At 49.7% G+C, this 284758-nt stretch overlaps 2 protein-coding genes across 2 annotated transcripts; one reads left to right on the plus strand and one right to left on the minus strand.

Moving 5' to 3' along the window:
- Positions 1–69873: 69873 nt before the first annotated feature.
- On the plus strand, positions 69874–223831 carry TOX2 (TOX high mobility group box family member 2). Its single transcript, XM_033074890.1, has 9 exons — positions 69874–70030; positions 132174–132239; positions 159361–159606; positions 197646–197885; positions 202764–202991; positions 212632–212712; positions 214707–215114; positions 216298–216428; positions 222625–223831. Exons 1-9 carry the CDS (start codon positions 69929–69931, stop codon positions 222659–222661), a joined length of 1539 nt encoding a protein of 512 aa, XP_032930781.1. The 5' UTR covers positions 69874–69928; the 3' UTR covers positions 222662–223831.
- Positions 223832–251920: 28089 nt separating this feature from the next.
- On the minus strand, positions 251921–265068 carry SNTA1 (syntrophin alpha 1). Its single transcript, XM_033075328.1, has 8 exons — positions 264802–265068; positions 262374–262559; positions 255127–255325; positions 254829–255036; positions 254631–254761; positions 253304–253500; positions 253041–253228; positions 251921–252773 (listed from the first exon to the last, which is right to left on the minus strand). The coding sequence occupies exons 1-8, from the start codon at positions 265064–265066 to the stop codon at positions 252681–252683; spliced, it is 1467 nt and encodes a 488-aa protein (XP_032931219.1). The 5' UTR covers positions 265067–265068; the 3' UTR covers positions 251921–252680.
- Positions 265069–284758: the final 19690 nt, after the last annotated feature.

Genomic DNA, 284758 nt, shown 5'->3' on the forward strand with positions numbered 1-284758 from the left:
CCATCCTAAAAAAACTGGTACAGACACTCACTGGAGTGAACTGATCTGAGCAACACAGTCTAAAATCAGTAAAAGCCCCCTTAGGCAATATCTTTTAGGTTCGCTATTTTCCTCTCTGAAGCTTCTCGCTGTGATTTGTGGCGAAGGAATCTTTCTCTATTTTTAATCGCCTTCATCACAGTCCCTGCTCTCTCCTCCTCCTCCTGGCTCCTTCCTGGGAGCTGCCTGGCTGTCTGTCTGTTGGTCACGTTTGGAAGAGTGACAGATTGCCAGTTGGAAGGGAGGCACAGTCTGGGAGTGCAGCCTTTAGCTGATAATAACTATTTCATCAACATCAGTTCTCCTGTTTTACAAAGCGTAATTCATAAAAAGAAAACCCTCTCGGAGGTTCTCACAATACATAAAAGCATATAAATAAAATATAAATGAAGAAAACAAGACACATTAATTACATACAGCAGAACAGGCTCATCTAAAAAGCTTGCTTGTCAGTTTTGATCTCAAGTTTGCTGGTGATATACTGCTTTTTATGGCTGCTAGAAGAGAGCTGGAGAATAATCCTGTCCAGGGATGAAAGGCCAATGTGGCTGGAGCCTGGACAACAGGGCCACACACAGTCCCTGGGCTTGGGTGGACAAGAGAGCCAAGGGGAACAGAATTTAGCACACTGAACTGCAGAGCAATAAAAATGATGGATCCATCTCAGGGTGGAGTGGAGACTTTTGAAATCTGATGGGGTCTGAGCGCAGAGGAGGCACAGAGCAGGGAAGGTGGGCACATCCCCAGCCCAGCCAAAGCTGATCAGCCACCTCTGTGCACACAAAGAAGAATGTCAGGAAGGGAGCAGGAGTTTAATTAAGCTGGGAACATTCATGGGTGTGTGAATCAATGTCTCTGTGAGACAGGGGGAAGTGCTGACAGAGCCACAGGGGCCAGCAATAATTCATAAGCAGTACAAAATGAAGCTGGTCATGCAATTGATACAGAGGCACGTGTTTGCTCTGGGAGAACACGGTGCCAGGGCTGGGCACAGCAGAGCTGCAAGCCTGAACACTCCTGGGGCCCCTCCCCAGCTCCAGCCCTGCTGGCAGAGTGCAGGGCTGCAAAAAGATCTGGCAGGTGGATGGTTAAAGACAGAGTTAAAGCAATGAGGGGCCAAAGTTTAACAGAGTGGAGTCACAGAGCCCAGTGCAGCCAGTGCCACCACTCTTGGGGACATGGAGAAGTCCCTCTGAACCCACAGGGTCACTGCTGTCTTGTGTTCATGCCATGGGACTGAAGGAACACCGTGATGGGGCCACTTTGGACTGAGAGCTCTCAGCCAGGAGGGCTTGAAGACTGCCTGGGTAAAAAATGTTTGGCCAAGCAGGAAGAAAAGCTGTGGGGCAGATCTGGGCTAGGGAGTCACAAAGTGCAGACTTGACAGGATGACTTCTTTCACAGCAAGACAAAACCTGTTCTATAAGCTCCATGTCTTGGGTGCCAGCAACACTTGGAAAGTTCCTACAGCACACAGAGAGGCCTTTGAAAAATGTTGTGCCATCAGTTCTAAACCTTGCGTGCAGCACAGAAATTCAGCTGCTCGTGCTTTGTGAGGGCAGGCCCAGGGGCTATTGCTGTGCCTATCAGTATGTGAGGGACATGTGGCTAAACATATGATCAAATGAGTGTCACAGCTCCCTGGTGCCGTGCCAGGCAGCATCTGTGTCAGCTGCTGGCAGGGACTTCTGCAAACTTGCATCCCCGAGTTTATCAAAGATCACACAGCAGCCAGCAGCCTCTCGCAGCTGAAAGACCAAATAAATCTGTGCCTTGTCTCCCAAGGTCCTTCCTCAGGGCTGTTATCAGTGAGGAGGAGCAGGGATGTGGGAGGGTGGTGGATTCACACAGTGGCTGCACCCCCTGCACGGCTCGAGGGCGTGGAGGTGTTGGAGGCAGCACAGGGCTCTGCTCCTCACAACAGCCACAGGAACCCAAAAAACTGCTGCATCCCAAAAACCTGGGGGTTTGAGCTTTCTGTGCTTTCTGGCACTGAGACCCTGCAGAACACTGCTGTGACCTGAGGCCTTGGAGAAGGCTCCAAATTTGAGTGATGGAGTTAAAGTCATGGGTGTGCAGTTAGAATAAAAGTGTGTGATTTCACATGGGGAAGGGTTTGGAATTTGAGGTTTTTATAATACAGTAATAGATATGGGACAAGATGGAGAATTGTGGGTGGTGTCTCAGTGCTCATCTTCCTTCTTCTTCGTGGTTTCAGGTACCAGTTTTTGGTTGGACAGTCAGTGCTGCAATGAGGGTCACAGGAGTTTGGTTATTGGATTAAAACTATAAATAATATAGGTGTTAATTCTCTATTGGACTGTTTAGCTTGAAGAGACTTTGTAGCAGCTGGATCTCTCTGTTTTGTTTGTTTCTAGCTGGTAGCCAGAAGTGTTAATGAACTCTCTGTACCTTAGATAAGATTTAATAAACAACCAAGCCTGAACACAAGAAAATTAATTTCCTTCACGTGTTTTTTACTCCTGGTTCTGAGTGAAGGCAGAAGAGACCTAAGACAAACCAGTGGTTAAGTGGTGCAAACACCACTGTGTTACACTGGGAGGGAGTTTTCCATGGAAAAGTGGGCTGGAGTATTGCTGGGCTGGAGGGAATGTGGGCAAGCATGGCCCTACAACCTCTGCTGCCTTGAGGAGCTGCTAAGTGCTCAGTGCTGGTTTGGCTTCATCCCTCTGGGTGTTCAGCATGTCACCACCCTGTTCATGGAGCTTGCAGGTGGATTTAGTGCATTTTATCTCAACATTGACACTACTGTGTTGGCAGGCCCACTGGGAGCAGTTTTTGAGAAAGCCTAATCTGGGTGAAAAACTCACAGGCTTCTAAAAACATGGAATGCATTCAGGCTCCTCATGGTTATGTAACCATCTTCAAACTCTGCAAAATATGAAACACATCTCTTTCATGATTTGAAGTTAATGTAATTTTATTGAAAACATTGTGTAAAAAAAAAAAAAAAGAAATAAACAGCTCTGTTTTGGCCCAAAAAAGCATTCAGCTTTCCCCACAAAGATTATTTCCCTGATATTTACGGGTTGCAGTACTGCTGGGTGGTTTCAGTCGTGGATCCCTGTGCCATGGAGGTCTGCAGGCACAGGCACTTTCTGGCTGTGCAGGATGGAGTGGGGAGGGAGCTGCAGGGCTGGTGCAGCTGTGGAAGGACAGGGTTGATGTTCTGGTGGCTGTGGGGGTCTGTGCTGGCCACCCAAAGCTGGGCAGTGCTTCTTCTTCACTGGGGCCCCCAACAGAAGAAAGACATGAACCCATTGGAATCAGTGCAGAAGGGGCCACAAAGATGATCCAAGGGCTGGAGAAACACTGGAGCCAGGCTGGGAGAGCTGGGGGTGCTCAGCCTGGAAAGAAGGTGAAGGGGAGACCTCAGAGCCCTTCCAGTGCCTAAAGGGGCTCCAAGAGAGCTGGAGAGGGACTGGGGACAAGGAATGGAGGGACAGACAAGGAGTCATGGCTTTACACTGACAGAGGGTGGGGTTAGGGTGGGTATTAGGGAGGAAATTCTTCCCTGTCAGGGTGGGAGGGTGCCCAGAGCAGCTGTGGCTGTCTCTGGATATTGGAAGTGCCCAAGGCCAGGCTGGAGGGGGCTTGGAACACCCTGGGATAGGGGAAGGTGTCCCTGCCATGGCAGAGGAGGGATTGAGATATCTTTAAGATCCCTTCCCACACAAACCACTCTGTGATCCAATGATTCTGTAATCATCTCCTTTTATTCTCCCAAAGCCCCAAAACCTCCACTCTGAAGGACAAGCCCAAGATGGGAAGCTCAGCTGAGCTGGGGATGGCACAAGCATGTCTGGCCAGCAGCAGTCCCCAGCTGGGCTGCATGTGGCAAAAGCTTGTTTAAATGCTGTTAAACTACTGCTGGTTTGAGAAACCCCTCTGGGTCTCAGGTTGTGAAGTGCAAATCCTCCCTCAGCACTAACTGCTGTCAAATATTAATGCAGTTCCCCTTCCAGCTCTTATTCACAACAAATTTTCACTGCAGCAGGAAATGTTGCTACCCACAGCTAGTCTGAATAGCAAAAATGTGGGATTAATTGACAGCTGTAAGACTAAACAAGGAGGCTCCCAACTAAGATATCATTCCCTGCCATGGGAGATGCTGTCAGTGCTGGCACAAACTGCAGTGAGGGACAGGGAAGATGCCTCCAAGGAGAAAACCTTCAGTGGGATGGAAAGGAGGACTCTGTTAAAATCTCCCATGGCCTTTTGACAAAACTGAGCCTCTCCTGCCTGGGTCAGAGGTGACAGGACATGTGCCCAGTTTTGGATGACACAGGGATGCCCACACTGTGGGAGCCCGTGGTGCTCACTGCAGCATGCATTCCCTCCCACACGTCCCTTCTGCTCTCCTGCCTCCCACAGAGGTTGCCCTGAAAAGTGCAGGGCTGCAAGGAGCATGAGGAGCTGATCAAGACAAATCCCAGGGTTACTCTGGTTCCTGGCACCCCAAACCTTGCCCTGGTGTGTTGTCCCTCTGGCTTGGCAGTCTGGTCTCGTTCTCCAGCCCAGGCACTGACCTGGCAAGGTGGCTGGGGAGGTAAAGCCTCACCAGGAGCCAAATCCAGGCATGCTGGCAGCTCTTGATTGCCTCAGATTGAACTCTTGAATCCTCAGACTGAGGATCTAATCTCATCTGAGTCCATACCTGAGGCTGCCTTGCTGGTTTGCTCTGGAGCTGAGGAACAGCAGGGGTTTGCCCCCAGCACCTCTCTGCCCTGGGGATTCAGCCCTTCCCACCTGTCCCTGTCCTCTGCCTGTGCTGGCTCTGCTTGGCCACTGCCACATCCCCTTCTCCCAGCCCTGGGGAGGGATGGGGACGTTCAGAAGGTGTTGCTTTGCCAAAGGGAGAACACATGGTGCTGAAGTGCTGCCTCCACCAAAGGCCTGTCCCCCTGAGGAGCAGCAGCAGTGTCTGAGCTGAAATGGGCCAGGGCTGGGCAGATGGAGATGCTGCACACACAGACCTCTTCTGCACCAAGCAAGCCCGAAATAACAGAGTGCATGAGTCCATCCTCCCTCTTTACAGCAGCCTTCATTTCCTTCTGACTCATTCAGTCTGGGTAATGAATTTTCTCTATTAGTCACAAATCAACTCCTCCTACTCCTGACCAGTAGACGATGCACTGTGCCACTTCATGTCAGCTGCACTTGTGTCTGGCCTGCCACAAAGTGTGGCAGGGATTGGAAATTTCAAGCTGAGGGGGCTTGGGAGGCAGTGAGAGCAGGATGGTCTGTACTCCACAAACAGCAGGACTGCAAATTTCAGATTTAATCCCACCTGGTTTTGCAGAGTGAAGCACCATTAGTGGGAGGATGGAGTGGAGACAAAGAATCACAGAATGGTCTGGGTTGGCAGGGACCTTAAAGATCCTCTCAATCCCTCCTCTGCCATGGCAGGGACACCTTCCACTATCCCAGGCTGCTCCAAGCCCTGTCCAGCCTGGCCTTGGACACTGCCAGGGATCCAGGGGCAGCCACAGCTGCTCTGGGCACCCTGTGCTCAGCACCCTCAAAGGGAACAATTCCTTCCCAATATCCCATCCATCCCTGCCCTCTGGCAGTGGAAAGCCATTCTCTCTTGTCCTCTCACTCCATGCCCTCATCTGAAGTCCTTCTCCAAAGCATTTTTAAAATATCTCCTGGAAAATGCACAGAAACCCGTTACATTTTCATGGCTGCAATTGCATATAACCATTGAATATCTTTGCCAAATATGACTTCACTCCTTTTGCAACAGTAAAAAAAAAAAAAAAAATAAAAATTTGGGTGTTACAATTCTCCATGTAATGTGCATTCGTACTTTTCCCTGAGTGTGTGTGACTCCAAATGCCAGAGATATTCACAGTCTCCCTGTATGTGTAAATGCTGCACTGTGGGAATGTTATAAAATCCTAGGGAGTAATCACAGGGGTCTGAATACAAAACTGCACTGTCGTGGGGGGGATGTAACCCAGCCCTGGAGAAGGTCTGACACCACAATTTCCACCCCAGCCCTGGGAATGATTCCTGCAGCTCCTCCTTCTTTTGCTCCTGTCTTTTGTTACTGCTGGGCAAATACTGGAAAAGTTGAGTGTGCAAGGTAAATGTGGGTCTGCAAGGTCAGCAAGTCTCTGCTTTTAAGAAAAAAACAAACTGGTTCAAGGTTTTGTTTTGACCACAGTGAAAACAGCGCTCAGGAAAAAAAAATGATAAAGACAAAGAAAGAAATTATAAACTCAGCTAGTCCTACTCAGTGCTTTGCATTTCTTCTCAGTAAGAGCTATGAACTCACAAGGTTTTCACCTTCAAGGTACTCAAAATTATTGCAGAAAACAGGAAATGGAAGGAAGGGTCCTAAATGCATATTGAGTGTTCATTAGAGGGTTACAGCTTGGGACCTAAATACTGCAGTAGCTCTGCTGGGAAACTCCAGTGACCTGAGCCACTGCAGTCTGCTTTGGAAAGCCAATCCAAGCAGAAGTAGCAGCAAGAATAAGTTCAGCCCTTCTTTCCCCAGAAGGTGTTGTTAGGAATGGAAAATGTGGTTATTTGTACTAAATCTTTGCTGGTTTCAAAGGAATGCACCTGAAAAGCCTTTGAAGGATGAATATGGACAGACCAGCAGAATGGAGAAAAGCAAAGCTCTTTGCTGCAAAAGAGGCAATTTTGAAAAGGAGAAAAAAAAAAAAGAACAAAATAGAAGTTCTAAAGAATTGGACCTGACTGAGGGAGTGGGGATTTTTTACAGGCAGTAGTGAGGGGTCTGTAAGCCTGTACTTTGCAGTAAGGAAGAAAGAAATCCCACTGTTCTACAAACAGCAGCAAGGGTTTCCCAGGAAGCCCAGAAGACTGATAATCCTGGATGGCACGTGGATCCAGCACTGCCCTGCTGTGCTGGGATAACCAGCGGCCATTAAGGCATTAACAGAGCTGCAGATTACGAGGTCGGGGGGAACACTCTGATCAGAACGAGATACTCGAGAAAACATTCTCTGTTCAAGGTGAATCACTCTCAAAAAGAGAATTAATGCTAAGGAAGCACTGAAGACCTCTGGCAGAAATAATCTCCGGCAGCCTGGCGTACGAGCTGTGAGGAAGCTGTTTATTTATAGAGCTCAGCAGAGCAGCTTTGCCTGGTGATTGATAATATTGTCTTCATGGATCATCCCATGTGTGAATCCTCCTGTTTCTGGGTTGAACAGGGGAAATGCAGAGCCTGGCTGGGAGCAGTGAGATCCAGGGAACAGGAGCTGTTTTCTCTCACAGCCTGTCCTGCTGCTTGTGCTGCTCCATGTCCCATGTCCCATGTCCCAGTTCTTGTACGTCCTGCTCACTGCTCCTTGTGCCTGTCCCAGCTCCCTGGAGCCGTGGGAGTGACAGAGACTATCACACTCTGTGCATCTTCCCACTTGGAGGTTCTCGTGCCCTGGGACTTCCACTTCAGGACAGTTCAACTGGATGTCAAGTCCCAAGCCTGGAAGAAGAGCTTCCAGCTCATCCCAGACCACATGGAATGTGGTCCTGACAATGAGGAATGGCACAGCACAGCACAGCAAAGCCATTCAGCAGGGAAAAAAGGGTTGCAGGGTATTTGGAACCTGGCAGCCTGAACTCTGCTGTAGGTGTCCACCTACCAGGTGGCCCCACATGTAGGCAAGGCATTAAAACATGACCCTGAGTGGTGTCTGATGGGCTGGAGAGATGAAATGGATCATCTGCACTGGAGTCCATGCAGGTGCATTCACACAGGCAGCAGGAGGCTCTAAACCACACTGGTAAACATTTTCAGTACTCACTTCCATCTCTGTGGCATTATTTCATTCCATCTAATCAGAGCTGCTGCTGTAAATTTCCCAGTCTCTGATACAAGTCTGGAAGATAAACACAGACAGCTGACAGGGAATTCAGTTTGGAGTCTTTAAAGATTTAATTCTTTCTTTCTTGCTGTAAGCTGGTTTTCTTGTGTTCAGTGACAATCCAGAAAGGGTGGGACATGGACACACACTGGATTTTCAGCAAAGGCAGGATGTGTCAGCATTTGGGTCATAAGCTACCCTTAAAACCAAAGAATAGTAACATTTTCTAAAAGACACAGCCGTGGGAATGGTCTAAAAACATTTTAAAATAATTTCATTTTATTGACACCTCGATGACAGGATAGAAGCTGGGTTTCCAGATCAGATGACATTTAAGGTGAGATGGGGATGTCTCAGCCATTCTTTCTTCTGGCTTTCTGAGGTTCTTGATCTAATGGGCATGTCTTGGACAATTGATTTGGGGATATTTTTCAGAGTCCATCAGAGATGAAAACAGTGTTGGCTAGTGAGTGTCACCACTTAGAACAGCAATAGTTCCTGCCCAACCTCCCCTGCAGGGCTGCCAGCACCTCAGAGAGAGCTGAACCTGGCATCAGGATGGTTTTGGTGGCTAACAGGCCTTGAGGAATTGATGGCAATGTTAGAAATCTCTAACAAGCCAAGTGGCTTTCTATTTACATATTTATGTGTTTACATATTTACATTTCTGACCTGGTCAGGGCTTGCTCCCAAGTCCCCATTCCTTGGCAGAAAACTAAACCTGGGGGTTTTTTAGCTTTGACTGGAGCTGAGTGACCAGAGCCAGCATCCCAGAGAGGGCAGCTCCAGGCAGGGCACTGCTCATGAAGACATTTTGTTTTCCCTTCACAAACACAGTTCCTGGTGCAGGTATTTAGAGAACAAACAGTCCTTTTGTAGACCAAATATAAGTGGTTTGTCATTATCTTGAGAACAAACTGTTTGTCTCTCCACTTGTAAACACACTGAGGACAGCTATTTAGTCCTGCCACTACAATTAATAGTAATTTAGGTCACTTCTGCAGTATGTACTGGCTGCAGATGTAGTCTCCCAGAGTTTCTTGCTGTCCTGGTAGAAAGGAGAGAAGGAAAAGAATTATGTACCATTTCTTCTCTACAACCCACAAGTCATACACCAAAATGTAGAGAAAATGCAGCAAACAAGCAGCTCCTGTGTGTCCATGAGTGTGTGACAGAGACAGAAAACACATCCATGCCTTCCTGACAGAACATTTCTTGTCAGGCACCAAAGAGGCCATGAGCTTATTTAACTGAACATGAGAGGAATTTGCAAATCAGGTGGGTTTGCCAGCACTCCCAGCAGCCTCATGAATGTAAACTCTTCATTCTCCCAAACCCATCCCTCTCTGAGATCAGACACTGTCATGAATAATGTCCTGTGCTAATTTTTCTGAAATCATTTTCCAGCAGGAGCCATGTATTTGTGGGAGAGAAAAGCTCCCTTTCTAAGTGGCAGTGTTCTTTCTGTCTCCTGCCATCTTTCTGGGTGATCACAGATCCGATTTGCTCTAAGGAAGAAAATAAGTCAAATTCTCCAGTTTGGGACTGGAATTGAACTCCTTTGCTTTCTTGGCTGGTCCATTATAAATCATGGAATATCCTCAGAAGAAAGGGACCCACAGGGATCATCCCCTCCAGCTCCTGCCCTGCACAGACACCCCAAAAATCCCACCCTGTGTCAGAGAGCATTGTACAAACACTCCTGGAGCTCTGGTAGCCTTGGGGCTGTGAGTGCTTCATATCCACCCTCAAATTTCCTGCCCTGTGTGGAGAGGTCCCTTCCAGGTGAGTGTTTGACCCAGAAAAGGAAAAATCCCAGGATTTCAGTATCATAAGTCTGCAACATTGATCCTGGCCCTCACTGTCAACACAGGCTCAGCACTTCCATTCATCCATCTGTCAAAGTTTTGGGGCTTTTCTCTTCCAATCAATCAGCTCCAAAAGACTGGGGAGAAAAATGGTGACACCCTGACCTTTTAGGTTGGAGAAGAGGCAAAATATCTTTTTTGCAGACTGCAAAAAGCAAAGTTTGGCTTTTCCTTAGTCCCATATTTTTCACCAAATGAGAGGTAAGGGGAAAGAAGTAAAGAAACAGTGGATTGCAGGGGGGGAGGTTTGGTGCTGGTGCAACCAAAGTAAAGTAGAGGGGATGTACAACAGGAGTATACCTGGGAAAAGCAAGAGGAGTTGCCCAGTGCTGGTGGATCTCCTTGTCCTTTGCTGTCCAGAAAAGTCCAGGAAAGAAGGGACCTTAAATAGAGTTCAGATTGGAGCTCTGGAATGGGTAGATTTAAAAAAATCTCTGGGAAAAGTGTAAAAACAGATTATTTGCTCTGCACCTGTACCCCCTTGCCTGTTGCTAGCAAAAATCACCCAAGCCTTTTGAGAGAAATCCAAGGGCTGTTGCTTGTACTCAGACTAATATTTGACAGTTGGAGAATAATAAATACTCAGCTTTCAGACAAGCAAAATGTTATTGTTTTACAAAATCATAACTTGAGTGTGGTAATTAAAAGCATTTTCATTAGGCATTGCCAATTCCGCCTACATGTCAGCGCTCACAACAACTTGTCATCTGCATGGGAATGGATCCCAAACAAGGCAAGGGCTTTTACTGGTGCTTTTTCCCTGTTATGTTTAAACCTTTTTCTACAGTTTTCTGGACTGTTGGGAAGCTACAAACCTGCAGCTGATTAAACCTGTCTAAGGAGAGGAAAAATAGGGAAAATGTCCTCAAGTAAAGAGTTGTAAAGAGGAACATGATCAACTCTGGTGGTGGAGAGGGCAGAATTCAAAGGGCTTCTCTCATGTGGGAAGGGTCAGGAATGCTGAGAAGAATTAAGGAAAAATGGTGTTGACTCCAAGGATAGTGAAGCACTGCAGTGAATCAGCCTGGGGAGAGAGGGAGAGGATGTGAATGGGAGGGTCCATTCCTGAACTTTGAAAGAAGTAGTATTTCATGTTCCTGTCACAAAGAGCAAATATGAAAGTGATATTGCTTGATTCATTTTGTGAGATCCCTTCTAGCCCTACTCTTTGGGATTTTTGCTAAAAAGCAAATTTGTGTGACCATGTGGCTGATTCAGGGCCAGCTCACACAGCCCACTGCTCCTCTTACACCTTCAACTCACTCCTTGGGCACCTGATAGGCAACTTCTGGATTCTGGGGTAACAAAACCTGTTTGAACCTTTTGGCTTTGCCATGTGCAGGAGACTCCACAACTGCATTGGGGTCTCTTGCAACAGTGGGGGTGTTTTGCACCACTCAACCACTGGTTTGTCTTAAGTCTGTTCTGCCTTCACTCAGAGCCAGGATTAAAAAACACACAAAGGAAACGAATTTTCTCATGTTCGGGCTTGGTTGTTTATTAAATCTTATCAAAAAGATAGTTCAGTAACACTTCTGGTTACCAGCTAGAAGCAAGCAAAATGGAGAGAGATCCAGCTAGCTGGCTACAAGGTCTTTTGACGCTAAAGAGTCCAATAGAGAAATAACACCTGTACTATTTATACTTTTAACCCAATAATCAAATTCCCATGACCCTCAGTGTGACACTGACTGTCCAACCATAAACTGGTACCTGAAACCATGAAGAAGAAGGAAGATGAACACTGAGACACCACCCAAAATCCTCCATCTCGTCCCATACCTATTACTGTGTTATAAAAACCTCAAATTCCAAACCCTTCACCATGTGAAATCACACACTTCTATTTAACTACACACCCATGACTTTAACTCCATCACTCAAATTTGGAGCCTTCTCCAAGGCCTCAGCTCACAGCAGTGTTCTGGGGATCAGAGCCAGAAAGCACAGAAAGCTCAACCCCCCAGGTTTTTGGGATCCAACAGTCCCTCACTTTTAAAATGCAGGGAATTGCACCTGGCAGGGCTGGCCTGTCCTGTGCAGTGTGTGGGGCAGGCAGGGCAGGCAGGGAGCAGCAGCAGCTGAACTGCTGCACATGGAAGGCAGAAATCCCCGAGGGCTGGCTCAGTGTGTCACACAGTGCTCACAGAAACACTTGCCATTTGAGTCTAATTTATGATTATCCCACTCACTTCAGAAAATCCTGTTTATTTTTCCGAGACATTAATTTTTCTGACTGCAGAATAATTTTTAACCCAGTTTTCACTCAGCTGCCTGGAATGCTGCTGCTGCCTACAGTGCACACTGCTCCTGCAGAGCACTTGGCACTCGTGGGACACAGGAGGATGAGGACACAAGGACAAGCTCCCACCAAGCCTCCTGCTCCCCTCTGCTCTGCCTGATCCCTTCCTTGTCTCAGGGTCTCCATCCCAGGCACCTCCTGTGCTTTTAGTGGAAAAAATTCCCATAATGTAAGAACTTTGGATTGAAGTGGTGCCTCACAGAAGAGAGGGAGGAGGGACAGATCACTTTGCTGGCCACTGTCCCCTGTCACAGAAGCTCTGGGGGCAGCACTCTGGGCTATCCTGGCTGAGGGCTTTGCCTTCCAGAGCAGTTCAGTGCAGAACATCCATAATGATATTCCAACAGGCATGTCTTGTTCCCAAATTCCTGTGCTTATCCTGCACCAAGAGCAAGGCCACTTGGAGCAAGCCCGGATTCACCAGGAGCCTTTTCAAGCCAACCTGAGGAAGGTTTTCAACTTCCTGGCGCAGCACATTTTGCTATGAATATTTTTTTTTTTTTTTGTATGAAGACTTTAATAGTTGGCCCAGGCTGTTCTCCCCTCTGTGAGGAGATCACCATTACAACCTTTGTATGATTTATGTTTTCATACCAAGAGGAGATGAATGGAGAAGTCACATGTAGAAAACATTCCCACCACCACTGCAGCCTCAGCACTGGGAAACAATCACAGCCACCCTGGGCATTCCCTAATAATCAATTTAATTAAAGCAGAAGATGGATCATCAAGCACCCATAACCTGCTACAAAAACATATTTAAGAGATCCCTTCTAGTCACTTCTTTTGGCAACAGATGAGCTGATACACTTCAAATTTTTAGGCTGGGAGGATCATATTCCACAGTTCCACACCACCTGTGGGGTCAGATTGGGATTTTACCAAGATCTGGTTGCAGTGCTCTCTGTGTGCCATGGTTGCTGCGCCAGTTTGCATTGCTGGCAGAACTGAAGGAATTGCCATGGCTTTGGAGAAACATTTTCTGTAGCTGAATATTTTATTTTGAAAAGTCAACTGTTGTTGTTAATATCCGTTTTTAGCTGCAGAGAGCATTTTTCCGTCTCAGGGAGATGAAGAAACTGCCTTTGGGTGCAGTTTTGGAAATGCTGATGTTTGCCCTCACCCCTTACTGGCTCTTGCAGGTGCGTGACCTCTGTAGCAGATCTTCCCCATATCCAGTTTTCAGAACATTTTATTTGGCTGGAAAACACCCAGCACTGGATCCCAGGGAGCTACACTGGGCTGAGGAGCTAAGGACATCCTAGGACACTGGTTTAATCCATGGATTGTAATCCAATCCTTCTGGGCTGGTGTGAGGACAGGACTCCTCCTCCTCTGGGGTGGGGGAAAGAGATATCATGGGCTTCCCCTCCTGGGGCTTCAGGTCTGGATGCTGGGCTGCCCAGTGCTTCTTTCCCTGCCAGAAGAGAGAAAAATCTCCTAATTCCAGAGAGAGGTAATTATCTCAGACCAAGTCCTCGGTGTCTAATCTGCAAACAGCTGCCAGTACATAATCACCCTGCTCATTAAAAGTGACAGTGCTCAGCTCCTTGCTTCACCCAGCCTCTCCTCCTGCTCTTGCCTGACATTCCCTCTCATCTCCTCCTGCTCCTGAGCGAGCTGATCCCTCTCAGCAGCACCACCAAGGAGAAGCAGTGATGGCTCTTCCCTCTCGTGCCCTTTGTGGAAAATGAAGGCAGAGCTGCACCCATGAACCTTGGATCATCTCTGCCTGCCTTTTGCTGCTGCCTGGACCCAATCCTAATTCAGGCCAAACTGCATCCAATTGCTCCCCCATATCCAAATGCTCCTCACCTGATCCCAGTGCCAGAGCTGTTATCAAGGCCAAAACAACAGAATGTTTCTGTGGATAATGAGAAAAGTCACCACAAGTGAGTGAGAGTGAAGTTCTCCTGGTGCTGGGACTGAAGCAGAGTGCTCAGAGCAGAAGTTTCTCACCATGGCCAGGGAGCCTCTGGAATCTCTGTGGCATTGGGACTGTGTCAGTTCTTCTTCCCCTGAACCTGCTCCTGCCACTACTCAGACACAGGACATGTGGGCACCTCTCCTCTTCTACTTTCACTCAGCAATGCCTACAAGAGTTGTTCACCTGGGGTGTGTCCCAGCCCCTCTGTCAGCACAGTTCCTGTGTGCCACAGGCTGAAACAACAGCCAGCACTGATGTCTCCCAACAAGCATTTGCCTGTCTATATTGCCCTGTTTATTTTGCAGATGTTCTCATGTTATTCTGAATTAAATGAGACACCAATTTTCTATTTGGAGCAGGTTGATCTCTCAAGCTGTCTGCTCCTTTTGGAGGAGAAACTAGCAAAAAAACCACCTGCTGAGTGGCAAAAAGCCTCCCTGTGTCTGTGTCTCAGGCAGAACTCTGCATGCACGAGTGTGTGTGTAAAGCTATGAGAACTCCACTTGCCAAGGTGGAAATGGTGACAGAAACCCAGAGAAAGGTCTCACACTGAAGGCACCTGCAGGACTCTTTCATGTGTTCCCATGGGAAGTGGGTTTTGAGGTCTCTGTGGTCAGTTTTAAACTCTGAGTTTGAAGCAGCTCTGGGCTGCAGGGAAAGGCTGCTGGGAAGCTGCTGGAGCTGCTCTGCCTGCTGTCCCTCATCCCTGCTGGGGCAGTGCTGGGCCTGACATCCCACCAGCTGCAAGATCCAGCTAATCCCATCACACCACTGAAATGGCCCTAAATCATCCCTGTCTGATTGCTGACTCCAAAGAGACATTTCATGGGTGATTGTGAGTGATGCAGTGTGTGGTAATGGATGTATTTAAATGGGATTTATGGGTGACACCTGTCACACAGACCCTTCCATCAGTGCTGGGCTGCAGAGATTTACACAGTGACACTGAGATGTGAGCTGTTGTGAGAGCTCCCTTGGCAGTGCTGGAGCCTTGCAGGGTTTGTCAGGAACACAAACCAGGCTCCTTTTGGCCACTGCCTCACACAGCACCACACAAAACCAGTGGCAAAGGCTTGAGTGCATCTTGGCATCTGTCCATAGAGGATTTCCTCAGCCCCAAAGCTCTGTTTGCCTTTTCCTCAAACATTGTGAAGGTGTTTTGGTGAGTCCTTGGTCAGCAAGCAGCATCCCAGAAGAGCCCCACCACATGATTTCTCCTCCCTCCCATGTCCACACTTCATTGTGTCCTAGAATGGAAAGGACTTCAAATCTCATCCAGTGCCAGCCCTGCCATGGACAGGGACACCTTCCACTGTCCCAGGCTGCTCCAAGCCCCATCCAGCCTGGCCTTGGACACTGCCAGGGATCCAGGGGCAGCCCCAGCTGCTCTGGGCACCCTGTGCCAGGGCCTCACCATCCCCACAGAGAACAATTCCTTCCCAATATCCAAGGTTAATCTACTCTCTTCCACCTTTAACCATTCCCCCTTGTCCTATCACTGCTTGCCCTTGCAAAAAGTCCCTCTCTGCCCTCCCTCAGGCCCCCTTCAGGTACTGGCAGGCTGTTCCCATCTCTGATGCCCTGGCTGAGGTGGACACCCCAGTTGTGCCACCAGCTTCTCCCCATTCCTGCCCTGACCTCTCGGCCAAGCTGCCCACTCCCCCTTTCTCCAGGATCCACTCTTCTCCCAGGGTCTCCAAGCTCTCCAAACACTCTCCTGATTTGCTCTTGCCCTTGCTGTGAGGATTAGTGGGGATCTCTGCAATGAGATTATTTCCAGGAGACCGCTGACAGCGGGCTGATGCTAACTGCCCGTGTCAGCTCTGCTCAGGCACAGCTGGGCTGCTCCAAGGTTCCAGGCAGCCTCTCTATTGTTTCATTCTGGCTGGGGGTGGGGAGGGCTGGCAGGTTGATTTGGTTTTTCCCCAAGATGTGTCTGTGGCTGTTCACGTGAGGCAGTTCCTATCACAGCACTCCCAGACACTCACACAGGCACGGATCAAACAGCTGAAGCCACCCATCAGTCTAAACACACCCAATATTCACAATATTTTGCTCCCTGAGCTATCAAAGGTGCTGGATACTACCTTGAATTGACCTGTGGGAGTTGACTGTGCGAGAACATTTTCTCAGCACCAACATGATACATTTCTTGCTTCTTGGGCTTTTGGGTTTTTTTAAATCTATATCTTTATAATTCCGCCGTAAGGCAGCCTTGGATTTGTAAAATTAGCCTGTCATAACAAATTCATGTCCTCATCAAAAGCTGCTGTTGTGCTTCCTCCCAGACTGGAGCATTCACAGACTAAAGCTGCATTATCACAGTAATTTCAAAGTTCAATAGTGTATTTTCAAAAGCAATTGCTTTTAAATGCAGTTTGTTACATAACAGCAAATTTAGACTTACACTTTTCCTCAAAACGAAAATTAAATTCTTTAAATAGTAAGTCAGCTCCTGTTCACTCTTGTCTTTGCTTTTCTTATGCTAAAATGATCCAGCTACACTTGGTGCCCCTGAAAGTGCAAGGTTAGAAGGACTATGGAAAGTCTTTTTATTACAAAAATTGGGATTTTTAAGCCCAGAGAAAAGTGGATTCCACATTTTAAATCTTTCAAAATTCTCAAAAGTCTTTCACATGACTCTCTGGCCTGAATGAGAACCTTTTGAGCAGAGAGGTCCAGGACTGACTGGGACTGAGAGTTACGGATGGCTGTGCTGGAGACTGAGGTTGATGAGAAGGGGATATTGATGGAAACATCTCTGAGCAGAAGAAAACCACTCAGCAATGCAAACCCCCTCTCCTTCTGGTGCAGGACACCACCTTTATTCTGGGTGAAACACAACCCTCTCTTGTCAGGGTGGAACAAGTTCACCTCCTTTAAACCTTGTCTGCTTGCATTTTCCTGTTGGGACTTTTCTCCTGGTTCCACAACTCTGAAACACTAATCTTAAAGAAAATCTTAAGGATTTTAGTTAAAAGTTAGAAGAAACTGGACTTGAGATAGTTACATGAAATTTAAATAATTGATTGCCTGTCAATTTATGTTTGCTTAGCTGTGCTTGCAATGGGAAAGGATGAAACTGGAAGTTAGGTCCAAAGAACACAAACAATTGCAACCAGAAACTCATTCTTTGCAAAACTGGAGTTGCCCCAAAAGCCATTTGTATTGTCATTGATAGAAAAGGTCAGGGTGAGGAAGACTCGCCTTACTTCCTCCTTCTAAGACCCCTCCCCACAAAAACGACCCCAGACTTAATTCAAGAAGCCAACCACGCTGTAACAGCCATTCCAGCTAATTACCATGGGAAGCAGGGATGGGAGGGGCTGGTATTATGAATATGTATTTGTTTGAACCTTTTGTCAATTAATAGACTCTGTGACCACCTGTGATTCTGCAGTGTGTATTAGAGGGTTACCCCACATTGCTGCCCAATGCTGAATAAACATTCACTTTCTAACTTTGAATTGTTAGAGAGTCTATTGTCCGTCACAGTTGAGTATCAGTACTAGACCAATACTCATATCTTGGTAATTCAACTCCTCTTTCACTACACTGGTCAGGGCACTGCCTGCTCCTGCAGGGAATCCATGGGGATGCCCACTTTGGCCATTTGTTGCCCAACAAGAGCAGCCCTTTCCTTCCTTTCCTTCCACACCCACACAGCACATCCATCTCCCTGCCTTGGATGGTCTGGCTGAGATCCATCTCATTTTTTGTAAGGTGCAGGGTTTGGACACATCCAACCCAGTGAGCCACTGAGAGCATCCTTAGCTGGCAAGAGAAAGGAAGACCTTGAGGAGCACAATTAACTTGACCTCTCTGTTTTATGCAATTGTCTTCAGAAATATCCTCAAAACCACCTTGATATCATTCTGAAAATCCATCCTGAAGACTTTCCACAGGTCCTGGGTGCATTAAAAACACCATCTATCACATGGATCAACGAAATCTGCCTGTTTGGTTGTATTCCCTCCTCTTTCTGTACCCCCTGTTTTATTTTCCTTTGGTTTATGGTTAAATTGTAAGTTTTGGAGCTGCTGTCTTTTAATCAAATTCCTAATAATAATAATAATAACAATGATAATAATGATTTAACAATACACATTTCTAATTAGCTGGGACAGATTTTGATTGGTGAATCTACACAGGAGGATGCTGGCTAATAAATGTTTAGGTTCCATCCCACTGGAATCTCTAGGAGATTTTCTCTTTTTTCCACAGTTTGCCTTGTAATATAATCTGTAATATAATTTGTAATACAATCTGTAATATAATCTGAGCACACAAGCACTGAGCTCAGTTACTGCTCAATCAACACTGCCATGTCCATTGTTTTTTTCTGAGAGCTGTGGCCTAAATTTTCAGCTTTGGGGGCCAAAAGGCTCCTTAACTCAAGATGCTGATCATCCCAAACCACCATCCTTGTGCACAACATACAATAATTTATATGAATGTGAGCTGAAAAGCTGCAGGAATTTGATTTTGTAAGTCCAGTGCTTATTCTGCCATTAATTAAGATTATCTCTTTATTAGTCATTTCCCTTGTGGGGGCTCAGACAGCACCTGTCCTAGTGAATAGGAGATGCTCTTAACCTGGCTTTTTTTGGAAGTTTGGGAAGTTTTAGTTTATGGATTGCAAAGAAATTCTTACCAACTGGTGCTATGAGTTACACAGGTGAAGAAATAACTGCAGCAGCTCTGCAGCTCTCAGGTCTATCTGTGTGCTGGGGACAGATTTTATCCAGCCCCTTCCCATAAAATATCCTCAATAATCAGCAGAGATGATGTGAGAAGTGGCAGATGGGCTTTCCCAAGGAGCAGGCAAGCAGCATGATCAGTCTGGGGTTTGGGAAGGATGGATGTGCAGCAGCAAGGAAATGAATGGAAACAGGTGCTCACTTCTGAACAGGGATTTCAGGGCTTGAATGCTCAGAGGTGCCAAGGTGCTCCTGGTTCAACCCAGCTGTGGGAAGTGTGAAAAGTGTAAAGAAATAGGGGCAAAAAGGGTAAAATTGGTTCCCGAGGTCACTGTCACCCAACACTGCTGGACTCTTATGTAATGGTGACTTTCACCCAAAAATGTGCTTGCAAATACAAGGAAATTACCCAAGAGGGTTCCGTGCCCAAGGAGGACCTGGCTGTTGTGGTTTGGAAATGGACAAGGCTGAGGGCACCCATGGATTTGCCACCTGAGTCATCAAGTTGGCCTCTCGTGACAAAAAGACAGTTTGGCCATTCAAAGAAAGTTCAAGGGCCTCTTGAGTTTTATAACTTTGCTAAAGACTGATTCAATCACAGAAGAAATAAAATTTTGGTTCTTGGCTACCTGTCATTCCTTGCTTAGTCATCTCAGCACCCAGAAACATTGGAGCATCCATGGAGCAGCACAGAGGTGAACTAAGTGAGTAATGAGGAGCAAAGAGTGAAAGCAAAAGGCTGAGAATCTCAGGGTAAAGTTCACAGGATGAATTAATGAATGATTTTCATAGAGAAATAAGAACTATATTCTCCAAGGAGATTACTCACAATGAACAATTCGATCAGCTCCAGCCTGAAGAAAGGAAAAAGGGAAGAATAAATAGTCCTTCTCCAAAAGGAAAGGCTATTAATACTGCAGTATCTTAATGGCTCACACGAGGACCATTGTTATCAAGTGTATTTATTAATAGCCTGGATGCCTGAGCATTCATCTCAGTGCATGAGCAGTGAAAAGAAAATTTATGGATAAATATGAAACTACGTGAAATGGTCAAGTCTTGAAGGCTGGGGTAGGAAATTCCATGAGTTCCATGATGGGGCAGTGTGGTGGCTGAACAGATTTGCATAAAAGGGCAAAGTAATGGGAGCTGGAAGGGATAATCTGAACTATTTACGTCCATTTATGGGTTCTAAATTGGCTGCAAGTGCCCAATAAAAGCTCATATCAATGTGAAATGTGATGGGAACATCTGCCTGGTGTGGTGTACAGAAGCTGTCAAAGAGCAAACAAAATTTGTGGGCTAAGAAAGGGAACAAGGAAGACATGAAATCAAGGAAGGTCCTGGGGGTCACACTGCCAGAGGCCTCTGTGCTTGGGTGCCCATCCCCAGGTCCCTCAGCACTGTAACCTGCTGCTGTCACCTCCCCAGCTCAGAGGAGCAGGAGCCTGGGGGACACAGCCCCAGGTGAAAACTTCCCAAACCTCACTCCACCAGTGTGTGGGAGAAGTCCCTGTTTTCCCTTTTGACACAAGGCTGCAATCTCTGCCATAAGGTCAGATCCCCTCCTACACAAGGGGATTATTCATAGAATCATTTAGGCTGGAAAAGACCTCCAGAATCTTTGAGTCCAACCATTAACCAGCACTGCCAAGCCCACCACTATCTCCTGACCCCAGGTGCCACATCTGCTCCTGGTGTTTCCCACCCTGAGCTGCAGGACATCAGCCATCAGCCCTGTGCACTGTTAGTACCAAAAGAGCCAACACAGAAGGAACTGCCCCAAAACCTCTTGCAGAGCTGGAGGTTCTTCCCTCCCTCTTGCCACTGGCCCAGGGAGCCAGCAATGTCCCTCAGCAATCCATGTTCCTTGTCTTCCTTTAACAGCACTGATTGCCTGCTCACACACTGTGCTGAACCATTTTAATGTTTTAATCCCGCTTCCCCAGGCTCCTTCCTTTGCAAAATGAATACCTGTTGTGGGGAGGGAATTTTGTGATTCTTACATGCAAATCACTCCCTGTGTAGCAGCAAATCCCAGCAGCAGCATGGATCTTGTGTCTCACCCCTTTCCACATGGATTCCTCCATCACCTTCTCTGCTTCTGTTGCTGCCTTCAGTGTTTTCACAAGTCTTCCCTTCCCTCACCTCAGCCAACAATAAACTGCACATTTTCTGCAGGAGAAGAAGCTCTTCCCTCACCTGCCCTGACCCCTGATTGCCCTTGGCTTGCTTCCACACCCATGAGATGTGTTTGATTTGGGTGTTTGCAGGTGTTGGAGGATTTGGATAATAAAACTTTACATACCATTTCATCTGACCCTGAACTCTGCTGCCTTCCTGTGATGGCTGTTGGAGCACCTGTCAGCAGAGAGTGAAACTTCTCCAAGTTTCCTGTTTCAAAATCTTCCCTTATCCTGAGCCTACCACGGTGGACATGGATGTTTGGCAGAGCGTTTTCCTTGGAGTACAGCTTGTCTTCAAACACCTTCCATGTAGTGCAGCACTTAATACACGTCATGTAGCTCTCTTCCTTTTCAGCTGCTCCATGCACCAAGTTAAAATCCAATCTTATGCCAATTCCAAAACAAGCTTCCAGCTAGCATTCTCTCCCTAATGTCCTCTACTCCCTGCCTGGCCACTTAAAATCTTCCATTACTCTGCTCTCTCTACATATTTTATTGTTTGTTCAAATCATCTCCCTGTCCAGTCTTTTTCTCCTATACAGAAAAGGAGAAATGGTTTCCCCATCTCCCCATTTACTGCATTTTTATCTCGTAGAGTTTGTGGCTAAGGAAATACACATGGTCAAATCCTTCAAGTAAAACTGATGTATATTAAATATTGTACAAGCAGCAGTGATAACTCCTTTAAGGAAAGCCCCAAAATGGCATAATTCCACTGCCTTCACTGGAGTAGGTCTTCATAGGAGCCAGGGTAGATGGAAAGTGTTTCCAGCACTGGCCACATTAGAAATTGCAATTATCAGGTCCTATTAATAAGCTTGCAAAATGTTGTCCTTTGGGCTGAAATTGTCTATAATCAGCACCTATCCCACTGTGATTTCCCCCTTGTTTTGAAAGTTTGTGCAGAATTAGGAGATCTGCTTTTGAATACAGTAAAGAGGAAAAATATCTTCTCTTTTTTTTTTTTAAGTCTTTCTGACCTTTATTTCTTGGCAGCTCTACAGCTGAATTGGCTGTGGTTTGAAAGATGCAATTTGGCAGGAAAATAGCCCTCATTGGGGAGCAGTGCAGGGCTTTGTATTGCAGGAAATTGGGTTTGATTTGCCCATGCTACAAGTATTCAAAAATTGCAATCCGACCATATGCAGTGGAGGGCTTTTGCTAAGCTGATTAGAGGACATGGAACCAGGGAATAGGAGTCTGCATGAGGCAGGGAAAAGGGAGTTCCTGGGGATGGGCAAGGGGACCCCAGTGTGGTGAGAGGGATGGGCAGCTCCTTCCAGCCTCAGCAAAAATCCCAGCGTGGGTGAGGCTGGAAGGGACCACAGTGCTCAGCTGGTGGCACCTCCCTGCTCAGGCAGGGCCATCCCAGAGCACAGGGCACAGGGCTGTGTCCATGTGGCTCTGGAATATCCCCGGGAGGAGACTCCAGCCCCTCTCTGGGCTCTGCTCAGGGCTGGGCACTGCCCAGGACACGAGTTGTGCCTCCTGTGCAGGGGGAATTGCTGGGCTCAGCCCCTGCCCGGGGCTCTGGGGCCATTGCTGGGCCTGGAGCAGAGCCTGGGACTGCTCTGAGCCTGCTGGGCACAGGGACAGACAGACAGACAGGGACAGGGACAGAGAGACAGGGACAGAGAGACAGGGACAGAGAGACAGGGACAGACAGGGACAGGGACAGAGAGACAGGGACAGAGAGACAGGGACAGGCAGACAGGGACAGACAGGGACAGACAGACAGGGACAGACAGGGACAGACAGGGACAGACAGACAGGGACAGACAGACAGGGACAGACAGACAGGGACAGACAGAGAGACAGACAGGGACAGACAGACAGACAGGGTCAGACAGACAGGGATAGACAGACAGGGACAGACAGACAGGGACAGACAGACAGACAGGGACAGACAGACAGGGACACCCAGGGACACTCAGGGACACCCAGGGCTGAGCTCCTCTCCCTGGGGCTCCTCTCCAGGCTGAGCCCCCCCAGCTCCCTCAGCCTTTCCTGGGCACTGAGATGCTCCAGCCCTTGGTCAGCTCCAGGAGCTCCTGTCCCTGCTGTGCTGAGGATCCAGGGCTGGGCACAGCACCCAGGGCTGGGTACAGCACCCAGAGCTGGGAACAGCACCCAAAGGTGTCCCCAGGGCTGGGCACAGCACCCAGGGCTGCCCCAGGGGCAGGATCACATCCCTGAATGGCACAGCAGAAGCAGTGTCCCTCCCAGAGCCCCAGAACAGGCAGGGGTGCTGAGCCCAGAGGGACACAGGCACAGCAGAGATGTCCTTTCCTGTGCTGGACACGGATGGACAGCCCTGGTGCAGTCACAGTGCTGGGGTTGTGTCTCACAGCCCTGCCCAGAGGGACAGGAGCTCTGGGCACACAGAGCAGGCACTCTGCAGAGGGCAGGAACAGCTCCTTTGTGTGAGGCTGGGCTGGAGATGGGCATGATGAACCCCCAACAGCTGCCTTGAGGTGCTGACCCCCAGCCTGTAGCTGTGGTTTGACTGGTGTTGAACTGCCTGGTCTCTGCACCCCAATGCTGTACCAGCATGTTATTGCCACGCACAGGAGCCATCCTGCTATATTCAGTGGCTTTTTCCTGGTTATTTGAGACCTTGTAGGATTAGATCCATACTGCATGATGAAATGAAATTTTTCCTTAGGCTGCCTTGAACACTGGGAAAACTGAGTCTGCAGCAATAAACAGAATCCATATTTCTAATCCATTTTAAACCAGAAAGGAGATTTTTCACAAACTTCCTCAGCTATGAAGATTCTTCAAATCCTCTTCAGTCCCTTTAAATATTAAATCATTCTCATGCACACACCAGGCATAGCCCATCTCAAAAAGCAGGAATACCAGCAAATCATATTCACATGCACATTCTTCAGAGCAGTTGTTAAACTTGTGGGTGAGCTGACTGAATTAGTGAAACAGAATATTCGACTACAATAAAAATATCTTTGGGCCTGACAACTGGAAATCAGTTTGCAATAGTGATTTCTGATAGACAGTTGTACTGCATGAGTAAATTCCATGCTTTGGGAAAAAGGATCAAGAGACAGGATGAATAAGAGGTATAGTTAATAATAACTAAGCATTGAACAAAATTATCCTTCTGAAACAGAGTGCTGGCCATCCTGGAGTGCTCTTTTTGACCCAGAACTATGTTTTCCTAGCAGAAGTAATTAGGTTTTAATTCAGATGTAGTTTCAACACCCTTCTTTCAAGCTGGTTTGTAGCTTACTCTGAAAATCCCCCAGCTGAAACCAAAGTGTGGGGATAAACTAATGAGCGACCATATAAATACATCCACAGAGAGGGAGGATTTGATTAATCTGAGCTCTTTGCATTACAAACACCTTGCACTGTGATTTGCCAGGGAGATGAGGATGGGTTGGTGCAGGATGAGTTTATGTGATCCATGCCCTACCCACGGCCTCATCATTCATGGGCACTCACTAAGATGTGCAATTCATACTTTTTTCCATTCTGCTTACCAATACTTTCCTCCTTCTTCACAGCAGGAGACCACACAAAGCACAAAAGGGAGGCAGTGCTATTCCTGCCCTGCACTGCAGCACAAAACCCATTAATTGCACTTTTGGCAGTGAAGTCCAATGAGGTACGTGCATGTAGGGCTCTGAGCTCTTTAAATATGCAGGAAATGTTCCCCTAACAAGCCTTCACTACTTGGGAGCTGCTCTGCAAAGTCCCAGTGACAGAGGAGTGGCTTTTCTGAATTCAGTGTCATTGGGGTGGTTGATTGTGCTGAGAGGAGAGGTGGCAGCAGCTGGTTCAGGCATGCTTTTTAATCCAGTCCTGAGGAAATCCTGCACCTCCAGGAGTGCTGAATATAGTGGCAAGGAGGATAATGTTATGCAGCTTGATATAACTCAATAAAAAACTCACACCAGGGCCCCCTGGGATTACACAGGTGGTCATTGAGCCCCTCATGGTAATGCTCTGTGGCTTTGCTGCGTGTTTTCATCTCACAGCAAATCATATCCAAGTTTTCTTCCTTGTCAACCTCCTCCACCATGACAGTGGAGATAAAGCTATGGTATGATTTCCTGCCTCTCCACCTATGTCCTTTAATTCAGACCTAAAGTTGTCTTTTATTGCCTGTCCTCAGTTCTCAGGGCACAGAGGAAAGCCCCAGGCTGGGTTTCAGGGTGAGAGGAGCTCAGGATCCCCAGTCCAGCTTCCCATGGCTGTGCTTTGGGACCCAGATGTATTAAAATGAAGGTGGGCTCAGGAATGAAACAGCAGCTAATCCCACTTGTATCAAATTCAGAAATGGCTGCTGATCCAGAGGAACTGAAAAGAAAAGCCCTTAAGAGAGAGAATTTATATTCTGAGCTTTTGCTTCTCACTCACAGCTGTCTGAAAAACATCACTCCCCCCGCCCTGAGCTACTCAATGAGAAGAGCACAAGGAGAAGGAACAGCTCAGATCTGGATGGGCTGTTTGTCAGGTATGAATTCTCTCATCCAGCCACTCTCACTTCTATTCAGCACATGTAATGAATGTCTGAAAAATCTGGAAATTTATGTTCAGATCAATGGGAGCTGATTAATTACCTAAGATGTATTCAGATAACAGAGTTAAGAGGAAAAGCAAAGGCAATGCTTTCAAAAATGCTCAATGAAGTAAACCAAGTACATTGTGAATATGTTTAAAGGATAAGTGCAAAGACGACCCAGGCAAGCGAGGTATCAAAGAAAGAAGACATCCAAAAGCCAGTCTTACAATCAACAACATAGACATGAAGGAGAAAAGAAATCTCTAAAGCTATTAAAAATCTGGAAACCTATTAAAAATGGATTAAAAAAGGTACAAGGAAATCAAATCAAGAGACATGGAGTGGCACTTGCGAAAGAAACCTTAAACAGAGTGGAAAAATGACTCTGTGATCCAAGTGAATTTAAATAGTGGCTCCAGTCATGATGGAGAAGAGCACTTTGTGATTTCACAGGCCAGCAGCTAACAGATGGAACTTGGATGTGCCTTCAGCCCATGGGAACACTGCAGGGGCTCATCCTGCCTGTCCAGCTATGGTGCCTCCACCTCCTCTGATCAATGGTTCTGGTGATCTTAAAAATCCCGGCTCTGCTCCTGCTCCAGCAGATCAGCAAACCCTGCCTGTGTCTCAGAGGTGTGTTTGGAATGGGAAGAGCACCAGAGAGCCAGGGCAAGGGAAGGGCAAGGGAGAGCTGAACCTGCCTTCCAAGCCCTCCCTGCACAATGAACCCTCTCAGCACCAGGAGCTGCAGAGATGCTGTGCCCTGCACTGCTGGACACAGCTCAGCACCATGAGGACTTCAGCTCTTTGTCAGTGGAGCAGACTCTGAGCCATGGACATGGCAGAAAGCTGAGTTAATATTCACACAGAGAAAGCCCAGTCCCAAAGCACAGCCCCTCTGCAAAGAGCTAACATTTAATCCAATATGTGATGGGGAATCCCTTCAGCTGCCTTCTAGAAACACCACAGCCAAGCACCAATTCCTGGGCTGAGAGCAGGTGCTTGTGGAGGTTAGAATGAACTTCCCCAGCTCTGCCCCTTCCAGGTAATGTTGCCCAGATCTGGCTTTCTTGTCTCTCCCAGATGAAAATCACCAGCTCTAATTTTCCCCACTTTCTCACTTTCAGTTTTATTTTGTCTGTACAAACATCAACAATAACACCCAAAACATTACTTTAGTGTCAAAGGAACAATAAAGTTCCCACAAACCAGGTGATTTTCCTAAGAGAACCATGTGAAAGGTTGAAAATTCAGAGACACCAGAGGCACTTGAGTGGTGACTATCACTGCACCTCCAGGAGAAACAACCAGGCAAGTCTGGCTGTGCTGCAGGAATGCTGAGCCACACCTCACAATTCCTGCCCATCCCTTCTTTCACATCCCCTCCCCAGCCAGAGGAAAAGACCTCCAGCACCCACACCACACAGCCCACCAGGATTGTCTCCATCTCTTCTCCAAGCCAAGGTTTAGTTTCCTCCTTCCCCTCATCTTCAGAAGACTTTTCCAGATCATTTCTGCTCTTCCATTAGAAATCTTCTCATAACTTCCCAAATGCTTTCATGGCTTGCATGCTGCATTTGTTCTTGTTCCAGGACAACCCTTTAGCTTAAGTAGTTTTCTTCCTCCTCTCTGTTTAATCTCCCTTCTGTCACTGCACTCAGGTCTCTTTTGGCCCCTGTTTGCTCCTCCTGCAGCAGGCAATCTCCTCTCTCTCCAGGCAATGAGCTCAGCCCCTTCCAGAGCCTTTCCTGCCCCTTCCCATCACTGTTGTTCAAAGGGGGAGAGATCTGGCTGGGGTCACACTCACACTGCACTACTCACACTCACCCATTCCTAGTGGGAAACATTGCCTGGGATAAGCCTTTTCCAGAGCTGCACCACGCTGGCAGCTCCCCATCCCCTGTGACAGATGAGTGGAAATAACTTTCTCTCCTGCTCTGTCATTTCCAAGTGGTGAGGCCCAAGCTCCAAGCAGAAATTCATGTTATTACTCCCAGTGTGCACAGCTCTGCACTCTGTACTATTACATTTCATTCTGCTTCTATTACTTCCCTCGTCAGGATCATCCAAGTGTTTTATTTGTTACATTTGATCCGATTTTCCATTTACCTTCGGGTCTTTAATTATTCTTTCCTTGCAAATTTATTCTGAGCTTCTCATGCCGTTGATGTCTCTAGTTGCCTGGATCCTTTATTTCTTTTTTAAAACAGGAGAACTGGGCTTGTCATTTTTTCTGCTCGACTTATGTATTAAAAATCCTGGAGAGAGGACTCATGATTTTGTGTGCCAGTTCTTTTAGGAGTCTGGGTTGGATTATTTGTTCCCCCTGGCTTCAGTGCATTAAAGCTCTTCTAGTTTTGCTTTCACCTTGGATGCTGAAATTTCCATTTTTATAAATCTTATGCCCATTAGTGATCATCCCTGTGCCCTTGTGTCCTGCAGCAGCCTCTTTATTGAAATCTGAAGCAAAGTACTCATTTAGGAATTTTTTTTCTGCAACTACTTTTGTTTTTAATTTCATCCATTTTGCTTTCTTTTTTGTCTGTGTGACCTAAGATTTTTTATTTAAAATACATTTGTGAGTTGTAACTCAGCTTGAGTTTTGGCAAGTCTCTGCACTCTGAGGGAGTTTGTTGATCCATCTCTTCCTCTATCCCTTTAAAATTCTCATCCCACCCGCTGTCATGGGACCTTCCACCATCTCAGGTTGCTCCAATCCCTGTCCAGCCTGACCTTGGGCACTGCCAGGGATCCAGGGCCAGCCACAGCTGGGCACCTTAACAGAAAATTCCATCCCAATATCCCATCTGTCCCTGACCTCTGGGAAACCATTCCCTGTGTCCTGTCCCTCCATCCTTGTCCCCAGTCCCTCTCCAGCTCTCCTGGAGACCAGTGAGGCTCTGGAAGGTCTAAGGTGTCCCTGGAGCCTTCTCTTCTCCAGCATCAGGAATATCTGCCATAAATTTGATGGAACAAATCTGTTCCCAGGGTCTGCAGGTGACCATGGCCTCTCTCCCTCTGGGAATACTCTGAACACTACTTTTAACATCACTGGGTAGCTGAAGAAAAAGTAGTCAGATTCACTTCTTCTGTTGTTATTTGGTAACAATAAGAACAGCCTTGTTCCCCTGCTCACCAACAGCAAAATCTTATGGCAACAATAAAATAAAAACTGAAACAAGAAACTTTTCTGAGAAATCAGCCACCTTTTCCCCTGCACACGTGGTTTCTGCAGTTGGAGTATTATTTGAAAGATTTCAGGTTATTGACATTGCAATTTAGATCTGACTAAAAAAAGACCCCTCTGCCAAAAGCTGAGGTTTGTCCTCTGCATTTTTTCTACTTGAAGATTCCTCAGGTGCCTGCAAGTGCAATATCTCTGGATGGGTTCTAAATAGCCCAACCAAACAAAAAAAAAAAAGCAGTTTTAAGGGGAGACAGTGTTAGAGAAGAGAGCCTGAAGAGTCTTGTTCCACAGGAAGATATTCTGCAGCAAAAGAGGACATCCTGCCCCAGCCATCCTCATCCTCTCCCTTTGTTTGAGTACTTCTCATCTGGTTTGGGTGTTTTGTTTTTGTGTTTTTGTTTTTGATTGGTTGGTTGGTCAGATTTGGTTTGGTTTTAATGAGATTCATTATTTCACTGAAATATTAAGGCTGGGGAGAGACAGCAGGATCCACTCAATCTAAGTGTCCAGTGGAAAGCATTTCCCATCCCAATGAAAAGTGTTGACATGTCAAAGTCTTTCCCAGTTTATACTGAGATGAAATAATTTTTAAAACCATTCCTATTAAAAAGAAGAAAGCATGATATCCCTGAGTTTAGGGCCACACAAACCCGGACGCAGCTCTGGCTTTTCCTTGAGCTCATCCAGCACCTCATGTCCAACCCAGTCCTGTGTTCCCTCAGGAGACTCAGGATTCTGCTGTCCCCAGCACTTCTTAGATGTTCCAGGAGGCACAGGAGTCTCCTTGTGTCCCACAGAGCTGGGGGTGAAACCAAGGGAAGTGTGAATTCAGTGGGTGTGGGACTGGATGGATGGGAGCAGGGACCTCAGGGAGAAGGGCAGGGGGTGGAAGCAGCAGAAGGGGATTGCTGAAAGGCAGGGGAGAACCATGTAAATAGAGAAACACATGAACTCACCATTTCTGGTGCCCAGAGATTCCCCAACTCTGGGTTTTCCATATGTGGGATCCTCACTGAGGAGCCATTTGGGGATCCAGTCCTGAGGGATCCCTGCCAGACACATCCTGCAGATCCCATTGGGGATGTCCCACATGCTGAGCCCAGCCCATGACACAAACCTCCTAAATCTCTGTCTCTGGAACAGCAAGTCAGGTCTGCTGCAAAAGGGAACAAGGACAGGGATGAGTTCTTTAAATGCATTTAGTCAAGAAAAGAGTTACAGTTTTTGTTTGAACTGTTAACTTCCTTCACAGTAAAATAATTCCTTTACTAATGAGGTCCAGCCCAACTTAGGAAAAGAGAGTTCATTCAGCATTTGTTATTCCTCTGATTAACCAAAAATGTGATTTTAGGCAGTGATTTTCCCTATCAGACCTCCCAGATGTGATAATTAGCCACTCAATAAAAGCGTTTTCTAATGAAATCCAATGTGCACTAATAAAGACTAGATTGGCCTTGACAATGCCACCTTTTGCTCCAATTCATGCAAAAACTGCCAGAGGATGATCTTAGGAGCACAGGGAAGGTTGTGGGTGCTGCTGGTGGAGCCTGTGGCACCCCTTTGTGTGGGATTTTCTGCAGGCTGCATTAGTGGGACTGAGCCAAAGCAAAGGCTCCATCTGAGAGCTCATCACACACCAATTTCCTGCAGGTCCTGCTATAAATAATGCATCCAGTGGGGAGCTGAACAGCCCTTAGTGGAGTAATGCACTCAGGCTTCTTCTTCCCACAGAGCCCAAACCTCCCATCTGTGCTGGGTCATAGAACTTTTCCAAATCACCTTGGTGACTTGGATAGGATAGGACAGGAAAGACTCTGGAATTTAGATCTTATATCTCAGTCAAGATATTTATGTCTCTGCCAGGCTATTCCTTCCTTTATCATCAAGAAATGCTGGCTGAAAAGCAGAAAGCAGGCAAAGATCAGTTTAGATATTCCATGGAGATGAGATGTGGGTTCTCTGTGGGGTTTTCCAGTCACTCCAGTGAGGGCCAGCAGGGCAGGGGAGGACAGGAATAGTCACAGGCTGCTCTTGGCAGGGATGGGGATCAGGACTCATCACAACCATGGTCCAACACCTGCAAGACAAAAAAATTATTGGTCAAAATTGACTTTGAGAAATGGGGTCAAAAGGTTTTCAGAGAATCCGTTTGAATGCCTTTCCAAGAGAAGGCTCCCGGTGATCCAGCCCTGCTGCTCTTGCACTGCCTGTGTGGTGAGGATGGCACCTGGAGCTCGTCCCACAGAGCTGTGCAGTCTGTGCCTCTCCAGGTTTTCAGCACAGGGGCGGTTTTAGTGACAGACTGGGTATTTCTGGCTTCTCATCCACCTCTTCTCTCAAGAATCTGAAGAGATCTTGGCTGACACCTTCCCTGCCTTGTGTGTTGTTTTGGGTTTTTTTTCCCTTCCTTATTCTTTCAGTTAACCCCCTCTTGTGTCCCCTCACAAAACCCTGATGGAGTTTTGGCCTTTCTACCCACAAACTGTGGGGAGTTTGTGCCATTCAAGATGAATAATGGGGATTCCTTGGAGTTTTCAAGCCTTTTCCTTCTCTTCACTGGCATTCCAACAGTGACACAATTTTTCACAATTTTTTTTCTTTTTTCAGCCTTCCAGTCTGTGACACAAGCAGCTCTCTCACTGCCTGTTTCACTGGGGGTTGTTTTGGCCTCAAGTCCCCTCCCATCCTTCACAAGGGTGGTTTGTTCCCTCTGTTCATGAAGAGGCATTTCCCCAGGCCAGGGATCAGTTGTGGATGTGAAGACCCTAACAGCTCCAGGGTGTGAAGGTTTCTGGGGAGTGAGCTGCAAAAGCAAAGAGAGTTCTGTTCCATGTTGCATTTTGCCTTCACTCTGGGTGTTGTGCCTGGGGGTGGAGCAGGGATGTTGGTGCAGGTACCACGTGCCCAGGGATGGTGTTGATGGCTTTCCTGGGCAAGAGAGAATATTTGAAAATATTCAAACCAGAATCATTTTTGCCCAGCATGGGCTGCAGGGGTGAAACAAAGCCATAGCCACACTCAGTGAGGCAGAGCCTGAAGGCAATCAGACATTCAGAAGCTGATTTTTGCCAGCTGCTCTGGAGAAAACCCTTCCAACTCTCCTAAAAACTACCATAAAATTGATGTAGCTCCTTGGGGCCCTTGAGATGTGCTCTCCTGTCTGTATGACAGCAAGTTCAACAACAACATATCCACTGAGGAGCAGCCCCTGGAGCTGCCCTTGGGTCTAGTTTGAGATGTAGACACGTCAGGGGCACCCTGGAACTCCCCCTGCCCCTCCAGGCTCCCACCCTGCCCATGGCTCTTCCTGCCCCAAGGCTGAGCCCTACAGCAAGCACTGGTTCTGTGGGGCAGGGTCCCACCCTGGGCAGCCTCCACCACCAACTGGGATCAAAACCAGCCACTGGAAACTTGGGTTGGAGTCAAATCCTGGTTCCACCGTGACAGTCCCCAGCTCATTAAGCACGGAAGCAGCAGCCCAGCTTTGTTTGAGGGAGGATTTAGGAAATGTAACAAGCTGTTTTGCTGTTAGATGCTGAAAGGGGAGGAACAGAGCTGTAGTAGTTGTGTTGGTTGTTTTTTGGTTGTTTTTTTTTTTTTTTCTGAGTCCCTTTTTATCTTTTGGCAGCCCTTTGTACAATTAAATAGCTCCACGGGGATGCCATATGTTGCCAATAGTTTTACACTTCTCAGTAGTGGGAGGCTGGAACACTTTCCAAATTGACATGATAGGAACCCATTACAAAATTCTTGTCTAAGAGGAACGGCTGAATGTTCTGTCAAGGAACTGAATTAAAAATAGACCAACTGGTATTGTTATCTCCCCATAAGAATGCACTTGGCATCACCCACAGCATGGTACATCTGGTGGTACATCTCTGCTCCTGGGAGCCCCAGCAGGAGCCTGGAGGGCTCTAAGGGGTGAGGGGCAGGGCTGGGGCCAGACCCCAGGGCCAGAGGAGTGGATTTGGGACCTGCCTTCCCTTCCCCACAGCAGCTGAACAATGTGGTCCTGCCACACCCACTGCCCTGGGCAGTGTGCTGTCCCACAGATGTCCCTCCTGCCACCACAGAGGCTCCACAGGAGGAGCTCATGGGACAGCCTGCACCTGCCTAAGCTCCAGCACCCTCCAGATAAGCTTTTTCCTGGTGTGCTGGAGCACAGGGTCACCCAAGTGCTCCTTGGGTGTCAAATCCACTTCAGTGCTGTCTGTTGGTCGAGCACACAAAACCTGCTCCAGATGGATTTTACTTCTCTGTTAGAGTGGCCAGGCCCTGGCACAGGGTGCCCAGAGAAGCTGTGGATGCCCCTGGACCCCTGGAAGTGTCCAAGGCCAGGCTGGATGGGGCTTGCAGCAGCCTGGGTATCTCTGCCCATGGTATTTAAGGTCCCTTCCAATGCAAACCACTCTTGATTCTATGAATTCATTTCGTCACCATTTGATGCCTCCATGAAAATAGCCATTTTTGCCCTCTCCCATCTCCCCCTTATCTTTGAGTGCCTTGTTGTTTGCAGTTTGCTCAGTGACTCCTCTCTGCAGGGCTGGCTGTGCTGTGGGACCCGTGGTGACACATCCAGTACGCAGCTGTGGGCGGTGCAAGGGGGATCTCTTAATAACCTGATAGCAGCTATTGAGTAAATACCACACACTGGAACAAAATGCTTCACTTCAACCTCAAACAGGGTGGGGTTAACTACCAGAACTGAGCTGTTTACCTTGGGCTGAGACGCCTGAATAGGGGGACTTTGAAAATCTGCTCCCATGAATTACTGGTTACCACAGGGGCTTCTGTTCTGTGGTAGTGACAGCTTAAATAAGCAGAATGATTTTCTTTTTGTCTCAGTTATGCCTCTCCTACAATCCCAGAGCATCATTCATACAATCAAAAATTACCAGTGTGCTGGGTACTACAATTGCAGTCAGAGCTGCCCCTTTATTTACTCTGATGCTGTGCTGATATTGAGTTAGTTTTCAAAAAAAAAAATAAAAAATTAAAAAAGCCTCTGTGATTCTTACTTGAAGTTTTTACTGAGATACAACAAACCAGCAGCAAAATAACCAGGTGCAATGTTGGGTCAGGGTGAATTGCTGTGGTTTTGGTTGGCTGGCCCTGGGAGGGAGCCATGGCAGCCTCCCTGGATCCCTGGATGAACCTGCTCTGGGGCTGTGTTTGTGGGCTGGTGGGTACAGGGCAGCTCTGCTGAGAGGAATGGTGCTAATCTAACTGCACTACATCCTAATGGGGTTTGGACACCTCTGTGAGCCCTCTGTGAGCCCAGGGAAGGTGTCTGTGCTTACAGACCTCTGTGGGTGTCTCTGGAGATGTGTCCAGGGGCCAGTGCAGTTCTGTAAAATAAAGCCAACAGCCTCCACGTAACTCAGACACCTGGGCTATTAGAGGGTCAGTGGCCAAAACAAGGGATTTCTCATGTGTCTGCCAAAAGTCCCTCAGGGGTCAGTACCTGGTGGGGTAGAGCATATCCAGAACTACACTACAGCAATGCCAGTTTGAGAAATTAAGAGTTAGAGGATAACATGCTCCAATTTTCTTTTTCCTTTTTGCCCATGGGGTCACTTGATCAGCTCCCTCTCCTTCATGCACCCCACCATGAGCTGTCCCCCTGGTCCCAGCCTGTCCCCCTGCTGCAGCTCACCAAGGAGCCTCTGAGGGCTGAGGCAGCCTTTGGGTCACCCATTTCTGGGGGGATGCTGCAAACTCTCAGTGCCTTTGGTGGGAGCAGGTCCTTACCCACCTGGCCCTGAGTCAAATCTAAGTCAATATTTTGCCTTCCAGACAGGACTAAGTGCCTATAGGCTGGAGGAAATCAGCATTTCAGCCTCTGAGGCCAAATCCAGCCTCAGCCAGGTGGAGATTTCAGGTCCACTCAAAGAGAGCCTGGATCTGCCTGCTCTGGCTCCCTTGGTGATGCTGCCAAATTTGAGCTGGGCAGAACTGAGCTCCTGAAGGGCTGCACAGAGCTGGAGTGAATTGCCCCTGTTCTCCTTTCTGGGCCCTGAGTGTGGCCAGGGAGGATTGAGCCACCCTGGAGGAGGGAGATCCATTGTCCTTTCCTGGGATGTGCAGAGCTGCTGGACTCATGCAGGGGCTGTGGGGAAACCGAGCTGTCTGTGCAGGAGCTCAGGCTGGATCATCGAGTTCTGCCTCCTCTGAGGCTCAATGAATCTAGAAAACCATCTCCCCTTGTCATCTGTGCTAAGGCATTCACAGCACCTGCACAAAAGTGCTTTTATGTGTGCTTCATGCATATTGAGAGTTGACATTAAAAGAGGGGGAAAGAAAGAACAATCCATTAGGCTCCGTGCACTAAATCCTAGATTTCAAACTGACACATCTAAAAATACCTATGATATGAAAGCAGATACAGCATGATAATTATATACTGCAGGTCTATTGTACCACTGTGTTCTGTATGGGATTCCAGGAGCAGACCAGCCTGGTTCATATGAGGAACTTTGCTGCTGGATGGATTAATATCAGCAGCATTTCAAACTGCTCCAGACCCTGGACCAGGGCTCTTCAGTGCTGGGGGTTGGTACTGGCTGGCTCTTCCTTGCCCGGGTTTGATGTATTTCTTTGAAGAGTCCTTTTGTGGCTGGTCTGAAACCAGTTTCTTGTGAGAAGTGGTGAGCATCTGTGCCTTCCCACTTTCTGGAGAGATTTCTCATGTCCTTGAATGTGGTAGAAAGAATGTTTAGGAAACTGCTGACCTCAGGTTGGCATGGGGGAGCCACCCAGACTCTGAATCATTTAACCATGGCAAAGGATGAATTTTGTGTGTTTCTGGTAATTTCCTGTAGTTAAAAATGTCAGTGAAAATTAAGATTAAATTGTAGTCTCATTAGTTAATGATTTAATTTTATATAAATAGACCCAGTAAATCATGTTCATTATTGCATAATAACACAATAATATGTTTGTTTGTGTTGAAAATGATCTCCAGAAGATTCACCATCCGTATCCCTGCATATGAACCACCCCCCAGCTTTCCCAGTCTGACTCAGTGACAACATGGGACACATTTGCCTAAAAATCAAGCCTGCTGCTAGAAGTCTGCAGCCTGCCTGAGCAAACATGGAATATCCTCTTCATCCAGGCAAAACAGCAATGGACTGGTTTGGAAAGAGCTGTTGGGGGAGCAGGAAGGAAGGCAGAGCCATGCTGCCAAGTCCCTGGTGTCACCCAAGTGTCCCTGGTGCTGGATCTGTGCTGGCATTTTGTGGTTTGCAATGATTCTGGAAACCAAGTCCTGCTCAGGTGGGGTTGGAGAAGGTCCCATCCCTTGGGAAAGCTTCTTTGGGAACCTCTGGCTGCCTCTGCCAGCCTCACCTTCCACTTCCAGGGTCACTGTGATGATTGTGGGTTTAGCTGGTGAAGCGGGCTGGGATCCTCCTGATTAAAGGCTCTATGAAAAGGCAAGTTATTCCCTGTAATTTAAAAGTATTGCCAAGCCCAAATGTTAAAAACTTCTGAGGTTCCCAAACCATGAAATCAGCCAGACTGTCACAAGGTTTTCTCTTTTAATTGGAACTCCTTATTTTCCTTCTGGTTTTTGAGCCTGTGTTTGAGACCTGTTCTCATTTGCAGGGAAAAGTCACAACGAAGCACAAAATCTCTGGGTTTCAGAAGCGAAACCTGAATATCTCTCCATCACGTGTCTCTCAGAGATGGGGTTTCTAAAATGTCAGAAGCGGGGAGCAACCTGACAAGAGCCCCAGAGTGGAGCAGGTGCCTCTCTGCTTCCCATGGGGCTCCTCAGAGCTCTGCCCCCTCCAGCCACTCCAGAGGGAACAGACCCCCAAGGCAGCTGTGTCCTTTCCCAGCCACAGCCAGGGCAGCCCTGTGGGAGGAAATCTCTCTTCCTGCTCTCTGAGAAAACCACCTGCATCGAAGTGGGTCAGAGACCTGTGAAGTTCACACGAGCTTGCTGCGCGAGCAGGGGACGTGTGACAGGGAGGGTGTGGATCTCACCTCTGCTGCTGAGCTCTGCTGCCAGCTGGGGTGGCCAGGACAGGGGATGTGATTGATATTGGTGCTCAATGCCAGAATTGCTAGAAAACCCCTCAGGAAGAGCCCCAGAGGGACAGGATCAGTTTAGGGAGTTGCTTGTTGCCTGGCTGGGATGGTCTCTTCCATGTCCACCCTCTCCTGGCAGTGACTTCTCTGTGTTCTAGGGGCACTAAAAGCAAACACCACCCAACCACGGTGTTTCACAACTGAGGTTTGAGCCTCTTTGTGTTTCTTCCTGTGCTCAAACCACAGGCCAGGCTCTCAGTTGTGCTTCTGGAGACAAGCAGAGGTTTGCTCCCACAGCCCCAGCAGCTGGGACATAGAAGCAAGAGTTACAGTCCCCTGCCAGGGATCAGAGCCTGGCTCATGACCTTTCCTCAGGAAATGTGGGAAAACAGGTCCCAGGTGTCCCAAATCCTTGTCTCCAGCAGTAAATCCCGCATGAGGCAGGGCCATGTGTCTTGGATGATGAATACAGGGTGGGAGCATGAGTTAAAATGAAACCTTCAGGGGCTGAGATGGGCAGTGCCACACTGCCAGTGATGAAGGGCTGCAGTGGGATCCCCCAACATCCTGTGGGGAAAGCTGCACCTCTGTGCCTCATCTCCATCCTCCTCCTCTGCTGCTTCTGGAGACAGGGCTCTGACAGGCATTCTGGGAAAGGCTGATGAAAGGCAGGAGTAGCAAACCCCAGAGGACAGAGCAAGCCCAGATTTGCAGCAGCAGCACCTGCAGACAGCTGAGGTACAGTGATGGCCCTGGGGATGGGATGCCTTGGCCTTTGGGGCTGCTGTACCATTACAGCTTTTTTGTCAGGCTGCTTCAGCAGCTGCCCAGAGCAAGGAGGCTTTTCCCAGTTTTTCCCCAGCAGAGACCCCTTCTCTTAGCACTGGCAAGACCCAGGCCTTGAAGAGGAGTCAGGGAGCAAAAGGCTACAAGGTAGAGGAAGGCAAAACAATTTCAGTGACTGTGTAACCCTGGCTCTCACCATATGTGCTTTTTCTTGCTTTTCCTCCCAGCTTTCAAGAATCTGTCACAACAGTTTTCCACTGAAACACCTATCCTGGCAGAAACCTGACTTTAGATACCATTATTTTTTATTACTAAGGAAATTCTTAGTAATTTCCTAAAAATATACATGATATAAGGACTCCCCTACTTTTCTGAGGTCACTCACCCTGCAGTGAATCTCCCTATCAGTACAGGTGTGTGTGACACAGAGAAATTCTCAGGAACAGGAGCTCTGAAATCAGTCCTACCAGGAAATTAGGACAAAGGGAGATACTACACCTTCTCTCATCATTTATGAGAGAGAGAAAAAAAAAAGTTGCAAAGCAGGAAGAGAAAGGGGGTTGTGTGAGTAGCAGAAAAGGAAAAATAATAGGGGGGAAATAAGGAAAAAGAAAAGTGCATAGAGAAGGAAAAAAAAGAAGGGTAAAGGTGGGGGAAGGCAAAGCCACCTGTCCCCGTGGGTGGTGCCTGGGCTCTGTTACTCGATGGCTCTGCAGCAGGTGCTGCTTTTGATCCCACATCCTGCCCCGCTCCAGTAACACCTGCAGGGCCTCATCCCAGAGTTTATGGCTCCTTCCTGTCTCCAAAGGGTGTCTGGGTGTGCAGAACCACCTGTGAGGATGGAGGAGTGCTGTTCTCCTCTGCTCGGGCTGGCTGAAGATGGAAAGGAGGGAAATTTGGGAGATAAATGGAATAAAAATGCCCTGTGGGTAAACTGCAGAAATCCCGTGTAGCTTGGCTTGCTTTTTATAGGATTAGCTATTCCTCAGCATCATCAGCCAGGGATAGATGTGTCAAACCACCACAGATTACTGTCGCTATCGAGGTCACCTGCAGGAGCTACCCTGGATTCCCTCTGATAGCAAAACCCCGAGTCTATTCAAGCAATAGAAAGTGAGACAGGCTGTGACAAATTTCTAAGCTACTTCCCCAGCGTTTATCCCACCTCAGCCGTGGATCCCCACTGCTGGTGTGCTGAGCACACGGAGCAGGGCCTGCCAGGGTGGGCACGGCCAACGTTCGGGAAAACAGAGTCCCCAGTGTTTGCCAACAGCAGTGGAAATGATATTTGTTTTCTGATAAAAACTTGGTACTTTGCTCTTTCGCAAGGTACTTTTAAAAGCAGGTACTCTGGCGAGGGATTTAACTCCTTCCAATAAGCTCTGTCCCTGCCTCCACCCACAGAGATGACACAAAACCTCGTGAAGCTCCTGAATGCTCAAGATACCCAGATCCCCTTGCTGAGGGGAAGAAAGGTCCATCCCAAATGAAAGTCATTACAGCTGAAGCTTTTAGGAGTCTGGCAATGACTGTGTCTCACAAAGCATCCTTGAGGAAAGTGCTGCTGGGCCTGGTGCCTGTCTCTGCTCTCACATCTCCCCGGTGGGAGAAGGAACCCAGAAGGACCATTTGGGATGTGAAGCCCAGCCCCACGTGGGGACAGGTTCCCTGGTGATTCACATGCTGTGGGAGGAGTGGTGGTGCCCAAAGCCCTTCCTTTGGCTGAGGCACTAACTAGTTAATCAGAGAAAGTTGACTAGGAAAAAATTATAGTGGTGAGCACTCTTTGCCAAGTGACAGAAAAAAGATGGTGATTCATTTCAGGGGGTAACTGTAGTTCAGAGCTCCTCAGAGAAGGTTAACTACTTGTGACAATATGCCCAGAAATAATTTATTTGGCAGAGAAAAGATAAAAAACATAAAAGGTTGAATAAGCTATTTTTGGATAGCGCTGGTGAGCCAGGACCAAGGAGCAGAACATACGGACAGGGTGGTGGGTGCCACACACAGCTGCACCCACAGAACACTGCAGGGACAGGCAGGGGCTGGCCCTGCTTGGATCCCTGTCCCTGGAGTGCCCAGCCCTGTCTCTCCCACCCTCACCCTCCCGAGTTTCCACGCTCCGTGGTGGGCACAGGGCCAGTTTGCTGGAGAGCCTTGGAGAAAGAAACCTTTGGTCAAGGGGTAAAATTCCTTGGGAAGTGAGAGCTGTCATGCCAGGCAGAGGCAGAGCTGGAGCAGGAGCCCTGTGATTAGTATTCCTGGAGCTCTGCACTTTTTCAGGAGAGAAGCACCTACATTTAGCAGCCAGAGTAAATATCAGGCCTTAATATTGTGTGTTAATAGACTCGCTTCTGCAGCTACTGATGACTGTAGTTTCGGAAAATTTATTGTTGCTATAAAACGAGTCTCTCTCTCTTCCCTCTCCCTCTCTCTTCTGCTAATTGACAAAGAGGCCCAGTAATTAAAGGACAATAAAAGTTTTCCAGTAATTAGTTTCTGTTGTTTGGTTACAGGCCATCAATTGTTCTTTAATAATACCAATCGTTAGCATGCAGTAGTCAGTGGGCTCTCAAAGGCTTCTGGGGCACAACCACTTACCAACACTACACATTCCATTCCCATGAGGGCATCCTGCATCCAGCGGGAGATTAACCCTCTCCTAGGATGAACACTCCTCCCCTGCCTTCGTGTTTTGGGGTAAACAGCTCACATAGCTAATGACCAGGAGATGGCAATTAGGGGAAGGGAATTATCTGTACCTGGGGAGGAGCAGGGGGTAGAGCAGCTCACAGGGCAGGGCTCTCACAGCCTGGGGTTCTACTTCTGCTAGGAGGTTTCTCTTCAGCACCCCCTGCTCTGCTAAAATTCATGGAAAAATATTCTTTCAAGGTCTAATTCTGCAGAGGGGAATCCCCACTGATTTCAGCAGGATTAAAGGATGAAGTACTTGTGGGGGTTCTATAAGAAAGATGGGGACAAACTTTTAGGCAGGAGTTGTTGAAGTAGGACAAGGGACTATGGTTTTAAACTGAATGAGGGTCAATTTAAACTGGATGTAAGGAAGGATTTTTTAACAGTGAGAGTGGTAAAACACTGTCCCAGGGTGGCCAGAGAACTGCCCCCAGATCCCTGGAAATGTCCAAGGCCAGGTTGGATGGGGAACACCCTGGAACAATGGAAGGTGTCCCTGCCCATGGCAGGGGAGGAATCAGATGAGCTTTAAGGTCCCTTCCAAGCCAAACCGCTTTGGGATTAAATGACCATATAGGCAATGAGCAAATCCCAGATGATTACAGCTTCATATCTGCCTCCCTGAATGTTGCATTTTAAGCTTGAGGCTAAACTTGTTTGTGAGATTTGGCATCCATTTAGCAAGGGCTGGAGACTGTTGGCCTCTTTTCCCTTGCTGGACCCAGCTGAAGCTGAAATGAGAACAGATCCAGAGAGGTTCCAGGAGAGACCTCAGCCTGCAAAGATGTCAGGCTCTGATCATCCTACATCAAACTACCACAGGATGAGATCCTGGTGTAAAACAGGAGCTGAGGATTCCCTAGTGGTGGAAGATCCCACATCCAGATGTTGCCCCTGACAGCTCCTCCTCTCTGCTGCTGGTGCAGGTACCTCAGCATCCAGGTGTCCAGCCTGGACTGAGATCCCAACCAAGCTCCATACCACCCACCTGCCTAATTTTGGGACAGATGGATTTGAGAGAAGTATTTAGTAGGCAAAGAAGAAAGGAAATCCTTCCCTTCCACGAGGTCTTCCACAGGCACCTTATTTATACACCTGACTCACAGTTCATTTGCAAGTTGTCTCTCAAATTAAATTCTTGTTTGGTTCTGTGAATGTTGATAGTCTCCACTGGTACTGGTGTTGCTGGTTTTTTATGGAGTTCTTTGGAAGCTGTGGCTCCTGGAGCTGGGCCCTGCCCAGCAGTGTCAGCCACAAAAAAAAAAAAAAAAAAAACCCAAAAAAACAAAAGAAGAAAAAAACAAAACCAAGCCAATCAACCAACCAACCAAAAAAACCCCAAACAAACAAGCAAAAAAACATGCAAAAACAACCTGGATCTCAGCATTGCAGAGAAAAGATTAAAAATATGGTCTTCAAAATTCAGAAAGAAAATTTAAAGCCCCTTCCCATCCTTTATTCACACTGAGATACGGATAAATACTCATGGGTTGTTTTTGTAAGGCAGAGAAACAGTTTGGGGAGATACAACTGCCAATTTCTGAATCCTCAGCGTTGCAGTAGAGGGGAATTTTGCACCACCTCCTCAAGCTGCAGCTTTTCCCTCACATTCATAGCAAGCTGGATTTATTAGTTCACTCTCATATTTAATTTTCTCCTCCTTGCCTCCTGCAGCAGGTCCAGTGGGAGCTGGGAGAAGTTCCCCCGTGGTGTGATCCTCAAGCACACCTGAATGGAGCTTTTACAGCCAACTGCTCTCAGGGATGGGCTTGAACATGGATGGAATCCAGTGGAAGCTGCTCCCAGAGGACAAAAAGGATCCCTGCTCCCAAGCTGGAGTCCTCCCTGGCCTGGAGGAGCTCCTGCCCTGTCTCTGCCTGTCTCTGCTTTCCATCAGAGATTCCTCACGTGCCACAGCTGAACAGCCTGGTAGGCTCCCATGAAAAAAACCTTGATTTTGCCTAATCAGAATTTTCTGACATTTCCTGGAAGATTCCCAAAGAGCACTCAAACCCTTCAGGAGCCTGGATCCTGGATATGATTCCTGTCCATAAATAGCCAGGCTGCAGTTCAGTTAAATAATCGTGGCATCCAAGTGTGTGGCCCCTGCCAGAGCTTGGCAGAGCCTTGTCCCCCTGAGCCAGGCACAGCTGTGCTGAGGTGGCTCAGCCTTCCCTTGCTCTCTCTGGCCACCACTTCTGCCCAGCTCCTCTTCCTCACTGTCCTTTGGCTCCTCCTTCTCCTCCTGGGCTCACTCTTGTCCATGGAGGTGCTAAAGGACATCAGGCCAGATTTCCACAGCACTCCGAGGTTTGGGGAGGAGCTGTGGAGCTGCAGGGAGATGGATGAAATGTGGGCAAGTGCCATGAAAGGCTCCCAAGGCTGGCTCATCTCACTGCAGGGCAGGAGGGAGATGCTGCTGGGGCACACAGGGTCACAGGCACTTGGCTCTAGTGCAAACGAATATCCAGCAAAACCCATCTCCCACACAGACCCCAGAACCTTCTCCATGCAATCCCTGGCAATGGATTTGCCTGCAGTGAGTCCAGGTGAAGCTGCAGGATTGCACAGAGAGACCTTGTCCATAAAAACATGTTTCAAATTTAGTTATAACTTCTCCCCTCCTCCTTTCAGGCTTCCCTTGGTCCCCACCTTGTCACAATCTTCTGGGGGACCTGCTGGTGCCCCCAGGGCTCTGGGCACCTGTCCCAGCCTGGACACCACTTACAGGTGGACACCAGGAGCTCTCTGGAAGGACCACCCAGAAATGAGGCCAGGGTCACTGCAGGGCACTCTCCATCCTGCCTTCCTGCTCCAGCCCAGAGTGCAGAGGTCCTGCTGACACCTCCCAAGGGACTGAGCTGCTCTCCCTCAGCCACGGGAGACTCTTTAAGCACCTGCTTTCCCATCTGTCTCCTACATATTCAGGATTAGACAGGGGCTGAAAATCACAAGCAGAGAAACAACTCTTTTGGAGCATCATTCCTCCTCTTCCTCAGCCTCCAACAGTTGATTTTTTCAAGGAATCAGTCTACCTCCACCACTGTTGGTGCTAAGGCAGGGAGCCACCCAGCACAAGGGATAAATCTGGAATTAGACCATTCCTTGTGCTGAGATGGATCAACCCACTAAGACTTTTTCTCTGTCCCTGTTTTCCTCTGTGGCATCAGATTTTGGGCCTCTTCCAACTGTTCACTAATGGAAAAGATATAAATGCAAGGGAACACAGATTATATAGTGATGTCTCTGCTTTTACCCACCTCCCCAAATGCTCCCTGGGAGGGAGCTCATCAGAAGTGGGGGGTGCAGATTCTCCCTCAGGCATCTTAGCAGCAACATCCTCTTCTTCTATAACAACACAGGTACCTGCTTTAGCAAAATGCTGAGTAGCCTCAAATCCTGCTGCAAGCAGGCAGGATGGGAAGCAACTTCTGCTGCCTGAGACAGGGCCCTGCATGAAGCCAGTGCCTGCCATCACTTCACTCCTATATTTTTTCAACAAGAGAGATCAGTGTTATCAGAGAAGCTTTGCACAAGCAGTTTCGCCTGCTCTGCCTCTGGCACAGGTGGGGAGATCTTAGAGACTCAGATCTTCTCTCCTGATGCAGCCCTGGCTTGAATCTGTACCCCATCCTTGGCCTCAGGGATTGCAGAGTGAAGGAAGAGTTACCTGTGTGTATAAAGAAATAATTCTCTATTACCTGCCAGTCTGGAGGATGTGACATCTTCCTGTGGGCAGGGTTGAGTCCATGCACTCCTCTCTACATCTTTATAGAATTACAGTGATTTCATGATTATAGGCAGCACCATTTTGACTAAAATTTTGGTCCGAACCCAAAGTGCGGCTTATAATCAGGTGCGGCTTGTATATGGACAAAGAATGAAAAGTTGCTGTTTTAGTTTGGAGGACAGGTGTCTGCTGAGAAAGGCAGGAGCTTCTCTTTGAAATGGAGAATGCAAACCCCCTCCCTCCAAATTATTATAATTTTGAAATCCAGGGGCTCTCAAGAAAAGATATGGGAATTAGGAATAACAGTTCTTTACTAGGGAAATTAAAATAGAAATACAGTACTACAAAGAAACAAGCCCCAAACCCTGACAAAGTCAGAGTACAACCTGACACCCTGTCAGGCAGGGTGTTGGTAGCAGTCCCATTCCATGGTGGCTGCATCCTCCTGCAGTGACAGATGTGGCTCAGTTGGAGCAGTGCTCCTGTACAAGGTGCAGTTTCCCTCTGGAGCTCCAGTGGTGATGTGGAGAAATCCGGTTTTCCTCTGGAGTCCAGTGGAGAAAGGGGCTCCCTTAGTGTCCCAAAACCTCTGTTTTTATCTTGGTAAGAAATGTTGGGCTCTTCCCCCTGGCTGGAGCATCTCCCAATGGGATGCAGTAATTTTATCAGTCCCACAGTGGGACTCAATGGGCCATTAGCAGAAAATGACTGGCTGGAGGAAGGATGGGTTGTGAAAAGATAAAGAACAATGCCCTGCCTGGTTTCAATGGATGGCCCATTAGCAGAATATCTCCTATGGAGATAAGGATCACTGCCCCCACCCTCAACAGATGCTGATAGAACAGATACCTTTTATCACACTCTGTATTGTAACATGCGGCTTATAATCAGGTGCAGCTTGTAATCGTGAAATTACTGTACTTTAATCTCTCTTTAGTCTGAAGGGAGCAGGTTGAAAGGAGAAAACTTTGGTGCATGCAGTTATTATTTCATACAATCATGGAATGTCCTGAGCTGGGAGGGACCCCCAGGATGAGCCAGCCCAGCCCCTGTCCCTGCACAGACACCCCCAGAACCCCACCCTGAGCATCCCTGGCAGCGCTGTCCTGGAGCTCCTGGAGCTCTGGCAGCCTCGGGGCCGTGCCCGTTCCCAGGGGAGCCTGGGCAGTGCCAGCACCCTCTGGGGAACAACCTTTCCTCATCTCCAACCTAAACCTGGGATATTTATCAATATGACAAAGTGATAACTATCAAAATGCTGTGGGAAAAGCTGGCAGGACAATCAGGGCATGAGAAGCTGCTGGCTCAGTGCTGGGGGGCTGCAAAGGGGTTACATAAAGATTGGCTTTCCCTATTCTGTTAAAATGAGCTTCCCAATGTCTGGCTTTGGCCCTGCTGCTGGAGCCCTACAAAAGGCTGGACACATCCTCAGAGTGCGCAGATGTGGTGGAAAGCCAGGCGAGGAATGTTTTTGGCAAAACCTGAGGCGTATCAGACAATCCATTTCTGAGACATGGGTCTTAGGGAAAATAAGTGTAATTCAGAGTGTTTGAAGCATCTCCTAATGCTTTTTCTTGTCATAGCTCAGAAATGGCTTGGCCTAGAAACTTCAGATTTGTTTAATTCAAGAGCCCTTGACGTAATCTAGCACAGATGAGGGCTTCTGAGAGGCTGCAATGCTTATTTGGAGTTATTCTCTTCTGAATTACAAATATATTAGTGTTTCACCAGCAGCTGTGACAGTGAAAAGTTAAGACAGGCTTTCCAGACTTTGTAAAGCAACCTTGGAGTCCTTTTCCAGGATCCCTGTGTCAGACTTGTTTCGTCCACAAAAACAGAGCAGCAAGGTCTGCTGAGAAGCTCTGGAAACCAAAGCCTGATGCCTACATCTCCTCAAACCTGCTTTTTCCCCAGCTAACAGGGAATTCCTTTCTTCTGACTTCAGTGCCCCACTTTGGTGTCATTGCTCCCTTGCCAGGTGCATGCACAGCATCATCTCAGAAAGGTTTGGGTTGGAAGGGACCTTAAAAAATCATCTCATTCCACCCCCTGCCATGGGCAGGGACAGCTTCCACTGTCCCAGGCTGCTCCAAGCCCTGTCCAGCCTGGCCTTGGACACTGCCAGGGATCCAGGGCAGCCACAGCTGCTCTGGGCACCCTGTGCAGGGCCTCCCCACTCTCACAATTCCAATTCCATCCTAGTATCCCACCCATCCCTGCCCTCCAGCAGTGTGGATCCATCCCCCCTAGTCCTGTCCCTGCAGGTCCTTGTCCAGGAAATGCTTTAACAAACAGGTTCAATGCTCAGGCAGAACCCAAATCCCTTAGGAGCCCTTCCCAGGGACTGCCCACCTCCACTCCCCTGCCAAGCCTGTGCCACCTTCTTTTCACGGCCCAAAGGTGGGCTGAGTTTCTACTCATCACCCACATCCCATTTCAGAGAAACCTAAATAAAACTAAAACGTGTCAGACAACTCCTGGCAACAATTCATCTTAGAGGAGTGAGCGAGCCAGCATGAAGTTTGGGAAGAGATCTATTTGCAGTAATACAACTGGAAAAAAAAAAAAGAAAACCATACTGAAATTCATTTCCTCTCTAATGGCCAGGGTGGCTGGGGAAGCATGGATTTTTTTATTTTAATTTTTTTTAATAATTATCGGAGCTAAGGAGAGATGTTGCAGACAGGGTGTTAATTAGACCTGATATGCTTGGGTATATTGCATTTCATTAGGAGAGTAAATAACCCCAGCAGATTTGAGTCCTGCTGGCGGTTGGCCAAGGGCTGCACAGGGATTATCTTTGAGGGTTAAAAGTAGGCCAAAGAGCTAAAAGCACCCTTTCACCAAAGGAGAAGGCCAAGGCTCCAGGTTAGGAGTGGTAGGCCAAAGCTCTGGGATAATCAGATTGAATTCTTCAGCAGAAAGTAGACTAAAAAGGAGATAAACCCCAATTGCCTCGTTTCTGCAAGCAGGAGGGAGGCGAATCTGGGCCCTTTTTCCCGCTGGAAATGTGGTCTGATATTGTTTGTGTGATCAGCCCCGGCCTGGCAGAGCTTTGTCCCTCTGGGGACAAAGGTGCCACAAGACGTCTGAGCACAGGGAAGGGGCTGGATCCCAGAAACCTGGGGGTTTGAGTTTTCTGTGCTTTCTGGCTCTGATCCCCAGAACACTGCTGTGAGCTGAGGCCTTGGAGAAGGCTCCAAATTTGAGTGATGGAGTTAAAGTCATGGGTGTGTAGTTAGAATAAAAGTGTGTGATTTCACATGGTGAAGGGTTTGGAATTTGGGGGTTTTATAATATAGTAATAGGTATGGGACAAGATGGGGGATTTTGGGTGGTGTCTCTTCCAGTGCTCATCTTCCTTCTTCTTCATGGTTTCAGGTACCAGTTTTTGGTTGGACAGTCAGTGTCACACTGAGGGTCATGGGGATTTGGTTATTGGGTCAAAAGTATAAATAATATAGGTGTTAATTCTCTATTGGACTGTTTAGCTTGAAGAGACCTTGTAGCAGCTGGATCTGTCTCCATTTTGCTTGCTTCTAACAGGTAGCCAGAAGTGTTACTGAACTTTCTGCACTTTAGGTAAGATTTAATAAACAACCAAGCCTGAACATGAGAAAATTAATTTCCTTCATGTGTTTTTTAATCGTGGCTCTGAATGAAGGCAGAAGAGACTCCAGACAAACCAGTGGTTAAGTGGTGCAAACACCACCCCATTACAGGAAGAGACATTCCCATAGAGAGGTCACCCCAAAAGCCTTCTCAGAGCTCTCACGCCGTGTTTGTGACCCCGAGGGTGACAGTCATTCCCTGGGGACAAGACCCTGTTTGGGGTGGGATTTTAGGGCAGCACCCACCAGCCAGCAATCACTCTACAGGGATTTAGTTCCTGCTGAGCTTCTGTAAAGCCACACATGGAAATGAAACCCAGAGGTGAGGTTTTAATTTGACAGCAAACAGCAGAGTCCTACCTGGTGCCTGTGGTGCAATTGCTCAGAAACTGGGGGAGCTAACCCTGTGCTCCCCCAGGATTTATCACAGAACCACAGAATGGTGTCTGGGGAATCTAAAAAAGGTGTCATTTCCTCCTGGGGCCACTTCTGTGCAATTATCCTCAGTCACTGGAGAGGAATCTGGGTCCCTTCTCAGCATTCAAATGCATTTCAATTGAATTAAGCTCTGTTGCAGCAATCCAGCCATCCTATCACCAAACTCCAGGAGCTTAAAAAATCATCTTGTTCCCCCTCCTGCCATGGGGAGGGAAACCTTGCACTAGACCAGGTTGCTCCACCAGCCTGGCCTTGTTTACTGCAGCTGCTGCTCAGGAGTGATTGATGGACTGAAAATCAATGGAGAAGGTGCAAATAAATGTAAAAACGAGACCTCAGAGCCTTCAGGAAGCAAAAGGAGTTGAAGGAAGGAAAGAGGGCCTGCCTCTGGGTAAACAGTCATGTCCCACTCTTCATCTGCCTCCTTACTGCCAGCAAGTTTTGAATGTAGAAAATCACTGCTGGAAATAAGTTTCAAAACTTTTCAGCCTGGAAATGAGGGAGAAATTAATTTTTGTCCTTTTCACATGGGAGCATGACTTGTAAATCACTCAGAGAGCTATTTCAGGGAAGGACTGGAGTTCGGTGATAGGATGGCTGGATTGCTGTGACAGAACTTAATTCAATTAAAATGCAGCTGTATGTTGAGAAGGGACCCAGATTCCTCACCACTGAGTGCAGAGAACTGCACAGAAGAGAATTACACCATTTTATGATCTCAGCTGTGAGTAAAGCTGCTCTAAGCCACAAGTCATGGCTGTGCTGGTCCCACAAGGATGCCTTGGTTGGAGAAACCATGGGAAAACCAGCTTGCTAAACAAGTCAAAGAACTGGAGAAGAGCATAAACATCTAAACATCTCCATCCATTGCAGTGGGGATGAGAAGAGCTCACTGGAGAATGAGTCTCTTTGGTGTCTGTGGTTCCTGCTGTCCTTTACTGGGCTGGAAATCCTGCTCATGGGTCCTAGACTTCATTTAAACCAATACTTCCAGTTTGGATCTTCTCCTCCATCTCTGATGTAGTGATCCTTTGGAAATGAGAGGGGAACGAAGCCAACCCAAAGGGAGGAGCAGACACCAAGGATGAGTTTTGCATTTGTTGAGGGATCAAGCCTAGGAAATTGTTTCCTTCCCACATGCCTGCTCATAATTCCCCTTTGGAGACAGCTCATTAATGCCCAAGAGGCTTCAGTGCCATAGGTGATGTGAAATAACAGCAGAGCATCTGTTAGGAGGTCTCAAACTACCTTATGCTTCCACATAATCATTACTTCTAAAACTGAACAGTGATTTGGAATGTTAAAATTTGGGAAGATAAATTAAATCTAGCTTCAGCTATGGGAAAGGGCAAACCTCAGTGGAAGAGGACACCTGCACTGTTCCTAAGAGCATGGCTGATCAGTTTAAGAGGTGTTTGTTATTTAACCTTAGGAGACAATATTGCTAGAAACAAAGGATTCTATTGATTTCTTTACATCTGTTAATTGAATTTATTTTCTATATTTCTTTGTCTTTTATTTATAGATTCAGATATAAAAATATGTATTTATATTTATTTATAACACTGCTTCATCCTGCATCCTACCTGTTACATCTCTTCTTCAGGATAACAATCCTATACAAAACTTGAATTTTGTGGTAGTTTTCTGAAACCACCATGATTTAATCACAACCTTAAAATTAAGAATATTGAAGTGTTTTCCTGTCCCTAGTGTTGATGATGCCTGTGCCCAGCACTGCTCCCTCCAGCCAAAGGGAGCAGCTGTTGGTGCTAAGTGGGGCTAGAAATGAGAAAGCAACACAGCTTAAATGACAAAATCTTTTTAATTATCTACAAGAGACTAAACTATTCATCACAGAGAGATGTTCCTAAAAGCCCCAAACTGAGGTGAAGAGGTGATGGATGAGGAAACACAGAGAAGAATAGAAAGCAAACAGCAAGAAAGACATTTAGGGGCTTTTATGAGTGGTTTACTCAAAACTTTCACCTGTGAGCCCTGACTCAGCTGCTGCTGGGGAGCACTGGGTGGGTACCAAACAGCCAGCCCCAGGCAGAGTCTGAAAACAGGGATTTTAGCAGTGTCCACATGTGGGGGATAAGGTGTTTTATTGCTCAGGGTTCTAAAAATAAAGTATTAAAGGGCTTAGTTCTCCAGTTTTGTCAGGTGTGTGTGATTCCCTCTCTTGGATACCAGGTAGGTGGAAGCTACTGTTTATCTGTAGTTTTGGGGCTGGTTTACATCTTCTGAATTCGAGGTCAGGTGATAATACCTGGTTCAGAGAAGGGAAAATCAGGCTGCCATGTGTCATTTAAAAAAGAGAAAAATTAGGAGATGGAGCATTAAGTTTGGGAGTAGAGAGCTGAGGGGATGAAAGGCCATGGAAGGGAAGGGAAGAGGGCTCTGAAGAGTATCAGGAATGTTTATTCCCTTAAGCGTGCAGGTTGGAAGAATTCCTGCAGCCAGCATGCAAAGCTCTCTCTGCTGGTACTGTCAGCCGCACATCAGCCTACTACAGAACAACTAGTACTGTTTGCAGGTAATCCAAGAGTAGAAAAAGTTCTCCTGATTAAGGAATTTGGGGCATCTAGTTAGAGACAAAACGAAATTCCATGTAACTGAGGTGTCCAGTCATAATAAAAAACAGTCAGAGAAAAACTACAGCTGAGGTTGTCTGTGTGTCCAGCCAAACCCTCCAGTCTGGGTCATGTCCAAAAGGCTTCTGGCCATACCAGGGGAACAGAAGTGACTTCAGAGTCAGTGCCCACCTGATGCCAGGCAGGTTTGCAGCTTTGCTCAGTGCTGGAAAACTCTTCCTCCTGTGGTCTGCCTTGGGTTGGCACTTGGTGCCCGCTGTGGCAGTTGGGCTAAAATCAAGTTTTTCCATAATCTATTTGGAAAGAATGCTCAGGAGATGCCACTGGCTGCTGGAGATGGAACAGGAATGGGATGGGACAGGAGCACAAGAACAGGTCATTTAGTGCCCACCTTTGCTCAGTAGGAAGCAATTCCACTTTGCTTCCATTAGATTCAGGATGCAAATGAAGAAAAATGAAGTCAGCTTTCAGATTCCTGGAGATAGATGACATTCATTCATTCTGGCATTCAGCTACTTCTGTTGTTTACATTTGATGCTTCTTATAAATACACTGTTTCTGATTAAGGAGGAATATTTTTCTAAAGGTTTGCTTAATTTTTCACTTCAAAGTCAGTCTTTAAAAACCTCTCTGCCATTATCAAGCCTGCAATGGTTTCATCCTAATCCCTCTTACTCTCTCCATTCTTATCCTTTGCTGAAGGGAAATGATAAATTTTTTTCTGACACGGAACTCGGATCCAGTGCTGAAAGATAAGCTGTTTCAAAATAAAATCATGGATTTCAATTTCAAGCATTGACTAATATTGCCATTTTTATAGATCCTTTCCTACTGCAGATTGAACAAAGCATATTAGCTAAAAGGCCTTCTCCTGAAATAAGAGCTCATACTTTTCTAACCCTCCTTCTTCATTCTGAGTTTCCACTTCTAAGCATTGTCTTTCTATAGTAATGAACATCCAGAGACCAAGCCCAGCTTCATAATTAAAAATTCAATCGAAAGTAGGTCTGGGAAACTACCAGTAGGTGAGAAAGCTGTAGGTAAACTTAGGTTTAATTGGTAGCTGGGTTTGTTCTAAGGCTATTTAAAGGTGCTTAAAGCTTCTCTTTCTTAAAAACTGGCTCTTAGATTTTGTCAGCCACATTGACAAAAAGAGATTGAAAAAGGATGCATGAGTGGCCCCTCGCCTCCCCCAGCTGGGAGCTGAGTTTGTCTCCATCAAATACCAGCTCATCTTCTAGTGACCAACAAACCCCTACTTTCTCACAGGATAGGAACTTAACAGGAGGGCCCTACTGTAACACAAGATCTAGGGCTTCCCAAAGAGAGAGACTGTTTCCCCTTAGGGAGGTTCCTATGGCAGGGATGGCTGGAGGAGTTGGCTTTGTGGATGCCCCACTGATGGCATCTGAGGTTCGGGGATTTAAGAAGGAGATAGGAAATCTGGTAGAGGGCCCAGTGGGCATATCCAATCAAATAGACCAGTTCCTAGGTCCTAACATCTATACCTGGAGTGAGCTGAACTCCATCGTTAACATACAGTAATTTCACGACCATAAGGCGCACCGGACTATAAGGCGCACCCCCTGGGAGTTGGTAAATTTTGCAACTTTGCAGATCAGATAAGGCGCACCGGACTATAAGGCGCACTTTTTTTTTTTTTTTTTTTTTTTTTAGCGAGGCTCCGCCCCCAGCTCCCCCCGCGCGGTTGCTGGCCAAGGCCCCGCCCCAACCCGGCAGCCATTGGCCCCCGGGCCTGCCTGTATCCGCCATTCCGTGCGGCATCCCCGGGGCCAGGGAACGCCTGCCGCCGCTCCGTGCGGCGTCCCCGGCGCCGGAAAATGCCCACCGCCGCTCCGTGCGGCGTCCCCGGCGCCGGAGAAAGCCCTCTGCCGCTCCATGCGGTGTCCCCAGGGCTGGGGAACGCCTGCTGCCGCTCCATGCGGCGTCCCCAGGGCCCCGCTGCTCCGGAGTTCCCTGGTGCTCCGGGTGCCCCCATGTCGGCGGGCTTGCCCCGCGCCGCCACTGCCCTGCCGCCCATCCCTCGCTCGGCTCGCTGGCGCCAACTGCCCTGCCTCCCATCCCTCGCTCGGCTCGGCGCACTGCGGCCCCGTCGGCCCCCATCGGGCTGTGGCCCCGCTGCCGCCAGCACCGCAGCCCCGCTGGTTGCGCCTGCCCCTATCAGCTGTGGCGCCGCTGCCCCCAGCACTGTGGTCCCATTGGCTCAGGCCGCTGCGCACAATAAAGTTACAAAGTAGTAACACCTCCCTGCCCGCGCTGCTCCCGGTACCTGGGGCACCCAGGGCCGCCCCCTGCCTTCCTGCCCGCGCTGCTCCCCGTGCCAGGGGCTGCCCGGGGCCGCCCCCCGCCTTCCAGCCCGCACTGCTCCCCGTGCCCGGGGCTGCCCGGGGCCACGCCCCGCCTTCCAGCCCGCGCTGCTCCCTGTGCCTAGGGCCGCCGGGGGCCACGCCCCGCCTTCCAGCCCGCACTGCTCCCTGTGCCTAGGGCTGCCCGGGGCCGCCCCCCACCTTCCAGTCCACGCTGCTCCCTGTGCCTGGGGCCGCCGGGGGCCGCCCCCTGCCTTCCAGCCCGCGCTGCTCCCTGTGCCTGGGACTGCCCGCGGCTGCCCCACCATGGCTACTCGGCGCTCCCGCGGCGCCGCCCCCCCTCGCGGCTCTCACTTCCGGGGTGGAAAATTTTGCAACTTTGTAGATCAGATAAGGCGCACCGGACTATAAGGCGCACTTCCGGGTTTAGGGAAAAATTTTAGTCATAAGGGTGCGCCTTATAGTCGTGAAATTACTGTACTTTTTATTCCTGAGGAGGTCAGAATGATCTGGATTGCAGGGATGTGGATATGGGAGACAGAATAGGTTAGGACCTCCTGATGGCCACAAAATGTCCCTAGTAGACCCTGGGTGGGATCCAAACCAAGAAGGAAGGAGGAACATGAGGGACTCCACGAAGATTAAGGAAATAAAAGAATCCATCCCCCGAGGTAGCAACACAAAACCAGTGTTTGATGGCATACAGGAGAAGGATGAGACTCCAGAGCCTGGCTCAACAGGTTGAGAAGGAACTTCCAGCAATACTCAAACATACTTTCCAGATGAGCACCCAGCTGAAATGAATGGGCCGGGAGAGCAGCACCTTTTTAAGGCCTTTAGTGAAAATCAGCATTGGGTGGGGAAACTCAGGAGATCACACACACCACTGTCCCCAATGGACAAGCCAGAGGAGAGGGAAGGCAGCTTTGCTTCTTCAGCAGAGCTGAGGCCTGCATTTTCACAGGGATCCCTACAAACCCAACACTTCTTTGCGGTCAAGGGATGTCATGTTGGTTGGGTACTGCAGGGTCACGGCAACAGAACAAAGCAGCTCCAAATGGTAAATTCGTTCTCTCCACTGTTTTTCTGACCTGGAACACTACTCTCAGTTCCAGATGTTATTTGGGCTCGTTGTTTTAGGAGTTTTTAACTCTGAATGGTGTCCCATGAGCACTTGCAGTTGCATATCATTTTAAGGGGAGCAGTGGAGGTGGCCGGGGATACAAAGTAGGCACTGAAACAGGGAAGGGACAAACAACCAGGAGCATTAAGGTTGGGCATGGATACAAAGTAGGTACTGGGACAGAGGAAGAGACAGGCAGGTGAGTGTGGTTACAAAAAAAGTACTGAGGCAGGGAAAAGGGTCAGCTGGGGACATTAACAATTTATAAACATTAGCAGCAAATAGTGAATACAAACTACAGTTACAGTTAACTGGGTAGACATATGCAAACAACAACTGGGTGAATTAACATAAATAATTCAGTAACAATTCACCTACAACAGCAGGACCATGCCAAACCACAGCCTGCCATTAAGAGTCCCATGGGTCACTGGTACAGGATCCTGCCCACCTGGAATAATGGAATATCCTGAGCTGGAAGTGACACACAAGGAGCAGTGAGCCCAACTCCTGACCCTGCACAGGACAGCCCCAAGAATGCCACCAAGTGCCTCAGAGCACTTCCCCAATGCTTCTTGAGCTCTGGAAGGCTTGGGACCACTTGTCCATGGCTACAGTCACTAAAGCATTTCCATTAACCAGTCTCCAGCTACAAAATGTGATTAGCAGCACCATATTGCAAATCCAGGTGGGAAATAGTCTTGGAAACTCACAGCCAGGCTGGAAGCTCTTTTCTTTAAATCCAAGTACAGCTGTGGCCAACACCAGGATTGTAAAAAGCTGGCAAAATCCTGCATTGCTGGGAGTTGTCCTGGTGAATGCTGTGCACCAAGAATTTTGTGTAGCTCTGAGGAACACCTCTGCCCACCAGTCTGTGTCCTCTACTCCCCTCTACCATTTTCTGGCAAATTGTTGGTGATGGGTCAGTTGCAGGAGCTGCACCCCTGACCCCTCAGGCTATGAGCTGGGTGTTGGATGAGAGAAGGAAGGGGAGGCAAACCATGTGAAGCAGGGCAGGGTTTCTTTTTCTTCACAAAGAATCCAGCTGTGGTAACTCCTCCAGGGAAGCACCAGCACAGTCCCAGCCAGCCTGAGGGGTTCTCTGCTAAAGGGACATCCTGGGCTCAGTGGCACCAGCACAAGGGGCAGCTGCAACCACTGAGACCATCAAGGACTCCCAGAAACACCCCATGGCCGACATGATTCCATCATTCCATTGTGAACCCCCCCTCTGGCCTGGGGGAGGTACTGAGCATCCTGCCAGAATCTGAATCTGAGCTGATATAATCTGGATATTTGGGGTCAGAGGACACCACCACTGGATGGATCCAGAGGAGCAGTAGAACTTCCACAGGATCACTCACTTCTACAGGACTGCAATCACCACTTGATAGAACTGTGATCATCACCCTGACCAACAACGTTGTACTCTGAATTTGTGGGTTGAAACCATTGTTTCTGTATCATTGCATTTATTGTAATCTTTCTATTAAATTGTAACTCTGACCTGAAATCTGTCTCAAGGTATTTGTGTGGGTTCATTTCTCTCCTCCACCCCCCCAGTTTACTTTCAAAGCAGCACAAAGGTCTTTACCACTTTTTCAGAGTTTAGCAGTGCTGAGGTAGGCAGAGAACAACCCTCAGACCCCAGAAAAATCATATATTCCCTAATGAACTATGGAATTTGGTGTCTGACCAGGAACTTGAACCCATGTGGTGGACAGAGAAGAGGCATGAAGGACAGGGGGGTTGCTGGTGGCTGCAGCTTTTCCCATGGAACTTCATATTCAGGAGAATGTGAGAAACATGGCTCACTCTTTAATAATTTTTATATTAAACTTTAATAAGGGATAAAAAGGGACAATATCCAGTGCTGGGATGTTTGGCAATACACCAAAAACACACCTTTATCTTTAAACAATGTTCTCTATATACTATTACATGCATATTCGTAAGAGTTTATACATATTCAAACATTCCTGTGAGTTTAGGTGTTTTATGGATTCTTTTGCTTAGCTTTAACCTTTGACTTGTCTGCATGCCATCTCTCAGATTAAATCAATATATTTTATTTCTTCTCATGGTTCCATCCTGTTGTTTTTACACTCCCTGATAACAAGGAGTCAGTAAATTGGGTTCTGGTTTTTGTCACCATTTTCTTATCACTCAGATAGTCTACAAATGTGAGGAATCACTTAATTATCTTACACTATTCTCTGAGCTAGTTACATGAGCAAAAGCATTTTAACATCACATAGTTTCTATTTTAATATTATGCTATGGCCTAAGATATATTTGTCAAATTACTATTTACTATTTATACAGGCTATACAGGGGCATACATAAACTTACAGATTTTACTATACCAAAAAGCAGTTAAAGGGAAATATAAATTATACCATATCAACATCTTTGTGATTAATAATAATATGTAAAGGCTAGTACATAAATGCAAAAACCAATAGTACATTGTTATTTATCATAAAAGGTAAATCAATGAGGGTGCAGTGTCAGGACTTTCAGCTGCTGGTGTGGAAAATGAAGTGTGAAGTCACAGAGTCATTGAAGGCTTATTTACTATGGAGGTGCTTGCACAGGAGACATGGGTGTGACTGTGCACCACAAGCCCCCTTGCCTCTTATTCCAGTGTCCATCCTCACCCAATCTAATTCATGCTCTGTGTTCCCATCTTTGATCCAAATTTTCACTGCTGATCAGAGTGATCAGCACTGATCACTTTTATCAAGCAAATTTTGTCAGAATCAATACATTCCTAACATTTAGATGAATCCTAAATGTCTGATTTTTAAGAAGTGTCATCCAGAACCCCAAACTCAGGGCCAGCCTGATGTTAATGAGTTCTGAATTGTTGCTTTCAAAGCGTGAAATTGGTGGTGATATCTCAAGACTGAAAATTATACACGCGCAGGCAGCAAGCCCTGTTCAGTTTGAGAGGGGAGTTATGTTTCACAGCATTGATTGTTGTGTTTTGTACATAAAAACCTCTGTAATGGCACCAGGAGGGGTTTGTCCACTTGGGTGACTTTTGGGTTTAGGGGTTATAACCATCAGTTCATCTTCGTTTCCGCCACGCTCCATGTTTTCTGGTAACCTTTGGGAATTGTTCACTTCAATTTTATTCACCAGAGACAAAATGCTAATCTGCTGGCACTTCACAGGGTGAGGGAGAGAAGGAGGGGAAGGAAGGAAGACCTATGTGATCTATTCATTCATTATTCCACGGCGCATGGGAAGTCATCTCTTTACATGACTGACCTGCCTGGGTTTGATTACAACACACAGCTAACCTTTTCCAAATCTGCTTGTGTCATACAAGAGAAGGGTTGAAGGCTGTTGCCATGGCATTGAGGTATCTCTTGAGAAAGAGGAAGGGGGAAAGAAAGAGAGAGAGAGAGAGGAAATGATGCTTCTTTACTTCCTAGCCAAGTATAAACAAGAAACACACGCACATGTTTTTGTTTTGGAAGAGCTTTCAGCTTCTTATCGAGTCTCATCTCTCACTGTGTTTCCTTGGGAAGGGAAGGAGGAATTGTCTGCTTTGCAGATCAGTGGCAGGGGGGTGACAATTGGAGAGAGGGGAAAAAAAAAAGTAGAAGAAATCAGTCTTGCCACTATTCATGATTTATTCATGAGACACGTGAGTTTTGCATTTAAATGTGACATTCTCATGATCTCGATATTGTATATGCAAATCTAAAGATTTCTGCATCTCTCCACATGCCCAGCTTAAGTCTCGCCTCAGATCCACAGCTCTGCAAATGTAAAACCAGAGAGGTTCACGCAGCTTCTGCTTCTCTCCCTGTTAGTTCTGTGCCTCAAAGACTGGAAGCAACACCAAACTGCTCTTAATAGCAGAGCTATAATTTAGATGTCATTGGTTTTTAATTTTTTTTTTCTGACAGTGAACGCTCGCAGTCAGGAAATTACCTGTAGGTTCATGAATGGTTTAACTTTCTGAGGTCCTGCCTTGCCTGAGCTTTCCAAGCCCTTTCCTCCTAAGGCAGATCACTTGGGATCAGCACAGAGCAGAGAACAAAGTGAACAAAGAACTTACACCATGAGCAATGCCTGCCTCAATGCTCCTACAAAAATGTGTCAGTTGTCACTCAGAAAATTGAGAATGATCTTGTTTGCAGGTTTTTAATTAAGACATGATTGATGGAGTTAAAACAAAAGCACCAACTAAACCATCACTGAAGGTGATGAGGCTTTGAGCAGCCTGGTCTAGTGGAAGGTGTCTGTGGCAGGGGGTGGAATGAGATGAGCTTTCAGGTCCTTCTAACCCAAACCATTCTGTGACTCTGGGAAATGTGCTGGTGTAGAGAGGACAGGCTCAGTTTGGGACAGGACCTGAGCTGTGGTGACATCTCTGTCCCCAGCCCAGCTCTGTGAGGTGTGAAGGCAGGGCTCTGCAAAGCCACACAAACCCAGCTCCCAGCTAGCCCAGGGTGTCCCAGCCCCTGCCCAGGAGAGTCCTCTGGGCCAGTGTTTGCAGGAGTGATTTGTGTAGGGAAAACTCTTCTGGGGCTCTATGTCACTGCAATTCTGCTTCATGATCTTCTTACTTAGTGAACTAACCAGAGCAGAAGTATTTTTATGTTTTTGGATCAGCTCTGATGCAAATATTTCTCAGTTATGAAGGAACAACCACAGCATTCATTGATAACAATGAAATTTGTAGGTTTTATAGCACTTCCCACATTCATCACTCAGCACCTGTTTTCTTGTCATATTGAAGCCAGAGCTTGCTGAAGTTGATCACCTTGTGTTCACTTTCTGAGGTCAGGGCCCATATCAGCAAAATTCTTCCTATTGGTTTCATTATTTTAAATCCATAAATGTTTCTTGCTATCCATATAGCCTGATATCCCATCTCCAACAATGACTGCCTCAGGAAACTGGAAAAGAGACAGTGCCTGTATTGAATGAATTTCACAAGGGTGTTATCTTAGATTTAGGAAAATCTGGATATAGAGACTCCCTGATGTCATGTATTCAGGTCCAACTAATTGCTTTCAAGAACTTGTCCCTTTCAAACCCACCTGCACATTTGCTCCCCCAGCACGGCAATGAGTGTCACAATTGGTTTCCTATGGGGTGGACAACTACTTAAGTTTGGATAATTTAATGTTGTTGATGCCTACTGTTTTTTGTATTACAAGGGTTAATAAAATAGTTGTTCCTGAGCATCCTTCTTCACCCTGCTCATGATTTTAGGAGCCTGTATCAGAACTCCCTCAACAGTCTCATCTCCAAACAAAAATTCTTATGTATCTATCTATCCTATTAGGAGCTGCTCCTATGGAATCAGCTCACAGCTCTAATGCTTTAAGACTGTCTCCATAAATTTTCTGGTTCTCCAATATCCTTTCTGAAAAGGAACATTAGGGCTGCCTGCAATATTTACGAAGATGCTGCAGCAGGAATTTATGCACTGGCAAAATGACTTTTTCTGTTCAGTGTCTCAGCCCATGAACTCTGGCATTCATGTTACATTTTTGACCATCCCTGATTGCTGAGTTGATAAGGGTTTTGGAGAACTGAGATCTTTGTAACACAAACAGCCACAGCCTGTCTCAGGGCTGGAGTTGCTGTGCTCTCCCTTGCAGTACTTGGCATTTCTTGCCTCTGAATTCCCTCTGCTGCTGCATCTTGCTCGGTTATTTGGGAGGCTGTCCCACAACCCTTCACCTCCAGCAGCAAAGATGGTCCAGGGAAATATCTGGGTACTGTGACTTGTGTGCAAACATCTTTGTTGTGTTAATTAATCTCCTTTCCAGACCAGTGATGACCACACAGACCCCAGCCCACGACCCTGTGGGGTCTCTCTGGCCACCTCTTGCTCAGGTGAGACCATCTTTTTTTCCCATCTTTGTTTCCCATCTCCAAAGAAATTATTTGTCTCCACAAGGCAACCTGCTTCTAGTCCATGGCACTGGCTCAGAGCCCACAGTGTGACCGTGTTTTCCTCTCCCAATGATCTCAAACTTGCATTCAGCACAAAGATAGGGTGGGGGGAATCTCTGGAATTAAACATTTTTTAAATAGGGTGGTTTTTTTCATCATTCTCACATTCTCTTGTGCCATGTCTTTAATACTGATACAAGCCCTGAAATAGCACAATTCATAGCTGGCTAGATTGGGAACCCTGTTTTAGCAGGCAGGGAAAAGAAACTCATGCAGGGATTCCATTGATATTTAAAGATACATTTTATCAGTTTTAGCCCCTATTTAAAAGCTGAGAGAGAAAAACATTTCTTTACAAAGAAAAAGAACAAAACCTGTTGTCCTAAATTCAGACTGAGCTTCTTCATTTACTTGTGTTTAGCCTGGATTTAGAGGTTGGGGTCTGCAGCCACGAGCAGTGATGCTGAAACAAAGTGGTTCATTCCTGAAAATGCCCCAGGGATGCATTTTCTCCCACCAGGGCTCTCTGCCCTGAGCAGTGTGAGAGCCTTCGTGCTGAGGGTACTGCTGGAACACCTCTGGACATCATTTGGGATTGGAAGGGCCATAAAGACCATTTTGTTCAACCCTCTGCCATGGGCAGGGACACCTTCCACTCAACCAGTTTGCTCAGAGCAAGGACGAGAGGGACAGGGGGAACAAGCAGAGCTCACATCTTCAAACATGATTTAATTCATGAAGGTGGGATTCACCTTGCTGAAGGCTGCATTCACATGGAGCAGGGTGTGTTCTTCCCACAAGTGGAGCAGGCAGTGCCTTGCAGACCTTGCTTTCTGCAAACGTGGCCCCTGTGAATGTAATCAACGTTGTGCAGAGCTGCTGAAACCGAAAACAAAGCCAGAACGACCATTGTGCTAAGTTTGGGTTCCTCATTGTTCATTGAATTACATCAGTGTTTTCTTTAGTTGCACAGTCAGCTGGCAAAGGTTTGTTTGAAATCTCGAGACTCTCCCCTTTCAGGGGAAAACATGAATTTCCGGAGATGAGGGCTCTGCTCTGCATCACGGTGCTGGGGCTGCCGTGGCCAGCAGGACATGAGGTGACAGCCCAGGCAGACAGGGGGCTTGGTCAGACCTCAGCCCCTCAGCCTGGGCTGAAAATGCAGGAAAAAAGATTTTTTTTTCTTTGTATTTAACTTAATTTAATCTGTTTTTTAAAAAGTGTAGTGATTAAAATTTATTTTCTAGAGAATCCCTGTCCCCAGCTCATGGCCAGCATTTTGGTTCTCTGGCATTTTGCTAAAGTGATCCCATGGGGTAAAAAACCTTGCTTTCCCCAAAGACTCTTGGATGCAGAGAGTGACAGACATGTCCCCCTGGTGCCTTGATGCCCTGCCTGGTGACATGGTGAGTGGCAGTTGTGTCACTGTAATGTGGGAACCCCTGAAATTACCCCAGGAATATCAGGATGGGAATCAGAGAGTGATTTGGGTTGAAAGAGACACTCAAGATTATTCATTTCCACCCCCTGCCATGGGCAGGGACACCTTCCACTGTCCCAGGCTGCTCCAAGCCCCAGTGTCCAACCTGGCCTTGGGCACTGCCAGGGATCCAGGGGCAGCCACAGCTGGGCCAGGGAATTCTCCCCAGTATCCCATCTAACCCTAAACTCTGTTAGTGGGAAGCCATTCCCCCTTGTCCTGTCACTCCAGGTCCTGCCCAAAGTCCCTCTCCAGCTCTCCTGAAACCCCTTTAGGCACTGGCAGGGGCTCTGAGCTCTCTGTGGATCCTTCTGTTCTCCAGGTGAACACCCCCAGCTCTCCCAGCCTGGCTCCAGAGCCCTTGGAGCATCTTTGTGGTTCTCCTCTGCCCCTCCATGAGCCACGGCAGCAGCTCCCTGTCCTTGTGGGTGCAGATGCAGTGCTGCAGGTGGGGGCTCCTGAGAGTGCAGTGGGAGGGCAGAACCAGCTCCCTCAGCCTGCTGCTCACAGCAGGACACAGCTGCCTGGTGGAATGATGCCTGCACGTGGAAATCCTCAGCAGTGCTGAGACAGGCAAGGGTTGGATGCTTCAGAGCCTCAGCACGATGGAGTTTGGGTGTTCCCACGTGTGGCACACACAGGCTGCTGGATGGGATCCATTTAACTTTATTTCCCTCTAAAACTCTGATTTCCATCACCCCCAACTTCTCCCAGAATCACAGCCCATGCTGTCAGAGCAAACTTCTGGAAGGTGAAGTTGCCAGAACAAGAACTGCTGAGTGGTGGGGTGTGGCTTTCTGGAAGTTGTATTTTTGTTTGATCCAAAGGAGGCTCTGAGGGGCTCAGCCTGCACAGCCCAGCTGATTCCAGGCTCTTTGCCTTGCTCAGGGAGGGGCTTCTTGCCCTTTTTAACCATGTGGAGGAAAACAGTGATAAAAAGGCAGAATCTGGGATGAAGTTTGTTAAGAATCAAAGCAAAAATCCATCTTGGAGGAAGCTGTACAACATCTGTGTTTCCTAAGAAACATGCAGAATTTAGGAAACTAAGAAAGAAACTTTGTCAGGTGTTGTGATACTGCTTCTGTTTGTGGTCTTGTATAATAACAGAGAAGTTGGCCAAGGTGGAACTGCAGCTCAGAAGACCAAGAAGAGAAGCCAGGATTAAAAGGCAGGATGGAGAAGAGGGCAGTAAGGGCAGCAAGAGTGAGTGGGGAGGAAAAAAAAAGCCAGGAGCAGAGACTGAAAGGAAGAGTGTGGGTTGAGTTTCACCAGGGTGCCCAGAGCTGGGGACCGAGATCTCTTCAGCTGGGCCTAAAGCTGACAAAGCTCATCCTGCAACACTGGTGGGAGGAGGCACCTTTGTAGTGAAATCTGAATTCACTAAGGTTAGCCAGCTTGTGATTTGTACTAATTTTGCAACTTCTTTCTGTAGAGAAAGAGAGGGTATGCAATAAAATTGAAAATATTCAAAATATCTCATTTTACATTTTAAAAATGATCCACTTGGAAAAAGACCTCTGTCTCCTCAGCAATGCAATTATCTCATGATGGAAAGGGCAGGAAGTAACCTGACACTGAGCTGAAAGTTCTGTGTCAGACAGGGGACGTTTTGGGGTTAACCTGTGATAATTCCCCGCACCCTCCCTGGCACTGCTGGAGTCTTTAGTTCTGCCATTGAAATGAAAATCCATTATTTGTCTGGCTCAGCTAATAACACCAACCAGCATTTCCATGGGCAGCAGAAACCCTGGAGGAAGGCTGCCAAAAGCCGGGGAGTCAGAGTTCCTTTTCATGTTCAAAGCTTCAGCCTGTGCAGTGCTTTAGCAATGCCATTACGAACGCCTAATGTCAGAGCCGTGCCGAGCCCAGCCTCTCCCTCACTCCATTAGCCCTGCAAGGATGATGACAAACCATCTGAGGAGGCAGGATCATCCCAGGTCAGGCAGAAAGAGCTAAAAACCTCTGCTAATCTCCAGGTTCATTAACATTTTTGTTTTTAAAAAGGTAACTCGCTGTCAGTAGGAATGTATAATATATAGCAAGTGGAAGCTGGGAGGTAATTTTAGCCTCGGTTCTTGAGGCGGTTTGTTCTGGGTTGTCGAGCAGGGGTGCAGCCTGTCTTCATGTGTGGGAATACATGCAAAACCATTTTCAAAGTCTAGTACATGTGCTGTACTTCAGCTCAGAGGTTACCCTGGGAAATTCCCACCCTGCCCCAAAATGCCCAGTGATGATTTGTTGGGTGAAAGCAAAAACGGAGACTTGGAAACACAAGGGAAAACCACAGCGATGAAACGGAGCTAAAATGCATTTTGACATTTAATCCTAGATCAATTGGCAAATCTCACAATAGATATTTTTTTTCTTGTCACCTTGGCAAAGCAGAGCCATAGGAAACTAGCTTTAAAAAAAGAACAAAAAAAAAGAATTAATTTTGAAGATCAGCTGCCAATCTCCTCTCTGGGCTGAGGGTGAGCACAGGAACTTTCCTGCACTGTCGAAATATTGAGTATGTTTAGAGAAAACCCAACTATTGCAAGCTCACGAGATCATTTATAAAACAAAAGTCACTCTCCAGCATTGAGGAGTCTGAGAGCTGCTTTGAGAAAGATTAATTTTCTGGGTAGAGGAGGGGAGCGTTGGCTTCACCCCTCAAAATGAACCGACGAGATGATTCGATTGCTTCACTTTCCGAGCGCGGGCCCGAGACACTCACTCACAGCGTGGTTACAAAAAATGACTCCTTTATTCAGGAGGAAGAAACTGAAGAAACTGTTAAACTTGGTCACAGTATGTGACATCCTTGAAATCAAAAGCAATACTTCTTCTCGGCGACTGCACGGCAAAATTAAAGATACGAAGCCAAATTCATCTCTGGTGTAATTCTCTTGCCAGTGCCTGGGGAGGCACCTGGGATTAATCTCCTCTATTATACAAGTGGCACAAGACCCTGACAAATTATTTTGAATGGTTTTTTTAGCACTTAGTTAACAGAAACCTTATTCACTATGTGTCCCACACCTGGGAAATGGAATGGCTCTGAATTTGCCTGGCTGAGGACGGGATCTGGGGCAGTGCAGCTCTCACCCCCCTTCACATGGGCAGAAAGTGAGAGGCCCATGAGAATTTATTAATGTCTCAAAAAGTAGAAATGCCTCCATGGGAAAAGAGGGGATCAAGGAGGGCATGCAGGCCTTGGCATGTCTGCCTTGGTCAAGGGACAGTCTCTGACTGGATCTGGGTTGGATTGTTGCTCTTGCCCCAAACTCCTGGGTTATCCCACAGCAGCTTCCCCATAGGGCGACAGAGTTCACTCTCCTCTCTATTCCTGCAACCCTTCTGTTTGGCTTTGGGATAGACCTTGCAAAATCTGTGTGAGATGCATTTCTGCTCCTGGACATCCATTCCCATTCTTTGTTTAGTTTACCTGGGGAAAGTTTATGTTTCCCTGGAGAAATTCTGAACAGCAACATGCTGTGCCAGTGATCAGTGTACTAAGGTGAGAGCTGGGGCAATGCCCTCCCAAAACTCGCCCAGATGGGTCTCCAGCCTTCATCTCCAAACAGTCCTGGGTCCTCCCTCCTCTGTAGCCACCCTTATCCTGCTGCCCCAACTCCACAGGACCATCCCTGGCCAGGTCAGGTTTAAACAAGCACAAACCCTTCCGAGTCTCTCCTTCCCATGGAGCAGCACAAGGAAGGAAGGAGGCTGTTACACTTCCCTGGGAGATGAGGATCCCAGGCAGCCAAAGAGGCAAATAATGACCAATGTCAAATGCAAACTCAGGACAGGTAAGCACAGAGCCTGAGGTTGGGGTTTTCCTGAAGCTGCCTCCCAAGGCTGCTGCTGGCCAGTAAAATTCATTTTCTGCCCATCCTGGAGGCTTTGATGCTTTGAAAAATCAGGAGTGACCCTGGGTATGGGTTTAAGGAGGTGAGGTTAAGGACAAGGTTCTCCCTTGTCTCATGTGTTGAAACCTCTGGGCAGCAGAAGCAAATACACCTGACCTTTGAGAAGATCCTGAAGGTCAGGAGGAAGGTTGCCCAAGGAATCTGTGGTTGCCCCATCCCTGAGAGTGTTCAAGGCCGGGTTGGACGGGGCTTGGAGCACCCTGGGATGATGGAAGGTGTCCCTGCCATGGCAGGGGTGAAATGAGATGTTTTTAAAGGTCTTTTCCAACCCAAATCACTCCATGATTCTATGAAGAATGGTTCCAAGGTCTGATGCATCAAGGTGTCCAAGCACTTGTATCATCTTGAACACAAGGATAAACTTGCTGATATATTTTACAGTATTGGGACCTTTTGTCTTTAGCATATTCCTGCTAATGAAGATTTTTTGAGGGGAAATTTAATTGTTTATATGCATCAGCCAGGTTGGTGTTTGACCTAAGATGAGATGTTTTCACTTGGGCAGAGGAAAATTGTCAGTTGATGCTGTGTCCTTAATACTTCCCTGTCATGTTTGAGCTTGTTTTGTTTTGTTATATTTGGGTTTCTGGAATGTTTTATCCTATCAATGACATTAATTATGGAGTAATTGCCTTAGTAGCATGTAACAACTCTCTTCTTTTTTTCAAAGAGATTTTCACACAATGTGTAAACTTTGCTGTATATGTGCTACGTTTCTTGTGTCATGAAATAACGTGTAGACAAAATAATGTTTTTCCTGTCAGAAATTCAATGGGCATCTAAAGCAAAGTGACAGGTGGTTAAATAGCTGCATTTAAAGGATGTCAAGAAGATTTTTTGGACAGGTACCAAAACCCAATGCCAAAAAGAAGGCCTAATACCATCTGTTTTGTTAGCAGAGAAATGCAATTGTACATTAGATTTTAAACGACATGAAATGCCAAATTCTTAACCTTGATTTGTGGGCCAGATCTAGTTTATCTAGATTGTGGATGTTTCTGTTTATCAGCACAGTTCCTGACCCAGAGTCCACACAGGTAAATGAAGATGTTTACAATCAGCCCAATTTTAAAGTCACAGGAAGCTCCTGAGCAGCATTTAATTTTGTTTTGTATTACATGTAAATCCAGATGCAATGTGGATTTAATTAATCCAATTTCACTGCATTTAAATGTACACATTTGCATTGTGTATATTGGCAATTGGCTTTATCCATTTGTTCAGCATTTTTTATGACCACTGAAACTACTGAATATTTAGAGATCCCTCTACTTTCGAATGGAAACGAGTGTAGCTCTGAATTAAATCATTCTCAGACATAAACTGGGGATAAGACTAAAATGTCAAAATATAGCTGCATAATACAGTGGGGAAAATGATACCAGTATTTTAAAGTAATAAACTACAGTGTGCTAAACTATTTTAAAAATTGTTTCAGCAAGCTTTTTAGATGGTTTGTTGAGAGAAGGAGGACTACTTTGAAACAAATAATGAAACTGATAGATTCAGAGGCTTTTTCCTGCTTCTGAAAGGTGCCTTTGAAATGATGATTGTTCAGGTTTAGCCTAATATTTAGAAATACTCACTGTAGAGTTTTCCCCTCTTTGTGAGGAGTCCGTGTGGCTTAACTGGGATTGCTGAGATAATCACACTCTGCTGTTTCTGTTCCAGGCTAACGTTAGGCATGAAATGTGAGTTGTCATGTCGGGAGCTCCTCTTTCAGCCGCCTGGCCAAAGCAACTGCAAACCTTCTGGGCTTTTGGGGGACTCAGCTGGGACAAGAAAGGAAAAGATCCCGGTGTTTGCAGTCTGGCTGGCTGCTTGGCTCACCCAGAGGTATTGCTGGTTCCCTTCAGCCCTCCCAGACCACTCCTGTCGCCTGTGGACACCTGGGCAAAACCCAAGTCTTGACCTGCTGTGGTATCACAGCAAGCCCTGGTAACAAATCTGCCCCAATCTTTCTTACAGGCTCCCTTCAGCACTGAAAGGAGCTCTAAAGTCTCCCTGGAGCCCTCTCATCTCCAGGCTGGACACCTCCAGCTCACCCAGCCTGGCTCCAGAGCAGACGTGCTCCATCCCTGGGATCACCTCCATGGTGCACTGCTGGATTTAAACACAAATCTGCATCCCCTGGCAGACCCACATTTCCTCATCAGCAAAGTGCCACAGGGACAGAACACACGGGGAAAACAGGCTGAAGGAGGATTCAGCAGCAGGCACAAGGTAGAGGCTCCCTGGCTGCATGGTGAGGCTGGGCAGGAGCTGTGATGCAGGGGCAGAGAACCCTGGATGGAGGCTGGAGGCACCCCTGGCTCCCAGGGGTGACACTCAGCTCCACTAGGTTGTCTTCTGACAGTCTGAGGAGGAGAAGCACTGGAGACACGAGGTGAGCTGTGAGATCATTGCTCTGATGAGGAGCACTCCTTCTGCCAGCTTCCCTTGGCACATATATGTATATAAATATATATATTTATATGTATAAATAAAAGCATTCTGGCTATTAATAGCAATAATGTTTTGTGATGCTGGGTGTCTCAGATCAGTCTCTGTTTGAGGCCTAACAGAGGCAGATGAACATGCAGAGTTTGACAGGGCTGAGCAGTGTAAATCTAAAAAACCAGGGCTTCAATGGGGAAAAAATGAGCTTTGAGAGGGTCTGAAAGGAAGAGACGGGGTGGGTCAGGCACTGCAAATAAATCAGGTTGTATCTGCCAGGGAGATGCTGCACGTTTGGTGACAAAATGTGTTCATTTTTGGAGGAAACAACAGAATTAAATCCTGCTTTTAGTAGGAAAGTCAATTCTGCCTTAACTGCAAAGCCGCTAGCAGTGACTCCACAATATAAGAAATATAATAATTATGATAATTAATAAAGATAATAATACAGTCAAACCTTGCTAATGACTCACAGGCTGCTTACTAATTACTGAATTTTGTGGATAAACAAGCCAGAATAATGCATCATAAAATACACTTTGTTCCATTATTTTGACATCTCTCGTTTAGTTTTAATTATTTATACTTCATAATATACCAGTCACTTTACTTGGGAAGGTTTTATAAAAATAATGAAGCTCTAATAATGTGACATGTCAGTTCAGTATTTGCTGAAACAGGGAGACAGCAAAACCAATTCTTTCGGGGGCTGTGTAAATCAGGAAGGGCACAGATCAGTGGAGCTCAGATATTCAAAGTTTTAATGCAAAATATTAACATCTCTATTATGCCTTTGACTGGGAGCCGCTGGAGCAGCTTTCCTGGTGGAGAATTCCTGAAGCCAACCTGCTCCGCTGCTAAATGCAGAAGGATCGATGCTGGTTCTCCAGAAAAATCACACGGTTTGAAAAATAAGAATAAATGTGAAGTAGTTTTTGTGCCCAAGTCAATTTTTATCCTTAAATCAATTTTTTCCACCACCACGAGGGCTGAAAGCTTGTTTTTAATTTAAATGAGAGCTACGATTTTTACATAATCACTTGATTCCTGGAGCTGGCATTCCCTCGAAACCCCAGCCCGCCTCCCCCTCCCTGAATTTGGCAGGAATTGGCCCTACTCTAGCAATGAAAGATGCTGGAGGAAGAACTCAGCATTTATTTAGCTCACTTTTCTAGCTCCAGAACGTCCTGAAGGGTGCATGTTGGAAATAAGCCTTCAGAGTCAGTTAGGAGGGCTTTTTTCTAAGAAAAAAAAAAAATTAAAAAGGCAGTTTCTCTTGGAGATTTGCCAGCAAACTGACTCTACCAGCCCTGTCCCAGCTCTGCCAGCACATGGGCCGGTTATTGCAACTTTCAAGCGTTTCCCTCTATCTGGGGATGGGATAACGCACTGCAAAACCACTCTGCATATAATATTCTCTCACTGGGCTGCTTTTCCAGAGGGATCTGTTGGGAGCCGCTGGAAGAGACCGGGAGAGAGCGCGGCAGCAGAGCAGGGAGGGGGAACCCTGCACACCCAGGCTGTTCATCCCCGAACATCCTCCCTCCCTCCCCACCGACACTTTTGGGTTCTCCGTGCTGCTGTGCCCTGGGAGTCGGAGGGGGATGGCCGGGAGGATGCTCATGGATGGAGCTGAATTATAAAGAGTGGGATGTGTGGAAAGCCGAGGTGGGGGGAGAACGGGGGTCTCGGTGCCTTGGGGAGCAGGAAGCCAACGCCAGGTGCAGAGGTTGAGCCTGGCTGTTCTCTCCAGGCTGGGAGAGAGACTCAGGCCTTCCAGAAACAAGGCGCAGTTAGGGGTTCCAAATGGGGCACCTGTTTGGGGTCCCTACTGAGGGCGGATCAGCGCTGGAGAGCATCCTTCATCAGCGGCTGGGCTCTGGGTGCAGAGGGAAACGGAGCCGCTGGGCACCGTCCCGTGTCGGGAGAGGGCACACCGGGCACGGAAGATGTGACAGGGTCCCCAGTGGGCAGCGAGGAGCGGCGGGCGGCCGCGTTCGGGGCTGCTCGGCCGGGCTCCAGCGGCGCTGCCCGAGCGGGGCCCGAGCCCCCGGGCGGGAGGAGCCCGCGAACAATAGCGGCCCGGCGCGGGGCGGCGCGGAGCGGGGCGGGCCGGGGGCCGCCGCCCGCCCTGTCCCCGCCCTCTCCCCGCGCCACAGGCACCGCCGCCGCCGCAGCCGGGTCCATGCCCGCTGGAGCCCCCGCCTGCCGCCCGCAGCCCCGGCATGGACGTTCGGTTCTACCCCTCCGCCCCCCCCGCCGTGGGCTCGCTGCCCGGCGCGGACCCCACTTGCCTCGGCCCGCTGGATTATTATCACTGCAACAAGGTACCGGGGGCTTCTGGCGGGGGTGCCCGGCTCGGCGTGTCCCGCCGCGGCTCCGGCCACGGGGGAGGAAAGTGCCGGCGGCTGCGGGAGGGAATTTTGAAAGTGGTCTGGAAGCGGAGCGGGGGGAGCCGTCGGGTGAGCCCGGCCGGCCGGGAGCGGAGCGCGGTGTCCGTGTGTCCGTCCGTGTGTCCGTCCGTGTGTCCGTGCCGGGTTAGCTCAGCCTCCTCCGCTCCGGGAGCGCCCGGCCCGGGGCGATGCGCGGGGTGGGGGGTTCTTGTTGCGGTTGTTGTCGGGTACTTTTTTCCTGTTGTTCTTGGCCGTGTTGTTGTTTTGCACCTTCTCCGCAAGCTGCGGAGCCCCGGGCCGGGTCGCGGCTCCTCCCGAACGGGCTCCGGCCCCGTCGCTCCCCTCCGTCCCTCGCCTGCCTGCGGAGGGGACAGCCAGCCCGGGCTGGGGTGTCCGTGTGCCCCCGGAGCCCCAGCCCGGCGGGGACACCTCCCTCGGCCGCATCTCCCCCGCTCGCTGCAGCTGCGAGGCGAAGCGCCCTGCACTTGTAACGGGAGAGGGATGCGCTGGGGATATTTGAGAGCGCGGAGGTGCTGTAGGAAATTTCCCACATCCTAGAGAAGGCGAAGCGAAGGGGACAGATGCTACTTCAGGGATAAGGAGTTCTCTGCGAGTATCGCCTTGCTCGCTGTGGGTAAACAGCGCTGATGTTTCAGCTACAAAGCCTCCAGATCCCTTTGGAGGGAGAGGGATCATCCCAGATGTAATCCTTGCTGCCTTCCGGGCCGAATTCGGGTATTTGCGTTGAAAAAAAAGTTAATAAAAGGAGAAAATGCTCTCCTGCGTCGGTACAGTAGCTCAGGATGCTCTCGGCTCATCTCACTGTTGTGATACTTTGGGATCAAACTCTTAAAACACAAGCAGAAGGAAATGTGTGTGGCTTCCCAGATGCGGCAAATTAATCTTTATGTCTCAAGAGATGTATTTAACTGTTTCTCTGTCACTGGGTTATTTATCTCATTTTATTGAGTTGTAGCAAACCTAATAGTTCTCGTTTATTTTGAGACGCTGGATTATACTGAAAGGAAACAACTTTCATTGTTTTCGCCTCTATCTGCCTACTGCTGGCTTCGAAGTGTTTTGTTATCATTGCCGCTGCCCTTAAAACCCTAAATATGCTCTTAAAATACTAAGGAGAGCCGGATCACCTGGGAGCAGGACATTTGTCCTGCTGAAACATCAGCCCGTAGTGTGCGAAAGCAGAAATCTGCGATCATGTGAGCGAGAGCCACTGGCAACTGCGGCTGCCCCCAAATCCTGCTGGCTTTCGGAACTCGCTTTTACCAAGAAGTTGCAGGATGCCAGCATGATCTAGTTTGCCTTGCAGTGTTTGGTGCTGGGGCTTGTGCCGTGCTCGCAGTGTCTCGGGCTCGGGGCTGCTGGTCCCGTGTCCCCTCAGCCTTGGGGCGCGGGGCCCCTCGCCCTCAGCTCATCCGTGGCCTGAATCCCTGAGATTAGTCCCGGATTAGGCGGTCGCAATTGATCCGCGGGTCCTCGCTGCGCTGCGGCCGCGAAATCGCCTCTGGTGGGGGAGCAGCGAGCGGGAGCGGCGGTGGGGCCGGGCCGGACGGGACAGGACAGGAGCGCCCCAGGTGCTGACCACTGCCACCAGATGCTGCTGTTGTCACTGCTACCGAGGATCTTAAGGCAGCGGCAGAAGAAAGGAAGTGACTTACCCTTTGCTGATATTCAGGGCGCTTTTTTTTTTCTCCCATCCCCTTCTTTTCCTTTCTGAGTTACCAAATGACATTTGCCTATGCACAGCCGTGCACGTTTGTCTGTGGCATGAGGCCGCTGGGATGGAGCCCGGCATGGATCGGGCTGACTTTCCCTGACAGACTGCAGGTATAACTTCAGCATCACACCGTGGCCCGGAGTGCTGCGGGGGGAGGTGTGTGCTGCTGCTTTTCCTTTGGATAACTCCGGCAGCTGCGGGCTGGGATCCAGCCGAGGATCACCAGCAGCGTGCCTGCCATGGAACAAGAGTTCTCCTGCTTCCTGGAGCCTCATGGATACTCTGGGAAACTCCAGAACCTCACCCCAGTCCCTACCCCATTGCTCCTGTCCGGTGCAGGTGGCTCAGCCCAGGTGTGGGCTGTGTCTGCCTCAAAGCATTTCCTCTTAAAAAACCTACAGAGGAGGATAGAGTGGACTGAAAAAATAAGAATACTCCTGCAATGGTGTGCAGATATCCCAGATAAAATCCAGCTGTGGCAAGGACCTGGGCAAGGAGCACTTTCAGGCTCTTTGCTGTCCTCCTGCTTTGCTGAGTTTATGGAGACACTCTAAAACCCTTTGATTGAAAAGGCTTGTTTTGTTCTGTTTTGTATTTTTCCCCCTTTATTTATTTATTTATTTATTTATGGTGAGGCAGCAAAGCTGGGCTGTGCAGTGTCACTGTGCATAAATAACTCGCTGGGAGCACAGCAGAGCTTTGCCATCGCCGTGAGCTGCCTTAGCCCAGAGCAGCCTGAAATGTTAATGGAATTGTTTTGTGCATTTACTGGACATGATATTGTTACCAGGAGGTCTCCAGTCTCGCCTGCACGCTGCAGTCAGCCACAATTCCTCTTTGCAGCTACGCAGGGGCCTATTGCACATCAGCATTTCCATTTCTGAAAGGACAAGGGATGTTTAGAGGGATAATGAAATGGGAGTTCAGCCCAGGCCTCCCCAGAAGGGGGAAATTGCACCCTTTCTTTAGCTGTTTCAACAGCATCCCTGTTTTCCCTGGAAGGGCTGGCCACTGTGAGGGATGGAGAAGGTGGTGAGGGGCTGGACACCCACAAGTGGGTAACGGAGAAGGAGCCCTCCCTGCTGCTGACTGCGTTTGGTGAGGAGTTGTGATGGATCAGGAGTATTGGTAGCATCCAAGCTGGGAAAAAGCCCTGTCACTGGTGAGCCTGCATGGAGCAGCCTGCCATGGCAGCTGGGGAGAGGAGCCAGCCCCAAACTTCCTGGTGCCCAGAGAGCTGCTGCTCTCAGCCTGATGCTCCTTGGCAGTATTTTTAGGGCTGCTGGGCTCTCAGCCCAAGGTGTGGGGGTGATCAGGAGCCACCTGAGAGGACAAACTGCAGCCAGCATGTCCCACTCTGGAGTGCTGGCCCCTCCATCCTGTGGGCTGGATCCAGGACCTGCTCCATCACTGGGACAGCAGGAACACTTCTGGTGTCTGCACAGTAGCCACAAGGAACCGGGAAGGTTCAGCTGAAAGTGTGAGAAGCCCTCATCCAAACTGCAACACCCATCCCTGCCATCAGCCACCTGAGCACTGCTAGAGGAAGCACCTACATCTGGTTTGGATTCCTTGTTTAAATTTGGGTCTAAACCCCTTTGTCTGTCCTCTCTGGCCATTTTCCTGGGGCACTGGTGTCTGCTGCAGACCCCTTCCCCAGGAAAGCTTTCACAGGGTTTTGAGCTGCTCATGTGTGGTGCTGGTGTTTGGGGTGAGAGCAGCATGTTCCTACACCACCTAAGGGGGTGTTGCTCCCTGCTGGGGCATTTTCCCACCCCTCCAATTGCTTTGAGAAAATGTGGGGATTTTTCCTACTGGAGCTCTGGGGAGATTCTGCAGCTGTATTTTGCAATAAATAGATCACAGTGAAAAACGTGCATTTTAGTAACACCGAGGCTCATTCTGCTCTTAGCACAGCTTTAGTGACAGGTTCTGGTGTGCTGGCTGATACACCAGCATGGAAGGGTTTTTCCTAGATCCTAAATTGTGTGTGTGGGTCCACGAAGCTCAGGAGGGAGTTTTTCCTTCTCAGCCCAAGCAAAATTGCCTTGGCAAGGGAGGCCTGTGACAGAATCCTGCCAGAGCATGATAGCCCGTGCTCTTTCATGCAGGGTGTGCGGGGATGCTGAGATGCAGGAGGAGTGATCCTGCTCCCCAGGGGCATCTTTGGGAAGTGAATTATCATCTCTATTCTTCCTGCAGAAATAAATTTACATATAAATTCTTCCTGCTTGCTTCTGGTGTTACAACGGTCAGACTGGGTTAGCATGGTTAGCCCAGTTTCCAGCGACTGGAACTGATGGGGATCGAGGAGGAGGACTCAGCCTCAGCCTGGGAATACCAAATCCACACTGCTGTGTTTCCCTGGAAGTGCCTGTGGTCCTTGGGAACCCTCGTGCTGGGGGCCCTGTTATTAACCCTGCAGGATTTCTGTAGGATTCATCAGCACCATCAAACCTTTTCCTGAATTTTCCGTGTAGGATCCTGCGGCTTTGCCTCTCCACACACACCCTCTCTCTTGCCTTTTAGCTGATAAATTGATAAAAACTATTTTGCCAATACACCATTAAAATCTACTGGTCGTGCAACCAATGCTCTCTTCTTTTAAGAACCCTTCAGAAATGAGATCTGAGCTGGTATGAGCCGGAGTCGATGTAACAAATGCATTTCTGTGAAATGTTCTGTTTTGACTTTTACAATAAATTGTACATTGCAGTGATAAACATGGTCCCTTTTTCCTTGTTCCAGCTTTGCCATTCTGGAAGATAAAATGCATTCTTTCTCTTCCTACTTCCGAAGCCAACTCTGTTTTGAAGTAGCATAAATCTTTCTTTGGAGATGGAGGATTTTGGATGGAGAACAAAGTCCGGCAGATTTTTAATTTGGGGCCCATTTCATTCTCATTTGGCAGGCAGCTCCTGTTGATTTGCAAATGTAGATTTTTTTTTTTTTTTTTTTCTTTTAGGCCCTGAATATGGGCAAGGGTTTCCTCTGAAAAGTGATTGAGTTACTCAGTGGGACAAACCTGCTTTCTCCAGAGTGGTCTTGATGGGTTGCACAGCAGAAAGTGCTTGGAACTCCATTTTTTGCCTTGGGCTTTAAGGGATTGGGAGCTAAATAATGAATGTTCATCCATTCACAGGAAATGTTGTTCTCTCTGCATGCACGGAGAGGAGGCTTTAATCTGGTTGTTTTGGGAACAATGGGAGATGTTTTGAAGACCGGTGTGACTTGTGTGTAACAACACGTTTGTTTGGGCTGCTTCTGAATAACCTTGTCAAGGGCCTGATTCATGGAAGTCCTTGTAGCAGAGGAGACAAAACATTCAGGATCAAAACTGTACAAGTTTCTCTGATTTATTTATGATTCTTCAAATCAATGATTGTCCCCTGAATCAGTGTTCCAAAGCCTGTGGATGCTGCAGCACAACAACTGCAGGGTAAATCCGTGAACAGCTCTGCCTGGGACCTGTGAGCCTGCAGCAGGCACCAGGATCAGTCTGTGCATCCAGAGCACAGCAAACGTTCTGTTTATAAACTATATTTTCTTGTACAGAGCAGAGCATCCAATAGCTTGGAGGGTGCTTGGCTGATCCTCGTGCCAGGGCGGTGGGACAGCACCTGGAACCTCGCAGAGCTCTTCCAGCTTTTCCTCCTTGTGAGGATGGGCACTGCCAGCTCCTTTCCTGGGGGTCCTTGTTACCACTGTGATCTTTCTGCAACATTGGCAGAAAAATCTCTCCTTTCCTGCTGCCTTCACTTTGCATCTCTTTCCTGCTGGATACACGAGCAGGAGGTGAGGATGCTCCACATCACAGACTGGCCCTACTATGAGGGGGGAGTGTTTTCCCCTCAAGGTGCAATTATTCCCTATTACCTTTGTACTCCTCTGTTTTTTTATAAACCGAGCTCTAAATGCTTTTACCATAAGTTGGGTTATATCTTGCAGTATAAATGAAGCATATAATTGTGTTTTGCTAACAGCTCCACATTAAAAATAAGTTATTGTGTTGCTAATGTGTTTTTCCTGACAATTTTCCATCCGGTGAGTGCGAGGCTTCTGTCTGAACTGCCGTGTAGCAGCACCTCTGCCTCCTCTTGAGATCTTATTCAGTATTCCTCAAGTCAGGCTGAAGTGTTAGTGTGATTAGAGCTTTCAAACTATTAATTCCTAATTGGAGGTTTGAGCTCTAATGTTCCACCTTTGTGATTTTACACTCGTTTTAATATAATTAAATAATGCATAATGTATGTTCTGTGATATTACACATAAATTATAGATGGCATATACTATATTCTAGGGTGTACATCAATTATCTATTATCTAATACATGATATAAATTATACAATACACAATATATTATATATTATATATTATATATTATATATTATATATTATATATTATATATTATATATTATATATAATATATTATATATTATATATTATATATTATTATAGTGTGTACTTGGGGATTCTCAGCTCGGCTTCATTAGGAAGAAATATCCCAAAAAAACTTACTGGAACAAGCACTGATCATACCACTCTTTTAAAAATAGAAAAAAATAATTATATAGAAACCAGCCTTAAATCACCTGATTTTGCAGCTATGTGACCAGATCTAAATATCTTAATTGTCTGCCTCCCCCAGTCTTTTCCTATTGTTTCCCTCTGGAGGTTTTGTTCTGACGGATGCCGTTTCCTCCCTGAAAAATGGCCCTGGCTGCCGTGGTGCTGCAGGCAGAAGCTCTGCCTTGTGCCACAGAACCTCTCTCCTCCACCCCCATCTTTTGCATGGATTGCTTGACCTCTGCAGATATAATTAAATCTCTTCCTGACGACTGAGAGATTGCAGCTCGGCTCCGTGGAGAAGGGAGCTGGGAGGGAAGTGTTAAACGGGGGCCTGAGCCAGGAATTGTTCTTATGGAGAGATTGTTGGAGCACTGGTTTGTGTTGGTCACTGCACGTGGCTTCAGAGGAGCCTGAGCTGCAGAAATCAGCCCAGCCTTGGTCTGAGGCAGCTTCTTGACCTCTAATTCTGGGCTGGACCCGGGCACAGGAGGCTGAATTTGCCAGTGTTTAAAATGTAGAAGGTTTATTTTTTTTTTCTGTTGCTTTGAGGACTCAGCCCCTCGCTCTCACACCGCCTTCTCTCCCTGGGTTTCTGAGATCTCATGACTTAGCAGGTGCTAGGAGAGGGCAGTGACAGTATAAGGACCTGTGGGGTGGGTGGCAGGACTTGCTGCAGCTCTGCTCTGAGCCTCTTCTCCCCATTCCCAATGAGCATCATGTTCCAGGCAGCAGGGACCCTCATCCTGGAGGAGAAGGTCTGGGACAGCCCTGGCACTGAGGCGCTCAGGAGAGGTGGAGGACAAGCCCTGGCACGTGCCACCCTCCCCTCTGGTGACGTGCCACCATCCTCACTGTCACCCTGGTTGTATTTTCCCCACGACCCCCTGGATCCTGTTCCAGCCCCCAGCAGCAAGGAGCACTTTTTTATCGGATTAGCTGGATCACATTAGCAGGTTTCTCTTCCACAAAACCTCCCGATGAGTCAGAGTTTCCATCCCCATCTGGGCTGGTCAGGGAGGCTCCATCCCCTTTCTTCCCAGCTGTCTGCATGTGCATGGTGCTTTTCCTCTCCACGTTAGAAAAAACAATCATCTTCCTCTCCACCTCTGTTCCTGCCAGTGGCCAAGGTTGGGAGATAAGACCTGTGTCATGGCTCTGCCTTTTATCCTCTCCAGAAGCAGCAGCTCAGTTCAGGGCCCCCCAGACATGTGGGGGTTATTTCAGGAATAATTTGAGCCACCCTGAGCACTGAGTATCCCTTGCAGGAGATCCAGGTGCATGGAGAAGTGCAAGCAGAGCCTGGGACATCTGAAATTCTCCCTTGCAAAGATGTGGATCTCCACATTTATACCTGTGGAGGAAGTTTCACCTTTCCAGCCGGCTTCACCTACCCATTTATTCCTAAACATCTCCCTCTCCCTGGGAAGGTGGTAGGGCTGTGTAGGCTCTTCAGGAGCTGTCAAGCCTTTCAAAAACCCTCAAATGCAAGGATGAAGGATGATGCTGGGAAGGGGAGAAACAGAAAACTGTTTCTTAGTTTTCTTGGGTGCTTCTTTACACAGAGGAGTTTTATACACTGATTCATCTCAGAACATTGTGCCTGCAGTTTAAGAATGATGTATTTTTAGGGAATTAGATCTGTTGTCCCTACTGTCAGAAGAGGGGCAGTGTACCCTGGAGTCCTCAACTAAAAGAAGAGAAACTTTGACAGCATGGAAATGAAATACATGAAAACCTTAGTGAATTCCAGCTGAATTATCCTGGTTTGTTTCGGCTTATGCAATGGCCCAAAAAAGCATTAGAATATTGTATGAAGAAGAAAAAGCAGAAGTATTGGGAGGGGGGGACATAAAGAACAGAAACTGGGGCTTGTAGCAATGGAAAATATTCCCCCCATCGGATTCTACTCTGTTTGTTCATGTTCAACCCAGGGAGGCAGCTTTCCCCCTGCTGCATTATCTTGTCTCTAAATAGCGTTCAAAGGAGAAAAAGAATGTGCTGTTAAAAATATCAAACTTTTGGGAATGGCTGGCAGACTTGAGCGCTGATAAGCGTTGTTGATTGAAGATCAAACAGGCCTTGAAGAAAAACCTTCCAGCGAGCACCGTGGGTCCAGCCCTGCAGCCAGACAGTGAGGTCAGCCTTCAATGCACAGATATTTAGGGACTGACACTGGAATTATGGTCTGGGCTCCTCTACCCCAGACGGATGTTGGTGACACAGTGGTTTAAACTTGATAAATCTCTCCAAGCTGAGACCAGCATTTATTATGTGTCAAGAGTTTGCATTGGTAGATGGTAGCTTTATATATATTTTTTTTTTTTCTTCACTTAAGATAAAGAGAAAAGGCTGCAGGTCATAATGTGAACTGAAGACTGCTGGCATTTGTTTTTTAATTAATTGACAACCTGCATTTCTGTGTCACAGTGGCAAATTAATAGTGGGTGGCCATCTGTTTGCAAAGCAGATAGTTCTGGCTGTGCCAAACATGTGGAGTATTTAACCATTTGATTTAAATCAGACCAGAATGGTGGTTTTTTGAACACTCTATTAAACTGGGTTTTCCATTTATGAGTTGGGCTTTGAAAAGGAGAAAAATATTGAAACGGTCTTTTTAGCTTCATAAACTTGCCAGCCTTTAAGTGAGTTGTTTGGCATATTTGGCCTTCTTTTTAGGAGAGGCCAAATCCTGGTGGGAATAACAACATGGAGCTTCAGTCACCTGTGGAAGTGGGGTAACAAATTTGTGTGACAGCACCAAAGAAACAAATACATGTTAAAAATCAGAAAGTGGCTTAGGCTGGAAGGGACCTCTGGAAGTGTATTTGAACTAATTTCAATAGCACCTTCTGGGATTGAGATGGCAGAAAAGAAAAATATCAATAGACTTCCTGCTCTAATACAGTGAGAGTCTCAGTGGTGGTGCCTGCAATCAAATGCTAAATAGAAAGTTTGCAATAAAAAGGGCTTTAGTTAGAATTAATAAAATGTGAAATGTTCCTTGGAAAACATGTGGTATTGACTGAGATTTAGAATATGTCCTGGGAGCAGGGATCTGGATTGCAGGCTCCAGAGCTGCCTCTGGCATCCTCTCCCTGCATGCATCAATATTTATTTATTACATTTTTTTTAAACATTTTTTGCATGGAGAGGTTACAGTGTGAAAGTTTGAGAGGAAATAAGTGAAGAGCTGGAATTGAGGGCAGCCCTGCACAAAATTACTGTCCTCTTTTCCCGCTCCTTCCCCTTCCTATGCTGTGCATGGCAGGGAGATGATCTTTAAGGTCCCTTCCAACCCAAACTGGATTCTAAACCAGGATCCTTGTACTGCAGGCAAACCTGAGTTTAGTATGGGAACTTTCCTGCTTAAGTTTGATTTTAAGTCCTGCTATCCAGAGCTGCCCTCCAGAAGCTGCACATGAAGCCACAGATAGTTCCCATTTTCAGCAAAGCACTGCTTGAACTCTCTGGGAAATGTGGATTTTTAACATCCTCTTGTTTTGAGGAATTGTCATCGGGTGTTCTGAAGCTCATCTGGGGCTTCTCATTTGCCGTCAGAGCTGGAAATCTTGGATAGCTCCGAGGCAGGAAGAGCCTGGTGCTGGATCTGGGGGTTGAGCTTGTGTCACTGTCACTGTGCCATGAGCACAGGGACGCTGCCAGCTTGGCAGGGATGCTGTGCTTGGCACTAAAAGGTCTCCAGAACAGGCTGCTTCCCTGCCTAGCACGGATAGAGCAGGAAGGCTGCAGGACCCACAGGATCCTGAAGAGCTGCTGGGGCTCTTCCATCCCTGGGACACCAGGCCATGGTGCTGAGGGACCAGGAGTCCTCAGAAGCTGAGATGGGGCTGGTGGCTGCTGTCCTGCTCTCTGGGTGTGGGCATGTGCTTCCAAAAACAAGGAGATGTGGTGCTTGGGGATGTGGTTTAATGATGGCCTTGGCAGGGCTGAGTTGGTGGCTGGACTGGATGATCTTGGAGGTGTTTTCCCACCTTAGGACTCTCTCATTCTCTGGTGGCAGTGTGGGACTTGAACCAATTAACATAACAACACTAAAGACTGGGAAGAACACTTAGGTTCACCCTAAATTAAAAACAAATGTTTCCCAGGGCTTGAACTCGATGCCTGGTTCTCTCTTGGTGAAATCTGGCTGACTCTGACTCCCACAGTCAGGCACCTGCTGATGGCTTGTGGCTCACACTGCACCAGATCTGCTTGTCTCTGTCCTACTGAAAGGCGCTGGGGCCCTGCTGGATGGTTGGACTCAATGATCCTGGAAGTGTTTTCCCCCCTTTTAGGATTTTCTCTCATTCTCTGGTGGCAGTGTGGGACAGCCAGCTGGACAGGGGCAAGCTGGGCCACCTGGAACTCGGGACCTCATCTCTTTGGCCACTGTGGAGCCACTAACGAGGCCAGTGGGGTGATCCAGCCTTTTTTGGGGTTTTTCTGGCTTGGTTTGGGATTCTTGGGGCTGTCCCATGCCAGGCCAGGAGCGGGACTTTGATGATCACTTCCAACTGGGAATATTCTGTACTGAACATCCCAGAGTGAAACCCTGGAGGTTTGTGTGACTCGAGGATTCAGAGCGTGGTGCGGTGATGGAGCCAGGCTCTGCAGGGCTGTCATGGGAGCTCCATGCCAGGCACACTGCCTGGGCTCCTCTGAGCCCTCAGTCGGTGAGAGCTGCTCATCCCTCACAGCCCTGCAGCCCCGTGAGGCTCAGCTTTGCCCTGGCCATGACTGAGCGTGACTGGAGCGCCTTGGTGAAGAGCAAAGCTCCATCCAACGGGGTGGGAGGAGGTAACAACGCAAACTTTAATTCCCTGCTTGTCTCAGCCACAGTTCAGGCTTGGTTTCCCTCTGCGGAGGCTTCCCCTCTCCCTCTCTGCTGCCCAAGTGTTGCTTCTGTTGCATTTGTTATTTATTTTCCTCCTAGCCCGGGGGCTGCTGCGAGAGGTGTCTCTTTGCTCTGCCGGCTGTTCCTGATGCTTGCCTTTCCTCGCTAATCCCAATTGTTTCTGCCAAGAGCGCTCGGTGGTGTTATGTAAACCTCGAATCTCACGCTAGCGCTGCGATCCGGGGCTCGGGAGCGCTGGCTGGGATTCGCCCCCGCGCCACTCCGCTGCCATCAGCCTCGTGCTGTGCCAGGGTCCCTGGCTGGGGGCCAAGGGCTGCCTGGCACTGGCCACGACACCGCGGCCATCTAAGCCAGCATGGCCACAGCTTCACGGGAGGCAGGACAGCTCCCCGGGAGCGCTCAGCGCTGGTTGGAGCTGTTTGCAGGTGGGACCTGCGGAGCAGAGCTGCATTTCTGGCACACGGGTTTGTAGCGGTGCCAGTGGATGCTGTGGGAGAGTTCTGCTTCCATTTGGTTCATCTCCACCCCATCCCTGCCCTGGCTCCAGGGCAGAGCCTGCCTGAGCAGTCCCTGTGCTTGCTGATGGAGTTAGAGCTCCTGGAGCATCTTCATGGAGATGTTTCATCCAGGCTTGCACCTCTTCTCCTCAGCCAGGTAGTGTTCTATCCAAACCAGTGATATACCTGGAAAGTGATATTAGCAAAGTCCTAATGATATTTCAAGTGCTGCTTCATGTGATTTGGCAGCCAGGATTCTCTCAAAAGAGAAAGAAAATAAAAGAGAGAGAGATCCACCTTTGCTGTGTGCCCAACCTCTTCCCCATCCACTCCACTGCTTTTGAGAGATTAAAAAGAGATTAAATCCTGCTGAGCTGGCAGGTGATGTTGATGAATGTTTGGAGGGGATTAGGGTAAATCCTTTCCTCCTTCTGATTTAGCTCAAGATTTGAACTCATTGATAAAATTTGCCCAGGTTTTACCTCTGAAACCTACGTTGAGCCAGTGAAGGTGTAAAGGAAGGCAGAGCTTGTTTTTGGAGCAGAAAGGATAATGAATTACCTTTGTAAGGCTGATGAAGGTTTAAGATTGCTGTGCATCTACAACTATTGCAGTGTCCAGTTAATCCTCACTGCCACAGAATGAGAGGATGCCCAGGCTGGTTCCTTGGCTGGGGGGTCTGCCCTGATGCTTGTGCTGTAGTGCAGCACAGCTGTGAGATGTTGTGAGATGCTCTGCAAGAACCAGCCTGTCTGTACAGGACACTGTTTCCATGTAGCACTGGAGTTCTCACCAAAAATTGCCGTTTCTCAAACTCGGGGTCGCATGGAATGGACACAGCTCAGGGCTGCATGCAGCCAAAGCTGTCTCGGTGTTCTGGCCATGTTTGGGCTCTGTGGTGGCACTGCATGGAACTGAGGTAAAGAGGGTGTTCTGGCAGCCTCCAGCAGCTGTTGGACCTTCTGGTCCTCCATGCATCCTACAGTGGTGGGACTCCAGAGGGTGTTCCTGCAGGGTGTCCCAGATCAGAGGATTGGCCGCAGAGGAGCTCTGAAGCCTGCAGTGTGTGCTGGGGCTGCAGGAGAGGATTCCAGTTCCAAGGACACATTTGGAACAAGGCTCAGTATCAACACTGAGGGACTGTCCTGGCAGGAATGATCTCCACTGCTCTGTGTTGCCTGTGGCTAAAAAGTCCTTGAGGCGCAGGAAGATCTGTTGGGAGGGCAGGAGTGCAGTGCTGGAGCCTCCAGCCTGGAACAGCTTTATAAAGCAGGGCAGGGCATTGGTGCCAGAGCTCTGCACTGCCCGTGGCATCCATGGCAAGGCAGGGAGGGGGAAAAGCTCTGTGCAAAGCCACCTGGGTGGTTCTGGGGAAGAGCTCCCACCTGCTGCCCTGTTTGGAGTCCTGCCCTGAGACTGCTCGTTCCAGAGGGCCTGGCTTGGTCACCTCAGTGTTTCACCCCCTGTGCCCACCTCAGCTCTGAGTTTCCCTGCATGGAAAGAGTGGAAACTTTGGGACAGCAGCTTTGCAGGCATCTCTGTGCTGCTTAGCAAAACTGACACTTAGAAATCACCTGGATACAGGTGAAGGTGCCAGGTGGCTGTTGCTGAGTGTGGCCTGGAGCTGCAGGCTCTGTAAAACAGGGCTGAAGTCAGAGAGGGTCTGAACAAGCAGAGCTGTGGCATGGAGGGTGCCAGGATCAGGCTTGTTCCCTGTGGAGCAAATCTACTTCGTCTGAGCTGCTTTGGATTTATGCAGCAAACACAGCCCCCTCCCAGTCCTTAAGGATGCTGCTGGGGTGGGTAGGAAGCCTGATAATGTCACAGACAACTGGGAATACTTTCAAGAACATAACTGGGAACAATTTGGAAATAATTTCAAAAGGATTTTTTTTTCAGTGTGTCATTGGAATGTATGCTTTTCTAGAAAGTAGGAGGGAAGAGAGCTTGAAATTAAATGTATTATTAAACAGACCTTTCTTAACTCTCATTAAGGAAGAGGATTTGGAGGGAAGTGTTTTCCAGTTTCTTTATCGTGTTGCTGCACAAGCTGGTGTTTGCCAAGCTGGCATTCTTGACTCCTTCAAGAACAGCAAAAATGAAAGTTAAATTCCTTGTATATTGGAAAAGAGTATTTGGTATCTGTTGTTTGTGATGATGGCAAAAATCTGATGGTGTTTAAAATAAAGTTACCTTTGTATTTGCTTAGTTTGACTCTAAACAGGAAAATAATGGCTTTTGTAATGTCTCTATTAGAGGAGCATTGTTTGAAAGCACTTTGGGCTTACATTAGTTGAGTGCAAAATGAATTCCTGCTCGGGAGCAAATAAACCCCAGTGGGCCTGGATGCTGGGAGCTGCCAGTGTAATGTGGGGATGTGCATCACACAGGTCTCTGGGGGCCAGTTCTTGATGTAATTCTTCATGCTCCTCGTCTTCCCTCCTTCCTTCACTCACCTCAGTGATGCAGCAGCTCACCCTAACAAACTGGTTTCACATTTACATCTGAAACTGGGGGGCACTGGGCAGTGTGAGGAGGGGGGCCAAGAAGCTTTTCAGTGCTTTAAATAAAGCTTCTCCATGTATCAGCACATGAGTAAACAGTCTTTGGTGAAATATCTTTTATTTTCTCATCTGAACACCAACAGACACTTGCAGTTTGGGGGAGTTCTTCGTTTTCTTTTTTCCTGTGATGGGAAAACGGGAAGCAGTAGGGATGTGCTCCCTGGTGGTGCTGGGTATGTCAGGAATTGCACCAGCACCAGAGGCTCCTGTGCACCCAGGCAGCTCCCAGAGCTGCAGATGCACACACGGGGTGGGAGCTGAGGCTGCTGAAAACTCAGCACTGCTTGGTTTTCCACAGTATCCAATGATCTGTCTGCCCCCATCCCTGGCAGTGTCCAAGGCCAGGCTGGATGGGCTTGGAGTACCCTGGGACAGTGGAAGGTGTCCCTGCCCATGGCAGGGGTGGGATGAGATGAATTTTAAATTCCTTCCAGCCTAAACCATTCTGGGATGATTCTGTGTGACACAGCAGGAATTAGGAGAACAGCATCTGGGGGCTCTGTGTCCCCATGGCCACTGCAAGCAGTTGTTCAGACTGTTCAGAAATGTTCAGTTTAGTCACAAAACAGCGTGGTAGGGGATACATGACACATGCAGTCAGGACCACCTGCTTGCCTCTTTTCCTTTCACATAAAATAACGAGGACATTTTTGTAAAATGGAGCTAAATGCATTAGAAAGAGAAGCCAAGATTTCTCCATGCAAAGGTGGCAATGCTTTTTTTTAAGCCTGATGTTGCATTTAGTTTGTAATCTACAAATTATAAAATGTGGGTGGAGATGACTCTGATGTCCTGCTGGAGGATTACAGTAATTTCACGCACCATTTTGACTAAAATTTTGGTCTGAACCTGAAGTGCGGCTTATAATCAGGTGTGGCTTATATATGGACAAAGAATGAAAAGTTGCTGTTTTAGTTTGGAGGACAGGTGTCTGCTGAGAAAGGCAGGAGCTTCTCTTTGAAATGGAGAATGTAAACCCCCTCCCTCCAAACTATTATAATTTTGAAATCAAGGGGCTTTCAGGCAAAGATATGGGAATTAGGAATAACAGTTCTTTTCTAGGGAAATTAAAATAGAAATACAATACTACAAAGAAACAAACCCCAAACCCTGACAGTCAGAGTACAGCCTGACACCCCATCAGGCAGGGTGTTGGCAGCAGTCCCATTCCATGGTGGCTGCATCCTCCTGCAGTGACAGATGTGGCTCAGTTGGAGCAGTGCTCCTGTACAAGGTGCAGTTTCCCTCCAGAGGTCCAGTGGTGATGTGGAGAAATCCGGTTTTCCTCTGGAGTCCAGTGGAGAAAGGGGCTCCCTTAGTGTCCCCAAACCTCTGTTTTTGTCTTGGTAAGAAATGTTGGGCTCTTCCCCCTGGCTGGAGCAACTCCCAATGGGATGCAGTAATTTTATCAGTCCCACAGTGGGACTCAATGGCCATGAGCAGAAAATGACTGGCTGGGGGAAGGATGGGTTGTGAAAAGATAAAGAACAATGCCCTGCCTGGTTTCAATGGATGGCCCATTAGCAGAATATCTCCTGCAGAGATCAGGATCACTGCCCCCACCCTCAACAGATGGTGATAGAACAGATACCTTTCATCACACTCTGGATTGTAACGTGTGACTTATAATCGTGAAATTACTGTCCACTCTGAGCAGGAGGCATTCTCTGTGCAGGGCTGGGTGGGATGTGCTGCTGGGGCAGCTCTGCGCTCTGGAGCTCTGTCCCACAGCTTTCCCAGGATGCAGCATCCCAGTGTTGGTTGTGGCAATGCCCCTTTTCTGTTCCAACGCAAAACAGAGCTCATAGCTGGTGTGAAGCCATGAATTTGGGTGATAAAATGCTGTGCAAGCTCCAGCTCTTCCATATTCAGTTCATAAAGGGGACAAATAAAGATAGGAACAAACCTTTAAGGTTTGGAATCTGGGATTTTAGAATATAGTAATAGGTATGGGACAAAATGGAGGATTTGGGGAGTTGGCTCTTCTTCCTTCTTGCTCCTTCTTTTTTTCTTGGTTTTAGGCAGCAGTTTTTGGTTGGATGGAAAGTACCACAGCGCGGGTCACAGGTGTTTGGTCATTGAGTCAAAAGTATAAATAATATAGATGTTACCTTTTAATTGGCTAGTTAGGCATTGAAAGACCTTGTAATGAGCAAGATACAGCTCCATTTTCTCACTTTTAGCTTGTTAGCTAGAGGTGATGTGGAATTCACTGTACTATAGATAAGAATTAACAAGCAACTGAGTCCGAACACGAAAACCCATCCCTTGTGCATTCAGTCCTGACTCTGAGTGAAGGCAGAAGAAAAAAGAAGGCAGCCACTAATATGTGGTGCCACTAAAAGGCTTTAAGGTCCCTTCCAACCCAAACCATTTTTTCTGGCAAGGATGTGCCCAGAGGATGCAAAGCTCCCTGAGTGCTTTGCAGGCAGGTGTGTGGTGGTGGCTGTGGAGTCTCCCAGCTCTGCATGAGCAGAGGATATGGATGAGCTCTGCTGGCTTCCTTTGTGGGTACAAAGCTCTGTTTAAACTTAGGACCTGGGCTGTTATGTGCTGCTGCAATGACGTGTGACCCAGCAGAGGTTTGAGGCTGCAGCTGAAAAACGCCCTACTGGGCACTTAGGAAAAGAAAAAATACTGCTCAGGTGGACAGAGTGTGGAGATGTGGGTATGTAAGGGAGAGAGAAATCGTACTGCTGCCAGGGAATTTCTTCCCAGGGATATTTTTCAGAAGAATCTCAGTGCTGTGAGTGCTGCAGTACCAGTGGGAGCCCAGAGCAGAGCAGGGCCCTGTGTGACAGGAGAGGTGTCTGACACCAGGCTGGTCCTCCCTGTCCTGCTGCCAGGGAAATCCATGTCCTTGCAGCCACAGGCTTAGTGACATTGCAGCTGGGCTGTGGCTCTCCCTCTGCTTTGATGGGCAGTTTGCACTCTGGACAATCATTAGATAATCATAAGGAAGAACAGGGTGATGCAGGTGAGAAAGTGTGGTTTAAGCTCAGCTTTATCTCCAGAAGAGCTCTGAGAACATCAATGCCATCAGCATCCTCCCGCTGTGTTACACAAGGGCTGATGCAGCCACCAGTGGTTTTCACCAGGCTGCTGCTGTCAGCAGCACTGACCTTGGGAGAGGCTCTGAAACAAATGGGGCTGGTCAGACATCCCTGGTGGGTTCAGAAAATGTAACTTCAGACATTAAAGAGTAAATTCTACTTCTGAATCCCTGGGCACTGTGGTCAATTAATTTGTGGAGTGGGTTCCTGAGGCATGCGGTTTTGGTTTTACCAAAATCATCAAAGCTGAAAAATTCATCAAGTTTATTCCTTCCTCCCAGTGACCACACACTTGGAAAAATTCCCACATTGTTCCTTCCTCCTTCTCTGTGTGTGAGCTGTGCCACCTCACATGAAGGGCTGCAGGGATCAGGGTGCTGCCTGTGCTGTGGCAGCCCTGGACACTGCTCTGAGACATGATGGAATGGAGCTCCAGCTCTCCAGGATGCTCCCTGTTTATCATGCTGTCTGGTTCTTTTTCGTTTGGAAAACTGTGGAGAAAAATAGTAAAAGAAGAACTTACCTATTTTCAGGCTCTTGCCTTGCTCCAGTGGTGAGAGGGTTAATGGGGGAGGTGGCCACTGGACTGGTCACACTGTCCCCGTGGGTTTTGCTGAGCTCCTAAGCCATGAACTTCAGAGCTGGACTAAGATCCACGTTGTCAGTGAATAGTGAGCATTGCACAGCTGTCCTGTGCCCAAACACCGTGGTTATGAGAGAAGGTGGTGCTGACAGACCAGGGAGTGGCCAAGTGACTGCTGAGTGACACCAGAGGAGGGTCCCTGAGACCCCACAGGGGCCAGAACCTGGGTTGGTGTCTCTGGCTGATGAGGAGGGAGCTGTGGAGGGGAGGAAGGGGTTAAGATCGGTGTGGATTGCCCAACAGGAGCAAGCACCTGGCTGTGCAGAGAGACTTTTCTGTTTCATTGTGCTCTTCCCATATAAAGGGTGGCAAAGATCACCCATGAACCAGAGCAGAGACCCCAGTCCTGTGCCCCTGGCACAGATGATTGCCCAGATCCATCCCCAGGCCTGGGTCTTGTCCTTAAAGCCTTCTCTGGTCCTTTGGGGCTCCAGCTCATCTTCCCACCTTCATTGATCCTGAGCACCAAGGAATGTGTGAATGGGAAGGAAAGCAGTTCCAATTTACCCACACTTGTAAATTTGATATGAGCAGATTTTAATAATGATTTTAAAAAAACCAACAAGCAACTAAAAAACAATCTAGCATGAAGCCCAAGAGATGGGTGGATTTAAGTGCTATTAAGAGATTACTGGTAATGCCCAGCTATTTGTGTTGGTTCAGCTGAGAGGCAGCAGCAGCACATCCTCATTCCTCCTGCAAGTGCAGCTCATCCCTGAGCTGTGGAGCCCCATCTCTTCTTAGCAAGGTTTCTCTGGTGTCCCCATCTCTGTCTTTTCCTCTTTCTTGTCCCAGCAGGCTCCATGAGCCCTGCCAGCAGCATCCACAGGGACGGGAGGGAAGGTTTCTCTGGGATGTCCATTCTTTGGTCAAGATGCCACTTGCTGTTGGACATGAACCTGCAGCCCTAAAGCTCCTGGTTTTGGGGAGTGAAACAGCTCCTGGCACTGCTCCTACGTGTGCCAGGAGATTGTGGCCTGAGGTCAGGGCAAGGAGCATCAGTGCAAGGTTTGTGTTCACTGTTCAGTTTAATCCCCTCACATTTCCTATCACAGCTCCTTGATGATGATGATGATGAGTGCTTCTCTCCACCAAGTCACTTTTGGTGGTGAATTAAATCATTGCATTTCTCCTCCCCTTTCCAGTATTCAGTGTTCTGAGCTAAATTAGAATAGAAACCTTTTCAAACCATTCCCTTAATAAAAGTATTTAGTTAATAGATGATGCATAGCTCACAAAGCTTGCAAGAATCTGACATGGGGTATCATAATATTATGATATTTAACAGCAAAACCTACTGCATTATCAAGTTACCTCTATAGCATGGAGGAGGCAACAGCTGAGGCATAAAAACTAATGCTTCAGTGTGACAGAGCTAAAATTGAACTTGGCAATTACTGCGTGCCTGATTCGCAGTATTGTGAAGTGAAGCTACTATATAAATCAGCTCCAGTAATCACAGGGTTTAAAATTAGTCAGTTACTATTAACTCTGCCAGTGTTAGCATATGCTGAAGAATTATAAAAGTGAAAGGTATGGAATATCTAAAGTACAGGTTTAAAGTAAACCACTTGAACAAGCTCCCAGTGGGAGGATTTGAAGTTCATGCAGAAGTAAGGTTTTGGATACTCTGACAAAGGGTTGTGGAACACATTTAATTGCACATTGCTGTCTAATCTTTTGAATGCTTAACATCCTTTCGAAAGCACCTTTTCATGTTCCCAAGACTTTCACAGTTCACAGAGGGTAGAGTGATGATTGAATTTAATTTTTCCTCCCCTACAGGATTTTTTTTCAGAGCAGCGCAATTCAAATAGTTCGCAGAGCTCTTCAATGCCAGGCGTAGAAAAAAGGAAACAGCAGGATAATGTTTAAAAATCATTATGGGGAAGTGAAAGGCTGCTCTGAGCACAGCACAGAAATTAGCAACTGCTATGATTGCTAAATTTTTATTCCATGCAAAATTTATGGAATTTGCTGCCATGAAAAATAGGGGAGTCAAGTTATTTAATAGGATTCTAAATTATGTAGGATGCACAAATATTTTATATGGGGCAGGGAGCTGTGTATGTTTCTGTAGGAGAGCAGGAGCTGGGAGCAGCTCTGCTGGGTCAGGTGGCTGTTGCCCTGTCCAGTCCTGTTCCCTCATTCTTCTGTTTCATATCAATATTTTTAGCTCCATTTTGGAATTAATGCTGTTTTGGTCTCAATGAAACCTTGCCTGCATTGAGTGTGCTTGGGTTTGTCACCTCTGAAGGCTTTCTAGGAAGGGTGGTGCCTTGCAGCAGGGTCTGTGCCCTTTGCTCGGGGCTGGCTGTGTCAGGGGCCACACGTGGCACTTGTGATCACAGGGACCTCGTGCTTGTGGCTTTTGTTGTCGGGGCTGTGCTGTCCCAGGGTGGTTCTGAGTGAGTGCATGTCCTGGTTTAAAAAAAAAGGTGTCTGCTAAGAAAGGCAGGAGCCTCTTTTTGAAATTGAGAATGTAAACCCCCTCCCTCCAAATTATTATAATTTGGAAATTAAGGAGCTCTCAGGCAAAGATATGGGAATAGGAATAAAAGTTCTTTACTAGGAAAATTAAAATAGAGAAACCGTATTACAAAGAACAAACCCCAAACACTGCCAGAGTCAGAATCCATCCTGACACCCGTCAGTCAGGCAGGGTGTTGGCAGCAGTCCCATTAAATGGTGGCTGCATCCTCCTGCAGTGACAGATGTGGCTCAGTTGGAGCAGTGCTCCTGTACAAGGTGCAGTTTTCCTCCAAAGGTCCAGTGATGATGTGGAAGGGTCTGGTTTTCCTCTGGGATCCAGTGGAAAAGGCTGCTCTGATGTTCCAAATCTCAGATTTTATCTGGGTAGGAAATGTTTGGCTCCTCCCCCTGGCTGGAGCATCTCCCCATGGGATGATGGAATTTTATCAGTCCTGCAGTGGGACTCAGTGGCCATTAACAGGAGATATCTCCTGGAGGAAGGATGGGCTGTGAAAAGATAAAGAACACTGCCCCAGCTGGTTTAACAGATGGTGACAGAATACACACTGCTGGTCACATCCTGCAGTGCAACCCAAGACAGAAATCCAGTGTCAGAGTGATGGAGGGGATGGCACAGTCCCCTCTGTTCTGTCAGCCTGCCCTGGGCTGCTCCTGAAGGATGCTCTGTCCCTTGGTCTCATTTCAAACACCTCAGTCCTGGTTTCTCCCTCTATATCCCCTCTAGGGAAGGTGGGCTGCAGCCTATGGGGTTTCCTAGCTGGATGCTTTTACTGCCAGTGGATCTAACCCCCTGTTTCCTTACCTTCCCCACAGCTCAGGCTGAGCCCTCATACCCCACTGCATCCCCAGCACTCCTGGTGCAGCTCCACCCCTGGCTTTGCTCTTTTCATATCTGACCTTCAGACTCCCACATAAGTCACGATGACTTTTGTGGGTTTTCTTTCCCTGCTTGCCTCCTATCCATGCTGTTTTGTTCAGTCACAGCCACATCTGCTTTTCCAGAATAGGTACCTTGTGTCTTGTTTCTGACTCCAGTGAAGTGGAAACATTGCTGCAAATCTGTGCTTTAGTCTTTCTTTACTTTTAGTCCCCCCATGTGTCCTAATTATTTAGTGCAACTTGTTCAGCCAGTGGTTTTGAAGATGCTCCTGCTCTGGCAGGGATAAGGATCAGATGAGGTTGTTTTTTCTCTCTTTTCTTTTTTTCCCCCCTCTTTCTCTCTTGCTTTATAAAATAGAGACACCAGAGGAGTAGCAGCAGCTGGACCATGCCATGCTCCTGGGAAAGAGCACACAAGATGCTTTCAAAATCAAAGTGCAGCCTGATCAGATGGAATTACAGAGTCACAGAAAGGTTTGGGTTGAAAAGGACCTTAAGGCTCCCCTTGTTCCACACCTACCATGGGCAGGGTCACCTGCCACTGTCCCAGGTTGTGGAAGGTGACCCTGCCTGGTCAGCCTGGCCTTGGACTCTGCCAGGAATCCAGGGGCAGCCACAGCCGCTCTGGCCACCCTGTGCCAGGGTTCTACCACACTCACAGTGAGGAATCCCTGCCCAATATCCCATCCATCCCTGCCCTCTGACAGTGGAAGGCATTCCCTGTGTCCTGTCCCTCCATCCCCTGTCCCCAGTTCCTCTCCAGCTCTCCTGGAGCCCCTTTAGGCCCTGCAGGGGGCTCTGAGCTCTGCTGGAGCCTTCTCCTCTCCCGGTGAGCACCCCCAGCTCTCCCAGCCTGGCTCCAGGGCAGAGGGGCTCCAGCCCTTGGAGCATCTCAGTGGCCTCCTCTGGACTCACTCCAGCATCTCCACATCTCTTACACTGGGGCCTTACTGGAGGAGGCAGCACTCGAGGTGGAGTCTCATGAGAGAGCAGCAGAGGGGCAGAACCCCCTGGCTGTCCCTGCTGCCCCACAGGGATGGAGACGTGAGCACCAAGGGTGTTTGGGTGCTGCCCTGCACCTGCTCACAGAGTCTGTGCTCTGTGACAAAGATTGAAGACTGTGAAGGTCACTGTGCACTGATGAGCCTGTTTGCCATCACACTGGGGACTTTGCATTTTGGAAATAGGCTCTGTTATTGGCCTCATCCTCAGGAAGGCGTTACTTTATCAGCCAGAGTTAAACCTTGCTGCGTTCCATTAGAAGGTTTTGAAATATATAATTTTCAATTGACTGGTACAGGGTAAATTGCCCCCATTCTCTCTGCCAATAACTTTAAGATTCATGAAGAATTTATCAGTACATTTAACACTTCCACTGAAACTCTATTTCGGAGGTTATGGAAATGAGCTACAAATGAAAGTCACAATTCAGAAAGCAGGAAACATGCCTGTGAGTGAGGAAAAAGCTGTCACTGGCATTGTGAAGAAAGAGAGGTATAAATAGGGCACTGGGTTAGAAAGCAGGAAATCTGTGTGCTGTGGGTTTTACTTGGAATTTCTTCTGGTGACCCCAGATAAGATTGTTAACCCTTGTCTCTGCAGGCAGTTGTACGTGCTCGCTCTGGGCTCTGCTCCTGCCTTTTGGGATTGTCTGCATGAGCTGACTGTTTGAAAGGGGAGCCACTCCATCAATCATGGCCCTGTGGTTTTCGTGCTTAGGAAGGATCACTTCACCAAAGAGACTGGATTTCTCAATATTTCCTGTGCAGCAATATTTAGCCTTGTCCCCACACTGCACAGCCTGGGCACAGTGAGCTCAGGGAGAAGGGTCTGTCCTTGCAAGCAGCCAAGGGAGGGTGTCACAGACACGGGGACAATTTCTGCTGCAGATGAACTTGCTGCAGCTGATGACCACAGCTTCATGTTGGGTTTTATTTTGATAGAGAAGGTGAAATAATCCCTGTTAACCAAGAGGGACTTTTCTTATGTCTGTGATGGGCCCAAGAAGAGCCTCCCATGTGAGCCGTGGGTGTCCTGTGTGTCAGTCCTTGCCTGCAGCCTCCCCAGGACTGAGCAGAAATGGTTCCACTGACAAGGCTGCGTGCTGGGAGATGTAAAATTCCACTTTGCAGGAAAGGACAGGTTTCTGCCCATTATGTGATGTTTCAGCCTCCTACCAGCACTGCTAAGTGTGTAGTGCATCCACAATGATCTGGTGTTTGTCATGTCCCTCACTATAACTTTGGTAGTGTTTGGGTTTTTCCAGCATACACCAGATATGGCAATAGTCTGGGAGGAGCCATCAAGGTGGAGAGCTGGAATGGGAAAGGCACAGAGGCAGGAGGGATTACTGCCACTAAACAAGGCACTGTGCAGGATCCCACCCTGGTGATGTGCATTGCATTGTAGAATCACAAAATGGTTTTTGGCCTTGGAAGGGGCCTTTAAAGTCACCCAGTCCAAGCCCTGCCATGGGCACCTTCCACAATACCAAGCTGCTTGGAGCTCCATCCAGTAGGGCTTTGAACACTTGGGATTCAAGAATTGGGGCATCTTTGTTCTTTCTAGGCAACCAGTGGTTTGCTACCCTCATTGTAAAAGACTTTTCTAATATCTTACCTTACCTAAATGGACCCTCTGGCAGTGTGAAGCCATTCCCCCTTGTCCTGTCACTCCATGCCCTTTTCCAAAGTCTCTCCAGCTCTCTTGGAGCCCCCTTAGGCACTGGAAGGGGCTCTGAGCTCCATTCTGCAGGTGAACACCCTCATCTCTCCCAGCCTGGCTTCAGAGCAGAGGGGCTCCAGCCCCTGGAGCATCTTGGTGTCCCCCTCAGGGGAGATGTGGCTGTGAGAACAACCATCCCACCTTGGTGTTTAGTGCCTTAAAACCCATACTGAGACAAACTAATCCTGTGAGAAGGAGCCTGGCCTCTCTGACAGCTCTGCCTTCAGATCCTGGGCTGGCAGCTCCAGAGCCTGTGTAGGTCAAGGGGTCATGGAGGCCTTAAATAAAATGACAAGTGACTATGATAGCTCTGCTGTTACCAGTTGTAAATTTGGCCTAGGGAGTTATTTCCGGCTTGTGCAGCCTAAAATTTTCTCACAGCCTGAAATCACATCTCCAGTAGAAATAATAACCTCCAATTGCTGCCATGCCTGCGTGCTCTGTAATAAACAAGTGGTGCTTCCCTGGAGGTGTCACCCCAGGAGCACTGCCATCGAGGAGTGCTTGTCTCATGGAGGAAATTCAGGAGTCAGGATGCCTCCCATGCAGCTCCTGATTCTGGAGAAGCTGCCAGCAGTAGGAATGTTTTGGTCTATTCTGATTAAAACAAAAAGAAAAGTGATGGTTGCTTTGTACCTGGGCAAGGGGGCCTGATCAGCTCTTGCAAGCCAAGTCTGAATCCTCCATAGGGAAACATGAAAGATTCCCCATGTTTCTTGTTCTTAGATGTCCCTTGTCCCCAGCACCACCTGGCTGTGAATCCCAGTGCTTTCATAGGGACATTGCTTGTGCCAAACCTATGAATCTTGACTCCATGCAGAGAATCACTTTCCTGCCCTTGACTACAGTGAAACCCCCAACCCTGAGCATATCTGGGAAAGGATTTGCCCTGCCTGCGTGGCCTTTTGCAGAGGGTGTAGCTGAAACTGGTGGGGACAGAGCAGTCATCTCCTGTGCAAGCAAAAGCAGAATTTGTCCTGTCCCTGGAGCTCACAGAACTCTGTGGGCTCTGCTCCTCTCTGTGCACAGGTTGTTTTGTTTCCTGTGGTGTCTGTGCTGCTGTTGAGGCAGTTCCACGAACCTCCTGTTTCTCCTAGGGCTTGTTTTCGTGGCAGGTGTTTGCTGTGATAAAATATTGATGGGGAGGAGGAAGGAAGGCTCTGTGCTCTGGCTGGCCCTGCCTCTCGTTATTTTTCAGGTGGGAGGTACAAAAAGGGTCACATGGTGATTTAAAAATCAGCCAAGGTCAGGATGGAGAGTCTGAATTTGTGGAATTTGTATATAACTGGGTTTGGGGGCAGCTCAGGATAAATGCTGCCTTTGCCAGAGGTTGAAGCTAGAGTCTGCCAGGTCTGCTTGGCTGTGGACAGAGGGGCAGGGTGGCAGATACAGAGAGGTGTCCTGTGATGATTTAGGGTGTACAGCAGCATGTGCCAACTTGTGCCACTGCACTGGACGTCCCAGCAGCTGAGCTCACCACTGGGTCTTCAAATGCCCCAAAATGCAGTGTGTTCCAGCTCTTCTTGTCTTTGTTGATGTCATCAAACTGTAAGAAAAACTGAAAAGGTGCCCTAAAAACCAATGGGCTCTGATGAGCAGAGCAGCTCCTGAGCTCTGGCCTGCCTGGATCCGTCCAGGAGGAGATTCCAGGGTGATGCCAGCCCAGGGCACGTGGTGGGCACAGGCTGAGCCCCAGCCTGGGTGCCTGCCTGTGCCAGAGGGGCTGGGTTGCAGCACCACCTGTTTGGCAGCAGGGCTGAGGGAATGGGCTGCTCTGCACCCCTGCAGGACGTGATGGTGAGGGGAGACTTGTGGAGCTGGGACCAGAAGCTGCAATAATTTCCTTTTAGACTCATTACTTTGCTTCTTTTGTGTTCTTGTCCAACCCTCTCCTGCCTTTTCTTCTTGCCTGCTCTTCCTGCCAGCTCTGATTTTCTGCCCCAGCAAGCTGAGGCTTCCCCAGCTGTAACTAAAGGTGGAGCACAGAGTGTGTAAAGTGATTTTGTATTGGACAGAGATGCTGAGTATTTAATAACCAACCTGGAACCTGCAAGCAGGAGAGTTTCTCCCCTACATTGCACATGGCAGGCTGGGCAGGTAGGACCTTGCTCCATCACATTTCTGTTCCATTCTGTAAGTTAATATGTTGGATGATCCCTCTCCCTTCCCAAGAAAGAGCAAACCCTGATGCCTCTGGACCTGTTTTGTGGAGTATTGAGAAACATCAGTGTGAACGTGGTGAAATCAGGAATGAAGGGAAGAAAACCAGAAGAGACAAGTGTGAGGGTGGAAGGTTTCCCCTGGCAGTGGAGATGGGACCATGCTGCACCAAATGCAAGATTGAATGGGGTTTTGAGGAGGTAGAAAATAAAAAAATTGCACCAGTAAAGTTCACTGGGTGGCTGTTCCCTGCCCACCTAGTGCAGGGCTCAGCAGCCTGGCCTTTGGTGTTTTATTTTTAATACAGATCTGAAAATAAACCCTGCTTTTGTCTTAATTGAAACAAAAACAGGAGGTGAGTGCCCCAGAATTTTAATGTGCACAGGCTTGAAGTGGCTGTGGTTTTTGTTTCTACCTACTTATAACTATCTGATGAACCGTTTCTTCTGGGTTTCTTTTCTTTTTTTTTTTTTTTTTTAATTTTCATTTTCTATTTTCCCTGCATGAAGAAAGACTGAATTATTTTCTGGCCAGTTTGTAACTCTGCATTTCCCAGCTTTTGCCATTAGCATTGTGTTCATCCCGGGTATGAGTGTGCCCCAAATCCATGTGCACGTGCCAGGGCTGAATGTGACCTCCAGGCAGGATTTTAAATGACTGTAAAAGCCTTTCTGCAGCAGTGCAGGTGTAACACACCCTGGGTTTGCTGTTAGCTCTGACTGATGGCCACAGCATCAGCTGCAGGGTGAGGGCTGCAGTGCCCAGTCAGCTGTGCTGGAATTCCCAAGTGCCAGTGGGACACAAGTGGAATTGCCAAGTGCCCCTCCACATGGGGCACTGTCCCCTCCTCTGTGTCCTGGTTTTGGCTGGGGTAGAGTTAACTTTCTTCTTAGTAGCACAAAACAGTGCTGTGTTTTGGGTTCAGTGTGCCTGTAATGCTGATAACACACTGATGTTTTAGTTGTTGCTAAGCAGTGCTTACCTAAATTAAGGACTTTGCAGTTTCCCAGTCTCTGCCAGTGAGCAGCAGGAGAATGGCCAGGACAAGTGACCCAAAGTGGCCAGGAGGATATTCCATACCACAGGCCATCATGCCCAGTATAGAAACTGGGAGGAAGTTGGCCAGAAAGGACCAGTTGCACTGGGCACTGGTCAGCAGGTGACAAATGACTGTATTGGGCATCACTTGTCCTTCTTGGATTTCATTCCTTTCTTTCTCTCTTCTGTTCATTACTATTATTATTATTATTATTACTACTATTAATTTTTGCTTCATTTTAATTGTGAAGCTGTTCTTATCTCAACCTATGGATTTTACTTCTTTCTGATCCTCCTCCCCATCCCCCTGGAAGGGACAGTGAGGTGGCAGCTTCCTGGTGCTGAGTTTGTCTCTGGGGTTAAATCACCACATACCTGCCACAACTAAATACCTGCTAAGAGTTAAATAAATGTTCACTCACTGTTAGTACTAAGGAGAGATAGACCTGTGCTCAACTCAAAGGGACAACCAGTAACTGATCCATGAGTTTGGGGTTTGGTTTTGGTCACTACAGTGAACACTTCTGCTTTATAGTTTTTCTTTCTTCATTTCTGTGTTCCTCTGGACTTGCTGTTCCTATTCCTTGTCACTCGTGGGCTGTGCTGCCCAGGCGCTGCTGAAACCCAGCAAGGGTTTTCAGAGCTGATCCCCAGAGTTGTTTCAGCCCTTTGCAGTTCTAGGCAATATGTGGGTTTGATTTGTCATTGTCCAGACATCTTCCTGTATGGGAAGTTTGGGATCTTTTCAGCTTTCCCAAAACAAAGGTTCTTTCCAAAGAAAAGGCATTGAACTGATTGGCCTGACCAGCTGCTTCAGATCCTACAGGGCAGGATTCTTTGAAACTAGACTGATGTGATTGCTTGGCTAAGTCAGCATTTGGGTATGGGGAGTAAATGCTGGAGCAGGAAGATCTGGTTGGAAAAATGGGGGATGCTCTCTTCAGTATTCTGCTATTAAATGATGATAACAAGATGGTGTCCTTTACTGGAAGCAAAGGAAATATAACAAATGTTTACCTGGTTGCAAACCTAGATCTTGTTGAGAAAGGGGATTAGCTGCTTTTGGGAAGTGCAATTCCAGCTGGTTTTTAGTTCTATCTTCCTTACACAGTCTCAAAGTCACAATATCCAACTACCAGCTTAATAAACCAAGGATTAAAAATGCCTAAGTCCTGTCTAAACCTTTGAATTTGGTAATTAGAGAATCACAGAATGGCTTAGGCTGGAAAGAACCTTGAAGAATATCTGGTTCCACTCTGCTGCCCTGGGCAGGGACCCCTTCCCACTATCCCAGGGTGCTCCAAGCCCCTTCCAACCTGGCCTTGGGCACTGCCAGGGATCCAGGGGCAGCCACAGCTGATCTGGGCACCCTGTGCCAGGACCTGCCCACTCTCTGAGTGAAGAATTTCTTCCTTATATGTAATCTAAATCTCTTCTCTTTCATTTTAAAACCATATTGTCAGCAACTGATGGAGCACAGACTCACAGCTTAGTATTTGCAGCTCTTGGTTGTGGTTTCTGCATTGTTCTGCTGGGGACGTGCTCAGTGCTGATCAGAACTGGTGGTTGGCATTGAAATGGGCTCGGGGAGGAGCTGGTGGTTGGCTTGGTGGTGGTTAGCAGAGCCAGGGAGCTCACCTCTGCAGGTGGGCATGTCCCCACAGCATGGGGACCTCTGTGTCCTGCCCTGTTCCAGCTCAGCCCCAGGGCAGTGTGCTGTGCTGACTGCTCTCACCCAGAGATGCCAGCCCCTGCCCTCATTGGCATCTCCTTATGAAGAAACATCTTGTCAGATAAGCAGGAGGATATTTCTGATAAAGATAAGAAGACAAAGTCTTTCAGATTACATTTGTGAGAATTATGAGGCTTCTGAAAATAGCTTGTTCTTAGAAGTTTGCAGCCACTGGCGTGATGCAAGACAGAGTCCTTGTGCGTCAGCCCGGTGGCAGATGTCAGTGCTGGATGTGCTGAGTTACTCTGGGTCCCTGCTGGATGTGCTGAGTTACTCTGGGTCCCTGTGCCTGCAGAGCTGGGCTCCTGGCTGAGGTTCCTGTGCCTCCCATTCTCCTGGCTGTTCACAGACTGGGTGTCAGTGCTGTTGTGTTCCACTGAATGCGACGCCCTCAAGTATTGTTTAAGGAGCGGCTCTGTGTGCCTTGCAGCCTGCTGCTGTTTGCAGGCAGTTTGGCGTGGTTGTTTATTGGTTTTTGTGGGGCTGGTGCACAGCTGAGCAAACGAAGGCTCGTTCCTTGGAGGGTTTGCACGAAGCACCTCGGAGCCAGTTTGAACAAGCAGCCTCAGCCTTGCTCTTCATCCTGTCAGCTGTCCTGGGCTGCACCACGACAGGGGAAAGCAAAGTCCCTCCCTGCAGAGGAGAGTGGAAAAAATAGTTGTCTCATTCATAAGTCAATTGACTTATTAATGTATTTTTTAAACTTTATTTGAAGGCTGCTGACACAGATGACCACTCTGTAGCCCTGCCTGTTTTGGTCAGAGGTGTTGCTGCCTCGTGCCCCCAGCTGGGTCATGGCTATTGCCACTGGCCAGCTCGGGATGTGGGCTCAGCCCCAACAGCTGGGGCAGTCCCACTTGGGACATCCATCCACTCCTGGGCAGTGGATGCATGTGCTGGCACCATGAATTTCTGTTAGTGGAAATACTATTTATTAGAAAACAAGAAAGTGAAAGATAGTCAGGAGTAATAAGCCCATCAGATTGTGTCATGGTCACCAAATGTTTGACCATCCTACCCTCCTCACAGCTGCAGAGATACGTGTCTGGCTGACACACCTCTGGGCCCCCCCCTCACAAACAGCTCATCCTCCTCATTCAGAGCTACCTGTGCCAGCCCTTTCCCTGTTCCTGGGGCACAGTGGAGTTCCCTGTACCCTGCTGGGGCGTTCAGGTGAGAGCCCTGGCACAAGCTCTGTGCCCCTGCAGCCTGTGGTGCAGAACCACATTGTCAGCATGTGGTTATGTTATGTTCTCTCTCTCTCAGTGGGAAGGATGTACCCTGTGAGAGGGGCCAGGCTGCAGCACCTTCATTGTTCTGGCCACCACATACCCCAACCACTTGAAGTCATCACTTGCAGATCGTTATCCTGCACTTCTGTCACATCCTGTAACCACCTTCCGATCGAAAGAGCAGTGTGAGATCTGCTGGGGAAGGGCAGTGACATCCCAAACACAGAGGGTTTGAGGCTTTGAACACAATTAGCTTTGATTCTTTGTGTGCCACGTGGCTCTGGTCCAAAGTGGGACTCAGAGGGCAGCAGCCCTCCAGCTGGGCAACATTTCAGTGTTGATTTAAGCCTTTCCATGGGGCATGAGGCATTCGCCATGATCCTGTTAATTTAACAAACCTTGGAGTGATTGCTGCCCTGCAAGTCAGGATGACAGCATCCCCTTGGGCAGGTGGATCAGCACTCACCTAGGAGTGCAGGGGGAGGAGGTATCCCTGAGCAGAGATGAAGGAAATGATGTAAAAGCCATGGGAGGGGTGGCAAGTGTGGTGGATCCTCCCTGGGCTGGGCCTTGACTTGGGCTTGTGGCACGATGAGCTGAGTTCTGTCTCCATGAACTGAGCTTTGTCTGGATGAGCTGGGCTCTGTCTCTCCATGAGCTGGGCTTTGTCTGGATGAGCTGGGCTCTGTCTCTCTGTGAGCTGAGCTTTGTCTGGATGAGCTGGGCTCTCTCTCCATGAGCTGGCCTCTGTCTCTCTCCATGAGCTGGGCTCTGTCTCTCTCCATGAGCTGGGCTCTGTCTCTCTCCATGAGCTGGGCTCTGTCTCTCTCCGTGAGCTGGGCTCTGTCTCTCTCCGTGAGCTGGGCTCTGTCTCTCTCCGTGAGCTGGGCTCTGTCTCTCTCCGTGAGCTGGGCTCTGTCTCTCTCCGTGAGCTGGGCTCTCTCTCTCTCCATGAGCTGGGCTCTCTCTCTCTCCATGAGCTGGGCTCTCTCTCTCCATGAGCTGGGCTCTCTCTCTCCATGAGCTGGGCTTTATGTCTCTATGAGCCGGGCTCTGTCTCTCTCCATGAGCTGGGCTCTGTTTCTCCATGAGCTGGGCTCTGTCTCTCTCCATGAGCTGGGCTCTGTCTCTCTCCATGAGCTGGGCTCTCTCTCTCCATGAGCTGGGCTCTGTCTCTCTCCATGAGCTGGGCTCTCTCTCTCCATGAGCTGGGCTCTCTCTCTCCATGAGCTGGGCTTTATGTCTCTATGAGCCGGGCTCTGTCTCTCTCCATGAGCTGGGCTCTGTTTCTCCATGAGCTGGGCTCTGTTTCTCCATGAGCTGGGCTCTGTCTCTCTCCATGAGCTGGGCTCTGTCTCTCCATGAGCTGGGCTCTGTCTCTCTCCGTGAGCTGGGCTCTGTCTCTCTCCATGAGCTGGGCTCTCTCTCTCCATGAGCTGAGCTCTGTCTCTGTTAGCAAAGCCTACAAAGAGCACATGCATTATTTATGCAGCCCGGATCCTGGTGTGACTGCGTGCGGCACAAAAGCTAAAATGACAGTAATTAGAATGGATCTGCACTCAGTGACCCAGGGAAAAGTGAAAACCTGGGAAGATAATCGTGAGCGAAAGAGGCAACACACACCACAAACCAGTGATGGTTACAATCTGAATGAGGAAACGAGCTCCTAAAGCAAACTAGCTCCTGGAAATCCCATTAATGCTGACAAATACCCAGCTCCAGGATTCGGGAAGTATCACAGGGAACATCTGTTCAGGTAAATAATGAGGACGAATCCAGTTGCTGTTTGGAAACGCTGCCTGCTCCCCTGCTTGAGGTGAGCCTGTTAATGTTCTCTGCCTGGTAAAAGCACCTGTGCTCGTTACAGTGCTAACAATTATAATATTCTCTGTGGTCGGGGATTAGGGAACACCTGGCTCCCACATTAACTGCAGTGCCGAGGATAACCCCCGCCCCTTGTATTAGGGATGATGGATTGCCACAGGAGAGCTGGGGAGTGCTTTTAAACTGAAAGAGGAGAGATTTAGATTAGATGTTAGCCCTGACACAGGTTGCCCAGAGCAGCTGTGGCTGCCCCATCCCTGGAATTGTCCAAAGCCAGGCTGAACAGGGCTTGCAGCAACATGGTCGAGTGGAAAGTGTCCCCTACCCATGGAGGGAGGTGGAACCAGATGAGCTCTGGGGTCCCTTCCAACCCAAACCATCCTGTGATTCAATGAAAATGGGTGAGATTACAGTAAATTCAAGTCTGAATTCTGTTTTGATATATTCACCATTCCAGCTGACTGTTTCAGGTCAGGTTTTAAATCTGAACAAATTTTCTCCTCTGATGTCTCTTGAATCTGTCTCGGGTTTGTTTACTTTTCATAAGAAGACTCAGCCCATAGCTGGAAAAGTCCTAAAAGGTCTCCTCTGAAGACAACTTTGCCCTCAGTTGGCTGAAGAAGTGACTTATTCAGCATCACCATTTTGCAGGCACCCAGCATAAATAATTTATGGTCATAAGAACAACCCTGGCAAAGAGTCCCTGTCACCCAGGAGCACTGGAAGCATTGCACTGGCTTTGCACGTGCCAGCCCAGTGGACTCTCTGAGGTTTTTGGTTGGTTTTGAGTTTTGTGAAGCTAAGTGGAGGTGGATCAGGCTTGTGACCCCACCAGGACATGTGTGCCTTTGGAGAGCAGCCTCTCCTCTTGCATCCTTGGTGACACCACGTGGCACTGTCTCGGCCCCTTCAGTACAGGAAAATAAGGAGAGTTTGGTCCAGGCTGCCTCTTGGCCAGAGAACAAAGCTGTGGCTGGATGGGGAGAACGTTCCAGGCTGCTCCACATGCCCAGGGAGTGGCAGTTGATCAGGGCAGGGTCAGATGCTGTTCCAGGGCTTTATTCCTGTGTGAGGCCCATTCATGTGTGAAGGAAGTTGGCAGCTCTCTGTGTGAGCCCAGTGGTCCTGCCCTGCTCCCCATGAGAAACATGAACATGGTTGGGACAAAACCTGCTGCTTTTCAGGGTGCCAGTGAGAGCAGGACCACCCAAGCTATCAGCCAGAAGTTGACTCCTGTTTGATTAGTCATTAGTCCCAATGCTGGCGGGCTCATGGTCCATCCTTGTCCATCCCTGGCGTGGTGGTTTTCATCTGGGACAGGCCAGTGGAGCTTGGGGCAGCCTGGGATACTGGAAAATGTCCTTGCCCATGGCAGGGGGTGGAACCAGGTGATCTTCAAGGTCTCTTCCACCCCAAACCTTTCCACAATTTTATGGTAAACTGTGAGTGAAGAAGGGACACAGCTACACAGGGAAGGCTTTTTCCTGGGTTGGGGTGTTTTGGCTGGAGCCTGGTGTGCAGAAACCAGCCCAGAGCGAGCAAGCTGGGATCACTTGGATCCCCAGAGCATGCAGAGGTGCATTTCCAGGTCCTGGTGCCATCCCTGCCATCCCCCATGGGGTTCTTTGCCTGCAATAGGACACCAGAATTTCTCTCTTGGCTCTATTTGCTCACCAGAGGCAGTGCTGCAGCAGGACAAACTGCAGGAAGGAAGAGTTGGAAGAGATCCTACTTATTTTCTATTGTTTTATCCTTGTAATAGGAATTTTTTTTTTCCTTTTCATGTAAAGTGTGTTAAATGTTTCAGAAGTGACAGGGCTGGGCTGGGACCCAGCACATGCAGGAGAACAAAGCGTGTCAGCGAGTCCCTTGTCCCCAGGCTGGCTGACAACCCTCTGTTCTGGCTAATTTTTGGTGTCATCAATCACAGGCGGGCAGACAGCAGCCTCAGTGTGCCCTGTGTGCACCGTGGAGCTCATTGAGTGACCTATTAGTGCTTCCAGTTAATTCTGGTGACATATTTATAGCAGGGAGATCTACAGCGCCGATTTCCTACAGGACACATCAGCCTTTGACATCAGATTAAGTTATAGAGTCCTTTTTCCTGGCTGGATCAATAGGCTGAGTCAAACAGAGCCTCGTCTATATGCAGATGAGGAGGATTAGATTTGAATTGGCAAATGTCAGTAATGGCTGTTTTTCCCACCAAGGGAAGGATAGGCAGGGAAAAATTTCCATCATTAATAATTGAAGTTTATAGAGGGCGGGGGGAGAAAAAAGAAATGGACGTATCATATACCACTCCTGCAGATAACAGGGCCTTGCTTTTGCTGATAATTCTGTCTGGCAGACAAGTGCTAAAAAATTATTATGATTATCACTGAGTTTCTGAATCTGTTATGAGTCCTCTGCAGTCATGGAATATTTTAACAAATGCCCTTTTGTAGCAGAGCTGAAAATACTATCACGAAAGTGTCCACAGAAAAATACAGACAAATAGTTGGAAAACAGAGTTGGTTTAGTTTCCCAAAATGAGGGGAATAACAAATTGTGGTGGAAAGCAGAGTGGCTGGAGGGGTGGCTGTTCCCTCACCACCCAGCATGGTGGGCACTGGCCAGCAATCCTGCCCTGATTCCCTGGGAGAGCACTGGGGCTTGCTGGGTGTCCAGTGCTGCTCCAAGGGGCTGCCCAGGGGTGACAGAAACCTCCAGAGGCAGCTGAAAAAAACCCTTTAGTGTCTATTTGCAGCACAATGTGTGAAAATGCAGAATTCCACAGGCTTGAGGAAGACTTTTCTGCTCCTTTTTGTGTTTTCAGGGAAGGCTCCAAGTGGTAGCCCAGGGTTTTCATGTGCAAGCCACACCTGCCAGTTGTGCAGGCAGGGACCCATCAAGTGTCCAGAAAACATTTTGGGCCCTCTTCATTGCTGCTCCTCTTCCTGCTGCCAGCAATTTCTCCAGGCTGCAGAGCACTAGAGGTCGTGGTGCTCTGCAGCAAAGATCTGTGCTCCCTTGGCTTCCAAGAGCCTTAATCCCAGCAAACATTCCAACAACAACAGCCCATGTAAATCATGCAGGAAATAATACATGGGAAGGAGTCAGCATGAATTTCTAATTAACTAAATTTGCAACTGGTGCACACAAGTTAAAGGGCATGTGATTTATCACCTGTCAGTAAAAATATTGGTTGTAGCTTGTGCTTCCAGTGCTGTGGTGTGTGCAGAGCTCAGCTGGGGAGTTAAAGGGCATCTGATTTATCACCTGCCACGAGCCATACTGGTTAGAGCATCACAGCTGGGGTGGCACAGACACCACGTTCCCATTGTCACCAAATGGCTGTGGCTTGGGTATTTCTCCAGCAGAGAGACGGGGGGAAGACTGTTTCAATAAGCAGGTAAGGGAAAGAAAGAGTGACAGCTGCTTTGTCAGGGCCAGGTGAGGCACCATGGGCCTGGTGGTTCCTCAAGGGGGGTGGTTCCATCCCTGGAAGTGTCCAAGGCCAGGCTGGACACGGCTTGGAACAACCTGGTCTAGTGGAAGGTGTCTCTGTCCTCTGTCCATGACATGGTTGCAATGAGATTATATTTAAGGTCCTTTCAACCCAAACTACTCTATGATAATACTGTAAATTATCTCATCTTCTTTTGAGGTTTGAGTTTGTTGAGACCAGACTTTAGGAAGCCCCTTTAATTCCAAGCTCCTTCTCATGTATTAGGAGCTCTGCTTGTGCTTCCTGGCCTGAGCAAAGCTTAAATTTTTAATACTTTCAAAACCTAGATCCTTCCTGTTCCGAGCACAAAGATGAAGGAGCTCAAGCTGAGTGTGGGATGGATTCCAGTGCCATGGGTTCAGATGCAGCAAGTTCCATTTTAGCATGACCAACAGTTATCTCCCTGTGTCAGATCCCAGCTCTGAGAGCTTTGTGAAGAAATCTGTGGGAACTGAGCATGGAAAGTTGGCCAAACTGGATTCCAGCCCTTGGCATCAACAGATACTTGGAAGTGTCACTCTGCATTGTTGTGTCTGTGGTCTCCTTTTGTCACCTGCTAGCCTCGAGGAAAGGTTTGGGTTTTACATGCTTTTCTCAAGAATTAGATGCTCTCTGTGAAGAAGCAGCTGTAGCTGGAAGTGGAATGGATGAGTTCCTGTTCTTCCTTGTGAGTCCACACTGGAACAGTGGTCCTGTCAGGCACAGGAGCTGTGCTGCTGGAGAGGAATCCTGTGAAATGCTTCTTCCCAGCTCCTTGAGACCCTCAACAGGCACTTTGGGCAGCCCATCCCCTCCTGGGGTTTGGTGGGTCTGCCACATCTCTGTCAGATTTAGGGATTAGTGGTGTGAGAAGTGAGGCCAACACAGTTCACACAACTGGGGTCCACCAGAACATCAACCTGGATCATTCTACCCTTGGCTGTTAAGATAGACTGGGGTAAGGTTTGTGTGTGATCTGACACTTTCTGGAGTGTCTAATGGAAAAATCCTGAAAACTTTTCTCTCAGTGTTTGTGTGTGCAGTCATTGCTGTTGGCTGCAAACTCAGAGGATCAGTGAGAAAGCTCTGTGGACCACAAAAACCTCATTACCTAATGTCTGGAAATGCAAGACATGTGTGAGTTCAAGCAGGAGCTACAGTAAATCATGAGGCTCCTGAGGATGGAGGAAACTCTTTTAAGTGGGTTTTAATTACCAAGCTCAAAAAATCTCCCAGCCTAATGCTGAGTAGAAGTCAGTGCTGACTGGAAGGGTTGGGTGCTGAATCTGATGTTTTCATCTGAATTGGTTCCTGGATGAGGCTTCCAAAAAGCTCTCAGATGATGAGCAGAAGCACAGGGTGGTGGGAAACTGTGTTCCTCACCTGCTGCTCCCCATCCTGCAGCTGAGTTAGAGCAGGTCCTGTGAGGGGCAGCGAGTGAAGGCTGTCTCCAGCTCATCACCCAGCACTTCTCCTGGGCTCTCTGCTGTAGTCTTGCTCTAGTTCCTTTTTTTCTATGTCCATCTCACCTTTAGATTTGCTTCTTACAGTCCCTGGGACCCACATGCCAAGATTTAGTTGCTTTGGTTTTGGTTTTTTTTAAAGTTTATTTATTCTTCCTCTTGCTTTGTATTCCGAGTGTTTTGCAGACATGAGCAGTTGTTTATCAGGGCAACCAAAGAGCCCTACCAACAAGGGAAATATTCCATCAGCTTTGTGTCTTTTCTACATAAAATAAAAGTCTGGTGGGGTTTTCCCCATTCCAGGGTCTGCAGGAATGAAAAATGGGCAATGCATGAGCATTCTGCTGCTCCCTGAGCTGAAGGATGGAAGGAATCAAGGCAACACGTTTGCTTGACAGGGAATACTTTGTGTACTTGTGTAATCCATTGATGTGAAAATTAAATCACTTTCTTCCTCATGCCCCGTGCCATTGATCTGGAGTCATTAGTGGAGGCACAAGGTGTCACGGTGACATGTCCCCGCCTGGCACAGCCTCCCAGCACAGCAGGCAGCAGCAGGTGCTGTGCTTGTGACTCACTCTGGGCTGCTCCCAAACCACTGGGAGGACAAAAAAAGGGGCAACTGTAAGACTCTTACAAATGTAGTCAGTTTTCCCTAATAGTTCCCCTTTCCCTGGTTTTGGAGCTGGCTCCCACATGAGCTGGGGGTTGTGGTTTTACAGTGCCTGTGGCTGTGGGCAGTGGGGGAAGTGGGGGCAGGAGGATGCAGAGCAGCACCCACCTGGCCCCACAGCTCCTGCCTTCCCAGCTCTGTGCCTGCCAGGCTGGGACAGCACCAACAGCTCAGTGCATATACATGCATGTATGGGGCTCCTGTGTTATCTCTGTGTGTGCATATAAATATAGAAGATATAATACCAAATCTGTGTGTGTGAATTTGCATGTGTGTACAGTATAATTTCCAAAGTATTTTAGCTCAACCTCACTTAGAGTTGTACTCTAATCTTGGAAACACAATCAATTTGTGCTTCCCAGATGCAGACAAAAATGAAAATTTGAGAAACTCCACCAGAGGAGTTAAACAATTGCTTCATTTAAAGAGTTGTTCTTTAAACAGGATTCAAGGTGACCTTATATTTAGATTACATTATATTGAGATTTTTAGATTTAAAAGAGGGGAGATTTAGATTAGATATAAGGAAGTTCTTTACACAGAGTGTGGTGAGGCCCTGGCACAGGGTGCGCAGAGCAGCTGTGGCTGCCCCTGGATCCCTGGCAGTGTCCAAGGCCAGGCTGGATGGAACTTGGAGCAACCAGATTTAATGGAAGGTGTCCCTGCCTTAAGAATGACAAAGGATGAGTTTTGGACAAAACATCCCAATCTTGCCATCCATCATGTCAGGAGTGGCTGTGGATGCTTTGCACCCCCTCTCCTGGGGCTGGCATGTCCCCACTCAGCTTTCCAGAGAGGAATTTTTGTGCTGCTAAAGCTGTTATTTAAAACCCTCTTCTGCTGGTTTATTCCAGCTGTGAGTGATCCCTTAAAAACCACAGGCTGCCTGCCCGTGAGTGCTCTTGGGATGGAGGCAGCGTGAGACCTGAGCGGGGCCAGGGAGTGCTGTGCTGGGAGCAGATTAAAGGAAGGTGGCTGTTGAAATCATTGGGCAAAATAACACAGCATGTGGCATTTAGGATTGAATCCTCCTGCTGCTTCTGCTTTATTGTGTTTAATCACTACCCCACAGGGATGGACATGACCAAGGTGAGCTTGCTCCTCACCGTGCTGCTTCCCCAACCTTTCCCTACACCCTCCTCCTGGGCTCCCAGATGGATTTCCTCTGTCCACAGGGACAGGTGCCATCAGCCCCATGTTCCTGCCAGTGCAGAGCATTGTCCTGGAAAGCAGAGCACGGGGCTCAGTGTCTCTCACCACTGAGAGGGATAAAGAGAAGGGAAGATAAAAGAAACAATAATATTTTTACACTTACTGTAACTCAGGTTCACTTTCATATTTCATTAATTATTGTTTTGTCATGTTAGGAGCCTGGGGAGGAAAATATTAATCACAGGTTTTGCTGAGCACTGTTTCAGTAAGTAAATTAATTTCAGACAGGAAACTTGTTTGTGGATATTTGGCTCCTTCCCAGTGTCGGCAGGCGAGCTCGCCGTGCTTCCCGGCGCCCTGCCGAGCCCCAGCCACCCCCTGCCCGACTTTTTGGCACATTTTTGCTTCAGGATTCCCTGTCACCACAGCAAGAAGAGATTGCAGGTCCCCTCGGGTTTTCTTTTGCTTGCTTTTGTTTGGTTTTTGTTCTTTAGTAACTTCTGGCAGAAGCCAAGGCGAAGGGATGCTGAGTGTGTCTGGGGCAGGAGGTGGTGGCAGCGGTGGGATGCTGCAAAAACCCAGCCTGGTCTTTGCAAAACTCCTCTGGCCCGAGGCAGCTGTGTGATAGGAATCTAATAGCCAGGAAAGGGGATGGCTCCTGTCCCCTCTCCATCCCAAATCACAGCTCACCCTGGCTGTATCCCACATCCCTCTCCAGGCACAGGGCTCTTCCATCAGCTTTATTTGCCCACTCATGGCACTGGGGAAATTCCAAAGATGTTTTTCCATCTGTTTTAATAAATCAAAGCCAGCGTTTCTCTGTCAAGAAGAGAGCCCTGAGGTAGATGTGATTAAGGGCACTCAGCGTGTTCCCCACCTCCTGTCTTGGAAGGAAGCAGGGAGCAGTGTTGGCTGAGCGTGGATGAGAGCAGTTACACATCAGCTCCTCAAGGCAAACCTCCCGGGGGCTTATTTTGGGAGAGGGCTTTGCATCCTTTCTCATTTCTGGAGTTTGTGACCCCAGGCAAAAATAAACACCATGTAACTGCTCCTGCTCTGGGTTATTTCTGGCAGCACCACCAAGTAACTGAATTTCAGAGGGCTGTGAGTGTGTGTGTGTGTATAAACCAGTAGATCTCAGTAAGATAATCAATTATATGCAAGAGGAAACCAGAACTTTTTCCATTGGTTTTATCAGATATTGTGGTCAGTCAAGGCAATTCAGAGCAACTCGGAACCCGATTACATTCATTCTTCCTATAATCACTCCATCTCTGTTTACCATATTCAGTTAAAGTGGCTTGTTTGCTACATCCGCTCTGCTGCCAAAATAACCTCATTTACTCTTGCAAACGGCTTCTGCTGCTGCTGCTCTAGTGTTCCTGCACTGCAAACACACTCTTGGCCACAGCCCTGAGGTGTGGATATGCTGTTCTTTGAATCCTGACTGGGAGTTCATTGGTTGGCAGCTCATTCACTTTCAAATACCTTTTGAATGACAGGAGGCTGCTTTGGGTTTTTTTGGAAACGTGGGCTTTGCTTTCACCTGCTGTGGAGCTGAGCAGTCTCTGAGCTCCAGGCTGCTTCCTTGGGGTGTTGGTGCTTTGTTATTTTTTCTATTTTGTGGTTGCTGGTTTTTTTGTTGGGTTTTGAAAATTAAGCTTCGAACAGAAGAGTCTGTTAAAAATACTCAGGTTGCTGCTTGATAGAAGGTTGGATGCAGAGCTGGCAGGAGCCTGCTGCAGCTGCAGGGTGCAGGGAAGGGTTTGCCTGCACAGCCTGAAGCCAGCAGCAGCCTGGGCTCTGTGGGACTGGCTTGCTCTGCTCGTTTCCTCCTAACCCTTGTTTTTGCTGGAATCACGTGTGGGAGGCACCACTGGCATGGGCTGGTTTGGTGTGAGGTGTTTGGGTGATGCTGTCCTGTTTGGGGGAGTCCTGGCACGCTTTGGGTTGGAAGAGACCTTGAGGATCTTGTTTTAATCCCCTGCCATGGGCAGGGACATCTCCCACTGTCCCTGGCTGCTCCAAGCCCTGTCCAGCCTGGCCTTGGGCACTGCCAGGGATCCAGGGGCAGCCACAGCTGCTCTGGGCCCCACTGCCCTCACAGGGAACAATTCCTGCCCTGTGGCACTGGGAGCCATTCCCCTTGTCCTGTCCCTCTCAGCTCTCTTGGAGCCCCTTTAGGCACTGTCAGGGGTTTTGAGGTCACCCCAGAACCTTCTCTCCTCCAGGCTGAAAATCCCCAGCTCTCAGCCTGTCTGCATGGGAAGTAGAGCAAGGAAGATTGGCCATACCTTTTAAACCCTGGATTTTTGCCTTGCATCCTCTCTCTTTGCCATGGCCCAGCCTTTGCTCCTCACCCTGGCATGCTGAGTGAACCTGCAGGAGCATTGCTGATGCAAGCACAATTCCCTTGGTCCAGCAGCTCCTTGGTTTCCAAGGACCATTGGCCAGCTTGGACAGGGCTCAGGGCAACCTGGGCTGGGGGAAGGTGTCCCTGCCCATGGCGGGGGGTGGGACCAGCTGAGCTTTTAGGTCCCTTCTTCCAACCCAGCCATTCTGGGATTCTGTGATATCACCGTGTGCTGGTGCATCTTCTGTCACCACACCTGGGGGAAGCAGACAGTGCTGGGCACCAGGAACCTGGGTCTCATGATGGGATTTTGTGGTGGGATTTCATGGTGGGATTTCGCGGTGGGATTTCGTGGTGGGATTTCGTGGTGGGATTTCATGGTGGGATTTCATGTGTCCCTGCTGGGCACCTGGATCGTGTCCTCTCCCTCCCAGCTGGGCTCTGCTCCCTGTGTGAGGTGCACCATCACTCGGTGGGAAGAAGGAGCTTTGTCTCCTTGAAGCTGAGGAAACTGCTGTGGAAACAAAGACCCCAAAACGACCCGAAGCAGGGATGGTTTTATGGTGCTTTTGAGTTTCTCACGCCTCTTGGCTCAAAATGTGATTTTAGTGCTCTGAAATGAAACTGTCTTGAAAACATTGTGGAGCTTTTTTGGTTGTTTAGGTGGGCGGAGTGAAACTGCTCATAGAGAGAAATCTGAAGTCAGAGGTGAATTTGTCCCTCCTTGTTTTCCTATAAGTATTACCTTCTGCTTCAGTGTAAGCATTTTTTAACCTGAAATTCTGCTTTCAGTGTACAGAGCCCTGATTTGTTTCACTATGAGTCGTGGCTCTGACCCAGCCCCCAGTGGGAGCTGTGTCTGCATTACAGCGCTGGAGCCAGGAGGCTGAAGTGGCAGGACAGGGGATTCTCCTTCCAGGGAACTCAGGGCTCTGCTCCTCGCAGGAGCATCGTGAAGTGATTCATTGCTGAACTGGAGATAAACACAGTTATCTGGATTTCACATGTGGGGACATTGATAGTTTCTAAATGAGCCCATTTGGGGCAGGATTAGAGCAGCTTTTCCCAGGCACTGGGAGTCCCACCAGCTCCTCATGCAGCCCTTTCCCAGGAATAGCACCTAAGCTGGGGACTTCATCCCTGCATCAAGTGATGTGCCAAAATTAATGATTTGATATGTTGTCATATCTCTGCCACCTCCTTTTTTTGAGAAAACAAGGCCTTTTCCTTTTTTCTCCCATGAAACACCTCAGTGTTTCAAATGCCCTCTCTCGCCCCAGGGCTTTCCATCTCTTCTCCCTTGTTTTCTCATCTCTCTCTGCTGAGAAGGGGGGGAGTGGAGCTGAATTCAGCACCTGGAGCAAGTGTGTGCTGACAGTTTGGATAACAATGTTAGAGGATTTTCTGTGTTCACTTCTGACCTGTTATTTTTGTACTCAGTCATTTTGGTATTGCCGTGCTCCCAGTGAGGTTTGCATGGGGCAGCTGAAATAATGGTTGGTCTTACTTACTGCTCAGTGAATTTACCCCTGCTAAAGTCTGGAGGGATTTCAGACCCCAGACCCCTCCTTCCTGCATGGACTGTTTTGGATTTGTCAGCACAGGGTTTCTCCTGCTCTGATGTTCCCTTCTGCTTGGTTAGGTGGCTCAGAAATTCCCTAGACTTTGTCATTTGTAATTAACCTAAATAATGTTCTTTTCATCTGCAAACTCTGTTTCAGTCTGCAGCCTAGTTTTCAGATCATTAATAAAGATACTGAGCAACAGGAGACCTGGTTAAATACTTCTGCTGGTGTGTTGTTAATTATTGCCCTCACAAAAAACAAGTCCCAGGTTTAGTTTTGTCAAGGCCCTTAGCAGCCTCAGGTCTGTGTTCAGTGTCACCCACATCTAAAGCCCAGTTTGGTTAAACCAAAGCTCAGCTTGGTATGGGAACTCTTCACACAGTTGAGATCAGCCTGGTAATGATTTAGGCTGAAGTCAGCCTCTCACAGAACAGCACTTTAGAAATGAAATTTCAGTTGAGAGCATCCACAGCAGTGGAAAACAAACTTTTATTGAAATGAGCTGAAACTCGAATGGAGGTGGGTTCAAAGCTTTGTGTTTTCTTTGTAGAGAACTCTGAGCAGAAACCTTGGAAAGCATCAACACCCTGGTTCTCTCAAAACCCTCATCTCAGAGGGTGAGCTCAGGATGCTCTCTGGACCACTGTGATCTCTTACAGCTCCTCTGGCTCTGTTTTGTTGTCACCAGTGTTCCTCACGCTACCTCAGCTGTCTCTATTTTCAGGTTTGCTTTCCAAGTCTCTCTCAGGGTCAGATGTGGCATTTGCCAGCCCTGAGAGCAGCTGTTTTTGCTGGTGATTTTGTGCCTGTCCCATTTTATAGGCTCCTTTGGGACTGTGCTGCTTGGAGAGGCAAAGCTAAGGGTGCTATTGCTGTGAGATAAGCTGGAGTTTAAACTGGTGATTAAATGCTTGTCCTAATGGGATGTTTGGGGTGGGTGGTCTGAATCCTTATCCCCCAACATCATTGCAAACCCTGGCTGGGAGGCCTCAGAGGGATGTGATTGCTGCCATCCTCTTCACTGGCTGATGGCTTGGCAGTGGTAGGAGAGCAGAAACTGCCCAGGAGAGGCACGAGGAGCCTAATTTCTGAATTCAAGGAGAATAATTAAATGCCCTCAGATGTCATGCTGAGTCAGGGGGTTGTCAGATGCCATGGCCCAGGGTGCTCTGAGTGCCAGGAGATGGATGGATGGATGGATGGATGGATGGATGGATGGATGGATGGATGGAAATAATATACCAAAATGATGGTCTCTGGGCTGCCTGCAGTAAATATCTCCAGCAGGCCTAAACTCCAGCCCTGGCAGGCAGCAAAAGGTGAATGTGATTTGCACAAAGTGTTTGCTGGGGGCTCATCTGTGTCAGCGCTTGCAGCTCCTTCAGAGCCAGCCACGTTGCCTCTTGTTTCCGCTCTGACTTGCAAAGATTTATAGATATATTTTTAGACTTAATATATTAATACACTCTTTTCCAAGAAATATAAACTATGAGCTTCCTGCTCTCTGGGAGATTCATTATGTTGTGCTGAAAGAACCAAAAGTTGTTTTCCTTTCCAATGAGCACACAAGTGTCTGGTCCCACTTACTGACTGGAGGAGGTGATTAATTCCTCTGGCTTTGGAGGCAGCAGCGAAACACAGTGTGGAGATGCAGAACCACCCTGCAGCCTCACTGGGGCTGAATTATCTGGCACAATGGAGCCTGTAATTAGCAGGTGGAGAAGAAGCTGTGTGTGGAGCATTAGAGGATCACAGAGGGACAGGTTACAGGGCAACCGAGGGAAACAAAAGATTAGGCCCAGGCAGTAACAAATTAAGTGTTTTCATCTCTCCAGGATGCTTAAATCTCTGTAATACAAATTCAAATAAAGAAAACCTTCATTGATGTAAAAGAGTTCAACCAAAACAGAGTCTGGGGCTGTTGTACCACATAACATGCAGTACTGGTATAATTCCTGTTGCTCCCTGTCAGAACAAGGAGGATTCTTTTCCTTTACAGTTAGGAAAATTTTGGAAGTAGTGGGGAAAACGTATCTTTATAGAGGTGCAGCTGAATGGAAAAATGGAACATATTCACTGGAGGGCCTGAATTCTTGGGGTGACTTCCTGAATCAGGATGCAAAGTATTGATGGAAATCACTTTCCCCCACTAAATGGTTTTGGAGAAAGTGTGGGATCCTAATCATTAGCTAGCAAATGGGATTTTTTTGGGTGTCTGACTTAGGCATGGTGAAAACCTGAGCAGTGTCCTTTTCTCTGGAAATATGGGGATCGAAATAATCTCATGAGATGTCAAACTGACTCGAGTATCATCTTATTAAACCCTGGGTTTGGAGTGATGTGTCTTGATGTGTTTTTACAGCACATCCTTCCACGCTGCAGGGGTGACATGAAACCCCTCAGAATGTTTGGAGCAGTCCAGTGTGGGGTGGTGCCTGTCCCCTGTGTGCCCCTGCTGGCATCACAGCACTTTGGGAAGCAGCAGGACTGGGTGCTCTGCTGGTTGTCCCTGTTGGCAGGGTCCTGCCTCTATGTCCACACATTTGTGGGGTGGCACATGATGAGGTGCCTTGCCCCTCCTCTGCTGTGCTTTCTCCTACCTGTGCCTTGACCATGTGGGCAACTTCTTGCCCAAGGCCAGGCTTCATGGTGGCACTGTGCAGAAAAATGTTTCTTTGTGACCTCTGTGGTCAGTGGCTCCATCCTCCCTGAGCTGGGTGTGCCTCTGGACATACACTCCTGATCCTGAGGTTCAGGAACAACATGCAACCAAGGGAGAGGGCAAAGATGCTGCTGGTGCACTCTGCCAGCCTGCCTGGGATTCACCAGGAGAACGAGTCTTAAAGCTGAGAGCATGACCTCTGTTCAGGAGGGTTTGTCCCTTTGTGCAGCACCTGGTGCCTGGCTGGTTATGGCACAGGGGGCAGTGCCATGGACACAGCAGTGATGGGACAGGGGACAGTGCCATAGACACAGCAGTGATGGGACAGGGGACAGTTCTATGGACACAGCAGTGATGGGGCAGGGGACAGTGCCATGGACACAGCAGTGATGGGGCAGGGGACAGTCCATGGACACAGCAGTGATGGGACAGGGGACAGTGCCATGGACACAGCAGTGATGGGACAGGGGACAGTTCTATGGACACAGCAGTGATGGGACAGTGCCATGGACACAGCAGTGATGGGGCAGAGGACAGTGCCATGGACACAGCAGTGATGGGACAGGGGACAGTGCCATGGACACAGCAGTGATGGGACAGTGCCATGGACACAGCAGTGATGGGACAGGGGACAGTTCTATGGACACAGCAGTGATGGGACAGTCCATGGACACAGCAGTGATGGGGCAGAGGACAGTGCCATGGACACAGCAGTGATGGGACAGGGGACAGTGCCATGGACACAGCAGTGATGGGACAGTGCCATGGACACAGCAGTGATGGGACAGGGGACAGTTCTATGGACACAGCAGTGATGGGACAGTCCATGGACACAGCAGTGATGGGACAGGGGACAGTGCCATAGACACAGCAGTGATGGGACAGGGGACAGTTCTATGGACACAGCAGTGATGGGGCAGGGGACAGTGCCATGGACACAGCAGTGATGGGGCAGGGGACAGTCCATGGACACAGCAGTGATGGGACAGGGGCCAGTGCCATGGACACAGCAGTGATGGGACAGGGGACAGTGCCATGGACACAGCAGTGATGGGGCAGGGGGCAGTGCCAGGACACAGCAGTGATGGGACAGGGGACAGTTCTATGGACACAGCAGTGATGGGACAGTGCCATGGACACAGCAGTGATGGGGCAGAGGACAGTGCCATGGACACAGCAGTGATGGGACAGGGGACAGTGCCATGGACACAGCAGTGATGGGACAGTGCCATGGACACAGCAGTGATGGGACAGGGGACAGTCCATGGACACAGCAGTGATGGGGCAGAGGACAGTGCCATGGACACAGCAGTGATGGGGCAGGGGACAGTGCCATGGACAGTCCATGGACACAGCAGTGATGGGACAGGAGGCAGTGCCATGGACACAGCGGTGATGGGACAGTCCCTGTGCCTAACCCCGTGTCACAAACAGGGTGGACATCCTGGAAGGTGGGCAGTGGGGCTGGGCACCCTCCCTAAGGCTTTCAACCTGGCCTTGCAGCCCCTGTTTGGAGGTGTTGGCTGCAGCTGTGCTCGGGGCCAGGATAAAAGGATAAAACTGAGCTTATGTGGATGAGAACCAGCCCCAGCAAGTCCATAGCCAGCATTCCTCAGGTGTGCTGGTGGGAAGTGCCCCATGGAGGGGAAGGCTGCTTGCCAGGACCCAGCCCTGGAGTCCCCTTGGCTCCTCAAGTGATGTTTTCTCCTCTGGAGAGGGGATGAAGCCCAGGCAGGTGACTGCTCTGACAGCCCAGCCCACAGGGCCATGGACAGCAATATTCCATAATACCCCTCACAATTGTTCCTCTAACAGGCATTGCTTGGATTATGTATAAGAATTAATAAATATTAGAGTGGATTTAAAAAAGTGGATTTAAGAAAACCCTTTGGTGTTGGTAATTGTGAGTGGCAGGCAGCACCTCTGAGCTCAGCTCCTCTGTGTCCTGGCAGGCTGAATGTGAGCTTCTTTTCTTGTAAAGCCTGTGTTGGGCTCCTCAGGGCCATGCTGGTGGCAGCTCCAGTGTCACCTTTGTGGTTTCTCAGGCAGGGTACAGAGCTCTGGAGCACAAGGATTGCAGCAGGGGTTAATGCTTCCTCATTAGTGGGGCGGTGCTGATTAGTGCCTGCAGCCACAAAGTGACAACAGCCAGGCCTTGGTGCTCCCTCCCCATGGCAAATCCACAGCAGGCCAGCTTGGGGAGTGTCCCCAACCCCACAAATCCTGAGGGATCCGAGGGTGGGGGCTGTGGGAAGAACAGGGGAGCTCAGCTACTCAGGGCAGCTTTTACATTTTCCCTTTGTCAGCTCAGCTAATGTTGAACAGGGCAAATCCTTCCCCCCAGAAGGAGCCTGGCAAGACCTTCCCTGTGAATATATGAATAGCAGTTGGGTAAACAGTGCATCTGAATTTATGAATGATTTGACACCGACAGGCTGGAATGAACTCTGTAATTTTATTGTGCTAGATTTAGTGGGTCAGACATATACATGCCAAGTCAAAATGACCTAGAAAACCTTTCTAGGTCAAACTATTGCTTGAAAACTTCTCTTTTTCAAAGGCAAGGCCATAAGTTTTCATGCTTACTCTGACACATTTTCCTTCTGGAAGTGCAACACGAGTCTTCAGGACAGGATTGGTCATGTCCTACATTGGGAAGAGAGAAAGAAACCTGAAGAAGGGGGATGCTTGTTTCTTAAAAAAACAAGAACTTTTCTGGCTACCTCTGTTGTCCTGAGATAGAATGCTGGACAGCTGGCTGGCAGGAATTTAGGGCAGAAGTTGCACCACTGATGGTATTCACACTGTGCTGTTCCCAGTGCTGCTAAAAGCTTTCAAACTCCTGGGTCCAGCAGTGCCAACACCTCCAGCCTGCCTTTGGAGCCCTAACCCTTCATCCAATGGGAAATTATTTATTGGGAGCTTTTTCTCCCCTGTAGAGGCTCTGGGGAGGCTGGTGAGGTTTGCAGTGATGGCTCCTCACCAGAGCTTTGGGATGGAGCAGAGCCACACTCTGCTGCCCTGAACACTCCAGCCTGGGAGCCACAGGGGGGTGAGGCTGGGAGGACACAGGACCTCAAAGCTGTCATCCTGAGGCTCTGGTGACTCCTGAGTGTGAGCAAAGGCAGCTTCTGTGCTGTGAGGAGGAAGCCTGAGCTGCTAATAAAAGTTCAGCTCTTGTGGGTTACTTATTTCAGAGTGCAAGCAAAACAGAACCAGGGCTTCACCAAGAAGTGCGGAGGGCTCCCCAGCAGCCTCATCATGTCTGGGGTGGGCTGGAATGTTTGTGTCCTGTGGTGCCTGTGGCTGTGCTGAGGTGTGGCTGGCTGAGGACCTGGGCTGGACCCAGCTGTTGGCAGATGCTGGCTGAGCTGGCAGCACCCTCAGAGGTGCCCAGATCACGGAATCTTTAAGGTTGGAAAAGACCTCCAAGAGCAAGAAATCCAACCTTCCACTGAGTACCCCCTAAGCCATCTGGGATGTGCCACCTCTCTGGTGTTTTTAACCCTTCCAGCAGAGGTGCTGCAGCTCTGCCCTGGGCAGCCTGCTCCCAGCAGGAGCTCCCCAGCAGAAGTCCTGCTTCCCAGCTGTAGCCAAAGGCAAGCTCTTGGCACATCACATTCCCATGCCCAGGGCTCCTCCCTGCTCCCCTCCACCTGCCCAAGGTGGAAAAGAAATGATCTTTAAAGGCTCCCAAGCCAAACCATCCCCATGGATCTGGGGTTAGCCCCCGAGCAGGGCTGGGTGCAGGTGGGACCATCCCAGAGGGCATCCCAGCAGCTCCCTGCCACCATTCCCACCAGAGCAGCACAATCCCAACTCAACAGGTTCCAAAGGGATTTTTCAGTCCTTTTCCTGACCTACTTGAAAGTAGCTTTTGCCATCCCAGGGAAGTGGGTAATGGGAGGCTGCAGTGCCTTCGGAACAATTACAGCTCACAGCAGTCCAAATGAAAATGTTTGTTGAAAACAACATGTGCATAATTAAGGCTTAATGAGCCCTTGTCTGTTTGGAATCTGCAATTAGATTTATAATAGAAAATACCAGCAAATGCCAAATAGCTTTAAAAGAAGACAAGATAAAAGATAATTTTGCTGCAAATCTATAGTAATACTGTAATTTAATGAGCTGGAAGTGGTGCAGAGAAAGACTGTAAAAGCTTTGGACAAGTTTGTATTGTGTGTGTTTATCTTATCTGCCCATTTCCCTATCTATAAAGCTGTCAGTCTTGCTTTTAACTGCTTGGAAAAAGGCAGGACTTTACTAAAATCACGAAGAATCCCTTTGTTTATTTTTATTTAAGTCATTAATTAGGCAAAGCTGCTTTTTTCTCTTTCTCATCACTATGCTTTAAACTTCTTGTTAGGGTTAATAATAGTAGTAATAATAATAATAATAATAGTCATAATAATATCTTTATTCAATTATTTACAGTGAGGCAGGGGCATAATAATAATGATCAGAGGTGCTTTTTTCTGATTAGTTTCATTAATTTTAATGAGTTTTTAACTGTCTTTTTAAGATGTTGACAATTTCCAGCACGAAGGGAAATAATGAACAAGTAAACCTGAGGCCAGCTTGGCTGCAGTAAGCACAGAATACCTTTAGCCCTAATGAAAAACTTAGAGGGCAGTAAAATCTGGTGAAAAGATTAATAAAGTGAACAGGGAGGTAGCAAAAAAGGAAGAGAAGCTAAAATTAGAAGTGCTTGAGGGAGATGGTTGGGGGGTGTTTTTCATATTTAATAGCTGAGGTTGGGAATGAAGCGTGGTGTGACACGTGGAGCAAGGCCAGGGTGAAGGGTGATGGGGCTGTGATGTGTGCAGTGCCCTGGAAACACAGCTCAGCAGCTTGGTGTGAGCAGCCTAACTCCTAACTCAGCACTTGGTGAAGCAGGGCCACAAGGATGTGGTGCTGCTGAGGAGGCACCTTTGCCATGTGCTGTGCCCGTGGGAAACGCTGCTGAGCTTCTCTAAACCCTGCCTGTGCATGACCTGGGGCTCTGTGTGAGCTTCCAGCCCTGCTGCTGTGCTTGCAGCTTGGGTGCTGCATCTCCAGCCTCAGCCTTGCCAGCAGAGATGGGAGCCTGTGCATCCCATCCCATCCCATCCCATCCCATCCCATCCCATCCCATCCCATCCCATCCCATCCCATCCCATCCCATCCCACGGATCCCATCCCATCCCATCCCATCCCATCCCATCCCATCCCATGATGAACCTCTTGGAAAAGACCTTTGAGATCAAGTCCCACCTATGACCTAACACCTCCTCATCAACTGAACTGATGCCTTAGGATTTTAGCTTTTATATTTTCCATATATTTGTAATCCTGCAATTCTTTAGTCTCTAACTCTAAACTCCATACCCAGTGTGAGCTGCTGCTTTCCCATTTTGGTCAGACACAACAATTCCTCTCCAGCCTGGGAATCAAGGACACCTCACTGTCTTAAAAAAGTAAACAAAAGTGACTTAGGGGGAACATACTTGGGTAAATGACTTCAATACCTGGAGCTGTAATTGGGAGATTAACCCCCAGTATGCAAATGGACCAAACCTATAAAAATGTGAAAACTCATGACCCATTGTCCATTTTTGGGTGCAGCCCCTGGGCAGGCTTCATCTGCCCAAAATGTACCTAAGGGCCCTTCAATAAATATAATCACTTTTTATTCTCTTAATTTTGTCTAGCCTGTGTTTTTAGGTAGTCCCAAAAAAGACATCTTAGAGTGCCACATTCAATCTTGTTTTAAACATATCCAGGGATGGTGACTCCACTGCCTGCCTGGGCAGATGATTCCAGTGCCTAATCACTCTTTCAGAGAATAATATTTTACTTTTGTCTGGCCTAAACCTCCCCTGGCACAGCTTAAGGTTGTGTCCTCTTGTCCTGGGAGAACAGACCAACCCTACCTGGCTACAGCCAACTTTCAGGGAGCTGTAGGGAGTGATGAGGTCACCCCTGAGTCTCCTTTTCCCCAGGCTGAACAACCCCAGCTCCCTCAGCCATTCCTCAAAGGGTTTGTGTTCCAGCACTCACAGGGTTTGTGTTCCAGCACTCACAGGTTTGTGTTCCAGCACTCACAGGGTTTGTGTTCCAGACCCCTCACAGGGTTTGTGTTCCAGCACTCACAGGGTTTGTGTTCCAGCACTCACAGGGTTTGTGTTCCAGGCCCCTCACAGGTTTGTGTTCCAGCACTCACAGGGTTTGTGTTCCAGCCCCTCACAGGGTTTGTGTTCCAGCACTCACAGGTTTGTGTTGCCTCCTCTGGATGTGCTCCAGCCTCTCCATGTCCTTCCTAAACTGAGTTGACAGAACTGGACACAGCCCTCGAGGTGTGGCCTCAGCAGTGCTGAGCACAGGGGCAGAATGACCTCCCTGCTCCTGCTGGCCTCACCATTCCATCCACTGCTTCCCAGGGTTTTGCCCTTCTCAGGGATGTGGAACCACTTGGTTCCTCTGGGTCAGCTTGCCCTGTCCAACCTGACCTTGAAATTTTGGGAACAGCCTTTCTACCTTCCTTGTTTTAGGGTTGGGGTTTATTTAGTCTTTAAGAACCTCCCTCATTAGTTTTATTCTTTCTGAGTCAGGAACCAAAACATGTCCAAACATTGTGAAATGGATTGTACTTCGTCAGCCCTTTTTTTCTTTTTTTTTTTTTCCCCAAGTCATTCAAAGTACCACAGCAAGAGGATATTTGCATACAAAGTGGAGTGCAGAACCACAGAAAGCAGGTTTTTGCTGGTGCCAAATATCTGTGTGATGGAAACTATTTTCTAAATGACTGACATGGAAGATCTCTGATTTATTTTTTTTCCCTCCCAACTAGCTGGTTTTGCATAATGTTCCCTATGGTCTTGAAAAATCAATTATTCGTTTCCCTAATGCTTTGCAAGAGAAGAAAACAGACAAGATCCTGAATTCTGGAGGGCAGAAATGTACTTCTGCTTGGAAAGAGATTTGAGTTGGAAAGGACCTTAAAGCTCATCTCCTTCCACCCCTGCCATGGGCAGGGACACCTTCCACTGTCCCAGAGCCCAGCCTGGCCTTGGGCACTGCCAGGGATGCAGGGGCAGCCACAGCTGCTCTGGGCACCCTGTGCCAGGGCCTCAGCACCCTCTGAGTAGAGGATTTCCTTGCAATATTTAATCTCTGCTGAAAGGGCAGGGCTGTGGGCTGAATTAAAGCTACTGGGGTTTTTTTTTTTGTGAATATCAATTGAGTAGTATGTGATTTTAGAAATTATTGCAGTGAGTTTGGAGGTACTTGGGACCCAGGCTGTTTACCTGTGCAGCCGCCAGCAAGGCATTGGGATTGGAAGCAAAATACATTGCTTTAAAAAGTGCCCAGCTTTTAGGCACCCCCTCCTCACTCCTCTGGCAGCTCTGTTCCTCACTTTGTTATTTCTGCTCACTGTGCAGTCGAGAAAAGACAAATAGAGATTTCCAAACCCATCACTGCTCCGTGTGCGTCAAACCCAGCGTCACCCAGGCACTGCTGGTGCTGGCAGCTGCTGCTCTGCTCCCCAAGGAATTGCTTTGGTGCCATCCAGGAATTCACCTCAGGTGTGTGGCTGAGCATCACTGCCTGTGCTGCACCCTCCCTGGGCAAAGGGGACCAAATTAAGTTGGGACAGCTTCCTGCTTAAGGTTTCTTCATTGCCAGCTGCTCCCTTGCCCCGTGGCTGTTCAGTGCCCTGTGAGCCCCTTTCCCGTGGCTCCTCTGGCTGTTGTTCTGCTGGGGAAATCAGCACCTCCTCAAAGGCTCCCAGCACAGAGCCAGGCTGGGAGCTGCTTCCCAGGCACACAGGTATCAGCTCTAATTTTATCTCAGCCCCGGGGTTTTATCTTGCAGAAAACAATGTTTTTCAGTGCCTTTGAGGCTGGCACTGTTCTAGCACAGTCTCTTCTTTTAGATCTTTGCATGTTTTCTGCCTCTCTCGGTTTCCTGTGAATTACAAGTGCTGCTGGAGGAGCAGGCGTGTGCAGTTATTGCTCACCAGCAGTTATTTTATTTATTTCACACACTCCAGGGCAGTGCCAGGATGGTACTGCATCCCTGCACCCTCCTCCCTCCCCTCACTCAGCTGCTGGCAGGTGAAGGACCTGCTCAGCAAGAGCCTTGTATTTGTAATTTTTTTTTTTTTTGCATGTAAACTGCTGGAGCACCTGTGATGAAGAGCTCCGGATGTGCTTGTTGTTTGGTTTTGAGAAGGAAGTGATGTACATGCCCGAGCCTTGCAGTGGCAGTGCTGCAAAATAAACAGCATTGAGCTGGTCAGCAAAGGGTGGGGAGGTGCTGGCTGAGAGCAGAGGGTTCTGCTCACCCCCCAGCAGCCTGATTTCCACATCCATGCCCAGACTCACAGAGAAATCAGAAAGGATTTGGTTTTTGGCTGCAGCTCTGGTGAGCTGTCAGTGCCATGGGAAAGGATGGAGATCTGAGCACTCAGTGCACCAGGGCAGCTCTCCCCACAGCATTATTACACCAGGCTAAAAGCTAAACACAATCATCTGAACACAGTCAAAATGCATTAGATCAACATCTGCCCTGAGGAGCAAAACCTGCTCAGCTGAAACCCCAGCCCCTCCTCCATGCACGGCGAGGTGGAACCGTGAGTGACTTTGGCCTTTAAATTAATCACCCTTTCTCTGGGCATCTCCCAGTGCAGCTGGGAGAGGAGGAGGAGGCTGGATGGATGGATGGATGGATGGATGGATGGATGGATGGATGGATGGATGGATGGATGGAGGACTGGCTTCTCTGTGCTGCTCTCGCTTCTTTTTGGAGCCGCACGAGAAAGGGTTAAGCAGAATTTTGATCTCTGCAATATTTTCATGCTTATACATTCTGTTTCTCATTTCCATGACAAAGATGGTAGGAAGAGCAGAATAAGGTACAGAATTTGCAGAGCAATTTTAAGACTGTAATGAGAACAGAAAATAGTAGGGGGAGAAGAATTGTAATTAGAATATGAAATGGGAAAAAAAATTAATCTATTTCCATGTCACTCTTAAGACTAAATTCTGCTGCTCCCTGTAGCTTTCAGTGGATGAGTTTTTTGTGTGTGTCTGTGAAGAGCCTGAACTCCTTTGCAGGCTCTGAAAGATCCAGGTAAATGAGTTTAAGGCCTCATTCCCCCCAAAATAATGTAATAACAATAATTTTGTGTGCAGTGTTGACAGAAAGCCAGCCAGTCTCATAGATAAATGAATGCTGTCACTGGAATAGTGGTGGCATTTCAGGAGAATAAAAGGGGATGCTGGAGCTGCTTTTGGGGTGGAGGTCTGTGTGAGTATCACATGATCAGGTATCACAGAAGCCCCCAAACACCAAATACTGCCAGTCCTGAGGGACATCTGTGTGTCCTGAGCCCCCCAGGCAAAGCTGGGCCACCCACACAGGGTTGTGCAGTGCCTGCTCCAGCTGAGCTCTGAGCATCTCCAGGGATGGAGGTCCCACAATAATATTTAATCAACCACATGTTAAAAAATGAGATTATATCTGCCCACAGAGCTCCCAGGAGCCCACAGGTCAGGGTTTATTACTCACCTCTCATTTGTCCAATTGCTGTTCTGGATCCCTCTAAGCCACAGCATCCTGCAGCAAGAGGGTTTGCTTTTGGGTCCAGTATGAAGAACTTCTCTGGAAGAGTTTAATTTCACTTGCTGATAATCTCAGTGCCTGAGTCCTTGTTTTTAGGCTGTTAAACCCTGTTACATGACTCTTTTATTTGAGTGGCACATCCTGCTGTGAGTGCCCTTTGGCCATGGTACTTCCAAGCCCTGCATCCCCACCATGCTGCTCCTGCACACCAGGCTCAGCCCTTGGAGGGATCCACACCCAAGGATGCTGGTCCTGGTGAGGATCCTCTCTGCACACATCTCTGGGATGTGAAATCCTCCCCTCAGCCCTGCTCCTGATTTTAGGCTGTTAGATGTATTTTTTCACATACATCTTTGTTGAGTCCATCTAACACTCTTCTTTTCCTTCCTCACCCCTTTTTCCTCATCCACATGTGCCATTACACACCTTGTATCCTCCTTGCAGTTGCCCTCTCTCCTTGTAACAGTACAGATGGCAAAATAATACTTGGTCTTTCCTTCTTTGCTCTTTCTTGATTGCTTCTAAAACCTAAAATGCATTTTTGGCAACTGCTGAGGACTGAAAAAAAATTGGAAGTGAACTCTGCAGAAAAGTTTCTCTTCTGGACAGCAACATCTATTTTAAGGCCTGTAGTTGTGTCTGTTGTTGGGATTGCTTTTCTGCAGTGCATTACTTTGCATTTATAGACATTAAATTTAATCTTCCATTTCCTCAGTGCCACTTAGTGCAGCGAGAGTCCTAATGCAAAGCTATTCAAAGTCGCTTTTAGTTTTGGCTGGCCTGAATAATTTCTGTCTCATTAATAAACTGAACCCTTCCAGATCAGTTATATGATGAGCTGGATAGATTTTAGTGCAGATGGATCTTCTGCTTGCTCAAACCTACTGAGTGTCTTGCTGTGAGCAAGAGAACCTCCCCTGGGTCCTGTGACGTGGTGGGTTTTGGGGTTTAGAGCTGATTTTTGAGGAACCTTGTGAGTTCAACCAGAGAGATCAGTTCATCTTTCCTAGGGGTTTGCTGACCCTTCAGCAAGCTCTGGGTGGGCTGTGAGACAGAGGGTCCCTCGTCTTGGCTGTCTCTGGGCCTCCTTGGGGCGAGTTGAAGTGTGATGGGTTCACACTGAGGGGTTGGACATGATGGTTTGGAACCTTCCCTTTCCCACTGCTGGTTTGAGAGCACAGACAGAAGGTCAGACATTGAAAATCACTGAATCCTTTAGGTTGGGAAAGACCTCTGGGATTTTTGGGCCCAACCATTGACCCAGCGCTGCCAAGGCCACCTCTAACCCATGTCCCCAAATGTCACATCCACAGGGCTTTTAAATCCCTCCAGGGATAGTGGCTCCAGCACTGCCCTGGGCAGCTGTGCCAGAGCTGGACAAACCTTTCAATGAAGAAAATTTGCCTGATCTCCAGTCTAAACCTGATGTGGCACACCTTGAGGTCATTCCCTCTGCTCCTGTCCCTGTCCCTGTTCCCAGATCCCAAATCCCCCCCAGCTGTCCCCTCCTGTCAGGGAGTTGTGCAGAGCCACAAGGGCCCCCCTGAGCCTCTTTTTCTCCAGGCTGAGCCCCTTTCCAGCTCCCTCAGCCCCTCCTGGGGCTCCAGACCCTTCCCCAGCTCTGCTCCTTTCCCTGGACACTCTCCAGGTTGTCTTGAGGGTCCCAAAGTTCCCTCACATTGTTCTAGAGCAGGTGGGTGAATGTCCCTTGGCCATGGGGGTTCCTTAGGATTTTCTTGATTGGTTTTATGGTTTCCTTCTGAGACATTCTCAGATGGGTCTTTCCAAGGGACATGGTTTAGGAATTTTAGGAATTTCACTCCCTCAGTGTCCAGGCTGGGCCAGGTCATTCCTTTCTTTCCCTCCTGGCTGTGGTTTCTTGACAGCCTCTACCAAACCTTGGCCCCAGCAGCTCTGCAGGTTTCCTCTTCTGGTGTATTTGAGAGAAAACTCCTACCAGGAGTTTAGCCTTCTTAAAACAAACAATTCAACCAAACAAGCCACTTTTTACTGTAAGGCTTTAAGCCTCAAGACTTCAACTACACCAAGCTGAATTTCCCCTGGGATAATGTGTGAGAATATTCACTGCTTGTAGGAAACTCAGCCCCTCCAGCCCCAGTGGCTGCTGTGGATGCTGTGTTTGTGTTCTGACACCTGCTGTGGGGTCGTGCTCCCCGTTAATGCCATTTGTCCCCAAACACATCACAGTGCATGGCCAGGCTGGCTGGGATGGACATGGGCACTCCTGGGGGGAGCTGTAAATCTCCTGCTGAACTCCTGACCCTCCCTGACAGGATCAGCCCAGGGGCTACCCAAGCATTTCAGCACACAAATAAATAATGCTAACTAGATCACTCCAGGCCAGAGGTTGTGTAAAGACCTTAATGGTGGAACTGCAGTTAAAGAGATTAAGCTAACCTCAGCCATGTATTCCCTGAAGAGGTGGGATGCTAAATTACTCCTGCAGGAATTTGCAGTGGCAGCTCAGCCAGCAGCAGCACTGGCAGGGACAGGGCTGAGGGCTGAGGGGAGGAGTTCACATCCCAGAGATGTGTGCAGAGAGGATCCTCATCAGGACCAGCATCCTTGGGTGTGGATCCCTCCAAGGGCTGAGCCTGGTGTGCAGGAACAGCATGGTGGGGATGCAGGGCTTGGAAGTACCATGGCCAAAGGGCACTCACAGCAGGATGTGCCACTCAAAAACTGCTGATAAAAATGAACTGCAGATAAAACTATTTCTGGAACACTTTCTAGAGAAGAGTTATGTGTCCCCATGGTGGGAATGGTGCCATTGGAAGCAGTTGTGTGAAGCTGAGGGTATTAAATACAAATTAACTGTGTTACACAAGTTTTCTTGGGTCCTAACTTTTACTCACTAAAAACCTAAAGGCATTCCTTGCATGCATTACTGTGAGTCCCTCTGTCTTGGTGCTGGTGGTAGCTGAGGTGTAGCTTGCTGGGAAACAACCCCAAGAATCTCTGGTGAATGTGGCATCCCCAGTGCACCCAGTTTGGAAATGAGAGGGAAACAGTGCCCATCTCCTGTGATGGGTCAGGGAGGCAAGCCAGAGGCAAGTGTTCATAGCTCTGGGAGTAGGAACCACTGGAGGCATCCAATTTGTTCTTAATTAGTCATTTAGTAGCTCCTTGAGGGTGATGGCTCTTAATTACTGCTGGATTTGTATTAATAGGCCACATTTTCAAGCTCTAGAACCTCAATGGACTTGCAGCTAACATGCTATTGCCAAAAATGAGTATCAAAATTTGGGTAAGACTCCTCCAAAAGAAAAAAACAAAAAGCCCCAATCCAAAAAAAGATCCCAAACCGACCACACATAAAATGAAATTAAATCAAAAGTTTGGAAGGCTTTTGAGATCTTGCAGGTATCACAGAAAGTGTTACTGGTATGAATTTTGCCCACATATTCTGGTCTAGTGGGAGTGGCCCTGCCCATGTTGGGGGAGTTGAACTGGATGATCTTTCAGGTCCTTCCAGCCCAAACCAATCTGTGATTCCACATTTTCTGACAGAGCCGAAGTTTCCATCTCAGTCTATGGCTCTCACAAAATAAAAAAAAAAAAGGATGTGATGAGATTCATAATAAAATTGTACAAGCTGGCAGTGCCATCCAGGAAAAAGTAACACCTTCTTGGAATCTTGGCAGGAGGTTGTGTTTCTTTCCACTGGGCCCTTCCCAGTTAGCAAACATTTGTTCTCCCTGTTTGCACAGAGCTGGAGATCCCACAGCTGCTGCACTTTGGGGTCTGTCCCAGCCTGCTGCCTGCATTTGTTTTTCTTTTTCATATTCACCTGGCTAACATGAGACCAGTGTGACCTCTGGGCACATTTACAAGTTTGAAAATAATGCTGCAGAGCAAAAATAACAAATCAAAGTGAGTCTAGAAAAGCAATAAAAATTTCAAAAGTGCTTTGTACAACAACATCTGAATTGAGCTCTGTGTATGGGCTGACAGAGCAGTGCCTGCTGCAGCTCCCCTGCAAGAGCTGTAGTAAAAGAATTACATTTTTAATTAAATTCTCCATTAAAAACTGAATTTCAGAGGGTGTTTTCTCACACTTTTATCTTTTGCTTGGACCCAAAATGCTCAGTAGGTTGTCCCATGGAGGGGTGCAGTTGTGGTTTGGTCTCCATCACCCTGATGTCCTTGGAGCTCCCTCTCTGAGTGGGGTTGGCAGCATCCCCGTCCTTGTCCATCAGTGCCAGGCAAAGGCACCTCCTGCAGCACGAGCTGGAACCTTGCCTGGCTTTGGGCTGGAGTTCTTGTCACCTGCAGCCCAAGGCAGTTCAGTGGTGCTCATTTGACTTTGTTCCCAGAACTGGTGGAATCTGGGGCACTTTCCTTTCTCTCTCACCTCTTCCCTTTCACTTTCCCCTTTTTCTTCCCCTTTCCTTTTTCTTTCCCTCTTTTCTTTTTCCTTCCCTCCCTGGCTTCATGCTCATTTCATGCAGGAGAAAATCAGCCACAGCCACTGGTTTGTTTAATACACTGTTTATTAACCAAAGAATAATAAAAATAAGTAATTGCAACTGAGCAAAAGGGTGATTAAGACAGACAACTGCACAAGGATGTTCCTTTTGAATTTTTAGGACTTGAAAATGCTCCCTGCCACATCATTCAGTGCAGGCTGGATTTTGGGTAAGGAGGGTGATGAATGGCTGTATCCAGGTCTGGAACAGGAGCTAGAGTGAAAGAAAAAAGGGAGGAGGTATTTATAACCAAAGGGAAATATTAAAATTTCTGTTTCTACCATAAATCTACCTGGAATGATGGTGTTGATTGTTTTGAAGTGCATTCCATAGTGAAACAATAATGAGAAGAGGGAGAGAACATTACTTATCTGCTCTACCTGGCTGCTGCATAACTGGGAAACATCTAATTGAAAAAATATCCTGATGGGAGAATTTCTAATAAATTTGTTTGCACCTTCATAGCCTGGAGGAGAAGGAAAAAAATCCAATCAGCAGTGGGGAAATTCCAAAGTTTCCATTGCATTTTGAGTCTTGATTTTCAGGCTCGCTGCTCAGCCTGGCAATCAGAGAAATAGTAATTTTGAAAGCAGGATTCATTACAGTTGTTATGAAGGCATCAAGGGCAGAAGGAATTGTGGAATGGAGGTAGAGGAACAGTAGAAAGCCATAAAAAATACGTGCTGGAAAACAGAAGATGTGGGGAAAGGGGAGGGTTTCTCCTGCTCTGGGCCTCCCCACTGAAGGGTACTTTTGGTAACTTTCAAGGTAATTTTTTTTCCTGGAGGAAAAGGTGGTGGCCAGGTGTGGGTCAGTGTCCTCTCAAGGGTAACAGGGGTAGAATGAGAGGAATCAGCCTGATGTGCACCAGGGCAGGTTTAGATTGGACATTAGGGAAAATTTCTTCATGGAACAGGTGGCCCAGGGCAGTGGTGAGGCCACCATCCCTGGAGGTGATGTGGCACTTGGGGACATCATTAAATGGTGGGAGAATGTTGGATCAGTGATCCTGGAGGGCTTCCTGTGACTCTCACCAACCTGTGGCACCTCTGCTGCCAGTCCAGGTGTGTGTGCTGGGCTTGGTGGGTCACAGGGTGTTTGGCTGTAGGGTGGTTGGCTCTGGGTGCTGGAAGCTCCAGCTGGAGCTGCTGCCAGGGCTGTCTGTGCCAGGGGTCCTGACAGGTGGAGGGAAATGCAGGTTAGAGTGGGGAGTGTCCAGCTGGCTTCTGGGGAAGTTGTTTGTCCCAGTGCTCGTTGCATCCCACAGCTCCTGCCTCACTGATGGGGTTCACAGAATCCAGCAGCTGCTCAGGAATCCTCTCCCACCTTGATGCAGCTGCTGCTGCTGGTATTGCTTAGTGAGTGCCTCAATGCCTGCTCCAATTTTGCAGCTTTTAATTGGTTTGCTGTGCCAGAGGACAGTGTGGCAATTAGAGGGTGTCTGAGGCCAAGCAGAGCTGTGTTACCCCCACTTGGCTTTGCTAACTGTGCTGACTTTAACAGCTAATCCTGCAGCACTCTGAGAAATGGGAGTGTAATTAATTGTCTAGGCTGAAAAATCTTCACCTGGTTTTATTTAGATTTCGCTTTTATTGCTCTTAATATGGCCAATTTCTGTTAAGGCATAACTGGAATCAGCTTCATATCAGAGAGTGAGAGAACAGGCGAGGGGTGAAGGAACTCCAATTCATCATCCTGCTGCTGAGGGCAGAGGGTTGGCTCTCCCCCTTGTTCAGTGCAAGGTGTCACTCACAGCTGGTACCTCCATCCTCCTCTCGGGAGTGTTTTATGGCACAGCCCGTTTTTATTGCCATAATTAATTTGTGAACTCAGCCTTGGGGCCTGCCCCAGCCATGCTTGGAGCCCCAGACAATCCTGGAGGGCTTTTCCTCCTTCCTTTGAAATGGGAGAGAGTGAAAAGCTCCCGTTGTAGCTAATTAGTGAGAAGAGTTGTGGTTCTCCATGGGAGTTTTGTGGCCTGATAAGTGGATTAGCAGCTGGGAATCGGGTGTGTGCTGGAGCTGTGGGGACACAGCAGGATGGGCTGTGCTCAGACCCAGCCCTGCATGGGGCAGAGTCCTGGCAGAGCAGAACAGGACTGGGGCATGGATGTGCCAGGCTTTATACAGACCCCTCCTGAATGCTCCAGAGTGATTCTGCACTGCTGCAGGAGCTTTGCTCTGGGTTTGAGGGTTATGTAGAGGTCTGTGAGAGGATTGAATAGGACCTGCCCAAGTCTGGACACTTCCATTGGTGGAAGTTGGCTTTTTATATCAGATTGATGGTCTAGTAGGAATTTTAGCAACAGCTTCTTTTGGGTGATCTTTGCTGCAGGTGCATCTGTGGGTTCACACATTTGACTTATTTATTTGGGTGGTTCAATCCTTGTTTCACTGGAAACATCCCATATGTTTTATTCTTTATTTCACTGGAAATATCCCATATCCATGCTATGTTAGTGTATCCTGTGGCAATAACTGGGATGAAGGTGTGCTGTACACACTCAAAAGTGTTCAAACAGCAGCTCAGGGCTTTTCTCTGGGAGTTCTGGCTCTTGACATGAAGAGCCAGGAAGGCATTTGGGATGCACAGGAGCTGGTGTGCAGATGGCATTTTATTAACTCTTTGTTTTGCCTTTCTAGTTTGATGGGGAGAACATGTACATGGGGATGAACGACAACGCCCAGGAGTTTCTATCGGCCAATCAGGTAAGTGCTGTTTGCCTGGGTGACATTTTTAGAGGCCTAAAGCACAAATTCTAGGAGCTCCCTGTGAACCTGCCCTCCTGGGACATGAGGAGTGTCCAGGAGGGGGTCAGAGCCCAGCTGCTGCCAAGGCTACACTTGGTGAAGGGATTGGGATGCACTTCCATCCTGGTACTGCAGCCTGGCTCTGCTGAAAAGCTTTGCTGAAAAGCTTTGCCTCAGCATCCCTCACTCAAAAGGAAGGTGCAGTTGGTGTTCGTGGGTGCAGTGAAGTTTCCAAGTATTGTGTGCAGTTCAGGTGTCTCCTTCCCTCATGTGGACTATTTCCTGTAGCTTAATAGATTAACAGGGGAGAAAAAGGAATCAAAGGGTTCCTGTTTTGGAGCTGGAAACCCATGTGTGGAGGACCAGAATAGAAGTGTTCGTGTCTTGCAGATGCCTGAGCCTTCTCTGGGCTTGGATACACATGGAAAAAACCTGGAGTGGGTCCCTGAACATGTATATGGATTGGAACATGATCCTTGAGGTGATGTTCTGACCCAACTCTGTGATTCTAGGAGGTTAAGCCCATATTTAAGTCCTGCTGGGACAGGAGGACTTCAGCACATGCTTTTCTGTCCCCCTGACCTGGAGATGAGAGCTGGTCCCCTGTGCACCCCTCAGGGGTGGCCTGGCATGGTTAGAGGTGCTGCACCCTCAGCACAAAGCATCTCATCACATGCAGCCTTGGGAGGGAAGGTGGCAGTTCCTGGCTGACACATCCCACCATCCCGTTTTTGGGCTGTTTTGTTGACCACAGAATGCCCGTGGGGTTTGGGACATCACTGTGGATTGCAAAGCTTGTGAGTCATGCACGGTGCTCCAACAGCAGCAGGGGTTAAACTCTGCCCATATCACACTGGGAAAGGGATGAAATCCTATGGTTTGCCTCCTTGGAGCACAGCATGCACTGGCTCATTGCTCAGGAGAGCTGTTCCTGCTCTGGCACTGGAAGCTGGCACTGCAGCATGGGGAGAGGTTGTTCTTTGTGAGGAGAAATTCCAGGGTGGGGAAGGAACAGCAAACTTTGTGCTTCTGAGTGATTCAGCAGAAACAAATATGTGTTCAACCAACAACAGCGTGGGGTTGATTGTCAGAGCCAGGAATTGCCAGAGGGTGAGTAAATATGGGAAAGAAAGGGGTGATCCCTAAGTGCCCCATCCAGGGGTCAGCCCTGAGCCACATGTTGTAGATGATCACAGGGTACTTGTTGTAGGGTTTTTTTTATATTATTTTGATAGATATGATTGGCAAGGGACAAGGATTTCTCTGGGAAGGACTGGCAGTGCTGGCACAGGGACCAGCCACAGTCCCTGGCCATGATGTGCCTGCAGGACCAGGCTGGATTTGAGCCATGGCCAGCATGAACCACTTGTGTTTCCTTCTTGGCATCTATGTCGTGCCATTTCCCTCAAGGATGGGTGTGAAAGGGAGGTCAGAAGGGGTGCTGTGGGGTTGGGAATGGTTTGTTGCACCTCAAGGAGGAGGGTTGGCTCCCAAAGGAAAGCAGAGATTACCATATAGCAGAGGATTCATGAATTTGATCCTGGAGAAGGACCAACCAAGCCAGCTTAGATCCCTGTAACCTGGGCAACAGGAGTTTACTCTTCATTTGCTCCCTGTTTACTTGCTGACCTTTATTTCCCATTTTGGAATAGCAGTTGAGGATGGAGAGGGAGGAAGGTTCTTTCCCATTGAAGTGATGGCTTCGTGCACAGAGGCTGTGCTGCTCTTTCTCCACCACCAAAAGCACTGTAGAGAGGAACATGGAAAAGAAATGTGGAAGTTTGCCTTGTTGCATCCCCAGTTCCCTCCCTGTGCTGGTATGGGGCAGTCAGAGAGGAGCTGGGTGGCACCTGGGGCTCTGTGGAAGGCCACAGTGCCTCCCCACGAGCTCATCTGGGGTGGCAGGAGTGTAACTGGGAGGGCAGGTGAGGATCCCAGTTCATGCCCTGCAGGGATGTGGGTTCACACCCAGCATGAGCTTTGGCCAAGTAGGATGAGGAGCAGCTTCCTCCTCACCCTCCTCAGTGCATGATCTCCCTTTATTGGCCTGCACATCAGCACTTGTTTACTGGTTTTACAGCCCCAGCCATGACTTCAGCACTAATGACACAACTCTGTTATTTAACTGGGGGTTCCAGATGGCTCTTTGTTTGCTAAAGCTGTTGTAACCCGAAGGAGTACATTAAACAGCAGGAGGGGGGTTTCACAATCTCACCTCAGAGGCTGCTGAACCACCACATACCTCTACAGCCCACGTGGGACATCCAACAGCCTTTGGGTTCTGTCAAGACAAAGGCAGATTTTACAGACTCAGGACTGGAACCATCCCACTGCAGCAGATGAGCCTGGTGGGTTGGGTTTTTTCTCCATCATGATCCTGCAGCTCCCCAACATCAGCTTTGTCTCACTCCCTTGTCTTGGTTTTAATCCTAGGGAGTTCTGTTCAGCCCAGGGCAGAAGGCTCCAGGGAAAGCTCAGAGCCCCTTGCAGGGGCTAAAGGGGCTCCAGGAGAGCTGGGGAGGGACTGGGACAAGGGATGGAGGGACAGGACACAGGGAATGGCTCCCACTGCCAGAGGGCAGGGATGGATGGATATTGGGAGGGAATTGTTCCCTGTGGGGGTGGTGAGGCCCTGGCACAGAGCAGCTGTGGCTGCCCCTGGATCCCTGGAGTGTCCAAGGCCAGGCTGGATATTGGAGTTTGGAGCAACCTGGGACAGTGAAAAGTGTCCCTGCCCATGGCAGGGGTGGAATGAGATGAGGTTTAAGGTCCCTTCCAACCCAAACTTTTCTGGGTTTCTGCAGTTTCTCATGGCAGGAGTGTGGTAAAGCCAGGGTCAGGGTCCTCCTGCCTCTCCTTCATTATTCCCTGCCTAGCTGCCAGCTTGAGGGGAAGAAGAAACAAATGTCCACAACAAAACCCATATAAAACCCCCACAAAACATCACCCAAAGCATATGGAAGCCAGGTGACCTCTTCCTTCCCCTCATCTTCCTTGTTGGGATGGCTTTTGTGCCATGCCTGCAGCTCCTGTCATCCCAGAGGGGTTGGACTCAGCTGAGGACAAAATGCAGAAATAAAGGAACCTAAAACATAATGAGAGCACTGACAGCTCATGCCAGCACAACCTGCTTGGGGAAAATAATTCCTCTTGTTCCACCAAATAGGAGGGACATTTGACCCCAGAAGTGAGTCAAATGTGAAATGTAATTCAACCTCCAGCAGAGGCCAGGGTATAAATGCAAGCTGACATCTGATCAAACCATCATGGACATTTGACCCCCGAGATGAGTGAGGTATCTCTTGTGTCTCATGGAGTCAGCAGAGCATCATTCCTCACCCCTGTCAATTTTCCTTCTTTCTTTCCCACCCCCTTCCCCAAACAAAGGTAAGGAATTAAGTAATTTGAAAAATCCCAAGGAACACACAGAAATGAAGTGCTCTGAAAGATTAGTAAAAATGCAACGGTGCTGGTAAAAGAAATAAAAACACCTGCAAAATCAGTGGAAAAAGATATTTATTAAGGTCTTTGTGATAAGGAGAATAACACCAGGAAAGGGAAAGTTTGGGAAATTCCAGGACAGGAATGAGGTTGGTTTTATTTGGCATGGAGACTTTTGCTCTTGCATGAACAGTCCATGGGTACTTTAAAAAATGCATTAACTCTGCCCTGTGAGAAGGTATCATCATCAGGTGTGCTGGGTGAAGAAATGCAGGAGCTGCCTTGTCAGGGAGCTGGGGATGATGGGGTGAGGTTGTGGGGACTGCCAGGCCCTGGCATGGCTTTGGGGACCACTGTCCCTTGGCTCCTGGGAGCAGGGGTGTGACTGCACCAGCAGTGCAGGGACATGACAGAACACCTTAGGGAGGCTGTTTGCTGCATTTCACCTCCCTCCATGACTATCTCTGGCTGCTAGCAGGGCAACAGGCAGCTTGAAGGGGGAAAGAGCTGATTATTCATCCCATCAGTTGGGATCCTGTGCCTCATCCAAGCAGATTTCAGTGCATGGCTTATTCCAGCTGAGCAACCAGCCCTTCTTTGTCCCAGCAAGTTAATTTGTGTGACTCCTCATGGAAAGGCTGTTCAACACCACTGTGGTTTGTTCAGGCCAGGGAGACTGTGTAAGCAGCTCTGCTTTTGGAAGGGAGGGCACAGGCAGGACCCACTGCTATAAAGTGTTGAAAATTTGAGAGTTCAGTTGAAAATAGGACAGTTAAATGGACAAAGCTAATTTGCACATCATTTCCTCCTCCTAATGCTGTTCCTGTGTGTTGCTCTTGCTGGCAGTCTCATGCTGCTCGTCTTTGTGCCAAAAATGTCAGGTGTTGGGAGCCAGGTTTGCACAGCAGCACTGAGCAGCCTGGGGTGGTGGAAGTGTCCTTCCCATGGCAGGGGCATGGAACTGGATGGTCCTTAAGATCCACCCCAAACCATTCCAGGATTCTACAACTGGAAAAGGGGGAAAGCCCAGAGAAGCTGTGGCTGCCCCTGGATCCCTGCAAGTGTCCAAGGCCAGGTTGGATGGGCTGGGAGCACGTGGGATGGTGGAGGTGGAATGGCAGGAGGTGGAATGGGATAGGCTTTGTCCCTCCCCACCCATCCATTCTGGGATTCTATGACTGAAAAAGGCAGGATTTCCCCCAAGCCTGGTGAGACACCTGCTGCAGATGACGTCAAATGTCTCAGCTGATGTGCAGAACAGCACAGGGGGCTTTCATTTGGGCTCTGGGCATTAGGGTGAGACTGGGTAACTCATGGATGGGCTGTTTACACACTGCCAAGAAAGCAAATCCATGTTTCTGTGTTTCTGTGGGGCTATGGATATGTGTGGAACAGAAGGTGGATTTTCCCTGGCTGTGTGTGAATCCCTGTACCCTGGCTGGGTGCAGGGGTTTTGCTGACACCCCGAGGGAGATGCAGTTAGGAGAGATGATATTTGTCATGTGCACACACAGGCACAGCATCTGCCTTCAGCAGGGTGACCATGAGTGTGGGGTGAGGCAGGGCCACCCCTTCCTGCACACGTGGGCTCCATCTGCGGTGTCCCCACGTGCCTGCACGTGTGTAAATCAACATTTATCTCCTGTATCCATTGCCCTTTATCTCCCTGCCTCGTGTATCCCCACGCTGGGCTCTGTATTAGCCATAATAGATACAGTGAGTCACTGATCTGGTGGGTCAAATGGTCAGGGCTCTTTGATCAGCCGTCAGGATCCATTACCACCAGGGCCTCCGCTGGGGCTGGAATTACAACTTACATTTGACTCATTCCTGGGGTCAAAACGTCCCTCTTACTTGATCGAATGACAGAAATTGTATAATTTGTATATATCCCTGAGCCATATGTGCTCTGAGTGCCACTCTAATGTGTTTTATAAAGGCACAGCTGTCTTGGTGACTTATTTAAAATGGGATTTTGAAGTAGTGTTCTTGCCGTTTAATGTCCTCATTCAGGGTTACACAAGGTTTATCAAATAATAAATAACATTTAGAACATTGCTTTTAACATAACAATGGCTTTGCTGGTTATAAGGAACTGGGCGGTCCAGTAAAGCTGTGTTTGGTAAATAAGTGATAATGCAGAAAGCAAAGATAGGATAATTAGAAATTAATGATGTGTGGGAAGCTATGGATACCTTCCTCATGTTCTGCTAATGCTCCAGACGAGACACAGCTCCTCTTGGCAGCCTCTGCTATAAACTGTGCCTTCAAACCCTGTCATAATACTGGCAGACGTGCTGTTCCCACCAATCTTGACTGAATCACAGCAAAATGTCAACACTTGATAAAATAAACCTGGGGCTGGGGCAGACCCATGGAAGTGCAGGGTTCCCCATCCCGTGGGGACCAGGGAGCCAGGGCACAGTGACTGAAGTGGCTGTGGAGCCTGGGCAGGGTGAGGGTAACTGGGTGCTGCTAATGAAGGTGTGGCTCACCCTGCCTTGTTCTGCTCCTCCCTCCAGAGTGGGAACTGTGGAATGGAACCCAGCTGGATTTTGGTTTTCAGTCCATCCATCAGTGTTGGGGCTGCTCTGTCACTGACAGCATAGCAACAACATGCAATTGCTCAGGTGGGAGATGTTTTTATGCAGTTGGTCTCTGACCTAACAGATGTGTGAATTTGGAGGAGGTTCCAGCATTTTGTTTGACCCATAAAGTGCAGCAGGTTGCTCATGGTCACCACAGGCACTGCCTCCAAGCCAGGATTGCTCCAGAAGAAAGGCAGGAAGAACCCAGCAGATCACACACAGGGCTGAGCAATTCCTTGCAGTGGTCCTTCTCTTGAGGCTTATAAAAAACATCTGCACAGAAAATTAGAGCCTATGGTGAGGTTATTCTTTGTGCAATTTCCACTCAGGTCCCCTAATGAACTTTGGTGTTTCTAATTAATTCTTTGCACATGAAGAAATTTGTTTTGATTTTCACAGAATCAGAGAATGTATTGGGATGGAAGGCACCCTTAAAAGTCATCTAATTCAAACCCTCTGCAAGGAGCAGGGACATCTCTAACTAGATCAATTGCTCAGGGCCCTGTCCAAGAAGACCTTGGATGTTCCCAGGGATGGGACATCCACAGCTTTTCTGGGCAAGCTGTGCCAGGTTTCACCACCCTGACTCAGTAACTGAGGAGTCAGGGTTGGGGGCTCCATATTCTGTTGATTTTTGGCTTGATCTGTTGATCACAGGAACAGATGATATCAGAGGTTGGTCAATGTTAAAGGAAGTCACATATAAATGAGGGGTTTAAGTAAGGGCCTCCTTTTTTAAGGGGGGCTTGGAGAGCTCTGGTGCTTGTGAATCTCCAGCAGTCTTGTGCTGTTTGGACTTTACTCTTGTGCCTGTGCAGAATCTTGATCTCTTCCAATCTGCAAATAATCTGTATTCTTGAAGTCTGGAATTGGCTCCATCAGGGGCAGAGCACGCCTGAAAGTAAATAAGTGATGACTCCCCAGTCCCTTTACAAGGCTGCATTGCAAATACTGCAAGAACATACAGATATCTGTGTATAAAAGACCCCTGGTGAAGGGAAGGGAAGAGAGAGGTTTGTATGGACTCAGAGTTGAAAGAGGATTACACAGAGTTTGGGAGTGTGCACTGCAGGCCCCCATGCTAAGATACAGATTTTGCTCTTTCCCTGCTGTTCTTTGAGTAATACTGTATAATTTCATATGTTGTGCTGGAGAAGGAAAAATAGAGGGGAGACATTGATAGATACTAAATGCCTTTCTCAGCAGACAATTCAGGAAGAATCTCATGTACTATTTTAGAATGAACAATAGAGTGTTACATGTCATTTATTATAATCAGCAGCTAATGGAAACCCTTCCAGGAGGGGTTTGGGAGTTGAGCACAACTACAGCTGATGATCCAGGCTTGTGAATTTTGCATGAACTCCTGTGTGACAGTGAAATTTTTGAAAGGTGCAGTCAGGAAGTGATTCCTGTAGCTTAGTCATAGCAAGGGAAGGTTTTACTGCTGCTTCAAGGCTGGCTATAGTGTTTAAATAAAATAATAATAAAAAATCTCTTTGTGTTACAAGCAGAGTGAACATCATTCTCAGCCCTTGGTCTCCAGGGACTCCTAACTTTTTAGCAATAGGGTGTTTGAAAAACAGCCACCAAGCATCCCAGAGTGAAAAACTAACGCAATTGAGCCACTCCTGGACCAGAATGGATGGTCTCTGCTTCTATTGCACTCACTCTGGGAAAAAAAAATAGCATCTCAAACAGCTGAAGACACCTGTCAGGTGGCACAGAGCACCTGGTAGGGATGGGAAACACTGAAACTGTCGTGGTGGCCGAATTTCTTGTGTAGCTATTTCATCAAGGAGATTGCAGAGAGGTTTAGGGGCACAGGCAGGAGGGAGGAGATCCTCGGGTGTACTGGAGGACACACACCACACTTGACAGCCTGAGGGCTGGGCACAGCATCCACCACTCCCCGAGGTCCCCTGGAGACCATAGCCAGCTCTGCCCAGTCCCAGCAGTTACCTTTCCTTGTCTTTCCTGTGTCTTTCCAGGGTTTTCTGGGATATGAATCAGCTCAGAGAATGTTTTTGACCCAGTGCTGAAGAGTGTCTGTGTAAAGCAGCACACCTTGCTGTAGCCCTTGTTCTGTGAGATGTGGAATCAAAACGTGCCTGAGGATCCTCAGCCAGAGCTAGGATTTCTTTTGCAGTGAGAAGGCCTGTAAACAATGAAACACTTGAAAATTAATAATAAAAATCCAATCTGTGCAGGAGATTGTCCCAGGGCTGGAGGCAGCAGAGCTGCAGCTGTGGAGGTGGTGGGAACCCAGGGGCTGGGGAGGTGATGGGAACCTGGCGGGGCAGAGAAGCAGCAGCAGGACCATGTTCATCCCCCTGAGAAACAGCCTTTGCTGCTGCTGCATCTTGATCTGAATGTTTCCATAAAGAAAATACTGATTACTGACATGAGTTCTGAGAGAGGATTGGGCATGGGTGATTCTTGGTGCTGAAATTCCATCGTGCTCACCAGTGGGGCTGAAGGAAAGGTGCATCCCAGATCCCTGAGTGCTGGAGGGTGAAGGACATGGAGTAACTGGGACTGCCTCAGAGCTCTGTGGGGCACAGCTGAGTCCAGTCAGACTGAACAGGAGCTGCTGGTGGCTCCTGTGGCATGAGGACACATGGCCTGGCTGTCCAGCAATGCTGCAGGGCTTGTACAGCCAGAGGCTAAGAAAAGAGCAGCAAATGACAGAGGAAGGTGATAGGTGCTTTAGCCAAAAAAGTGTCACTTTATCATGGATTTCCCCTGTGGTTTACTTCTGTAAAGGGACTGCACATGATATAAAGAGAGCCACTGTCTTTGATGGTCAGCATGGCCTAGGGCAAGGTGGAGACCAGCATGGGAACAACCTGGAGCAGCTCTGGAGAGAGCAGATCCCCTTTAAAGCACAGCTCTCAGCTGGATTGGTGTTTGTGTGTGCTTTAAACCCTCACCAGGGCCCCTCTGGTCAGCTCCTGGGCTGGCCTTGAGTGAGTGGTGGCAGTCACTTCAGCCAAGGCAATCCCAGAGCTGTTTGTGCCTTTGAATCCCCCAGCTCCTTGTGCTGAGCCAATTCCTCAGCACGTGTGTCCCGAATTCCTGCAGTGACACAGTGTGCCAGGGAGCCAAGGGCTGATGCTGAGCTCTGCCAGTGCAGCCCCATGGCTCCTGGAGCTGTGATTTCCTCCTGTGTCCTGTTGGGGCTGGGTTTGGCTCCTGCAGAGGGTGGTTTACTTCTCTGATGGACCTCTGGGGAGTTGCTCTGGAAAACTCTGTTTGTTTGTGGAAATGCAGCTCCTTGGGCCGCAGCAGTGTGGAAGAAAATACCCAGCCCATTGCTTTTGGGATTTCCTTTCCCAATTGATTGATTACTTCTTCCCTCCTCATCAGAGACCCATCCTGAGCTGGTGTTTGGGTCTGCTGTCACAGCACAGTGATTAACTGAGGAGCCACTTACTTCCAGCAGGAAAATGTTATTTTCCACTTCAGCATTTGGATGAAGGCCTGGGCAGAAAGGAAAACCCCTCTGTTGCCTTGGCTGATGACAGAGTGAGCCCTTCTCCCTGTGTCAGCTCTGAGGCTGCCCTGGGCACGTGCAGGGTTGGGCTCCATTCCAGCCCCACAAGGGCAGGACCGTCAGCAGAGCATCTGTATCCAAAACAGAGTGGCCAGCAGGATGAGGGGAGTGACTGTCCCCTGGGCTGGCACTGCTGTGCCCAGCTCACAGGAAAGGCATGGAGGGGCTGGAGTGTCCAGGGAAGGGTCTGGAGCCCCAGGAGGGGCTGGAGTGTCCAGGGAAGGGTCTGGAGTCCCAGGAGGGGCTGAGGGAGCTGGAAAGGGGCTCAGCCTGGAGAAAAGGAGGCTCAGGGGGGCCCTTGTGGCTCTGCACAACTCCCTGACAGGAGGGGACAGCCAGGGGGATCGGGCTCTGGGAACAGGCAAATATCAATAGAGGAAATGGGCTCATACTGTGCTGTGACAGATTTAGATTGGATATCAGGAGGAATTTCTTCACTGGGAGGGTTCAGACATTGTCAGGAGCTGCCAGGTGGGTGGTGGAGGTCCCATCCCTGGAGGTGTCCAAGGAGCACCTGGCCATGGTGCTCAGTGCTCAGGGCTGGGTGACAAGGTGGGGATCAGTCCCAGGTTGGACTCTGTGCTGTTGGAGAGCTTCTCCCTGACTGATGGCATGGTGTCAGGGCTCTGCAGGCACTGCAGGGTGAGGGCTGTGAATCCCACCCAGAGTGCCTCCAGTCCCCTGTGTTCCTGGGGACAGAGTGCCACCAGTCCCCAGTGCTCCTGGGGACAGTGCCACCAGTCCCCTGTGCTCCTGGGGACACAATGCCACCAGTCCCCAGTGCTCCTGGGGACACAATGCCACCAGTCCCCAGTGCTCCTGGGGACAGTGCCACCAGTCCCCTGTGCTCCTGGGGACACAATGCCACCAGTCCCCGGTGCTCCTGGGGACAGAGTGCCACCAGTCCCCGGTGCTCCTGGGGACAGAGTGCCACCAGATCCCAATGCTTCCAGGGACAGAGTGCCACCAGTCCCCTGTGCTCCTAGGGACACAATGCCACCAGTCCCCTGTGTTCCTAGGGACACAATGCCACCAGTCCCCAGTGCTTCTCCTCCTGGGGGGAGGGCTTCAGTCTCTCCCTCTCAGGTGACACACCAGGTCACACTGGTGAGAGCCAAGAACCAGGGGCAGCTGGGCAGCTTTCCCAGGGAGGTGACCCAGCTGAAGGATGGTTGTCACGGCAGCTCCATGAGTTCCATGTTTGGTCCATGCTCCATCACCTGCTTGGCAGTTCTGTGCTGGGTCTCACCCATCACTGCCAGCACTTCCATGATCAGCAGCCTCCGAGCCAGCCTGAATTAAACTTATCTCAAAGTAGCAAATCCATCAGCTGCCATCAAAAGTGCCGGCTGTGCTGCTGTCTAGCTCAGGTCTATACATCTCTGTACACCGTAAAGGGCAAAATATGACTTGGCTTTTATTACTTTAATTAAAACACGAGTGAAGAGTATGAGATTCATATTAAATTGTATTTTCCTGGCTGCTGTAGGAAGGAGCTAACTGATCTGATTACCATGAAGATTACAAACTATCAAAGTGAAAAAGAGCTTTTTGCAAGTATTTCATATTAAAACCTTCAAACATAACACTTTAAGAATAATTATAGTTGTATTACTGGAAAATGATTCATGAATTCTGAATAAATATAAGACCCTTAAAGGGAAATGTTCCAAGACCACAGTTTTCATTCCAATCTGATGAAATTTAGTATCATTTTAGAACTGTAGAATAGAATGAAAAAAATATGTACATAGACTGTATTGAATATATGTCAGACTAAACTAATGAGATTTTTTACATCAACTCTGAGCACGAACGCAGACAAATGGAATAGCCATCCTCATTTTCTATAATAGAAAGCACCAAAAGGGAAGGCAGAAAGGATCTTACTGCTCACAAGTCTTTATTCCACCCTTGATTGTTAAATAATATATTTTAAGTTCTCATATCTTGCCGGCAGAATGTTTGAACTGACACTAATGGGTATGTAAGAGAAAAGAGTGAGTTCTAAAAAAAAAAATGAGGAAAGGCTAGGATTGGGAATTTTATCAGTATTCCCAGTGGGCTGTAATAAAGATACTTTTCACACAATACAGTGAATGTTTACAGCAGACAGTTTAGTTTCCTTCCAACAATTATAAGAGAAATTGAATCTCAGGAAATGTTAGTTTTCGCTAAAATTAGACAAAACAATAAAGATACCCCCGAAAGTTTATTAAGGAGGGGGGAAAAAAAAAAAAGAAAAGCCATCAGTCTCTGGAAGACAATTTAACAAATTTATTTTAAGAATTCCAGATGACTTCTAAACAAAACTGCACACCTACGTGGTGCTGCGGGCTCAGGCTCCCCATGGGAGCTGCTTTTCTCCTGAGAAGCTTTCTTTCCCAGGCTTCATGAATTCCTAGTGCATTTTGGAAGCAAATATCCAAAAGGTGCTTGTTTCCAGGCTGGATCCAGCTGGAGAACCATGCCCATCATTTCTGCAAGCAGGTGAGGCAGCAGGGAGCAGCAGGTCACGTTTTCTGGGGTCAGGTCAGGGTGCTGCAAGCCTGGGAGCCCACACTGGTATTGAGAGCAAGTTGCTGGGCACTCGAATGCAACTTTAGGAAGGATCTTACCTTGCTCAGACAGAGATGCTGGCTGTCCAAAACCAATTAAAAAATAAAAAAGAAAGATGTTCTGTAAAGTGCAGGAAACTCTGAGTGCTCTGAGCAGCTCATGTGATGGTGTTTAATTTTTGAAACACGGCGAGTGAAGCATGCAGTGGAATTCTGCCTGTCCTGATTTCCAGACTTGTGCTGCAGGAGTGCTGCAGTATCCCTGCCAGAGACACCTGCTTTCCTCTCTTTTGTCCATGCAATCCTTGAATTTTGACTTCTTTCTCACTGTGTTTCAGTCTGGAAAGAGATTCCTGTTATTTGATACCAAGAGTAGGGATGGAGGAGAGGTGGTGGAAGCTGATGCAGCTTAGCTTGCAGACAAACTTCACTAATACTCTCCCTCAAAATGGTGTGTCCCATTTTGGCTGTGTTTGGGGTCAGACTGGGCTGGTGCTGCTTGGTAACACCAAGAGGGACTCGAGGTGCCCAGTTTGGTACTGGAATTGGCAATAGAAGCACTTGGCTCTGAGTCATTCCAGCCTTATGGAAATGTCTAGGCCTTGTGTGGGCTTGGATTTGACAGATAGCAGCTGCAGCCCTTGAGTACACCGGGAAAATGTGAATTTTACCATGGGGTTGAGGTTTTGGCTTTGGTGTGTGCAGCCCTGTCGTGCTCAGAGCCTCTCCCTCCTCTCCATCAGCATCTCTCTCTCATTGTGACTCTTCCACTTCTGCCCAGGCTTTTGGAACAGTTCAGGTTCTAGCTGGTGTTTCTAAGCCAGTGAAAAGAACAGAAACTCCTCTCCAGCTGCTCAATGAACAGAGAATTTCAGGTGGTTTGTCCTCTGTAGAGCTGGGGGTGAGTTTCTCTTCTGGCCTCGTGCCTTGGGTGTTTGGTTGGACCTTGTGTTTGTGTGATGAGGATGGGCTGGTGTGGATGTAAAGCCTCCTGCACCTTCTTTTCCTCTGCAGAGCCATTCCCTGTGTCCCCAAGTGTTGTCCATGGGAGTTGGTCCCTGACACAGGCTGCTGGCTGTGAGCAGCAGATTGAGGCCCTGCCTGTCCTAGATGGACAGCTGCCCTTACTTTAGGCAACCATTGCCATTTTGATTATTAATGTGGTTTTCCTTTTTGCTTCCCTCCTGAAAGGTTGGTTCCTACTCTCACTGCTCATTTTGTCCAGGTTGCCTAATGCTGTAGAAGGAATTTGATGAGTGTCTGATTTAGGGCATAGATGAGCCTCTCCCAGCCATGTGTGTGTTCCTGTCTTTTTTTAGATACCATATATAAGCCTGGTTTTATTAAAGAAAAAAAAAGTTGTTAAAAATGTTAAAGATAAAATCTGTTTGTTTCCCAAAATTCACATATTGGAGGCTTAAGACTGAGATTTTCACACCTACTCTGGGGATTTGGATACTTGGCCATGCACCATGTTCCAGTTCTCACAGTTCTGTCACAAGTCTCTTGGTGCTTCCTGCTTTCCCTAACAGCCACAGCACCTTTGTGCTCCTGTGACATGACAGCTTCTGCTTTGGATGAGAGAGGAAAAGAACAAAATTCTTGAAGCTGTGGAAGGAAGAGTCATAATTGTGACTCTGAGTAACTGCAAAGGAGGTAGAGAGAGATCCTGTGTGATTATCAGGGAGTGCTTTGGGTGGGAAGGGACCTTGAAGTTCACATGCAATGGTCAGGGACACCTTCCACTATCCCAGGGTGCTCCCAGCCCCAGCATCCAGCCTGGCCTTGGACACTTCAGGGATCCAGGGGCAGCCACAGCTTCTCTTACCTTGACATGGACTGGGAGCACTGGGAGTACTGGGTTCAGGGGATATGGTCAGTCAAAGGTTGTGCTTGATGATCTTAGAGGCCTTTTTCAACCTCAGTGATTCTGTGACTGGCATGTTGCTGAGTTGTGCATATTTAGGATCTGCACTGAGTGGGACATCCCAAACCCATGGCTCATCTGTCAGAGACCTCCCTTGGCCACCCAAACCCCAAACTGCACTGAATTGGATCCCCATCCCACCTCAAGGCTTGCTTTGGCAGAGCTGACTCAGATTGTTTTGCTTTGGCACATCTCCCATGTGCCAGAGCCAGGTTTGGGGGGCTGAGGATCTTTGGGATAGCATGGGAAGCTGATTTACCACCCTGGTGATTTCATTTCATTTCCTTTCCCCATTTCAGCAACTTCCTGGCAGCCTGAAATATTTGGCAGTGGATGGATGGGGGAAGAATTTCAAGCTGCTCTTGGGGGTGAAGAGTAGAGAGGGGAAGGAAGAAGGTGGCATTTTGCAAAGCTGTGGTACATTGTTAATTTTAATAAAATAAATGTAAAAAAAAAGGTAAGCAGCACCTCAGCTGCTGAGGCGACAGGCGCTTAAGGAGCACTGAATAAATACATAAAACATATTTGCTGAAGGCATTTGTTGTTGGAAGTTTAAACATTAAACATGCCTCCTTCGTCTGATACTGTAATAAAGCAGGGATGTTCAAAGAGCCATTAGTGGTGCTCTGACTACAGCTTTACATCTTCACTCATGTCCCAAGGAGCCTGCATTACATCAGCAATGCTCAGCGAGTTTTGCCCCAGAAGGGAGGGATTTCAGGGTGGGCTCGGGGTTTTTTGTGGTGCATTTCCCTTTTGCCATCAGTCAATGTGGATGTTTTGGTTTTGTTTCCCTTGGAAAGTGCTGGGGCAGGTCCAGGGGAGGCAGCAGCTCTGCCTTTGTCCCGCTGTCCCCAGGCTCAGTAAGTGCTGGCTGGGGTCTGATGAGACAAATAAACAGGTTTGTGTATTTAGGTTTTTAAATTACAGGCTAAGGAGGAACACAGATACTCAATCCATTAAGAAATAACTAGGTGGGTGATTCAGTACCATTTGTGTAAATGGCACTAACTCTGGTCTGCCTGCACAATTTATTAATACTTCACGGGATGAAAAAAAATTATTTTAATCTCATAATGGATGATGAGCTGTGAAATTGCTTCTGCAGCAGCTGGGCACCCTGGGGGAGGTGCTAGATTGCACCACATTATGCAAGCCATCCCCACATCCCTGCCTTCCTCGTGCTAATCACACACATCAAATCTGGCTGATGGGGAGGGGGACACTGCTTCTGCTGGGGTTTATTACTTTCTGATTTTTTAGTGTCTACAGTTTGCTTGTCAATTTGTTTTGGGGTCCCAAGCCTGGTTTGGGAAGTGTGAGCTTTCAGATCCCAGTAGGTTTGGGATGATGCTTTGTACTTCAAAGGTGTTGGCAACAGGAAATAACAAGAAATGTAGCAGAAGTACCAGTTCTGGCCCAGTTGGTGATGATTCCATCTGGCTGATACCCACACTTAGAAGGGGAGGGTACCAAGAGCTGTTACTGCTCTTTGTGCTGCCTTTATAGGACTGGGACCATGAGCAGCACCAGCATCCCAGGTGCTGTGGAGCTCCCACACTAAAAGCAGAACTGGGGTTAAGGACTTTGGTTCTGTGTGGGAAGATGCAGCAAAGCAAGGACTAGTGTGGGGCATTTAGGAAAAAATTGAGATTGTCCCTTTAGCTCCAGCATGGGATGCTCAGTGTTGGGGATGTGCTGTGGGTGTCTCTGGTGCCTTGCTGGTGTGCTCTGGGTGGTCAGGGCCATGCAGGGCTTCTTTGGGAAATGTCTCTTTGCTGATGGAGAACAAAACCCAAACATGGTGTATTTGGCCAAAAAAAGTCTGGGTTGCAGATGGGTTGTGTTGCCATTGTGGCTTTGCTGAGGGACCTTGCTGCAGACCCTGCACCCCAGAGCAGAGGGTGGCTGTGAATGCCATGTGCCCCATGCAGGACGTGTCTTTTGAGACTCTGGAAAATGTGGTGAAAAAAAAATATCATCCTTGTGAAGTGTGGCATAAAGGATTTGTTTAATCCCTTAACTCCACTCCTTCAGTTTTGAGCACAAGGGAAATAAATACTCTAGGACAAAATCTGAAAGGGAGCAAGCATGGTACAGAGTGTAGTTTCCTTCCTGCTCTGGTTCCTTCTGGCTCAGCTGAAGCCAGGTTGAATTAATTTCTTAGAGTGCTTTTTGCTAATTCTTGCTTGCCTGCGCCTGGTTTTGGGCTGCCTTATCTCCTGACCTGCTTACAGTGCATTATACACCATTGTGTAACATACCCTGGGCTCCACACCCCCACCAAATCCATCCAGCCCAACAATGGATTGCTGTGAGTGCACTGAGCTCATTATGCAAGTTCAGTATGCCATGAGACAAAAAAGCCAATTATGTAAAACCTGTACTCAAATAATTCCCTGAAATGCATGATGTTCTTGAGTAGAATATGATATTCCTTGTATTCACTTCAAGGCGAGATCCTAGGAAAGAAAAGAAATGCATTTGTCTGGCCTAGTCAGACTAATTTTAGATCCCATTGGCTGCTGTCTCACTGGATGTACAGTGCCTTTAATACATTTTAAAACCAGGCAAAAATCATTATAAACAATTTTAAGGAGGCTGATTGTGAGGCAGATGACAGAGGCTGCTCTTTGCCAGCGTGGAGCAGAGCTTGCACATCTCCTGGCTCTGCCTGGAGCACTGCCACGTTTGCTCTGAGAGACTGGGGGAGAACAGCCACGAAAACACTCTGTGAAAGGAAACAGTTCCCTCGTCAGAGTGGGTAGGGAAGGAAGAAATAGGTGAAGAAATAGGAGCAGCTGTACATCAGACATGCCCCCCAGCCCCAGCCCTGCACTGGAGGTCCAACAAAGGGTTTGCAGAGCCCTGGTTATTGCTGATGTTTGTGTAAACCAATATTGAATTGTTCTGAAAACGCTGTCAGCAGGAATTGAGCCTTAATATCCCGTGTGGATAGGGCTTGGAGCACCCTGGGATAGTGGGAGGTGTCCCTGCCTGTGGCAGGGAGTAGAACTGGGTGAGCTTTAAGGTCCCTCCCAACCCAAACCATGCCATGATCTGCATGTGTGGGAGTTGCAGGGAAAGAGGTCGCACCTGGTGGCATGAGAAGGTGGCTCTGGAGGGACAGCTGTCCTGTCCCAGCAGGCTCACCTGGAGCTCCCTCTGGGACATGGTCCTGCCCTGCCCCCTCCTACGAGGCAGCTGCTGCCTTGCCAGGAAAGCAAGACAGGCTGAGATGTCTGATTACATTTTTCTTTCTCTTTATTCCTGGGGGTATCTACTTCCAAAACTCATTTTTGTCTGTGCCACTGGGGAATTAAGGGTCTGTCTGTCTCTCTTTCCTCAGGAGGATAAACACAGCCCTCCTAATCCTTTCTGCACCCCTGCCTGCTGCTCTGCTGCCCCTTCCATCTGTATGTGCCTTTATGGAAACCGTAACCTTTGCTTGAACCAGAGGTTTTCCTGAACAAGAGCCCTTTGGGATCTGAGTGGGCTTTCCTGGATACATTTTTAATAAACACAATAATTTGACTGCAAACCCATTACCTATCCCCTGTTTGTTCTGTGGGATAGTCATTTCCATGCCTGCAAAAGCCACTAACTCACAGGGCAATCAAAGGAGGAATGACAACCAGGATAGAATTGGTCTGTGTTGTGATAAACCCATCCATCTTCACGTCGTGCTCTGGAGCTTTATGTACTGCCTATAAATAATGGCCTCAAAAAGATATTAAATCTTTAGAAAAAATCAAGCCTAATTGTAACTATATTTTTGTTTTCCATTTTGGTTTATGTACAGTATATGACTTCTGTGGAGACATTTTTATTCCAGGAAAATGACAGGCCAACAAGAAGCCATAATTGCACTGATTTTTAGAAGTGCCTGCATTACTACAGATCTGATGTACTGCAAGACATGAATCAGAAAAATTCTATTAAAAATCTCTTGAATGGCTGACACAGGAGTATTATCCACGATGATTAATTTGACTTGGTCATTATGAACACAGACAAGTCTGACAAAATTGCATTTCATTCCCCACTGAATTCATAAAATCACTATACACATAATAAGAAGTTATAGTTCTCTGCTATCCACTATTCTTGACAGGATTCCAGTTCTGGATAAGATACTGATTAAAAAAAAAATTGAGGGAGAGAAAGAGTTGGGAGCATTTTAAAAAGCATACAATAAGGCTGATTTCTTTTGCTATAAATTGTTCATTTTTAGCTTTTTTTTTTTTTGGGAAGCCATGATGCAGGTCAAGAGCAGCTTGGACAATATCAAACCTGACTGTGAGCTTGTGGTGCTGTGGGAGGGGATGCAGTAGAATGGCCAGGCTGAATCTCAGAGATTTTCCATCCTTCAGATAATTATAAATTATTGGTACCTTATTCTTCATTTCCCACCCACACAACAGGCAGGTTGAGGCCAGAGGATCCTGAGAATGTTGTTTCTGGCCTTAGCAGCATGTAAACTAACCTCCCCCAAATTCAGAATTGGATGCAAGCCTCCAAATTATTTTTTTTTTATTTTGGTGTGAACTGAGATTTTCTGTTCCCTGTGGATGTTGTTCCCTCCACAGCCCCATCCTGCTGAGCACCACATCACAGCCTTCCCTCTGCCACTGTGGCAACTTCCCAAGGACACCGAAGGTGATAAAGACAAGCAAGGATGTTTTAGGACCCTCTGTGGATAAATGGTTTTATGAAACACACATATTTGTAAAAAGTGTAGAAAAAAGACATTTCTGAGTGGTCACATTTGGTTGAAACCATCCAGGCTTTGGGAAGAGCTGTGGCTCCTGGACTGCATGGGAGCTACAGGAGATGGGAGAAGGTCAACTCATGTAAAGTTTAAAGGTATAAGCATCCCACTGATTCAAAGGTGAAGCCATCCAGAAGAGCTGGGAATGGGCTGGGAATGGATTTGTGCTGCAGCTGTAGTGTAGAGTCTGAATCAGAGCAATGCCCACAGAGTGGGAGAACTGGGGACCAACAGGGAGTGGGGAGGTGTGGGTTTGGTCTTTGGGACAACCAGCACTTGCTTGGGGTTTTGAAGAGAATAACCTTTGCTCTGGGGACAGGCTGGGAGAGCTGGGGGTGCTCACCTGGAGAGGAGAAGGATCCAGGGAGAGCTCAGAGCTCCTTCCAGGGCCTAAAGGGGCTCCAGGAGAGCTGAGAGGGACTGGGGACAAGGGAGGGATGGACAGAGCACAGGGAATGGCTTCACTGCCAGAGGGCAGGGCTGGATGGGATACTGGGAGGGAATTGTTCCCTGTGAGGGTGGGCAGGCCCTGGCACAGGGTGCCCAGAGCAGCTGTGGCTGCCCCTGGATCCCTGGCAGTGTCCAAAGCCAGGCTGGACAGGGCTTGGAGCAGCCTGGGACAGTGGAAGGTGTCCCTGCCTGTGTCAGGGGGTTTGGAATGAGATGAATGATTTTTAAGGTCCTTTCCAACCCAAACCATTCAGTGATTCTATGGTTTCAAAGCCCTCCACTCTGGATATGGAAGAGGAGCACACACAGAGGGAGGAAGGTCCCACTTTCCCACAGGTTCCCTGCTGCTCTGCTGTGCCCCCAATCTCTTACTGAATATTGTGCAGACACTTCCAGGGCATATTTCTTTCATGGAAGAACTCATTTTTCCCCTTTCAACAGCATTCCCCTGGTAAAAAACCTGAGCATGTGAAAATTAATGTAGCAGGGGCTGGGAACACTTCAAAGACAATTTGTAGATTGTATGTGACTGACTGTTAATAAATACTTCTTTCCAGTATTTATCCACCTCTCCCCACATAATTCATTGACCCTGGTATTCACACAGATCCCTGTGTGTGAGGATGAGGCAAATCAATTTCCATTCCTCAGACCCAGGGCTGCTGACACAGAAAATCAGCACTGCTGCACTCCTTGGCTTTGGGAATCACGGGTGTGAGCAGGAGCCCTCTGCCAGCCCTGCCTGGAGAAGGGCTCAGGGAAGGGACACCCCCCTGGCAAGCACACATCCATTTCCCTTGCTGGCCCCAGAGCATTTCTCTGCAGTTTGCAATGTTCCAAGTGACTTCCACTTTCTCCTGCCACCTCAACTGGCATTTCTGATGAGCAGAAAGACCCTCTGGTTTCTGTGCTGGAGAAACCTATCAAAATCCCCTTCTTGCTAATAGGATCGTACCTGTGTTAATCATGGGTGCAGTGGGAGAGGACATCAAAGATTTCTGAGGAAATATGGGCAGCTGGTCTTGAGGAAGCTTCGATTTGGACTCTTTCTCAAAAGTGTTCTGTCAGCCTGGTACTCCCTGCACTTGCTGTGACCAGTGGCACGTGGGGAGTCTTTGAGATTGTGTAAAAAATAGGGAATGTGTCTGTATGGCACATCCATCTGTGTGCTTCTCTGTCCACTGACTCCATCTGACACATTGTCCAGCTTTGGAAAAATTGAGATACCCCCAACACCACCTGGCTGCTTGTGTGCAGCTCCTTCTCTGCTGATGCTGGTGGGAGAGTGCTCTCCCTGGGATGCTGTCCTCACCCTGGGATTGGGCTGGGGGAATTGCCATCCCTGCTCCTGGGATGGTGTGGGCACCCCACAACCTCCATGTGCTGCTTGTGCACACCAGGAGCCCAAGCTGTAGCACCTCTCAGCCTCACAAATATCAATGTTTTCCTCACTTTACAGACTTGCCAGGCTGGTTTGGGTCTCTTTAGACCCATCTCATGTCTGAAGTGTCAGGAGGGTCACTGAGCTTTTGCAGCTTTAGGAAAAGCCCAGTTAGATGAGGGCTGGCACAGAGTCCATGGTGGTTTGTGTTACCTGGACAGACTGCAGCAGCCTCCCTATTTCCTTGTACCTTCCCAAGAACAAATGTTCTCTCTCAGGCTCACATTTACTATTGAATGCTTTTTGACAGGGCAAATATTTACCTGCAATAATACTACAAATCTTTATCCTTCTCACTGTGAGGAACATTTCTCTGAATCAATGCTTGGCTGCAGCTCCTGGAGCCTCACGAATAATCACACAGAACATGACTCAGTGGAGAATTGGGGTCACTGGACATTTGCCATGGTGCCAAGGAGGAGAATGGTTTCCCAGCTCCTCTGTGATTAATGCCAACATGCAGGGCAGAGATGGTGCTGCCTGGCTGTGCAGTGTTTTGTAAAGGAGGACAGCACTTTCCTCCCCTTCCAGGAGGAAGCTAAAGGCATCATTTATAGACAGGCTCAGCACTTGTCACTCCCTGCTGAGTCACCTGCATGAGAATCTATAAAATCTTTTAGAACATGGCTTGGCCATGGCTGAGTCACAGCTGAGAGCTGTGTGACATTCAGACATCTGCATGTCCCTTGGCCCATCCTCCTCTTTGCTGCAGTGCTGGGAATGCTCCCCAGGCTCAGGGAGGTTCTTTGGGATGGCTGGTGGGAGCTTGCCAGGGCTTGGCTTTATTTACAGCCCAGGTGGAGGTGCAGCACAGGAGCAAATGGTGAAGCAGCAGCAACACCAAAGGTGGCTTTGAGTCCATGGCAGAGGGTCCTGTGCCCACCAGCCATAGCCCACAGATGTGCTGTGTTTGCCACCTGCCATTGACTGACAGCTCCCCAAAGCTGCCTCACCTGAGAGCCTCTCAGCAGGTGCTGGGGGTCTGGGATGCCTCCTGCCATCTCTGTCTCCCTCTCCTGAAAAGCACCAGGGAATACAGCAAGTCTGGGAGGTCTTGGCATGTCCCCGTGGTGGGGAGCAGCATTGGCAGGAGACACACTGGGGTGTCCCCAAGACCTGCAGGTGCTTTTGGCAGCTCAGCAATGGGGCCAGGCAGTGCAGACCAGCCCCTGCTCTTGCAAGGGCTCCAGGAATTCTGCCTTTCCTCTCCAATGATTCTGAATAATGTGTCCCCAGCCCCGTGCTGTGAGCTGGGAGGGAGCAGCCAGTTACCTGCTCTCACTCCTCCTGGTCCTGGACATGGCCTGGGTGTCACCTTGCCAGGAACCAGAGCCTTTCTCCCCATTACAACCTTCCCACATCACCTCCCCTCCAGTCCTCTGTTCTTCTGACCCTGAATCTGCAGCTGCATGGAGATGGTGCAGGGACCCCTGCTCACACTTCGATTTCAAGATGGAAAAATTGTTTTAAAATACAATTTTGCTGCTGTTGGAGCTTGGTTGTGCCTTCTGCAATGCCATCCTCTGCAAGCATGGGGTGGTAACAGGTTTATGAGGTGCTGAGGCCTGGCACAGGATACCCAGAGCAGCTGTGGCTGCTCCTGGAAGTGTCCAAGGCCAGGTTGGATGAGCCTTGGAGCACCCTGGGATAGTGGCAGGTGTCCCTGCCTATAGCAGGAGGTTTGGAATGATCTCTTCCCAGACTATTTGATGGTTCTGTGATAACCCTGGGGCTGTGCTCAGGGCAGTTGGATCCTGCACAACCCCTATAGCTGGTGCACAGGGATACCTGTGGGGCTGAGGGCAAGGGGGGCACTCACAGGAGGGGCACTGTCCCCTCTCTGCCAGGGCCTGGCTCCATCCTGTGTCCCCACCCCACTGCAGGGCTTCCCTGCTCCAAGCAGCATCTGCCCAGCAGCACCAGCCACGAGAGGCTTAGCAAGAAGAGCCTTGTTGTTTCAGCTGATTTCAGTGTTTTAATTTGAAGAGGAATAATGTGTAATCACAACAACTGTCATCTGTTTGACAGTGGAAAATCCTGGATCTTTTTTTGTGCACAGTAAATGGGCAGCCATTCAGCAGCACAAGCTGCTCCACGCTCGGAGTCCTGGTGGGATGAATGGCTTCAGAGCAGCCCGCTAATCTAATTTGTAATGTATCCTTAAAACGTATAATTGGCTGTTTAATTTCATTCAAATTAACATAAGAATGGGAAATATAATCTGCCACAGAGCCCACATGGTGGTGGAGAGGAGCGTGGGGTGTTGCTGCAGAGGGGTTGAGGGCACAGCTCTGTGCACTCCATGTGAGAGCACTCCTTGTGGGGACAGAGGTGTCACTGAGGACACGCCAATGCACTGTGTGTGACAATAAATCACCAGATCACCCCTTTTCCCAGCCTTCCAGTGCCTGTGTGCCTCATCTCCCCTCCTTATCTCTGTGACCATCTATTTCAAACACACGTAGAGTGAGGGCAGCTTGCTTTGGGAAGCTCGGTAGTGACAGGGTGTGAAAGCTGGCAGGCGCCAGCTCTGATTATGTTGATTGGATATTGTCTAATCTGATTTTGATTGTGTACAGCTTTGATTGTAATTTTGATACGTCTGCAAAACGCTGTAGCTATTTGGAAAGCTTTGTGATTTAAACAGGTCTTTTTTTTCTTTTCTCTTTTTTTCCCCCTGGGTTGAATAGAACAGAGGCAGAAACGTGCCTGGGGGTGAGCAGGGTGCTGGGGCTTTGGCACTCTGTATAAAACCACCTCAAAGCCCTTGGGTGAGCTGCTCTGCAGCAACACAGGGGACTCGTAGTTTTGAAGAGAGCTTTAGGAAACTTTGAGTGGGTTTTACATAATTTAGTTGAGTACAGCAAAACCACTTGCTTATGTACCTGATACCAAAATAAACCAGTTGGAGGAACAAGTTTGCTGTGTGATGATTTATTTAAATCCCTTTCTGTAAAGCATGGAGAGAAATCCTTTTAAATAACTGGGAAAGAATTGGTGTACCTCGAGGAGCAGAGCCCAAATGGAAACCTAGCTACGAGATGAATTAAATGGGATCTCTCTGTCTGCCTTCAGTACATCCCCTCAGCCTTCCCCATGTTGTAACAATGATAGACAGAAGCTGACTGGAAAACAGCTGGGCTTGAATTTTCCCTGAGCAGTAACAGTGGGCACAGAGCTGTCATGGCCCAGGCTCTCTCTTGTGTTTCTGTCGTGCTCCTGTTCCCTTACAGCCAGTGGGAATCTCAGGCAAACATAAAGGTTTGGGTCAGAAATGCAGAACCTGCTCTTGAATCACAGAATCATCAAAGGGGTTGGGCTGGAAGGGACCTTAAGGCTCATCTGATTCCAATTCCCTGTCGTGGGCTCTGTCCCAGGCTGCTCCCAGCCCCAATGTCCAGCCTGGCCTTGGACACTTCCAGGGATCCAGGGGCAGCCACAGCTGCTCTGGGCACCCTGTGCCAGGCCTCACAGGGAAGGAATTCTTTCCAAAATCCCATCTAGCCCTGCCCTCTTTCAGTGTGAAGCCATTGCCCCTCTTCCTTTCTCTCCAGTTCTTGGAGCTTCCAGTTCTTTAGGCACTGGAAGGGGCTCTGAGCTCTCCCTGGAGCCCTCTCCAGGCTGGAAAACCCCAGCTCTCCCAGCCTGGCTCCAGAGCAGAGGGGCTCCAGCCCCTGGAGCATCTTCATGGCCTCCTCTGGACTCCATCAGCTCCATGTCCTTCTCCTTTGGGGCCTCCAGCAGCCCCAAGGTGGGGTGTGCAGGAGGGAGCAGAGAGGCAGGGTCCCCTTGCTGTCCTGCTGCCCATGCTGGGGGGTGAGCCTGGCACATAGGGGGCTCTGGGCTGCCAGGACACAGGGCAGGCTCCTGTCCAGCCTTTCCTGCACCAGAATCCCCAAGTTCTTCTCTCACTGTTCTCAACATTTACCTGTCCTGGTCTGTCCTCCTGCCTGGATCACCCCAGCACAGAGCAGCTCCTTGAGCCTGGACTTGCTGAAGCTCAAGAAGTTCCTGTGGCCACACTTGTCCAGCCTGTCCAGGTGCTCCTGGATGCCATCCTGTCCTTGTGCTGTGTCAGATCTCTTCTTGTTCCTTTCTGCAGTGGTGAGGGAAGGTGGGAGGGTTCAGCTTAGCAGAGGATGAGCCTCATCCAGCCCCAGTTGTGGGGTGAGGCAGGAGGGACCCCCTGCTCTGACACCCCACAGAGCCATGGTTCTGTCCATGGTGCCTTTTCACCAATTCACAGATTCCTCCTTGCTCCCTGCTGCCTCTCCCCCTGACTTCTGTACTCCAGTTAAACACAGGCTTTATTTTATTTTATTTTATTTTATTTTGGACTTTCTCCCCACAGTCTGAAATGGTGAAGAGCATGAATCTGGGGGTGAGCTCTGGGACAATGGATTATTAAAGCCTACAGTGCTTAACTGTTTTTTTAACATCTGGGGTTTTGCTCTTAAATCAAGTATTAAGTCCAAATCCAACCATGAAACTAGGTGATCTGGGAAATTTAGCTTTAGCATGTGTGTAATACTATAGCTAATCAGAATTTCATATGCTATAATAATATGTGAAACAGTAGATGTTTAGAATAAGCCTCCTCTGCCAGAGACTCATTATATTCTGCATTGGTAATTAATAATTTTGGATAGATTCACACGTTATGAAGAAAAAACGGTTTTGTCTGAAGTGAAAATGATTGCACAGGTGCAATAGGATATTTTTATATAAATGGGAATGCTTAGAAGTAAACAAGCCATGAGAAAGCATGGGGAGCACACAGAGTTCCAACATCTCTGCATGTTCGTGTCACCTCCAGGGAGTGTTAGCAGGGAGGTGAGGGAATGCTTTTCCAGATTCAGTTTGGGAGGGATATAAGGAAGGACAAATCTCCCTGTGTGGTGAAGTCATGCAGGCTTTCTTTAAAAGGTTTTTAAAAAGTGATGGCTCTGTTTGCAAAGCTCCTCCCTGGCTGTAGCTTCTGTGCTGGAGATTGTGAGGATTCTCAGGGAGTTAGGATGAGAGAGAATGGCTTTAACCTGACAGAGGGCAGGGTTAGATCAGATATTAGGGGAAAATGCTTTACTGGAGTGTGGCAGGCCCTGGCACAGGGTGCCCAGAGCAGCTGTGGCTGCCCCTGGATCCCTGGAAGGATCCAATGTCTGATCCAAGGCCAGGCTGGACAGGGCTTGGAGCAGCCTGGGACAGTGGGAGGTGTCCCTGCCATGGCAGAGGGTGGCACTGGATGGGCTTTAAGGTCCCTTGTAACCCAAACTGTTCCATAATTCTGTGAATTTTGCTCCCAAGTTACTGTTATTTCTACAGCTGTAATTCTCACAAAAATCCCAGCTGTAGGTTGAGAGCTGAGATGGGTGCCCAGAGAGAGACTTTGACCTCTCAGGGCAGCAGAAACAGCTGTGCCCTTCCATGGCTGTGGGCCAGGTGTGGAAGTGATTTACTAAAATATGAGTATTGGTCTAGTACTGATACTCAACTGTGATGGACAAAAGACTCTCTAACAGTTTAAAGTTAGAAAGTGAATGTTTATTCAGCATTGGGCAGCAGTGTCAGGTAACCCCCTAATACACACTGCAAAATCACAGGTGATCACAGAGTCTATTTATTGACAAAAGGTTCAAACAAATACATATTGATAATACCAGCCCCTCCCATCCCTGCTTCCCATGGTAATTAGCTGGAATGGCAATTACAGCGTGGTTGGCTTCTTGAATTGAGTCTGGGGTCGTTTTTGTGGGGAGGGGTCTTAAAAGGAGGAAATAAGGCGAGTCTTCCTCGCCCTGAACTCTCAACTTTTTCTATCAATGACAATACAAATGGCTTTTGGGGCAACTCCAGTTTTGCAAAGAATGAGTTTCTGGTTGCAATTGTTTGTGTTCATTGGACCTACCTACCAGTTTCATCCTTTCCCATTGCAAGCACAGCTAAGCAAACATAAATTGACAGGCAATCAATTATTGAAGTTTCAGGTAACTATCTCAAGCCCAGTTTCTTCTAACTTTTAACTAAAATCCTAATTTCTCTGAGATTAGTGTTTCAGAAATTTCTGCTGAGGTTTTTGGGACTCAAAGATGAGCAGGATGTGAAGGAGAGGGGAGCAAGGGAATGCCTCAGGTGGCTCTGTGGTGTGTTCCTGATGGATGGTGCAGTGCTCCCACACTCCCACCCTGCCTCCTACATCATTACAACCTGGTGTGCAGGACTGGAGGGGCCTTTTTTATTACAACAAACCCCTCTCCACCAGAATCTGTGTTTCTTAGAGAAATAATCCTTTTTCTTTGCTGAAGCAGCAAGGCAGTGACACGTTGCAAACTGTCTCTTTGGTGTTTCAGACGTACAGCAGTCAGAATGAGAACAACGAGGACTACGAGATCCCTCCCATAACTCCTCCCAACCTCCCCGACCCGTCCCTCCTGCACCTGGTGGACCACGAAGCTGGATACCACTCGCTGTGCCACAGCCTCCCTCCGAACAGCCTGATCCCAGCCTACCCCTACCAGAACATGGACCTGCCAGCCATCATGGTCTCCAACATGTTGAGTCAGGATGGGCACCTGCTCTCCAGCCAGCTCCCCACGGTCAGTGCTGAGCCCCTCTCTCTCCCCGTCACCCAAACCCCTCTGTGTTTGCAGGGAGGGTGTTGGTGATGAGCTGTTTGCTGTCAGGGTTGGGATGAGCTGGGGTGTGTTGGCAGAGCGTGGTCACTGTGCTCATGGCAGCAGTTTCATTCTCAGCTTGGTGTCCTCCTGAGCCCCATTAACCTCTCAGGATCAGGGCAAAGAGCTTTTCCCCCCTGTGTGGAACATCCTCCTGTTGCCTTTTTTCCCAACCTGGAAATGAAGCTCAAGACCATTGTATAAGGAGGTAATATAAAAGTGTTGGAGTTAATGAGTTGGGGGTCTCTCTGAAGAATTGTGAGGTCATAACCTCCCAAAAGTGGATGTTTATTTGGAGGCCTTCAGGGGCAGTTATGGAAAGATGTCCACAAAAGCCACCCCCTGCCCAGGGGTGAGTATATTTTACAGGTTTTATGAAATTAGCACAATCAATAAAGAGAACCAATGAGGAGGACAAGTGGTGATGTAATTCCTCCCTAGGTCAAGCCCCTTCTCTGGAGTCCCCCTTCAGCACTGGCTGTGCTTTGTCCATGGGATGTATCTCAGAGTTGTTCTCAGCCTTGGTACCCAGGAAGAGCCAAGGTAGCACAGGGGTCTTGTATCCCCCCGGCTTGGAGCTCTGGAATTGGTTTTGTCTTTCTGTTTAGGGAAAGGCCATGGAAAAGGTACTGGGAAAACTAGCCACTAATATAATAGATAACAGTTTACTGGCTCGGGGCGGGGCCAGGCAGGCTCGGCCCGCTCATGGTTGCCGACGGGGCCGGGTGGCCCAGCTCAGCGCCACGGCTCGGCGGGGCTGGCCGGGTGGTACTGCCGCCGCCGCCGGGCTCGCTGGCCCCCCTCTCCCGTCAGCACCGCCCCGCTGCCGCGTTCCCTAGCCCCGCCGCCGGGCTCGCCGGCCGCGGCGCGTTCCCTAGCACCGCCGGCGGGCTCGCCGGCCGCGGCGCGCCGCGTTCCCTAGCCCCGCCGGCGGGCTCGCCGGCCGCGGCGCGCCGCGTTCCCTAGCCCCGCCGCCCGGCTCGCCGGCCGCGGCGCGCCGCGTTCCCTAGCACCGCCGGCGGGCTCGCCGGCCGCGGCGCGCCGCCTTCCCTAGCCCCGCCGCCGGGCTCGCCGGCCGCGGCGCGTTCCCTAGCACCGCCGGCGGGCTCGCCGGCCGCGGCGCGCCGCCTTCCCTAGCCCCGCCGGCGGGCTCGCCGGCCGCGGCGCGCCACCTTCCCTAGCCCCGCCGCCGGGCTCGCCGGCCGCGCCGCCTTCCCTAGCCCCGCCGCCGGGCTCGCCGGCCGCGGCGCGCCGCCTTCCCTAGCCCCGCCGCCGGGCTCGCCGGCCGCGGCGCGTTCCCTAGCACCGCCGGCGGGCTCGCCGGCCGCGGCGCGCCGCCTTCCCTAGCCCCGCCGGCGGGCTCGCCGGCCGCGCCGCCTTCCCTAGCCCCGCCGCCGGGCTCGCCGGCCGCGGCGCGTTCCCTAGCCCCGCCGCCGGGCTCGCCGGCCGCGGCGCGCCGCGTTCCCTAGCCCCGCCGCCGGGCTCGCCGGCCGCGCCGCCTTCCCTAGCCCCGCCGCCGGGCTCGCCGGCCGCGGCGCGCCGCCTTCCCTAGCCCCGCCGCCGGGCTCGCCGGCCGCGGCGCGCCGCCTTCCCTAGCCCCTCCGCCGGGCTCGCCGGCCGCCCCCTCCCGTCTGCACCGCCGCCGCGTTTCCTCGCCCTGGCCGTTACAAATATATGTGTGAAGAATACACAAGAGAACAAGTAAAAGAACTTTGCCTGGAAAGGCTGACCTGGAACAGAGACCAGACAGAGCAAAAGGAATAAAACAGGAATTTATTGAAAGGATTCACCTTGGCCAGTGCAAGAGCCTGGCTGGGGCTGCACCCAAATCAAATCCCAGATGGATCCTGGTCGAGTTTTACACTTTTATAAGTTTTAGTTCCTCTACACATTGGGGTCAATTGTCCAACCACAGCCCCAGGCTGTGCAGTCTCAGCCCCTGCCTTGCCCCCTTTCCCTCGCTGCTGTTTCTGATTTTTGGGTGCTGGTTGTCCTTGATTCTCCATCTAGAAAGGGATTGTTTTGTCACTGCCCTGTGAAGAGAACTCACTGACACCTAATGTGAAGTTTCAGAGTTACACACTAAGCAGCAGAAACCCTGAAAAATATAAAAGCTAAACTCCAAGGCATCAGAACAAAAGGCAAAACCAAAGCAGCTTCACTCCCTGAACTAAGCAAAGTGCATGTGCCCATCCCCATGGCAAGGTGGCCAGCCCTGTGTCCTTTCTCTTGCTCCCTGTCACCCCTGTCCCACTGCCAGGGTGGCCCTGGTGGCACCAGCAGGAGGAGCACGGATGCTCCCTGAAGGGGAGGCTCTCCTATGGATCGCAGGGGGAACAGGATCCCTCCCTGCACTCCCAGCCTCCTGTTGCCTGCCGTGGGAAGGGGATACCTTGCAAAGTTTCAAATGACTCGTGCAGGGATAAACAAGGCAAGGATAATGAAGTAAAGTGAAGCTCTGGGAAGAAACTCCAGGGCTAATTAGAGCTTATGATGCTTCTGCATCAGCAGCACTGAGGAAAGGTTGTGACTTGATTTTGACAGTGATATTGAATTAATAGTGCTGCTGTTAACACTGTTTTCCTCTTTAGCAGCTTTAGCCCAGCAGTTGGGTTTCAGCATTGTTTCTCTCTAAGAGCATTGATTTTGAATGACACTGATATCAAACAGAGTTAATTTTACTTAAAGAACATGGCTGGGAGCCTGGCCCTGCCTAGTGTTGATTGCTTCAATAGATAAGGGCCTGAAAGGTAGTGATATTTAAATATTTAAATGGGATATTATCTCTTAGTCTAGGAAAATCCCAAGGCTTTCTGAAGTGCTGATGAGTATCTGAGTTTCATTGTTAGTGTGTTTAAGAGAAATATCATGTTCTGCCCATCAATATTGAACAGAGGCATATTTCTATGGAATTAAATATTACTTAGGGCTCTGTGTTACCTTTTAGGTTCTTAGGTGATTAAAACATTCATTTCTGAGACAGAAAGAGTCAATTTCAGATGAAATATTTTTTCCCTGGTTTAATTTAAGGCACAGCCCCTTTGCCTGACCCCTATTTTCATAACATGATAATTTTATCCTGTGTTGATTGTCTCATTTTTGAGAGGTGATATTGCACTTATAAATCACTTTCTAAAATACCTAAAGAAAAAAAGCAGAGGGGGATTTATTAAGCAGCTTCTCTGTGTCTGAAATAATTTATTTTGGAGTAGTCCTTGGGAAATGTTCTCTTTCTTACTTTATGGTACTGTTTTACAAATGGAGCACGGTGATGATAAATCAGGGCTGATCCAGAGAAGATAAGAGGGGGACTTAGTGGGCTGTAAATGTAAAATAGAGAGATTAAGATTTGTTTGCCCCTTACCACGAAAATTAAAAAAAAGTCCAGTGAACCCTGAATTTCCCAGCTGAGAGTGAACTGGAGCTGTTCAGTTTTGGAAACCCTTGGAGCTGTGATACATCTTCAGAGGTCCCAGCAGCAAAGGGATCAAGGGAGGGAGCTTTAATCAGAATTAAATCCTGCCTTACCCTCCCATCACTAACATTGAAGACTAACATCTTCTGTCACTTTGGTGGGGAATCAGGTCTCCCTTTCCTGCAGCACCAGCCCAGGAGGGCAGAGCTGGTCCCAGAGCACACCTGCAGCTCCTGGGGGTGCTGAGGGGAGCAGCACAGGCACATCAGGGCACAGAAGAATCCTGGAGAGAAAGAACACTTGAAACTCATCTGGTTAATATTTAATAGCACCTTGCAGTGCCTACAGGGGCTCCAGGAGAGCTGGAGAGAGATTGGGGACAAGGGATGGAGGGACAGGACACAGGGAATGGTGCAGGACACAGGGAATCCCTGAGGGCAGGGATGGGTGGAATATTGAGAAGGAATTGTTCCCTGAGAGGGTGCTGATGCCCTGGCACAGGGTGCCCAGAGCAGCTGTGGCTGCCCCTGGATCCCTGGCAGTGCCCAAGGCCAGGCTGGACAGGGCTTGGAGCACCTGGGACAGTGGAAGGTGTCTCTGCCCATGGCAGGGGTTGGAAAGATATGATCTTTAAGGTCCCTTCCAACCCAAACCATTCTGGGGCTTGTTTGCCAGCACTTCCAGAAAGAGAGGGATTATTTCACCCAGTCTGGGAGTGAGCCTTGCCTGCACAGAGCTTGGAGGAGCTGGCTCAGTGTGCAGAGGTTTTGGGTTTATTCCAGGACCAGCACTGCTCATGCAAATGCTGGAGCTGGAGCCTCTCTCCTCCCTGCTGCTCTTTGCTGCAGCTCACATGGGACTTTGCATACACAGCTACCTTGGTTGCCATGTCTGTATATTTGAATACAATGAGAAACAGCAAGCAGCTCATGGTAAAATGTTTAGTCATTGGTCAGACTTTTGCTCTAAAAATGTAACTTGATCCTTAGGATTTTTTAAGTCAAAAATTAAAAAAAAAAAGAACAACTCTCTAACTGCTGATACAATATGAGCCAGGACTCACCAAGAGCCATAGGATTGGCATTTTCTCCTGAGAGCTCAGAAGTGAATAAAGGAAATCCAGCTGCAAATTGCTGTCCCACGTGTCTCTTATGCTGGGATGTCCTGACATCATCCTCAGACTGCATTAAACCTCCCAGTGCCTCTCAAGGGATGCCCTACTGCCCCCATCGTGCAGGTGATCAGCTCAGAGGCAGTTTAATCAGCACAGAAATTCCCATGGCAGGGTGGAGCTGGGGAGTGAAGGTGGATTTGCTGTGTGCCAGCCCCTGCTGCTGGCTCCAGCTGACCCATGGGCTGTCAGATGGAGATCCTTGTTTGAGCCCTGATGGGAAGCCCCAAACCCAGCATCACTCCTGTTTCCTCATGCCTTCAGCAGCACACTCCACAGCACCCCTCTCACACTTGGACCTCCACATTTCCATGTCATGGCTCTTCACTGCTCTTTCTGTCACTTCATTTCCCCTTTTTTCCCCAAACCCATGAGTTTTTAGAAGTTAAGGGAGTTTTCAATCCCTGATTGGGATGCAGGGAGCTGCAGAGCAGGGATGGATGGACAAGAGCAGGAAGAGATGGCACAGGACTGATGTGTGAACTGCTGGAGGGGGTGTGGCAGGGCTGGGGAGGAGGCAGAGCTGGCTGCTTTGGGGAAGCTTTGTTATTTTTTCTGTTGATGACAAGAAACAAACAGAAAATTCTTATTGCAGTGGATTTTTCTCTTCTAGTGATCTCTCTTTTTCTATGAGAAAAAAGGAAGGGAAAGAGGAGGAATGGCAGGAGGGAAAGAAAACTGGAGAGATGAGAGTGTCACTGAGAAATGGGAGTAATTAGGGAAAAGTAATCAAAGAGGGAAAAAACATGTTTTCCTTGGGAAGAGAATAATTTTGCCCACTGTGAACATCCCAGCAGCAACTGAGCCTCCCAGGGATGCACAAGGAGTCCTGCTGGGCTGGGATCACACTGGGGCTGGGATTTGGGCTGTGGGGAAAGCAGGGGAGGGGCAGAGATGTTCTGTGGATCAGTGGGGAGGTGGTGCCTGCTGGGTTAAGGAGCTACTGGGAATAAATGAGATTTCAGAGTGGATTTGGCAGAACATTTTTGACAGAAACAGAGGGCAATCAAGGTCAGAGCCCAGGAATGTCCAACGCAGCACAAACGTGTTTCCAGAAATATTGGAGAGCAGCCAGGAGGGCTGGGGGTGCCTCTGCTTAGCAGGTGGGGCAGGGCTGGGGGAGCCAGGGCCCCAAAACTGTGAGACAGCACTGCCCAGAGCCCTCTGCACTGCTCCACAACCCCAAAACTGTGGGACAGCACTGCCCAGAGCCCTTAGCCCTGCTCCACAATCCCAAAACTGTGGGGCAGCACTGCCCAGAGCCCTCAGCCCTGCTCCAGGACCCCAAAACTGTGGGGCAGCACTGCCCAGAGCCCTCCAGCCCACTGGGGTGACTTTTTTGTGCTCACAGCAAGCTGGTGCAAGGTGCAAGGCTTCAGCCACAGCCTGAAAGGTTTTGTTTCAGTTTGTTGAGTGGAACGGAATTATTTGGAAAATATTTAAAAGCCTTCAAGGCAAAAAGAACGTCCATGGTGTAAAATGTCACATTTCCAGTGAGCTGTGGAACCTGTTTAGGTCGAGGTGAGAGAGTGAAATGGTAAATGGGGGTGAATTGTAGAAGAAAGGTGAGTGCCACCATGAAATTCCAGAAGTTTGCAGCTGACTTTGCCGAGGTGCTTCCAACACAGCAGGGCTTTGGTGTGGAGCAGAGAGGAGAGCAGTAAAACAAACAGCAGCCTCCCTGTGTCCCATGTGAGAAATGGGGAGGAAAAGCAGCCCTTTCCTGGAGCTGGGATGTGCATGGATGCTGCAGAGTCCAAGGACAAGCTCAGTGCTCACCAGGGCTCCAGTGAGGCTGTCCTGCAGCAGGATTGCAAGGCCAGAACACAGATTGCTCCAAACCACATCCAAGCTGGCCTGGGACACTGCCAGGGATGCCACAACTGCTCTGAGCAACCTGTGGCAGATTTTACCAATCTCATTGTAAAAAACTCCTAATGTCAATTAAATATTGTCACAAAGCCCAAGTAAGCTGAGCCAGTCTTTCCTCCAGGCTGCTGGAAATCCATGATCCCAGCAGGCAGAGCAGTTCACATGCTGTGGGCAAATACTTCCAATGAATCAATATTTCAATAATTTTGAGTCACTGCCTGCTAAAAGAAGTTATTTGAAATAATCCATATCCCAGTGCAGTGTATCCCAGGCAGCATTGCCCTTCAAAGCAAGTTCCTGCTCTTCAGAAGAGCCTTTCTAAATAAACAAACCAACAAGAGCAGTGTTGGGTCACCGGCAGCAAAAACTTCCCTGAGTTCCCCTTGTTTCAAAATTGCAAGTTTTTCAATTCTGTGGTGTGAGCTTTAAGGTTTTGACTAATTCAGCTTTCTGCTTATTAATGGTTCAGTATTTAAAAATTGAACTCCCAAACATGAGGTGGAAAATAGTAATAGCACAACCCTACATGAAGGGTTCTTTGTATTAAGCAGAGCCCGGTTTGCAATTCCCTGCTAGTGTTTTTCTCAGAGGCAATAAATGAAAGAAATATGTCTTTTTAAATTTTATAAAACTCAGAAAAATGGTTTTAAACAGCTTTTCTTCACCTCCTATAATTATTTATTTTCAAACAGTCCTTCAGGGTAATGTTCCGTTTTCTTATTTCACACTCCTTTTTCTCATAAATGAACCATCACTTCAATAAATCATTATGAAAACAGAGACTAACACAAACCCTGAAAGGTTGAAAGATTTATGTAACACATTTATGTTTTCCATTTTCTCATTCTGGTACTCCACTGCTAAAGCTAAGCTAATAAAAGCTGCTATTAATATTTCTTGTTGCCTGGCAACCACAGAGAGGGAGTAATAGCTTTAGCTAGAAAAATAGATGACCGATAAGGAAAAATTCAATTCTTTTATTATCTCAAGGGAAAATGGGCTTTTACTGGAACATTATGATGTACGAGTGTGAAGTTGAATACAAAGGATATTTTTTCAGTTGTTTTTCTATTTTTAATGAACATTATTTTACCTTCACAAACTCGTTTAAGGCATTTGCCCCACCTACTTGTGAGCTTAATTTAGCAACACTCACACATGCTCCTGGCTCTGAGTATCTGTTGGCATTTTCACTTGGAAGCCCCTTCCCTCCACACTCCCCCCAAGCTGGAGGGCTTGGTCATAAAATTTCGCTCCAGGTCGGAAGCTGGGAGACAAGATCCCCAATCAAAGAGTAAATTGTTCTTGTGTGTGTTCAGAACTTGCTTTCTCAGAGGGAGGGGCTTGTGTGGAGAGGTGTTTTCTGAGTTTGTAGGTGCTGTGGCTGGGCTGTGTGTGCTCAGGGAGAGCAGGAGTGACTGCTGGTGCTGGGGGTGAAAGTGCAGAGCTGCTCCCTGTGGGCAGAACGGGCATGGATCCCTCTGGGAATAGCAAGGCTGGGGATGAACAGATCACAAACAGCCCTGGGAGAAGGACCTGGGGGTGCTGGTGGGTGAGAGCTCCACATGTGAGTGTGCCCAGGGACACCCCAAGCCCTGGGCTGAGCCCCAGTGTGGGCAGCAGGGGAGGGCAGATTCTGCCCCTCTGCCCCACTCAGGTGAGACCTCACCTGCAGAGCTGCCCCAGCCCTGGGCCAGCACAGGGGGGAGCTGGAGCTGCTGAAGAGATCCAGAGGAGGCACCAGAGATGCTCCAAGGGCTGGAGCCCCTCTGCTCTGAAGGGCTGGCAGAGCTGGGGGTGCTCACCTGGAAAAGAGAAGGTTCCAGGGACACCTCAGAGCCCCTTCCAGGGCCTAAAGGGGTCTATAAAAATATGGGGATAGACTTTTTGTCAGGGCTTGTAGCAGCAGGACTGGTGGGTAAGGTTTCAAACTGACGGTTTAAATTAGATAGAAGGAAGAAGTTTTTTACAGTGAGGACGGGCAGGTCCTGCACAGGGTGCCCAGAGTGGCTGTGTCAGCCCCTGGATCCCTGGCAGTGTCCAAGGCCAGGCTGGATGGGGCTTGGAGCAGCCTAGGATACTGAAAGCTGTCCCTGCCCATGGCACAGGGGGTCGGACTGGATGACCTTTAAAGGTCCATTCCAACCCAAACCATTCTACAGTTCTTTGAATACAGGTGCTGGTCTGTGGGAAAGGTCCTCCCTGAGTTTCCAGTCATCCTGGACACCAGCAGGAGTTCCCTGTGGGGCAGCAGCCCCTCTTCACACACGACTGAGGCAGCCCCTGCATGGTCCCTTGCCAGGTGCTGCTGTGGGAGGGTTGGGGTGATGTGGGTCCCTCTCAGGACCCAGCTCTGCCAGTGCTCAGAGAACAGCAGAGCTTGTGAGCACTGAGCCTGTGAGCAGGGAACCTGAGGAACCTGGATGGTTGTGTGGTTGGTCTTTAGGTTCAGCCATGGCTATCCCATTTCTGAGATGTGAGTAACTAGGGTGTCATGATACACTTTTCACACAAGGGAGCTGTTGTGACAGCTGAGAAGCAAAGCAGATGTGGGCTTTGCTTGGTAATGAAAGAATTTCTCCCTGAACAAGGGAAAGGAAGAAGACAAGGTGTCACTTGAGCAGGCAGAGGGTGACTGCCACCTGCCAGGGTGGGACTCTCACATGGGAATCTGCCTTTTTTCCTGAAAACCCATCACAGCCACCTCCCTGCAGGAGAACTCCTCCTCAGCAGGAGATCCCTTCCAACCCAAACCATTCCAGGAGTCTATGTCCCAGAGCAGGGGGTGCAGGAGAGAGCATTGAGATGTGCTCTTACCCACAGCACCTCATTCTACCTGGAGGAAGGGCCCTGCTCAGTGAACCAATGTGTGGCTGCAGAATTGTCTCTGTGCCTCTTCTGGTTCTAGGCTGCAAACTGGCTGCTTGTCTCCCTGTACTCATTTCTTGGCCGGGAGGCAGCAGGTCCCATCCTGAGCTGTACCTGCTGCTCTCAATGGACCAGCATCTCTTCTTCACTGTTTGCATTCCTCCTTTTAACTATTCCACAAAAATTCATCCTCCTAAACTTTCTTTTGCTCCCCTTGAGTTGGTCACTGTGTCTCTCTGATAAGCCTCGTGGGAAAATCTCCTTATCAGCCATACAATCCTCCAGAGGGGAGGCAGATCCCGACTGGGAGGGTCCCTCTTGCTCCTTCTGTGCCACAATTTGCTTTGCTTTTACAGCACTTTCAATAGCCCCGAGTGCACTTGAGCCCCCGCTTAAGCAAACTCGCGTGGAGCTGGGATGAGCGCGGTTTGCTAAGGCCAGGGAGGAGGAGGAGGAGGAGGAGGCTTGCTCTGAGCAGCGTGTGTGTAATTAAAATATCAATTACACCGTGCTGACAGCACGCCAAGGAACTGCCTCTCGTGTGTGCACTAAACTTAATCACTCCAAAGCCTCCTCACAAGCCCTGACGCAGCCGTGGTGCCAAACACAGCCCGAACCCAGCACTTGTACAGCACAGCTGAGATATTACTGTGGGTAATGGTGCTGTGCTCCAGAGCTGGGATCATGTTCTGGAAATTATCTTTTAATGTACAATTTGTATTGCTGAGAAATGTCACTTACTCTGCAGAACGTCTCGCCGGCATAAAACCTAAGATTTATTCCTGTCATTTTTTTGTCTCCTCTGCCATGTTGATAATAAGAAGTCTGCTTTATGTGCGTAATGCCTGTGTCAGTTTTGAAATTTGGGGTTTCATAAAAGACAGTGGTATAAATAAAACATGATATAAATTAAAAATATAGTGGAAAATAAAATCTCTGAATTACGGGAGCAGATGAGATGAATGGAGCATGAAGGAGATTTTCAGAACAATATCAAATAACTCCAGTTAATATGTTCAAGGATGGGATGGATCTTTTTTCAAGACCTGATTCTGATCTCAGATGTGTTTGTCTCTAGTGCACAGACATGCAGGTGGATGTTCTTAACTCAGTTTAAACCCTTTACATTTAGACTGTGTTCACCTTTGGGTGAAATTTTTTTCTCCTTCTTAGCAAAAAATCCCACTTCAGCAGTTTTCCTGGGTGAGGCTGAAAATCCGTTTTGCCCCTGTAAAAAAATCCTGCAAATGAGAACATTCAACATGCTTTGTCAAATGAACTAGAGATTTTCTGGAGTCTGGGATGTGGCTTTGGGGAGAGTGTCCCAGCATGGGCAGTTCCCTATTTCCTGGTGGAGGATTTGTCAACTCAGCCCTTGGAGCTGGGGTTGGTGCCTGGATGGGCTTTTCCTCAGCTGCTTGGGCTCTGATGTGCTGTGGAACCATCTCTACCTTCTTCTTCCTCCCTATCATAATTTGTAAAAACACAGGGAATTGTGTCAAAAGTAGGGATGAGGAAAGATAAAAAAAATGAATAGATATATAATGATCAGAAAGTGTTGGGATTACCCTTGTTCATGCTGACTAATCTGGGGCATTGTGAAATGTCTTGCCTTTAGTTTCAGCATGAGGTAAATAATACCAGATCATCTCTGCTCAAAAATTGGTTGTCTATGATGCAACAGTTTTAGGTGTGTTTGAACCTCGGGGATCCCAATCCCTTTGGGAGCAGTAGGTAAAGTGAACAGTGATGTGTTTCCAGGGTCTCTCTGCTTACCAGGATGTGGGTTTCAGCAGCAGCCAGGGCTCTGTGTGTGTGCCAGAACTGCAAAAGGTTCATGTGAGAGCTGCAGGCAGGATCTTCCTCCTTCCTTGAAGTGTTGGACAGGGTTTGGAGCAGCCTGGTCTGGTGGAAAGTGTCCTTTCCCATGTCAGGAGAGTGGAACTGGACAAGCTTTAAGGCCCTTTCCAACCCAAACCATTCTGTGATTCCTTGGCCTCTTGCTGAATGCACTCAGCCCTCTCTCAGCTGATTAACCCGAAGCTGCTTCACCCTCCCCAAAATGCTGCCTTTGTGCCTTGCTTTGTGTGTGTGACCCAGTGGTGCAGGTCATCTGAGGACTTGTTTTTGTTTGGGTCACACACAGGAACACAGGCATTTCCAGGCAGGAATAATCCCCAAGGCACGTGTGCCTGCACCTTCCCCTGCCTCCCCCTGCTGCTCCCTGACTGTGCCAGCAGAGCTCAGCTCTCACTGCCACCGCTGCACTGACAGCAGGGCTGGTGTGAGGAAGGTGGTTTTGCCAAAGAGATGGAGCTCCCTGCATCCCCCTGGAGCTTGCACCACCTGCCCACCTTGTTTGCTGTCCCTTCTGCCCCACACTTCTCCCCTCTTTTCTCATTCCCTGGGATTAACGAGATGTGGTGGCTGTGGGCTGTGCCAGTGCAAAGAGCCTCCAAAAGAGAGGAGAAGGGTTTTAATTTTCATCATAACCTCTATGTGTTCATGTTCCCATGTGTGTTCACACCCCACGTCATAATGCCACATAAAGTCTTCTTGGAAGTGCATCAGGCAATTGTAAATAAAACCATTTTTTGCCACTTTTTAACCAGCATCACCTCTGATACAGGAAAAACCAAAGTAGCGTGTCTGGCAACTCTGTGCCATCCATCTCCTCATTTTGATCAATGTTGCCACCCATCTTTCATTGCCCTCATCCCTTAAATCAATCATATTTATCTCGTAGCTGTCAGTGGCCTCCCCCTGCATGTTCCCAGCATCAACCTGCTCCAGCAATCGCTCACTGCCCGGACACCAGGGGCAACTTTGAGGTTCATTCCCAGCCACTCACGTGCTTTGCTTTCCATGGCTTTTCCAGAAGTTTCAGCCCCAAAGGGCCTTGCAGTGCCTGGTGTTGGTTCCATTCCTGTCCCGTCCAGGCAGGAGAGCACAAAAGGATGGAAATTTCCATGGCTTTTGTTTCAGCTGTAGAAGTTATGATGACTGTTCACTGCTGTAGGTGTGTGCACGTTGAGTGAGTCTCTTTGTATTATTTCAATGGGAGCCGTTTTTAGAGGCAAATAACAGAAAGTGCTTACAATAAAAATAATGGGCTGTAACAGGCTTTGTTATGCAATGAGGAGATCAAAGAGCCACATCAGCCACTCGGCTGAGCGCTGGAGTGACAGGAGGAATGGTCCCTAATTGGTAGGTAAGATTTCCTCAGCTGGTAAATAGAAATGGTAATCCCAGCCCTTTCAGAGGAGTTTTCCCCTGCCAGTGGCCTCGGTGGGGTTTGCTGTGCTGTGAGTGATGGTGCAGAGCAAGGGAGAGCACAAACAGCAATCCTGAGGCAGATTTCCCTTTCTTCAACAAACACTCCCAATCTCTACCTGCCTTTTTGGGTGTGAATCTGGGAAGGGCCAGCTGCCAAATTCAGACCCCACCCCAGAAGACTGAGAGCTCTGGATGTGGCAAGCACACTCTAGGAAAAGCTCTGGCAGCCCCTGCTTCTGAGTAGTACAGGCTGAACCACTTACATCCCCACAGCCCCGAGAAATCAAAGTTATCATTTAAATGAAGAGTGCTACTTGAGTCCTGCCTCTGTGAAGAGGTGTGGGATGCAATGTCAAGAGAAATTATAATGATTGCTACAGATGCAGCTTGTCAAAGAAAGAGAAAAATGTTTCTGCATCTGATGCATGGCAGCGAGCCAGTTGGTAATGTTATATGTCCGAGTGTTCCACTTGGGCTCTGCTGGCTGGAAAGCATTCCTTAATGCTCTGCCTGCCTGTTCCATTTGTCTCCCAGCCCTGCAGAATCCCATTAGGAATCTTCTGTTTCCACCGTGGAGATTGCTCGGTGTGAGCTGAGGTCTGGGTATTGCTGCAATCCTTCACAATTCCTGCGGGAATTGCCGCCCGTGTATTTCTCACTTATCCTGCTGCCCTGGGCGTTCCTCACCAGGGCTCCAGCTGTCCTGGGACCTGCAGCAGGCAGCTCTGGGATACCAGGGGGCTGCTGGAGGGACTGGGATCTGCTCCCTTTTCCCAGGGCTGGCCCCAGTGTCCTTTAGTCCAAAGCCTGGATGTCGAGTTCAAGAGTCCAGAGGTGGGCATGCAGTGACCAACATGGGCACGCGTCCCACCAGGGCTGGGTTGGACATGGTTCCCCCAGGGATGGTTCCCCCAGGGATGGTTCCCCCAGGGATGGTTCCCCCAGGGATGGTTCCTCCATGGATGGTTCCCCTAGGAATGGTTCTCCCAGGGATGGTTCCCCTAGGAATGGTTCTCCCAGGGATGGTTTCCCCATGGATGGTTCCCCCATGGATGGTTCCCCCATGGATGGTTCTCCCATGGATGTTTCCCCCATGGATGCTTCCCCCAGGGATGGTTCCCCTAGGAATGGTTCTCCCAGGGATGGTTCCCCCATGGATAGTTCCTCCATGGATGGTTCCCCCATGGATGCTTCCCCCATGGATGCTTCCCCCATGGATGGTTCCCCATGATGGTTCCTCCAGGGATGGTTCCCCCAGGGATGGTTCTCCCAGGGATGGTTCCCCCATGGATGGTTCCCCCATGGATACCTGTCTGGTCAAGTGGGGCAAGTGGAGCTGATGGAAGTGGAAGTGGCAAACTGGGAGGAACATTCCTTCTCCTCGTGCTCCTCCCGAGGCAGAGGTGGGTGATACCAGGGCAGTTTGAGTTGTTGCCACAGAAAAAGGGACTAGCAAAGTGTCAGGGAGTGGCTACCCTGAACCAGGACATTTTCTATAGAGAAGTTTTTTTTGCCAATCTCTTCCATTCTTGATGTTATTCGCAAGCACTAGAAGAAGCAGTGATTAAAGACTCGTGCACCTCATGATTTGTGGGGCTCTCAAGGTTTTGTCGTTACCCTGGATGCTCTGTTGTTTATGCTTTTATATTAACGATGCTGAATGTAGGCAGTGAGGGATAAAACTGCAGGGTGACACAAAGAAATTGGACATATTTAGGACAGGAGAAAGGAAATTCATAGAGATGTAAGCATAGGAGGGAAATGGACTGCAAGATTGCAAAAGCAGTTTGTTCAGCGTTGATAAATGTGGAATTAATGCATGTTGAGGAGAAAAATATTCACTATTCATAAAACTTGCAGTGCTCTGGATTGACTTCCAGAAAGCACCTCAAAAAACCTTGTGCAGGGATAGAGGACAGGAGAAACTGATGGAGGGGGTGGTTTGGAGAGTTGTACATTCTGTGTTGTGTTGGTCATCCCATCTCAGGCAAGGAGGAGGCTCAAAGAATAGAAACAGAAATTATTATGGCTATGGAAAGATCCTCTGCAATGCTCAGTTTAAGAAGGAGACAAATAGGAGACAAATAAAATAATTGAAAGCCTAAAAGTGCCTGGAATACCCAAGTGAGAGAAGCTACATCAGGAAACTTCATGGGAATTGAGATTTGGAATTTCAGAGCAATAAAAGAGAATACTTTTGTCCACACAGGCGAGGATAAAATGTGACTTGCTGAAAGTGAGGGTGAAAATGAAAATGCCAAAACCAAAATTTTTTAAATGCTTATGGAGCTACCAAAAACATGGGGAGTTGCTGCAGTGGGTGTTCAAATGTGTGTTGGTGGAGAGGTGGAGGTAGCTGTTACCTGTAGTAAATCCAGAGCTGATTTCTGGCTGGGATTAAGCTGAAGCTGGGAGCAACAGGTCCCACCTCACCTGTATCATGTCTCATTCCAGGGAAGGAGTGATGGAATGGGGCCATCACTGCTTTGGGCTCCTTTGAGTACTTTCCATGTACTGGTGTTGCCATAGAAAATTGTTAAAAACCAGTGACTGGATCAGCTCTGACTCCACTGTTACACAGAAATGCAAGAAATGTGTCCTTTCCCTATGGATCCAAACCCTGGATCCTCTTTTCCTTGACAGGGTAGGGGTGGAGATTTGGGCATGTTCCCAAATTAAACCTCATAGTATTAATAACTCCTTATTTCTCAAAACATCAACATCACCTTCTCTAACCCAGAGAGAATGTCTATCCCAGTACCATTTTTCCAATTCCTGCTGCTGCCAGCTCCTTGGGGCAGACCAACCTTCCCCAAGGTGCACTTTCCACCTGGGCCTGGCTTGCACATGCAGGACTGCCCTCTGGAAGAGCCCACTCAAGTTGTTAGCACAGGTTTTGTGCTCTGAGTGCTAACCACCCATCTGCCACTGCCAACCCCCCTGCTCCACCACAGAGGGTTTCTGCCCAGTGCTGGAGACAATCCCACACACAGCTCCGAGTTTCACGCTGGTTGGGCTTTTTTGTGGCACATTTCCAGTTCTAAATCAGTTCTCTGTGTCTGTCCTAGGGACTCTCAGATTATTTCAGCCTGTGTTTTTAGCAGTGTCTACAGACACTTGGCCATCTGGTTGGTATTAATCTGGGGAGGAGGAGGCATGTTTACCTGCAGGAGAATCACTTCCCTGCAAAACGAGTCCTGTCAGCTTGCGTGTTCCTGTTGAGCTGAGCCAAGAACATCCACTTTGGTGAGAGAAGAAAATGAGATAGTTGGGACACAGACCTTGCCCAGCTTGACCCACAGTTCAAAGCTGGGATCAGTGACTGAAGTGGAGCTTTTGCTTTGATTTCCATGTGTTGGCACCTTGGTGAGGTGGAAGGTACCTGCCCCTCAGGCAGCATGGTGAGGCAGGGCCAGGTCACTGCTCAGCCTGCACAGCCAGCTGAGGGTGGCTTGGCTGGTGCTGTTGGCTGATTCTCTCCTTTGGAAAATCCATTCCTTTCTAAACTCTCATGGTGGCACAGTGTGGGACTCTTGGGTTTGTCAGGAGTTGGACTTCAGTGATCCTTGTGGCCCTCTTCCAGCTCAGGATATTCTGTGATGGGATTTGTGGCTACCAAAGCCTCACTCCCCCTACAACTCCCCCACAAGAAAATACATTTTGTGTTGTTTTTCCTCTACCAGAGCTGAGGGTACAATGTGAGATGGAGGAGGTGAATGGTCCAGAAATGAACCACACTGTGGAGATCAGAGCTTCTGTGGACATCAGGCAAATATTTTCTAGTGACAGAAAATGTCTTTATGGCCCGAGAACTTACTCCAGGGCTGTGCTGGGGTGTCTTTGATGCCAGGCAGCTGTAAGTGAAGAAGGTTAATTTTAAGGCCCACACTTCAGGCTGAAGGATAGAAAGATGTGTACTTGTGGGTCCTCCTATTGCCTCCATCCATCAGCACTTCTTGTTCAGCTTTGTCCTCCTCAGGGGGTTCATTTCTTCATCATCTGCCTGTTCCACCAGAATTTCAGCCTCCTTGTGGAGACCAGGAGATGCTCTACAGCATCTACAGAGAATCTGAAAGTTATCCTAAGAATTAAACCCTATCAGCAGAGACCAAGACAGAAAAAAAAAGGGGGTTAAATCCTTCCACCAAAGCAAATACTGAATTGGTGGAGTCCTGGTTGTGTAGGAATCCCTACAACCTGTTCCAAGAACATCACAAGGCAGATTAGACATCCCTGTCCCACCTGGGGTATGGCTGATTTTGAAAATCATTCTTGTATAATGGAGCATTTGTAGCTGTGCCATGGCCGTGCTGGTTTACAAGGCAGGAATGCTCCTGGGGGATGGAGAATTTATGGAGTATTCTGCCCTGGTGAGGAGGCTGTATTGATGCTGAGAGAAAGGATTCCCAGGATGTGTGCATGGCTGGGCAGCACAAGGTGAGCATTTCCCCTGCTACCCCTGCTCCTCGTTTTACAGTCAAGATCTGTCACATAAACTGCTTGTGGAAGGGCTCCCGTGTGGAATTCTGCCAGCAAGTCCAGCAAGTGGGACTTCTTTTCAACGTGGTTTTCCTCTGGCTTCTCACACTCACAGAGCATTGATAGAGCCTCCCTGATGTGGATTTCCAAGGAATTTAAAGGAAAAGAGCCTGGATCTGCCAGGATCACACTGAGCTGTGTTCCCGAGCTCCTTGCACACACAAGGGCTGGTCTGTGTGTGCCTGTCTGTACACTGATTTCAGCTCTGCACAGAACTTCTCTCTGTGCCAATCCTGCCTTTTGATTTTATGCTTTGCATCTCATGCCTCAGAAATCCAGGACTAAAGTGAGGCCCCTTTGACAATTTGATTTCCTGATCCATAATGGTTGATGGGAGCTGGAATTCTCCTGAGTGACAGTTTGCTTCATTCCCTTTTGCTTTGCTTTCTCACTGAAGTAGAAAAGTCATATACAGTACAATGACTTTAGTGCAGTCAGCAGCAATCCAGCCATGCTGATTTATTTGAGCCATTCCCCAGGAAGTTCTGCCCTGCTCTGGAAGTGCTGGTGCCCATGAATTTCATGTTGATTTTTACTGTTGCCCATGAGTGGTCAAAGGTTTTAGTTACTACAACCAGATTTTTTGCTGTTGTGTTCCCTGGGTGATGCTGAACTCGGTTATCCAGCTGTGCTTGGAGGATGCATGGGTGGAAGTGGATACTGCAGTTTGGGAGTGGGGCTCTTGCAGTGATTTTAAATCATGTTCCATTGTATTTACATCCCTGCAGTGCTTGTGTTGTTGTTGCCACATGATCACTATAAACAGGTGTAAGGAGACAACCAGTAACATTTTTAGCACCCAGTGATCACTTGGCACACTCAGGTGCCATCTACACCATGAACAATAATAACTGGCCCTCATTTATAGCTCACATTGAAGGTTCACCAGGGACAAATTAGAGGAATAACTGCAATTATGGCTGTAGCAAGATGGCTTCTTTGTAGTCCATCATCTTCAGTAATTTAAAACTGTGGATCATTAAAATCAATACATATTGCAGCCAGACCTTAGCAGCTTGATTCTCCCTCACACAGGTGTGTCAGTCTTGTCAAAGCTGGGAGCCAAAGTTACAGGACACAACATTAGTTCAGGGAAGCTTGGACTTATCTGTCCTCTAAGAAACCTTTTCCTATTCACTTCTTCCCTGTGTTTATCACTGAATAGGAATGCAGGCATTGGAAGAGACCTCTAAGATCATCAAGTCCAGTCATTAACCCAACACTGCCATGCCCACCCCTAACCCATGTCCCAAAGCACCTCATCTATATGGTTTTTGAGCACTTCCAGGGCTAGTGATTCCAACATTTCCCTGGACAACTTGTTCTGATGCTTGACCTCCCTTTCAGTGAAGAAACTCTTCCTGCTGTCCAGCCTGTACCTGCACTAGTGCTTGAGGATGTTTCTTCCCCATTGGGACACCGAGGCCACCTGGTCACTGTACATTCAGGTGACTCCTTCAGTGCCAAAACAAGGAACATAGAGGAAAGAAGGAGAAATCCCCTGCCCTGATGGAAATTGGGCCAGAGACATGAGTACAGACAGAGCCCTTCTTGAGTTATGAAAAGTCTCTAAGATAGCAGCTTACAGAGTCCTTAGAAAAAAAAAATTCTCACTGAAAAAACCAGGATTTTCAGACAAAGTCAAGAATATGATTCCCAAGTGCAGGGCAGTGTCAGTGTTTACTGTAGACTATAAAAATACTAAGTACTGAGCTTGGATACTTGGTTAGAAACATTCCAGAGGTGTAAAACACTACATTAACAAGCCAACTTTGTGGAGTGATACCCAGGGTGGGCCTGAATGAGTCCCCCAGGTTTCTTTCATAGTAAGAAGCTCTCCTGGAGTGTGATTCATTGTATCTGAAATACCTTCCTGTGGTGAAGCAAATGTCTCTGCAGGGATTAGAAGAGGACCAGACCCCCAGCTCAGACACATTAACCCACATTTTGGGTGTCTGCATTTGCACACATGGTAATTTTTCCAGGATGAGTTTCATGTTGGAAGTGAAGGTTAGTAAAAAATTCACATTCTGCCTTCACAACACACTGGAGAGATGTGAGCAGACATGAACATGGCAAGGAACAGGTGGAGCTGGGAGTGAAATCCTGGTACTCAGAGGCAAGGCAGTGGTGGGGTGGGGTGAGCAGGGGCTGAGGTGCAGGAATGAAGGGGCTGAAGGGACAGAGGATAGCTCTGATTTGCAACCTGATACCTAGGAAAGAAATTTCATAAAACCATGAAAAATCGGGATGACATTTCAGCTTCCAGTCAGCTGGCACCTCTCTGGATTCCCAAGACTGCTCAAAAATCATTGAGAGAGGTTTTGTGATGACATCAGCAGCAATTTGAGGATTCTCCCACAAATTTCAGCAGGGCCCACTGATTTGTAGAGATCAAGCTGGAGCAGCCAATCCTGCACAATTCCACATCAACTGGGAGTTGGTCATTCTCACAGTCCTGAGCCTCCAGTTCCAGGCACTGAGACCCCCTTGGTCCATCATCTGTGTTGAAGGCAGAGGCAAAGGATGCATTAAACACCTCTGTTTGTCCATGTCCCTGCTTGGGAGGGGACATCATCCCCATCCTGGAATGTTATTTCTACACTGCCTTTTGCCATTTATATATTTGGAAAATCCTGCTGCTGTGACACAAGGGGACGTTCCTTGGTGCATCATCCCCTGCAGCATTGACTGCAAAGGCAAAGCAGCAGGACAGGAGCCTGGTTGTGCAGCAAGGGGGGTTTCCTGTCCTCACCTCGTGTTTCTGAAGGGTTGGCACAGCCAAGAGCCTCGTCCATCCCACAGTGCTGCAGCCCAGCCCTGGCTGGGTGAGCTGTGTGTTCCAGGTCTGCCTGGAGCTGGGCATCAATCCCATCCTGCTGGGGGAGAATTTTAAAGAGAAACATTGACACTCTTGTTCACTAAAATTTCAAGAACAAAATTCTTCCATGGGTCAGGGGTTTATTTCTCACTTTCTCCTATGTTCAAAACCTACCAGATTTTACTTTCAGTGGACTGTCCATCCTGCCTCTGCAGATTCTGCTTCTGGGGTGGAGGCAGCTCTTAAAGCCATCAGTCCTACTTGGGCCACGAGTTGAGGAGATCCAAAGGGAACACAGTAATGACCCAGTCCATTTGGGGTGCTGGGTACAAGGATCTGCCCACTCCCAATCCTCAGGGCTTCCAACTGAGCAAAGTGGCTTTTCCCACTGTATGTGAGTGCAGATTGCAGAGTCTGTTGGAGCTCAGCCATGTCCCCCTTTCTCAGGGAAGCAGAACAAGCCCTGGATCTGGGAACATAAAGCAGAACACGTCTGAATCATGCACTGACATCACCAGGAGCGCTGCAGCTCTCCAGCTCACGTCAGAGCTGGATTGACATGGTTACAGCACAGAGTGTGGCTTTGGGTATTCTGGGAGAGCTGCTGGTGTGACAGAGAAAATTATTCATGGATCAAAAAAAAAAAAAAAAAAAAGGCATTAGCTGAACAAAGTGTCAGGATTGTCTGTGTTCCACCGCGGGGCTGAAACGAGATGCCAGCTGTGCTACCCGAGAAATAGCTGGAAGAAACACCAACCAAAATGCACAGATTAGTCTTGAAAGACCCTTGCAACTGGAGCCAAGGTATCACTTACTCATTTCTGGGGAAGTACAGCGAATGCAGAGCCCTGAGTGACTCACAGGCGGGTGATCTGGAACAAGAGGGCTCACAGCAGAGGAGCGGAACAGTCGGATGCTTTCTGTCACTGCAAATAAAGGTTGAGGTGAACAGATGATCTGCCAGCCACAAAGCCGTAATTAAGAGATGCCAAAACAGCCTTTTGTCCTACATGGGGGTGGGAAAAAGGAATGCAGAGATCACAGAGGAGACGATGGTTCCTGCCATGCACACAAGGGAATAGAGAAAGGAATAATCTTCCCCATGAGGAGTCACATTCAGATTCCAGCAGACAAGTGCTGCACAGAACGTTGAGTCCTGCAGCAGAAGCATAACATGGAAAAAGGAGCAGATACAAAATCACCTTAATGCCTGAAATCTTTCAGTAGGATCGGTGTGGAGTGTTAAATTTGGCATGGTGAGTACTGCCCATGCAGCCCTGGGTGGTCAGCACCAATCCACTGTCTCTGCTGCTGGAAGTAAACTCTGTGTAAAATACTCACAGGTGTCGCAGGAGCTCCCATGAATGCATTTCAGGGTTAGGAACATCCAAATGCGGTGCTGGAGGAGAAACACAAGTTGGACCTCACTTTCCTTGAAACTGGTCGAAAATCCTTCAAATGATCCCAAGCCACAAAAATCCGTAGATGCAGAAACAACTTTGCACAAAACATTGTTTCATTAAACTTACGGGTTTGTGAAGTTGTTCACTCAGCTGAGCCATCGGTAATTAGCGTTTAAACACTCTGTGAATGTTCATTAGCTTTGCCAGCCCTCCTGGCAGAGGAAAATCACAGCTGGCATCCAGGAGGGGTCGGGGTCAAGGCCATGGCTGGATGTCTCCAGAGGGAGCTGGAGCTGCTGGGACCCTCTGTGCCTCTGCCTGAGCTCACCTCGGACCTGGAGCCACAGAGAGCTCTGGCCACAGCAGCCTCCAGCCACATCTGCTGCTGCCATAAACTGCCTGGCCTTTGGGCTCTCCTTCATCCACCTGTTAATGGGATTACCCCACAAGACACAGGGACAGTGATGCTATCCCCTGAGCAGGGCAGCAGGGTTTGGTGTGTCCGAGAGACAGTTCTGCCCGGTGCTCGCTCCAGAAAAAAGTTCCTGGTTTTTCTGGAAACAAGGCAACAGCTGCTGTTGTTTCCCACCTGGCTGCTGTTATTTCCCACCTGGCAGCTCTGCTCTAAGAGGGTGGAGGTCAGTGCTCAGCAGGGAACATTTGAGTCTGGGGGTTTTCCTGGAGCTCACCACAGTGCTGGGAACACTCTGAACCTCTGATACCTTCAATCTCATGTCACCAGCCCTGTTTGCAAGGAGGGAATATTCCCCCCATTGGCAGGGGGAGGGATATTTTAATTTCTAAACGAACCTTGTGTGTTATGTGGTGCTGCTGAGAAGCCACAGCCACCGAGCCCCACGATGTCATTTTCACAGTCTCTGGCCAGAACGGGATCTCACTTTGAAATGAAAACGTTCAGGCTTAAAATAGAAACCCACACAGAATTGTACAGCCTCTTGAGAATGACTTTTTAGGGCTGCTGCTAAAAATGCCCATTTATAGGCATTAAAAGCCTGTAAGGTGCTGCTGAGCCATCAGGCTGCCACACGTAGAGATTTTATGGTGGCTGCATTTTATTTTCTAATTCTCACGGGCCAAAGGCTGGAGAGCAGAGAGGAAATATTCCCAGTGTGTCCAGTTATCCCTGTGTTTCTGTCTCCTGTGCATGGGAGCAGGGCACAGCACAGCTGCTGGGGTGCAGCCCAGGCTCGGGGCCGCCCCACAGGTGTCACCCAGTTTGGTCTGGGCAGTTGGGAAAGCGGCGGTGCCAAAGCTGTGACGTGGCCACACGTGCCAGGCTTTGGAATCCTGCCAGTCCACGTGTTCAAGGCAACCAGGAGGGAAAGGAGAGACACCCAATATTAATTATGACTTCTGAAGCTTTGCCTAATTACATTGTCTCTCTTAAGACAACGACACAAATATTTATGAGTGGGACTTTTAATTCTCATTGTAATCAGTGACATAAATAGGTAACACCTTTATAAAGAGTTAATAAAAATGTGTCAACACAAGCTCCAGCACAAACTATCGAGCAGTGTGCAGTAAAACATTCCAGTGTTTATTGTATTGATTGAATATTCATGAGATTGCAATTTAAATTACAGTTCACAACTGTTGCTGTGTCTAATGAATAATTTAAACAAGTGTGGCCAAAGAGATTTCAACGCTGCATTAGCAAACTGCAAGGGATTAAGCAACAGAGAATTTATAATTAGCTTTGTATATCCTATAATAAATTCATTGGAAAGATGGTTTTAATTATCCCACATGTTAATTCAGAATTCAGTGCATTAATTTTCGATTGAAAAGTAACCCTTTCTTCCCAGATAATATATTTGGCTCTTCTTCATCTTCTGCATCTCAAGGAGAGTTTCAAGTATGGAATGGCTTAATTTTTGCAAATCTCATCCATCAGGACCCAGCACTTGTACCTGCCCATCTCAGGTCTGGAGCAATTCCTTTTTCCCATTTCCAGCCAGGGAAGCTGAGACCAATGAGATCAAATCCCTTCCTACAAGCTGGATCCCAGAATCCTGCTGGAGCTTCTCCCAGATCTGTGTGCTGCTGCTCATCCTCTTTGATCCACTCGTGGCATTGGGCAATATTCTGTTGCTGGCAAACAAGTCTGTGACAGTGATAAAAGTTTTTGGCAGTTGGCTCCTATAAGCAGCTTTAGGGTTTTGTTTCAGAAAGGAGGATGTGTGTAGATAACAAGTGTAAACCCCAGGGTTGGAGCTGAGATTGCTGCATTCTTCACAGCCAGACAGGGATGGTTTTGTCTCTGTTTGGCAAGCTAATAAAGGGCTTTTTCTGGGGGAAATTGGCCCTTTTGCCCATAGGGAAGGACTGCAGAGTCCCTGCTCTTTGTCCATATCCAGGGCGAGGAGGGCACCAGCCCTGTGCCTGTGAGGGGCTGGGGGTGCACTGACAACTTGGCTGTGACCAAGGGGACAGCAATGTCCTCAACAGCAGAGAGGCCTGAGCTCCTCATCACTTGATGCTCTGCCCTTAGAAAGTTTGAATATTTTCTGTGCTTTCCCCTCCACCTGCTCTCCCCAAGCCATCCCTTCACCTTGCTGGTTGTCCCCAAAGCCTGTCCATAAGTACAGACACAGTTGTAGCTCTTGCAGAACCTCCACACTTGTTCTGAAACTCCCTGGCCAGAAAAAGCCTGGGAACTATTCCAAGGAACATCAATCCTCACACCCCGTGCAGCCACCCATGCTCAAAGCCTGCCTGGGAAGCTCCAAAGGTGTCTCGTGGTGCACAGCAGGGAGGAAAGTTCTGCCTTTCCAGGTGGTTTTGTTTAATTCCAGGGCAGCAGGTTAATGAGATTGCTGGGATATGTGACTTTATCTGGAATGTAAACACGAGCCTGGCACGTGTCCTCGGTGTCTGATCAGATGGAAATGCAAATGTGCCGCCGAGTGTGGCGCGCCATCCAAAATGTTTTGGTGACACAACGTGCAAGACAAAATAACGATCACTTTTTTAATTGAAATGTCTTCTGTTGCATTTGAGTCCTGCCATATCCATCTAATCAACAGCCTGGCAGCGAGGGGATGTGCCTGAGCTGGAGGTGGAAGCTCCTTGGGGAGCGTGGAACACCCAGGGCCGTCCCAGGAGCCACCGGCTGCGTTCAGACTTCCCCAAAGGCTTTAATTGCTGCTTTAGTGCCTCTGTCTTCTGGGTGACTGGAGTTACTTAAGGTGATGAATGGGGAGCATGGCTGGAATGCAGTAATGTTGTTGTTGGCACGTATTGATTAAACCTCAAGGCTCAATTGATCAAGCTCCCCAGTGCCGGCATGTAATCCCAGGGGAAAAAATCAAGCCTTTAATGGGGTTATATTTTACTCTTGGTTTACCACTAGGGATTAAGTGTTTTGGGAGGGAAGGAAGTGTTTGTGATGGCCTGAATCCCTGCTGTTACCAGGATTAAATGAAGACTGGCAGTAGGAACACTTGTTATTGTGGCAACCCAGTCCTGGGCAGACCCAAACCTCATTTAATATGGCACATCTCACCTCCAGGAGCTGAGTGTCTGTCTGGGTGTTAGAAGGAAATAAATGAATCTCTGAGGTGTTTGTTATCCATCATGAGGAAGCCCAAGAGGACAGAGATGCTGCTGGACTGAATGTTCTTCCCCTGGCCTCCCTTAATACACTACATTTAATCTAATAAACTGCATTGCACAGCACAGGCAGAGCAGCAGCTCAGGTTAATGTTGCTGCTGGGACCTAAGTGAGCACTTCCTATATCTGTATGGCTTCAGTTCTGTATTTATGTAGATTTTGGCCTGTCTGTAACTTGGAAGAGCAGCTGCAGTTGTATTGGCTGGCTAAGAAACGAGATGGGTTTGCCATTGTCAGGACTCAGAACAGAAGTTACAGCATTTGGCTCTCGTGGCAGGAGTTGGTGCTCGAGTTTCCCTTCCCTGTTCCCTCGTGTGATTAATTTTGTAAATACAGAGTCATTTGGGCTTTTCACACCTATTTTGAGAGTGTTCAGCATTTGCTGTAATTAAAGGCAGGAGGATAAGAGTCTGTGCCTCCTGGTAACAGTTTGTGTGATGCAGCAAGGTCGTGGCACATCCTGCAGCTCTCGAGGTTCCCCTGTGCAGGACAGGAGCATCACTATGCTGGAGGTTCAGTTTTGTCTCAAATTGCTCCAGCAGAGCTGGGCTCTGACAATCCTACAGTTTCCTAACACATGTTCAGCCACAGAGCCATCCTGCTTCCCTGAATGTTTGTATTCCTGGTCATGAGTGACTCTTAGGAAACACTTATTTACAAACTAACACAATAATCCCACCAGCATTTGCTGAAGGGGGAAACTGAGATGGGATGAGATCTGGGATGAGATCTGCTCACTGCAGATCTGCAGAGGAGCTGTGGTTTGTGTGCAGTTGTGGGATCAGCACTGGGCACCCAACTCTTTCTAATGCTGCAGCATTTCTTATGGTGCTTGAAAAGTGGGCTGTTAGACTTTGCAATCAAAAAAAAAAAAACTATTAAAATTCATTCACAGAGTTTAATCCCACTGGGATGGGTTTTCTATCTAGTCTTCCCAGTTTCCTGTTGTGTTCTAAAATTGCTTCCTTTTGCCTTCTTCTCCTTCACCTTTTTTTTTAATGCTCCATGCCATAAAATGTGGAGGTCTCTCATTACCTGGGAGTCTATTGCTTTATGTGAATGCAATATCTAAAATGTGTGAGAGGAGCCAGGAGAGACATGAAGCAAAGGGCAGCTGGGAGTGCAGAAAGGCTTCACTCAGCTGCACAAGCACAGGGAGGGGGCAGTGAATGCTGGGGGGATGAGGGGGTCAGCATGGACATGGATTTACACAATCCAGCATTTCCCCAGCCAAACTGAAGTTCTTGCTGCCCTGCCAGGCTGGCACAGTTCATGGCTGTCTCCAGGTGGTGCCCAGGGCTGGCCCAGGGTGCAGTCCCTGAGGGCAGGGTGGGGAAGGGCTTGGTGTCATCCTGCCTTGGCAAGGACACACAGCGCAGCACACTCTGGCCCTGCCCATGCTGCTTCCACAAAAATTAAATTAAATTATTGGCCTCCAACCCACCTGGAGCAGAACTTTTGTCCATTCCAGCAGTTCAAAGTCTTGTGAAGAGGAGGCTGAGCTGTAACACAGGGTGTTAAACATCTAATAACATCAGGGAGGTGGTAACCCACCAGGAAAATCAAACTCCCCAGGGAGTCTCTGTAGAGCTGAAGATGAGAAAAGCTTTCTGTCTCTAGTGCTTTCCTGCTTTCCTTTTTGTTTTTTAATGCCTAAGGTTATTTACATGACACCAGATCTCTATTTCTCAGTAATTTCTTTGTGTCTCAGATCCTGTCCTTGACCTGTGGGATGGTTTGCTGGACAGGTGATGGTCCCATGGAGTGCACACCTTAGCAGGATTCTAAATTCCCATTCATGAACAAAAGGGCACCTCAGCCATGTGGCCAGGGACCACCTCTAGCCCCACACCACATGTGGTGTCTCACCCCAGCCTTGGGAAGCAGCAAGTTCTATTTATGGAGATATTTATTGTAGAAGGTTTTAACAGTGAGCCCTGACTCCATGTTTCACCAGTCTTTGGGATTAAATCGTGAAAGACAGAAATTAAAGAAAATCTGATGGATAAACAGTTCTGATACTGAAAGATATTTTCCTCTTGCTTGGGATGGCTTTACCTCACCATTACACTCAAATAATGCAACAGAAATACTCCATGAGACTGTTTATCTGCTCCTCCATCCACCTCTGGTGTGGAGACAGAAATCCAGACTAAGGAAATGGTTCTGGATGGGCTCCAGGGCTGGTGCAGACCTTTCTCAGCTCCCAACACCATCTTGGCCCCCTCAATCCCTCACTTTTCACCCTAGAATGTTTTATCATCTGCCCCTTTTGCTTCCATTCCCCTCCACAGCTGGTTCTCCCTGTCTTTCCAATGCACATGTAGGGGTGTGACAATTTTATTAAGTTTTATACCCCCATGGGCTATAAAAGAGGGGGTCTGGGTGTGCTGCTGTATAATTACCTCCAGTGCCCATTGCAGGGAATTCTGGCCCCAGCTTTTGGTGATGGTGTTATGGTGTCATGCCTGGCTGAGCATCAATTCCCTTCCTCCACAAATGGGTTTTGCAAAATCGCTAAATAATGCATTCAGAAAACAGGCTGGAAATTAATGGGATAGATTATTTGCAAACATGTTCACTGAATTATCAGGCTTGTTCTTTATCCGTAAAATAATGTACTTAAAAAGAAATGGAGTTTATTGAAGATGTTATTTACAGACAGTTCTCCAGCTGAGAACTGCAGGAGCACCGATGGAGCCCAGCTGCTCTTCCAGTGCCAGGGCACCCCTCCTCCTCCAGGCACATCACTGAATCCTGCCATGGCTGGGCTTAGAAGGGACCTTAAAAACCATCCACTTCCAGCCCTGTGCCATGGCAAATAGATATGGGATTTTTGCACTAGAAGCAGAATTTTGGTTGCATTTTGCTGGGCTGTTGGGCTCATCCCTGACCCTGGAGAGTGACTTTGACAAGGGACACGTGCTGTCCCTCTGCCAGTCCCCATGGAAACAGTCCCAGCAGTTCCTTCCCTTCAGCCATTTCCCCCTAAGACTCCGTGGTGAAGAGGTAAAACACCTGAGAAACATCAGAGGAAGGCTCTGAGCACCCAGGTGTGGTGGGTGGTGCCCTGGAAATTCAGCCTTGGGGTCTCTACACTGCAGATGAGGTGGGGCTGCTGGAATGCAGGAGCTCAGCTCTATGAAACAGCTTCAAACTTCACCAGGGAAGGTTCAGGTTGGATATTTAGGAAATTGTCTTTACTGAAGGGGTGCTCAAGCACTGGAACAGGCTGCCCAGGGCATTGGTGGAGTCAGCATGCCTGGAAGTGTTCACAGAACATGTAGATGTGACACTTGGAGACATGGTTTAGTGCTGGGCTAAGGGTTGGGCTCAGTGCTCTCAGGGGGCTTTTCCAGCCTCAGTGATTCCAGGTTCCCATCCCAGCTCTTGGGTTTCTGCACCATCACACAGCTCATGGGTTTAGGGACTCAGGATGGGCCAAGCCCTTACAATATTTAGTCTTTCCCTTAAAAAGGAGCACCCCAGGGTTGCAGGTCTGCAGCAGGGATGGAGGACAGGTCTGGAGCTGTGTCATTGACACCTCGAGGTGCTTGGAAACCATAACCTTGTACAATCTGTGTGATAACCCCACAGGAGAGAGGGAAGCACACACTGAAGCAAGCTCCTGCCACTCCCTGGGGTGGGGGTGGCTGGGATTTGGGACCCTCGTGGGCATCTCTGCTGTGCCAGTCCATGGTAATGCTCTTATTGGCAGACAGTGGGGGCTGAATCACAGGGAAATAACATTCAGTTCATGCCATGCTGAGTTGGTTCCTTCTGGCTGTGCCTCCCAGCCCTGGGAGCAATGACAATGTTAATGAGAAATATTCCCTTTTTGCCAAGCAGAGCCTCTATCCTGTTTAACAGCAGCATTCTCACCCAGAAGTTACAGTTCTTTATCCTCTGATGAAGTGTTAATTGTGTTTGGAGGGTTCCTTCCCCTGTAATAGCAGGATATCACAGCACAGGATCAGGGGCTGCCAAAGCACCCAGCTCAGTGTGTCAGGCAGCCCTCAGTCATTTCCTCTCTGCCTGCCAGGGAACTTCTCTTTGCAGGGTAAAAAACATGCAGAGGTGATCAAGGCTGGAAAAGACAGGAGCAGTTCATATGGTAACACATGTGGATGAAAAAAATCCCCAGAGATGAGGAGACAGAGTCATCTACAACCAGAGGATGGTTTGGGTTGGAAAGGGACCTCAAAACCATCTTGTTGCAATCTCCTGACACCTTCCACTGTCCTATGGTGCTCCAAGTCCTGTCCAGCCTGGCCTTGGGCACTGCCAGGGATCCAGGGGCAGCCACAGCTGCTCTGGGCACCCTGTGCCAGGGGCTCAGCACCTCACAGGGAGCAATTCCTGCCCAAAATCCATCCATCCCTGCCCTCTGGCAGTGGGAGTCATTCCCTGTGTCCTGTCTCTCCCTCCCTTGTCCCCAGTCCCTCTCCAGCTCTCCTAGAGCCCCTTTAGGCCCTGCAAGGGGCTCTGAGCTCTCCCCAGAGCCTTCTCCTCTCCAGGTGAGCACCCCCAGCCCTCCCAGCCTGGCTCAGAGCAGAGGGGCTCCAGCCCCTGGAGTGTCTCTGTGGCTCCTGGATCACTCCAGGCTCCACATCCTTGCTGCTCTGGTGTCCCCAGAGCTGGGGGCAGCTCTGCAGGTGGGGTCTCAGCAGAGCAGAGGGACAGGTCCCCACTGTGCTCCCTCCCTGTGGGATGAGCCAGGGTGCAGTTGGGTTTCTGGGCTGCCAGGGCACAGGGACAGGTCTTGTTCAGCTTCTCAAACACCCAACTCCTCCTCAGAGCTGCTCTCAGTCCAGTCCCACATAAACCCAACTGGGAGCCATCTCTGGAGACATTGTGTGGCCTTCAGGTGAAGCTTCATGTTTGAGAGCATTGCATTTCAAACTGCTAACACTCATTGGAAAAATCAGGGTTTTATTTAAAGCACTTAAACCTGAAAAGTTTCTTTTGTCCTATTTGTCTGCTCAGGTTCCCTCTAAGCCATCAGGCTGAGCTTGTCTGTACATGGCTTCAGAGAACTGACTGAGGAGCTCTGCTATTGCTGGTGTTTAATAATTCCTGGAATATTGGGGAAGCTCTGGGGGACTAGAAAAGAGCTAATGTGCAAATATTTAAAAAGGGAAGCAGAACAGCCCTGGTAATTACAGACCTGTCAGTCTGTCATCAATCCTCAGCAAAATAATGGAATGGCAGATCCAGGCCTCAATTAATAAAGAATTAAGGGAAGGTAATATAATTAATGCCAATCAACATGGGCTGATGGAAAACAAATCTTGTCAAACTAACTTGATATCTTTTTTGATGAGATTACAGGTTTGGGTGATAGAGGTAACAGTGTTAACATAACACACTTAGACATCTGCAAGACATTTGACTTGGAAGCACAAAATCTATTGAGGAGGTTGAACAATACAAACCCAGTGTTGCTCAGGTTTGGTGGGCTGGATTGTCACTCTGTCTCACTGGAGGCTTTTTATGTTTCTGCCAGAGGAAGTGTTCAGTAATTGCCAGTGGAGCTGGCAGATGATGGTGCAGTGAGCAGGAAGGGGCAGAAGGCAGAGATGCAGAGCTTTTGGCATGGCTGGGTAAACTGATCCCCAGGAAAGAATATGTGTTTGGGAAAACAGTATTGCCCCCCTTGCAGGAGCAAAAAGGGCCTTTCAAGGTGAGGACACCTCTCCTTTTAGATGGTGGCTCTGGAAAAGGGGTGTGAGATGCTTTGGGTGGGCACTGCTGAGGGAAAGGTCCAAAAAGCATCCAGAGCAATGAGCAGGGTGGGAAACAGGGAGAGAGTGCAGAGCTCTGTGTCTTTGGCCAGAGCAGGAAGGGGTTGGGGGTGCTCTGCAAGTGCTCTGGGGAAGGGGAAACTCTGAGAGCCCTCCAGTCTGGCCAGGGCTGGGCTGTGAGCTCCAGGGCTGGGCTGTGAGCTCCAGGGCTGTGATCTCCAGGGCTGGGCTGTGAGCTCCAGGGATGGGCTGTGAGCTCCAGGGCTGGGCTGTGAGCTCCAGGGCTGTGAGCTCCAGGGCTGTGAGCTTCAGGGCTGGGCTGTGAGCTCCAGGGCTGTGAGCTTCAGGGCTGGGCTGTGAGCTCCAGGGCTGTGAGCTCCAGGGCTGGGCTGTGAGCTCCAGGGCTGTGAGCTTCAGGGCTGGGCTGTGAGCTCCAGGACTGTGAGCTCCAGGGCTGGGCTGTGAGCTCCAGAGCTGTGAGCTTCAGGGCTGGGCTGTGAGCTCCAGGGCTGTGAGCTTCAGGGCTGGGCTGTGAGCTTCAGGGCTGGGCTGTGAGCTCCAGGGATGGGCTGTGAGCTCCAGGGCTGGGCTGTGAGCTCCAGGGTTGGGCTGTGAGCTCCAGGGCTGGGCTGTGAGCTCCAGGGCTGGGCTGTGAGCTCCAGGGCTGTGAGCTCCAGGGCTGGGCTGTGAGCTCCAGGGCTGGGCTGTGAGCTCCAGGGCTGGGCTGTGAGCTCCAGGGCTGGGCTGTGAGCTCCAGGGCTGGGCTGTGAGCTCCAGGGATGGGCTGTGATCTCCAGGGCTGGGCTGTGATCTCCAGGGCTGGGCTGTGATCTCCAGGGCTGGGCTGTGAGCTCCAGGGCTGGGCTGTGAGCCCCAGGGCTGTGAGCTCCAGGGCTGTGAGCTCCAGGGATGGGCTGTGAGCTCCAGGGCTGTGAGCTCCAGGGATGGGCTGTGAGCTCCAGGCTGGCAGCACAGGCTGACCATGAGGCTGCATTCTGGGCTTGCCCCATGGATCAACCACAGGGTGATGTGACAAATGGATCTGTGCCCTGGGCAGCTTCTGAACCCCACCTGACAGGGAGGGGTTCCCCACATCCTTGCAGCCCTCCTCTCTCCAGCCCCTCCCCGTGTGGTGCCCCATGGGCTCACAGAGGTGCTTTAACATCTCCTGTGTCACAGCCACCATAATAAAAACAGCAAGGCTCATCAAACCGAGGGAAAGCTGTGCCATCAAACCTGCCCCAAGGCATGTCCATGTCTCAGAAATGCTTTTTTGAACTCATGGATGTGGATCCTTCCTCTTTGCTGCCTGGCTCTGAGTCCAGAGATGTTCCTTCAGATTGTGTTTGCAAACCTGAGTCTGTAAAATCATTTTTTCCCCACTGTGTTTGATGAAGACAAACTGTAATTTCAAAATAGACCAAAAAGAAGTCCATGTGCCCAAACCCCCAAAGCTGGCACCAGCAGTTCCCATGGGCTCCTGTGCTGCTGCTGCTGGGCCAGCAAAGCCCCCCCATGGCATCCTGGTGGGGGCACAGATCCCCAGGAGCTGCCAGAGGCTGCTTGGTCCCTCTGGGGACTGGACACATCCAGGAGGGAAGTGAAACCACAGCTGGGAATGCCAGTGCACAGGGAGATCCTCTGCCATGTGATAAATGCCCCCCCACCTCTGCCAAAATAAATTACTTCCTTTTTAAATCCTTTCCAACTGCTCCCCTCGTGTTCGTAATAGGATGATCGGTGGAACCAAAGATGTGGCTGTTACTTTAAAGGATAAATTAGTTTGACTCTTAACTCAATAATTAAAACTGTTATGGCTATGAGCCTGCAGGGATAATGTACTATTATTATAGTCATTTGTTTCAATTAAATGCTTACTGATTTTACAATAGCAGCTGGGCACCTGTGTGAGATAGCTATTACTCTGAACAAGACATCTCAAATTCCAGCAGAAATTTGTCACTGCACTAAAGCATTTTACATAGACCATGAAAGTTTATTAGGAGCAGTTACAAATCGGGAAGAGGAGGGGTGGTAATTGGGGATATATTTTCTTATCAGCTCCTCTCTCTCCTGCTCTCTCTCTTTTTTAAGTAAATCATCTTTAAGTATTTCAGCTATGGTGATGCATTTACATTGAAACTTCAATACAGAAAAAGCCTGCTGGGAAAACTTTGCTTCAAAGCTGTTCAGCAGATAATTCCTCTCCCTGGTTGATTGTGATTATAATGGCTTGTTCTTGGGAACAAACCCAAGGAGAGGAAAGCTGTGCTGTGGATGAGCCTGGTGGCTGCCCCTGGAGGAGCTGCCTTGCCTGGAGAGGAAGACCCCGGGTGAGGAAGGTTCTGACAGCTCAGCTCAGCCCAGCCTATCCATGTTAACCGACCCTGGGAAGGGTGGGAGTCACAGAGTCCTGGAAAGGGTTGGGTTGGAAGGGACCTTGATGACATCTCATTCCAGCCCCCTGCCATGGGCAGGGACACCTTCCACTGTCCCAGGCTGCTCCAAGCCCTGTCCAGCCTGGCCTTGGGCACTGCCAGGGATCCAGGGGCAGCCACAGCTGCTCTGGGCACCCTGTGCCAGTATTTAACACCCTCATCATAAAAAATTCTTTCATATACCAACTCTGAATCATCTCTCTTTTAGTCCCTTTGTCCTATCCCAGCAGGCCCTGCTAAAAAGCCTGTCCCATCTTTCTTACAAGCTCCTTCAGGCACTGGAAGGGGCTCTCAGGTCTCCCTTCTCCAGGTGAACACCCCCAGCTTTCCCAGCCTGTCTCACTAACAGAGATGCTGCAGCCTTTGGAGCATCTCCATGGCTTCTGGACTCTCCAGCAGCTCCACATCCTGCTGGGAGCCCCCAGGCTGGGGCAGCTCTGCAGGTGGGGTCTCACCTGAGCAGGGCAGAGGGGCAGAATCACCCCTGTCCTGCTGCCCAGGCTGGGGGATCAGCCCAGGACAGGGCTGGATTTCTGGGCTGCCAATGCACATTCCCAGTCATGTTCAGCCCCTCATCCAGCAGCACCCCAAGGTCCTTCTCCCCATGGAAGCCTGGTGTTCTCATGTGCAGTTCTCCCTGGCACATGGACTGATCCCCTCAGTGGGGTTAAACCCCAGCTGCCCATCCTGCTCATCCCACTGTGGCACATCCACTTTAGCTAATGGCATGCAATGCAGTGCTGTGTGGCAAACTCCAGCCAAACTTCTCCTTTTTGCTGCTCCCTGGGTAACCCAGCAGGGTTTGGCATGGATCCCACCTGGGATTGCAGCCCAGCCATGCAGGCACCAGGGTTGGAGCACTTGGGGCACCCCTGCTGCAAGGACAGAGCTGAGCACAGAACCTGTGAGCCTGTACTGCTGCCACCAGGACGTGGGGCTTGTTCAGGGTGTGGCCAAGACCAAGGAAGGTGAGAGGAGGAGGAGGAGAAAAATCCCATGGAAAGCCAAGGCAGAAGGTGGTTTTAGGGGTGGGATCTGCTGAGGCTGCAGCTGGGAGTTAGGATTTAGCAGGACATTCCATGGCACAGCCATCCCTGCCAGATCCTGGGACCTGAGCCCCCCTCTCTGCTGGCTGGAAAGAGCTGCTTTTTTTTATTTTTCATTAGAATTTTGGGGAACAGTTCAGTTGAAGCTGGGTTTGAGACATTTGAAACATGATCTGTGTTAGCAGAGCACCCCAGTCCCCAGCTGGCCTCTTCCTTAGGGCATTTGTCACTCCCTGAATTCCCCTTCTCCCCAAAAACAGGGAACATGGACCATGTGCTCTTTGTCAGCCTGTTTTTCTCTCCTACTCTGGATTAGTGGAGCTTTTATGGGTCTGATATGCATATTCATTAAAAGAATTGAAATATTGTGGAAAAAAAGAAGCTGTCTTTGAGTTAGCACAGCCTTTGGGAATCTGCTAAGTAAGATGCACTTAATTACTTTAGCTATGACTACATAACATTGCACTCTGGGCTTCCTCTGAGATGCAAAACATCTTTTCAGCACAGGCTGCAAAGCCATCCTGAGCGTTTTGCAGCACCTCGTGGTGAGCTTGTGCTGAATTCCCGGGATGGAGAGGGGCTCAGAGCAGGCTCTCCCAGCCTCTGCTCCTGGGGAAGGAGCTGGTCACGTTTGGAGGGTGGTTTTTAACTCCACGTGTTTCCATGGGGTGCTGTGGGTCTGCTCAGTGCTTTGGGGTGCAGAAAGGAGTGGGACAGCCCCACTGAGCCAGGGCTGGGACTGCATCCCACAGGACCAGGCTGTTTCCTTTCACACAGGGAACGTTGCATTCATTGCCTCCTTTCACTTTGGTTTGCCATGATCACAATTTCATTCATCATTTAGTTGCCTAATTAGGCCATTTGCTGCAGGGAATCATCTCAAAATCCTGCTCCTGGGTCTCTCCTTCCTTGGGTCTTTTTGGGGGGTATCACCTGCTTTGGGTGCCCCTGAAATAGCTCAGTGTCAGCAGGATCTGCAGTGGGAAGCAGGAATAACCTTTCCCTGGCTGCAGTGAGAGCCATCCTCACCCTTAATCCTATTTAAGAAGCTCCAGTGCTGCACACAAACAACTCACCTTCACTTTCACTCCAAATATTTTCCAGCTGGAAAACTCACAAGTGGCTTTTCCACCTCTCCTGGGGACACCAGGAGCTGTCACTAGGAGTGATGGGGAGGTGGCAGCCTGGCATGTTGCTTCCAAAATTGCATTTAAAAAAAATAAAAACAAACAGGGAAGTGGAGAGAAATGAAAATGTGTGGCAAATGGTGGGGGCAGTTCCTGCCTGTCCACACTGGTCAGGCTGCATGTGAGGAGCTGTGCGTGTCCTACAGAACACTCTCTTAGTTTAAAACCATTTTCCCTTGTCCTATCACCACAGGCCCTGATTAAAAGTCTGTCCCCATCCTTCTTATGGGTCCCTTTAATGACGGAAAGAAATTGGGAGGAGGCATCTGGGCTCAGATATCCTTGGAGAAGAATGTCCCAGGAAAAATGCTGTGTCTGTGCTATTTAAAAGGGTTCTGTGATGGGCTTGTTATGAGCATGGGGCTTCTGGAGGGGTTCTCTAGGCCAGGCTCAGGTTCCTGGCTTTTTTCTACCAATTTTCAGAGGCATTTACAGCATGTGGCCCATATCCATAATTGCACTCCTGGACTTGTTCTGCTCTGATGCATAAATAACATGCACTGTAAAGAAAAAGTGTGTGATTACATATTTAATGGATAAACTGAGCCGTTGTGGTCCATTGGCCACATAATAAAAATTTCAAAAAAATTGTCTTAATACAGTATTTCCTCAGGAGACTACTGTGGCTGAAACGTGAGCAAGCTATTTTAAATTTTAGAATTTTTTGAGCCACATCTCATAGCCTTTCCCATTTCTCCAACACCCATCTTCTAAATTTTCCCTTCATTTAAATTTAAAATAAGGACAATAAATTATTCTTTTCCTTAGCAGCTGGCAGATCTTCTCCAACATGAAAGGTCTGGATTGCACTGACAAAACCCAAGACAAATGTACTTTTTTTGGCTGGAGTTTGGAAATGGCTGGCTGCTCAGCAGATGGGTGCTGTGTCCCCACCTTGCATGGTCCCTGTCACTGCCTGTCTCACCCAGGCCATCCCCATGACTTCTGTAAATTCAGTTGAAATGTGAAAATTGCCTCTCTGGTGCCTCCTGTGCTGCCCAAGCCTGGTGTCCATCCCCATGGCTGCATCACCCTCCATGTCTTTGTGACCAGGACAGGCCAGAGCTCTGCTGTAAGACACACCATAAGGTTTCAAGGGCACACAGAACTTGCCACAGTTAATCTCTGTGCCCCTAACCAAAGGGGGCTTAAGCAATGCTAAGCTCTGTGCCCCTTGGCCCTGCTGCCTCCTTGACAGCACCAAAGCCAAGGGCAGCACTCCAGCATGGCCCCTCAGTCACACTTGTGCTGTTGAAAAGCAGGAATATATTTCATTCCTGTGAGTTAAATCCCTTCACAATTAGTACAGACTCTGACACTGCAGAGTCCAAAGGAAAGCAGAGCATTCTGTCAGATGTGGTGTAAAACTCTTGATTCCTGACCTGCAACATTAAATCTGGGTTTGTGTTTGGATTTATGTCCTCTGAAGCCTGTGGAACTCTCACAGGTCTTCCCTGGGTTTCCTTCTGTGTGTGCTGCTGATGGAGCTGGCAAAGCTGCCCTGGTAATGAGGGATTGCACCTCAGTGGGCTGATCGGGAGCTCAAGTCTTTAAACTCGTGTTAGCATTAATCAGATTAATGTAAAAGGGAAAAAGTCTGGCAAATGTTTCAGATAGGGTTTGCCTCCCTCCCACTCCATGGCTGGGTGAGGCTGTGCAGGAGCCAGCTCTGCTAGATCAGCAAGGATGGATCCTGGGGGGAAATGAGGTTTTGGGGGAAATTATTCAAACTGGAAATGGGTTCTTGATGCAGAAAACAGCAGGGTTTGTCCTCATCTCATCTCATCTCATCTCATCTCATCTCATCTCATCTCATCTCATCTCATCTCATCTCATCTCATCTCATCTCATCTCTTGCTACTTAGTGCAGAGGGGCAGGACCTGCTGGCATGAGTCCAGAGGAGGCCGTGGAGATGCTCCAAAAGCTGCATCCCCTCTGCTCTGGAGCCTGGCTGGGAGAGCTGGGGGTGTTCACCTGCACAAGAAAAGGATCTGGGGAAACATTAGAGCCCCTTCCAGGAGAGCTGGAGAAGGACTTGGGAAAAGAGCCTGGAGTGGCAGGACAAGGGAGAATGGTTTTAAATTACAGGAGGGTAGGTTTAGATGGGGCACTGGGAAGAAATTCTTCCCTGTGAGAGTGGTGGGGCTCTGGCACAGGGTGCCCAGAGAAGCTGTGGCTGCCCCTGGATCCCTGGCAGTGTCCAAGGCCAGGTTGGACAGGGCTTGGAGGAGCTTCCCTTCTGGTGATTTCTCCATAAATTGCTTGTTTATGAACCCTTTTTTCAGACCCCTGATAGGCACCAGCAGTCCCTGAGACAGTTGGAGGCACCTTCTGGGCACACAGCCCCACACACAGAGCTGATTTAGCAGAAATGGGTGCACAGTGCCCAGCCCTTGCCTTGCCTGGAAGCTCAAGGAGGACCTGCCCAGCCGTGTAGAACAATGTAAATAATCAATCAGTCTGGAAGTGATTTGGCAGCATGGCCAATAAGTGAATGAATAAGTGAATGAGTCTGTGGTGAGCAGTGCTCTCCTCTCCCCCAGATCCAGGAGATGGTGCACTCGGACGCCGCGTCCTACGAGTCCAACCGCCAAGTGCCGCTGCTGAACCGGCCCGGCATGCTGGGCGGCCCCATGGGCGCCCTCAGCCAGTCCCAGCTCATCTCCCAGATGGGGATCCGCAGCGGGGTCACCCACGGCTCCCCCTCGCCCCCAGGAAGCAAGTCTGCCACCCCATCTCCCTCCAGCTCCACCCAGGAAGAGGAGACCGAGTCGCATTACAAGGTACGTGCCGGCTTCGACGCTTTTCAGGGAGATAAATATTGCTAAATAAAACCAGAGGCTGTGAGGATGGATAAAATGTGACAGGGAGGTCTCACAGATGTGTGTGTTTAGCAGAAAGAACTTTGAATGTAGAATGTGAAGAAGGAATAGAAATGATAGCAAGTTTTGTGGTAGAAGAAAAGAATTGCTGAGGCAGTCTCACTGGATAACTAAGAAGGCAAAGGGTATGTTGGTTGGAAGGGGTTTTTATGGCTCAGAGCAAAGGATAAACCCACTGCAAACAGAAGATGTTTTTACCAAGCAAAATGATTCTACAGGCAAACAAGAATGCCAATGTTTCAAGTAGAAAAAGGGTCTCAGAATTTTCCACTGCAAGAAAACTGAAAAACAAGTTCTATATTAAACTGTAACATACTTACTTTTAGTGATTGGAAAATAGTAATATAAATATGGTAATGTTAGTAGTTGTGATAGGCTATAGGTAATAGTAAAAGTATTGATTGGTTGTTATGTATGAAGATGCTCATCAAAGAGAAGTATATAATGCAGTGTAAGCAGAGCTAGAGTGAGTTCAGACAAGCCCACAGGTGTGGCTGGCAGCTGCAGGCCGGGCTCTGCCACCCATGACCTGTGAATTGCTGTATCATCTGGATACAATAAACTGCATCTTAAGAGCCATCTGGAGCCCCACATCCCGTTTTGGCTCTTACAACAGACTTCTTATTTCTACATTTACAGTGGGAGCCCTTCCCAAGGATGAGGGCACTGTTCCCAGCCTGGGGTGAGGTCCAGCACAGCAGGCTGGCACTCACACTGCACGTTTGGAGATCAGAGTTGTCTTTTGCCTCCACATTTTACCAGGTCCATCAGGCTAGAGGATTTCCTGGGGTGATGATTATGATGAACAAAGCAGCTTCAGGGCTAAAAGTCGGCAAACGCTTGGAGCTAAATTAGAATTTCTGGTGGTGGGTAGAGGAGACTGAAACAGGGAAGAAAATAACCCATGGTGGGATTTAACTGAGCTCATCAGACATGGCTTGCTAAGGAAAACAAACAGGAATTAAAAGTCTTCTACCAGTTCATCAAGGTGGGGTTTTAAGTAGTCAGTGGTGTCCCAAATGGCCTCTACAGCCAGCACAGCTGCTGCTGAGATTGGCACCAACAAATCCAAGGAATTCCTGGGGGTGTGGGCACATCTTGGTTGTTGTCCATCTGTCTCCAAATGTACCAGGAAAGCCAAACAACACGTGCCATGTTCCAGGAATCTGTGGCTGTTATTTACTGAGGGCAAACTGCAGCAGTCACCTCTGTGCCTGCAGGTGGATTGCTGGGCTCCCTGGGGACTTTGATTAAAGCCTTCCATGGAGAACCTTCTGGAAGGTGCTGGCCCAAGGCACTTGTCCCACCCAAACAGACTGTTGTAACAGGGTTTGAATGTACAACCAGAGCAGCAAACAGTGCTCAGGCTGGAAAACTAGGAAAATGCTAGGACTGAGCAAAACCTTTCCCCTTTTCAAGGAAATCTAAGGAAAATGGATTCCCATCAATCCTGTAGTTTCTCATCCATTGTCAGATTTAACTTTAGATTGGGGCATTTCAAAGCAGAGTGCTCATTTGGGTGGAAACATAGCTTCAGCTGATACAACTGTAAAAAGAAGGGATACACAAGGTTAAAAACACATGGAATCTTTCAAAATCTGGGTTCCATGTTCAGGGGATGCTGTAGGAGGGGCTGTGCTGCTGGATCCCACAGTCTGCCACCTCCCAAAGCTCCAGGCAATGACCTCAGAGCTGAAATCTTTCATGTCAGGAGAAAATGAGCTTCAGTTTAGTGACACACCAAGTTCTGTGTCTCTGCCTCCAGCAGCATCACCCAGCTTTCCTGTCAGCCAGGAGTCCCTGAGGAGGACACAGCTGTGGGGCTGGATCTTTGTTTTCCTGAGCCAGTGGTGTCCATGGGGTAGGAAGAGTTTGGAGATGTCCAGATGATGACAACTTGAAGAGATTAGAATTTTTCCTAATCCTTAAGGCAATCCCTCTCATTCTTCTGCCCTGTGAGATCCCCAGACAGGTGGGAGTGATGTGTTTGATGGAGGAGGAGAAGCTGAGTGTGAGGAAAGCAGCAGACCCACACTGTGGCCTGCAGGTTTCTGTTTGCTTTCTCTATCTGCACAGCTGCTGCCTTCACCCATCAGTCACTTTTTCACGTGACCATTAAGGGCTTTTCTGCAAAAAGTCATCAAAACAACTTCTAACGAGCAGAAATTAATCTTGTGAGCAAGAAGGTCACAGGTTTAGGAAATGAGTCTGATTCCAGGGGCTCCTTCAGGTCCTCTGAGCCAGAGGTCCCTGAGCCTCCCTGGTGTATTTACCTGTTTCATAGCTTGGGGGTGGGTGCACATGAATGGGAGGGACAGGTGGGTACAGCCCAAATTCCACCTAGATTAGCGGTCACTCTCCATAGTTATTAAAGGTGCCCATGAGGTTTCAGCTCTCCCTGGGTTCAACATCTACGAAGGCACCGAGTTTCTGGGATCACATCATTGCCCCAGTCCACATCTGCACCACACAGAGCTGCTGCTGCCTCTCCAGGCAGCTCCAGAGCCAGTGGCTCCCATGGGCAGGTGGCCAGGCTCTTCCTCCCCTTGCCCGAGCCTCCCTGGTCCCTTTGGCCAGGGGGTGACCCCTGGGGGTGCAGATGCTCTGAGGCAGCAAGGCACTGGTCCCTGGGGGTTGGCTTTAGCCATGAACATGGTTTGGGTTGCTCAAGACTCTTCTGAGGTCCAAGCCCAGCTGTTGTCTCATCACACATGGAAAACCCCATTAATACCAAATCCTGCTCTGCTCTGCTCCCTGCTGCTGTTTTCCTTAGATCCCATGTGCTCTTGGGAGCTGAGCTGTAAATCCTGCTGGGGCTGTGCTGCTGCTGTTCCAGCTCCTTGGCTTGGTCAGTGGCTGTGTGGGAGCAGGTTCCCCACGGCACTTCACTGAATCAAATGGGATCACAGTTAGTTAAAATACCATCTCACTTCCTAATGGGCTGAAGCCCTGTCATGCATTTTTTTTCCTCCTAATAAGCTGGCCTTTCACCTCCAGGCCTCCCATTCAAGCCCAATTGGGCAATTTGAAATTAAATGCAATTCTTGTGGTCTCTCTGCTCATTCACTAATGGTCAATGTCTGTTTGACAAATGTCACTGCGCTGATACTGAAATTAATGACCAGTCAAGAGCTGCAGAGCGGAGAACAGGAACGCTGCTGCCCTTTCCCTCCCTGTGCCTGGCCTGTGCCAGCCAAAGGGAAGCCTCTTAAATCCTGGCACTGCCAAGCACATGCTCAAACTGACAAATCCATCAGGAGAAGAGGCTGGTTGTCCCTAGCTCAGCTGGAGGCACAGTTTTCACAAGATCTTGGTGTTTAGAGCTGTGTCTTTGCAAATAATTCTACAACCTGTGCAGCTGTTGGCAGTGCCTCAAGCTCAGGGCCTGCAGGTGGAGGGGCTGGTGTCCTGTTTGCCCTCAAGGATGCAGAGATCCAGCAGTGCTTTCATTCTCTGCCATCTGGTGTATTTAGGTTTTCCTTCACTATAAAATAATGGTGCTTCCCTGTAGAGCGAGCTTTCACTGGCCTCAGTTAATGTGTTGAAAGCTTTGATCCAAGTGTCTTCCAGGGGTCTTTCCTTTGCACATCCTCCCATGGAGGCTTCTGCAGTCCCCTGTATTCATAGAATCATAGAATATCATGAGTTGGACCCCCAGGATGAGCCAGCCCAGCCCCTGGCCCTGCACAGACACCCCCAGAACCCCACCCTGAGCATCCCTGGCAGCGCTGTCCTGGAGCTCCTGGAGCTCTGGCAGCCTCGGGGCCGTGCCCGTTCCCTGGGGAGCCTGGGCAGTGCCAGCACCCTCTGGGGAACAACCTTTCCTTATCACAGTGCACAGGGCATCCCAAGGGAGGCTGATACAGGATCTCTTTCCATGCTGCCTTCAGTGAAAGCATCCCTGTTTCCAGCCGTGCTGTTTCACTTCCCAGCCCAGTGGCAGCATCTCGTGCTAAACCCCACAAAGACCAGCTCCTGTTCCTGTGTCCTGCTCCCCTGAGCTCCAACACCCACTGGGCACTGAGTGTGGACACAGCCATTCCTGGTCATGCAGCTGCACCCAGATCAGTTGGTAGAGTGAGCAGCGTGGGCAAAGCATTTTATTTATGTGATTTAAATTGTTCAATTCCTGGATATTTTTCTGGATAGGGACACATATATGTTAGCAGGATGGAGCTAATTTTGGATGGCCCTGGTGTGATGTTTAATGTGATGCTGGTGTTGCTTGGTCAGTGCTCACAGCCCTGCTGGAATGGGGAGGTGAGGGAAGTCAGGAGCAGCCTGCAAAGGGGCCTTACTGAGATGGAAATCAGAAACCACATGGAAGCCAAGTTTGAAAAATCCATGGACTGCTAAAGCAATCTAGCTGGGAAGCAAGGCCTTTGGAGAGGTTCCAGAAAAGAATCTAGGAGTGAGTGAGCTGGGGAGGAGGGTGAGGAAGGAGAGTGACTGAGGACTGGAGAACCCCAGATTTGGAGCAGGGAGAAAGGGATGAACCCAAGGTATGAGCTGGTCTGAGGGGAGGCACCACAGCAGGCTCAGACACCCACCAGCAGTTTGTGCAATGATCCATGAGACTCCTGGGGAACAAAGAGATCCCCAGGGCAGCTGCCCCCCTCTCCTTGCTGGGACATCTCCACTTCCCATTCCCTCTCTCACCTCCTTGGGACATCTCCACTTCCCATTCCCTGTCTCACCTCCTTGGCTCATTAGTTGTAGCAGGGGTTTGTCTCAGACCACTCCTGACTGACTGCTAAGGTTCATCTCTTGGTTTTGCAGGCTACTGGAGAGAAAAGACCCTCAACAGACCTGGGCAAAAAACCCAAAAGCCAAAAGAAGAAGAAAAAGAAGGACCCCAATGAGCCCCAGAAGCCTGTGTCAGCCTATGCCCTGTTTTTCAGAGACACACAAGCAGCCATCAAAGGGCAAAACCCCAACGCCACCTTCGGGGACGTGTCGAAAATCGTGGCGTCAATGTGGGACAGTTTGGGAGAAGAACAAAAGCAAGTGAGTTACTGAGTTACTGATTTTTGTCTTTCAGCTGCTGAAATGTGTATTTCCACGGTGCAGGGCATCTCCCCAGGCATGGCCAGGGGCTTGCCCAGGCTGAAGTGCAGGAACAGAGGCTGCTTTTGGGAGCAGTGCTGAAGTGACCACTGTGCAAAATTGCTGTTGTTGCGTGGGGAAAAGCAAATTTTTATGACAACTAATTATTCTTGATAGGCTCCTACTCTGCACAGCCATCAGTGGCCTTTCCCTGCCGTGGAGTTTTACAGCTTGAGATGGGAGATGGGTTTGTATTTGCTTATTTACTTACAAGGAGTGACAGCCAACCAGTGAAACACTATTAACTCCCTGTACTGCTGGCTTCAAATCCAGCGTTCAGGCTTTAAAAGCTGCAGAAGGAGATGTGTGAAGTGGCCTCACAGAGGAAACCTTGCTGCCCCAAAGCTGTCAGCCACTTTCCGTCTGCTTCACGTGGAGAATTCCAGGTCCTGCTTTCCCTCTTTGCTTGCTGCTGAGTCAGTTACCAAAGCCTGTAATTGCTTGTTGCCTGTTGAGAGAACCCCAGGGAACACTTGCTGGAGCAAGGATGGTTTTTTATCAGGCAGAGTGAGATCTGACACGGTGTGTGATGTGTCCTGGACCCAAACAGGCTATAGCTGGGAGCACTTCTCCTGGAGCCTGGCCACAGCTCCAGCTGGGATTCCATGGCCAGCACTGGAAGCAGCTTTGTGTGGGGAGAGAGGAGCAGGAAGGGAAAAAGCCACTTAACTGGAAGTTATATGGGAAATAACCTTGATTTGCACCCCACACTGAGTCAGGAGTAAGAGCAGAGGATCTCCAGGGATGAAAGGCCTTTTGCTGTTCCCTTTTCTCCAGTGGGTGGATCACTGTAGGATCATGCAGGCAGAAATTCCTTGTTGGAAGAGGGGAGGAAGGTCAGGAGGGTGACCCCAGCCCTGGGAAGATGCAGGGTAGGGGCTGGGTGTGTGCTGTTGGTTCAGGGTGTGGGAGGCTCAGGAATGTGGAAAAGCTTTGTGTCACCTTTTTCTCGTGCTTGCATCCCCCCATCCTCTCAGTGTGCCCTCCTTTACTCCAGCAGGTTGCAGATATTGCCCCAGTTTGGGCACTGAGCATGGCTCAGAGTGGCAGTGCTGCTGCTGTGACCCTGACTCAGCGCAGTGCAAACGCTCAGCTCTTAATTACCAGCAGGGATTAAACCAGCCCGTTTATCTTCCTGCTAACTCTCCCTCCTCCTTCCCTCTCATGAGCTGCAGCAGCCTCGCCATCTCTTTACACACGCTTTCTAAGTGGCTCCATTTCTCCCTCTGTAATTGATTTAATTAAGTCATTTGTTCCTTGTCTGAATGCTTAAATATTAACTTCCTGCCTTTGTCTCCAGCTGGATACTTCTCTCCCACAACAGTTACCACCCTGCCCAGAACTCTGGCTGCAGGATCACAATTTCTCTTTGGCTCTGGGACCCTGTGGCTGGTTTGTGTGATGTGGCACGTTCACTCTGGAAGTGTCTGGCTGGAGGAGAGTTTATTTAGCCCCTGTTTGCTTTCCTCTGCCAACATCCCTGGTGTAGCTTTTTTTAGATTAGTGAGGCGATGCAATGGAAAGGGAAAAAGGAAAAGAAAATTTTTAAATGCCTGTAATGTGTCAAAACAAGTGCCTGGGCTGTCCTGTAAGTGTTTCCTGCCCAGGATATGGTGCACACATTCCCTGAGAAGGCAAACAGGCATTCCAAGTACTCTCCTGGCACATCTGGAGAGGGGATGGTGTCCGAGCAGCACAGCCAAAATCCTGCTGCAGTCTGGGAGCCCAGCTGGCCACATGGCTGCACCAGGCTGTGGTCAGCCCATCTGCAGGCAGGACTGTGCTCTGGCAAGGGGTGGAAAAGCTGGAGAAGGGAAGTGTTTCATCAGGGACACTGCTTTTAGCTTTGTTCACAGCAGTGGCTTCATGTCCTCACTGCAGAAACAGTGCAGAGGGCAGCCTGGACAAAAGCCAGCACTGAGGTGGCACAGCAGGCAAGAGCCAAATCTGGGTATTTTGGCTCAAGTATGACCAAAGTTTTAGTAAGAGAACAGTTGCCCTCTTCCTGGCTTGAGGAAAGGTGGATTTGAGGCTGTAGGATCTGCTCTGGAGCTGATCCCACACTTGGATCCCCAGAGGTGCAGACCCCAGCCCACCATGTTACTGAGCAGTTCTGCACATCACTGGAGTCTCTGCACATCACTGGAGTCTCTGCTTCAGAGAAGGTTTGCAGACTTCTCCTTTCTCCCTTTCTGGGCCATGCAGTGGGCCCAGGGTGGGCCAGGTTCTTTTGGTTCTTTTTTCTTTTGGGCTGGTCCTTTTTGGTTCTTTGGTTTTGGGGCTCTTTTGGTTCCCACCCTGTGGGAAAGCAGCAGGCAGGGAGCAGCAGGGAGGGGTTCCAGGGAAGCTGGTCCATGAACCCCCAGGGCATTTCGTGATTCCCCCATATGAGAGCAGCCCCTGACACATTCCTGCTGTGCCTGCCCCGTGTCCATCCATCCCTCCCAGCTCCATCCTGCACACAGGGAGTGCACACAGGTGTGGTGGCCCCTGTGCCAGGGCCAAAGGGCTGAGGGAAGCCCAGTGCTGGTGGCTTGTAGCCATGCCAGCCAGTGCCTTGGGTCCTGTGCCCCCCCCAGAGCCCAGCCCTTCTGCACAGACACCTCCTGGAGCATTTCTGCTGGCAGGAGTGACGTGCCAGCCCTTTGCCAGGTAGCCCTGGCCAGCACACAGAGGGTTAATCCTCTGCCATTTGTGCTGCTAATGATTATATGCACTGTAATATCAAAGCTGGAGCTATTTATTTGCCATTGAGCAGGTGCTGCTGCTCCCACAAAGCAAATTTGCTTTCTCCTCCTGATGAAACAAGGAAAATAAAGGTTGCTCACGTCCCATTTCAGATATGTTTTTTTTTTTCCCTGTGCACCAGCTGAAAGACAAACAGAGAGGGAACCAGAATGCATATTATGCAAGAAACCATATAATCTAGCAGCATCTTTGATTTGGCTGCTGCTGTCACAGACATGCATTTCACAGAGAGGCTTTTTTCTCCCCCCTTTCTTTTGTTCTTACTGGTTTATCATTTGTGGCTTTGTCATTTTGTTCCTTCTTCCTCTTCTCTTCTCAGCCTCTTCACAATGAATCTTCATTTTCCCTCTGACACACTTGTATCTAAATTTCCTTATTTCCTGCCTTTTTTTATTTATATCTGTTGCCTGGTGATTTGATCATGCTGTGGAATACAGGATTAGCAATCTCCGTGTCCTTGGGTACTGCTCAAGGACACCTGTTCGGCAAAGCACCATTTTCTTCCCCATTTTAACCCCTTCCAGTGTGGCTGTAGAATAGGAATAAATAACAATACCTTGAATATCCCCAGCTCTGCGTTAGCAGGACGTTGTAATCTTCATTCTTCAACAGCTGGCGTGGCCCTTCCTAAGGAGCTTACACGGGAATCTGAAGAATGTGACTCGGGGAAAAAAAAATGAATACATCCTCTTTGAACTTTGCAAATAGTTTAGCAGCTGTTCCTGTAGAGATAGCTTCGACTTTGCTTCAGAGTGAAATGCTAATTCAGCCATTAGCATCCAATGGGGTACCTGTCAGAGGAATCCTCCTGCAGCTCCAGGTCCCAGCTCCAGAATCCCGTGCCTCGGTGGGAGATTTTTCCATTAGCAGATCTCAAGCAGCGTTTCCCAGCAAGGTTTAAAAGGGCTGCCTGATTTGACAGAAATTAGAAGAATTTGAGCGCTAGATTGGCGCAAGCTCTGCTAATTCCCGAGGAGGATTTTCCCCTGGCACAGAGAGCCCAGTCCCAGGCTGTGCCACCCACTGCCCCTGCTGCTCCCACAGGGCCACCATGGGCCACATCTGCTCAAGAGCAGGTGACAGCAGCCCTGGTGACTGTCCTCCCTCAGGGGATTGATTTCCTGGGGGTGATAAGCCTGGAGACTCCAGAGAAGTCGCTGGTGGGATCCACTCTCCTCTGCCAGATTCTGTTCTTCCCTCTGCCACACCTCCCTGTTCCCTGCAGTATTTTGGTGAAGAGGAGGTTGGATTGGAGCCAAGCAATGATGGAGACCATGGAGATCAATGCCAAGGTGGCAGTTGCAGGAATCTCTGGAATCAGCTTCTTTTTGTCAGCAAATGCAGCCACAAGAGCTAGGCTGGTGTTTCCTCCATGGACCCTGGGAGCTGAGAGCAGAGGAACCAAGGAGCTCCTGAGCAATCTGCTGGGTGAACCCTTGGCTAACACAGGACTTCCCATCTGAAATGAGCAAAGGTTGGGCAAAACTCATTTTCAGCTGAGCTTTAGAGTCTGGGACACTAAGGTCCCCAGAGGTGAATTCTTGCTCATGCTTCACCAGGACCAGTTCAGTAATGCTGAGTGACTCCTGGGCCAAATACAAATGGGATTTTCCCACACAAGTGCACAGCCTGGAGAACAGCACAGCTCCAGGGATCAAGTCACACTCCAGGGGTAAATTAGCCAGCAGAATTGCCTGCTCAGCAGAAAGCAATAGATCACCCATTTAATCAGATCCATCTGCTCATCAGCTGCTGACGGGACACTGCAGGAGTCTGTGGTGGCACAGAGGCATCATTTTATGGAAGAGCCACCAGAGGGGAGAGATCCCACAGAGCAGCCATGCCACAAACTGCCCAATTCCAGCTTTGTACCAGGCTGTCAGTGCCAGAGCCAGAACAGGACGCACTTCCCTGCTGCAGCCCCAGAACCCTGGCAGTGAGGGGCTGGAAGGGTCCAGGGAGTTGCCCTGGCCTGGAAGGAGGTTTCAGCATCTTCTGGGCATCAAGAAAAGCCATGCACCAGAGAGGGATCAAAGCACCAATGCCAAACAAGGCTTCAAGAAAGGTCTGGTGGAGGGCAGGGTAATGATGGGGAGAACATGAAGGGTCAGATCTGCTATTGACAGCAGCTCCATGAGTGGCACTTTTCTACCTGGAGAGCAAGACCGTAGGTTTGGGAGGGGAATGGTGTGTGGTTTTCAGTGGAGGTTAGGGTTTGGATTTGTCACCCTCCTGTTCCCTTTGGAATCTTCAGTGGATTGTCCTGGGAATAGGAATCCACCCCATGAAGTTGAGGCACTGGAGAGCAGGAATCTCTCAGGATGCTTCAACCAGTGGCAATTCTTGCTTCATTACAAGCTCTTCCATTCTTTCTCCAAAGGAATTGCTTCACAGCACTGTCTCCACGTGGATGAAGCAGGAACTCTCCTGAAACCACACAAATAGTTCCCACAGCCAGGGTCTTCCCTGTAGGTATCCTCAGGGATGTTGACCTGAAGACTTAACAATCCAGACCACAGATTTTACTCTGAAAGTGTAGCTTGGGTTAGCTGGTTTTAATGGTGAGAGGGACAGAATAAGTCTTGCCCAGGAAGGGGATGCAGAGGGGGGTGCAAGGAGGAAAGGAGGAGCTGGGAAGGAATAAGGATAATGTGTCCATGTTTCCTATTTGCCTTTCCAGTGGCTGTGGTAAGGATGTGTGGGGAGAAGGGTGAATGTGGTGGGGAGGACGTGCTTTGAGTCATCTTCTGCATAAGCCATAAGTTATGGTGACCTCGAGACATATCTTGCAGGAAAGTGTATAATAGTTACAAGAAAAACCCTGCAGATTTACAAGCAGAATAAAAACCAAATTTACACATTTGGGAGAAGAAAAAAAACCAGTCATGGAATCATAGAAAGGAGGGCAAGGAGGGACTTAAGAGGTCAACCAGACCATACTGATGCCTGAAGTCAGGATCATCTCTACTTAAGCCATTCCTGATGGATGTGTTCCTAATCTGTTCTTAAACCCTCAGTGGTGGAGATTACACATCTCCCCAGGCAATGTCTTCCGTGCTTAATTATCCTTCTGCTCCAAAGGCTTCCCAGTGCTTACCAAACATTTCCCTTGGTGCAATTTAAGCCTGTATTGCCTCTTTTCCTACATGCAGAGGATCACTCCTGTGCCTCTTTTGCTACACTGTGGTGGCTCCCCTTGGTCTTTCCTCCTGGAGACCTTTCCTGAACTTCCCATCCCTTTTTTCCTGATGTTCTACCTCTTTTATGAAGCAAAACGCCCCAAGCTCCTCCTGGCATTGCAGCAGACATTCCCACATGGGGTCAGCGCACCCCTTGATGTTTTGGGGTGACTTTGAGCTGCTCCCCTCGTTGGCAGGCTGGGGAAGCAGCGTTGCTGCAGGAGCAGGAGGGCTGGGATGCAGAGGTGACAGAGAACAGCCCTGGCTGTCACTCAGTGCCTGCGCGACACGGAGCCGCTCGTGGGCGGCAGCGGGGTTTGCAGTAATTGTCTTCTCTAATTAACTTGTTATCAAACAAGAACATTTCATTACGGTACAATTACTGGCTGCTTTGCTGAGACACAGAGGTGTCAGGATTACGATCCCAACATATGCTTCTTACAGCTCTGATTTTTTTGTTTTCATAATCACTAACCATTTTTACTTCCTTCCCCCCCAACCCACCCACTCTCTTAATGACTAATGAATCCTCCTGCTAATGAATAAGGAAAATAAATCAGTGGGCATGGCAGGTTAGGAAGAAAAACATGCAAAATGTTTTGAGGATCCTTAAATCTGATAAATTACTTCAAAATTAAAATCCCTGGGAGGAAATGGGATTTAATTAGAAAGTAACATGGTTTTGTCAATGTTTAAATTAAAATTTTAAAGGTTATAAATGCTGCACTACAGCTGCCTTTACACAGAGGATTTGTGAGGAGCTTTGTTCAGATCCCACGTCAGCATGGTGGTTCCCAGGGGACAGGCAGCTCAGTGTCCTTGGTGAAGAAGCCCTGTGTGGGTGCAGGGCAGGACTGCAAAACTCCCAACAGGACACCCTTAGGGATGGTTCTTTACCATGAGGATGGTGGCACAGGGTGCCCAGAGCAGCTGTGGCTGCCCCTGGATCCCTGGCAGTGCCCAAGCCCAGGCTGGGGCTTGGAGCAGCCTGGGACAGTGGAAGGTGTCCCTACCATGGCAGGGGTGGATCAGAATGCTCCCTTCAACCCAAACCATTCTGGAATTCTATGATTGAAAAATCCAACCCATTATAGGAGTCTATGATTAAAAAAACCCAAACCATTCTGGAATTCTATGATTAAAAAACCCAAACCATTCTGGAATTTGGTGATCAAAACCCAGATAATCCACCAGGAATCTTGCAGAACTTCCAGTTCACCAGAGGAGCATCAGAGAGCACAATCCCCAAGTTCACCCCATCACCTTCTTGGCAGCCCTGCTCGTGGTCAGGCTCCTGCCTGGAGCAATCCCCTCTCCTTTCAGCAGAATGAGCCTTTGGCTGCCCCTTCCCAGTCCTGCTGCACCAGACCCCACCCAGCAGCACCTCCCAATACCAGGGAGAGCCACGTGCTCTAAATGAGACAAGAACAGATGAAGAGTGGCATAAAGAAAAGGGTTTAGCAGGAAAAGCAAGCACTGGGGGATGAAGATAGGCACAGACTTTATTGGTTATTTATTTATTTGCATTTAGATTTAGGAAGTCTCATTTACCTGTCCTCCCACTGTCCAGAAACTGCAGGTTTTTCTCCAGGCAAGTCTTGCTAATAATTAAATTTGTCTCTGCATAGCTCTGAATGCTTTGTTTTCCCACCATCCAGGGGAAAAAAATGATAAAACCACTCTTGTATTTTGCTGTTATAGAGGAAGAATAATTAAATATGTTCTCCAAGGATCAGCATCCAGCTGTGACCACTCTTAAACACTGGCCTGAGATACAGGAATTCCTATTTCATTGCTGTGAGGGCATCAGGTACCACATTGAAGAGCATCCACGAGCTGTGCTGCTGAACACAATAAATTCTGTGGTGCTGTGATGGGCACAAGCCTGCTGCAGTGGAAACTGTCCCTGCCATGGCAAGGGGATGGAACTGGCTGAGCTTTAAGGTCCCTTCCAACCCAAACCACTCTTTGATTCTATAATAAAAGATTTGGAGATTGTAGAGAAAGGTAATAGCTTTTATTAAGGGAACTGATACAGTTTGAAGAAATAGTTACTTTTCACAGGCAAACTCTTCTTCAGGCTGACATTTTGAAAAGTAATTTTGTTCTGAATGGAGCAAATATAATATTTCCTGAACACCATAAAGCCAAAGACAAACGTAGGGAAATGCTCCATTTCAGAAAATTGCCATCTGAGACCTCCAGTGTGTCGAGTCAAAACGTTTCATTACAGGACTCACTGTGATTTAGCAATGAAAATAAGGCTTTCAATCCATTTTTAATAGAATTTATCTGTACTGATTTTAAACTCACATTCAGTTCAGCTGCTGGAAGGTGACTCTCCCTTCAGAGGTCAGTGTTGGGAGGGAGTCTGGAAATTTGCAGAGCTAAATCATAGAATTGTGGAATTGTTTTGGTTGGAAAAGACCTTTGGGAGCAGCCCAGCACTGCCATGGCCACCATGTCCCCAAGTGCCACATCCATAGGTCCTTTAAACTCCTCCAGGAACAGTGACTCCACCACTTCCCTGGGCAACCTTTTCCATGAAGAAATTTTTCCCAATATCCAACCTAAATCATCCTCAGCAGAGAATCTGCCCAGCAGGGTTCAGCGTTTCAGTTGCTGAAAGCTGTTGTTGGTTTTAAAGCTGAATTAAATCCATGCAAATCTGTTCTAATTGAAATCAGCTTTCAGTGCATCACTTGAGGAAGGCTTTGGGTTTCCAGTGGAGAAGAGGGTTGGTGGGTGTTTTTCCTGGAAGTTTCTGCCTTTATAATGAAATTTTTATTACATTTTAAAATACTCCTCTCCGTTAGTGTAATGTGTGTAACCCTGCAGGGACTCACTGCTGGGTCAGGCTGGTTCACACCACTGTTTATTGGAGGCCTTCACCTCCATGTGGAGGACCAGGATCCAGGCAGGAAGGAACCAGTACTGACATGATCAAGAAGCATCTCTCATTATTGGGGGGAAATGGAAAAATAGACCATCATCCACTTATTTTTGTTAGGGAAGCAAACTCTCCTGGTATTTGATGCTTCCCTGCAAACTCTAGCTCACCAAGTCATAAGATGAGGCAAAAATCTCAGCTTTTATTAAATCAGAAAGCAGCTCCCAGCTGTCCAGGCTGCAGTGAAGAGCGGGAATTTTGAGCTCTAAAGAATTAACATTGGGAAATCGAAGAAAACAAATGGATAGTTTAGGAGTTCTGACTATCTCATATGTTTTTAAGTTGGTCATCATCACAGAATCATAGACTGGATTGAGTTGGAAGGGACTTTAAAGATTTGAGGATTTGGGTTTTTGTCTTGCTCTTCCAAGAGCCTGGATCACTCTTTGCTCTGCTTCCTGTTGGGAAGGGATTTCACTGTGTTCACCTTTAAAATCAGAGTGTGTCACACAGACCACTCTGACCAGAGATGCCTCCAAAAATCCCACAAGGTCCAATCCAGGGCTTTCATTTTCTTGGTTTGACAGGAACTCCTCTGCACCAGAACGGAGTTTTCCATGCACACAGCCCCACTGAGGGGGGTTCACTGAGCAGGTGGGGTGCAGCCATGCCCAGAGCCCCCTGTTCCCTCTGTTAATGATTCTCCACTCCTTGGTCCTTTCAGGCCTACAAGAGGAAAACAGAAGCTGCCAAGAAGGAGTACCTGAAGGCCCTGGCTGCCTACCGGGCCAGCCTCGTCTCCAAGGTACAGCCGTGCTCACGGACGGGTTAAACTCACAGGAGCTTCCAAGGAGGAGCAGCTTTATCAGAAATGCTGTGTAACTGTGATATCAGAACTGATAACAGCTTTAGCACCTTCTCAAGGGGCTGAAAAAGGGGCTCTGCAGCACGGTTAGGGCAGGAGCTGGGCTGTCACCCACCTTCAGTGAGACCCCACCTTGGATGGGTTCAGCAGCAGGGGATTTTCATCAGTGCCCCTGTGTGGGGTGAAGGGCTCTCTGCTGCCTGTCCCTGCTGTTTTTTTCTTGCTTTTGGGGTGTGAGTGCAGCAGAAGGGTCAGGAGGACAAGATGTCACCAGGGGCTGACCCAGGGGAAGGTGACACCCAGTACTGGGCTCGCTGGTACCAGCACCCTGCTGCACCCTGCTCCTGCACTTGGGCTGTCCCACCTGCTCAGGACCTCAGGTGTGGCTTCTCCTCTGCATGCTCAGCCTAGACCAGATTTTTGAGGAGTTTTATGAAGTAAGAACCATCACTGTGGGTTGATGAGGTGTGATCCCGTGGGTGCTCACCACACTGCAGCCAGGGCAAACCCAGAGAGCCCATCCCAGTGCCTAACAGTGACATTTCAGGGCATTTCAGACTCAGAGAGGAGCTCCAGTGCTGCAAAAGCACACTGGGGAGCAATGATGGGCCCAGTCTCCTGGATGTGGGTGCCCATCCCAAGGCACCTCACAGCTTGCCCTGCTCCACACCTCCGGAGAGGGGACACAGGCATTCACTGCCTGGGAATTTGGGATGGCTCCTGTGGAGCTCAAAATCTTCCTGGCTCAGGGATAATGCTGCCCTTGGCTAGGGAGTTATTCCCCTTCAAAGCTTCTCCTTGGTACTGCACCACATCCTCAGAGCCTAATCATCACATTCAGCTGCCTTGGGCAATCTGTGATCTCCCAAATCACCCATCTTCTGCAGGATCCGTGTGGTGGTGGGGAGCTGGAAAGGCTCAGAGCCCCTGGCAGCTGCCAGCTTCTCACCAGAACAGCAGCAAGGACAGAAAAAGGGCATGGGAAGGACTTGTTGAGGGTTTAAAACTTGTTGGTTCTCTGGAAGCCTCTGAGGGTGTTGTCTTGATCTTGCCTCTCAGCAGTGTGGGGCAGGAGTCGTGGAAGGCAGGAAGTCATGGAGGCATGTGCTCTATGGCTATGGGTTTTTTCCCAATTTCTCCAATTGCTCTTCTGCAAAACTTTGTTTTGAGCAAAGCAGCACAGCGTGGTCCTGGCTGCTGGGTGAGAAAGGATCAGGACTGTCATTACAGGGCCCATCACAGGACAAAACCCTCACTGTCCAACCAAGAAAATTTCCCCTTGTCCTTCTCTCTTTCCTGCCAAAATGATGCCATGATTGTCCCGTGCATTGGAGACCCACCAGGGCAGCAGGAATGCACAGGGTGAGGAAAGCAGAGGGTTTAGAGAGCCATTTGTACTCTGCTGGAAGCAGGAGGTGATTGTCACCCACTGAGAGCACTGAGCTGCTGGTGGGCAGCTTGCCCTGGGTCATACCCTGGTGTCTCTGCCTGGTTCATACCCTGGTGTCTCCACCGTGGGTCATTCCCCCTGGTGCTCCAGGCTCTGCCAAAGGCACAGTTGAGTTCCTGGGCTTTAGTTTTCCAGATCTGGATGCTGCACCCAGCCCCTGGCCACCCAGCTGCTTCAGGGCTGGGAGTTCATGTGCTGGCAGGTGGGAGAGGAGCAGGATCCATGGGGAGCTCATCTGCACAGATGGATATGTTGGGATGGATATCTGGGAATGGATGTCTGGGGATGGATATCTGGGGATGGATATCTCAGGGTAGATATGTCAGGATGGATTTCTTGGGATGGGTATCTCGGGTTGGGTATCTGGGTTTGGTATCTCAGGATGGATATGTTGTGGGATGGATATGTTGGGATGGATATCTCGGGATGCATATCGATGTTTCCTCTTTTCCCTCCTCACCACTTCCACTCTGTTTCCCCACAGAGCTCTGCCGACCAGGGGGAGACGAAAAGCACCCAGAGCACCCCCCCTTCCAAGATGATCCCCCCGAAGCAGCCCATGTACCCCATGCCCCCGCAGGCTTCCTCTCCCTACCCCGGCCTGGGCTCCTTCCTGTCCCCGTCGGAGCTGCAGAGCTACCGTGGCCACCCGCATGCCGGGCTGTCCCGGACCCTGCCCTCCAAGCCCCTGCTGCCCAGTATCAGTGCCTCCCCCCCTCCCTCGTTCCAGATCAGCCCCCCTCTCCACCAGCAGCTGTCCTTGCACCACCCGCAGAGCTCGCTGCTCAGCCAGCCCCTCAGCATGCAGCAGGTCCCCCAGCAGCCCCTCCTGTCCCCCCCCATGGCACTACAGGTACAGCCCCCCATCAACGCCTCGCCTCCCGGACAGCAGGTGGGTGTCAGCGCTCCTGCCTTCGGGATTCTTGATGTCCCCAAGGGAGTCTTCCCACAGAAGGGAGTGGAGTCGCAGGAGGGGCTGAGGGAGCTGGAAAGGGGCTCAGCCTGGAGAAAAGGAGGCTCAGGGGGGACCTTGTGGCTCTGCACAACTCCCTGACAGGAGGGGACAGCCGGGGGGGTCAGGCTCTGGGAACAGGGAAAGAGGGAAATGGGCTCAGGTTGTGCCAGAGAACGTTTAGGTTGAAAACTTTCAACTTTGTTGAAAGGGTTATCAGGCAGTGAAACAACTGGCCAGAGAATGGTGGTGTCACCATTCCTGGAAGCATTCAAAAAAAGTGTAGATGTGGCACTTGGGGACAGGGTTTAGTGGTGGGCTTGGCAGTGCTGGGTTAATGGCTGCACTCGATGGTCTTGGAGGTCTTGTCCAACCTAAATGATCCTGACTTCTCCAGCACAGGGACTGGGCTTTAGTTCTGCACAGTGAGAGTGGCTCTGTAATTCATAGCATTACAGGGGATCCTCACAGTCACTCACTGGGGTTGGAGCTGTTGCTGAGGGCAGCATTTTGTAAAACTTCATTCTACATAGTTTGTGAATAAAATACAAAAATAAAAAAAAATACCCCCCCACTTGCCCTAATTTGGATATTTTGGAAAAAGTCATGTTCTTTCCCAGGTAGCTATCATGATTCTGGTTTATATGCATTGCCTAATGGATATTAGGCACCCCAAAAAATGGGAAAAATGGATCAGCTTTCAGCTAAAGCAACCCTTCAGTGTCCTTGCTGAATTGCCAGTGGTGGCAGCTTGTGGGGACAGTGTTGCTGGTGTGGCTGTCCCTTGTTCCTGAACACTGGGGTGGAGAGCTCAGGACTGCACAGGAGCTGAGCTGCACTGGCTTTGGTGGCCAGACTACAAAACACCCACAGGGTTTTGTGGCTGTGTGCCCTCCACAGCCATTCCCACCCACGAGGAGGGAGGTCCTGACAAAAAGAGCAGGGAAAAGGGATGTCAGGTGTGTTGCTGCATTGACACCATGCTCTGGGCTGGGACCCCCTCCATCCCTGGGGCTGCTCCCGTGCTCTGAACTGACACTGGGGACAATGCCTGTAAATGTGATTATGCACTGTTATTAAATCTAATCCTCCTGTAACCCTCCTTTTCCTCTGCACCCCACAGGACTTCTCCCATATTTCGTCTGAGTTCCAGAACAGTGTTGGACCCCGTTCTCCTGGTGCATCAAACCCTCCAGGAAGCACTGAGTGGGACAACGACTACCCCAGCAGGGAGTGTGGGGTCAACCACTGCAGGCCAGTAGACCAAGTAGCTCATTGCTAGTGCACATCTGGGCTGTGACAATGACCAACAGCTCGATGTCTGCCCTAAAATGTATGGCCAGTTGTGTCAGGGAAGCTCAAGGCTCCTTCATCTCTGCAGGGTCTCTGAAGTGAAGCAGGTAGCTTAAAAATCATGGATAAATTCTTCATTGGACATGAAAAGATTTCTTTTTTTTTTCCCTTTTTAAAATTTATTTCCATTCCAGGAAGGGTTAGACACATTTCTTTCTGAAGCAGTCTCCCCAGCAGAGTTCCTGGAGGTTTGAAAGCAGCAATGTGCATAAGACCAGGCCTCAGTGTCGCCTCACACTACTTAAAGAGTCATATAAAAAAGTTGGAGAACAGCTAATTGCAAAGGCAGATAGTGATAGGACAAGGGGGAGTGGCTTTGAACTGAAAGAGAAGAAATTTAGATTATATGTGAGGAAGGAATTGTTCCCTGTGAGGGTGGGCAGGCCCTGGCACAGGGTGCCCAGAGAAGCTGTGGCTGCCCCTGGATCCCTGGAAGTGTCCAAGGCCAGGTTGGATGGGGCTTGGAGCAGCCTGGGACAGTGGAAGGAGTGGAAGGAATCCACCTCCATGGCAGGGGGTGGACTGAGATGGGCTTTAAGTTCCCTTCCAACTCAGACGATTCTGTGATAAGCAAAGTCCTGTTCCTAAAGCAATTGCTCTTATCACTGAGGCCACAACCTCCCATAATTGTCTCTGCCAGCAGCACCCTTACCATTCCTGGGGTTAGTGTACAAATCCTCAATCCTCCCAAGAGCCACACAATGCTCCATCCCCCTGCACCATGCAGGAAAGCCCCACTGACATCTGCACAGATCTTCCCCTTGTGCCCTACAAGCTCTGGCATGAATGTGCCAGCATGAAGGTCCCTTTAATGCTGCTTGAAATCCCCAATAAATGAAAACTGCAGGTAGTGAAAGCTGGGGAAAGGGGAGTGTGTGGAAGCCATTTCCAACCTGTGCCTAACCCACTGCTCTTGGCTCAGCTCTGCAGCTTGGAGACTCTGTTGTGCTCAGTGGAACATTCCCAGGTTCTCTGTGGCAGCAGGCTGGGAAGGAGGCTGGATACGATCAGAGTATTGATTTCCTTCAAGTGCTGGAACATGGTGCTTTCACCAGAAATAATAACCAGGCTTTTCAGAGCACGGCTCCAGTCTGTGCCAGCAGAGCACTTACATCTGCTGGGCTGGGCACAGGCTGTACAGACATTTGTTTCTTCCAGGGAAATAAATAACTGCTTGATCCATTAGGATATCACTGCTGTCTGCCTGCCTGAGGGGGCTCAGGGACATGGATAGGGCTGACCTTTGCCTGCTCCTTCCTGAAGTCTCTGCAGACAGCCTGAAAGAAGGAACATGATCAGGACATGATTGTAAAAGTCACTTCACATGTTGTGGGCAAATTGCTAAAGGTGCTTGGAGGGTTGTGGCACATGGATCCCAATTTCCAGAGGTGCTGGGCAGATCCCAGGAATGAACTCCCCTAGAAATAAGCATCACATCTTAAGGGATCAGCTGGGAAAACATTTGATTCCCTCTGCAAATCCCATTGTCTGGGTCCCATGCAGAAAGCCCAGGGCTCTCCAGAAGCAGGTGAAACGTTCCCATAGCAGTGGGGACTGAGTTCTCTGTTGCTAAAACAAGCTCTGTGACATCTGGCTGGAGTGCCACACTGTAAGCAGAGGGCCATGCAATTCATGATCAAAGCTCATGCATTTCATGCTTTTGTCATAGCAGAAATATCAAATTTCATGGCTTTATCGCAGCTTCCTGGAAAAAAAACCATTCTAAAACCAGACAGATTATGCAGAGACTTCCAGATAATTATTAGAGTAGATTATAGCAAGAAACTCAGATGGATAGAGATCAGTCCTGCAGAAAGTGCTTAGTGCACTGAAAAATATCATAGTGTCTGCTGAGGAAGGAGCCATCTCCTGTGACTAAAGGCAGCTGGTGCCCAAAGCTGAATTGTTCTCATTTGTTGTAAGGCCTGGTGTGCCAGCAGTGCCCTCACCTCCTGCTTCTGCTGCCCTGGGATCTGCAGCCTCAGTGTCCCCTCTGCATCACCTGGAGCATTCCCAGACATCTGCAGGGCTGCAGCTCCCTGGGTCTCAAGATTGCTCACAAGCCAAGAAAAAGGATCTGGATCTCCTCATCCAGGGCAAGGAATGATGGGACAAAGGGAATTGCTTCCCACTGCCAGAGTTAGATGGGATATTGGGAAGGAATTGTTCCCTGTGAGCGTGGTAGAACCTTGGTTCTCTGGTAGAACCCAGAGCAGCTGTGGCTGTCCCTGGATCCCTGGCACTGTCCAAGGCCAGGCTGGACAGGGTTTGGAGCACCCTGGGATGGTGGGAGGTGACCCTGGGAGCAAGATGAGCTTTAAGGCCCCTTCCCACCCAACCCACTCCAGGATTCCTGATCTTCCTGACTCTCCTCCTTTCTCCAGTGCACTTTGTACTGATTTCCAAGTGATGTTCAAAGCTGTCATTGCTCCTCCACAGCACCTTTTCATGAGCTGGGAGGGTCCAACCCTCAACACATCTTGGGCACAGCAGTGATGAAGGGATGTCTCCATTTGGTTCATCAGTGTTGCCCTAGGTGTATTTGGAAAGTCTCTGGATCATTTAATGGCCCATTCCAACCTCAGAAGTGCATTCAGCTTATTTGCAATTAAGGAGCACTGTGAGGAGCAAAATCTGGCTGGAAAGAAAAGGGACTGTTCCCAGATTTCTGCAGAGAGGATCATCCCAACCTCCCCAGCACCCAGACAGCCCTGTTGGGTTATGAATTTTATTTTATGTCTAACCTTGGTATTTCTTTAGCTTCCCATATCTGTTGGCACTGGGTTAGCTGGGGTAAAACCTCCCAAACCTTGTTTTGTGTTTGTCATACAGATAACTTCTGAAAACCAGACAAGGCTGTCTTCCTCTCTGTCCTTCTCTATCTAATAATGGAACTGTTGTAGGGATTTTTGTTTCCCAGCCTATCCTTGCTAGTTAAAATGCCACCAAATGACACATCTTCCCTCTTGCCCTGCAAATTCTGGGATCCTGTGAGCAGACACTCCTTAATTCATAACTCAGCATGCTGAAATGAGAGAGTTTTAAATATTTCTTACCTCCTGCTCTCCCTATTCTTAATGACTTTTTGCTTACTGACTTCCATCCAATTTTCCTGGCTCATTCTGGGCTAAAGCCCAAGCTGTCCTAGATTGTGAGCAAAGACATGGGAGCATTTCTCACTCCTGCTTGGTGTTTGCCTATCACTTCCCACAAGCGACTGCAGCACACAATTCCAATGCTTTTTTTGCCACCACATCACAAACTCCTTTCCTGGTCCCTTGTCTCCCTCACCTGACAGCCTGATTCTGGCACTTGCTCTTTCCCAGGCACTGAGTTCCTCTGTTCCACCCTGGTTTTCTCCAGGGGAGCTGCCTCACCTCCACCTGAGGTGCAGCTTGGATTGCAATCATCTGCAAATCTTTCTTAATCCCTAGTTCAATCTTAACTCCTCAAAGCACCTCCCTTGTTTTTTCTGCCTTGTTTTCTCTCCACTCCTTCTTCAGGGGTTGTGTCCTTTCCATCCTAAAACATTCTGTGATTTACCTTTGTCCCTTCACACTTAGGTATTTTTGGGATAACACTGAACTGGATTCATCTATGTCCTTTCTCTCATTTTTAAGCCATGGATTCTTTTTGGCTGTCATCCTCTAGCAACTTTTACCCCCTCTTCCCACTCTCCTTTAGGCTAAAGATGGGACCATTACACCTTGTCCAGGCACAAAAAGCCAGGTATAGCCACTAGATTCAGACATTTCTAACCTCCCTAATTCCTTCCAACAATGAAGTGATCCTCTCCAAAGGGGGGAATTTTCCAAATCAGAAGCTAAATGGGCAAACACTATAAAAAGGCAAAGACAACCCATCACAACTGCACTTAGTTTGGATTCAATTATTTATGGTAATATTTTGTAATGAACTGGGAAATGTTCTGTAGCGTGTTGTGTAAAATTAATGAAGTTTTAGGACTGGAATACCTCGCTGCTGCTCAGTGGCATTAAATTTTTCTGAGTGCAGGAAGGAAGACTCTGCATTTTAAATGCAGATTATAAAATGTGGAGATTAGCAGAGGGTAGGCTCTTGACTCTGTCAGAAGACAGCTCTATCAACAACAGCCCTGCTTTGTGCCTGCCTCTGCCCTATTATTCCACTCAAAACACACCCACACCAGAACCTCCCAAGACTTTTAACATTCTTCACCACTTTTATGGAGCTGGTGATGTGTACAGGTGATAAACCCCATTGAAAGTCCTGGATCTCAAAGGAAAACCTCCACAGATCATCAGCCAGGGGAGAGGGACTTCAGCCACTTCTCTCCCTATGTCCTGAAAAAACAGAGTGTCTGGGCTCCCTCTTTGGGCTCTCCTTGTGTAGTGTCAGAATGAGCACATTTGATCCAAAATGAGCTCTAAACCTCCATGGCCCAGCCTCAGGTGTGGTGAGGCAGGGGATGGTGGCCCAGGGCTGATCCCAAGGCTGATCCCAAGGCTGATCCTGCTGGTGGGATCTCGGGGACAGCCAGAGCTGGCCCTGCCCTGCAGCCCCACCAAGAGCAGCCATGCAGCCAGAGAAGGAAACTGAGGTTGTGACTCACATGGCTGAAATTCAGGAAGGAATAAAATTGCACCCAACTCTACTCATAGGGGACCTTCTGACTCTTTACAACTACAGCCTGAAATTTAGGGTTAGAGTTAGGGTTACTCCCCAGGGTTAGGGTTAGGTCAGGGGAAAGAGGGGGTAGCCAGGTTGGGCTCTTTTCCCAGGGAACGAGGGACAGGACAAGATGAAACGGCCTCAAGTTGCACAGGGGAGGTTTAGATTGGGTATTTGTAAAAAATTTCTGCAGGGAAAGCATTGGAAGAGCTGCCCAGGGCAGTGGCAGAGACACCATCCATGGGGGGCTTTAAAAGGCAGATGTGACACTTGGGGACAGGTTGAGCAGTGCTGGGAGAATGGTTGACCTTGAGCTTAGGGGGCTTTTTCAATGTGAATCATCCTGCTGTGGTCCCTCTGTGTGCAGCCCAGCCTGTGTTTTGTGCCCTTTTTCAACCTGGAAATGGAACAACACACACTTTGGAGATAATGTTAGTATAGCAGGTGATATGAAAGCTGATCTTTATTGGAGGGCAGTTATGGAAAAATCTCCACAAAAGCCCACTCCCCACAGAGGTGCAGACAGTTTTATAAGTTTGGTAAATTAGCATAATTGACCAAAAGCACCAATTAGGAGCACAAGTGGTGATGCTATTCCCATTCCCAGGTCAATCCCCTTCCAAGTCTTCCCCCTCTCACATGGGACTGGTTCTTTGTTGATGAAAATGTGGCTGAAGAGCTGTTTTTCAGCCTTGGTTCCCAGGGAGAACCAAGATAGGACAGGAGCTTTGGAATATTTTTGTTTGGAAAAAAAAAGACAAGACTTTGTTTTGTCTTTCTGCCTAGGGAAAGGGCATGGAAAACTACTGGGAAAACTGGCCACTGATACAATAGATTACAAATATTGCATAAAGAATTCAGAGAACATACTGATGCCTCTAAAAGGCCACCTAGAACAAAGGTTAAGAGTTAAAAGAATCAAGTAGGTATTTATTAAAGGCCTTCAACAGACACACCTCGGGCAGTGCAGGACCCTCACAGAGGCTACACCCAAGATGGACAATGGTCACGAGCTTTTCAGTCAGATATGAGTGTGGTCTAATTGCACACCAGCAGTTAATGGTCCAATTACAGCTTCAGGTAATGACATTAGATACCCCAGTTTGCTCGCCCCTCCCCAATTCACTTTTGGTTTTACTTTTTGGGGTCTGAGGCCAAGGCTGTCCTCAGGATAGTTTGGCCTGACCAAACTGTGAGGAGAGCTCACTGACACTCTTGTGGAGTTATTCACACTCTCTCTGGAACGTGTGCAAGTCTGGGATGTTCAGAGTTACACACTAATGCAGTGCAGGATCTGGAAAACATAAAAGCTAAACACTTCAGGCATCAATATAAAAGAAAAACGAGTGCAGACCCCCAAAACGCCACCACCCTAAAACGCTGTGCCAGCTGTGCCAGCTGTACCAGCCCTTCCCTGCTGTCTCACGTGCTCTGCTTTCTCTTACAGCATGCTGCCAAGGGACAAGGCACTCTACCTCACCTAAGGCCCGTGGTCCCAGTGCAGGAGCTCGGACGAAGGACATTGAGGGGTCAGTCGCAGAGCCCAGGGAGGCACGGGCGGCTCGGACACGGCACGGCCGCCCCGCACCTCGGCGCTGGCTTCCTTCCAGGCTCTAAGAGCAGTTTTCTTCTTTTTCCTTTTCTTTTGGAACTCTAAAGAAAAAAAAAATCTAAAGTCTACTTTCTGTGGAAGCCCCACCCCTGCCCTCAAAAAAAAAGGCAAAACAAAACAAAACCCCACCTCGTAAATCGCAAAGAACAAAAAAATAAATAAAGAGAGAAAATTCAAATAAAAATTATAAAATAAGTGCAAAACCAACAAAAAAAATAATGAAGTTAAACTAAGGACACCGTTTTTCTGCTTGCCATCAGCTTAGCTACAGACTATTTTCCTAGTGAACTGCTTTTAGATGCAGCATAAACCCAGGTCTGGTGTCCTGCAGCATTAGGCCAGCTCAGTAGGAGGATGCACTCTTTTGACTTGCTAACAGCACTAAACTTTGTGCAAGAAAATGTGAAGTTTGTGTGAATATTGTACATGCAAAGGCCAAGGATGGTCTGGCAAAAAAAAAAAAATTGCAAAACTAAATAAAAATTATTGCTGGCTAGGTGGGGGAGAGAGAGCAGAAGGCAAACTATGAGAGGACAAATGTGAAAGAGATCATGAAAATATAATTTGTTGGATAGTTGTAAGTAGTTTACTAAGTGTTTTAGAGCTGTGCTAAAGACATCTTTAAGATTTTTTTGTGAAAGAAATTAGTAGTTTACTTTATAGTAAAAGCATTTTATATTAATTGTAGCACATTTTTTAGTTATACATAGAAGGGAGATGTGTATAAAAAACCAACAGAAAAAGCCTGCCAAACTTGTTTCTATTATTTGTACAGCAAGAAATGGACAATTTATATCCATGTTGTATGGCATTATTATTTTTTTTCCAGCCATATGTCCATCTATTTAAAAAATTGCTGACAATGATTTTTGTCTATTTATGAAAAAATTAGAGAGCATAATTACAGTTTCTCATAAGGTGCATTTTTGGGGTTTTTTTTATTTTTTATTTTGTTTGAGGGCGCTGCTTTGGCAGCACCTGGCACATTCGGTTCACAATGCTTATCTTACCTTTCTTTATAATAAAATGTATGAAAAGTAGAGCTGAAGCAATCTCTCCTTATTCTGGGGGACACCCTGGAAGTGTCTCTGCCCTGTCCTCCCCAGCTCTCTCCTCTCCCATCACATTCTCACCTGCCCCACCCTCTTCTCACTCTGCAATATCAAAGTCATTAATTTCCTAATAAATATGCAATAATTAAAATAAGGGGAGAAAATGGAACATTATGAAAACATTCCTTGAGGTATCGCAGTGAAGAGACAGGATTTCCTCCAGGGAGAGCTGCTGGGAGATTAATTCTTCGTGTGTGTGGCAGGTAAGTGGCCCTGAGGCTCTGAGATCACAGGAGGTTTCCAGCCCTGGGAGAAGGTCTGGCAGGGACCATCACTGGGAGTTTTGGTGCCACCAGGTGCCCGTGGTGTGTCCTTCTGCAGGAAGGTGCCACCCATGCTGTCCATCCCCTGCAGCCCAGCTCTGTCACCTTTGTGGCAGTGGATTTGGAGCCCTCCACTGGGAAGGTTTGGGGGACAGCAGTGCAGGGAGCCACTGAAAAGTGACCTTGCCAATGCAGAGGGAATTCTGCAAGGCAATAACCACATCTTTGACAACTTTCTGGCCACCTCCCTACATTTCTGCAGGGCTGCCTCTGCTGCCCTCAGAGGGCTGGTAGCTGCTCTGGGGCACCAGGGAGGCCACAGTGACCCATCTCCAGCCTTGGGGATGTGGAGCCATCTGGGGAATGGAGGGCAGTTGGCTATTAGAGAGCCCAGAGCATTAATGAGAAATTGTGAGCCTTTCCAAACCACTTTAATCCCTACTAATCTCTAAATTTGCATGATGGCAGCTGTGCTTAAATGGTATTCCAGCTGTTGGCTAATTGGCATGGACCTGGAACTGCTCCAGGGAGGCAACTGGGAGCTGAGCCTCCCATCCACCATCACAGCTGGCTCATGGAATCTCTGAATGGGTTGGGTGGAAGGGACCTTAAAGCCCATCTCAATCCACCCCTTGCCATGGCAGGGGCACCTTTTTTTATCCCTGATTGCTCCAAGCCCCATCCAACCTGGCCTTGGACACTTCCAGGGATCCAGGGGCAGCCACAGCTGCTCTGGGCACCCTGTGCCAGGGCCTGCCCACCCTCACAAGGAAAAAATCCTTCCCAATATCCAGCATAAATTTCTTGTCTTTCAGTTTAAATCCATTCCCACTTATCCTGTCACTATCTGCCTTTGCAATTAGCTGTTCTCCATCTTAATCAGCCTCTGCAAGTGCTGGAAGGATGCAACCAGTTCAACAAAGGGGTTCAGCCAGCCCAGAGGGTCAGGACCTGGAGCCCTGGGCCAGGCAGGGGTGGTGTGGCTGTGGGAGCTTCCCCCTGCTCTGAACCCTTGGTCTGTTATTAACAGCAGTGGAAAATTCAGTAGCTTGGTCTCAAGAAGCCTCAGGGCAGGGTAAGATCTCCCTAAACCCTGCCTGTGTGCCTAACCTCCCTTTAAAAACCTTTAAATTCCAGGCAGATAACCTAAATCTCTCTCCCTACAAAGCAAATCCCTTGCTTTTGAACATAGGAAGAATTTATTGCTTTCCTTGTTGTGGTAATTTTTTCCATATTTGAAGAAGGATATTGGCTCCCCTTCACCTCCTCTCCACCTGCCCCAGAGCTGCAAAGGCAGAGGTGGTGTTCCAGGGCAGGATGAGCTCTGCAGCTCCCAGTCTGAGTCAGAGAGCACCACTTGGATCCTCCAAAGGCTCTGGAACGGCGTTGGGGCCAGGGTTTGCAGGGCAGGGGCAGGACCAAGGCAGGAATTCCCAGACTTGGGGCTAATGATGGAGAGGGATGTGAAGAGGCAGGAGCAGGGACAGCCCTGGCTAATTGACTTTGGTTTATGAAGACATAATTAATGCTGTGGGATGGACTAAGGGGTTGAACAAACCTCAGCAGCAGCACCTCAGTGTATTCACCTTTGGAGCACAGTCCCAGTGGGTGCCTCTGGATAGCCATGCCTGCCTCCCACAGAAATGGGGAATATCCACCAACATCCCACTGCCCCAGCAGGACACAGCCTCCCACACAGCCAGGGTGTGAGGAAAGTCTGCTCCCCACCTGGGGATCCTCCCTGAGCTGTGCCCACAGGACACTTTGTCTCTGTTCCATCTGAGTTATCATCATTGCCATGATGGAATGGAAGGGAAAACAGCCCTGACAAGCAATATTGAGAGCTTCACGCAAGAAGGATCCAAGGAAAGGACTTCATTTGACAAATCCCAGGCCCCTGACAACTGCAGCATGTGCTGGGAGCAGGGGCCTTGTGCTAGTCCTGGTCCCCACCAGGGCAGGCTTGGCCCTTGGCCAGTGTCCCTGTGCCCAGAGGTGCTGGAGTCCAGGTGCAGTCCATGGTGAAGGGCACGAGCTGCAGCCCTGGGAGCTGGCTCTGGACAGTGCCAGGCACAGGCTGGGTGTCAGACCCAGACCTGGCTGCACAGCTCCTCCAGCTGCCCTTCCCAGACACATCTGAGCTTCAGCAAGGTGGGGGCTCCCAGAACATCCACACTGTCACTGGGGCATGGCCCAGCCCACAAATGCCAGCATGGGATTGTACAATCACTGAATGGGTTGGGAGGGACTTTAAAGCCCATCTCATTCCACCCCTGCCATGGCAGGGACACCTTCCACTGTCCCAGGCTGCTCCAAGCCCCATCCAGCCTGGCCTTGGACACTGCCAGGGATGGAGCAGCCACAGCTGCTCTGGACACCCTCACCCTCACAGTGAACAATTTCTTCCTCACATAGAATCTAAATTTTCCCTCTTTCAGTTTGATCCCATTTCCCCTTGTCCTGTCCCTACAGTTCCTGACAAAGGGTCACTCTCTGGTTTCCCTGCAGCCCCTTCACACCCTGGAAAGGTGCTGGGAGGTCTCCACACAACCTTCTCTTCTCCAGGCTGAGCAGCCCCAGCTCGCTCAGCCTGTGCCCACAGGGAAGGAGCTCCAGTGCCCTCAGCAGCTCCATGGGCTCCTCTGGACTTGCTCCAACATCCTCCTCACCCTGCAGGCACCAGAGCTGTGCCCAGTACTCCAGGTGGGCTGTTGGCTGCATGGAACAAGTGTTGGGATGGGACCTCCTCAGCAGGACCAGCTGTGCTTTCCCTGCCCTCCTGCCCACCAAGCATGAGGCAGCTCTGCCATCTTTCTGTGGACTGAAGAGCCCAAAACAGAGCCTGTCTCTCAGGGATGAAGCACAGTCAGTCTGCTTTCAGTCCATGTGCTCCACCCTGCAGCAGGAGGTTTGTGAGCTTCAGTCCCAAAAACTCAGCACCCCCTTGGCAGCTCAGCACAGAGTGCAGGCAAAATGCTTCCTCCAAAACACAGGGAGAACAAAATTCCCAGATGAATTATGATCTCTGAAGAAGAGAGGAGTAACAATTCCTCTGGATGAAATACTGTGCTGGCCAGAAGGGTAATTTAGAGTCAGAGTGGAGATCAGATGTTTTATCACTGTCTCCTCAACTCTTCTTGACTTTCAACTGCAATTTGATAAATCAACATAATACCTGCACAGTAATTGCAGGAGATTTTATTCCTAGTGGGGTTACTTTATTACACTGCAAGCACATCAGAGAACTTTCTGTTGCTCTGCCATTATTACTGTGGGGACAGAGGTCAAATAAAGCAGGTTTAGGAGGTGCTGTTTTTGCAGATGATCCTGGTGAGCTCCTTTCAGGTGTTTGTGCAGCTGAGTGCCTTCAGCAGTGCTCAGCCTCTCCCTGTGCACCTCCACAGCTCCTGCCCACACCCTGCTTTGCTCTTCCCCTGTGTTTATGCTCCCATTGTGGCTCCAGGGCAGCAAAATCTGGGAACACACAGGAAGCCTTGCCCAGAGACAGCAGAAAGGACCAGGAGATGCTGCAGTGCTGTCCCTCCTCATGGCTTTTAAGGCCAGCCAGGAGGGGACCTGCAGCAAAATGCAATTCTTCAGCCTGTGATCCCATTAAAATTTTATGAACAATGAAGCCTCTTGCACTGCAAGTCTGTGGGAGAGAGTAACACTACTACTGCTCTTCAATGTGTAATTAATCCACATTTCATTGCTTCCCAGATGAATTTTTGGTCACAGGAGGTAGCTATGACTATAAAATGACACTTATTTTAGATGGGATACAGACCAAAGGTCAGTGTCTTGTGCAAAGCCAGGAGAGCCATGCATGCCCTGGGCCATCCATCTCCCTCAGAGCTGCTGCTTGTGGAGGGAAGGCAGATGGAAAATGTGGATCCATCTGTCCTAGAGGGTCTTGTGGAGTCTGATGTGACTTCACCCTCCTCTTACATCCCCCTCTCCACATTGCCATTGGGACACCCTTCAGCTGAGCAGCTGTTCCACAGCCAGGTTCCTTCAGCTCCTCAGCCCTTCCCATGGCTCCTGACAAAGGGGGGAAATTAAAAATGCCACCTGATAGCAATCAACAGCTGCAAATCCTGTTGGTGTCTGAGAAATTCCCAGGTAAAACCAGCAATTCCACTCTGGATTCCCTCCTGATCACCCACAGGCTGGTCCTGGCTCACTGAGGGCACACCTGGGGGATGTGGCTCCCTGCACCCATGATTTAATTTAATTAATCCCTCCATCCCTGATTTAATCCTGCACTTCAGCCCCATGGGAAGCAGCAGGAGCATTGGATGCACCCTGCATCTGATGGGAGCAAGGAAGGCTGACTGGAGAGAGCCAGCTGGGCTTGCAGAGCCACCCCAGCTGCAGCCAGCCTCACCCACCATCCCTTTGGGCTCTGTGCAGCAGGAATCTGGGAGCTACATGGCCAGCCACACTGGGCACATGGAGCACATCATCATTTCTGCCTCCTGAATAGGAGCCTGTGACTCCCACATCACAAGGAGGCCTGGAAGAAATCCCAGGGATTTGGGATTTCTCCAGGAGACAGACCAGCTTGGGGGAAGTTAGCAGAGAAACAGGATAAAGGCATTTCAGAACATATTGGACCTTTTTTTTCCTCTTTCTGGAGTGCACAGACTGTCAGAACAGGAGATACCGTCTCCAGCAGCACTGCACTGCAAGGAGATTTATTGGCTTGGAACACAGTTTATACAAAAATTTTTCTCAAGCAATTTACACAAAATATTTCTGTCGTTATGCAGGGGAGTTTTTATAATTAGAGCTTTATTTGAGTGCTTTAATTGTGGCTGGTCTTTTGACTAGTCCTACCCTTTAGGAAGCTCATCCTGTCTCCCACTCACCTCAGTGAATGTGGAATTCAGAGGGAAAAAGGCCACAGGCACTCCCCCGGTTTTCCCACCAACACTCTGGAAATGGCCCATGGGGAGGCTCTTCCAGCTTCTAAAATTAGCCAAGGAAAAAGGTCTGAAGGCGTTTTCCACCCTCAGATCTCACCTCTTGGGAGTTCCTCATATCCCTGTGAAGGACCAAGGCTTGGCTGCCATCCCTAGGGAGAGCCAGCTGCAAGGGGATGGATGTGAGGATGGATTAATTATGCAAATCACACTGATTGCCCTGATGGGCACAATGAGTGTCAGCCCAGGGATGGCACCAAGGTGGGCAAGTCCCAGCTTCCCTCCTGGAGCTGAGCAGTGCCCCCAGGGACTGTCCCCTTCCCTGGAAATCAGAGGGAAATAAAAACTATCTATCAAAAAACCCCTAAATTTTTGAGGGTATTTCTGCCAAGACACCACAGGCACTCAGAGCCTTTCTCAGTACTCAGTAATTCCACTGGAAACATTCACAAAATCTACACCAGGTTTGGGCTCCAAATATCAAGAGGAAAAAAGCAGCTAAATATCTTATTTTGAATAATTGAAAAGCAATCTAAAGTCATGTTGCAAAACAAACCATCAGTTCCCATTTTACACATTAGGAAAATTTGATTTCTTGATGCACCCCACCCCCAGCAATTCAAACAATTCAAAAGTTTCATGGTTTTATGTTGGATTTTTTTTTCTTTGACCCCTTCATAACACTGAATGCATTAAAGCAAGAAATGCCCAAGAACTGATTTCTTTTCTTTCCTCAGCACTGAAATGTCTCAACACTTCACTTTTTCCCTTTCAAGTTGCCATTTTTTACACAGTTTCAGGCATTATTTAGAACTATAGAGTTGAAAAAACTCAAAAACCTGGAGAGAGTACATCTCCTCTTCCCTATAAACATTTGCCATCAATCCCTTTGAATTCCCATTTTTGGCACAGAGGAAGAGAAAGAGAGAAAAGAGAAAGAGCAAAGCAGGAACTGGAGACATTAATAATTTCTTCTTTCTCAAAACCCAAAATGAAAGGAATACAGAATGAGACATAAACTTTAAATTTCTTTCTTTCATCTAGGAATTTCCCATGAAAAGATAATAACACACCTCCACTGCATCCTTTTTTCCAGCTCCTCCAACACACAAATCCCTGGCACGAAGGCAGGGGAATATTGAGCTTCTCAGGGAGTCACCAAAACCCTTTTGGGGCTCTCTGGATTTGCAGAGACATCAGCACCCTGGGGATCTGGGCTTTGCAGATGTTCCAGGTGGGGCAGCCATGCAGAGAATCAGTGCAGCTCTGGGAGGGTGGAGTGAGCACAGAATGGGGCATTTCTTCCCTGCTTGGATGTTCTCCTCAGGGACACTTTGCTGCACTGCAGTGAACTGTGCAGTGGGGTTTTTTGGAGGTGGAAATAGCCAGATTCTGCTGGATGTCAGAGCAGAAAGATGTGCTCCTGGGGGGTTTAGCACAGAGAATGGGTCAAGTTGGGAAGGACCTTAAAGCTCAGCTCATTCCACCCTTTGCCACTATCCCAGGCTGCTCCAAGCCCCATCCAGCCTGGCCTTGGACACTTCCAGGGATGGGGCAGCCATCCTGTGCCAGTAAACATTCTCTGAGTCAAGAATTTCCTCCTAACTCCTAACCTAAATCTCCTCTCCTTTAGTTTGAAACTGTTCTCCCTTGTCCTGTCACTGCTGGTGAAAAGAGCTGCTCTCCCTCTTTTCCACAAGCCCTCTTCAAGGCTGCATGATGGTGTTCAAAATCTTCTCTACTGCATGCTGAGCACCTCCAGCTCTCTCAGCCTTCGCAGGTCCATCAATAAAAGCAAGTGAGGGTTTTATCAAAGTGCCCCAGAAGGAGCAGCTGATCCTTAATGCTTTTGGAGGGCTTAGATCAAGCCAGCTTTATGTTGTAGCATGCTAAGGTGTTTTTAACTCTGTTTTTTAAACCACCAGGCAGGTTTATTCAAGGTCACAGAGTAGGTCAACCCATGATCAACCCACACTCAACCCACCAAAGCACTCTGGTGTTTGAGGGTGTCTGGGCTTGGTTTCATGCAGTTCTGCACTGAGCACTGCTCAGCACCAGCTCACCCCAGCTCACAGAGCAGGGGGCTGTTGGACCTCAATGCCCACAGCTGAGTTCTGCAGCTCCCCTTGGAGCTGAGTTTCTGCACAACACCTGTGGTGATGATGCCATACCAGGGTTACACAGGGCTGAAGGCACTCATGGACAGCAGCCCCATAACCCAGACTGAGAGGAGCTGAGGCATTCCCACATCCATGCTCAGCACTGCTGCTGGGGTGCATGGGGAGTGGACTGCAGGATCCAGCCAGGCTCTCCCAAAATAGCCTCACCCAATAATAATGCTCCTGGAGACACAGCCCATGGCCCTGACCCTGCACAGCACAGGGCAGCAGCTGCACAGAGCTCCAGGGGCTCTCCAAGCTCCTTGGAGCCCTGCCTTGCCTTATCAGGACCTTAGTGCTTGCCTGGGAGAACCTCTAAGAACCAAATCCCATCAAGAGCTGTCTGTCTGGGACCTGGCTTGACTTTGCCAGGTGCCAGGGAAGAGTTTGGCTGTGAAAAACCAACGTGAGTGAAGGTTTTCCTCGAAGTTGAGCAATACAAATCTCAGCTGGCAGTTCCTGGAGAGCCACAAGAGCCTTCTGTTCCTGCAGCTTTTCACCATTCCTCCTAATTATGATGTTTAAGGCATGAAATCTGCTCTGGGGTTTGAAGCAGCAGTGAGTATCATGCACTGCCAGCATGACACTGAATGCATAGCAGCTCAGCAGGGCAGGGCTGGGGGACATGTGGGACAAGGCTGCCACAGGAGCTCTGGGTAACACAGCCCACATGCTCACCAGATGTTTTATTCCCAGGTCTCTTGCCTGCTCGTGGTGGGGCAGAGGTGCATTTCCCAGCCCCAGCAGTGCGTGTGGAGGCACCTCAGAGCACCTGGTGTGACCACAGCAGGGTTTGCTGTGTATTTATAGAACCATGTCACAGAATCACAGAGTTTGGGTTGGAGGGGACCTTAAAGCTCAGCTCACGCCGTGGGCAGGGACACTTCCCCTGTCTGGGCTGCTCCAAGCACAGGAATGACCGTCCCTGTCTGGTGCTGTCCAGCCACAGAGTGTTCTGGGCTGGCAGAGCAGAGCACAGGAGCTGTGCTGAACCACATCTGTGCAAAACACAGGATGAAGCCTGGGAGATGCATTTAGCTCTATTTTTTTACTTTCTCTCTCAGGTGAAAACCCTGAGGAGTTTGTGAGGTTCCTGTTAATGCTCTTCCTTCCACACAAGATAGAGAGGGACCAGAGGAAAGGAACACAGAGACAAAATACTTTGGCAGGACACGTGTGAAAACTGCAAAGTCCCATCCATGAAGGTGTTCAAGGCCAGGCTGGATGGGTCTGGGAGCAGCCTGCTCTGGTGGAAAGTGTTCCTGCCCATGGCAGGGGGAGGAATGAGCTGAGCTTTAATGTTCCTTTCAACCCAAGCCAGAGCTGGATCCGAGGCGGCCCAACACGAGCTGGGGGAGAGACAAGACTTTCAGAAACTTGTATAAAACCTCTCTGCTAAAATAAGTGTGGGTGAGAACGCAGCGAGGAGCTCCTGGAAGCAGAGCAGCCCCAGCCACAGGTGCCACAGGTGGGGACACGGTGACAGAGGCCGGACAGGGCCGGGGCTGTGGCCGGGCCGAGCGGCCCAGCCCGGTTATGCAAGAGCAGGCCGGAGGTTTCCGCTGACATTTCAGTGCCCCACGTCCAGCTCCCCCCGCAGACCTCTGCGCTCACAGCTCGGTGAGCTCATTATCTTGTGGTTTGGAACAATACAGGAAGGATGTAGGTGTTTGCAAGAAGAAAGAGGAGGAGGAGGAGGGGAAGGGAGGGAGGAGGCTGCTCTGGCAGCATGGCGTGCTCGGGCCGCTCACCCACACACCTGCTGGAGGAGCTGACATGGACTGGGGCAGAGCGAGCACAAAGGGCCAGGTTCCACCAGAGCCCAGCTGGGAGGGCAGAGGTGCTGGGTGTCCCTGCAGGGTCCCTGCTGGGGATGCACTGGGATGCACTGGGATGCAGCAGGATAGAATTTGGGACGGCTCTGGGACCCTAACTGAGCAGCACTGAGCAGCCCCAGCCCGCACCCAAGATCTGTGGGAGTCCAGCAGTGTGCAGAGAGCCCAGGCAAGCTGCTGACAGGTCAGCCCCTATGGAATTGCCATGGAATATTTGATGGCAAAGGGATGGACCTGGCTCATGCAGCCCACAGAGGTCCCAGGGAGCTGTGTCTGCCCTGCACTGGGTGCTCCAGGAGTGAAAAATACTGAGGAGCAAAAGATGTGAGCAGTGCATCTCACCTGGGAGCACAGAACATCACAGGAGCAGAGCAAATAGCTCTGAACCAGGAGGTGTGACACTGCTCCTAAAGCAATGCTTCCAGCTGGGATGGAGTTCATGCTCCTCTCAGGAGCTGTCAGTGCTGTGTTCTGGCTCACAATGAGAATCATGCTGATAACACGCTGATGTTTGACTCATTGCTAAGGACTGCTTACCCTAAATCAAGGACTGTGCAGTGTCTCATGCTCTGCCAGCCAGGAGAAACCAGGAGGGAGCACGGCCAGGACAGCTGATCCCAAGTGGCCGGAAGGATATTCCATACCATAGAACATCATGGCCAGTACAGAAACTGGGGAGGGACTGGCCAGGAGGGGCAATCACTGCTGGGGGATGGGCTGGGCATCGCCCAGTGGGTGCTGAGTGACTGTAGTGGGCATCACTTGTCTGTCTCAGGGCCTCTGTTTTTGTTATTTCCCTTTTAATTGTTGTTGTTGCTGTTGTTACATTATTATTTTACTTTATTTCAATTATTAAACTCTTTTTATCTCGACCCTTGGGTGTTTTATTTTTCTGGTTCCCCTCCCCATCCCATGGGTGTGGGGGAATAAGTGAGCAGCTGTGTGGTACTGAGTTACCAGCTGGGGTTAAACCACAACAAGAATAAAGCCAAATATTTGGGGTTGTATATTTTGTGTACAACAAGAAACCACACCAGACCAGTGTTATTTTGAAAAGTTCAATTTGGAAAAGTACTGAATTGCTTTGTGGAAAGATACCCTCATTTTAAAAGTATTTTATGATATTGGCATTATGTTACTGTCGTATCTAAAGCTGGGCTTGTAGCAAGACAGCAACAAATGAGTAAATTAGTTTTGTTTTTTTTTTTCATGAAAACCCTTCTGGACTGCACAGGCATATCTCCAAAGGGTCAGGTGATGCCTGGAGGAGCTAGAACAGAGGCTAGACAGTTCAGAAGAATAAAATAGGTATTTATTGAGGGGCCTTCAAAAGCCACACCCTGGCAGTATCAGTGCCACTGTTGTGGCCCTGCCTGGATGACTTTAAGATGGAAGCAAAAGAGAGCTTGGTCACAAGGTCTCACATGTTTATAGGTTTTAATCCATTTGCATACAAAGGTCAACTATCCAATTAATAACCTCAAATTATGAGGTTTCATCCTCCTTGCTTGCTTGCCCACCCTCCTCTTCTCACATTGTTTTTGCTTAGGGCCTGAAGTTTGAAGAGATTGTCCTTGAGTCCCCAGCTGGAATGGAACTGTTTTGTCTTCACCACCCTGTGAAAATATCCTAGTAACCCTTAATATGAAACTAAAAACTGCACACCCAAGCAGAACACAGTAACTTAAAACTTAAGGCATCACAGGCACACCATGCAGGCAACCCCTGTGCCCCGCTGCCTGGAAAGCTGAACCCAAAATGGTTTTCTGCACAGGTTTGTCCTGGCCCTACGTGAGGATCATGGCACAGAGCAGAGCCATGGGGTACCTGCAGTGCCAACACTCAGGGCAGGGACTCAGCTGTGCCTCAGCACCCCAGGATGCTGCTGAGGGGCCCTGGCACTGGGAAGGGAGCTGGCAGCAATCCAGAGTGGGATCTGAAAGGTGTATGGCTGCTGACAGGAAAGCTGTTCTCTTGAGCGGTGTTATCTCATCTATTTTGCAAATACAAATGTGATAGAAATCTGCAAAATAAGGAATATGCATTAACTTCTGAAAAGTTTTGACTACATATCATTATCTGTAATTTCACTGCTTTGATTTACATATTCATAAAAGAAACATGCAGCTCGAATGTGTCAAAGGCTTTCAGATGAGCACGAACAAAACAGCAGACTTGCAGGCTCGCTGCTGAAGTAATTGCCAAGACACCTTTGCTTTCCCTGCTGGCAGGGTGGTTTTGTGTCCCTGGGCTGGCAAAGCCCTTCCTTGCTCCTGCTTGGGTGAGCTCAGCCCCAGGATGTGAAGAAGAGCTTTGGCTGGGCCTGGTGCTGGTGCCCACTGGAAAGGGAATGCTGCTGGAGAACACACGGGCCACGAGCACCAGCGAAATGGCTCAAGGGGTTTCCAACCTGGATGCTGTTTGCCCAGGGAAGCTTCCCCTGGATCCCTGGCAGTGCCCAAGGCCAGGCTGGAAGGGCTTGGAGCAGCCTGGGCAGTGGAAGGTGTCCCTGAGGGTTGGGATGAGCTGAGCTTTAAGGTCCCTTCCAACCCAATCATTCCACAACTCTGTGCCGTTCTGGCCAGGAGGTGACAGGAGATGCCGGGTGTTGGGCTGAACCCAACAGGGTCTGGGTGCTCAGCTCGGCCATGCCTCTCCCCCCTCTATCCCTGGGCACCTCCAGGGCTGTTGTGTGTCCCTGATTTTTCAGCCAGGTGACAAAACCAACCAAACCTGGAGCTGCTGTCCCCGCGTGGAGGTGGCAGCACCTGTAGCACAGCAGATAACGAGGTGATAAAAAGTGCGAGTGACTCTTTTAACTTCTTTCCATGCTTTTAAGCTGCTGAGTAGGGGAAGCCACTGCAACTGCCACTGCACCCTGTACTGCTGCTCTCACTGTCACAGCCATGAGATTCCAGTGCTTTTGGGGCACTTGTGGTTCTTATCTGAGTGTTTCAATCTTTATAACCCCTGAGCCACACTCTTCCCCTCCTTTTCCTTATCAGAGGAAGAACTCACAGAGGTGGGGTCCCTGCAGCACCCAGGAGCACCCAGGATCCCACCCAGCCACTTGTACCCAGCTCCAGCAGCACCCACTGCTCAGACATTGTCAAGACGCTGGAGCAATGCCAGGTGCTGTCGAAGGAAAGCATGTGTGGCAGCGGGAAAAGGGGAAAATGTTATTTTTCAATTTCCCTCTGACATTTTTTCAGGCGGAGAGCAGTGGGGTTTTTTAACAACAGAGAGCAAAGCAGAGCTGACAGGCTCAAATATACCCTGGTCTTCAGTGTTGGTTTGGGTGGAGAGTGTGAATTTTTGCTTGCAAAAATAAAAGGTTCTGGTTTTGAAAGCTTAACCCTTCCCCCCTCCCAGCGAGCAGGGAGTTAACCTTTCATCTTGGGGCTGAAACCTTGCGGCACTAAAGCATCTCCTGTCCTAAGAGCACCCCTGGAGGGAAGTCCAGACTCTGGCATCACCTCAGGGAAGGGCACCTGTCCCCACTGCAGCCTCTCTGGCACAGGGATTGTGTCACAGCCGGGGAACCCAGTCAGCAGCCCCAGGAGCAGCTGGTACCCCAAAATCAGCAGCTGGAGGCTAAAAGGTTCCCAGGGGCTGCAGAGCTGAGCCCTGCAAGGGGAAAGGGCTGAGCTGGACCTGCCCAACTGCAACTGCAAACCATCCCTGCACACGGGCTGCTCCCTCTGCCTTACAGGGCTTGGCACTTTCTTTTTCCATGCAGCTGCAAAGTCCCTCCTCTGGCCAGTGGCCACTTACTTATGTAAGGCAGAAAAAAAAAAAAAAAAAGCTTTTGGTTTTAAAGAGAAGGCTGAAAATGGAAACACTGCATGCTCAGAAAGCAAAACCAAAGCACCCAGATCTCAGGATGTGTGACTGCAAACACAGACTTTTCTAGTCATTCACACAATGAGGATTTCTGAACATTCATCAACTCCAGGGTACCAAGCTCTGCCTAAAACTGCTAGTTCAGGGTCTGGCAGGTCATTGGGCAGTGAGAAACTGGGCCCAGGCATGTGCCCAGTCCAGTGGGGCTGACCTGCATGCAGCAGAGCCTCCCTTGGCTACAAGAAGGAAATGGGGGGATTGGAGTGTGCCCAGGGAGGGAATGGAGCATCAGGAGAGGCTGAGGGAGCTGGGAAGGGGCTGAGCCTGGAGAAAAGGAGGCTCAGGGGGCCCTTGTGGCTCTGCACAACTCCCTGCCAGGAGGGGACAGCCGGGGCAGGGTGAGGCTCTGCTCCAGAAACAGGGACAGGAGGAGAGGGAACGGCCTCAGGCTGAGGCAGGGGAGGCTCAGGGTGGATATTGGGGAAAATCTCTTCACTGAAAGGGTGGTCAGGCATTGGAACAGCTGCACAGGGCAGTGGTGGAGCCCCCATCCCTGGAGGTGATCAGATGTGCTGATGTGGCCCCTGGGGACATGGGTTAGTGTGGACACGCTCCTGCTGGGTCAGTGGTTGGACTGGATGATCTTGGAGGGCTTTTCCCACCATGAGTGTGGGATCATGGGCAGGATGGATTGCAGGGTGCACATCCACAGCCAAGACCTGCCCTCCCTGGCCCATTGTCCTGTTGGACCTCTGTCCTCTGCCACAGGACAGGATCACCTTCCTCAATAGCAGCTGCTGCTGGCCCCCTTTTCCCATGTTCCATCTTGACCTTTTCACTTCCTCTGGCTCTTGGTCCATGCCCAGGCTCTCTTGTTTCCATAAGAAGAGCCCCTCACCCACTTCACGTGTCCCTGGTGAGCAGCTCCTCCATGGCATCCCACAGTGACAGGGATACTTCCTTGACACCCCTGGTAGTCCAGAAGCACAAATCTGGCCAGGTAGCACATCCAGGTCCTCTGAGTCTGATCCCTGCATCTATTTTGGCCACTCACCTGTTTTTCTTACAAATAATCACACGTGACATTTTGCAATAAATTGAAAAGAATCCAAAACCTTTTGTTAAAATGAATCATCTCTTTCAAACGAAAGAGTGGTGTTTTCATTGAACTTTTCAGCAGCAGAGGGAGAGAAAAAAAGCACATCCAAGAGCTTTTGAAACCAAGAAAGTTCTTATTAAAGCAGCAAACAGACCAGGGACTGGAAAGTGGCATCAGCTGAACACAACCTCCCCTGCATGGGCCCATCCCAAGGACTCCAAAGGCCAAAGTAAGGATTTGATGTGCAGCTACATCCTGCAAGCCAAGGGCTTGAGCAGCAGTGCTCCTCATTTCTACCTGAAACCAGCATTCCTGGGTGCACTTTCCAACTATTTCTGCTGTTCTTTATGTTCTCTGAAGCTGTTTGAGCCTCCAGCACTTCCATCCAGGGCTGCAGTTCATGCAGCAGAAGGAACTGGTCCAGCTGGCAGTGGGAACAATCCAAATTGTCATTTAAAAAATAATTTCCAATTTATTCCCTTCTCTGTGCAGCTCAGATGGGAGTTGAATTGATTTTTTTACACTGCCTTCATTTAATGTACACAGCTCTCTCACTCTCTCTGCATCAGTGGAAGGAACCTATGAAAATCAGCTAAATAAACACATCTGTGCTCAGAGCCCTGCAAACATGGAGTGGGCAACTCCCATGGAAACCAGGGGGGTTTGCAGAGTCCAGGAACAGAGCTCCCAGCTATCGAGGGGCTGGAGGATATCCCACCAGAGGAAGGGATAATCCTAACCCTAATCACCTCCAGGGCTGGGATTCACTCTGCTGAGACCCCACCTGCAGAGCTGCCTCCAGCTCTGGGGTCCCCAACACAGGAAGGACATGGAAGAGTTGGAGCCAGTCCAGAGGTTGATTAGAGGGATTGCTGTGAAGAAAAGCTGAGGGAATTGAAGTTTTTCAGCCTGCAAGAGAGAAGGTTTGAGGGTAACCTAATTCTGGCCTTCCTGTGCCTGAAGAGAGCAAGAAAGAGGGAGAGAGACAAGGGCAGTGGCAGGACAAGAGGGAATGAATTCACAGTGACAGAGAGGGGCTTTAGCTTGGGTGTTGGGGAGGAATCCTTTACTCAGAGCGGGGGGCTCTTGCACAGAGTGCCCCTGGATCCCTGGAAGTGTCCAAGGCTGGACAGGGCTTATGAGTGACCTCAGAGCTCATGGAAGAGGATAATGCCTGGAACTGCTCCCAGAAAATCAACCAAAGGTTTCAACCAAAGCCTTATGGACTCTCCTGCTTGCAGAAACACAATGATGCTTTCTCCATGGGTGCCAAGATCATGGCACAGTGCAAAGCACTGCAAGGGCTCTGTGCCCCAGGAGCAGGCATCTCCTGAGGGTGGAGGGCAGGAAGGAAGGGAGGAGGGGGATCTGGGTGGTTATGGTGACAGCATGGCTGGAAAGAAGGTGCTCCAGCTCCAGCTCCAGGGATGGGGCTCTCCAGACACACAACCTCCAGGGGAGCTGGAATAGCAGAAACATCGCCCTGAAGTGGAAATCACCCCTGCATTTGCCCCCCTGGAACTCCAGGAGTTACACAGGCAATGGTGGATGTTTAAAGGGAGTTGGGAAGAGCACAAAACTTCCTTTTTGGGGCCTGTTTTCATACTGACTCTAAGTGTTTGTTGGATGAAGACCACGCTCCCGGAGGTATGGACCTAATGGCTCTCAAGGAGCCACCATCTCTTTGCTGATGGCTCATAAAGCTCAGCTATTCAACCACCAGGAAAACATGAGCAGAGACTTCATAAAGGCACATTTCCAATGTACAAAAAAATTAATGAATTTGTCCAGTATCCTGCCTGCAAGATACATTAATTTTGATAGACAGCACTCAAGGCTTTAAGAGCCAGTGCTGCAGAGGGTGGACAGAATGAAAGCAAAGGAGAGTAAACAGAGGAGAGATTTCTAAGTGCCCATGACATTTGTTCAAATACTTTATTTCAATCAGCTTAAAAGGGAAACATAAAGCTGAGCTTGCTCCTAGGAAAGGGAATGAAATTGAAAACCAAGTAATGCACTGAGAGCAATTCAAAGGGAGCCGAGAGGCACCATCTGCTGCAGAGAGGGCACAAGCAGCCCCAGCAAGGGCTGGGGTTTGCTCTTCTCCTGATATTTTTGTCTCCAAACACCATCTTGTATTGTCTAGTCTGGAGAAGAGAAGCCACTCCAAAAAGCCAGTGTCTGAACACCACTTGGGAGAGCTTCACCCACACAGACTAAGTGATTTCACATTTATTTCACCAAATCCTTGGGTGAGGGTCCAGGCCAGACCCTGCCCTTCAGGAGACCAGCCAGGGTTCAAAGCTTGTGTTCTATTCAGTCTGAAAACACCAAGAACCATGAGCAGCAAAAAGGGGGGCAAAAAACAAGAACTGAAATATCACCTCAGAAAAGGTGGGAAATTCCACTTCAGCACTAAAAATTCCTCTTTCCAATTCTCCAGCCTCTTCCATGAGCACCTGAAGGGAGGAGCAGTGTGTGATGTGTGAGCTGGGTGTACTTTCCTGGGTAAAACCATCTGGGAAGCAAGATGTGGTGAAAGCTGCCCTGATTCCAATCACAATCCCACAGTATCCCCTCTGCAGTTCCCATCAGCCCCACCACATCCTGGGCTTTTCCTCCAAGGCATCAAACCACAGCTCCAGGGGGGATGATGAGGTAGAAAAGTGGATTTTGGGGCAAAGTGGTACCTGTGGCTTGGTTTCCAAGGAAAGTTGTGATTTATTTTTTTGTTGTTGTTTGAAAATAGAAACTCATCAAGATGATGGAGAGGGAAGGGTGTTTGTGACCACCTTCTACAGCAGCCTGTGGGGTAAAAAGTGTATTTGTTCAGCAGTGTAATTTACTTTTAGTAACAGAAGAGAAAGGTGAGGCTATTGATTTATCATTATTTTCTATTTGTTTGCTCCTTTTTTACATCCATTTCTCTCCCTGGGTTTCTTTTATCTGAAAGCTGTCTCTGACAGGACCCAATACATTCAGCATTTCTATAAATATGTAAATATAAGATCTGTATGTGTAAACACACCCGCATAAATCAAATGGTAATGATGTGTGTATCTATATTTGTGTATATATAAAAGCTAAATTATCTCCAATTTATCCAATGCCCTTTCTCTCTCCTATGTGCTTTAAGTTCCTATGTATATACAGTCTTTATATTAATATGAAAACAGCACCTATGAGGAATACAGATAAAAGACTAAAGAGCCTTCCTGGTGGATAAGTCACTCCTAATTCCTTAATTTCTTTCTGCTTGTTCCCCAGAGCAAGCAGGGGAAGATACATAAATAAGCCTGCACATGTTTATTTAACCTGCTTGTTTAGCTAGTTTTCGTGGGGTTTGTATCCAGGATACCTGCACTGATGCCAGGAGCAGTCTGGGTTATCCCAGGAGCTGGTGCTTTGCTCCTGATCCAGAGCAAACCTTGGAATTATCAGCAGGAAAATAAGGTTACCTCAGACAAGGTAAAGGCTAAGAGGAATTTAAAAATCCCGGGGAGATCTTGAGCTGAGTGGTCCTTGAGATGAATTTTCCTTGGCCAAGGAGGGTGGGATGCCCACCCCCCTCAGCTGTGTGCTGGGGGCTCTGGGGGTCCCACTGACCCCACCTGTAGCACCCCAGCACCTTCCCCTTCCCCTGCACAGGTAATGCTGAACCTTCCCTGGCTGCAAGGAAAGTCAAGCACGGGAGGAAATTCTCCCTCCTTGTCAAAAACTGGGAGATTCCCAGCAGTGCCCTGAGGTCAGATTGTTCCCCAAAGGGGCCCCTCCACCCTCTGCTGCCCCTCCACCCACTGCCATCTCCCAGGAAGTTTCACTGGAGCAGGAGGAAAGCTCCAGGGTAGCCCAGGGTGTTTACTGGGGTGTCTGATGAGTGTCAGCAAACATCAAAGAAATGGAAATGGGCACAAGAACCCAGAAAAACAGAGAGATCAGCTCAGAAGATACCCGAGCATCTTGTGCCTAAAGCTGGAGCCCATTCTGGCTCGTTTCAGGATTTAGCAGTGCCTCAGTCAGGCTGGAGCTCTGGATTTGTCACAGAATCATCCCAGAATGGTTTGGGTTGGAAGGGACCTTAAAGATCATCCCATTCCACCCCCATGGGCAGGGACACCTTCCCCTATCCCAGGCTGTTCCAATCCCATCCAGCCTGGCCTTGGGCACTGCCAGGGATCCAGGGGCAGCCACAGCTGCTCTGGGCACCCTGTGCCAGGGCCTGTCCACCCTCAGAGGGAGGAATCCCTGCCCAATATCCCATCCAGCCCTGCCCTCTGGGAAGCCATTCCCTGTGTCCTGTCCCTCCATCCCTGTCCAAAGTCCCTCTCCAGCTCTCCTGGAGCCCCTTTAGGGGCTCTGACCTCTCCCTGAGTTCTCCTCTCCAGGTTTCCCCAGCCACCAGCGGGATCATTCCCAGCGAGACATCCCCACCCTCCGTTTGTCCCGGGTTAGCTGCAGGACAGGAGAGCTGGGCTCAGGCGAGACAATTTGCTGCGGGCAGGAGCGGGATCCCGGCGGGATGCGGAGGGATGGATGGATGGATGGATGGATGGATGGATGGATGGATGGATGGATGGATGGATGGATGGATGGATGGAAGGATGGTGATGGATGATGGAGCAGCACGGCACGAGCTACGAGCTCCCCCTGCAGCGCCCGGGGCACAGCGGCAAAGCCGGGAACTCAAACCAAAAAACAAAATAAAAACCGACATGGAGCCAAGCCCGAGCACGGGTCACCCCCAGGGGGAAGGAGATGCTCCGAGTGTCTCCAGTCCCTCCTCTCCCTCTTTATCCCGTTCCCCGTGCCTGTTTTTCAGCAGCGCTGGAAGGACAAGAGCAGCCAGAGCTGCGGCCTCTGCTGAGAGTGACAGGGGACAAACCAAGCCCCCACATCCCCTCCAGCAGCCAGCTCCCACCCTTCTGCTCTGGCCAAGTTGCCAGATTTTTATACCCTACAAAATAGAAATTATCTTTATATATTATATATATATGTATATAAAATAGATAAATATATAAAAACTATATTTTAATATATTCTATATTTTATATTTTTTAATAAATATAAAATATGCCCTGGCCATATTTTTATAAACTGTGCTTGTTTTGTACTTCGTGTTAATAGATCTAATGGAAGGGGAAAAAAGCACTGATATTTTGTCCTGAAAAGGACATTTCTGAAATTTCCAGAGCCCTGGGATCATTTTTGGCTGTACTCTGGCCCATTGCTGGTGGCTTTGGATGCAATTTTGGATTTGCTCTCTAAGTAGAGAAGAGAGCTATTTACGAATTTATATATTTATAGCTCTGCTGGGCTGTGCTGGGCATTAACACCATCCCGGAGCCAAGAACCTCAGTTCCTGCTTTAGGTTAAAATGACGTGGACATCAGTGGCACCCCACGAGGGGAAAGGGAGGCTGAGGAGGTGGGAAATCATGTCCAGAGGGAATCCCCCCTTGGCTGCAGGATGTGGGGGCTCGAGCCCAGGTTATGGGGCTGGGATTCCTCAGCTCCCTGCTCCCAGGGTTTTGGTGCAAAGCCACAGCAGCACAGGGGATGCTGGACGTGCTGCTGGCTGCAGTCAGGGCCTCTGCAGGCAATCTGTGCTTCTCTTGCTTCCCTCTAAACATAAAGGTTTTGGGAATGACCATCCACTCCACACTCTGAGCTGGAATAGCATCCCTGGGATGGGGATGTGCTGTGGGGATGGGAGCCAGGCTGCAATGCCCAAGTCCTTTGTAATTTCTGGCTCTCAAGACATCCAGGATATTTCCCCCAAAATGCCCATGGGATGAGTTCTCCCTCCTGCAAGGATTCCCACGGAGGGTTTTCTCTGGGCAGCAGATTATTTCAGCCTCAGGTCTGTGCTCCCTGAGTGCCAGCAGCATCCAGGGATGCTATCACCCTTCCCTCAGCACTCAGGTGAATCCAGAAATATTTCCAGGTGTTTTGCCAGGAGAAGTTTCCTGGAAAAGTGCTGCCAGTGTGCCCTGGGTGGCTGTGAGCACGGCAGGGTCACCACAGGCAGAGTGCAGCAGCAGGAGGAGAGAGAAATAATAGATTGACAGAATCATGGAATACCCTGAGGTGAAAGGGACCCACAAGGATTATGGATGTGATAACTCCTAACCCTGCGCAAAACAGCTCCCAGAATCCCACCATATGACCCATGAAGGCATCCCAGCAGCAGAGGGGTCACAGCAGGGAGCATGCAGCCTGTGGTTTTTGGGTCAATTATTTCCCTTTCTCTCTCCATTCCTAAATCAGGTTCCCCCCCTCCACATGGCAGAGAGCATCCATAAGAAGGATTCAGGCTGGGGTACCCCAAGGGGGTGTTTTTACCCCACACCTCAGTGCTGCCAGCAGGCAGGACCCTGGGATACCCCAGACTGAGCCCCAAAACCCAGAGAGAGCCATGAAACAGCCCCAAAGAGCCATGGAACAGCACTGAGCAGCCCCAGCTCTCACAGGCTCCTGTTCCTGCCAGGATAACCCTCCCTGGTTTCTGATCTGCTCCTCCATGTCCTGCAGCCTCCAGGACACAAGCTGTCCCTTGTCTGGGGGTGCCAGGGCACGGGCATGGGGACGTGGAGGAACAGCCAGGTGCTGCACACCTGGAGCAAGGTGGTTTTCCCAGGGTATCCCAGCCCTGCCTCCCAGCCCAGGCAGCTTCAGACACCTGGGTTTTTGCACTGAGGAGGGCACCCCCAGCCTCTTGCTGGGCACAAAACCCTGGGTATCTTGTAGAGGAAAATACAGCTTTTTTCTTCTCCCTTTTCCCAAAGTTTTCTGCTGACAATCCCTTTTTCACCACTGCGGAAATGCTGACTTGCCAGCACTGTTTTTTAACCTGTTTACAAAATTCAAACCCAGGAAAAGTTTGGCCAACATTCTTGTTCTCCATGAATTTCTCTTTGTCAAAAGCTCAAAGTTTTCCCCATGTGTCCCTGCAGTGCAGGGGCATGTGATGCCATGAGGATGTGATGCCATGAGGATGTCCCCACTGCCACTGGAGTTTTGGCTGCTGCCACCAGACCCCAGCAGGGTCCTGGGGCTCCCCTGCAGCACAGCCCCTCCACCTGCAGCCTTTTCCCATGGATGTGCACGGCTCCAGCTGCACAGCAGGGCTCAGCTCATCCATGAGGCTCTCCAGACACGCCACAGGAACGTGGGGAGGTGGAGGCAGCAGGTCCTGGATCACAGAATACCCTGAGCTGGAAGGACCCACAAGGGTCAGCAAGGACCAGCTCCTGGACGTGCCATGGGATCCTCCTGCCAGGACTGAGTCTCCATCCCTACCTGCAGAACTGCCAGCATCACTTTCTGGGCTCCTCTGGCTTGTTCTTCACTTTGCTGCACAATATTTCATCATCCACCTCACTGAAATGTATATTTCCCTTTTAAGAGCTCTCCTAGAATAATATATTTTTTTATTATCGTGACAGTGAGGGCTCCTGTTGCCATGGCTACATGCCCTTTGCTGGAGCAGGAGCTTTCTGGGTACTGGAAATTTCGCAATTTTTCCTGATCTACATGGTTTGATTTTATTTTATTTTAATTTGATATTTATTCCCATTATCATCTGCTGAAACAACAGGTCATTTATATTGCATATGGATGTGTCACCAGTACAGCAAAGCCTTCAGAAACAACCTTCTGCTTTCAGAAGGAATTATTTTGGGGAGGAAAATATCTCCCATGCAGCATTGATAATATATAATATAACAAAAACACAAGAACTCTGAATAGGTCTCATCTGTATCTCACCACATCCTACATTAAATCCCATTTCTGGACTCCTGAATGAGTGTTATAAAACCAAGTCAAATTTTCTGTGCTTTTCATCCCATTGCTGTAAAACAAACCTTTATCTTCTGCTTGTCAATTGAGCCCCACTCTGGACCTGAGCCTCTTGAAACCTCATCTATTTGAGAACACATGGAGGGAAATTAAATGGAGGTATTAAATTGAGATACAGATAGATAGATAGATAGATAGAACAATTCAGTTTTTTACTCCAGCATTTCCTTATAGACAAGTGCTGAAAATTTACATTTGGAAAGGGATCATACATGGACAAGGACATTACAGGAACTTTCCCAAGATTTTCATTTCTTGGGGTATTTCTTGCAGGATTGTGCTCTTCTGCTGCTGTCAACACACACTGGGAGAAAGCAGGGATGTGCCCATTACACAGAAAGGGAAACAGAGGCACAAAGCCAAGCCATCCCTGCTCCCAAACATGAGCAGCAGAGCTGGGGTGAAAGCATCCAAAATTCTGCTGAATTTTTCCCCAGTGCTTTTAGTAACAGCATCCACTGGCTCCTTGTTTCCTGGTGAGGAGGGTTATCCAGGTGGTACCTGTGAGTTCTTTTCCCTGTTTCATCAGGACCAGGGATGCTGCATGAGGCCCATTTGCTTCCCTTCCTCTGTACTCTTGGCTTTTATTGTTGTTTTATTTTTAACTAAAAATAGTAGAAATGAGTGAAAGCAGACTAAGATCACATAGAAACTCCAGAGACAGCAAATAGTCCAGAAACTTGGAGATTTGCATACAGTAAAGCAAAAGAGTTCTTAGTGAATCTTAAAAGCAAGCAGATGAAGTGAGGCACTGACTGGGTTTAGCTGGAGCACACAGGAGAGTCCTGGGAAACAGCAGCTGGGGAAGGGAAACAGGGCCCATCCCAGGAAGAAATGGGAATGTCCTCACCTGGTGATGGGACACGAGGTAAATGGTGTTTCCATTCCCACCTCACCTTGTGGAGGGGTCAGCTCTGCCAGGAGCAGAGGCAGGAGAGGCAAGGGACATGCAGTGCTGCTCAAAGGGACTGAGGGACAGTCCAGGGGACTGAGATCCCACCTGGTCACAGCATCTCCCTGCTCACACCAACCTGCTCTGTGTCCCCCCAACCTGCTCTGTGTCCCCCCAACCTGCTCTGTGTCCCCCCAAGCTGCTCTGTGTCCCCTCAACCTGCTCTGTGTCCCCCCAACCTGCTCTGTGTCCCCCCAACCTGCTCTGTGTCCCCCCAACCTGATCTGTGTCCCCCCAAGCTGCTCTGTGTCCCCTCAGCCTGCTCTGTGTCCCCTCAGCCTGCTCTGTGTCCCTCAGCCTGCTCTGTGTCCCCTCAGCCTGCTCTGTGTCCCTCAGCCTGCTCTGTGTCCCCTCAGCCTGCTCTGTGTCCCTCAGCCTGCTCTGTGTCCCCCCAAGCTGCTCTGTGTCCCTCAGCCTGCTCTGTGTACCCCCAAAGCTGCTCTGTGTCCCCCCAAGCTGTTCTGTGTCCCCCTAACCTGCTCTGTGTCCCTCAGCCTGCTCTGTGTCCCCCCAAGCTGCTCTGTGTCCCCCCAAGCTGCTCTGTGTCCCTCAGCCTGCTCTGTGTCCCCTCAGCCTGCTCTGTGTCCCCCCAACGAGGAGATTCCCTCCCAAGGACACAGCTGAGAACTTCCCCCACCACTGCCCTGTTATTTTGGGGGAGGGTCTCCCTGAGAATGTCACAGGTTAAACATCTTCCCCCAGTTTGCTTTATCTCTAATTCCAATGGGAGAAGAGGGTTATCCATGAGCCATTTCTCCTGCCACCCATGAGATTCCACATCATGTCCTGCTCCCATGGAGATGTCACATGTGGCACCTGGAAGGGACCCAGCACCCAGCACTGGGGAGGCAGAAAAGGAGGAACAAGCATTTTCCAGAAGGAATGAAAAGAGCAGGGACATGGGGGAAAGCAGCAGCCCAGTGGGCACAAGGGAAATGATAAATTCTCAGGTCCTGTCTCCCATCCCTGGCTTCCAGCAGCAGCCATGGAGCAGGAGGGGGTGTTTGGGTGCCCCAAGCACCAACCCACATTTGAAGTGCAATTTTTAGGTGCAATTTGATAAAGGTGAAAAATAAGCATTTTTTTTTTAAATTGCTTTTCATAGAATCACGGAATATCCTGAGTTGGAAGGGACCCACAAGGATCATCAAGTCCAACTCCAGGCCCTGCACAGGACAACCCCCAGAAGCTGTAGCTGCACACACAAATTCTGATCCCATTTCCCGTGTCAAATCCTAATGGGATGTCCCTGCACAGAACTTTGGTTCTTCAGGAAAGCAGCACATGTAGCAACACTGGGAAAATACAGCAAGAGAGTTCTGGATAGCTCAAGTTCTGTAATTAAAACAAATATATTAATTTATACAAGTATTGTATTAGCAAAGGAAGAAAAGATTCAGAGTATTTTGGACTGTTTAAGGCTATTTCTGGGATGAGGCTGTTCCCACCAGGGGAGAAGGAGCTGTGCTGTTATGGTTTGCAGCCTGACTGCTCTGTATGGAGGGGGCAGGAGGAGCACTGAACATCACCAGCAGCAGTGTGGGAAACTTAATGGATTTAACTGCACAAAGTGGGAAGCTATCCCGTGGGACAAGACACTGCATGAGGACAAGGGGATGGATATAGGACCTGGGGGCTCCCAGGGGTGTTTTGGCTCCAAGAACACCCCAATGTCCCACAGGCTTTTATCCTCACCAGGCAAACACTGGGTTTGGTTCCCCTGGAGAAGGGTCTGGAAAAGCCCATCCCTGTCCAGGGATGTGCACGGCCAAACTGCCCCCATGGGACACACATGGGGCTGTGGGGCCAGGGGTGTTCCACAGGATGCACTGAGGGATGTGCCATGGGATGCACCAAGGATGTGACACAGGATGCAGCAAGTGCTCACTTTCCAGGCAAGGATTCAGCTGAGGCTGAAGGAGAGAAAACATCCTCATTACAGCCTCAGATCCCTAACATTTAACACAGCTTCCCCACTCCCCCAGGGCTCCCTCCTGGGGAAGATCTCTCCTGTTTACATCCATCAAATGCCAAATCCAGTTTCCTCGTGCCTTGATGGGGCAGTGTGGGTGGGATCACACAAACTCCAGGTGAATATTGACTTTCCAATGACACTGTTCTAGCCCAAACACCACCCAGCCAAAGGGGGCCGGCATGCCGGCAGTCCAGCAGAGGAATTATTTGATTCCCCTGCCCTGCAGCATGCTATCTGCCAGGAAATTTTCATTTGGTCTCTCCAACTCGAGAACCAATTGTAAATGTCAGCACTAAACACTCAGATTTAAGTGTTGGGTTGTCTTGTTTGATTACAGCACTGAAAGGTCAGAGCTGACTAATGGAAGTACAAGCGGTGTCGGGAGGGAAACTGTGTTCTGCCAGGGGTGAGCAAACACCTGGGGACAACCTAATCACTCTTCCTGCTGCATCTCTCTCTTCCCTCTCCAGCTCCTTCAGTCAAGGCAGTTTTTCAGTTCTTACAACCTGCAAAAGCCATTTCTGGGGGAAATTCCTGCTGGTGACGTTGCTGCAGGCGATGCCGACAGCGCTGGGTTTCCCTGTGGAGCAAACAGAGCTCACCTTGCCATGGCCTGGCTGGGTGTTCTCCCAAAGGGAAGGGATTGCACAACTGGGGTGCTGTCACCCCCACTGGCATGACCCAGCTCTCCCCAAGCATGGCTCAGGTTTGATGCCAAGGTCTCTGTGCCTCCACTTCCATTCCCCATTTCAGCCCTGCTCTGGAAACTGGTGTCCCAAGAGCTCCACGCAGAGGGCAGAGCAGGGCTATTTCCCCTCCTCCCTTCCCATTCCTCACCACTCACACACCTGTGAATTCCCCTTGCTGTTACAGTTATGAAGACCAAATAAAACTTCAGCTGCCTCAAAGTGACTGAGCTGAGGAAATCTGCTTTAACCTGAGCCCATTCCCATCACTACAGCTCTGTAAGAAGAGTTCATTATATTTATTTTAAATCTGCTTTTAGTCCATCTGCCTGGCAGAATAAAACCCTTAGGAGCTTGTGCTCCTCTCCAGGGAATAGCATGGTGGTCCCAAGCAGGAATGTTCAGATGTCATCCTGCATAGGGATGCTGCCAACCCCAGAATCTTCCCTGGGCAGAGGGGAATTATTCCCAGGAATCCAGGATCCTTCTGGGCTTAGGGAGAGATCTCCAGCTACCTGACCATCCTTTTTCTCCAGGAAGAGCCCCCTCAGCCCCCACTGGTGCTTCAGACCTTCATTATAAGAGGCAATTGTCTTATTCACAGGCCCCTTTGCAGGAGCATCCCTCAGGGAAGGATCCTGTTAAGCAATGAATGGTGCCAGAAGGGTGAAGAGGCTGTGAAACCACTGTAAAATATAGAAGGGGAAAATACCTGCATGCTATCATCAAATGCAAAGAAAGCAAAGAAAACAAATATCCAACTGCAAACTGAGCTATTCCTCCCTGGATCAGGCATGAAGCAGCAGCACTGGGAAAGTCAAAGCAGTTTGTGGTCCATAAGATTAATAAGAAATCTGCTCTGGATTGGGAGCGATTCCCTCTTTTATTGCAATGAACCCCAAAGAGTAATGGCTGCAGGGCAAGAGGAGGAAGGTAAATTGCAGAAATAATGTGTTTCCTTGTGCTGACATGCTTTGTATCATAGAAAAATACACCATCTGTTTCTAAATTACTTGTTGTATTGATTTAACAGTTAGGAATGGGGGTGGAGGGGATCTCTTTTTTCTCTTTTGCAAATCCATTTTGCGAGGTCTCCCAGAAATCTGACAGTTATGTGCAATAAAAAGTAAGGGCTTGTTCATCATAAGATTCCTGCTGCCAGCCATGGGGCTGTGCTGGGAGGCACGGGACATCCCCCTCCTCTCCATCACTTGTCCTGCCAGGAGCTGTGCAGCTGAGTGCTGATGTACCTAACAGGAACTATTTCTTACACCAAATAAACTCTCACTGTCCTGCTGCTTCCCTGGGAGGGTGGCAGGCCCTGGCACAGGGTGCCCAGAGCAGCTGTGGCCACCCCTGGATCCCTGGAAGTGTCCAAGGCCAGGTTGGACAGGGCTTAGAGCAGCCTGGGACAGTGGAAGGTGACCCTGCTCATGGAATGAGATGAGCTGTAAGGTCCCTTCCAATCCAAACTGGCATTTTATGGCTCCTCCCTGCCCAGATCACACACACTTCACTGCCCTTGTTGCTCTGAATTTCTACGGATTTCCTTTTTTTGCAACTTCTCCCCCTGCACCCCAAAGGCTGCCACAGCACCTGCCCTGGGGAGCAGTTCAGCACATGGAAAAAGCAAGTGTGTCACCCCAATACCTCCCTCAAGGCTCCCCCTTCACAGGGCAGCAGGATCCCCGCTAAAAACCACAGAACTCAGAATGGTCTGGGTTGGAAGGGACCTTAAAGCGCAGATGCCATGGGCAGGGACACCTTCCACTATCCCAGGCTGCTCCAAGCTCCATCCAGCCTGGCCTTGGACACTTCCAGGGATGGGGCACCACAGCTGCTCTGATAGTATTGTGCTGATAATCAGTTGTTCCCCTGCCTGCAGCCTGAGCAGTTTAGTCCTTGGCCAATGGCTTTCCTGGGAGGCTCCAGGTGCCCCCATGGACAGGGCCAGTCCAAAAGGAGAAGGTTAGCCCAAAACCTGGCACTGCAGTGATGCAAACAGAGCCCTTTCCTGTTGTTCCAACAACTTTCAAGCCTCTGATGCTGCTCAGCCAGGCAGCTGCTTTTGTGGAAAAATGTAAAAAACAAAACACAACTTTCTTGAGTTTGGAAATAATGCTCACCCTCCTCTGAGCATCCCAAAGTGTGGGGAATCCAAACCCATCTGACATCACCAAAGCTGCTGCTCACATCAGCATGTCCCTCTCTGCCACTCCCAGCACAGTGTTGGGCACCCTAAAGACTTTCTGTCTCCACTAGAACCCCTTGCAGTGTCCCCAACACCACCATATCACAGCAATCTCCAGACAAATCCCTTCCTTCCCCTGGTGGAAAACACCCCAAGGCTCAGCCCAGGCACCACCCACAAACTGATTTTAGACTTCTCCAAGTGAAACTGGGAGAGAGATCTTGGCTCCTGCTGGTTGTGATGTTCAAAGTTTATTTAACCCCACAAAATAGGCATTTTCATGCAGAATCTTTTGGTTCATAAAAGCAGTAATTCTGCAGCAGCCACCTGACAACCCTCCCACCCAAACCAAGAAATAAAGTGACCCCAGAGTGCACAAAACCAAACGAACCGTCCAACTCCAACAGACAAAAGTGGTTCCTATCATTCCATACAACATGGAAAAATTTGGCAAATACAGCTGATCTTGCAGTTCCTGTCCCTTAAGCACTTTAGAGCTGGTTTGGCCTCCAGCCCTTGGGTTGCCTGTCTGGAAAACAGACTCAGGGCCTTGTGCTGGGGACTCTCCAAGGGGTCCAACCCAGCTGCAGAAGAGCTGCCACATCAGCATTTTGAAGTGGGCAATATAAATATAAAACATGGATACAAATGGGTTCTTTATACAGAAAATATCATCTCTCAAGGCACTGGGGTGATGGCCACATGTCCACTTGTGGGCTCCCAATGGGCTTCTCCAGCTGCCAAGGAAGGAGGGGAAGAAGGCACCGGAGAAGTCCTGGTGCTGCCATCCAAGAGGGGTTTCACCCCACTGCTGCCCCAAACGCCCAAGAGGGGCTTTTCCTGGCTGGATGGTGCTTTTCCTTGGTGGGGGTGATGTGATCCCATGGGGGCTGCAGTCTCCATGGGATGGCTCAGGGCTGGGTTCAGCCAGGAGGGAGGTGCATAGATGGGCCAGAGGTTTGGGCTGCTCTGGCCAGTGCTGGGCTCCCTCGTCATGCCAGCAGCCCCAGCCGGGTCACCTTGGCCGACAGGAAGGAGTGGATGATGAAGACGATGGTCTTGGGACAGGAGTGAAGGTCCAATTGCTGCAAAAAAGTAAAGGAGGAATATTTGCAATGGGGAGGGCTGTTCCTGCAACAGTCAGCTTTCAACCATGGACCACCCAGAGCTCCCCAAACCCACCACAGCTTTACTAGAGCCTGGGAAGGGCTGTGCAACCCTGGCTGGGGTGGGCAGACAGGCCCCATCCACCCCCATGCCTGGCAGGATGGGTGCCGTGGGCAGGATGGATGCTCTGCTCCCTCTGCCCCCAGGGAGTGTGGGTGGGGCTGCTGAAGGAAAAGCCAACTCACGATCTCTCCCTCCGGTCCACCAAAATCCAGGTAGAGCATCTTGGTGCCGTCATCCGAGGACATCTGCAGCTTTTCGAAGGGCTGCTGAAGCAGGATGGTCCTGCTGAGCCCGGGCTCGCTGGTGGAGATGGTGAAGCCCTTGTCGATGTGGACAGTCAGGGTGCAGTCCTGTCCCTTCCACGTGCAGGCTGGGGATGAGGACGGGACAGGGGTGAGCCGGGGGTCCCGCTGCACCCCCCCAGCCCTCCCGGGCCCCCGCTGACCTGCCGAGACCTCCTGGGCCAGCTCGGCGGCGCCGTGGGTGCCGTCCACCAGCAGGCGCGTCCACAGGGCGAGCTCTCGGGGGCTCTCCAGGCTGAAGAGATGGGTCTGCACGCCCAAGCGGCCGCCGGCGCGCAGCGCGAAGGAGCGCTCGGCCTCGTACAGCGCCGAGCCCTTGGCCGGCCCCGAGTGCACCAGCCTGCGGCACGGCCAGCGCTCAGCACCGCGCCCCGCACGGCCCCGGCACCGCACCCTGGACTGCCCCGGCATCACACACCGCAATATCCCAGCACCGCACCCGGGACTGCCCCGGCATCACACACCGCAATATCCCAGCACCGCACCCGGGACTGCCCCGGCATCACACTCGTAATATCCCAGCACCGCCTCAGCACCGCACCTCAGCATCGCTCCTCACACACCTCAAGCCCCACTCTGCATCCCGTACAGCTCCAGCAGAGTCCCTCATCCCGCACGGCCCCGGCACAGCTCCGCATCCCACATAGCCTCAGCACGACCCAGCACGGCCCCGCGTCCCACACAGCCCCAGCACGGCCCGAGCGCGATCCCGCACCCCGCACGGTCCCAGCGCCTCATCCCGCTCCTCTCCGCGGCGGGGCCGCCAGGGGGCGCTGCAGCCCCGCGGATGAGGCCCCGCAGCGTCCGCGCTGGAGCCGCCCCCGCCCCGAAACCCCGCCCGAACCCCGCCCCGAGCACACCCCGAACCCCTGAAACCCCGCCCGAACCCCGCCCCGAGCACACCCCGAAACCCCGCCCGAACCCCGCCCCGAGCCCCCCCGAACCCCCGAAACCCCGCCCGAACCCCGCCCCGAGCCCACCCCGAACCCCTGAAACCCCGCCCGAACCCCGCCCCGAGCCCACCCCGAACCCCCTAAACCCTGCCCCAACCTTGCCCCGACCCCTGCCTCGAATCCCGCCCCGACACCCTCCCGAACCCCCGCCCCACTCTGCCACTCAGCCCCGCTGTGCCCATGGCCCTGCCACCACCCCTGCACGCTGTCACCACACCCGCGCCCTAAGCCCCTGCACTATGCCCGAGACTCTGCCACCAACCCTTGCACACTGTCACCATCCCTGCTGCAATGATGCCACCCCTGGACTCTACCATCACCTCAAACGCCTCTGCCACCAGCACCAGTCCCTGCTAGCACCCTCGAGCTCTGTCCCCAGCCCTTGACACCATCTCTGGTCACTGTCGCCACTTTAGGGATATGACACCGGCCCTTAGGTTCTGTCCTGACTCTGCCCCCAGGGACTGCCACCACCCTATCCTCGAGCGGGGCAGGGCACTGAGCTGGTGGCCCCTACCTGGTGGCGATGAGGGGATAGCTGTGCGTGGGCTTGCTCAGGGCATCCCGGCTCTGTGGGAGGCTCCCGTACAGCAGCAGCTCCTTCTCCGTCAGCACGGCCAGGAGGTTCCTGGTGCCGGCGCTGGGGAGCTGCAAACGCACTGGGTCAGGGCCACCGGCAGCATGGTGGCCCGGGATGCCGGGGGACCGGCGGTACCTGCTCGGTCAGCCAGCCCACGTGCTTGACGTCCCGTCCGGCCACCGTGCCAGCCCCCGCCAGCTGTGCCCGCAGCTCCTCCTTCACCCGCGGCAGCAGCGCGGCCGCGTTGGCCTGGATGGCGCCGAGCCACGACTGAGCCGTGGCCTCGTCCTTCGCCCGCAGGAAGAGGGCAACGCGCCCGTCCGCCGAGCACACCTCCAGGTACCTGCAGGGACACGGCCCCCGTGAGTCCCTGCCCGCCCTCGGCTCCCCGCGACACCGCGGCGGCAAGGCCGGCCCCAGCGGCAGCGCTGACCTGTGCTCCGGGTCAGTGGGGAGGCACTTGCGGGACACGTAGCACATCTTCAGAGGGACACTCCGGCTCTCCCGGAGCTCCCGAGAGGGCAGCAGCGGGGATGATCGCTTCTGCTGGGCAGCAGGAGAGGGGTCCCAGCTGACTGTCGCCCCCGCCGAGGAGTTCTTGAAGTAGGGTGAGATCTCCTTCATGTACTTCACTGGAAGAGAGGAAGCATCCACTGAGGACATGGCACAGGCCAGGGCAGCCTCATCCTACCCTGCTGAAACCCCTGCACTCTCCCTGCATTCTCCCTGCATCAGAGCTGCTGACCCCTCCATTGGTTCCTCAAAGCTGCTGTGGGTCCCCAGCCCTTGCAGGTGCAGGGGTGGCACTGGTGGGTGAGGTCACACAGGAAGTGACACAGAATCACAGATTCGTTTGGGTTGGAAGGGACCTTAAAGATCATCCCATTCCAACCCCCTTATTCCATCTGCTGGGGATTTCAAGCAACATTAAAGGGACCTTCATGCTGGCACATTCATGCCAGAGCTTGTAGGGCACCAGGGGAAGATCTGTGCACATGTCAGTGGGGCTTTCCTGCATTGTGCAGGGGGATGGAGCATTGTGTGGCTCTTGGGAGGATTGAGGATTTGTACACTAACCCCAGGAATGGTAAGGGTGCTGCTGGTAGAGACATTATGGGAGGTTGTGGCCTCAGTGGTAAGAGCAATTGCTTTAGGAACAGGACTTTGCTTATCACAGAATCGTCTGAGTTGGAAGGGAACTTACAGCCCATCTCAGTCCACCCCCTGCCATGGAGGTGGATTCCTTCCACTCCTCCCACTGTCCCAGGCTGCTCCAAGCCCCATCCAACCTGGCCTTGGACACTTCCAGGGATCCAGGGGCAGCCACAGCTTCTCTGGGCACCCTGTGCCAGGGCCTGCCCACCCTCACATGACACCCTGAACCCTCCCAGTACCTCAGCCCAACCATCCCAGCCTGGGGAGCTCTGCAAGAGGGATAAAACCGACCTTTCCCCCCTTTTTCCCTTTAACCCAGATCAGTTCACACATCCAGGCCTGAGCATTTCCCTGGGGCAGCACACACAGCGAGGGGTGGGAAATGGGAAAGAGTCCCAGGCTGAAATTACACAGTCCAAACTGTGCTGGTACAGCCAGTCCTGCTGCCAGCTGAGGAATAGCTCTCAAATACCCTGGCTTGGCCCCAGGAAAAGCCTTGGAGAGTGTGCTCTCTGCTCACACAGCCCTGCCCTCTGAGCCTCAAACCAGGGACAAGAAATCAGTCCCCAGCAAGCCTGGCTCCAGTGCCAGAGCCCTTAGAGCCATGCTGGGATGGCAGCTGGCTCCAGAGGTTTGGGGGAAGGGGGAGATGAAAGGCACCACAAATTGATGGGGCCCCACAGCCACATCCTGAAAATGAGTTTGGCAATGCTGGCTGAAAAACTCCGGCTGAGCAGGCAGGATGCCAGTCCTGGTCCTGCCCTGGGGCAGCAAGGGACCAGCCACTGGCTCCAGGGAAGGGTTTCCCTTTGGAGGCCCTTAGGAAAACACCACGGGACAGACACGTGCCTGCAGCCACGTCCCCAGCCATCCTGGCTGGTTCCACTCCAGGTCCAAGCCAGCAGAGTGGGTGGCAGGAGGGGGGACACGAGCTTGGCTTTGCAGCCAACACTTGTAGGTGGCTGGATGGGCCCAGCTCCATCGCTGCAGCCAAGTCACAGCAGCCTGATGTGCTGCCAGAAAGGAGCCCTCTTCCCACCAGGAAAGAGTCTGCATGCAGAGCCACCCATTCCCAAACTTCACCCGGCACCACCACCCATCTCCCACCCACCTTCCCCCGAGGTGACAGCCCCAAGGCTGCCAGAGCTCCAGGAGCGTTTGCACAACGCTCTCAGGGATGCACACGATGGGACTGTTGGGATGTCTGTGCAGGGCCAGGGGTTGGACTGGATGATCCTGGTGGGTCCGTTCCAACTCAGCCTATTCTGAGCTCTCCCCTTTCACTCCTGTCCCAGTGAGCTCCCCAAAACCCCTCCATCCTGACAGCCCGGCCGGAGCTGCGGGGAGCCAGAGCCCCGCGGGTGCTCTGCGGGATGCGGCTATAAATGGCCACGGTGCTGTGCCACGTGGGCCGGCTCAACCCGCGGTGGCCCCGGGGCCAAGGCGGCGGCGGGGGGCCACCAGCCTCGTGCCTTGCGCCTCCCGTTACAAAAATAGCCCCGTTCCCGCAGGCATCCGAGCCACGCTGGATCTGACCCGAGCCATTAATCTTGGCAGCGGGGACCTGCCATTATCCCGGTGCCTGGGAACTAATTGGAGTTCAGAAAGATGCCTTTGAGCCGCTGAAACCCGAGCGGCTTCCCTGAGCCAGCCCCTGGCTCCCCGAGCACGCGGGGGACGTCACCGGCATTAGCTGGGCGGTGGCAGGGTCACGTCCCGAGGGAGCCGCGGAGGACAGGAGCGGTGCCCAGTCCGGGACAGGGCACGGAGAATGAGGCAACAGGCAGGGTGTGTGTCTCGGGTACGTGGCTTTAAGGAGCCAGCACGGGGGTCCTGAGCCAGCACGGGGAGCTGGGAGGTGCTGGACGCTGCGATGCTCCCTGGCCAAGGGCAGGTCACCATCCCTTGGGAGCTGCTGTCCCCTACAGTGACCCAGCACTGGCTTCACAGTGGGCTGACTTACACTTCTGCCAGTTCCTTCACTGCAGTTGGTACTGAATGGATTAATTACCTCCATCTCATTAAAGCAAACAACTCTATATCGTGCATTTCCTCCAAACACTATATCATGCATTTCCTCTGCTAGTAGTAATTGTAATTCTTGAACTGTTTTTTTTCTTTCTAATTAGCACCTTGCAGTGCTGGGGCTCCTGCCTGCTCTCTGTCAGCATGTACGAGGTAGCAACACTGCCTGGCTGCTGTTGACTTAAAGCCACCCACAGCAGGCACACAGCCCTTGGTGGCTGCTGGGCTAATCCACATGGCCTCCAGAGCCACCTGGGCTCTCCAGGGAAAGAGCCTCTCCCACTGATCCTCTCCAGAACAGAGGACAAATAGGACCTGTAACTGCTCAGGGCTTTGCACTAAGGAAAACTTTATTTTAGGGTTTTGGAGAACAGCCAGTGAAAGTCTCTGGGTGTGTGGCCAGCCATCCCATGCCAGGACAGTGCCTCTGCAGGGGGCCAGGTGGTGGCACAGGAGCTCCAAATCACTGCAGCATCCCATGTGTCCTGAACCCTGGAGTGACCTGCACCAGGGACGTGTTTAACCAAAGGCCCTTGGGTCTGCCTCTGTGTTGCAACTGTTTGGGTTTTGTTTTGTTTTTTTTTCTCCCAGCATGCCAGAAAGGGGCAGAACCCTAAAATTCCTTGGTTTTGCTTCTTGGGTAGAAATACTCCCTCTCCATCAGCCCATCCCTCACAAGGATGGAGAACAATCACAATCACTGGCACCCTGGATCCTGAGTCAGCACAACCTGCCCCACACATCCCATGGCTCAGCACTGCTCAGAGCCAAGCCTGACCCTGCAGAGCTTCACTGAGGAGCTACAATTCTTCCTTCAGGCAGGAAAACAGACATGGACACCCAGAGCAGGTCCAGAACCTCCCTCCCACTGCTTGGGTCACCAGCACACTCTGCTTCAGCCTGGAGATCACAGTGTGGATTCAAAGAAGAGGTTCCAGACTCCATTTCTGGTCAGGAGTAGGATGGTGCTGCTGTTTCTCCTGCCAAAATCTTCCCAGCAGCACCTACAGAGCTCAGCAAGACCATCACATCAGGAAATCTTCCAGAGAGCTCCTGGAGATCCAGTGCTGGCCCTCCCACCTCCAGCTGGTCCCTCTCTGCCTCAGGATTACTGACTCAAAACTGGCATGTTAAACTGGGGGGCTGAGCAAACACACATCCCAAAGAGACACCCTGAAATGACCTGCCAGCTCCAACCTGATGCTCTGATGTGCTTCCAAAAAGGTCAACACAGTCCCCAGCACCCTACCCTGGGACCATGCCCTCCCTCTGGCTCCTAGCATGAACACAACATCTGTCCCAGCTGCCTCAGCTCAAGTCCTTGTACCCCAGGGAGGAAGATGCCACGAGATGCTGCAGGGTGAGGCACCACTGCTGCTCCTCCTGCCCTGGGATCCCGTCCCAGCACTCAGTGCCACATTCCATTCCCAGCTCTTTGCTAAACATTCCCCTGTGCTGCACCGTCAGCAGGGAGATCAAGGGACAACCCTCCGGGTTTCCAGGGAGGAGAAACAAACGCAGGAAACTCCCCAGGAAAAGCAAAGCTTCAGAGCAGCGAGGTGTGGAGGTGGCAGATGTGCCCCATCCCCTCTTGGCATCATCCCTGGGACAAATCCAAAGCCTTCCTGCCCAGTTATGGCAACCAGCACTCCAGAGAATCCCCAGCACCCATTTTTCTGAATTTGAAATTTCCAAGCAATTACTTGGCCAAGCAAGTCCTAAAAAGCAGAGGCAGCCCCAGGAGCATCCCTGTGGCAAATAAGTCGTGGATGTGAGATGCCCACAGCTACCCCAACTCCTCCTCCCCATAGCTCCCAGTTCTCCCCCTGTGACAATACAGCACAAGGGCCTCACCAGGAAAACCACTGCTGCCTCCAGAACCCTTCCCAGGGCAGCTGGAAGGATGTTTATCAGCCTTCCCCCTGCCATGGAGAGTCTCTGGATTCCAAGCAATGAAAATAAGGGAAAAAAACACAAGGGAAAAATAAGGCAAGGGAGAGCAACTCTCCCTGAAATAACAATGTAATATAAATACAGTCCAACTCCTCCTGCAAATACCAAGAGAGTAGTTTGGCACATCCAAAAAGAATCTTGGCAGGACACACAGAGAGGTATCTGCATGTCCTCACGCCTGGGCAGCAATGACATCCAGGAGCCTGAAGCCAAGCTGAGCAGCCCAGGGTGAAATCTGGCACGTGGAGCCACTGCTGACACTCACATTAAAACGCATCACCTCCCAGCTCTGCCACTTTGGGGAGTCTCAGCCCAGCTCCCTGCCCTGGGAGGAGGTGCCAGCTCTCCCAGTTTTGTTACCTGCTGCAATGCCACTTGCAAACCACCCTGAAAACTCTGAATCCCAGGAATGACTGCAGCCAGCAGCAGCAGGGAGTGAACAGACACTGGCTGTGCCAAATACTCTGGTTTAGCACTCAGAGTGCCATAAGGAAAGCTGGAGTCCCACCTGGCACTAGGCAGGGAGCAGAAAGTGTCTAAGTAATGTCAAGGTGCTCTTTTTTAAGCTCTGCCCTTTCCAAGCAGGAGAAGGCAGTGGGGAAACCCCTGGTTTAACACTCTTCAGGCACTTTAAGGCCAGGCCCTCCAGGCCCTGTCCCTCAGCCCTGCTACCTCTCCCTGGGCAGGGTGTTTGGCCAGCCAGCTCCTGGAGAGCCACAGGGGTGGCAGGTACAAGGCAGGGCCACCACCTCCCCAGGGCAGTGACAGCCTGACCATGGCACAGTGCCAGCCCTACCACCCCCATGGCAGAGCTGCACTGTGCCAGCAAACCCAAAAACAGGGAGGGGATGGAGATGTACCACGTTTATCAGTGGAGATCCCTTCTCTGCTCTGGCTGGACCACAACAACATCAGATACAAACTCATCCCAGAGTTCCAGAGTGCTGTAGTGGAGTCAGCCCAGGCCCAGTCTCCTCCCAAGGAGGTACCTGCTGGGAGTTTAAATTAAATAAGAAACCCAGCAGGTCATACCTGAGCTCAGCAAGCTACTGCAAAGGTCCTGCCTGCAGCTGCCTCCCAGGAACACTCAGATCCCAGGGTATGGAGGAGAAAGAGGGGTCCAGGAAGAGAAATTTTTCTCTCCAGAAAGGACAGCTTCTCTCCACCTCTGGCAGGAGCTCTGGCAGAAAAGGAAACCCACACCAAAGGATGAACAGAAAATAACAGAGGGAGGGTGGTCTGAGAGCAGCAGCTTCAGGCAGGAATTTCGCAGACTCACAAAGAAAGAAGCTCTTGTATTTCTCTTTGGTCAGAAAAAAACAACAAAACCACCCCACCACCAACCCTATCTGCTCCCAGCAGCTGTGCAGAGCAGCACATTCCTCCGGCTGAACCGTGGTCCTGAGGCTCCCAGGAGAGGAGGAATCCACAGCAGAAAGGGCTGAGCGAAGCTAAAAAGGAAAATCTGGAGCTGAGACAATCTGGGGAAGGCACAGGAAAGCTGGAGCCATGGTGGTCACTGGCAGCACAGCACACAGAACTGCTTTGTTCAGGGACAGCCCCGAGCACTGCCCCCAAATCAAACCTCCCTTTGGGATCCAGGAAGGGTCTCTGGTGCCAAGACCCCCCAGTTAAGCAGGGTGACCCCAGGGACTGGTTGGAAGTGAGGGGAGGGGAAGGCTCCTTTCCTGAGGGACAGATCTGGGATGCTCATCACAGCCTGGCTGAGCTGGCATAGGGTGAGCAAACATGGACAGATGTGATGTGAAGGTTAACCAAAGAGAAATGAGGTCTTTCCCTCAGGACTCCCATGGTCCCAACCCATCAACCCTCAAGTAGGGCTTGAGGGGCTCCTGCAGTGTGCCAGCCCTCTCAGGGCTGTGAGACACCAAGGCCCATCTGCCTGGTACTGAGAGGGAGCCTGTTCCCAGGGAGCAGCCTGCTCCAGGGTGATGAAGGCTGCATCTCTAGTATGTTTGTAGCCTCAGCTTCCACAGATTCCCTAGGTGGGCAGCATCCCCTGGATGGATAGTTCCTGAGAAGGCCCTTCCTCCCCCTCCACCTGCCCAAAACCCACCCAGCAACCCCCAAGGTGTTCAGCAGGAGTGGGGGGACAGTGCATCCCCTCCCCGCTGGCATAAACCTACACCAGCCAGGGGTGTGGGTTTAAATTAAAACCACAGAAAACCAGAAAATGTTTTCCTTGCCCCAGGAACTGCAGACGTGGGGGTGATGCTGTGCAATGAAAGAATCCCAAATCCCAGAAACTTGTCCCACACCTCCCACTGCTGCCTGCCCGAGGTCCCACAGCAGGGAGACAGAGCCTCTGGGCATGGAGCACTGGCACACACATCCCTCCCTCCCCGGAAGGAGGACAGGGAGATCCCAGCAGTTACCTCCAGCTCTCCGGATGAGCAGACAAATTACTCCGCATATGTTATTTTCCATTTGAAAGAGTATGCAAATGCAGCTGCAGATGATATGCCACCCCTCTGTCATGCCAGTACAGGAGGACCCTTCTGCCTGCATCACATCCTTGTCTCCTACCTTCTAAGATCACTTCCTTGCCCGTCTTCTTCAAGGCCTGCACGGCCTCGTCGTGCGTGGCCTCGGACAGGTCGGTGCCGTTGACAGCGAGGATGGCATCCCCCACGTACAGCGCCTCGGTCTGATCCGCTGCCAGCCCTTTAAAGATCTTGGAGATCAAGATGGGCATTTTATTCTCTCGGCCACCTTGAAACAGAAGAGACAGGGAGAGGTTGTGGCTGTTGGAGCACTCAGAGGAGTGGGTGGGGAGGGGGATGCTCTAGTACCAGATGGTCCCAGCAAGGCTGAGCCTTTCTGCTGGTACTCAACACACTGTGCCAGGTCAGCCCACTGCCCACAGGACACCTGTACCAACCACAGCAGCCAAAGTACCATGAGGTTTTACAGATGATGAAGTGATTGCTCCAAAACCACTCAGATTGGTCATAGATTATTCAGAGAGCAAACACGTAACCTGGCCATCTCCCCATCAGTTTTGGCAGGAAAGTATATCTTTATTTGCATTATTAATCACGTGTGCTGAGCAACTATCCTGGCTCCAAGGACCTTATGATCTCAACAGATAAGACAGCTGAATGTTTTTGGAGAGGCCAAAGAGCCAGGGAGAGGTGAACCAATCTGGCTGCGTGCTCCTGTCCACACAGCAGCCCTATTTACCGGCTGCTCCCCGCTGTCCCGACTAAAAGAATGCTATTCAAACTCCCGGCGGCTTCAGGAGATCAATTTGCACATTGACTTTTGAACCCGCAGGGAGATCCGAGCTGCCTCCGTGCCAGGGCGCAGGGATGCAGCAGCCATGCCCGTGGCAGCCGGGGATCAGCAGAGCCGATGTGCCCCGGGACAGCCTGTCCCGAGGAGTCTCCGAGAGATGATCCTCATCCCGGAGGGAGATGCTGAGCCCAGCCCGCTGTCACTGCCCGCCCCGGGCTGCTCCCAGCCTGTGCCACAGGCATTTCCTCGCTCAGCCGCCTGCCAAGCCCTGCGAGGGCTCCGGTTATCAGCTGTCAGAGGCCCCGGCGGGGGCTGCTCCGTCCTTGCAGCAGCAGCAGCTCCTCACCCGGCTGCCAGCGCCGAGAGCTCTGCCAGGGCTAAGAACCTCCGCCAGCCCGGCTCTCGCTAGGCTCCTCGCTGTCCTGTCAGCCCCAAACCACGTCCCGTGGCAGGACATTCACTCCCCGGGTGTCACTCGGTGTCCCTGCGGGAAACACGGCTGGCACATGAGCAGTCAGCAGCCCGGTGAGGAGTGATGTCCTGCCCTACCGAGGCTGCCCCACCCTTCACAACAGCTTCCATTGCCCAGTTTTGATGGCAACTACTACTTTTCCACATACGTCACTGCAAAAATAAAGTTTTAACTGAACCAAGGGAAGATTTTCCTTTCCTGGGAGAGCCACACAGCAACTTGGCAGCCCAGGCGTGGTTACGAAAGTGGGTTTATGCTTCCCAAAAAAAGGGCTGGGGCACCCTGCAGACACGGCCAGCAGTGTCGATCCAGTTCCAGCACCCGCACATTCCCATTGCAAAACCTCCCCACTTCCAGGGGGAGCCGGAGGCTGCGGCTGCGTCCCCTCTGAGCTGGGAGGAGAAGCCACGTCAGGAGGCGAGAGCTGCCCTGTCAGTGCCCCCGGGGCTGCCGAGCCCGCTGCCTCTCACAGCCACGCTCCGTGACAGCCCTGTCCCTGTCTCCCCGCTGCCCTTTTCATCCTGCTTTCACAGTTTCCAACACGCTCGGAGCCGCGTGAAAATCAAACGCAGGCGGAAAGGCAGGAACGCCATCCCTGCCCTCAGAAGTTTCCAGCCTGAAGTTCAGGCGAGTCACCAAGGAGCGGGACAGCTTGGGAGGGAAACCAGGCATTAAACAGGGAGGCTTCCCGGAGCCGCGCTCCCCGGGAGCACACATCCAAGCCCGAGTGCGCTGGTTTAACACCCCACCAGCGCCGGCAGACCTCCAGGGGCTTTACATCGCTCCCTTCGTTTTGCTGACAGTTTCAAAGCGGCATTTCCCAACTCAGGAACACGGTGAGACAAGGACATGCCGGCTCACCCCTCCCTTTGGCTGCAAAAGGGCAACTTTGTGTAACGGGGTGCCCCCCTGCACCCCACCTGCCCCGGGTGACAGAACCCTATCCGTGGGTGCGGGGGGCAATGGGAGTCTCGGGCTCACAAACCCTGGGGTCCCTCAGCCCGGCCGCTCACTCCGCACCCGAATCATCGCTCTTTCCGTAGGCTGGGAACGGTTCGGGTCCCGTCACTGCCACGTGTCCCCCTCCCCGTCCTGAGCTGCGGCTGGGGAATGTGAGGACCCCGACCCCAGCCCCGATCCCCGCGGGGTTCGCTCCGAGCGAGCCGCGGGACGGCAGCAGCAACAAGTCCCGGTGCCGGTGCCCCTCTCCCCCCGCCGCCCCGGGACCGCCGGGCCCGGCCTCACCTTTGATGCTGATGCCGAGCCCCCCCACATCCTGCTTGACGACGCGCACGGTGCGCCTGATGTTGGCGAGCGCCTCGGGCGCGGCGGAGCCCGGCTCGCCGCCGTTCAGCTGTGCTGCCGGGGCCTCGGGGCCGGGCCCGGGGCCGTCTGCCGGGCTGACCCCCAGCACGTCCTCGGCCAGGGTGAGCAGGACGCGGAGCCACTGCCCGCTGGGGCCGCGCAGCTCCAGCAGCCCGGTGCGCGGAGCGCGCCTGCCCGCCGCCATCTTCGCGCGCTCCGCGTCCCACACCGCCCCGCGCACCGCCCCTCAGCGCCCCGCGCACCGCCTGTCCCCGTCCCACACCGCCCCTCAGCGCCCCGCGCACCGCCTGTCCCCGTCCCACACCGCCCCTCAGCCCTGTCCCACACCGCCCCGCACCGCCTGTCCCCGTCCCACACCGCCCCGCACCGCCTGTCCCCGTCCCACACCGCCCCGCACCGCCTGTCCTGCACTGCACTGCACTGTCCCGCACCGCCTCTCCACCCCCAGCACAGCGTCTCCGCGCACCGCTCCTCATCATCTCTCAGGGCCCCGCTCCGCTCCGCGCCCCGTCCTGTCCCGCCACGCACCGCCCCGCCGGAGCGGGACAGAGCCCTGGGAGACAGCGGGACCCTGGGCCTGCCCCATTCCCTCCCGGGACACGGCTCCCGCTGCTCCCCAGCAGGGAATAGGGCACAGGGAAGAGCGCGACTCCTCGGTGCTCCCCACTCCATCCTGGGACAGGCACCGGGAGGACACGATGCTCCCCAGTGCTCCCTTCTCCAGCCTGGATGGAGGGGCACCAGGGGGACACGGTGCTCTCCAGTGCTCCCCATGCCTGCCCACAGGGACACAACTCTCCATCCTGGGAGCAGCAGGGTCTGCCCTGCACATTGTGGGTGTCCCTGTGCTGGGCTGTCACGGGAGGAGCTGGTACAGAGCTGAGGCTCATCCCAGCAGCCACAGCCATGGCAGGAACCTCCCAAGAGTCCAGTGGGTGTTAAACAGGAGCTGGGCAGGGGGAGACGGTGTCTGCAGACATTCAGAAGTCTGCATTACTTTTTCCATACTTGCCCTGCATCTTGAAAAGGGGAATATTTTTGCTTCCTTGGCAGACACCATTTTTTACTGCATTAATTAGGAGTAGAAAATATCTCCAGGAGTTGCAAATCACTCTTGGTACATCCCCTCTGCCCCTTGCAGAGTGCTTCAAGCAGCTCCAGGACCCTCTGGGACAGGACTACTGAGGTCTCAGCCCCTCTGGAAAGCACGAGGATTTATAAGAATTCTGTAACATTTATGGCTGGCTGGGAAGGGGATGGAGAGAGGCTCTGGGCACCTGAGGCAGGGGGGCTGCAGTGAGTGCTGCTCAGCACAGCCCTTCCCAGCCAAGGGCTGCAGCCAGCCCTGAGCATCAGCCTCACGCAGAGGAGAAAAATGCTCCCCGGGCTCCCTCCCACGCAGTAGCAGCTGTGGAATTTCTTGAGGTTGCAGCAGAGGAAACCCTGAAGGTTATTTCTTTGCAAAACAGACACTTTACATATTCCTGATTTTCTCTTTGCTAAAATGTTCAGGGTTTAAGTGACACATTGCCTTTGCATTAGAGTGCTGCTCACTGTGGCAAGAATTTCTACAGCACCCCACGGATATTCCCCTCTGATCCCATCCCCTGTCCAGCCCCACTCTGGCTGCCAGTGCCTCTTGGTTTGGGAACAGCAAGGGGAATTTGGTCTTTCAGTCTTTGAGTGGACACAGAGCGCATTCCCTGGGAGCACTCACTTTATTTTCCAGTCAGGCAGCTGCAATCAGCAATTTGTCCAGCTTTTTTTCATTCCCAAGAGCTGCTTTTGATAATTCCAGCCTCTAAGGGCCCATTCCCTTCTGAGCCAGCAGTGGGATCACTAAACACCGCTCTCAGTGCAGCAGAATGGCACAGTTTGAGTTGTTCCCTTTCATTTCTCAGCTCTGTGCCCTGAAGCAGGGATGCTGATAAGCATGGCCTGGATGCATGGAAGTCATCCAGATGGTTCCAATGCCTTTCCTGGCCTGCTGCTGGGATGGAGAAAGCACTACAGTCCTTGTGATGCCCTAAGGTTTAGCTTTCATATTTTTCAGATTCTGTACTGCATTGGTGTATAACTCTGAACTTCATATAAAGTGTTAGCAAGTTCTCTTCACAATTTAGTTCCACAAAACAATCCTTTTCCAGCCCAGAACCAAGGACACTGTTGCAGCTTCAGGCCCAGACAGTGTAAACAACAGAGAATTAAGGAGAGCAATCAGGGAGGATGGGACTGCAGAACCTGGAGCTGGAATTGGACAATGAACCCCAATATGGAAATGGACCAAAGCTTATAGAAGTGTGAGAACTTGTGAAAGGCTGTCCATCTTGGGTGGAGCCACGGCCAGGCTCTTGTACTGCCCAAGGTTTATCCTCTGAAGGCCTTTTTTTAAAATCCCTACTTTACTCCTTTAACACTGTCTAGCCTCTGCTCTAGGCAGCCTCTCAAGGCATCACTTGGATCGAGGTCACAGCACTCTGACTTCACCTCCTTTGGGGAAGCAGCCTCACCCTGTGAGTGCAGCGAGGCTGATGCTCGGTGACGCCCAGCACAGAGCACATCCCACAGCCACCACTTCTGCCTGGCTCTGGGACCCCATGCTTCAGCAACTAATATTCCTATGACAGATTCTGTGGGATAGAGACCCCAGACAAGTCATGCAGGTGGTGTCTTCTAATAGAAACAGGGAATCCAAAGTGCCCTTAAGACTATGATCCCAAACTGGGAGGCTCATGCTGAGCAGGGGGTCCATCAGGAGGGGACAAATAGGGCTGACAGATTGGTGAAGTACTGGGGGCTTGGCTCCAGCACTGAGGAGCTTGGCTTCAGGTTTAATCAAAGACAGAAATAATTTGCTGGTTCCTCTGCACAGCTGGGCTTGGCAAGAGCTGTGGCCTGAGAAATTGGAACACACCAGGATGTTCTTGGAGATCTCAGCGTCTCCCAAGCAGAGATGTTGCTGCTTTGGGGTTTTACCGAAGGCTTGGCTCCCCCAGGCTTCCCCACTTCTTTGTAGCCCTTTCATGTCCTAGGACACATGGTGAGCACCAGGAGCCCAGCATACAGAGTAGTCCCAGCCCGATTTGACCCTCACAAGATACCACGAGCTTGATTCCCGTGCCCTGGAGCTGCAGGACCGGCGCTGGGATGGGAGGCGGAGGGCGCAGGCTCCGGCCGGGGCTGGCACGCAGGAGTGAGCTGCAGCTTCCAGGCATGCCAGTGGCGTTCGTCAGGGCTCCTGTGAAAGCGAGCAGGCGGGGGAGGAGTTGCTTGAAAAATTGCTATTCACAGAAATAGAAACTTCCCGCAGAAACACGCGTGCGTCGGTGACAAAAGCCCAGCTGGGAATTTCTCTTGGCAGCAGGAGCAGTGGGAGGGGAAGGGGCTGGGGAGTGCAGGAGGCTGAGGTGCAGGACTGGGGGTGCTGCCAGGGTCCTGACCTCAGCCATGAGGGAAATTGCTACTTTTTAGCTGGAAAAAGCCTCTCTTGGCTCCATCATCTTCCAAACGGTCCCCAGGAGCAGGAGCTGGCAGTGTGGCAGCGACGGGCTCAGTGACCCCCACTCTGAGCCATCCCCTCCAGCAGAGCTTGCTCTGTGGCTGTTGGGATACTGCAGAGAGTGCTGAGGTCCTGGCACAGGGTGCCCAGGGAAGCTGGGGCTGCCCCTGGATCCTTGGAAGTGTCCAAGGCCAGGTTGAGCAGGGCTTGCAGCAACCTGTGCTAGTAGAAAGTGTCTCTGCCCACGGCAGAGGGAGGGATGAGCTGAGCTTTAAGGTTTCTTCCAACCCATTCTGGGATTTCACACTTCCCCAGGTGATTTTCATGGCAGGTTTAAGCCACCCTGGCATTTTCTCTGCCTATTCTCTCCAGCCCCCTGAACTCTCTTGTTAAGCAGCTATTATTAGCCCCATTTCTTGGTAGCCAGGAGCTGTGTCAGACCCCACCAGTCTATTTATAGAGTGTTGTGAGCTGTTTTGGTACTTGTGTTAATTGAATTAATCCTTTCTGAAGAAAAGACTTGAAGAGCTCAAGTTCAGTCAATATTCCCAAACTGTGGAGATCCAGGATTCAGTACAACATTCCCAAACTGTGGGGATCCAGGATTCAGTACAACATTCCCAAACTGTGGGGATCCAGGATTCAGGACAACATTCCCAAACTGTGGGGATCCAGGATTCAGGACAACATTCCCAAACTGTGGGGATCCAGGATTCAGGACAACATTCCCAAACTGTGGGGATCCAGGATTCAGGACAACATTCCCAAACTGTGGGGATCCAGGATTCAGGACAACATTCCCAAACTGTGGGGATCCAGGATTCAGTACAACATTCCCAAACTGTGGGGATCCAGGATTCAGTACAACATTCCCAAACTGTGGGGATCCAGGCAGCATCTCAGGCTGCCCTGACAATCCTTAGCCCTCAGCACCAGGGAAGGGCTGCTCTGCTCAGTGTTCCTGGGAATTTATGGAAGGGGATGACACCAACCCTGCCCTGCAGGACTGAGACTTGTGAAACCCTGCAAGGGATGGAAGGGAAATAGCTTTTATCATCTAGATAGATTTTGGTTTAGATATTAACAGATTTAGATATGCAATATGTACTTAACAGATGGATTCATCCTTCACTACGCAAAAAACACAGTAAAATAGTGTATCTGACTTTAGAATCACTGGGATCTCCAAGTCCTTTAGAGTGTTTCTCTCTGCTTTGGGGCATAGTTAGTCCCTACAAAGTTTCTTCCATCTCAGGCAGGCTCTTGCCTCATGGATCCCTGTAAGATAACCACAGAAGGAGAATGCTTATGTCACTGTGTGGCAGCTCATTTGTTATCAGGGCAGGATCATTTAATCAAGGAACAAGAGACTGGATGGGAAAAAGCAGCACCCAGAAGTTAAAATAATTTTGGAAAGCCAAAAGTTGTCACACATTAAAGCCCAGTCACTGCCTCCTGCAGCTCTGGCTCTCTGATGCTCTAAGACCAAGTGGTATCAGTGGTAGGGGTGTCAATCAGATAATGGACATAAATTAATAATGAAATCAGCACATGAGCTGCAGATTGTAAAATCCACCATTGTGTTTGCAGTTTGACTGGGCCATTTTCCAGTTAATTTGCAGCTTGCAAATGAAAATGTTGTTTCCTTCCTGCCTGGCACTGGGAATAAGCATCTCTTGGACTGCAGAGTTGGTGGGACACACTGCCCACGATTCTGGATTCTGCAGCTCTCCTGGGGTTTTTACAACTCAACAGGTATTTGATAAATGTCACTTCTCTCTGTTCCTGTTAGCTCTCTCTGATGGCCTGTCAACATGACACCACCATCCCCAGAAGGGTGCAAGGCCAGCTTGGATGGGGCTTGCAGCAACCTGGTCTGGTGGAAGATGTCCCTGCCCATGCAGGGGGTTGGAACCGGGTGAATTTTAAGGCCCCTTCCAACCCAAACCATTCTATGATTTATGATTCCAAGAGGTTGAGCACAAGGAGACCTTGATGGATGTGATTTCATTCCCCGACTCAGGGAACGTTGCAGGAAGAGCTTCCTGTGCTAAGCCTGTAACAGAGGCAGGGGAGGGATGGAAGAGCCTTGTATGCCAGGAAAGGGCTGTGTTTGAAGCCTGAGGGATTCTTTCTCGCATTTAGCTGGAAAGCCACCTTCGGCATTAGGGTTTTGAGTTAAGTCCATCCTTCTGTGGGGCTTCACCTTCGCTGCAAGAGCCACATCCCTGCGGGGCGCTCCTGGCAGGTGCTTGGCTGACAGACCCAGGCTCCCGGGGACCTGCTCCTTCCCAGGGCCATCTCCGGGCCGAGTTTCAGCGTCGCTGGCTGGAAGGGCTGCAGGATCTCCCGCTGTCAGCAGATGCCAGCAAAGAGCCACTCTGCAGCCACCGGCGCTGCCGGGCCGGGGGTGGCCGGGGACCCCCACCCTGGGCACCTCCTGCCCCCAGCCCCGTCCGGCTGGGCGCTGCCTGCCAGGCACAGAGCCTTGCGGGGATCCGGGGGGCTTTGCCACCAGCTGGGAACCCCCAGGCTCAGCTCACGGATTGTAGCACCTGCGGCTGCTGCAGGGCTGGTGGCACGGACCAGGGAACGGGACGGGATGACCTGGCTCATCTCAGCACGCATGGCTCCGTGCCACACGCGGGGCAGGGGACACTGCTGCTGCTGCTCAGCCTGCTGGTTAGCACTAACACTGAGTGATTTATCACTAACACTGAGTGCTTTGGGCTGGAAGGGACCTTAAAAACCATCTAATCCAGCCCCCCTGCCACAGCAGGGACAACTCTGCTAAACCAGGTTGCTGGAAGCCTCCATCCAACCTGGCCTTGATGTCCAGCTCTGGGGCATCCACATCTTCTCTGGGAAACTCTGTCCTGTGTCTCACCACCGCCATTGTAAAAATATTACCTCTTTATCTGGGCTAGGAGGGCGCTGGGGAGGAATCCTCACCTCTTCTCACCGCTCAGTTATTCTGGGCTCTGTGCTGGCCCCAGGGCTGGTTTTAGGGGGGCAGTGTCTAACAGGATCCTCCCACATGCCCCCTGACTTTCTGCTCAGCACCCAGGGCACAAACCTTACCCTCCTCCTAACCCACCCTCCCCTTCCTCACCCAATTCTTCTCCTAAGGACTTGGGAGGCACCTTCTGCTCCCTCCCAGCTTGGCAGGCGTGTGTGACGCCCGTGCTCCACAACAAGAGCTATTTTTACCCTTAAAATATTCATGCTTCCCCGGCTCAGCCTCGTGCACTCCCCGTGTCCCCAGCTCCTGGCTGGGTCCCCGCTGCAGCTGGGATCAGGCTCTGCCTGTGTCCCCAAGCACCCTGCAGCCAGGGGGGATGCAGGAGGAGCCCATCCACTGCCCCACACAAAGCTCTTTTTCCAGCCCAACAAGTAGCTGGAACTCGTTTTACAGAAGGATGTACACATATACATATGGTTCCTGCTATTTCCCCTTCCCTCCCTGCTATTTTCCCCTTTCTCATGGTCTCCTCAGGTCTCTCAAGTCAGCTCAGGTTTGCTCAGTGCTGGCAGCTTTGACAGGTCTTTTTGATGATCAGGGAAGAAAGGGTGCTGGACCTGGAAAAGCCTCAGTTCCTTGGATTTGGGTGCCAGGAAGGGTCTGTGATCACTCTCCATCCTCTCCTGGGCTGCTGGACGCTGTGTGTCTCAAGGGAGCTCAGCACAGTCCGGAGGGGCTGCTGCCCATGGGGCACACACTGCCCATTTCAGTGCTGCTTTGAGGGGCACCCCAAAGCAAACACCAGGGCAGCAGCTTGAACCCACAAGGCTTCAGGAATGCTGAGCAGGGGGATTTATGTGTATGCTCCAGGCACAATCCTTAGGGGTCTTTTGCAGGGGCTGGAGGGGCTGCAGAAAGGGAATGGGGGCATGGGGGAATCATCCCTGCTGTGAGCTCCCCATCCAGCTGACAGCATCTCCTAAGGAGCCCCCTGGCATGGGGATGGCAGGGATGGCAGCCCCCCAGGGAAGGACAGCCGTGACCATCCCACCCTGCCCCAGGCTGGCCCCCACTCACCTCTGCTACAGCCCTTTGCTCCTCTCCAAAGGGAGGTTTTAATTTACCCTCTTGGCTGGCGAAACCCTATCCCGAGCAATTCCCCAGCCGTTCCTCCCAATCGCAGTAACTACCTCATTACTTTGATATTAATAGAATTCATATGGCCTGGAGAAGATAATTGAAATTAGCCCTGTGGCAAGGGGAGCCGAGGGGTGGGAGGGCTGAGCTGGGTGAGGGGCTGAGCTGTGGCAGGGGGTGAGCCCTGACCCCTGGCTGGATCCTCGCCTCCAGAGTGGGTCCTGGGGCCAGCAGTGCCCACAGGGATGAACATTGCCTGTGGTTTGTCCAGTTGTACAAAAGTGGGAAGCAGGATGGATGTCCATCCTGGTGACTGTGAGGATGCCCAGCCAGCCCTGCCCCGGCTCTCAGGCCATTGACCCTCTCGTTATCCCCTTACTTGTCCCCAGCTCCAGGCCAGGGCATGCAGTAACCCCCATCAGCATCTCCTGCCGTGGGGCCATTGCCATTCTTTCTGGGAGAAAAAAAAGGTTCATTATCTGCAAAAGCACAAAGGCAGACGGCGAATGGCTGTCACAGGCGATGGCACCGCCCGGCAGGACCGTGTTGGGGCCGTCCTGCCCCGGCTCCCATCGGCTCCCACCCCACCTGCTCCCGTCAGATGGGAGGTGACCCCCACAAAGGCCTGGGCCGCGTCTGCCACCCTTGGGCTTTGCCCTGACACGTGTCACCTTAACCTCTTTCTTGGGACCAGCTGCTGCCAGGGGACCCTCCTTTATGGCCCCGGCGGGCTGCAGACGAGTGTTCCCATCTGGCCGGCAGGGCTGGTCTGTTGGAGACCCCTGCCCTGGCTGATAACGGCATTAACCTCACCCTGCCCCAACTGTCACCGAGAGCCCCAGGTCCCCAGGCTGGGGACAGACTGCATCCCACAGGGACTTAGCACATCCCTCACCCACCCCTGGCAGCTCACCGAGACTCAGGGATCCCTGGCTGCCCCTCTGACCCTGCCTGAGGGTATCCCGAGCATCCCTTCCTGCATCTCCAACCTCCTCTGTCTGCACCGATCGGGGCAGGACAAGGCAGGACAAGGAATTTGCCTCCAGGGGCTTAAAAAATTCCTGCACACCTGTGATTGCAGGTGGGGTGAGTCCAGCCCTGGGGCTCAGGGACTCCATCCCAACCCTGCCACTGAACCGCATCTCTCTGCCCTGTTTGGTCCAGCACTGAGCACCTATGGGAAGTGGGGGATGCTGCAGCACCCTGAGTGCCCGACAAGCAGGGGACCATCGGGGATGGGAGTGAGGAGCAGCAGGGTCAGGCCCTGGAGCACGATAGGTGAAGGCACAGGAGAGGGACAGGATGAATTCGGTGGAGGGGCCGAGGCAGAGGCTGGCATTCCCTGGCTGCCCCATCAGCGAAATCCCCGGGCCAGGACAGGGCGAGGTGAGACTCCCCCAGCGCCCCTCCCTGCCCAGCCAGCCATCCCCGAGGAGCCCTTATCTGCCGCTAATGCTTCGCAGCAGCCTCCCTCCCCAAAGCTTGCGGGCTTGGCAAGATGCTCCGAGACTGCATTTGCTCCAAATGGATTGTATCAGGGGGAGAACAAAGCACTGGAGAGTTTTCAAAGCGGAGCTGTGATCGCAGCCCGCAGCAGGGGCAGCCGGTCCCCTCTGGTGGCACCTCACAGGGGACCCTCTGGGGTCCAGGCTCGGCCCCAAAACCCAGTAGGGAGTGGCTGCTGCCCCTCAGCTCAGTGCCCCAGCCCTGCTTCTGCCATTCCCCAGTGCTGTCCGGGCAGGGGCCATTCAACAAGTGCTGGCCAGAAGACAACAGCTCCATTTTCACCAAAAATGTTCTGCTGCAAAATCTGGCCTCACTCCAGCTGCAAATGAAAAAATCAGGGTTTTTTTTTTTCTTTTTCTTTCCTGCTGCAGAGTTTCTTGGAAAGCTGGTGTGGAGTAGGCATTGGAGCAAACACTGACCTTGGCATTATGCCCTTGCCCACTTGTCTCCCCATCCCTGGTGCAGGAAGCTCCAGGCAGAGCAGCTGGGAGAGTGGATTTTTTTTCTCTAACACCCTCAAGAGCCTGAGGAGAAAAAGTGTAATATTCTCTCCTCTGTTGATCTGAGCATAAATTGCAGTCACAGTCAGGAGGGGTGACTGTGTGGAGCTTCCCCTACCCAGCCTGTGCTCCAAGATGATGCCAAAACTGGCCCAGGGCACCATGGCCAGGTGGTGCATGAACCAAGGTGTGCTCCCTGCTCGTGGTGAGGTGTTCCCAAAGAAGCACTGGCACACAGGGAACCATGCCTGTCAGGAAGGGCTAGAGCAGAAGGAACCAAGGAATGGGACCAGAAAGTCCTGTTAGCTTGGTTTTCCCTTGGATCCTCAGGAAAAAAGGTGTCAGCAGTGAGTAAGCTCCTGGAGGTATGTGAAATCATAATTGAAGAATGCTGAGCAAACAGCAAAATCCAACATTAAAAAAAAAATTGTGAGGGGAAAAATATCCCAAACAAACTCCAATCAAAAGCAAGTGTGGATCTCAGAGCCTTGGTGATGGGCAGTGATGAAAGAGAAGGGGTTCAGCAACTGGACCATTTCAGGAAGCAAAGGGATAACAATTGCAGGATTGCATCAGGGATGGGGAAAAAGGAAAACAGTCCTGGGGCAGTGGCTCTCTGCTGTGGGACACTCACAGGGCACCACAGCAGTGGGCTGGACGGACACACAGGAGATCTCAGAGGCTCACCCAGTGCATTCCCAACCCGTGGGAAGTGTCCCAGGCACGAGGACTGCTCTGGACAAGTGTCACAGAGAATCTGGGAAAACAATAGAGCTGCCCAAGGCCGGGCTGAGTAAGTGCCTGGCTCACACACTGTCACATGGTGAGGGACAGAATCATCTGTGCCACTTTAGAAGGAGGAACAGGGAGGGGCTGGGCCAGGAGGCTCTGATATCCCCATGGCAAGAGAAGTGCAGAGCAAGTGAGGAGCCTTCTGCAGAAGGCATGGGGTGGTTCACTGAGAGCCAGAGCGGAAAGAGGGGGAAAATGAAGAAAAATGTCACAAATTCAGAAGCTCAAAGGAAAAGGAGGTCTGTGTGCCCTGTGGGAAGATGCTGAGAGGGGAAGAGAAGCTTGGGGAGAGCTGTGTTGGATGGTGGGGTTGGGGAGTGGGGTCCTGCCCATCACTGCTGGGGATCAAAAGCAACCCCAGCCTTCCAGCCCTCCTGGAACAGACACCAGGCCAGGGAGGTGAGCTGGGATCAAAGGCTGGGATGTGCAGTGCTGGGGAAATGCTGGAAAACAACAGAGCCAAACTCCAAACAGCAGAGAAAGGGCAGCAGAGTGAACTTTGACTGGGTGTCCATGTGAACAGGGCTGTGAAACATTCCCCTGCACACTGGAGAGAGCCAGAGGGTAGGGAAAAGCCAGATGGAAACTCAACATAAACCCAGCCCATGTGGGTACCACAGCTACCAGCAGGGCCTTGGGCTTCTGCCCCATCACAGCAGCACCAGGAGCTCAGGTGAGATCAGGGCACAGCTGGGGATGGGAATTCATGCATGGAGACACAACCTCCCCTGCCCTCTGGGCCAGCACCTCATGCCTGGCAGTATCCCCATGGAGTGCGAGCTGGGCACCAAACCATGGCTGAAGAGACCCAGGTGGGAACAGAGACTGTGCTGGGAGCCAAACAAGTGCAAAACAGCAACAAAAAAATGTTATTTTGTTACCTTAGATAAATCAAACAATCCACCCCATTCACTGTACCCTTCAAAGCGCGTGCACTGCATCAGGCAGAAATGATGGCAGTAAGGAATAGCTGTGCCAAAGGGGCTCCCAGCCCACACCAAGGGCAAGCACAGGCAGGAGCACCAAGAGCTGCACTTCCCGTGGGTGAGGCACTGCAGGGGTGATACTGCACAGTGACAGCTCTCATTGAAGGGATGCTGCTCCTGACACATGCCCAGCACCTCCCTCTGCATGTGGGCACTGCCCACAGCTCTGGGAAGGAGCAAAGCCCCTGGCAGAGCTGGGCTCAGCTTTGGCTTCCTGCTGGATCCTCGCTGGGCTAAAAGAGCTAAAAGCAACAAGGAAATGCCCGTAGGGACTGTGGGACAGGGAGTCAGGGGACATCCTCCTCTGGTGGCTGGAGCCTCAGTGTCACCATCTGTGCAGCTGCCCATTTCCCCCCCAAACTGTCCTGGCCCCACAGAGCTCTTTGCCCTTGACAAGGAGGATGAACAAAGAGGTTTTACATAATCCCACATGATCTGCATAACGCACGGCCCCAAAACCTGCTGCTCTCCCCCGCCACGGCACAGGGAGCCACTGGATATTCCTCTCTTTTCTCAGCCTGATTCCTCTTTGCTGGTAATGTATCACTGCCAGGAGTGAAATCCTGTGCTCAGCAGCTCTACCAGGCCATCAGGGGTGGGTACCCACAGCCCAGCATGTTTGGGGTGCTGCTGGAGGCACCCACATCCCGACAGGAAGCTTTTGCTCCTCGTGTGAACACCACACAGACAGCTGGGGAGAGAAAAAACATCAAAGTGTGTGAGACATTTTCACAGGGACACTTTGAGGGTGCCCATGACTCATCCGGCAAGGTCTCCACTTCTATTTCCCCCATCACCTCTCTCCCACCCTCAGGGCAGGAAAATCCTGCTGGAGCTCAGGTTCTGAGCTTTATCTGGAGCCAAGCACTTCAGAGCCACAAAATCCTGCTGCCTCGAGCGAGGAAAGAAACCACCTCTGGGTGATTGCTGGTTTTGTTTAAAAAAGAAAAAAAAGCAAAAATGAAGGCCCAGCAGTCCCTACAGGCAGTGGCTGTGGTGCAGTGGCTGTATGTGTGTGCAGGGCTGGGAATGGCATATTGAGCACAGCTCTTTCCCCCAGCGCCATCCGCAGTGACACTGTGACAGATACACCATGCACTGGTGCCACATAGAAATGGCCAGGCACCAAATCACCAGAAATCACCCCATAGGAAAAGTCCATCCAGTTGGGAATCACCTTGGGACTCTCCCAAGCTCCTGCTCACCACAGGATGGGCACAAGCAGAGCCGGCAGCGTCTCAGCATCTCCAACCGACTCCAATGGCACCACCCGTAGGCTCCAAAATGTTGGGGAAAAAATAAATATAGCTCAAAGGAGCCTCAGAGATCGAAGGGAAATGGCCATTAGCAGCCCTCCATCTGCAGTAAAGAGCCAGCCATGTCCGGCACTCCGGATCTAATGGGTTTTTAATATTCTCGTGGCACGCACTGGGGTATAGATGGGAAGAGACACTTGGAGGTCTTGCATGAGCACCAGTACTCGGGGGGCTGCTCACAGAGTTCAGGCTCTTCCTTTCCCTGCCAGCTGCCTCAGAGATGTAGATGTTTCAATTATTCTGTCAAGCTGCATATTCCAAATTGAGGCCAGAGAAGTGTCTCTGTCTTATATAGAAAGAAAGGAAAAAATATATCCCTAAAAGGAAAAGAAATGAACTCAGAAATTAATAAGGCTGATTGACAATGCTGCTTTGGAAACTCTGGTACCATATGGCATCCTTGAATGGCTGCAGTGCTGTTAGGATGGAGCTGACCAGCTGGAGAGTTACTGTGGGTTGTTTGTAATTGTAATAATGGATATCAGATGGCTGGTGTGGAGCAGTTTATAAATGAGAACAGACAATGAGCCGCACTGTTTGTCAGGAAATCATTGCTGATATGGGCTTTGTGCTCCCCACCACTCCCGGGTGGAGCTGGCTGCTCCCAGGGCACCCTGTGCTGCCCTCGGTCCGGCTCCGGCTGGGAAAGGCACCATCCCAGGGCAGGTACTGCACCACTGATCCAGGAGGGTGGTCCAGCCAGGAGAACTTCCAAAAAATCCCCCTCACCCTCTTGGCGCTACGGGCAGAGCCCCAGATGCCACTGGGAGATGGCAGCAAGTCTGATGTCCTTCTGCAAAAGATGTGCACTGCAGCCAAGGGGCCTCTCTAAGGAGGCCAAAGCAAACGGGGACCTGTCTGGGATCCACCAGAGCTCTGGAGCCAGTCAGGATCACAGGGCTGCTGGGGGCTCAGATACTGACACTTCCAGATTGGTTTTTGTGCTGAACAGCCGGAAAAATAATGACATTTTAGAATTTGCCAGTTAATGGATTTGGTTTTTTTTTAAGTCAGTAACAGTGAAATTCATTATTTCAACTTCTGCTGATCTCCAACTCCACAGTTTAGCACATAAAGCAAAGCCTGAGTTTGGAACGAAAATGTCACACACTTGTTCACTCCTCTTTTCCAGAATGAACTTCCATCCAAATTAACACAGGCGTTGCCCAGCTGGAACATCCCCTTGCTCCAGCTGAAGCCACCCTGTGCCACATGGCCCAGCAGCCTGGGGCAGCAAGCCCCAGTCCAGAGGACCCAGGGCAGGAGAAGGTGGGAGAGAAAGCTGCCTTCAAGGCTCAGCTATTACAACCACTGTTAGTTCCTTAGTGGTCCTGGATTGTTTTTACCATAAAAGCTATTAAAAAAGAAGTGGTAACCAAACTGTGCTGTGCATATTCTCTCATCACCTGAAGCCCTTTGGCTAGTGCCAGGTGATGTTGCAGGGCAGGATGGGAACACTCACGTGTCCTTTCACACTCAAACCCAAAACAGCTGGGTGCTCCAGCAGGACTTATTTTAGGATCATCAGCCCCTGGGCAGGGATGGAAGGGGTCCTGGTCTTGCTGGGTCTCCTCTCTGTTTGCCTTCAGGCTGATGGCATCCCTGGTGCGGGGGCCAGGGTGGCAGCAGACGGCAGCAGGCAGAGCTTTCTAGGAAAGCCATCTCCGTGGGAAGGAGGCCAGGCCTGGAGCTGCAGCCATGGCACGTGCCAAGCACTGGGCAGAGCATCCACGAGCTGCCTGCCCCTCTGCAGGGCATCTCTGCAGCCTGGAAACGCTCCCACTGCTCCTTCTGGCTGCACGGAGATACTGAGGTACTGTGGGTGGTCTGGGAACCCCCCAGCCAGGACAGAGCTGCCCTGTGCCCTCCTGTGTCCGGGGGCACATGGAAGGGTGGGCAGAGGTGCTGGAAGTGCAAGGGAATAGCCTGAAGGGGATCACATCCAACTCATTACCCTCAGCAAAACCCCTCCCTCATTTTCAGCCCTCACTACCTGTAACAGAATCACTGCTCTCTGGTTTGGTTTGGATTAGACATTAAATCTCTCATATAGATATATGTTCTACATCAATTATATATTCATGTTTAAATGTTTTATATTCTTGTATAGAAAGATTTCTTTTATACTATTCTTCTGTAGAATAAAAATATTCTTTGGAAATGCCAGGGTACACAAAACCCTTGGTGAAGCTGGACACAGGCAGGGCAAAGTGACTGAAGTCCATGGTCGAAATCAGCAGGCAGGAAACCTTCCTCTAATCCATCACCCCTAACCGAGCTCTGTGGTTAATTCCCTGAAGAAATATGGAGTCCTGCTCCCTGCCAGTGTCTGCAAACATCCCAGTTTATATGGGGCATGGCTCTTCCTCAAAATTCCAGTGTTTCTTTTCTCCAGTTCAGAGAGGATTATTTGAATCTGCCTATTTGCAGCCTTGATTTTTAGGCTTTCATGTAAAATGCAACTTACCCACTTATTTTAATAGTGGAAATTACAGGTCTGCCTTATATATGTCAGCCACTACTTAGGCCAAATTAGCACCCCATTACCATGCAACAAACATCATAATTAAGTTTTAATTTATTTGTAAAGGGATGCTGAGGTGTGGTGTGGACACAGGAGTGTTTTGGACACCCTTTCTGGAGCTGGACCTGGGAAGCAGGAGGGCTGCTGGCATTCCCCAGACCCGCCCTTGCTGTCCTGTCCCCATGTCCCCACAGACTTGCCAGCGATCCCATCACATCCTCCCAGTTTAGCCCGAAGTTGTCGCTCAGTAGAAAAAAAACTCCGTCTTTCTCCAGCTCAACTTTGGCTGACCTCATCAGCAAACTGGACTAATTGTAGGAAGGGGAGAGGGGGACAGCCCAGCGGCCCTTCCTGCCGGGGTGGTGGCTGTCACAGCGTTTGGTGGCATCCCCAGCCCCGCTCCCAGCGCTGAGCGTGTGACTGGGGCGGCGCACATGAATTTCTTAGCGCTCGCTATCACCTTTTAAATCACCGTGACTGCAAGCCCTGACAAGCACTGTCAGCAGTTCCAACGCAAAGAGGATTAGGTTTCAAAAGAAAGAGGCATTCAACACGAACCCGTACACAAACACGCTCGTTTTTCCGGCACAGCCACTCTGGAAGGGCTGAGCAGCCCGGGCTGGGTGCCGAGCATCCCATCCTGCACGTGCTTTAGTGAGCTCAGCTTGCCTTGCCGTCACTTTTGGGGTGATCTGTTTGATCAGTCCCCATCACCCCCGCGGCCCCATCGCAGCCGGGCTGGTGTCATTGTTGGTTTTTGTTTCACACGGAGCCTCCCCACATCCTCCCCCAGCCCGGCTCCCACCGCGCACCGCCGGTGTCAGTGGGTTTGCTGTGCCCTGCCTGGCAGGTGACAGCCCCCAAGAGCGCTGTCACTTTGTCATCACACGGCGGTGGCAGCCCCTCACGCAGGGTGCAATGTTTGTAGGACCTGTGTGCTCCTGCAGGGATGGATTTGGGATCCCCAGCTCTGCTCCAAGCCCTGGTGCATCCCTAGCCCATCAGCATCCCATGTCGCCTTTCTCCCCTTCCATGGGAGTGAAAATTCATCAAGAATCTGCTGGAGGGAGTTGAAAATCCAAAGTAGGAGCAGCTGTGCACCAGGATAGGCACAGGGTGGCTGCGAGCTGCACAGATATGTCATCCCAAAATTCTCTGGGAAAGTGCACCCAGGATTGTGAGGGGATCAGCACCACAGCCAAGAGGCAAGAGTCATCCCGAGCTGAGAGGACGAGGATGGAAGCACAGTGCCAGGGATGAAGGTGCATTAGGAGCAGAGGGCTGGAATAAAATCCAACAGGGGCTGATGGTAGAAGTCGTGAGCTGCAAAATGCACCAAAAACTCCTTCTGCTTCAGACATTTATAAAAAATATCCGATTAAAAGCAAAATCAGGCTCCTGCCCCAGCCTCTTCTTGTTCACTGTTTACTGCCAAACACCTCCACAGTGGCAGCTGACTTTTGCTTTGTGTGTGTGGCTGCTCACATCCCTTTGCTGGAAAATGATGAACAATGGTTTAAAATAGCATAGCAAACCCCAAAAAGTGCTGGGTGCTCACATGAGGATGGCCATGATGTCTTCATGGAGGAGCAGCAGAAGCTGGGGTGTGTAAGCAACATCCCCAAGCCTGGCTGTTCTGTTGTGATTTGCAAGACCGTCACTGCTTAGGGAAATGATGGGATTTACCCCACAGGTGCAGGTCTGGCTGGAAGGGGAGGACAGCAGCCAGTCTGGTGGCAATGTTGTCACCCAAGGAGCCACCACAGGACAGCCCTTCTGCCTCCCCAGAGCCCCTCTGGACAAGGGACTGCTCCGAGCATCCCCCAATCCTCCATCCCCCGCCCATCTGCCACTCAGATCCCGCTCCCCGGCTGCGGCTCAGGGTGGCTCCCACTCCTCATTAGAGGTCGCAGCCCCTGAGCAAAGATTAATCTGGCACTTGTGCGAATTTATCTGCTTGAAAAGAGAGGGACTGGCTCTGACCTCACAGTCTGGAGGCTGGTGGGGAGTTTACTGTCCCCTGAGCTGTCAAGCCAATTCCCTGCAGTACCAAGCTGTTGTTCTTGGCATCTGCTAGGCAGAAAGGCTGTGAAACACCCCAAATATCTGTTTGTTTTAAAAGGTAAATATTAATTTCAGGATGCTGTTTACATTAGCAGACTCTTGGAGCTTGAACTCACTGCCTTTTGCTGGTGTCACATGGCATTAGTGTGTATTTAACATTTATTTAACTCTCCTTGGGCCTGCTTGTGCCAGATGGCAGGCAGCCTGCACAGCCAGGCACGGCTCAGCTCAGGGCTGCTCCGAGCGTGACAAGGGGCTGGCTTGAGGCTGCAAAGTTAAAAGTTTGAGCAGTTTTGTGGCTGCAGGTTCCTGAATGACACCAAAACACACCGTGGGTTTGTGTCCCCAGTGCTGGGTGGTGTCCCTGCCCCCAGACCCACAAAGCAAGGCAACCAGGGACTCATCCTCTGACGAGTCCAAACCAGTGCGAGGGCTGGGCTTTCCTCAGCTCTGGCCAAGACTGGAGTCTGATCACCTTGGCCTGATTGTGCCCAGCACTCAGCTCCCTCACTGCTCCCTGGGGAGCAGATCTGTGGATGCCAGCAGCCATCCCAGTTTGCATTCACTGGGAGGGACACCCAGAGCTGAAACCCTGAGCTGCACAAGCTGGGGGTCACTGGCCTGGCCAGCCAGTGACGTGGACAAGCTGATGACATGGCACAGGAGTTGATGACATGGCACAGGAGCTGCTCGCTGGCTCCCAGGGTCCTGAACAGCAAGTTTGTTCCTCTCAGTGAATTGCTGAGAGCTCTCATAAAGTGATGCACAGCCCTGATGCACAGCTCTGACTGCTGAGTGCTCACACATCTCTTTTCTGCCTCTCCAGTCACTCACTCTCCCAGCACAGGGCATTTTTTGGGTAATGCAGCACTGACAGTGTCACTGCTTTCTCAAACAATGAAGAAATGCAGCCAGATGGCCTCTGGAAAACAAATAAGATATTCAAAACAGTATCAGCCTCTTTATGGCTGCAGCAGGCACCCATCAGCTTAAATATACAAATGAGGAAGATCCGAGATGTTTCAGGGACAGGATTACAGCTTCTAAGCTGGGCTGGACACCCTCATGCTCAAACATTCGTGTTTGAAGAAAGGGACCTGCATGATAAATAATGTCCCAAGATTTTATCACACAATTATTGTCTGTTTGGGCTCGACAGCCGCTGTGTGCTCTGCCTTCCACCTGCTGAACAGCTCTCATGCCACCCATCCCCTCCTCCAGAAGTTTTTGCTCTATGAGATCCCATCCTCTCACTGCATCTCCAGGCAGTGCTGACCACTCTCACTGTGCCAGGACACAGGACTGACCTTGGGAAACTCCACTGACCTCCAGACCTCCCTTCTGGCACCATCTGCCTCACTCTCACTCAGTTCTCACCCTTGTTAATGATGCCTGTACTAAGCTTTCTATTTTCTTGTTTGGAAAACCAGTTCCCAGCAAAGGAAGCAGGCAAGGTACTCTGGCCTGCCCTGTGAAAGAAATCCTTTCTCTCATTTCCCACTCATTTCTATGACAGTAATGTCTTTTTTCCCAGCATTTTTAGAGCTACAAATACCTGTGAGTTGAGCAATTTGGGGACAACATTCCCTCTTGCTTTTTGTGTTTGCCATTTTTTGATCAAAGCCATTAATCCTTGCCACCAGATCTGCCCTCACTGTAGAGGAAATGTAAGGACTGGGCTGGTGTGGGAACTGGGAAGGGGACAGCAAAGGGGTGAGGAAGAGGCAGGACAAGGCTGTGGGGAGCAAGCCTGGTCGTACATCTTTGCCTGAGAGAGCTTGTTCTACCCAGGGCCAAAGTCATCAGCTGAGACCTTCCCTCCCTCCAGCTCAGCAGCCTGCAGCCACCTGTGTCATGCTGGTTTTATTCAGAGAGGGACTCCAGGCTATGAGGTCTCATAGAATGAGAATCAGAGGTTTGGGTTGGAGGGACCTTAAAGATCATCTCATTCTCATCATGGGCAGGGACACCTTCCACCATCCCAGGCTGCTCCAAGCCCTGTCCAGCCTGGCCTTGGACACTTCCAGGGATCCAGGAACAGCCACAGCTTCCCTGGGCACCCTGTGCCAGTGCCTGCCCACCCTCACAGGGAAGAATTTTTTCCCCAATATCACAATCTCAACATATTCTCTTTCAGTTTGAAACCATATTCTCTTTCAGTTTGAAGTCCTGTCCCTCCAAGTCCTTGTAAACATCCTTTCTTCATTTTCCTTGCAGGCTCCCTTCAGGTACTGAAAGGACACAATTAGCTCACCCTGAAGCCTCTCATTTCCAGGCTGAACAATCCCAATTCTTTCAGTCTTTCCTCACAGCAGAGCTGCTCCATCCCTCTGATCACCTCGGTGGCCTCCTCTGAACTCACTCCAACAGCTCCATGTCCCTCCTGTCTATCCTGTTCTCTTTGGTAGAATTTTGCATGAACAGAAGGAGCACCATTCCTTCAGGATAGGGACCAAACCCAGAATGGTGCTTCACATCAGCACTCAGGTAGGGGTAAGGATGTGGCAGGACAGCAAACAGAACTGAAAAAAAACCTATCTTCAGAGCACAGTTCGCTCAGCATGGCACAAGCTGAGCTACAGGATGGCAG

The sequence above is a fragment of the Catharus ustulatus genome, chromosome 17 (genome assembly GCF_009819885.2).
Source record: "Catharus ustulatus isolate bCatUst1 chromosome 17, bCatUst1.pri.v2, whole genome shotgun sequence".
NCBI lineage: Eukaryota > Metazoa > Chordata > Aves > Passeriformes > Turdidae > Catharus > Catharus ustulatus.

What these genes read in the sequence shown, in the direction of transcription:
- TOX2 (XM_033074890.1), top strand. Translation starts at nt 69,929, where the DNA reads ATGGACGTTCGGTTCTACCCCTCCGCCCCCCCCGCCGTGGGCTCGCTG. An exon ending in AGTTTCTATCGGCCAATCAG is followed by an intron (nt 132,240 to 159,360) that starts GTAAGTGCTGTT and finishes TTGGTGTTTCAG; the next exon opens with ACGTACAGCAGTCAGAATGA. An exon ending in TCTCCAGCCAGCTCCCCACG is followed by an intron (nt 159,607 to 197,645) that starts GTCAGTGCTGAG and finishes CCTCTCCCCCAG; the next exon opens with ATCCAGGAGATGGTGCACTC.
- SNTA1 (XM_033075328.1), bottom strand. Translation starts at nt 265,066, where the DNA reads ATGGCGGCGGGCAGGCGCGCTCCGCGCACCGGGCTGCTGGAGCTGCGC. An exon ending in GCTCGGCATCAGCATCAAAG is followed by an intron (nt 262,560 to 264,801) that starts GTGAGGCCGGGC and finishes TTCTGTTTCAAG; the next exon opens with GTGGCCGAGAGAATAAAATG. An exon ending in GGCCCAGGAGGTCTCGGCAG is followed by an intron (nt 253,229 to 253,303) that starts GTCAGCGGGGGC and finishes CCTCATCCCCAG; the next exon opens with CCTGCACGTGGAAGGGACAG.